Source organism: Loxodonta africana, chromosome 18 (assembly GCF_030014295.1).
Source record: "Loxodonta africana isolate mLoxAfr1 chromosome 18, mLoxAfr1.hap2, whole genome shotgun sequence".
NCBI lineage: Eukaryota > Metazoa > Chordata > Mammalia > Proboscidea > Elephantidae > Loxodonta > Loxodonta africana.
Genome location: NC_087359.1, coordinates 75,568,058 through 75,856,415, shown reverse-complemented (window position 1 = coordinate 75,856,415; position 288,358 = coordinate 75,568,058). Strand labels below are relative to the sequence as shown.

General features: G+C 39.9%; 1 protein-coding gene across 4 annotated transcripts; it reads right to left on the bottom strand.

Moving 5' to 3' along the window:
• Positions 1–95,517: 95,517 nt before the first annotated feature.
• MAP2K4 (mitogen-activated protein kinase kinase 4) lies at positions 95,518–274,310 on the bottom strand. 4 transcript variants are annotated; one of them, XM_064271798.1, is made up of 12 exons: positions 274,190–274,310; positions 264,427–264,459; positions 231,372–231,474; positions 204,676–204,850; positions 174,097–174,216; positions 156,838–156,957; positions 154,270–154,321; positions 141,704–141,831; positions 117,678–117,755; positions 112,097–112,245; positions 99,641–99,686; positions 95,518–98,085 (listed from the first exon to the last, which is right to left on the bottom strand). In XM_064271798.1, the coding sequence occupies exons 1-12, from the start codon at positions 274,308–274,310 to the stop codon at positions 97,972–97,974; spliced, it is 1,239 nt and encodes a 412-aa protein (XP_064127868.1). In that variant the 3' UTR covers positions 95,518–97,971. The 4 variants fall into 4 exon arrangements, with proteins under 4 accessions (XP_064127868.1, XP_064127869.1, XP_023412248.1 ...); XM_064271799.1 differs by lacking the exon at positions 264,427–264,459; XM_023556480.2 differs by lacking the exons at positions 264,427–264,459; positions 274,190–274,310 and adding an exon at positions 214,343–214,532.
• Positions 274,311–288,358: the final 14,048 nt, after the last annotated feature.

The following is a 288,358-nucleotide window of genomic DNA, read 5'->3' as shown; positions in this document are numbered from 1 at the left end:
TCTACTCTGACAATCAGGAGGTTGCCGTGAGCCAGGGCTGACTACGCGGCAACCGGCCACTTGTTACAGAAACACAAGGGTTAATCGGGGAGGAGGTTTGTGCTCTGCTCCTGAGTTTAGTTTCATAAGCTCTACGTGCAGATTTTCTATTATATATTAAACATATATAAATAAATGTTTCTCCAACAGCTAAGCCTTTCCCCTTTACAGGAACTGGTCCCTGTGCTATGACAAATGTATGTCATTGTCATACAAACCCTGCAGGGAAAATATTGGAAATTCCAAGCTGCAAAGTGAGAATGCTCTCACCCCAGCAGTTCACTCTGAGATGGTGAGCCTAGTGATGCAGGAGCAGCAGATGGCGGAGCTCAGCTTCCAGCAGACGGTTTGATCAGCAAGGTCAAGGTCAAGGAGGAAGGGGATGTTAAGGCAAGCCTTCTGGAGATGTGAGGCTCACTGTGTGCTGGGCAAGAAGCCAAAGAGGCAAAATATGTATCCTGTTGGGGAGTGGAAGAGTCGTCAAGGCCATGCTCTTGCCTGCACACCAGGCCCACGTGTGGAGTGCTGGGAGGGAAGGGAGCAGGACTAGTCATGGGAAAAAAAAGAAAACCAAACCAGTTGCTGCCAAGTCAACACCCAGTCTACTCATGTGTGTCAGAGTAGAACTAAGCTCCATAGGGTTTTTAACGACCGTGAACTTTCAGAAGTAGATTGCAGGTCTTTCTTCCAAGGCATCTCTGGGTGAGTCCAAACCATCAACCTTTGAGCTAGTAGTCAAGTGCACCCCCCCAGGGGCTCTTAACTGTGTAGACCAGGGCCAGAAAGTAGGAGCGAGGGAGCGATGGGCCACAGGGTCAGGAAGCATCTGAAGGAGGCAGCTTATACCACAGCTTTGTTGAGACAGGAGGATCTAGCCCAACTGATACAGTAGAAACAGGGGTTGTAAGAAGCAGAACCTGTCAGGACTGACTTCTCGCCCTTCTTTTTGGTGTCCTTCTGATGACCCCCATCGTCACCCCGCCCCCCCCCACTTTTCTTTCTCTCCCTAAGTTTATGGTTTTCAATCTCAGCCTATTAAAAGACAGGGAAGTGAAGTAAATATATTTTAAATTAGCAGTGAAATTAATGACTCAAAGCCTACTCAGACCCTGCTGTCTCCATGGGCAGTCTCTGCTTTCCCACCACGGCAGCCTCGATGCAGGATCCTCCTTGGTGTGCGGAGAGGATGGAGCTCTCCATAGCTACTTTCCTAAAGAAATCTTGTTCCCTAAAACCTTTTCTTTTGTTCTCTTAATCCTGTTATATTTTCTAAGTAGTTAAGAGAGTCTAAGTGTTTTAGAAGCTCCCGTAAATTTCAGACAAACGTCTGCATATGGTGATTCAGCACCTCAGCTCATATCTGCTATAACTTGGTGCTTAAAGGAGACTTTATTTTAACAAATATTGAAAGATTAAAAAGACAACAGAGACTTGCAAATATGACCAAGGAATAAGAATCTATAAAACAAAGAAACAAAAGGTACTTGAAAAAGAACTGCACATAATTCTAGAAGTAAAATCTATAATCATTAGAATTAAAAACATGGTGGATGTGAGATGGGATAAGGCTTGCCGACCACAGAAAGAAACATAACAATAATTCTATCGGTTAAAGAAGATGGCAGTTTATTTCTCTCCACGGAATGTCTGAAGTAAGCGTTCCAGGTTGGCAGGCAGCCCTGCCCCAGGTGATCATTCAGGAAGACAGCTTCCTTCCATCTTGTTTCTTGGCCATTCCCTAGAACGCAAACCCCAACGGGTCCCACACACAAGGTCCCTTGGTGATGCAAATGGTTTGAGCTCAGCTTCTAATGAAAAGGTTGGCAGTTCAAACCCAGCCATCAACACCGTGGAGGAACGGCCTGGTGATCTGCTTCTGTAAAGATTACAACAGAGAAAACCCTGTGGAGCAGTTCTACTCTTTAACACACAGGATCACCTGAGTCAGAATCAACTGGATAGCAATGGGCTTGGGTTTTTTTTTTTAGTCACAGACACAGGTGAAAGAATAGCTTTTTATTTTCCCACAATCCTTTTGTTACGTATGTTTACACATTTAATCCTTGCAGCAACTCCATAAGGAAGGTACTGTTACTATTCTCATTCTACAGATGAGGAATCTGAGGCATAAAGGGTTAAGTAATTTGTCCAATGTCACACAGCTAGTAAGGGCAGGGGCAGAATTCTGAGTATCTTACCACAGTATTATCCTACGCCCCACTTTATCTCTGCTTCTCAACGTGGCTCCTCTCTACACAGGGCCACGAATCGCAGGGAAGACAGCACTCCTGGTCCCAACACCCTTCCCAAGAAGCTGTGGGACCTCAGGCAAATCACTTTCTCTCTCAGGACGTCAGTGGTCTTGTCTATAAATGAGAGGTTTGATTTACATCATCACTTTTCAGACCTTTCCAAGCCTCAAATCTTTTTCTTCTTACAAAGCCCAAGACGAAAATGCCATATGTAGAACCAAAAAGAAAATTAAACGTCTGTAGCTGAATCAGAGGTGGAAGGGCAAGAGTCCTGTCCATCAGGCCTTTCCAACCCATAAAGCAGTTGTCATGGAGTTGATTCCAACTCATGATAACCCCATGTGTGTCAGAGTAGAACTATGCTCCGTAGGGTGATTTTTCGGAAGTAGATCTTCAGGTCTTTCTTTAGAGGTGCCTCTGGGTGGTTGGAAACACCAGCCTTTCGGGTAGTAGTCAAACGTGTTAACCATTTGCACTGCCCAGGACCTCCCAACTGGCAGATGTAGCCTTAAAACCCCTCAGAGCAGTGTGAAAACCACTGGTTTCTGTGATTTCTAACTATAACAGCTGATGAGTCTCTTGAGCCCAGACTACTAAATATTGGTCTCTACCCTATTCTTCAAAAAAAGAAACATTAACAGAAAAAAAAAAAAAGAAGAAAGAAGAAAAAGGAGGATGAGGAGGAGGAGGGAAAAAAAAGAGAACTAAGCGTTCAAGAGGAGCTACAAGTTATTTTCAGGCTTGAGCCCAAACAAAATCTGACAATTTCTCTGCTTCGTGATTAATTAACATGAGGTATCTAAACAAGGCATTTATTAACAAGAATTATGCCGCCATATCCCTTTTATGCCCCATCCTATTAAAATGTCTCGTTGAGAAAGAGCCGTCTGTGGGCCACAGAACTCACCTGGGGAGCAGGGAACAAGGAGCCAAGAGCCCCGTCACCCCAGGCAAGAGCAGGTTGGGGTGACAGCTCTGGCAAAAACCAAACAAACTTGTCAGCGCTGAGTTTCTTCCACCTGGAAATTTATATCTGCCCTCTGTGTAAGCACATCTGAAAAGTACCAGCAAGCTGGAAACATGGAACAAGAACAAAAAGCCTCTTTTGTCTTAAGGGCAACAAAATAAAAAGGGCTTCTTTTTTAAGGCCATAAGAAAAGAATTACTCACTTTAAGCGCTCAGGCTGACGTTTTCATGAGAAAACAAATTTGGACAATTTCATTTACTGCCTGCAAATCCTGAATGACCTGGACAGCTAACGGTACTTCCACAGACGGCTCCCCTTGCTCCCCCAGCCCACAGATGTTACCTCACTCCTGCCTTCTTCCCTTCCCTATATACCCCTAGGGCTGCCTATAACATTCCTCTGTTTATTTATTTGGGGTAATTTGGAGAGTAAGTATTGTGTCTATCTGCCATGTGTTTTTGCTCAGCGTCAGTAGCAAAGCAATTCTTACATTTAAACTGTACCGAGGGCCATGAAGATGACTGTGCATTGGTGTTACAGAAAATGGTCCATTAGTTCAATCTCAGAACAGCTAGCCCTGCCAGAGAGCACCATGCTGTGAGCTCTGCTCAGTCATCCCTCTTGCTGGGACAGCCCCTCCCCTCCTACCACTCGCCTGTCACCTAGTACTGTGTCTTTCAAAGAATTTATCACACTGCGGTGTAGCTTCTCAGTACTCATAGGGATCCTCCACTATAGAATAAACTTCCAGAAGACAGGAACTACATCTTACTCACTGTGCTGTCCATCACCACGAAACTAAACACTTAACATATAAATTTTTTAATAACGATATATCAATAGCATTAGAATTTGAACTCAGCATGTATGTGGGAAATCTCCGTGAAATTTGGAGACCAAGAATTTGAAGACGTATCCATCTTGCCCAAGTCGTTTTCTCTAGCAGTACTCAGTGGTTGGGGCAATGGTGGCTCGGTGGCAGAATTCTTGCCTTCCATGCAAGATACCCTGTTTGATTCCCAACCAGTGCACCTCGTGTGCAGCCACTACCCATCTGTCAGTGGCGGTTTGCACGTTGCCATGATGTTGAACAGGTTTCAGCAGAGCTTCCAGACTAAGACAGGCTAGGAAGAAAGGCACAGTGATCTATTTGCAAAAAAACGGCTAATGAAAACCCTATAGATCACAACAGTCTCATCTGAAATCAACCATGAGGATGACACAGGGCTGGAAAGTGTTTCGTTTCATTTTGCATGGGGTCACCATGAGTCAGGGGCCTACTCAACAGCAGCTAACAACAACAGGTACTCAGAGCCCCCAGTTCTAAACTTATAGGAGGCTGAGGTCTGAGTGGATCCAGCTGGGGGGTTTTACTAAGTGTGTGCAATGTAAGTAGATAGGGCAAGAGAGTTGAGAGCACTAAGAAAAGTCATCTCGAAATTCTGGGCCATGAGTGTGATCTGGTTTGTGTAGGAAGAAATGATGGAAATGGATGAGGAGGAAAGACAAAGGGCCAAGAGATTGGAAGCGGGTGTGAATAAATAGCAAGTCCAGTGAGAGAATTAAAAGAATCAGCAGTCATGAGATGTACGATTTTAAGATTTCGACTGGGGATTCCTGACCATGATGGTTAAGGTTTTGTGTCAACTTGGCTGGGCCATGAGTCTCAGTGGTTTGGCAGTTATGTAATGAAGTAGTTTGGCAATTATGTAATGATGTAGTCATCCTCCATGATGTGATCTGATGGGATCAGCCAATCAGTTCTGAGGAGAGTTTCCCCAGGGTTGTGGCCTGCATCCTATACAGATAGATAGATAGATAGATAGATAGATAGATAGATAGATAGATAGATAGATAGATAGATAGATAGATAGATAGATAGATAGATAGATAGATAGATAGATATTCTGCAAAAGGTCACTCACTTGTTCTGGATCCTGCGTCTGGCTCAACATCATCTGACCTCCAGTTCTTGGGACTTGAGCAAGCTGCCTGCCATATTATTTGCCAATCTTGGGATTTGTTGGCCTGCACAGCCTGTAAGCCAGCAGCCCACCATCTGACATGCTGATCTTGGTTTTGTCAGCCCCTGCAGCTACGTGAGTCAGGAGAAGCCTCCAGCCTGACACCCGACCCACGAACTTGGGACTTGCCAGCCTCCACAGCCACAGAAGCCATTTCCTTGATATATATATGCCTCACTGATTTTCCTTCTCTAGAGAACCCAGCCTAAGACATTTGGTACCAAGAGTGGTTCTAGACAAACAAAATCGTAAGAATGAGTTTTCTGAATTGGTTCTCAAGTCTGACTAGTCTTAAAGGTACTGATGACTCTGCTTCCAGAAGTAAAGAGGGCACTGCTAATGCATGGGGTGAGATGGCAATATTAATAACACAATCACTACCAATAGATCAAGTATTGGTGAGAAGTGAGGTTCTGGGTGACATGTTTGACACTTCTACAATTTTTTCAGAATGAGATGTAGAGGGAAGTGATTGGTTGGTGCTACTTTTGCTAGAAAAAGTGATGAAAGAGAAAGATGAGCTCAGGGCTTCAGAATTACAGCTCAAGTGCTGCATAAAAGACATCAAAGTTGCCACTTGTGCCCTGAAAGAAAGCCTTATTTCCTGTAGTAACAGAGCTCATATTGCAGAAAATCAGACCCAGAGTCTTATAGTAAGAGTAGCTGACTTACAAAGCCAATTGAATTCCCAACACTGAATGGTGTCTGAAGTTAAAAAGAGGGCATTGATTGGGAAGAAATGGAATCCTGAAACTTGGGGTGGAGACATATGGGCAGACAACCATGAAGCTGGGATATTGTTGCTGTAGTTGTTGTTGTTAGGTGCTATAGAGTCTGTTCCAATACAATAGAATGGAGCACTGCCAGGTCCTGCACCATCCTCACAATCATTTCTATGTTTGAGCTCATTGTTCCAGCCACTGTGTCAATCCATCTCATAGAGGTTCTTCCTTCTTTTTGCTGAACCTGTACTTTATGAAGCATAATGTCCTGCTCCTGGAACTGGTCCCTCGTGGTAACATGTCCAAAGTACGTGAGACAAAGTCTTATCATCCTCGCTTCTTAATGAGTATTGTGGCCGTACTTCTTCCAAGACAGAGTTGTTCACTGTTCTGGCAGTCCGTGGTATATTCAATACTCTAGGACAACACCATAATTTAAATACATCAATTCTTCCTTGGACTTTGTTATTCATTGTCCAGCCTTCACCTGCATATGCAGTGATTGAAAATGCCACAGATTGGGTCAGGGAAGCCTTAGTCCTTAGAGTGACATCTTTGCTTTTTAACACTTTAAAGAAGTCTTTTGCAGCAGATTTGCCTAATGCAATACATTTGATTTCTTAACTGCTGCTTCCATGCGCATCAAATGTGGATCCAAGTGAAATGAAATCCTTGACAATTTCAATATTTTCCCCATTCTCATGATATCACTTATTGATCCAGTTGTAAGAATTGTTTTCTTTATGTTGAGGTGTAGTTCATACTGAAGGCTGTAGTATTTGATCCTCATCAGTAAGTGCTTCAATTCCTCTTCACTTTCAGCAAGCAAGGTTGTGTCATCTGTATATCGAAGTGTGTTAATTAGTCTTCCTCCAATCCTGATGCTGTATGCTTCTTCTTATAGCCCAAAGTCTCAGATTATTTCCTCAGCGTACAGGTTGAATAAGTATGGTGGAAGGATACAACCCTTACGCACACCTTTCCTGATTTTAAACCACGTAGTAGCCCCTTGTTCTGTTGGAACGACTGCCTCTTGGTCTATGTACAGGTCCCGCATGAACACACTTAAGTGTTCTGGAAATCTCATTCTTTGCAATGTGACCCATAATTTGTTATGATTCACACAGTAAGTGCCCTTGTATAGTCAAAAAACACAGGTAAACATCTTTCTGGCATTTTCTGCTTTCAGAAAAGATATATTCTGACAGTAGCAATGATATCCCTCATTCCACTTCCTCTTCAAAATCCAGCTTGAATTTCTCGCAGTTCCTGTTGATGAGCTGCAGCAACAATTTTTGAATTATCATCAGCAAATTTTTACTCGCATGTGGTATTAATGATATTGTTCAATAATTTTCACATTCTGTTGGATCACCTCACCTTTCTTTGGAATGGGCACAAACATGGATCTCTTACAGTTGGTTGGCCCAGGTAGCTGTTTCCAAATTTCTTGGGCATAGACGAGTGAGCACTTCCAGCATTGCATCCATTTGTTGAAACATCTCAATTCTGTCACTTCCTGGAGCTTTGTTTTTCACCAATGCCTGTAGTTCAGCTTGGACTTCTTCCTCCAATACCATTGGTTCTTGATCAAAGCCTACCTCCTGAAATGGCTGAATATTGAACAACTCTTTTTGGTACAATGACTCTATGTGTATTCCTTCCATGTTATTTTAATGCTTCCAGAATCTTTCAATATTTTGCCCATAGAATCCTTCAATATTGCAACTCGAGGCTTGAATTTTTTCTTCAGTTCTTTCAGCTTCAGAAATGCCAAGCATGTTCTCTTTTGGTTTTCTAACTCCAGGTCTTTTCACACTTCATTAATTATACTTCACTTTGTCTTCTCAAGCCACCCTTTGAAATCTTCTGTTCAGCTCTTTTGCTTCTTCATTTCTTCCTTTTGCTTTAGCTACTCTACATTCAACAGCAAGTTTCAGAGTCTCTTCTGACATCCATTTTGGTCTTTTCCTTCTTTCCTGTCTTTTTAAATACCTTTTGCCTTTGTCATGTATGATATCCTTGATGTCATCCCACAACTCTTCTGGTCTTTAGTCATTACTTACCAGTGCGTCAAATCTATTCTTACGATGGTCTCTATATTCAGATGGGATAAACTCAAGGTCCTACTTTGATCTCATGAACTTGTTTCAATTTTTTTCATCTTCAACTTTAACTTACATATGAACAATTAATAGTCTGTTCCAAGCTGGCCCCTGGCCTTGTTCTGACTGATGATATTCAGCTTCTTCATTGACTATTTGCACAGATACAGTCAATTTGATTCCTATGTATTTCTCCTAGTGAAGTCCACGTGTATAGCTGTCATTTACATTGATGAAAAAAAGGTATTCGCAATGAAGAAGTTGTTGGTCTTGCAAAATTCTCTTATGTGATCTCTGGTGTCATTTCTATCTCCAAGGCCATATTTTCCAACTACAGGATCCTTCTTTGTTTCCAACTTTTGTATTCCAATCACCAGTAATTATAAATGCATCTTGATTGCATGATTGATCAATTTCAGACTGCAGAAGTTGGTAAAAATCTTCAATTTCCTCATCTGTGGCATTAGTGGTTAGTGTGTAAATTTGCATAATAATCATATTAACTGATCTTCCTCGTAGGCATATAAATATTATCCTATCACTGACAATGTTGTATTTAGGATAAACCAAGAAACCAAACCCAGTGCTGTTGAGTTGATTCCAACTCACAGCGACCCTGTAGGACAGAGTAGAACTGCCCCATAGTTTCCAAGGAGCACCTGGCAGATTTGAACTGCCGACCCTTTGGTTAGCAGCTATAGCACTTAACCACTACACCACCAGGGTTTCCATACTTTAGAATAGATCTTGAAATTTCATTGAATCACTTCTGCCAAAAGAACCAGCCCTTTTACTCCCATATAAAGAGACGACTCCATCCTTGTCTGCCAAGCCACCCTCCCCTGTAAAGCCATCATCCCCTCCACCCCCATCTGATGAGATTAACCCAGCTGTGTCTGAAGAGCATTTGTCTAAGATATCACCTGAAGTGGAATTGCTGACTGTTCCCAGAACTCACCCCCACTACCCATTTTTGCTTCCAGAGCTGTAATTAGACTTAAGTCCCAGCGAGCTCCAAAAGGTGAAGTACAAAATGTGGCCCAAGACAAGTTATGTTACACTCCAAAGAACTGCTTGACTTTTCTGGTATGTACAAACAGAAACCTGGGGGTATGTGTGGAAATGGCTATTAAGGGTATAGGATAGTTGTGCAAAAAAACATAAAGTTGGATCAGCCTGAGCTTATTTATATGGTCCCACTAAGCACAGATTCTTCATTCAATGTTTCAGCTCAAGAGGTTAGGAAAGGATCTAATAGTTTATTTTGTTGGTTTGCTGAAACATGGACAACATAATGGCCTTCACTAAATGAAGTTGACATACTAAACCTGCTTTGGTATACTGTAGAAGAAGGTATCCAAAGGCGTAAAAAAAACTGACATCTTAGAGTGGATTTATCAGGTTAGACCCACACATGGAGTGGCCAGAGGACACACCTTTTACCACAACAGTGAGAAACGTATCTGAGAAAGGAGTCCCAGCATCCTTGAAGATTGCCGTGATTGCTTCTTCATGTAAGTCAGATTTGACAGTGAGAACTGCCCTAACTGAACTGAGATGCATAACTACAATGGGGCTGACTGGACCCCGTGGTGGTAGGGGCCAAGTGGCAGCACTCAATCAACAAAGACAAACTGGGCATGGTTACCATGCTGGACAGTTGAGTTCAAGCAGCAATCAAAATAGTCTGACTCGTATGGACTTACGGTGTTGGCTACTTAGTCATAGAGTCCCTATGAATGAAAGAAATGGGAATCTACTAAATATTTACTTGATCTCTACAAGCTGAAGAATTCTAGGTCAAGTGAATGGCAGTTAAACTCAAATCGCCAGACTAGAGTCACGGCTCCTCAAACAATTCCCAGACTTGAGCCAGTTTCCAGACCCAAAATCCTCGAATGAGGGGGGGCCAAGTCTCCTTCAGAAAGGACCCCACTACACTGCCAAAAATTTATACTGATAATATTTCTCGCAGCCTTTCCCAAAAGAATCTACAGCCTTTTACGAGAGTGACTGTCCACTGGGGAAAGGAAAATAATCAGACTTTAGGGGATTACTGGATACTGTCTCTGAACTGATACTAATTCCAGGAGATCTAAAATGTCACTGTGGCCCACCAGTCAGAGTGAGGGCATATGAAAGTCAGGTCATTAAAGCAGCCTTAGCTCAGGTTCATCTCACAGTGGGTCCATTGGGTCCCTGAACCCATCTTATAGTGATTTCCCAGTCGACTGAGGAGGAAAAAACTTGTGCCCAGTTCACAGATGGTTCTGCGCAACATGCAGGCACCACTTGAAAGTGGACAGTGGCAGCACTACAGTCCATAAGGCATAATTGGAATAGATATACTCAGCAACTGGCAGAACCTCCACATTGGATCCATGACAAATGGAGTAAGGGCTATTATGGTAGGAAAAGCCAAGTGGAAGCCATTAGAACTGCCTCTACCTGGGAAAATAGTAAACCAAAAACAATACCGCATTCCTGGAGAGATTGCAGAGATTACTGCCACCACCAAGGACTTGAAGGATGCGGGGGTGGTGATTCCCTCCACATCTGCATTCAACTGTCCTATTTGGCACGTTCAAAAAAACAGATGAATGTTGGAGAATGGCAGTAGATTATCAAAAACATAACCAGGTGGTGACTCCAATTGTAGCTGCTGTTCCAGATGTAGCTTCATTGCTTGAGCAAATTAGTACATCTCCTGGTAGCTCGTATGCAGCTATTGATCTGGCTAATGCTTTTTTCTCCATATCTGTTTCAAAGGACCACCAGAGGCAGTTTGCCTTCAGCTGGCAAGGCCAGCAATACACCTTCACTGTCCTACTTCAGAGATATATCAGTGCTTCAGCCCTATGTCATCATTTTGTCCACAGGACCCTGATTGCCTTTCCCTTCCACAAGATGTCACATTGGTCCACTACATTGATGACATTACGCTGATTGGGCCTAGTAAGGAAGAAGTGTCAAAGACTCTGGATTTACTGGTAAAACATTTGCATGCTACAGGATGGAAAATTAAATCCACAAAAAAATCAGGCACTGGGGTCAGTACAAGTCAGAATCGACTCGACAGTAATGTTGCGATATTCCTTCTAGGGTGAAGGATAAGTTGTTACAGCTGGCCCTTCCTACAACTGAAAAGGAGGAACAATGCCTAGTGGCCTCTTTGGATTTGGGAGGCAACATTATCTCTCTTTTGTGTGTGCTACTTCAGCCTGTTTATCAAGTGACTCAAAAAGCTGCTAGTTTTAAGTATGGCCCAGAACAAAAGAGATCTCTGCAACAGACTCAGGCTGCTGTGCAAGCCACTCTGCCACTTGGGCCACATGATCCTTCTCATCCAATGGTGCCTGAAGTGTCCGTGGCAGATGGAGATGCTGTTTGGAACCTTTGGCAGGTCCCTATTGGTGAATCATAGTTCAGACAGAATTTTGGAGCAAAGTCCTGCCATCCTCTGCAAATAACTACTCTCATTTTGAGAAACAGCTTTTGACTTGTTATTGGACCTTAGTAGACTGAATATTTAACCATGGGCCACCAGGTCACCATGTGGCATGAGCTGCCCATCATGAACTGGGTGTTGTCTGACCCACAGGGACATAAAGTTGGACGTGCACGGCAGCACTCTATCATTAAATGGATGTGGTATGTACAAGATTGGGTTTGAGCAGGACCTGAAGGCACAAGTAAGTTGCATGAGGAAGTGACCCAAATGCCCATGGTCTTCACTCCTGTCACATTATCTGTCCTTTCCCAGTCTGTATCTGTGGCTTTATGGGAAGCTCTTCCCAGTCGACTGAGGAGGAAAAAACTTGTGCCCAGTTCACAGATGGTTCTGCGCAACATGCAGGCACCACTTGAAAGTGGACAGTGGCAGCACTACAGTCCCTTTCTGGGGCCTCCCTGAAGGACAGTGGTGAAAGAAAATCCTCCCAGTGGGCAGAACTTTGAGCAGTGCACCTAGTTGTTCACTTTTCTTGGAAGGAGAAATGGCCGGATGTTTGACTGTATGCTAATTCATAGAGTGTGGCTAATGGTTTGGCTGGATGGTTGGGGGCTTGGAAGGAACTTGATTAAAAAATTGGAGACAAGGCGGTATGGGAAAGAGGTATGTGGGTAGACCTCTCTGAATGGGCCAAAGAAGTGGAGATATTTGCATCTCATGTGAATGCTCACCAAAAGGTGACCTTGGCAGAGAAAGATCTTAGCAACCAAATGGATAGGATAATGTGTTCTGTGGAAACTAGTCACCCTCTTTCCCCAGGCACTCCCGTCATTCCACTATGGGCTCATGAACAAAGTGGCCATGGTGACAGGGATAGAGGTTATGCATGGGCTCAGAAACCTGTACTTACACTCACCAAGGCTAACTTGGCTACAGCCACTGCTGAGTGCCCAATCTGCCAGCAGCAGAGACCAACACTGAGTCCCTGATATGGCACCATCCCCAAGGGCATCAGCCAGGAACCTGCGGTATGAGGACCACATTGATTACATTGGACTGCTTCCATCAGGAAAAGGGCAGTGTTTTGTTCATACTGGGATAGACACTCTGGATACAGATTTGCCTTCCTTGCACACATGTTTCTGCCAAAACTGCCATCCGTTGACTCACAAAATGCCTTATCCACCACCATGGTATCCCACACAGCATTGCCTCAGATCAAGAGACTGACTTCGCGGTAAATGAAGTGTGGCAATGGGCCGATGCTCATAAAATTCACCGGTCTTACCATGTTCCCCATCATCCTGAAGCAGTCAGCTTGATAGAATGATGGAATAGCCTCCGAAAGGCAAAACTATGGCACCAGATAAAACCAAAAAACCCAAACCCATTGCTGTCTAATCGATTCTGACTCAGAGAGACCCTATAGGACAGAGTAGAACTGCCCCATAGAGTTTCTGAGGAATGCCTGGTGGATTCGAACTGCCAATCTTTTGGGTTAGCAACCATAGCGCTTAACCACTACGCCACCAGGGTTTCCAGATAGATGGCAATAATTTGCAGGGTTGGAGCAATGTTTTCGAGGAGGCTGTATGTGCTCTAAACCAGCATCCAATATATGGTGCTTTCTCCCATAGCCAGGATTCACAGTTCCAGGAATTAATGGATATGGGAGCGGCACCATTCACTATTACTCCTAGCGACCCACTTACAAAATTTTTGCTTCCTGTCCCTGCAACCCCATACTCTGCAGGTCTAGAGGTCTTAGTCCCAAAGGGAGGAATGCTCCCAACCTGGAGACACAACACAGATTCCATTGAACTGGAAGCTAAGAATACCACCTAGCCACTTTAGGCTCCTCATGCCTCTACGTCAAGAGGCAAAGAAAGGAGTTACCATATTGACTGGTGTGATTGATCCTGATTACCAAGGGAAAATCAAATTGGTGTTGCATAATGGAGGTAAAGAAGAGTATGTCTGGAATGCAAGAGATTCCTGTCTTAGTCATCTAGTGCTGCCATAACAGAAATACTTCGAGTAAATTGTTTTAACAAAGAGAAATTTATTCTCTCACAGTCTAGGAGGCTAGAAGTCAGAATTCAGCGTGCCAGCTCCAGAGGAAGGCTTTTCTCTCTGTGTTGGCTCTAGGGGAAAGTCCTTACCATCCAATCTTCTCCAGTCAAGGAGCTTCTCTGTGCAGGAACCTCCGGACCAGAGGCTCTCCTTTCAGTGTTGCTTTCTTGGTGGTATGAGGACTCCTGTCTCTCTGCTCCCTTCTCTCTTTTATATCTCAAAAGAGATCAGCTCAAGTTACAATCCAGTCTTGTAAACTGAGTCCCGCCCCAACAACAAAACTGCTGCTAATCCCATCTCATCAACATCATAGAGATAAGGTTTACAAAACACAGGAAAATCACATCAAATGACAAAGTAGTGGATAATCACACAATACTGGGAATCATGGCCTAGCCAAGTTGGTAGACATTTTGGAGGGATGCAATTCAATCCATAACAATTCCCTTAGGGCATCTCTTAGCACTACCATACTCTGTGGTTAAAGTCAATGGAAAACTACAGTAACCCAAATCCAACATGACTACTAATGGTGCAGATCCTTCAGGAATGAAGGTTTGGGTCACTCCACAAGATAACAATGACCAGCTGAAGTGCTTGCTGAGGGTAAAGGGAATACTGAATGGGTCATGGAAGAAGGTAGTTCTAAATACCAGTTACAGCACATGACCAGTTGCAGAAATGAAGAATGTAACTGTTATGAGTATGTCTGCATGTAAAGGTTCTGTCCAAATAACTGCCTCTTGATCTATGTAAAGGTTCCTCATGAGCACAATTAAGTGTTCTGGAATTCCCATTCTTCGCAGTGTTGTCCATAGTTTGTTATGATCCACACAGTCTAATGCCTTTGCATAGTCAATAAAACACAGGTAAACATCCTTCTGTATTCTCTGCTTTCAGCCAGGATCCAGCTGACATCAACAATGATATCCCTGTCCTCTTGGTTCCATGTCCTCTTCTGAAACCAGTCTGAATTTCTGGCAGCTCCCTGTCGATACACTGCTGCAGCTGCTTTTGAATGATCTTCAGCAAAATTTTCCTTGTGTGTGATATTAATGATATTGTTCTATAATTTCCACATTCAATTGGATCACCTTTCTTGGGAATAGGCATAAACATGGATCTCTTCCAGTCAGTGGGCAGGAACCTGTCTTCCATATTTCTTGGCATAGACAAGTGAGCACCTCCAGTGCTGCATCTGTTTGTTGAAACATCTCAATTGATATGCCATCGATTCCTGGAGCCTTGTTTTTCACCAATGCCTTCCGAGCAGCTTGGACTTCTTCCTTCAGTACCCTCAGTTCCTGATCATATGCCACCTCTTGAAATGGCTAAACATTGGCCATTTCTTTTTGGTATAATGACTCTGAGTATTACTTCCATCTTCTTTTGATGCTTCCTGAGTCGTTTAATATTTTCCCCATGAAATCCTTCACTATTGCACCTTGAGGCTTGAATTTTTTCTTCAGTTCTTTCAGCTTGAGAAACGCCGAGTGTGTTCTTCCCTTTTGGTTTTCCATATCCAGCTCTTTGCACATGTCATTATAATACTTTACTTTGTCTTCTCGAGAGGCTCTTTGAAATCTTCTGTTCAGTTCTTTTACTTCATCAATTCTTCCTTTTGCTTTAGCTGCTCAACACTAAAGAGCAAGTTTCAGAGTCTCCTCTGACATCCATCTTGGTCTTTTCTTTCTTTTCTGTCTTTTCAGTGACCTCTTGCTTTCTTCATGGATGATGTCCTTCATGTCATTCCACAACTCGTCTGGTCTGCGGTCACTAGTGTTCTCATCTATTCTTGAGATGGTCTCTAAATTCAGGTGGGATATACTCATGGTCATATTTTGGCTCTCGTGGACTTCCTCTGATTTTCTTCAGTTTCAGCTTGAACTTGCATAGGAGCAATTGATGGTCTGTTCCACTGTTGGCCCCTGGCCTTCTTCTGACTGATAATATTGAGCTTTTCCATCGTCTCTTTCCACAGATGCAGTCAATTTGATTACTGTGTGTTCCATCTGGCAAGGTCCGTGTGTATAGTTGCTGTTTATGTTGATGAAAGAAGGTATTTGCAATGAAGAAGTCGTTGGTGTTGCAAAATTCTATCATTCGATCTCTGGCATTGTTTCTATCACCAAGTCCATATTTTCCAACTACTGATCCTTCTTTGTTTCCAACTTTCGCATTCCAATCGCCAGTAATTATCAATGCATGTTGATTGCATGTTCGATCAATTTCAGCCTGCAGCAGCTGATAAAAATCTTCTATTTCTTCATCTTTGGCCCTAGTGGTTGGTGCATAAATTTGAATGATAGTCGTATTAACTGGTTTTCCTTGTAGGCGTATGGATATTATCCTATCACTGACAGCGTTGTACTTCAGGATAGACCTTGAAACATTCTTTTTGACAGTGAATGCAACACCACTCCTCTTTGAGTTGTCATTCCCAGCATAGTAGACTATATGACTGTCTGATTCCAAATGGCGAATATCCGTCCATTTCAGCTCACTAATGCCTAGGATATGGAAGTTTATGCGTTCATTTTTGACGATTTCCAATTTTCCTAGATTCATACTTCATACATTCCAGGTTCCGATTATTAATGGATGTTTGCAGCTGTTTCTTCTCATTTTGAGTCGAGCCACATCAGCAAATGAAGGTCCCGAAAGCTTTACTCCATCCACGTCTTTAAGGTCATCTCTACTTTGAGGAGGCAGCTCTTCCCCTGTCATCTTTTGAGTGCCTTCCATCCTGGGGGGCTCATCTTCCAGCACTATATCAGACCATGTTCCGCTGCTATTCATAAGGTTTTCACTGGCTAGTGCTTTTCAGAAGTAGACTGCCGGGTCCTTCTTCCTAGTCTGTCTTAGTCTGGAAGCTCAGCTAAAACCTGTCCTCCATGGGTGACCCTGAATACCGGTGGCATAGCTTCCAGCATCACAGCAACACACAAGCCCCCACAGTACGACAAACTGACAGACACGTGGGAATTCCAGAACATTTAATTGTGCTGGTGAGGAACCTTTACGTAGATCAAGAGGTAGTTGTTCAGACAGAACAAGGGGATACTGATTGGTTTAAAGTCAGGAAAGGTGTGCGTCAAGGCTGTATTCTTTCACCATACCTATTTAATCTATATGCTGCACAAAAAAATAGGAGAAGCTGGACTATATGAAGAAGAACAGGGCATCAGGATTGGAGGAAGGCTCATTAACAGCCTGCGTTATGCAGATGACACAACCTTGCTTGCTGAAAGTGAAGAGGACTTGAAGCACTTACTAATGAAGATCAAAGACCACAACAGCCTTCAGTATGGATTGCACCTCAACATAAAGAAAACAAAAATCCTCACAATTGGACCAATGAGCAACATCATGATAAATGGAGAAAAGATTGAAGTTGTCAAGCATTTCATTTTACTTGGATCCACAGTCAACAGCCATGGAAGCAGCAGTCAAGAAATCAAAAGACACATTGCATTGGGCAAATCTGCTGCAAAGGACCTCTTCAAAGTGTTGAAGAGCAAAGATGTCACCCTGAAGACTAAGGTGCGCCTGACCCAAGCCATGGTATTTTCAATCACATCATATGCATGTGAAAGCTGGACAATGAATAAGGAAGACTGAAGAAGAGCTGACGCCTTTGATTGTGGTGTTGGTAAAGAATATTGAATATACCATGGACTGCCAAAAGAACAAACACATCTGTCCAGGCAGAAGTGCAGCCAGAATGCTCCTTAGAGGCAAGGATGGCAAGATTGCATCTTACATACTTTGGACATGCTGTCAGGAGGGATCAGTCCCTGGAGAAGGACATCATGCTTGGCAGAGTACAGGGTCAGCGGAAAAGAGGAAGACCCTCAACAAGGTGGATTGACACAATGGCTGCAACAATGAGCTCAGGCATAACAAGGATTGTAAGGATGGCGCAGGACCAGGCAGTGTTTCGTTCTGTTGTGCATAGGGTCACTACGAGTCAGAACCGATTCGACAGCACCTAACAACAACATGTCTGCATACATTTTTTTCTCTTCACTTATAAAATATAAGATGTAAGTGGGGCTAGTGCATTTTCAGTTGTATCCATTTTAGTTGTATCGTGTTAGGCATAAGTATGACTTTGCAATTGTCTTTATTTAGAGATTTTGTATTTTTTAAAGAGGTGTGTACAAGTGCCAAGTTAACAAAGGGTGGACTGTGATAGTTAAGGTTGTGTGTCAACTTGACTGAGCCATGATTCTCAGTGGTTTGGCAGTTATGTCATTATGTATTTTGGCAGTTATGTAATGATGTAGTTTGGCAGTTATGTAATGATGTAGTCATCCTCCATGATGGGATCAACCAATAAGTTGTAAGGAAATTTCCCCAAGTGTGGCCTGCATTCAATATATATATGGACTTTCTGACAAAGCTTGCTCACTTGCTCTGGATCCTGTACCCAATTCATTATCTGGCCTCTGGTTCTTGGGACTTGAGCCAATGGTCTGCTGTATTACCTGCCAGTCTTGGGACTCATTGGCCTCTGCAGCCTGTGAGGCAACAGCCTGCTATCTTACCTGCCAATCTTAGATTCACCAGCCTCTGCAGCCTGTGAGCTGGCAGCCTACCATCTGACCGGCCATTCTTGGGTTCATCAGCCCCAGCAGCCACACGAGTCAGGAGAAGCCTCCAGCCTGACACCTGAGAAGCAGACTTGGGACTTGCCAGCCTTTACAGCCATGTGAGCCTTTTCCTTTAAATAAATAAATTATATATATATATACATATACATATGTGTGTGTGTATATACATATACGTGTGTGTGTGTGTGTGTATATATATATATAAATGAATCATTGCCGTCGAGTTAATTCTGACTCATAGTGACCCTATAAGGCAGAGTAGAACTGCCCCCTAGGTTTCCAAGGAGCAGCTGATGGATTCCAACTGCCAACCTTTTGGCTAGCAGTTGAATGCTTAACCATTGCACCACCAGGGGTCCCATATATAAACTGCTTTTGCTTCTCTAGAGAACTCAGCCTAAGACACTTGTTAACGTCAATATCCAAGGTAGGTCACGGAGCAGATGACTGAAGTGAAGTGGGCAGAAAATTTATTCTTGAACTACACAGTGACCTTTTCAAAACCCAGATTTGATTATATCCCCTCTCCACTGCTACAAAATGCTTCAGTTGTTTCCCAGGGCTTTTAGGATCAATAGCAAAATCCTTAAGCCTTGCTTACCTCTACACACCCTCTCTCATCTGGCGATACTCCCAATCCCACCTCCTGCACTCTCTGCTCCCCAGCCACACTGCTCTTCCCTCAGGTCTCTAAACTCACTTTACTGTATTTCATCAAATCCAAGATTTCACTTATTCTAAGAAGCACCATTATTTTATATAATTCTAAAAAAGAAAAAAAGCGATTGTTGTAGAGTCCACTCTGACTCCGCTCCGCTCACGGCGACCTTATACACAGTATAATGAAACATTGCTCAATCCCCCACCATGCGTGTCAGATAAAACCGTGCTCCTTAGGGCTTTCGGTGACTTATCTTTAAGATGTAGATCACCAGGCCTTTCTCTGGAGGCTGCAGTAATGAACTCAAACATACCAATGATCAATAAAGATTTATTGAGCACCCTAATATTCTGTGTATTTGAGTGGGAGAGATAAGTAACAAATTTATAATAAATATAATCCACCACCCCATCTGTCAGTTTGTTGTACTATGGTGGTTTGCATGCTGCTATGATACTGGAAGCTATGCCAGTAGTATTTCAAATACCAGCAGAGTCACCCATAGTGGACAGGTTTCAATTACTAAGACATTCTCGGAAGTAGATCACCAGGCCTTTCTTAGCCAAGGAAAACCTTATGGATCACAACAGAATATTGCCCAGTTTAGGGCTGCAAAAATGCATCCGTAATTTGGAAGACAATACACAATGACTACAATAATGAACTCAAACGTACCAGTGATCATGAAGATGGTGGAGGATTGGGCAAAGTTTCATTATATTGTATATAAGGTCAACACGAGCAGAGCTGACTCAGTGACACCTAACAAGAACAACACCAATATAATATACGCAGTAGTGAATTACATAAAAGACAAAGCAGGAAGATGGGATAGAGTGTTAGTAGAGCTGCTATAGCTATGGTTTCCAGGAATTCTTCTCTGAGCAGGTGGCGTTTGAAATGACCCCTAAAAGAAGAGAGAGAACAACAGGTCATGAGGGTAGCTGATAAAGGGGCATGCCAGGCAGGGGGAACAGCAAGGGCAAAGGCCTTAAAATGGAAGGCTTTGACGTGTCTGAAGGACAATATGGGGGCTAGCATGATAGAATCATCTTGAGTAAGGAGGAAAGCAGTAGGAAATGAAGTGAGAGAGGTAGCCAGGGGGTAGATTCACAGAGCCTGGAAGCACTTTGAAGTGGTTACACTGGTACTTTGTCCTGGCATGTACTCACAAGCTCTTTGACCCAACCATGCTGATTCTTCAGGGACCTTAGGGGTGACATCTCAAATAGTAGCACCACAAGTGAGACTCCCTACTCTGTTTTCTATACCTGGTCACCATTCACTTGAATTCCTCCCTACCCCCAAATCTCCTCTGGGTAAAGTATATTTGTGCTTTGATGTACCTTCTCGAATACACATTGAACAAGAGGGACATGTAGGGCACAGTTACTATAAAGCAACATTTCTCTTTATCTCCTGTCCCATTCAAACATGCCCTATGGGACTCATTCCCCTGGCCCTGGATGATATCACATGGCACTCATTATCACATAATGAAATAGTCCTCTATGCACTTCTGGGTGGCACAAAAGGTTTGCACTGGGCTACTAACTGAAAGGTTGGCAGTTCAAATCCACATAGGAATAGGAAATACACATCATTGGTCTTTTTTTGGTGGGAGTGTGGTTACTTCCCAACCACAGCCCTGTCCTCTGCATCACAAGCTGCTTTGTCTGCCCTCATATCCTTTAGACATCTCTGGTGTACATTAGTGACCTCCACGCCTTTCTAAGTTCATAACAATTTGCTTATATATTCTGGAGGAGTGTGTGTGTGTGTGCGTGTGTGTGTGTGTGTGATGGATAAGGGTCAAAAATAAAATAAGTTTTTGACGATCTCTTTTCCAAGTCCTGTGCCTTATAGCAGAATGCAAAAGGCACCTATTTTCTTGGGGCCTCTGCTGAAATTGAGACAAGAAGAATCTCATTTTAACATTCAGTTATTTGATCAATCAGCCAGGATGTTTGATATCTGCCAGGCACAAATCTTCCTCTGGGAAGAATAAAGGAAAGAAGCTGACAGGGAGAAAGAAGCTGTATCAGGTATCCATTGCTGAGCAAAAAAAATCAAAATTAAAACTAAAAAAACAGTGTAGTGGAGTAAAACAATACCAGCTTATTATTTCTCATGCTTCTATTGTTTGGCTGGGCTCTGCTGGGTGATTTTTCTGCTCCACATGGTGTTGGCTGGGCTGAGGTCATTTATATGGTTGGTATAGCTGGAAGCTTGTCTGGGGCTGGAACATCCAGGATTGCCTCGCTCATATGTCTGGAAATTGGCACTGGCTGTCAACTGAGGTGCCTTCGTTCTCCTCCACATGATCTCTCATCTTCCAGGGCTTCCCTCCACATGGCTTCTCCATCAGGAAACTCAGATTTCTCTGCACAGTGGCTGGCTTCCAAGAAAAAGAACATACAAGCTACCATACCTCTGAAGGCTTAGACCCAGAAGGCACACTGTGTTACTTATACTGAATTCTATTGATAAACCAAGTCATACAACCAACCAAGATTCCAGGGGAGTGGGAATAGACTCCACATCCTGAAGGGAGAAGGGGGCAAAGACACATTGTCAAGGAACATGAGGGACATGAGGGATTGCTGTGCCGTCTTTGAAAACCATCTGCCATGGAGTTATAGTTAACTTCCAGAAATGGCACTATGTCTCAGAGAGGAATCTATTTCCAGCCCAGACTACTTCAAAAGTCTGCTAGGACTTTTAACATGGATGTCTGTCTGCTATTTCCACCGAAAAGCCAAAAGCAAGATTGAAATAGTAAGACAGGCTCAAGTACAAGGTGATCAAGGGAGTCACAAGAGTTGTGCCTTTGGAATATACATATGATCAGGTTTGTATCCTGGCTTACGTGTTCTTTCAGTTCTCAAATCGTTCTAAACAAACCCAAATTTATATTTCTATATTTAGCAGTCCCCAGTTTGATGCTGATCCTGTCTGGAGACGGCATGGCCTTCTGCCAATGATTAAATTAGTCTGTGGGATATCTATTGCTCTGAGCTAACCAATGACCATATGATATTTTTAGCAACTGTAATATAATGTTGGTATAATTGTGCTTTTTTATGACTTTGCAAAGTATTCTCTAAAGTAGTTTAAAAAGTTATGTCCCTTTTTAACCCCATAGAGGTGACGGACCTCTTCAGTAAGAGCAAGAAAAACAATCACACTATAGTACTATAACTATATTCATTAATCTAATTAACATTTATTGAGCACTTGCTATATTCCAGGAGCTGGGGAGAGACAGTGAGGCAGCTGAGCTATGGAGTTGAAGCACATTGACTCTGGAGTTTAACTACTTAGACTCAAACGTCAGTCTTGTTAGTTACTAGTTTGGACACTTGGGCAAATTACTTAATGTTGCAGTGCTTTAGTTTCCTCCTCTGTAGAACAGAGATAATAGAAGATAGGGTCATCATGAGGATCATATTCATTACTATATATAAAAGTTTAAGAATAGTGCCAGATAGATGCTAAGTGCTCAACAAATGCTGGTTATTACTGTTAGAAAGCTGGGATGTAAAAGGCAGAGTCTACAACTAGTTTGAAATGCAGAGAATTTTTAAATTACTAATTTAAAATATTTAATTTTTCAGATAATTAGAACTGATATTTTACAAAAGTGTAAAGGGAATTCTGTAGGGAAATGGTAGACTTTCCAACAAAAGATGTTGAAACAACTGGACATCCATATGCAAAACAAACAAACAAAGCCCTCAGTCTTTACTTCATACTCTACACAAAATTTAACTTGTAATTGACCATAAATGTCAATGTAAAAGCTAAAATTACAGAACTTTTAGGAGAAAAGCTTTGTGACCTTTGCTTAGGCAAAGATTTCTTAGAACTCTTCTTAGAAAAGATGCAAAAGGCATGAACCATGAAAGAAAAAAAAATTTGATAAATTGGACTTCATCAAAATTTTAATTTTTTCTTTTCAAAAACCACTATTAAGAAAATAAACGGGTAAGACACTAATTGGGGAAAAAAAAAATCCCAAGACATATACCTGATAAAGGATTTGTATTCAGAATATATAAAGAATGATCAGAGCTCAATAACAAGACAACCCAGTATCAAAAATGGGCATTTTTTTTTAAAAGACATTTCACAAAAGAAGATACATGGATGGCAAATAAGCACATGAAAAGATGCTCAGCATCATTATTCTTTAGCAAAATGCAAATCCTAAACACAAAGAAATACCATTGCACACTCGTTAGAGTGGCTAGAATTAAAAAAGATGAATGGCGTCAAGTATTGACGAGGATGTGGAGCAACTAGAACTTCTGTGCACTGCTGGTGGGAATAAAAAATGGTACAACCACTTTGGAAAACAATTTGGCAGTTCCTTGTAAAGTTTAACATTCATCTACCCTATGAACAGGGTACTCAGCTGAAATGAAACACATGTCCACCCAAGGTCCCGTTCTCAAATGTTCGTAGTAGCATAATTTATAATATCCAAGAACTACAAATAATTCAAGTGTTCATCAACATGCGAGTGGATAAACAAACTGGTCCATTCATACTATGGAATACCACTCTGAAATAAAAATGAACAAATCTCTGAAACAGGCAATAACATGAATGAACCTCAACACATTACGTTAAGGGAAAGAATCTGACGCTAAGAGTAAATATATGATTTTTATATGACATTCTTAAAAAAGGCAAAGAAAAGCCACAAGGACATAAAGCAAGCCAATCAGTGGCTGCCAGGGGTCCACAGTAGAGTAGGAGAATTGACTGCAAAGGAGCGTAAGGCAATGTTTTGGGATAATGGTAATGTGCTACATTTTGATTGTGGTGGTGGTTCCATGACTGTTGTGGTGCAGTGAATTACTTAGTATGGCCCTTCTAGCCATAGTCTTTGTAACTCCCACCAAATGACTGGGTGGGACTATGCAAATGAGGTGCTTGTGGCCCACCAAGTTGCTAATAATGTAAATAAGGTACATAGCACCCTTGTGGGGTGGAACCAGGCAAATAAGGTATATGGAACACTAACGAGGGAATTAGTCGAGTTTGCTATTCTGCTAGGCTTAAAGGGGGACATGGAAAGAGAGAGAGGAGCTGTACCAGGGAAGACAGAGAGAGGCAGCAGAACCAGAACAGAGAAAGCTATAACACCAGAGATGGTGAGAAGCAGCAGCAGAGGCAACAGAACCAGGAGACAGGCAGGAGACGGCACAGTGGGCTTCACAGTCTGCAAAGCAAGAAAGCTTCCTGGTGGAGTGACGTACCCCCAGGTACTTATGGGTGGAGCCAAAGAAGTTTGTAACACTTTCCCAAGCAGAGAAGAGTCCAGGCTGAGAAGCCAAGGTGCCAAGGGCCACAGAGAGACCTGCCTATGAGCATGGCTGAGAAGAAGCTGTCCTGATCAAAAAACTGTATCCTGAGTATTTTCTGATCCTGAATTGTAGTCTGTTACTTCCCTAACAAACCCCATAATCATGAGTATGGTCTGTGAGCTCTGTGTGGCCATTGCAATGAATTATCAAATCCAGCAAAGAAGTAGAGAATGCCGTGGGAGGGATTGTTGGTGTCAGAATTGGTAAAAAGTTTGGAAGGTAGAGGCATGTCTGACCTCCACCTCACAGGAATCAGCCTTGGGCTGTTGATGCTGATTCTTCATCCCCCTTGTTAAGTTAGAGGTCAGATGTCTCCTCCATGACATTTCTACAACTGTATATATCTGCCAAAACTCACCTAATACTGGTGAATTTTGTTGTAGATAAATCAATAAAGTTGATTGAAAAAATTTTTTTTCTTAATGGGTAAAGTGCTGTGATGAAGAATTTCCAGATGCAGTGATCACTTAAAACAGGGGACCTAACCAAGTGTGGGAGGAAACAAGACTTCTCTGAGAAAGCAACATTTAAAAGGAGAACTGGAGGAAGAATAGGAGTTTGGGAGCCCTGAGGTGGTAAATGCATGGCATGTGGGTCATGAAAGAAGGCATGGTGGGCCAGGCAGGTGAGAGAGGGGCATGAGATGGAGCGAAGAGTGTCAGGCAAAAATCACAGCATGCGGAGTCCTCCAAACCATGTTAGGAATTTTGCCTTTAAGAGCTAATGAAACCACTACGGGGTTTTAAGCATGGGTATGAGTTTACTGATACCATGTTTTTAAAAATCATTTTGGCTACAATTTGGACAATGGGTTGGAAGGGTTGAGAGTGGATACATGAGGAAAGGAATTGATGGGGAAACCAACAGAAAGGCCGTGGCAGTAATGAAGATGGGAGGTCTTGGCATAAAGTGATTTAGGTTGGTAAAAATAGGACAGCCTCAATAGATATTTCGGAACAGAAGTGAAGAAACTTGATGACCGACCAGGTTTGGGGTAATGAGAAGAAGGAGTATACTATGGCCATTATGTTTCTGGCTTGAGTCACTACCTGGTCCATTTGCAAGAGAGTGGACAATGCTGGCAGAGAGGAATTGGATAGGAATGAAGTTACAAAGCCTGTGAATTATTCAAGTGGGAGTAGATGGAAGGGAGTAGAAGATGTGAATCTGGAACACAGAAGAAAGGCATTTGCTGGAAGACAAATTTAAGAAACCTCAGCTAGTCGACAGTAATTGAAGTTATAAGAGTGTATTAGACAAGTGTAGGCAAAGAGTGCAGAGTGAGGGGAGAAGGTAACAAAGGACTGAGCCCCAAGGACTTCAACACATAGCCTGGGTAGAGGAGGAAGTGCCAGTCAAAGAGTATGAAAAGGAGCATCCCAGTTGTAGAAGCAACAGAAATGTACTTTAAGAAGTAAGTGCCCAATTGTTTTGAATTGCAGAGAGATCATGTACAATGAGGACTGAAAACGTCCCTTGGAAATACAGAAATGAACTAAGCGAGGGAAATTTCAGAGGAGTATTTGGGGCTAAAGCCAGTTAAGGAGAGGTCATCGTGTGAGGTAGAGTCCAGAAGGATAAACAACTTTCTCAAGAAGTATCATGGTAGAAAAGAGAGAGAAAGAGGACAAAAGTTGGAAGGAGATTTAGAGTTGAGGGAAGGTCTTTCTTGGGGGGAGTAGTGAAAGGGCAGTTAAAGAATCCTTTAAAGAGGCTTCAACATGTTTAAAAGCTAGCGATAAAGACTGTTATGGGTCGAATTGTGTTCTCCAAAACTATGTGTTGGAATCCTAACCACTGTACCTGTAAATATGACCCTGTCTGGAAACAGAAGATTTTCTTTTGCTATGTTAATGAAATCATACCAGTGTAGGGCAAATCCTAACCTAATCACTTCTGAGTTATAAAGAGGAAAATAGACATAGATACACACACAGGGGAAGACAGACACCAATGAACAGCGAAGAATGCCCTGGATCACCAGCCGTTGTTATTGTTAGGTGCCTTCCAGTCGGTTCTGACTTATAGCGACCCTACGCACAACAGAAAGAAACACTGCCCAGTCCTGAGCCATCCTTACAATTCTTGCTATGCTTGAGCTCATTGTTGCAGCCACTGTGCCAATCCACATTGTTGAGGGTCTTCCTCTTTTCCGCTGACCCTGTACTCTGCCAAGCATTATGTCCTTCTCCAGGGACTCATCCCTCTGGACAACATGTCCAAAGTATGTACGACACAGTCTCGCCATCCTTGCCTCTAAGGAGCATTCTGGCCGCACTTCTCCCAAGACAGATTTGTTCGTTGTTCATTCTTTGGAAGTCCGTGGTATATTCAATATTCTTTGCCAAACCACAATTCAAAGGTGTCAATTCTTCTTCGGTCTCCCTTATTCATTGTCCAGCTTTCACATGCATATGATCAGATTGAAAACACCAGGGCCTAGGTCAGGCGCACCTTAGTCTTCAAGGTGACATCTTTGCTCTTCAACACTTTAAAGAGGTCCTTTGCAGCAGATTTACCCAATGCAATGAGTCTTTTGATTTCTTAACTGCTGCTTCTGTGGCTGTTGACTGTGGATCCAAGTAAAATGAAATCCTTGACAACTTCAGTCTTTTCTCCACTTATCATGATGTTGCTCATTGGTCCAGTTGTGAGGATTTTTGTTATCTTTATGTTGAGGTGCAATCCATACTGAAGGCTGTTGTGGTCTTTGATCTTCATTAGTAAGTGCTTCAAGTCCTCTTCACTTTCAGCAAGCAAGGTTGTGTCATCTGCATAACGCAGGCTGTTAGTGAGTCTTCCTCCAATCCTGATGCCCCGTTCTTCATATACTCTAATTTCTCCTATTATTTGCTCAGCATACAGACTGAATAGGTATGGTGAAAGAATACAACCCTAACGCACACCTTTCCTGACTTTAAACCAATCAGTATCGCCTTGTTCTGTACGAACGACTGCCTCTTGATCTATGTAAGGGTTCCTCATGAGCACAATTAAGTGTTCTGGAATTCCCATGCTTCCCAAAGTTATAAGTAATTTGTTATGATCCACACAGTCGAATACACTTAGTAAAACACAGGCAAACATCCTTCTAGTATTCTCTGCTTTCAGCCAGGATCCAGCTGACATCAGCAATGATATCCCTGGTTCCACGTCCTCTTCTGAAACCAGCCTGAATTTCTGGCCATTCCCTGTCGATATACTGCTGCAGCCGCTTTTGAATGATCTTCAGCAAAATTTTGCTTGTGTGCGATATTAATGATATTGTTCTATAATTTCCACATTCAGTTGGATCACCTTTCTTGGGAATAGGCATAAACATGAATCTCTTCCAGTCAGTGGGCAGGAACCTGTCTTCCATATTTCTTGGCACAGACAAGTGAGCACCTCCTGCGCTGCATATGTCTGTTGAAACATCTCAATTGATATTCCATCAATTCCTGGAGCCTTGTTTTTCACCAATGCCTTCAGAGCAGCTTGGACTTCTTCCTTCAGTACCATCAGTTCCTGATCATATGCCACCTCTTGAAATGACTGAATATCGGCTAATTCTTTTTGGTATAATGACTCTGTGTATTCCTTCTATCTTCTTTTGATGCTTCTTGAGTCTTTTAATATTTTCCCCATAGAATCCTTCACTATTGCACCTTGAGGCTTTAATTTTTTCTTCAGTTCTTTCAGCTTGAGAAACGCCGAGCGTGTCCTTCCCTTTTGATTTTCCGTCTCCAGCTCTTTGCACATGTCATTATAATACTTCACTTTGTCTTCTCGAGAGGCCCTTTGAAATCTTCTGTTCAGTTCTTTCACTTCATCAATTCTTCCTTTTGCTTTAGCTGCTCAACACTAAAGAGCAAGTTTCAGAGTCTCCTCTGACATCCATCTTGGTCTTTTCTTTCTTTTCTGTCTTTTCAGTGACCTCTTGCTTTCTTCATGGATGATGTCCTTGATGTCATTCCACAACTCGTCTGGTCTGTGGTCACTAGTGTTCAATGCGTCAAATCTATTCTTGAGATGGTCTCTAAATTCAGGTGGGATATACTCAAGGTCATATTTTGGCTCTCGTGGACTTCCTCTGATTTTCTTCAGTTTCAGCTTGAACTACTGGCAATTGGAATGGGAAAGTTGGAAACAAAGAAGAAGGATCAGTAGTTGGAAAATATGGCCTTGGTGATAGGAACAGTGCCAGAGATCGAATGATAGAATTTTGCATGACCAACGACTTCTTCATTGCAAATACCTTCTTTCACCAACATAAACGGCGACTATATACATGGACCTCACCAGATGGAACACACAGAAATCAAATTGACTACCTCTGTGCAAAGATACGATGGAAAAGCTCAATACCATCAGTCAGAACAAGGCCAAGGGCCGACTGTGGAACAGACCATCAATTGCTCATATGCAAGTTCAAGCTGAAGCTGAAGAAAATCAGAGGAAGTCCACGAGAGCCAAAGTATGACCTTGAGTATATCCCACCTAAATTTAGAGACCATCTCAAGAATAGATTTGATGCATTGAACACTAGTAACCAAAGAAGGATCACCGGCAGTTACTAGAAACTAGGAGAGAGGCTCATAGAAGGAACAGACACAGTTGAGGCCCTGATTTGGACTTTTAGCCTCCAGAACTTTGAGAAAATAAATTCCTGTTCTTTAAAACTGCCCACTTGTGGTATTTTCACTACAGCAGCACTAGGTAACTAAGACAAGGACCTAGAGAAAGGAAGAGTAGAAGATATAGGAGAGGAAGGGCCAATATAAGGTGGTATAATTTTCCCAAAAATGCAGACAAAAATGGAGTCTAAACCAGAGGTAAAGAGAGTAGCTTTCAAGTGGAAGGACATTTCCTCCATATAACAGAAAAATAGAAGGGGAGTGGATACAGGTGGGTTTATAGATTCAGTGGCTGGAATTTGAGGACATGCCTTCATGATATTTCTTATTTTCTCTTTAAAAAAAGAGGTGAAGTCATCAGCTGAGATTAGGGTGTGTGAGTGGGATAAGAGGTTTAGAAGAGTAGAAGTTCCAAAATAGTTCTTGCAAGGGGTAAGGAACCTGCTCATCAGAGACACTTCTACAATCATTGAAAAGAATGTTGAGGTCTCTCCCAGGCACATGATCATGAACTTCTAGCGGTACCATCTTGACCACCTCATGAACTTCTCCTGCCACCCTCTGCAGCCCAGACATAGGCATGGGGAGGAATGAAGAGAGCTTCATTCACCCAGTCTGGTGTTTCTTCCAATCCAAGGAGAACGGTGAGGTTTTCAAGGGTCTTGGTAGGGGAGGAATAAAGCGATAAACCACAGTCTCTAAGCCAAACTGGAAGGAAAGTGAGCACAAGAGGGACCTCTGAGCTAGCCTCAGGCCTTCTGAGGCGGCACCCATGTGCTTTCAGACTGAGTAAGGACCTTCAGAGGACAGAGGCAGGGCTGATACACAAAGCAAACGTAATATCCACCATCCTAGCCTGAACCAAAGGCATGGCCTCGTGTCAGCATAGCCTCAAAGCATCTTAAAGGCAAGAGAAGGCTTTTTCTTACTCTCTGAGCTCTCATTCTTCACTCATGTGCTCACCCCTTGGCAAAGGGAGAGGCACATATTTAGGAAACAAGAGAATGGGCACTATTTTATATACAGACTCAGGGCCCTCCTCCTGAATTGTTTCCATTTTATTTGAGTACTTGATTCATATTTGCCTCGTGTGTTTAAATTCATCAGGCAGAGACTGAAGTCGCAATGAAATCCAATAGCTCTTAAAGTGCTGGAGAGAACACAGACACCAGGGGGGCAGCAGGGTTCATTCTGCAGAAGCACCTCCCAGTAAGTCCTTCAGCAGCTACATCAGCAGCGAGCTACACAGACCCAGGCACACGGGGTGCTTGTCAAATCAAAGGGGGAAGAGGGCACTCCTGGCTGGACAGGGGGAGGACGAGAGGCTAGATGACAAGGACTCATGGTTACAGATTGTCAGGCCGGAGTCAGTAGGTGCTCTCAGACTTCGGAGCCGGGGTTTTCAAACCGAGTCCCACTGAGCACCACAGTGGATGGACAGGAGGGAATATGGGGCTGCAGGCTGCGCTCTCTGCCTCCAACCACAGCACCTCTGCTTTTTGGTTTCTTGTTGTCGTGTACCCTCACGCCAACTCCAACTCAGAGCAACCCTATATGACAGAGTAGAACAGCCCTATAGGATTTCCTGGGCTGTGACCTCGACAGGAGCAGACTGCCAGGTCTTTTCTCCCACAGAGCTGTTGGCTGGGTTCGAACTGCCTATATTTTTCAGTTAGCAGCCAAGTGCTTAACCATTGCATCACCAGGGCTCCTGCTCCTTAGTGCTTTTCTATATTCAGATTTGACATTGGTTGCAGGGTTTTTTTGTTGCTGTTGTTCTTTTTTGTTTTATTTATTTTTTTCTTACCGAAAAACAATTTGAAATTTACTATTCCAGAGCCACTGAGTCCTGAAGGAAGGACTCAGTGTTGCCCTATCTGCTGATTTTCAAGAAAAAACAGAAAAATCGATTTTTACATAAAATATTTCAATTATTAAATTGTCAACAAATTTGATTTGAGAATGCTCTGTGGATACAAAAGGGAGCCCTGGTGGCACAGTGGTTAAAGGGTTCAGCTGCTAACTGAGAGGTCAGCAATTTGAACCCATCAGCCACTCCATGGGAGAAAGATGTGGCTGTCTGTTCCCATAAAGATGACAGCCTTGGAAACCCTAAGGGACAGTTCTACTCTGTCCTATAGCATCATTGTGAGCAGGAATCGACTCAACAGCCACAGGATCTATGGAACTGGGAGCTGTCTTTGTCTTCGTGATTGTATCCCCACTACTGAGCCCAGGCCTGGCACACTTGGTGCTCACATATTCCTTGAATGACTGACTGAGTCACTTTAACCTTGCTCTCTCTGTTTGCGCCAAGAAAAACCCCAAATTCCAAACAAATTTCCAGTTTTCTCTGATATTCCAGGGACGGCCCTGACCCTTCAGAAATACCTGATGCTCAGGAACACAGACATGGGAGGTAGAAGACGATTCCTGGTTGGATAAACCTAGCACATCTGTATCTTTCCGGGGGTTGGTGTACAATTCTAAAAAGACAGGCTGCAGCTCAGCTGGTCAGAGGCACCATTCTGCAGGCCCAGACCCCTTTAAGGAAAAAGTGACTACTGGTTCATATCAGGACACCCTACCGCCACCATCACTTCCTACTAGAGGATGATGCAAGACTCACTGCTCTAAAGGGGTGACGTGAGCAAAATCTTGAATGATAGTGTACAAGGATGTCAAAATGATTGTCTTAAATTTAGAAGATGTCCCAAGATAACAGATGGCAAGCACTGTGGCTCTTCAAAGTGAGGTAGCCCGACTAACTCTGCAGGTCTTGCAAAGGAAGTAGTACATGAATGACTCTATGACACATAGCCCACCTTGACCCATCTGAAAGTGGAAAAAATGTTAAAGTTAGTAATCAGGGAGAAATTATCTTTGCATGCATATTGAAGGTGTTATGAGGCTCATTCCCAGTCCCTCGTTGGAAGGCATTTTCTCCTCATCTCAAGCCCAAGTGAGAGGGACTTCAAGGAGACCATCCAGAGTACTTTCCTTGCAGCTTAGATGGAGCTTGGATGACACCGTGGACAGTGCATACAATGGTGCCTCTGTGTCCGTCAGCCTGAAGAGGTAGACATGCCCACCCGCGTAAGAGGCAAAGATGCATGAGGGTTTCTAATGCGTTAGCTGTGGGCCCAAGGAGAGAGAAGACTTCCATAGGACCATTCAAACAGTGCCCAAGAGACCTGCCTGGAGAGGCATGATGATACCAACAAGTGTGGGGGACAGCCCTGGATTTCTGGCTTCTCTGGGAGCAGAGGGAGGGAACATAACTGGCCACTGAAGGAAAATGTATCATATATGCTACAAGAAGCATAACTGAGTATTCCCAGGGCAGACTCCAAAGAACCCACAAATGCATCCCGAGAGAGTCAACTTTGCTCATCTTGCCCTGGTAAGAGGTAGCTAACACTCGATTACATGAATATCAGTCAAGCCAGATCTCTTCTGTCCTTTACCTCCCACGCCCTGCTCTGACCTGGAGGCGTGTGAAGCTTCAGCTAGCAACTTGAGGACTGGCCAAGAGGAAGAGAAGTACAGGTGGGAAATAGAAAAGAAGCTTCCCACCAACTCCCCACCTCCCACCCCACACAGGGCGAGTACATACACCTGCACACACACACACACACACACACACACACTCAAATACACACAAGCTATGACTTCCATAGTAAGCATAGCTGGGATGGTAGTAGGAACAGAAAATTTAACCTTGAATGAAGTTGAAAGCTTTTTTTTTCCCTTAAGCTTTGTACAGTTGTTGTTGTTAGCTGCTATTGAGTGGCCCCTCGCTCATGGTGACCCATGCACAATGCCCAGTCCTGTGCCATCCCCATAACCAGTTGTGGATCAGGTCGTTGCAGTTCATACGGTTTTCACTGATTGATTTTCAGAAGTAGATAGCCATGAATTCCTTCCTGGTCCATTTTAGTCTGAAAGCTCTGATGAAATCTCTTCAGCATCATAACAACACGCAAGCATCCACTGACAGATGGGTAGCGGCTGCGCTTGAGGTGTATGGGATGGGACTCAAGCCAGGTCAGGTCTCCTGCATGGAAGACGAGAATTCTACTACTGAACCAACAATGCCTCAAACATTACACTGAACCAGATATATTAATTACTAAAATAAGAATATTCTTGTGGCTAAAAGTGACCAGAGGACTTTTTAATACTTAAGAATAAGCTGGCAGGCTCTGTTGACTGGCCAATATTTCATCCAGGAGTAGGCGAGACTAAAGTAGCAGTGTTTCTTTATATGTAAAGAAGAGGGAATGGCATTCGGAACCTTGAGATGGATGCCTAAAGGTATTAAAGGTGTGAAAGTATTGAGGAAGAGTGGGTTGGTTGATGCGGCTGAAGCAAAGAGAGCAGAAGGGACAAAGTGGTGGAGGAGGTGGAGAAGGTACTTGGGCCAGCTTGAGGGAAGACTCTTTAGATGCTCCGAAATGCATCCTTCATTTTGCCTGAGAGAAGGAGGGCCTCTGTGGAAGCAAAAGATACACTGTTTTGGGTGCTTTAAAAAGATAATGCTACATATTCACAATAGCAAAAAGATGGAAACAACCTAAGTGCCCATCAACAGATGAATGGATAAACAAATTCTGGTACGCACAACACAATGGAGTACTATGCAATGATAAGGAACGCTGATGTACCTGCGGAGCATTTCACAACATGGATGAATCTGGAGGGTGTTATGCATGGAAGAACCTTGAAAACATCATGTTGAGAGAAATAACTCAGTCACGAAAGGACAAATAGTGTATAGTCTCACTTACATGAAATATCTAAAATAGGCAAATTCATAGAGACCAAAGTTTATTAGTGTTAACCAGAGGCAGGAGACAGGAGGAACGAAAGAACCATTATTTGGGAAGCATTTCGTTTCTGTTTATGGTAATGAAAAATTTGACGAATCTTACTGGCGATGGTTGCACAACATGATTGATGTAATTGGTGTCACTGAATAGTACACGTGAAAGATGTTGAATTGGCAGTGTTGTGTCATCTATATTTTTATAACAATAAAAATAGTGCTGGTGGCAATGTGGAACTGGAGGCAAGAGGAGAGTGACTAGTGGCATTTGGAGGTTGCTACAGTACTCCAAACGAAAGGCAAAGGCCTAAGTTAGGAAGTTGTACTTAGAACGGAAAGAGAATGTATATGAGAATCCCTCTGGAGGCAGAATGGACAGAAATTAGTCCCTTTAGATGGGACAAGTAGAGAAGTCAAGGCTGGCAATGCTTGTTGGAGCCTGAGGAATAGGGACAAAGTGGTGCTACTAACTTAGATATGAACCGAGAAGGACAAGGAATTTGGAAGGAAAATAATGAGCTCAGTTTTGGATGTGTTGAGTTTGAGGTCCTACTGACAGGACATTCTGAGAAGCATCTGGAAATTCTAATCCTGGAATTCCAGAGAAGTCAGGGCTGGTGAGATGGAGGCTTTGTATCCAAGCTCAATGTCCTGCTCAAGGGGGTGGTAATTCCAACATAAGGCATTATGCACACTTGGAAAATTTTCCCAATTATTTTTAGCACATATTAGAAGTAGGGGAGAAAAATGGATCTTCGTTAACATTCTCATTACATTCATTCTAAAATTACACTCTCCTGATTTCCAAGGACTTCCAGTGCCTGGTGTTGATATATCACCACATAACTTCACCCTCTGTATATAATGCTCAGTTACGCATGCCTCTTCCAGGGCTCGCTCCTGACACGGGATGTCAAACAGAAATAGAACATGCATCTCCTGCATCTGGGGGTGAAACCTTACAGAGAATTCTATGGGCTGCAATAAATAATCTCTGATGTTCCTGGAAAGGAGCTCCGTGCACAGGCAAGATAGGGTCATTGCAGATTTACAACAGCATTTTTGAGATACAGACTGTGCACAGCCTAGGGCAGGGGCCTACGGATAAGTGGGACTTCCAAAAGGACAACTGGTCCTAGAACATTGATACCTGGGCATTCCAAGAGCCATGTAACAGATGTGTCTCCATGTTCTAGCCTTTGTTACTGCTACTTTTGCTGCCAGGAAAAAAAAAAAAAACTTGAGGTTTATTGAAACCTGGGTGTGTTTCCAATAGCTATTAAAGTTAGATATTAAAAGCACTGAGACATAAAATGGGCAAAAGACTTGAATATACATTTCACCAAAGAGGACTTTCAAAGGCCCACCAAAACACACGAAAAGATGCTCAGCATCACTAGCAATCAGAAAGATGCAAATCAAAACGACAATGAGATACCATTTCACTCCCATTACAATGGCTAGATTAAAAAAAATAGAAAATAACAAATGTTGGCAAGGATGTGGGGAAACTGAAACATTTTTCCATTGTTGGTGGGAATGCAAAATGGTACGGCCATTGTGGAAAGCAGTGTGGCAGTTCCTCAAAAGACTAAAAATAGAACTACCATATGATCCAGCAATTCCACTCCTAGGTATATACCCAAAAGGTTTGAAAGCAGAGACTTGTACACCAATGTTCACTGCAGCACTATTCACAATAGCCAAAAGGTAGAAACAACCTAAATGCCCATGAACAGATGACTGGATAAACAAAACGTGGTACATACATACAGTGGAATATTACTTCGCCAGTAGAAGAAATGAAGTCTTGATGCGTACTACAGGATGGATGGAGCTTGAAGACATTATGCTGAGCTTGAAGACATTTATCGCAAAAGGACAAATATTGTATGACCTCACTTATATAAAAAGACAAGAAAAGGCAAATGTATAGAGACCAAAGTTTATTAGTAGTTACTGGGGGTGGTGTGTGGGGGTAGGAGGGGGGGGGAAGGGGAGCTAACAGTGAAGGAAAAATCACATTGATTTAGGCAGGGTTGCACAGCTGATTATTGTAATTGCTGTCAATAAGCTGTACACCTATAAAAAGTTGAACTGACAAAAGTTGTGTGACAGATATATTTACAATAATGTCAAAAACAAGACAGAGTAGCTTGGTGAGGCCAATTATGTACAACCAAATACCTCATGGGATTTGGTTCCTGGTTTGGAGGTTTAGGGTCATGGTTTCATGGGACATCCCAGTTAACTGGCCTAATAACGTTTTTAGTGCTTCTGTTCTACCTCCTCGTTCATTGCGTAGTGCTTGGGGGTCTTAAAAGCTTGCAAGTTGCCATCCAAGCACAACAATTAGTCTCTATTCACCTGGAGCAACAGAGGAAGAAGGAGAGTCAGGAATAGGAGGAGGATATGGAACGTGTGGCTAATTGCCTCCATGAACAACTGCGTCCTTTGTCATGAGACCAAAAGAACTGGATGGTGCCCAGCTACCATTACTGAACATTTTGATCAAAGTTTCCATGGAAGAATCCTGATCAAAAGGGGGGAATGCAGAACAGAATTTCAAATTCTCATGGACTCTAGACTTTCTGGGAGCCTTATAGGGTGGGTGAACCCCTGAAACTATTGCCCTGAGAAATCTTTAAACCTTAAACCAAAAATATCCCTTGAAGTCACCTTAAAACTGAACAATACTTTAGCTTAACCAGTAAAAAATATCTGCCTTGAGCATTATGCTCTTTTAAGTATCTATATGGGATCAAATTAACAACAGCAACTCAAAAGACTAGATAGGAACCTTAAGGACTGTGAGTTTTTGTTAATGAGGGAGGAACAACTCAGAAAAAGAGGGCGAGAATGGTTGCACAACTCGAAAAACTTAATCAATGTCACTGAATTGTACATGCAGAAACTTGAATTGGTGCATTTCTGCTGTGTATATTCTCAACAACAAAATAAATAAAATTTAGGAAAAATAATGAACTGAGAAAAAAGAAAACACTGAAACAAGTTTCTACTACTGTGAATAAGACTTCTTCTGGCTATTCAGCATGCCAAAAGGTTGGCCTTAGATAAACTATGATCTGAGTGATGACTGCCTCTCCATTTTCCTTCTTCTTGGTTATTTTTCCCTGTACTTTCCCACTGCCTTCATCCACCCCTTGGCTTCCCTACATGATCTCTCTCTTCCTATATTTCCTCTTTTTTGTGCATTGTTGTTAACTGTTGTTTGTTGCTACGGAGTCAATTCCAACTCATGGCAATCCCATGTATGTTACTTTACCTCTCCAGGCCCTTCGTTTTCTCACCCGCAAAATGAAGCTGTTAGATCAAGTGCTTCTCAAAATTTTATGTGCAAACAAATCATCTGAGGATACTGTTAAAATGCAAATTCTGATTCAGTAGGTCTGGGCTAGGGCCCAAGATCCTGCATTTCTAATAAGCTCCCACATGATTTCCACACTGTTGGTCTCTGAATTACACTTTAAGTAAGAAAAGAATCATGGATGGCAAAGAGTCCTCACCTTCAGGGCTATCCCCAATAATGCTCACCCTCCATTGGCAAAGGCTGCTAAAAGAATTGTAGTGAGGGCTCTGGGGATGCATTCAGACTCAGTAGGGGGAAATGAACAAGGAAAATAGATTCAAAATAAGCACATCAAATATTTGCCTTCAATGAATCAGATAATTTCTGAGCACTCTTACAGTTCCAAAGTTCTAAAACACGCATGTTTCTCTTCAACAAGGAGCATATCTCAAAACTTGTCCGTGTGTGAACTTACTGTCAGCATGGTGATGATGACTTGTGGGTAGGGAACCAAATAAGGAGGAAGAAAGTAATAAAGATAAGGGTAGAAATCGACAAAGCATAAGACCAAGAAGAAAAGGCAAAGTGTCATGGAAGAAAAGACAGAATATGCAAATAAACACATGGAAAGGTGAAATAACTACAGATAAGCAGATATTTTAATAATTTAAAAGGAGTATTAGAACAACTAAACACCAATAGATTTCAATATCCAAAAGAAATGAAGGAATTATTTTTTTAATATAAAATGCAAACAATTTAAATAAGAAAGAATGGACAACTTAGCCCAATAATGCTCAAGAAATTGCAAAAGTAATAAAAAGTTTTGTTTCCAAAACCTCACACTCAGACACAAAAGTCAGGTCCAGAGGGCTTTACAGGTGAGTGTTACCAAACTTTCAAGAAATAAATAATCCTTATGTCATACAGGTTGTTCCAAAACAGCAGAAAAAGAGGGAGAGCAGACTAACCATATGAAAAAGTATAACCTTGATATCAAAACCAAACAGTAACACTAAACGAAAAACCAAACCCGTTGCCGTTGAGTCAATTCTGACTCATAGCAACCCTACAGGACAGAGTAGAACTGCCCCATAGGGTTCCCAAGGAGCACCTCGTGGCTTCAAACCGCTGACCTTTTGGTTAGCAGCCATAGCTCTTAACAACTACGCCACCAAGGTTTCCAACAGAAACATTTCAAGAATGTAAAGAATGAGCCAATTTTACTCATGAATATAAATGACCATCCTAAATAAAATATTGTCTAACAAAATCCAAAGTGTATTAAAAATAGTTCATCGTGGTCAAATAAAGTTATCCCAGATATCGCAGGATGATTCAACTTTAGAAAATCTATCAATTTAATTTACAACATAAATACATTAACACATAAAACTCAGATCATTATCTGAATAAATAATGGAAAAATATTTTATATAAGTCAATAATTCTTATTAAAAAAAAAAAAACTCTCAGGAAACCGGGATATAAAGGTCTCTTAACCTGACAAAGATGACCTATCAAAAACCTATATAGCAAGGCCCTTCACCAAAGTTGACATTCAAGTGGCCAACAAACGCATGGAAAGATGCTCACGATCATTAGTCATAAAAAAAAAAAAAAAAAAAAAAATTGCCATCAGGTCAATTACGAGTCCAGGTGATCCTATAGGACAAAGTAGAACTGCCCCATAGGGTTTCCAAGGAGTGGCTGGTGAATTCAAACTGCGAACCTTCTGGTTAGCAGCCATAGCTCTTAACCACTACACCACTAAGGCTCCATATCAAAACAGCAATGAGATACCATCTCACCTCAGCTAAAATGGCACTGATTAAAAAAAAAAGAAGAACAACAACAACAGATAACAAAAAACGTTGGAGAGGATGTGGGGAGAATGGAACACTTCCCCATTGTTGGTGGGACTGTAAAATGGTACAATCACTGTGGAAAACGGTGTAGTACTTCCACAAAAAAACTAGAAATAGAAATTCCATATGACCCAGCAATCCTACTCCTAGGAATATTAACTTAATTAAATTAAATTATATTTTTGTATGTATTAAATTATATAATAAATAAATTAAATAAAATGAAAAGACATAACCACACCTATGTTCATTGCAGCATTATTCACAATAACAAAAAAATGGAAGCAACCTAAGTGCCCATCAATGGATAAACAGATAAGAAAATGTGATACATACATAAAATGGAATACTATGCAACCATAAAGAACAATGATGAGTCCATGTAACATTACAGTGAAACCTGTGAGAGCTAGAACTTGACGAGAATACCTTGTTTTTCCGGGTCTCACAAGTTTTGTGCCTTCGACAGGATGCAGTTTTACCTGCTACTAAAATGAGCAAAAGAGAAAGAACAAAACCAGTCTCAGAGTAGAAACTTGCCTTCAGGGCTAAAAGCCTACATAAGCCATGTCGTCATCTACACGGAGACCAGAAGAACTAGATGGTGCCCAGCTACCACTACCTACCATTCTGACTGAGGCCACAATAGACGGACCCTGACAGAACAGAAGAAAAATGTGGAACAGAACTCAAATTCTTAAAAAGTTCAGATTTACTGGGCCAGTTGTGACTAGGGGACTTCCTGAGAATATCACCCTGAGATACTCTACAAACTTTGAACCAAAACTCTCCCCTGAGGTCATCTTTTAGCAAAATAACAGATCAGCACACAAAATAAAGGATATTACCGATGAGTATGGTGTTCCATTAAAAAACCATCCATATGAGACCCAAGGGTCAACAATTACCCTAAAGCAAAATGAGAAGATAAGGGGGCAGGGAAACTAGAGCACTGGAAGTGGAACCGCCAAAATGCAGTTAAAGAGAATGTTAACACGTTGTGAAAAATGAAATTAATGTTGCTGAGCAATCTATGTAGAAATTGTCAAATGGGAACCTAATTTGCTACACAAACTTTCACTGAAAACACATAAAACATCAAAAAAGGAAAAAAAAGCCTATAACAAATGAGTGAGGTGCCACCAATAATGGCAGAGTAGGGAACCCCAGGACTCCACCCCTTTACAAAAGCAATGAAAGCACTGGCAAAAACTGTCAAATTAACTTCTGCAGAACTCTGGAATCTAGCCCAAAACTACAATGACCGAGGGAAACCTTCATCAAGAAAGAAGCTTTGGCATTACAGTAGGAGAATGCTGTGGCATTTTTAATTGCCTGCCTATCTTTTTTTTTTTTTTTTACTATTCTTCTTCCCTGGGTGGCATACATGGTTAAGTGCTCGTCTGCTAACCAACTCACCCATAGATGCCTTAGAAAGAAACGCCGAGGTCTGCTTCCAAAAGCATTATGTGAGTGGATCTATGTCTGGACTTGTTTCTTGTGTTGATCTATCTATCTATCCAATACCACAATTTTTTTTTTTTTAATTACTAAAGCTTTCTTATAGGTAATGTATATACTCTAACTCTGGTCTTCTTTTTAACATTGTCTTGGATATACCAGATTCTTTGCTTTCCATATGAATTTTAGAATCAGCTTATCAATTTCTAAAAGATACAGCTGCTGGGACGTTGATTGGGTTTGCGTTGAATCTATGGATCCGTTGGTAGAACTGACAGCTTAACGATATCACATCTTGCAATAAACTCTCTCCGTTTAGAAGTCCTTTATCTCAATAACATTTCATTGTTTTTTATTGTATAGGTTTTACACATATTTTATTAAATTTAACCCTATTTATTTCATGCTATTTATACTATTGTAAATAACATTTTGCTTCTTGCCACTATTTAGAAATATGATAGATTTTTGGATATTTACCTTGTAACCTGTGATCTTGCTAAACTCACTTATTAGTTCTAATAGCTTTTTTGCACATTTTTAATAATTTTCTACGTACATGATCGTGTTGTCTGCAAGCAAATAAGATTTTTTGCTTTTTCCTTTTCAATCTGCATGTGTTTTCTTTACTTATCTCATTGAGCTGACCGAACCTTCCAGTATAATGTCGACATCCTCACTTGACCCTCTACCTTAGGAGGAAAGTCTCAGTCTTTTATCACTAAGGCTGATGCTAACTGTAAATTTTGCAAAGATGCCTTTTATCAAGATGAGGGCATTCTTTTCTATTCCTAGTTTGCTTTGGTCATTAATGAGTACTGAACTTTACCAAATGCTTTTTCTGCATCTATTAAGGTGATCATATAAATTTTCTATTTATATGTTAATAGGGTGAATTACATGGATTTTTTCAAATGTTTAACTCATTTTACATTCCTGAAATAAGCCACAATTGGTCATGGTATATTATCTGTCTCAGGCTGGGTACTCTACAGAAGCAAAACCAGTGAAATATACATATAAATACATATAGAGAGAAATGTTCACGTGGCTGTGGAGCTAGTAAGTCCCAAATCCATGGGTCAGGAGGTTTCACCTGATTCATGTGGTTGCCCACCCAGTAAACCCAGTGCTGTCATGGTTGCAGGGGCTGACAATTTCAAGTTCGGAAGGTCAGACAACAAACTGTTGGCCCACGGGGCTTCGGGACCTGACAAATCCCAGAATCGGCAATCAGACAGCAGGCTGCTGGTGCCAAAAATGAGAAGTCAGAGGATGACAAGTTGAATGCAGGATCCAGAGCAAGCAAGCAAACTATGCCAGAATGTCCCTATATATATATTGGATGCAGGCCACACTCCCAAGGAAACTCCTTTTACAACTGATCGGCTGATCACAACAGATCACATCGTGGAGGATGACTACATCATTACGTAACTGCCGAACCACTGAGAATCATGGCCCAGGTAAGTTAACACGCAACCTTAACCGTCACATTATCCTTTTAATACATTGCTGGATTTTACTTGTTCACATTTTGTTAAGGAATTTTATCTGTGATCACGACACATATTGAGCTATAGTTTTCTTTTTTTTATAATGTCTTTGCCTGGTTTTGGTATCAGGGTAATTAACATTGGTCTCAGAGAAAGAATTAGGAATTATTTCCTCCTTTTCCTTTTTCTCAAAGAGATTGTGAAAATTTGATATTAACTTTTCATTAAATGCTTTATAATTGGTGGATGTTCTAGATTGTGTATTCTCAATAACAACAACAACAAAAACTTTATAGAATTCACCTGTAAAGCCATTGGGGCTTGGGCTTTTCTTTGTGGAAAGTTTTTAAATTATGAATTCAACTTCTTAATGTTTATAATATCACCTTGGGCTCTGTAGCACTATCCCTTCTTTCACTCCTGGTATTGGAAATTTGTGTCTTCTTTCTTGATTGGTCTACTTAGAGATTTATTAATTTTATTTTTTCAAAAAGCCAACTTCACCCTTATTGGGTTTTTTTTATTTTAATTTTTCTATTTTACTAATTTCTGCTCTTATCTTTATGATTTTATATTTAGTTGGAGTTCAATTTGCTCTTTCCAAGCTTCTTAAGGAAGAATTCAGATCATTGATTATAAATCTTTCTTCTTTTTTAATATAAACATTTAAAGGTATAAATTTCCCTCAAAACACTGTTTAACTCCATACTACAAATTTTGATATATTGTGTTAGTATTGACAATCAATTCAAAATATTTTCTAATTTCCTTTGACTCTTGGGTTATTTTGAAATGTGCTGATTAATTTCCAAATATTTAAGAATTTTTTATACATCTTTCTATTATTTATTTCTGATTGAATTCTGTCTTAGTATGGTAAGGGAACATGTCTGTATCATTTCAATACTTTTAAGCATTTACTGAGGTGTATGAATATGGCACTGGGCTTGGGCTGGGCATGATACGGCCCAGAATAAAATCTTTCTTGGTGAGTGGGCCTTGTTCACTTGAAAAAAGTTGTATCCTGCTGCTGCTGAGTTCTAAATGCCAGTTAGGTCCAGGTTTCTATGGATGTGTCTACTTGTCTTTTCATTGCTCTCAGTTTTTCTTCAGGTATTTTGAAGTTCTGTTATTAGGTGCATCACATTTAGAATATTTACATGTCTTAGATGAATTTAGACCTTTGTCATGTGTAAAATATCTCACTTTAACTCTGTCAATACTCCTACTTTTGAAGCCTGCTTTGTCTAATATTAACATAGCTATTCCAGCTTGCTATATGTCACTGTTTTACTTTAACATTCCTGTGCCATCATATTTAAAGTAGGGGTTTGTTGTTTGTTTGTTTGTAGAAAGCGTATAGTTGGGTCTGACTTCATCCAGGCTGACAATCTCTGCCTTTTAATTGAGTAGTTTGTTTATTTATATGTAATGTGATTACTGATATGGTAGGGCTTAAATTTCTCATCTTACTGTTTATTTTCTATTTGTCACATTCATCTCTTTATTATTTTCTATTTGTCACATTCATTTTTTGTTCCTTTTTTTCCTTTTTGACTGCCTACTCTTGGAATAATTAAGTAATTTTTTGGAGTTCATTTTATCTCCACTACTGGTTTTACTGGTTTACTAGTTACATTTTGTTTTGTTTTGGTTGCTCTGGGGTTTAGAGAATGTATTTTTTTATTGTAGAATATATATCTATATATATGTATATATAACATTTACCTATAATGGATTGAATTACATCCCCCCAAAAATGTGCATGTCAACTTGGTTAAGCCATGATTCCCAGTATTGTGTGTTTGTCCTCCACCTTGTGATTGTAATTTTATGTTAAGAGGATTAGGGTAGGATTCTAACACCACACTTACTCAGGTCACCTCCCTGATCCAAGGTAAAGGGAGTTTCCCTGGGGTGTAGCCTGCAACACCTTTTATCTGGCAAGAGATAAAAGGAAAGGGAAGCAAGCAGAGAGTTGGGGACCTCATACCACCAAGAAAGCAGCACTAGGAGTAGAGCACTTCCTTTGGACTCAGGGTCTCTGCACCTGAGAAGCTCCTCAACCAGGGAAAGATTGAGGACAAGGACCTTCCTCCAGAGCTGACAGAAAAAGAAAGCCTTCCCCTGGAGCTGATGCCCTGAAGTTGGACTTGTAACCTACTAGACAGTGAGAAAATAAATTTCTCTTTGTTAAAGCCATCCACTTGTGGTATTTCTATTATAGCAGCACTAGATGACTAAGACAGAATTTGGTACCGAGAGTGTGGGGTGCTGTTCTAACAGATAGCTAAAATGTGGAAGTGGTTTTGAAACTGTGAATGGATAGAGTTGTGACAGCAGCAGAGGGCCAGAGCAGCAGAGAACCCGCAATGGCAGCAGAAACAGGAGACCAGTGCGAGGTGGTGCTGGAGCCAACCCACGGAGTGAGAGAGCTGAGTGCCTGCGTGCAGGAGGCTTCCTGGCAGAGTGGGGTGCCTCTGGGCACTTATCAGTGGAGCTACAGAGCTTTAGAATACTTGCCCCAGTGGTGCAGATGTGGGCATGAGGCCTGAAGAGCCAAGAAACCAGGAAGCAGAAGGTGAAGAGACAAGGAACACAAGAAGCTGAGCTGTCTCAGGTATGGCCAGGACCTCTGGGGTTTCAAAGGGTGGATCCATGGCCTCTGGTGTTTCTAAGACTCATGACTAGGAGAATGGTGCACCTAAAGCCAAGGGACCAGAGTTACTGTCCCAGTGGGCCTGGAAGGCAAAGGTGAAGCCAAGGGCCAAGGGGCCTCTACTCAGAATCTAGAGACTGTGGCTAATACCTAGAGTCCAGAGGACAGGGCCATTGTGTAAATTGTCCCAGAGAACAGGGGATTATTTTCAAAGCTTTGAGGGCTAATGTAATAATGTGTTCTGCTGACTTGCCTGGTGCCTGTTATGCCTTCTTTTCCTCCCAGTTTCTCCCATTTGTAATGAAAATGTCTAGCTCGTGCCTGTTCTGCCACTGTACCCTTGGAAGCAGATAATTTGTATTCTAGTTTTCACAGATGAAGAGGAATTTTTGGATTTTGTACTTGGAGTTAAGACTTTTGCTATGATATGATGGGACGAATATGTTTTGCATGTTGCAAGGATGTGATTTTTGGGGGGCCAATGGGTGGAATGTCATGGACTGAAATGTGTTCCCAAAAATGTTTCAACTTGGTTAGGCCATGATTCCCAGTACTGTGTGGTTGTCCTCCATTTTGTGATTGTAATTTTATGTCCAGAGGATTAGGGTGGGATTGTAACACCACCCTTACTCAGGTCACCTCCCCGATCCAACGTAGAGTTTCCCTCGGGTGTGGCCTGTACCACCTTTTACCTCTCGAGACATAAAAGGGAAGCAAGCAGAGAGGGACCTCATACCACCAAGAAAGCAGCACCAGGCGTAGAGCACGTCCTTTGGACATGGGATCCCTGCGCCTGAGAAGCTCCTCAACCAGGGGAAGATTGAGGACAAGTACTTTCCTCCAGAGCCAATAGAAAGAGAAAGGCTTCCCCTGGAGCCAACGCCCTAAATTTGGACTTGTACGCTACTAGACTGTGAGAAAATAAATTTCTGTTTGTTAAAGCCATCCACTTGTGGTATTTCTGTTATGGGAGCACTAGATGACTAAGACGTTGTCATTTTAAAAAATCTAAGTATACAATTCAGTGACATTAATTATATTCACAATGTTGTGTAACCACCACCACTACTTATTTTTAAAACTTTTTCATCATCTCAAATAGAAACTCTGTACCCATCAAGCAATAATTTCTAATTATCCACTTCCAACAACCCCTGGCAACCACGAATCTACTTTTGTTTCTATGCATTTGCCTATTCCAGATATTTCATATAAATGGGGTCACCCAGCATTTGTCATAAGTGTCTGACCTATTTCACTTAGCACAATGTTTTCAAAGTTCACCCACGTCATACCATGTATCAGAACTTCATTTTTCTGTATGACTGATTAACATTCCATTGTATGAATAGACCACATTTTGTTTAGCCATTCATCTGACGATGGACACTTAGGTTGTTCCCACCATTTGACTATTATAAATAATGCTACAATGAACAGCGGTGTACAAGTATCTGTTTGAGTCCCTGCTTTAAAGTCTTTTACATATATACCTAGGAGTGGAATTGCTGCGTCATATGGTAATTCTAAGTTTAGCTTTTAGGAACTCCCAAACTACTTACAACAGCAGCTGCACCATTTTACATTCCCACCAGCAATGCACAAGAGTCCCACTTTCTCCATATCCTTGCTAACACTAGTTATTTTTCATTTTGTTTGTTTCTTTCTTTGTTTCACTGCTTTTATAATAGCTTAGTGGGCATGAAGTGGTATCTCATCATGGTTTAGATTTTCATTTTCTAATGACTAATGACATTGAGCATCTTTTCATGTGCTCATTGGCCACTTGTATTTCTTCTTTGGAAACCCTGGTAGTGTAGTGGTTAAGTGCCATGGCTGCTAACCAAAGGCTCAGCAGTTCGAATCCGCCAGGTGCTTCTTGGAAACTCTATGGGGCAGTTCTACCCTGTCCTCTAGGGTCACTATGAGTCGGAATCAACTCGACGGCACTGGGTACTGGGTATATCTTCTTTGGAGAAATGCCTATTCAACTCTTTTGCCCATTTTTTTAATTGGGTTGTTTGCCTTTTTGTTGTTGAGTTGTTTAAGCTCCTCATATAATCTGGATAGTAAACCCTTATCAGCTACACGGTTACCAAATAGTTTCTCCTATTCTGTAGGTTGTCTTTTTACTTTCTTAATAATGTCCTTCAATGCACAAAAGTTTATTTTGATGAAACCTAATTTATCTATTTTGTCTTTTGTTACTCATGCTTTTGGTATTGTTTCTAAGAATCCATTGCCAAATCCAAGGTCGGAAATATTTACCCTTACGCTTTCTTCTAAGAGTGTTACGGTTGTAGATTTTACGTTTGCTCATTGCTCCATTTTGAGTTAATTTTAGTATATGGTATGAGGTAGTGGTTCGACTTCAACCTTCTGCAGGTGAAAATCCGGTTGTCCCAACACCATTTGTTGGAAAGACTATTTTCCCCCATTGAATGGACTTGGCATCCTTGCCAAAAGTCAATTACTCAGAGATGTATGGGTTTATTTCTGGATTCCCAATTCTATCCCACTGATCTATATGCCTATCCTTACACCATCACCACACTTTTTTGCTTACTGTAGCTTTGTAGTAAGTTTTGAAATTGGGAAGTGTTAGTCCTCCCATTTTTTCTTCTCTTTTGAAAGTGTTTCAGCTATCCTGGGCCACTTGCAATTCCATGTGAATTTGAGGATTGGCTTTTCCTTTTCCACAAAGAAGGCTGTTGGAATTCTCAAAGGAATTGCACTGAATCTACAGATTGCTTTGGGTAGTATTAACATCTTAACGGTATTCAGTTTTCCATTCCATGAACACAGGATATGTTTCCATTTATTTGGGTCTCCTTTAATTTCTTTCAGGAATTTTGTGTAGTTTTCAGTGTACTAGTCTTTTACCTTCCTGGTTAAATTTAACTCTAGGTATTTTATTCTTTTAGATGTTATTGTAAATAAAACTCTTTTCTTAATTTCCTTTTCAGTTTGTTCATTGGTGGTGTATAAAAACTGATTTTTGTGTGTTGATCTTGTACCCTGCAACTTTTCTGAATTTTGCTTATTAGCTCTAGTCATTTTCTTGTGGGATCACTTGGATTTTTGATATATAAGATCACGTCTTCTGCAAATACAGATAGTTTTACCTCCTCCTTTCTGATTTGGATGCCTTTTATTTCTTTTTATTCCCTTTCTAATGCCAAGTCTTGTTCCAGTTTTCCCTCACAATGAATTCTAAATTTTTTTCTTTCATTTTTAGTGCATTGTAACTTCCACCCATACTAGTCCAGGTCCTTATCATCTGAGGCCTAAAAATTTTTAATAGCCTTCTAGCAGATCCCTGACTCCAGACTCACTCCCTTCTAATTCATACTGCATAGATTAGTCTTTCTAAACTACTACTTGGATCTTTTCCTGTTCAAAATAAATTGTGACTCTCCCCATGGAATTCCAGGCTAAGGTGTTTGGACTTTGGCCTGCAGACAAATCCCTACAAACACGGCCTCAACCTCTGTCTATTTGTCTTTCCCACCATACTCCTCACAAACCCTTCTGTTCCTGTCTGATCTGCCTTCCAATTACCTCCAGACATTTCTTGCATGCTGGATTGCCATCTGCCTAGTCACATCTTACCCTGTCTCATAGCCAGTGACACTCCGAGAGAATAGTCATTACTGTGTCAGTACTTCATAACTATACTAATTACCCTTTGCCATTGAGTCAACTCCGACTCATGGTGACTCATGTGCGTCAGAATAGAACTATGTTTCACAGGGTTTTCAGTGGCTGATTTTTCAGAAGTAGATCACCAGACTTTTCTTCTAAGGTGCCTCTGGGTAGGCTCGAATCTTCAACCTTTTGGTTAGCAGCCAAGCACATTAACCATTTATAGCACCCAGGGACTCCCAACTATAGGACTTGAAGTATCTGAACCCATGACATCAGCATTCGGGGTCTAAACTCATTACATTAACATTTTATAGCAAGAAGAGACCCTTGTGTCCTCAGGCTAGAGGATTCCACACCAGGAGAGATTCACTAACTTGCCCAAAATCAGAGAGAGACACACCAAAATCATCTGACTCCTCTTCTAGCTCATCTTTTCCACACTGACTGGTTTGAAATGTGTACCTTTGAATCTACAGTGGACTAGTCATGCTTCTGTGCACTGGGGATGCAGCAATGAACAGAACAAATGGAAACTGCAGCCCTCTGGGAGCTAACGTTCTGGAAGACAGAGAGAGATATTAAACAAAGTAAATAAGTAAAATATACTTATTAGGTGATAAGGCATTAGGTGATAAGTGCTATGGAGAAAAATTATGGCATGGAAGGGGGAAAGGAAGTATTGGTGGGAGAAGGTTACAATTTTAAAAAGGTGACATGTGAGTAAAGGCATGAGGGAGGAAGCTTTGCAGATATCGGGGATCAAAACACCGTAGGCAGGAGGCAAAGACACTACAGTGAGACCCTTCCTGGAACGCTCAGTGAGCAGTATAAGGAGGTCAATGAGACTGTTATGTATTGAATTGTGCCTCCCCCCCGCCAAAAGATACATTGAAATCCTAACTCCTTGTACCTCTAAACATAACCTTATTTGGAAATAGGGTCTTTAAGGATGTTATCAGTTAACATGAGGTCATAATGGAGTAGGATGGATCCTACATGAGTGGTGTCCTTAGAAAAGAGGATAAAAGACACAGAGAGAGAGAAGCACAGGGAGATCGCCTGTGAAGACCAAGGCAGAGATTGAAGTGATGCTGCCACAAGCCAAGAACACCTGGGGCTACCAGAAGCTGGAAGAGACAAGAAACGACCTTTTCCTACAGCCTTTGGAGAGAGCATGGCCCTGCCTACATCCTAGATTCGAACTTCTGCCCTCCAGAACCGTGAGAAAATTAATTTCTGGTCTTTTAAGTTTCCACTTTGTGGTACCTTGGTATAGCAGCCCTAGTAAACTAGTGGCATGACCAAAGCTGAGGGTCAGGTGGGAGAGGAAGAGACGATGAAGCCAGAGACATGGAGACATGATTGGGAAGGGCCTGGGGGGCTATTATAAGAATGTGGTTTTAGCTTGGGGTGAGATGGTAAGTCATTGGAGGTTTTCCAGCACAGGACTAAGCTATATGACTGAGATTTTTAGCAGTGTCACTCTGCCGCTCTCTAAAGGGTAGGCTGCAGAAGGCAAGGACAGAAGTGAGGAGATCAGTTAAGAGGTTATTGTGAAAACCACGTGTGAGATGATTGTGGCTTGGACCATGGTGGCAGCTGTGGGCAGAAGTGATCAGAAGGGGTTGAATTCTGGATTAATTTGAAGATAGGGCCGTCATGTTTGCTAATGAATTCAGTGTAGAGTATGAGAGAGAGGGCTTACGAGTAACTGAAAGGTTTTGGCTAAGCAAATGGAAAGATGCAGTTGCCATTAACAGAAATGAGAAAGTTGGTTGGAGGAGCAAGGATGGGAGAAAACGAGGAGCTCAGTTTTAAATAATGAGGACACAAGATGTCTCATGGACTTCCAAATGGAAATGTGTCAGAAGTTAGATATATGAGTCTGAAGTTCAAGGGAGAGGTCTGGGTTCAAGATATAAATTTGAGACTTATCTGCTTATAGGTGGTACTTAAGGCTTTGAAGCTGAATGAGATCACTGAGGGTGTGTTTGTGTGTGTGTGTCCCCTGTGTATAAATAAGTTTCTTGAAATCAGTGTCTGTTGCTTGTGTCTTACAAGAACTGTGTCAATATCAGGGCAACGAGTACAACTTGATACACACACATATATGTGCATATGTGCGTGCATGCCTGTGGGTATATGTATGTATATATACACACACACAGACACATATACATGTATATACATATCTAGCATCAGGTTGTACTTTCTGATTTTACATATATGTATATAACAAGTGTCCTGATATATATTAAACAATACCTGATAAGTTACCACTTCTTAAGTGCAGGTCTCATCCAAACAAAAAGTACAGCATGAATTCATCAGCCAACAACTTAAGAAGGGCAGGATTATTTCAAACTCCACACAGGCACAGAGCAAGCAGCAAATTTACCAATGAAACCTATCAAGTTTTTACTAAAGTTGATTTTTATCGAGTGATTTGTTAACTAATTGAGAAAAAGACAGATTCTAGTCTTCAGACTACCAGTTACTTGTATGACTATGAACAATTAGTTTCTCCTCTCTGAGCCTCTGTTTCCCCTAATGTAAAAAGAGGGAGTGGAACTAGATGACCCTTAAATCTCCTCCTAACAGTCAGCAGCTAAATCTTTCCTGGATCTGCTTTGTTTTATAGCTACATGGCTCTCCCAAGTGGCCAATGGAATAAATGCAACTTGAATGAATGCCTTGTGTTTTATGTAACCCAAAAAAGTAGGGATTATTAATAATTATGTTCATTTACTGATCACTCACCATGTATCTGACCCTGTGGTAAGCATTTTATATGGATTTTCCCTTTAAATCCTCACCAAACACTATGAGGGGGTGTTGTTTTTATCTCTGTCTTCTATCAGTTGCCCTCAAGTTGACTCCAGCTCGCAGCAACCCCACGTGTTTCAGAGTAAAACTGAGCTGCATATGGTTTTCACGGCTGTGACCTTTTGGGTGAGCTTGGCTATTAATCAAAAGGTTGGAGGTTTAAACCTGCCCAGCAGGTCCATGGGAAATTACAGACACAAATATCCAATGGAGAAGCTCTATTCTGTAACACTTGGGGTCACCGTGAGTCAGAATCAACTTGAAGGCAGAAGTTTGGTTTTTGGTTATTGACCTTCTGAAGCAGATAGCCAGCCTTTCTTCCACAGCGCCTCCAGTGGGTTCGAGCTGCCAATCTTTTGGTGAGTAGCTGAATGTGTAACCATTTGCTCTATGCAGGGACTCCATCTTACAGATGAGGAAGTTGAGGCAGAGGGTTTCAATGCCATAACAGTATGTGGTGAACCAGGCTTCAAATCCAGGCAATCTGAGTCCAGAGTCCCAACTCAAGACAACTACGTGCTTCAGCGTGAGCCACTGCACCAAGGTAAGAATGGGTACACAATAGGCTGGAGAAGCTTTCAAGGTGTCCCCACTTGCCTTGGAAAGGTTATGAAGGGCTTCCTGCATGTGGAAAAGTAAATGGTGAAATTGGCTGGGGGCTAAGAATCTCCATTCTCATCACCTTCAGTCAGAAGAGATTTCAGAAGCCAACCAAGAACCCCTAGGGAGACCAGAGCCTCACCCAACACCATCCAGTCATCACAACTGGAAGCAGCAGCTTTAACCTCCGAAGTATCCTTAGATAGATGTCTACAGTGATAACATTATAAGTGCACAGAAACTGGCTTGCTTTGCTTGTTAACCCCCAGGTAGTTTTGGAGAGTGTCTTTGTTTTTCAGGTTCAGTTTTTATTTTACATCCAGTAAAATTGCTCTTTTGGGCTATGTCCTATGAGTTTTGACAAATGCATAGACAGGTCTTCAGGCTCTGACTTCTCTCCCCAATCTACTTGCTATTGCTTACTTGTCAGGGCTTTTTTGTTTCTGTCTAGAGTTTTTAGTTGTCACCAGTGAGAGACACAAAAATGTTTGGGAGGACTACCAGTAAAAGCAGGTATCTGGGTATGGTGTGTTTTCAGAAAAGTTTTAACCATGATTCAACAACTTTGTTGTTGTTGTTGTTAGGTGCTGTCAAGTCAGTTCTGACTCATAGTGACTGCATGTGCAATAGAACAAAACACTGCCCAGTCTTGCACCATCCTCACAATCGTTGTTATGCTAGAGCTGCAGCTACTGTGTCAATCTATCTTGTTGAGGGACTCCCTCTTTTTTGCTGACCCTCTACTTTACCAAGAATGATATCCTTCTCCTGAAACTGGTCCCTCCTGATAAAATGTCCAAAGTCCTGCCGTCCTTGCTTTCTGGCTATACTTCCTCCAAGACAGATTTGTTTGTTCTTCGGGCAGTCCATGGTATATTCATTGTTCCTCACCAACAGTAAAATTCAAAGACGTCAACTCTTCTTCAGTCTTCCTTATTCATTGTCCAGCTTTCGCATGCATATGAGATGACTGAAAATACCATGGCTTGGGTCAGGTGCACCTTAGTCTTTAAAGTGACATCTTTGCTTTTTAACATTTTAAAGAGATCTTTTGCAGCAGATTTGCCCAATGTAATGCATCATTTCACAGGCATTGATTGTAGATCCAAGTAAAGTGAAATCCTTTATAACTTCTATCTTTTCTCTGTTTATCACGATGTTGCTTATTGGTCCAGTTGTGAGGATTTTTGTTTTCTTTACGTTAAGGTGTAATCCCTGCTGAAGGATTCTATGGGGGGAAATATTAAATGATGCAAGAAACATCAAAAGAAGGTAGAAGGAATATACAAAGTCAATACAGCAAAAGAATTGGTTGATGTTCAACCATGAGAAGGTAGCATATAATCAAAAACTGATGGTGCTGAAGGAAAAAGTCCAAGCTACACTGACAGTATTGGCAAAAAACAAAGCTCCAGGAATTGATGGAATATTGGTTGAGATGTTTCAACAAATGGAGGCAGCACTGGAAGTGCTCATTCATTTATGCCAAGAAATTTGGAAGACAGCTACCTGGCCAACCAACTGGAAGAGATTCAAATTTGTGCCCATTACAAAGAAAAGTGATCCAACGGAATGCAGAAATTATCAAACAATATCATTAATATCACATACAAGTAAAATTTTGCTGAAGATCATTCAAAAGCGTTTGCAGTAGTACATAGGGAACTGCCAGAAATTCAAACCAGATTCAGAAGAGGACGTGGAACAATGGATATCATTGCTGATCTCAGATGGATCTTGGCTGAAAGCAGAGAATACCAAAAAGACGTTTATCTGTGTTTTATTGACTATGCAAAGGGATTCGACTGTGTGGATCATAACAAATTATGTATAACATTATGAAGAATGGGAATTCCAGAAAACTTAATTGCGCTCAGTGACTTTAAATGAAGAGTTTCTTTTATAAGGATCAGTACAAAGCTGGTTCCTATGAGGCAGAGGTTAAAGGTGTCCCAAATATAACTGCTGTACCACTCCATTATCTCTAACATCAACTACTCCCTCTCCCCTCAGTAATCTCCCTCCTGTCTTTGGGTTCCCTAATTTGTTTCAATGTCCCACAGAACTCACAAACTGTATATAATAGGAAATGGCTCACATGGTTGTGGAGGTTGGCATCTCCCAAACCAGTGGGTCAGGCGTAGGCTTCTCCCAACCCACATGGCTGCAGAGGCTGACAAACCCAAACCCGCAGCTCAGACCACAGGCTGCTGGCTCACAAAGCTGCAGAAGCTGGCAAATCAGGTCAAATGATAGGCCACTGGCCCACAGGAGTGTGGAGGCCAGCAAATCCCACCCAGAATCAGCAGGTCAGACAGCAGGCCTCTGGCTCAAGTCCCAAGAACTGGAGCTCAATTGATTATGAACCAGATTTGGAATCCAGAGAGAGAGCTCCACAAGGCCATACACACATATATCTTAGATGCAGGCCACATCCCAGGGAAGGATGTAACCTGAGTAAGGGTGGGACTTGAGTCATGCACTTCTGCAAGGCTGGTACCAAAGACACACCCTACACCAATCCTGCCTCAACAACATGTAGAGGTCAGGATCCATGACACATAAAATGGAGGACAACCATACAATATTGGGAATCATGGTCTAGCCAAGTTGACACATAATTCCAATCATCACAGGTCCTATATACTTTATTTGCATAGTCTCACTCAATCACTTTGAGTCACAAAAACTATGGCTAGAAGGGCCGTATTAAGTAATTCATTCACCACAGGCTTCAATAGCCATACAATTAATCATATGGTAAAAGGTGTGTCCTCTGGGCACTCCATGGGTAGGTCTGTGGGTCCAGCCTGATACAACCACTCTAACGTGCCAATTTCCCTAAGCCTTCGGATATCTTCTTCTACAGTATACCAAAATAAGTCTGATACTTCAATTTGATTTAGTGTAGGCCACAACACAATCCATGCTTCACTGAACCAACCAAATAAACTATTAAATCCTTTTCTAACCTTTCCAGCTGAAACATTGAATGAGGAACCTGTGCTTGTTGTTGTTAGGTGCCGTCGAGTTGGTTCTGACTCATAGCAACCCTATGCACAACAGAACAAAACACTGGCTAGTTCTGCACCATCCTTATAATCGTTGTTATGCTTGAGCCCATTGTTTCAGCCACTGAGTCAATCCACCTCGTTGAGGGGCTTCCTCTTTTCCGTTGACCCTGTACTTTACCAAAGCGTGATGTCCTTCTCCAGGGACTGATCTCTCCTGATAACATGTCCAAAGTATGTCTCACCATCCTTGCTTCTAAGGAGCATTCTGGTTGTACTTCTTCCAAGACAGATTTGTTTTTTCTTTTGGCAGTCCGTGGTATATTCAATATTCTTCGCCAACACCACAACTCAAAGACGTCAATTCTTCTTCAGTCTTCCTTATTCATTGTCCTTTTTACTGAAGGAACCTGTGCTTAGTGGGTCCATAATAACAAACTCATGCTGATCCAACTTTACATTCCTTATATCATTATCCCACAACCTTAATAGCCATTCCCATACACATTTTCCCCAGGTTTCTGTTTGTATATATTAGAAAAATCAAGCAGTTCTTTTGGAGTGTAACATACCTCCTCCTGGTCACATTTTATAGTTCACCTTTTGGGGCTTTCTGGGACCTAAGTCTAGTTATAGATCTCAAATGAAAAATGGGTGGTGGGGGTGGGTCCTGGGGACATTCAACAATGACTTGTAAGGCATCTGCCTCAGGCAAAGCCCCAGGTAATGATCAGGTGCTACACCAAGCAATATCTCGGACAAAGACTCTTCATGGGCAGCTGTGTTAATCTCATCAGATGGGGGTGGAAGGGATAATGGTTTAACTGGAGAGAATGGCTTAGTAGACAAAGATATAGTAGTTTCTTCAGATGAGATAAGAGGACTGGTTTTGTTGGCAGGACTGACTCAACAGAATTTAGGGACTCCATGTCTCCAGCTTCCTGATTATTCATACGTCTACATCCCAAGTGTCAGGACCCCATTTCCTCCCATCAATGCCCTCACTTTAACTTCAGACATGATTCAAGGTTGGAGATTCAACTGGCATTGTAATTCAGCCACTCTTACAATAAGATTTTGGGTTTGGTTTTCAGCAATGTCAGCTCTGTTACTACACGAAATAACACTTTCTTTCAAGATACAAGGGGCAACTTTGAGGTCTTTTATTCAACACTTGAGCTGTGACTGAAGTTCTGAGCTCATCCCTTTCTTTCATCACTTGGTCTAGTGAAAGTGGGACCAATCAACCACCGTCCTTATAATTCTCAATTTGATAAAATTGTAAAAAAGTATCCAATATGCAAACATCCAGAGCCTTGTCTGTCACAAATATGTGATCCTTTGGTGGTGACATTTTGAGTATATCTATTGCCATCCCACTCCATGGATTAGCAGTGGCCTCTTTACTACTTGAGGCAGAGTCATCAGTGCCTTTAAAAATAGCCAGACTTCAGAACCAATTCATAAAATTCATCCTTATGACTTTGTTCCTCTAGAATTCTGCTCTCAGTGCCTGATGTCCTAGGCTGGTTTCTCCAGAGGAGCAAAACCAGTGAATCACACATATATAAATGCATAGAGAGAGATTTAATTCAAAGAAATGAATTACACAGTTGTGGAGGCTGGCAAGTCATGAATCCATGAGTCAGGTGTCAAGTTGAAGGCTTCTCCTGACTCACGTGGTTGTAGGGGTTGACAAACCCAAAACTGGCAGGTCAAACTGCTGTCCCTTGGTGTTTCAGGAGCTGATGAATCCCAAAGTCTGGAGATCAGATGGCAGATTGCTGGCTCACATCCCAAGAACTGGAGGTCAGATGCAGGATTCAGAGTGAGGGAGAGCCTTTCTGGAACATCAGTTTATATACTGGAGGCAGGCCACACTCCCAAGGAAACACCTCTTTCAACTGATGGGCTGCTCATAGCAGATTGCATCATGGGAGTGATTACATTATGTCAGATTTCATCATGGAGATGGTTGAATTATATTTCAGCATAGAAGAGCAATCAGTCCAATGTCTACCAAACCACTGAGAATCAGACCCTAAACAAATTGACACATAACATTAACCATGTGTCTGCAGGCTTTCCTTCACTCCTCTCCCCTTTCAGAGGTGCCTTCTGTCTGCACTAAAGGGCATAATCTCCACTCCACCCCACTCTCTTCCCTGAGGCTCAGGTTATTTGTGCAAACTCGGGAAAGCTCCACTTCACCCCTCCCCACATTCTGGACAAGTGGGTCCCTGCTCCCCTTCCCCTTTGGCCCAAAGACCCCTCCCAGCTGAGTGGGACTCCTCACCCTGTCCTGCAAACCCCTCCCCCCAATGGACGAGACTCCACACCCTACCCTACCAATGCCCTCCCCAGCTCAATGGGACCCCACATCTTGCCCTTCCAACCCCTAACTGGCTGAGCTGGACTCTGTGTCCTGCCCTGCTCACCACCCCAAGTAAAGTGTAACTCTGTGCCCCACCCTGCTGATCCTTCCCCAGCCTCACAGCCTCCACATTCCTTCTTGCCACCCCTCCCTGCCACCCAACCTACGTCTCAGGGGTCACACTAACTTCTCATGCCAATGCAGAGGGAAAGTATTATACCTCAACACCTGTGAAAGGACCATGACCACCTGACACCTGGTGCCTCACATTAGGGAAGGGACCTGTTTGTGGACCACCACACAATCCTCTAGAAGTCATACACACCTAATGACATAGGATCCGCATGTGTGTGTGGCCCACAATACCCACTAGTGACAAGAAAGCATACCCAGCTAACATACAGCATCAAGCCCATACATAGGCCAACCAACCAGCAGCATCAAAGCCATACACAAATACTACTGAACAAAATCAATTAAAATAATACAAAGGAAGGTAGACAGTATAGAGAGAAAGGGGAAAAGTTAAGTTCAAGACATATCAGAACAGTACAAAAAAAGACAAATAAACATAGAATCAACAAAGAAATATATACTATACAAATCAAATATAACCTTAATGCCTCAAAGACAGCAGTCAATTACAAATAATATGAAGAAACAGTACAGAATGGCTCAAGCAAAAAAGGAAAATAAAGGCACAGAAAACCTTTCTGAGGAAGAACTGATGATAAAACTACCCAACAAGAAATTCGAAAGACTAATATTTAGGCTCCTCAAAGAGATCAAGGAAAACACAGGGAAAAAAAAAAAACCTAGAAAATGATAAAGGAACAAAATGACAAATAGAAACCATACAAAAACAAGTAGAAATCCAGAATATTAACAATAAAATATCAGAAATAAACAACTCAATGAAAGGACACAGAAGTAGAATTGGGTTAATGTAAAACAGAATCAGTGAAATAGAGGACAAATCCCTTGATACTAATTTGTTTGAGAAGCAAGCAGAAAAAAGACTGAACAAAAATGAAGAAAGCCTAAGGGTTATGTGGGACACAATCAAGAAGAAAATAAACACTTATTAGGAACCCCAGAAGGGGAAGAGAGAAAAGAGTACAGAGAATTTTGAAGATATAATGTTTACAAGATACACACCTTAGAAACAAAAACAAATATATTAAAAATCAAAGGATGGAAAAAATATATCAACCTAACAGGAGCTAAAAAAGAGCAGGAGTGGCAATACTAATCACTGATAAAAAAGACTTTAAGGCAAAATCCAACAAAAAAGGCAAGGAAGGATGTTATACAATGATTAAAGGGACAATCCCACAAGATGCTGTTGTTAGATGCCATCAAGTCAGTTCTGAATCATAACAACCTTATGTACAACAGAATGAAACACTTTTCACTCCTGAGCCATCATCACAGTCATTATGCTTGAGCCCAATGTTGCAGTCACTGTGTCAATCCATTTCATCGACCCTCTCTTTCGCTGGCACTCTACTTTACCAAGCATGATATTCTTCTCCAGAAACTGGATCATCCTGATAACATGTCCAAAGCATGTGAAATGAAGTCTTGCCATCCTTGCTTCTGAGGAGCATTCTGGCTGCACTTCTTCCAAGACAGATTTATGCATTCTTCTGGCAGTCCATGGTATACTCCATATTCTTCACCAACATTAAAATTCAAAGGCACTATTTCTTCTTTCCTCTTCCTTATTCACTGTCCTGTTTTCACATGCATACGAAGCAAATGGAAACACCATGTCTTGGTTCAGGCACACCTTAATCCTTAAAGTGATATCCTTGCTTTTTACCAATTTAAAGAAGTCTTTTGCAGCAAATTTGCCCAAGACAATGACTGCTGCTTCCATGGGCATTGATTGTGGATCCAAGTAAAATGAAATCTTTGACAACTTCAATCTTTTCTCCATTTCTCATGATGTTGATTATTGGTGCAGTTCGAAGGATTTTTGTTTTCTTTACGTTAGTCCGTAATCCATATTTAAGGCTGCTTGTTGTTGTTGTTGTTGTTAGGTGCCATTAAGTCAGTTCCGACTGATAGCAAACCATGCACAACAGAATGAAACACTGCCTGTTTCTGCACCATCATCACAATCGTTGTTATGCTTGAGCCCATTGTTGCAGCCCCTGTGTCAATCCACCTCGTCAAGGGTCTTCCTCTTTTCTGCTGACCCTGTACTCTGCCAAGCATGATGTCCTTCTCCAGGGACTGATCCCTTCTGACAACATCTCCAAAGTATGTAAGAAACAGTCTCGCCATCCTTGCTTCTAAGGAGCATTCTGGTTGTACTTCTTCCAAGACAGATTTGTTCATTCTTTTGGCAGTCCATGGTATATTCAATATTCTTCACCAACACCACAATTCAAAGGTGTCAACTCTTCTTCAGTCTACCTTATTCACTGTCCAGCTTTCACATACATATGATGTGATTGAAAATACCTTGGCTTGGGTCAGGTGCACCTTAGTCTTCAAGGTGACATCTTTGCTCTTCAACACTTTGAAGAGGTCCTTTGCAGCAGATTTACCCAATGCAATGCGTCTTTTGATTTCTTGAATGCTGTTTCCATGGCTGTTGATTGTGGAGCCAAGTAAAATGAAATCCTTGACGACTTCAATCTTTTCTCCATTTATCATGATGTTGCTCATCGGTCCAATTGTGAGGATTTTTGTTTTCTTTATGTTGATGTGTAATCCATAATGAAGGCTGTGGTCTTTGATCTTCATTAGTAAGTGCTTCAAGTCCTCTTCATTTTCAGCAAGCAAGGTTGTGTCATCTGCATAACGCAGGTTGTTAATGAGTCTTCCTCCAATCCTGATGCCCTGTTCTTCTTCCTATAGTCCAGCTTCTCCGATTATTTGTTCAGCATACAGATTAAATAGGTATGGTGAAAGAATACAACCCTGACGCACACCTTTCCTGACTTTAAACCAATCAGTATATCCCCTTGTTCTGTCTAAAAAACTGCTTCTTTATCTATGTGAAGGTTCTTCATGAGCACAATTAAGTGTTCTGGAATTCCCATTCTTTGCAATGTTATAAATAATTTGTTATGATCCAAATAGTCGAATGCCTTTGCAGAGTCAATAAAACACAGGTAAACATCCTTCTGGAATTCTCTGCTTTCAGTCAGGATCCATGTGACATCAGCAATGAGATCCCTGGTTCCATGTCCTCTTCTGAAACCAGCCTGAATTTCTGGCAGTTCCTTGTTGACATACTGCTGCAGCTGTTTTTGAATGATCTTCAGCAAAATTTTGCTTGCGTGTGATATTAATGATATTGTTCTATAATTTCCACATTCAGTTGGATCACCTTTCTTGGGAATAGGCATAAATATGGATCTCTTCCAGTCAGTTGGCCAGGAAGCTGTCTTCCATATTTCTTGGCATAGACGATTGAGTACCTCCAGCATTACATCTGTTTGTTGAAACATTTCAATTGATATTCCATCAATTCTTGGAGCCTTGTTTTTCACCAATGCCTTTAGAGGAGCTTGGACTTCTTCCTTCAGTACCATCAGTTCCTGATCATATGCCACCTCTTGAAATGGTTGAGCATCGACTAATTCTTTTTGGTATAACAGCTCTGTGTATTCCTTCCATCTTCTTTTGATGCTTCCTGTGTTGCTTAATATTTTCCCGATAGAAGCCATTGAAGGCTGTAGTCTTTGATATTCATCAATAAGTGCTTCAAGTCCTCTTCACTGTCAGCAAGCAAGGCTGTGTCATCTGCATAACACAGGTTGTTACTGAGTCTTCCTCCAATCCTGATGCTGCATTCTTCTTCAAAAAGTGCAGCTTCTCAGATTATTTGCTGAGCATATAGACTGAATAAGTATGGTGAAAGGATACAGCCCTGATGCACACCTTTCCTGATTTTAAACCATGCAGTATGCCCTTTTTCTGTTTGAACGACTGCCTCTTGATCTATGTACAGATTTTGCATAAGCACAATTAAGTGTTCTGAAATTCCCATTCTTTGTAATGTTATCCATACTTTGTTATGGTCCACACAGCAAATGCCTTTGCATAGACAATAAAACACAGGCAAACATCTTTTTGTTATCCTCTGCTTTCAGCCAAGATCCGTCTGACATCAGCAATGATATCCCTCACTGCCACCCTCTCCTGAATCTGGCTTGAATTCCTGGCAGTTCCCTGTCAATGTACTGCTGCAACCACTTTTGAAGGATCTTCAGCAAAATTTTACTTCTGTGTGGTATTAATGATATTGTTCACTAATTTCCACATTCTACTGGATCACCTTTCTTTGGAATGCACACAAATATGGATCTCTTCCAGTCAGTTGGACAGGTCTTCTAAATTTCATGGCATAGATGAGTGAGCACTTCCAGTGCTGCATCTGTTTGTTGAAACATCTCAATTGGTATTCCGTTGATTCCTGGAGTCTTGTTTTTCACCAATGTCTTCAGTGCAGCTTGGACCTCTTCCTTCGTACCATTGGTTCCTGATCATACTCTGCCTCCTGAAATGGTTGAATGTTGAGTGATTCTTTTTGGTATTGTGACTCTTGTATTCCTTTCATCTTCTTTTGATGCTCCTGCATCGTTTAATATTTTTCCCATAGAATCCTTCAATACTGCAACTCGAGGCAGGAATTTTTTCTTCAGTTCTTTCAGCTTGAGAAATGCTGAGTGTGTACTTCCTTTTTGGTTTTCTAACGCCAGGTCTTTGCATGTCATAATACTGTACTTTTGCTAAAGCAAAAGGAAGAACTGATGAAGTAAAAGAACTGAACAGAAGATTTCAAAGGGCCTCTTGAGAAGACAAATAAAGTATTATGACATGTGCAAAGAGCTGGAGATGGAAAACTAAAAGGGAGGAACACACTCGGCATTTCTCAAGCTGAAAGAACTGAAGAAAAACTTCAAGCCTCGAGTTGCAATAGTGATGAATTCCATGGGGAAAATATTAAATGACACAGGAAGCATCAAAAGAAGATGCAAGGAATATACAGAGTCATTATACCAAAAAGAATTAGTCGATGCTCAACCATTTCAAGAGGTGGCATATGATCAGGAACCGATGGTACTGAAGGAAGAAGTCCAAGCTGCTCTGAAGGCACTGGCAAAAAACAAGGCTCCAGGAATTGATGGAATATCAATAGAAATGTTTCAACAAACAGATGCAGCACTGGAGGTGCTCACTTGTCTATACCAAGAAATATGGAAGACAGCTTCCTGGTCAACTGACTGGAAGAGATCCATATTTATGCCTATTCCCAAGAAAGGTGATCCAACTGAATGTGGAAATTATAGAACAATATCATTAATATCACACGCAAGCAAAACTTTGCTGAAGATCATTCAAAAACAGCTGCAGCAGTATATCGACAAGGAACTGCCAGAAATTCAGGCTGGTTTCAGAAGAGGACGTGGAACCAGGGATATCATTGCTGATATCAGATGGATCCTGGCTGAAAGCAGAGAATCCCAGAAGGATGTTTACCTGTGTTTTACTGACTATGCAAAGGCATTCGACTATTTGGATCATAACAAATTATTTATAACATTGCGAAGAATGGGAATTCCAGAACACTTAATTGTGCTCATGAGGAACCTTTACATAGATCAAGAGGCAGTTGTTCGTAGAGAACAAGGGGATACTCATTGGCTTAAAGTCAGGAAAGGTGTGCATCAGAGTTCTATTCTTTCACCATACCTATTTAATCTGTATGCTGAACAAATAATCCAAGAAGCTGAACTATAGGAAGAAGAACAGGACATCAGGATTGGAGGAAGACTCATTAACAACCTGCGTTATGCAGATGACACAACCTTGCCTGCTGAAAGTGAAGAGGACTTGAAGCACTTACTAATGAAGATCAAAGACCACAGCCTTCAGTATGGATTACACATCAACATAAAGAAAACAAAAATCCTCACAATTGGACCAATGAGCAACATCATGATAAATGGAGAGAAGGTTGAAGTTGTCAAGGATTTCATTTTACTTGGCTCCACAATCAACAGCCATGGAAGCAGCAGTCAAGAAACCAAAAGACGCATCTCATTGGGTAAATCTGCTGCAAAGGACCTCTTCAAAGTGTTGAAGAGCAAAGATGTCACCTTGAAGACTAAGGTGCGCCTGACCCAAGCCATGGTATTTGCAATCACATCATATGCGTTTGAAAGCCGGACAATGAATAAGGAAGACAAAAGAAGAGCTGACACCTTTGAATTGTGGTGTTGGTGAAGAATATTGAATATACCATGGACTGCCAAAAGAACGAACGAATCTGTCTTGGATGAAGTGCGGCCAGAACGCTCTTTAGAGGCAAGGATGGCAAGACTGCGTCTTACATACTTTGGACATGTTGTCAGGAGGGATCAGTCCCTGAAGAAAGACACCATGCTTGGCAGAGTACAGGGTCAGCAGAAAAGAGGAAGACCCTTGACGAGGTGGATTGACACAGTGGCTGCAACAATGAGCTCAAGCATAACAACGATTGTAAGAATGGGGCAGGACCGGGCAGTGTTTCTTTCTGTTGTGCATAGGGTTGCTATGAGTCAGAACCTACTCGACGGCACCTAACAAAAACAACAACAACAACTTTGTCTTCTGGAGCTGCCCTTTGAAATCTTCTGTTCAGCTCTTTTACTTCTTCATTTCTTCCCCTTGCTTTAGCTACCTGACGTTCAAGAGTAAGTTTCAGAGTCTCTTCTGACATCCATTTTGGTCTTTTCTTTCTTTCTTGTCTTTTTAATGGCCACCTGCTTTCTTCATGTATGATGTCCTAGATGTCATTCCACAGCTCGCCTGGTCTTCAGTCATTAGTGTCCAATGCATGAAATATATTCTTGAGATGGTCTCTAAATTCAGGTGGGATATATTCAAGATTGTACTTTGGCTCTCCTGGACTTGTTCTCCTTTTTTTCAGTTTCAGTTTGAACTTGCATATGAGCAATTGATGGTCTGTTCCTCAGCCGACCTCTGACCTTGTTCTGACTGATAATATTAAGCTTTTCCACAGATGTAGTTGATTTGATTCCTGTGTATTCCATCCGGCAAGGTCCATGTGTACTAAAGAAAAAAAAAAGCCCACTGCCGTGGAGTCGATTCCGAATCATAGCGACCCTATAGGAAAGAATAGAACTGCCCCATAGTGTTTCCAAGGAGCACCTGGTGGATTCAAACTGCTGACCTTTTTGGTTAGCAGCCATAGCTCTTAACCACTTCATCACCAGGGTTTCCATAAAATGTAACCAATTGAGCTCAGGCTTTGCTGATATTCGAACCCAGGATCTCCTGTTTACTAGACAGGTGCTTTAACCAATTAAGCCGCAGTGCCATCCTCCACGTGTATAGCCAGTCGCATTTTATGTTGTTGTAAAAAGGTATTTGCCATGAAGAAATCATTGGTCTTGCAAAATTCTATCATGCGATCTCCATCATCATTTCTATCACCAAGGGTGTATTTTCCAACTACTGATCCTTCCTCTTTGTTTCCAGGTTTTACATTCCAATCACCATTAATTATCAATGCATCCTGACTGCATGTTCAATCAACTCCAGATTGCAAAACTTGGTAAAAATCTTCAGTTTCTTCATCTTTGCCTTAGTGGTTGGTGTGTAAATTTGAATAATAGTCAAATTAACCGGTCTTCCTTGTAGGTGTGTGGCTATTATCCTATCACTGACAGTGTTGTACTTCAGGATAGATCTTGAAATGTTCCTTTTGAAGATGAATGCAATGCCATTCCTCTTCAAGCTGTCATTCCAGGCATAGTAGACCATATGATTCCCTGATTCAAAATGGCCATTACCAGTCCATTTCATCTCACTAATGCCTAGGATACCAATGTTTATGCATTCCATTTCATTTTTGATGATTTCCAATTTTCCTAGATTCATAGTTTTTACATTCCAATTATTAATGGATGTTTGCAGCTCTTTCTTCTCATTTTGAGTCATGCCACATCAGCAAATGAAGGTCCCGAAAGCTTGGCTCCATCCACGTCATTAAGGTCAATTCTATTTTGAGGAGGCAGATCTTCCCCAGTCGTCTTTTGAGTGCCTTACAACCTGAGGGGTTCATATTCTGGCACTATATCTATGTTCTGCTGCTATTCATAAGGTTTCCACTGGCTAATTATTTTCAGAAGTAGGCCACCAGGTCCTTCTTCCCTAGTCTGTCTTAGTCTGGAAGTTCAGCTGAAACCTGTCTGCCATGGGCGACCCTGCTCGTATCTGAATACTGGTGGCATAGCTTCTAGCATCACAGCAACATGCAAGCTCCCACAGTATGACAAACTGACATATGTGTATCTGTAGGCATATGCATATACATGTTTGTGTGTGCTGCACATAAACAAAAAAAAAAAAAAATTGCTGTTGAGTCAGTTTTGATTCATAGCAACCCTACAGGACAGAGTAGAACTGCCTCATACTAAGATTCATATTTATAATAAAGTGCATAGGGTGCACAGTCACGGATACCTTCCAGATATAACCAAACATCTCACAGGATTGGTTTACTGGGCTTGAAGGCTTAGGACCATAGTCTCATGGAACAACTCAGTCAATTGGAACAACACAGTCCACAGAGATTATGTTGTACATCCTAGTTTGGTAAGTAGCATCTGGGGTCTTAAAAGCTTGCAAATGGCCATCTAACATACAACTATTGGTCTCTGCTCATCTGGAGCAAAACAGAAAGAAAGAAACCAAAGACTAAAAGAAGAAACTAGTCTACTACTTGCCTACACAAACCATAGCCTCATATAACCTGAGACCAGAAGAATTAGATGGTACCCAGCTACCATTACTGTTCTGACCAGGTACACAATAGATAGTCCCAGATAGAATGGGAGAAAACTGTAGAACAAAACTCAAATTCTTAAAAAAACAAAGTCAGATTCATTGAACTGGTAGAGACTAGAGGAACCCCCAAGACTATCACCCCCAGACACCCTTTAAACTTCGAACTGAAACCACTCCTGGAGGTCACTTTTCAGCTGAATAACAGATCAGCTCAAAAAATAAACAATATCACCCGTGATCACTTTGTTCCTTTAATTAAAAAAAAATCTATAAGACTAAACTGTCAACATTTACCTTAAAGATGAGAAGGTCAAGGGGAGGGGCAAGGAAGCCAGATTAATGAAAATGGAATAACCAGAATGAAAATAATGAGATTGTTGACACAACGTGGGAAATATAACCAATGCCACTGAAGAATATGCACAGAAATTGTTAAATGGGAACCTAATTTGCTGTGTAAACTTTCACCAAAAGCACAACATATATCTTTAAGTTTTGTACATAAATCTTTGGATCTGTCTTATATTCATTGTTTAAATTCTTAGAGGTGGAATAACTTTGTCAAAGGGTGTGGGTTCTTAGACTCAAGAAAACCCCACACGTTACAGAGTAGAACTGTTCCATAGGGTTTTCTCTCCTGGAGTCTTAATGGAAGCAGATCACTAAGCCTTTCTCCTGTGGCACTGCTGAGTGGGTATGAACTGCCAACCTTTAGGTTACAGGCCTATCACAAATCACCTGCACCACTCAGAGACCTCACACATTGTTAAACTGTCCTTGATGGAGGCTGAATCAAAGGTAACTACCTGTAGAAATGACATGGCAGAGGCATCTAACCTCCTCTAACTCTACAAAAAAAAAAAAAAAACTCTACAAGGGGGAAGGAAAATGAAGATCAACAGCCCAAAGCTGATTCCTATAAGGCAGAGGTCAGACATACCTCCTCTCATCAGCCCTTTTTACCAATTCTGATACCAATCGTTCCTCCTATGGCACTCTACTTCTCTGCTGGGTTTGAAAATCCATTGCAGTGGCCACACAGAGCTCAGACAATACTCATGATTATGGGGTTTATTGGGGAAGTAATAACAGGTTACAATTCAAGTTCAGGGACACTGAGGATACAGTTCTTTGATCAGAATAGCCTCTTCTCAGCCGTGCTTGCCAGCAAGTCTCTCCCCAGCCCTTGGCCTCTCAGCCTGGACTCTGCCCTGCTCTGACAAAGTATTACAAAGCTCTTTTAGCTCTGCCAATAAGTGTCCAGAGGCACCCCACTCCACCAGTAAGCCTTGGGCTGAAAGTGCTCAGCTGTAGCTCTGTGGGTTGGCAAATTTAGCTCCACCAAATGCCCAGAGGCTCCCCACTCTGCCAGCAAGCCTCCTGCCCAAAGGTGCTCAGCTTTCTTGCTCCACGGGCCAGGAAGCCCACCACATCATCTCCTACCAGTCTCCTGCTGGTCTCCTCCAAAATTTGGTTGCGAGCATCTATTGTCCTCCAAGAAAAGGAAGGCACCATCCTGGAAGCAGTTCACAGACTATCAGGACTCTCAGAATTATAGACATGGCATCAACAATTTGGCTAACAATGCCTGTGTCAAGGCTCTGGAACTGCACAGGTCTGGTAACTTTGTGGGTCACAATTGAAATAGGAATGGCAGTTGGCATGACTATCTGAGTCTCTGCTTAGTTCTTTAAAGATTTAATCAGTGGGTATGTACAAATCAACATGAAAGAAAAGACTGATTCATTAGTCTGCATTTATATATTATATAACTAAAAAGAAAGAACATATAGACTTATGGAATTCACTATTTACTTTCTTGAAATAAATTGCTCTAACACTTTAAAAAAGAAAAGAAAGTGAAGGAGGAAGCTGAAACTAAGAAATCAGCAAAGTGCTTTTGTCACAGCAATATTTACTGATCATTTATTTTAATTTTATTGTTGTTGAGAATATATACAGCAGAATGTACAGCAATTCAACAATTTCTACATGTGCAATTCAGTGACATTCTTCAAGCTATGCAACAATTCTCACCCTCCTTTTCTGAGTTGTTCCTCCCACATTAACTCTCTGCCCCCTAAGTTTCGTATCTAATCTTTAGAGTTGCTGTGGCCAATTTGATAACATATAGATAATTCTTAAAAGAGAAAAATGCTCAAGGAAGACAATCTTTACTAAATAAGCTAGACTATTGTTTGGCTGGAAACCCTGGTGGCGTAGTGGTTAAGTGCTATAGCTGCTAACCAAAGGGTTGGCAGTTTGAATCCACCAGGCGCTCCTTGGAAACTCTATGGGGCTGGAAACCCTGGTGGCGTAGTGGTTAAGTGCTATAGCTGCTAACCAAAGGGTTGGCAGTTTGAATCCGCCAGGCGCTTCTTGGAAACTCTATGGGGCAGTTCTACTCTGTCCTACAGGGTTGCTATGAGTTGGAATCGACCCGACGGCACTGGGTTTGGTTTTTTGTTTTTATTGTTTGGTTGGAATTGTTTGGTTTAAAGAAGACTTAAAGGGATATTTAAGGTTTAAAGATTATCTCACGGCAATAGTTTCGGGGCACACCCAGCTTCAGTGGTTCCAGAGTTTCTGGATTCCGTGAGGATTTGAAATTGTCCCCCTTTGATCAGTATTATTCTATAGAACCTCTGATGAAAACATTCAGTAATTGTAGCCAGGCACCATGCAGTTCGTCTGGTCTCATAGCAAAGGAGGCAGTTTTTCATGGAGGCAATTAACCATACATTTCATTTCCTCCTCCTATTCCTGACTCTCCTTCGTCTGTTGCTTCAGGTGAGTGTAGACCAATTGTAATTTGGATGGCCGCTTGCAAGCTTTTAAGATCCCAAGCACTACACAACGAGCTGTAAGGAAGAACAGAAGCACTAAATACTATATTAGGCCAAGTAACTGGGATGTCCCACGAAACTATGGCCCTAAATCTCTAAACCAAGGACCCAAATTCCATGAGATGTTTGGTTGTACATAAGCAGCCTCAGCAGATGATCATTTTTTGTTTGTTTTTGTTGTAAATATATCTATCACAGAACATTTTGCCAATTCAGCTTTTTATAGGTGTACAACTTATTCACATCAATTACATTAATTGGCTACGCAACCCTTACCCTTAATCAATGTGAATTTTCCATCACCATAAACCGAAACTCTTAGTGTTTTAAAAGAAATAATCCACTTTTTCACTTCTTTCCACTCCAGGTAATCACTAATAAACTTTGGTCTCTATACATATGCTTGTTCTTGTCTTTTTATATAAGTGACATCATACAATATACGTCCTTTTGCGACTGACTTATTTTGCTAAGCATGATGGCTTCATCTTCAAGCTCCATGTTGTAACATGTGTCTTTGTCATCTAGTGCTGCTATAACAGAAATACCACAAGTGGATGGCTTTAACAAAGAGATATTTACGCTTTCACAGTCTAGGAGGTTAGAAGTCCAAATTCAGAGTGCCAGATCCAGGGGAATGATTTCTCTGTTGGCTCTAGGGGAAGGCCCTTGCCATCAATCTTTCCATGGTCTAGGACTTTCTTTACACAGGGAACCCAGGTCCAAAGAACACGTTCTGCTCCTGAAACTATTTTCTTGGTGGTATGAAGTTCCCAGTCTCTCTGCTCATTTCTCTCTTTTATATCTCAAAAGAGATTGACTTGAGACACAACCTAATTTTGTAGATTGAGTCCTGCCTCATTAACCTAACTGCTTCTAATCTCACCTCATTAACATCACAGAGGTAGGATTTATAACACATAGGAAAATCACATCAGTTGACAAAATGGTGGACAATCAACAATACTGGGAATCATGGACTAGCCAAGTTGAAACATTTTTGGGGGGACACAATTTAATCCATGACAACATGTATCAAGTTTTCATTTCTCTTTCTGACTGAGTAGTATTTCTTTGTATGTATGTAGCACATTTTGTTTATCCATTCACCTATTGATGGGAACCTGAGTTGTTTAACCTTTTTGCTTTTGTGAATAATGCTGCAATGAACTTCGGTATATATATGTCTGTTTGGGTTTTGATACATGCTACAACATGGATGGAATTGAAGACATTATGGTACCTAGTTTTTTAAATGATAGATTATCAAATACAACTACAAATGCACAAAAGCAGAAGACAAAATAGGTAATAGCGACCTTATAAAAACTAAATACTTATGTTCATCAAAATGTTTTATCAAAAAAATAAAAAGACAGCCTACAGACTGGGAAAAAACCTTCAAGAACGCTATATCCAATAAGTGTCTAAGAGAATATTCAAGCGGTCAACAAACACATGAAAAGATGTACATCATCATTAGCCATTAGAGAAATGCAAATCAAAACTACAATGAGATACCACCTCAACGCTGCTCGAATGGGAATGATCAGAAAATAGAAAACAACAAATGTTGGTAAGAATGTGGGGAGCTTGGAACCCTTATTCACTGCTGGTGGGAATGTAAAATGAGACCACTGTTGTGGAAAACAGCATGGCCATTCCTCAAAAAATTAGAAGTAGATCTACCATGTGGTCCAGCAATTCCACTCTTAGGTATATATCCCAGGGACCTAAAAGTAACAACACACAGACATATGTATATAAATATTCACTGCAGAGTTATTTATAATAGCAAAAAGGTGGTGTTATGGATTGAATTGCTTCCCCTCTCCAGAAAAATGTGTGTCAACTTGAGCAGTCCATGATTCCCAGTATTATGTAATTGTCCACCATTTTGTCATCTGATGTGATTTTCCTATGTGTTGTAAATCCTACCTCTATTTTTTTTTATGATGTTAATGAGGTAGGATTAGAAGCGGTTATGCTAATGAGGCAGGATTCAACCTACAAGATTAGGTTGTGTCTCAAGTCAATCTCTTTTGAGATCCCTGTGCAGAGAGAGTCCTAAACCACAGGAAGATTGATGACAAGGACCTTCTCCCAGAGCCGACAGAGAAAGCGTTCCCCTGGATCTCACACCCCGAATTTGAACTTCTAACCTATTAGACTGTGAGAGAATAAATTTCTCTTAGTTAAAGCCATCCACTTGTGGTATTTCTGTTATACAGCACTAGATGATTAAGACATAATTTGATACCGAGGGTGGGGTGCTGTGGAGTGGCTCTAACAAATACTAAACTGACAAAGAAAGAAGATGAAAATAAAGCCAGAAATGAAAGTGGGAACATTACCACTGACCCTACAGAAATGAAAAGGATCATAAGAGAATACTATACACATCAGAACACCAACAAATTGCATGTTGTTCTTACTGTGTTTACATACTGTCAAGCTGATTTTGACTCATGGCAATCCCATGTGACAGAGTATAACTTCACAGGGTTTTCTTGGTCACTGGTAAAGCAATAGTTAAGTACTCAGCTGCTAACTGAAAAGGTCAGCAGTTCAAACTTACCAGTTGCTTACAGGAGAAAAGACTTGGCAATCTGCTCCTGTAAAAATCACAATCTAGGAAACCCTATGGGGCAGTTCTGCTCTACCATATAGGGTCATTATGAGTCAGAATTGACTCAACGGCACAAACAACAACAACCTTTATGGAAGCAGATCACCAGGTCTTTCTCTCTCGGAGTCCTTGTGTGGGTTCAAACCACCAATCTTTCAGATAGTAGCCAACAACGCTACTTAGATGGGACATATTCCTAGAAACACATAATTATCTAACTTGATTCAAGAATAAATAGAAAATCTCAACAGATCCATAATAAGAGAACAACAACAAACTCTGGACTAGACTGCTTCCCCTGTGAATTCTACCAAACATTTAAAGATGAATTAACACCAGTCCTTCTCAACCTCTTCCAAAAAACAGAAAAGGAGGAATCAGAAGTTAATTAGGGATTTCTAATCCCTCTTAAGTCATTCTGTGAAACGAGCATTACTGTGATATCAAAGCCAGAAAGAACAGAACAAGAAAACTACAGACCAAAATCCTCAACAAAACATTAGTAAACTGACTTCCGGCCAACATGGTGCCATAGGCAGAAGCACCACGCAATCCCTCCACAGCAAAAACGTGAAAAACTAAGTAAAACAGAGACAAACATCATTCCTTGAACCCAAAGTGTCAAAGGAAGAGATAACTCAGCCAAACACCAAATGGAGTAAGAAGCTGATAGAGGACAGAGAGCGAGGAGAGATACGTGCTGAGGTTACTTAATCAGCTAAAGCAGCAGAGATTCGCCATCTTTGACTCCTGTGATCAGAGCAAAGCAGCTTCACAGAGTTCCCAGCAGGAGACAGAGCACCCGGTAACCATAGATACACACTTTCCCACCCCCATCCTCTGCCTGCCGCTCTACCTCTCATCTTCCTGGCTGACTGCAGTGGATCAGCCAGCTGGGAAGTGCAGCGTCTGTGCCACTTGGATTTGCCCCACGCATATAGCAGATTGGTTGACAGGGAGTACAGAAAAGCAACTTCACGAAGTTCCCAGCAGGAATAGAGCACACAGTAATGAGTGAGATATGCTTTCCTAGCCCCCACTCTTCTTGCCCTCCCCCTTTGGTCTCCTCTGCTTCCTGCCAGCCACAGTCTCTTGGCAAGGAGGGAACTGCTTCTGCACAGGCTGCTTGGATTCACAGCACCCACACCAGCCAGGTCCCTGAGCTGGTGTTGCTTCTTTCCATCTCTTTTGGTTTCTTCCATGCCTCCCTCCCACCACCTCCCCCTCCTTTCTCTTGAATGCCTGGCTTCATGTGCCATCTTTGCTTCTTCTTCACAAGCTGTGAAGCCCACCTCAACCGGGGAACCACTCTCCTGGCCTGTGATACCACCCTGGTGGGATCCCTGGTGATTTTTTTTCTTTTTGCTTGTTTTGTTTTGCGTTGTTCTATTTTGTTTGTTTGTTTTCTTTCTTTTTTCATATTTGGGAGCTGCTGCAGTCCAGGCTGCACTGCAAGGCTTAGGAGCCACTCCCCCAATCCACACAGCCAGGTAGGATGGATCCCTGGGGCATTCTTTTTTCTTTTTCCCATTCTTCATTTCTCAGTTCCCATCTGTCTATACTTACTTTCTTTTCCTGTCTCTTGAATACCTGATGCTGTGTGACACCTATACCCCCTCTAGACAGGCTATACTGTGCAGCCTGGGAGACCTCCCTGGTCTTTGTGGCTGCACCGGTGGTACCTCTGGGGGCTTTTCTTTTCCAAATTTTTATCTAGTTATTTTTTATACTTTTTCCCTTTTTCTTTCCTTTTTGCTTTTCACCATTTCTCGGTTTCTCACTCTCCACTCCACCAGCAAGCTCCCTTTGCACTCATTTTTTTTCTTTATCTCTTTGTTTATTTGTTTTTGGCTCCTGTTTCTCCCTCCTCTTTCCCATGCCCATATTAGCTCCAGACATCACAACCTCCCCCCTCTTTCCTGCTTACATGCACTACGCGCTGAATATTACACCTCTAACCAGCGCAACCCATCGTCTTCAGCTGGACCTGCCCTGCTGCACCAGAGCTGAACGACTGACCCTGTCCATTGGACAAGGAGGTGAAAAGTATCATGACTACAGACAAGCAAACAACAAAGAACGTACAGCCCGCCTGCTCAGACATAACCAAATAAAACAGAAAGGCAGGACAAAACAAACAAATCTACAATCAAGAAATGAAGAAAATAACTACTGAATGTCCCAAAGACAGCAGGCAATATCAAAACATAGGATAGGATGGTTCCAGTAGGTATCCAAAATAAAACAACAGATAACATTCCAGTAGAATAGGCACTAGAACTACCTGACAGGGAATTCAAATCTCTAATATTCACAGAAATCCAAGAGTTGAAGAAAAAAGCAGACAAAAATGAGGGAAAAATAGACAAGTTTATGAAAAAGGCAGACAAATTCACAGAAAATACAGACCAAAAAAAGGAACAATTCAGGAAAGTAATACAGGAACAAAATGCCAGAATAAATTCACAACTAGAAATCATTCAGCAACAACAATTAGAAATCCAACAGATACAAAAACAAGATTTCAGAAATGGACAGTGTCACAGAAGGGTTGAGGAGCAGGTTTGAAACAAAAGAAGACAGAATCAGCAAAATCGAAGACAAACACTTGTATACAACTCTGAGGAAAAATCAGAAAAAAAGAATGAAGAAAAATGAAGAAACCCTGAGAATGATGTGGGATACAACCAAAAGCAAAAATTTATGAGTGATCAGAGTTCCAGAACAGGGAGAGAAAATGAAAAACACAGAGATCACTTAAGAATTGCTGAGAGAAAACTTCCCTAATATCATGAATGATGAGAAGCTGGCAATCCAAGAAGTTCAACAAACCCCATATAGGATGACCCCAAAAGAAAAACACAAAGGCATATCATAATCACACTCACAAAAACCAAAGACAAAGAAAAAATTCTGTGAGCAGCTTGAGAAAAACAAAAAGTCACATACAGAGGAGAAAAAATAAGACTAAGCTCTGATTATTCAGTAGAAACCATGCAGGCAAGAAGACAATGGGAAGACATACATAAAACTTTGAAAGAAAAAAATTGCCAACCAAGAATAATACATCCTGCAAAGCTTTAATTCAAATATGATGGTGAAATTAGGACATTTCCAGATAAACATAAAAGAAGGAAATATGTAAAGACTATACCAAACCTACAAGAATTATTAAAGGGAGCCCTTCCATCTGAGAACAAACAACATCAGACCACAGCCTGAATCTAGGATGCAAGAATGTACCAGCCAGGTACCAATGAGGAAATTAACTCTCAAGGGCTATCCAAAACCAAAAGAATTGCAACAGGGAACCAGAGAGGTTAATCTCTAAAGGAAAACAACATCAGAGCAATAAAAGAGGGGTAGTTACAGAACTTTCTAATGGAGAGGAGGCAAGGTGATACCAAGTAATAATAGACTGCTTCAAACTTAAGAAGATAACTGTAAATTTCAAGGTAACCACAAAGAAAGTTAACAAACCTACTCATCAAAATAAAGAAGAAAAAGATAAAGTCTCAATAAAAACAGAATCTGAAAAAACAAAATAAATGAAAAAGAAATCCACAGACAAAAGAAACTCAGCACAAGAGAATGAGAGGAACAAGGCAAATGTTAGTAACACACAAAAAAGCACTACAAAATGACAGCAATAAACTCACAACTATCAGTAATTACAGTGAATGTAAATGGCCTAAATGCACCCATAAAGAGACAGAAAGTGGCAAAATGGATAAAAAATAAACAGGATCCATCAATATGCTATGAGAGACACACCTTAGAAACAAAGACATAAATTTATTAAAAATCAAAGAATGGAAAAATATTTCAAGCAAATAACTACTAAAAAAGAGCAGAAGTGGCAATAATAATCTCAGATAAAACACACTGTAAAACAGAATCCACCATAAAAGAAAAAGAAGGGCACTATATAATGATTAAATGGATGATCCACCATGAAGACTTAACTATAATAAACATTTATGCACCCAAAGACAGGGCTCCAAAATACATAAAACAAACTCTAACACCACTGAAAAGAGAAATTGACAGTTCCACAATAATAACAGGAGACTTTAATACACCATTCTTGGTAAAAGATAGAACATCTAGAAAGAAAATCAACAAAGATACAGAAGAGCTAAAGAGCACAATCAGCCAACTTGACCTCGTGGACATACATAGAACACTCCACCCAACAGCTTTCAAGTACACATTCTTTTCCAATGCACATGGAAAGTTCTCCAGAATAGACCACATCTTAGGCCACAAGGCAACCCTCAATGAGATCCAAAACACTGTGATAATACAAAGTATCTTCTCTGACCACAATGCCATATAAGAAGAAATTAACAACATGAAGAGTAAGGGGAAAAAAAAATCAATTACATGGAATCTGAATACCAAAAACCCAAACCCGTTGCCATCAAGTCGATTCCGACTCATAGCAACCCTATAGGACAGAGTGGAACTGCCCCATAGAGTTTCCAAGGAGCACCTGGTGGATTGGAACTGCTGACCTTTTGGTTAGCAACCGCAACTCCTAACCACTACACCACCAGGGTTGCCCAAAACTGAGTAACACCCTGCTTCAAAACCAGTGGGTAATAGAAGAAATCAAAGATAGAATAAAAAAATTCCTAAAATCAAATGAGAATGAAAACACATCATGCCAAAACCTTTGGGATCAGCAAAGGCATTCCTCAGAGGTCAATTTATAGCAATGGATGCACACATCAAAAAGAAGAAAGGGACAAAATAAAAACATTAGCTACACAACTTGAACAAATAGAAAGAGAATAGCAAAAGAAGCCCACAGCCACCGGAAGAAAGGAAATAATAAAGACCGGAGCAGAAATAAATGAGAGAACAGAAAAACAATACAAAAAAATCAACAAAACCAAAAGTTGATTCTTTGAAAGGATCAACAAAATTGACAAACCACTGACAAAAGAAAAACATGAAACAACCCAAATAAGAAACGAAATGGAGGACATTACAACAGATCCAACAGAAATAAAAAGAATAATACTCCAACAAATTTGAAAACCTAGAGGAAATGGACAAATTTCTCAAAACACACTACCTACCCAAACCAACACAAAATGATATTGAAAATCTGAAAGGACCCATAACAAGAGAAGAGATTGAAAAGGTAATTAAAAAAAAAAAAAAAAAACTCCCAACAAAATAAAGCCCTGGCCAGGATGGCTTTACTGGAGAATAATACCAAACATTCAGAGAAGAGCTTACACCAGTACTACTCAAACTATTTCAGAACACAGAAAAGGAAGTGATACTTCCGAATTCATTCTATGAAGCCACCATAACACTGATACCAAAACTAGGCAAAGACACCACAAAAAAAGAAAATTACAGACCAACATCTCTCATGAACATAGGTGCAAAAATTCTCAATGATGTGCTAGCCAATAGAATTCAGCATCATATCAAAAAATAATACGCCACAACCAAGCACGATTCATACCAGGTATGCAAGGATGGTTCAACATTAGAAGATCAATCAATGTAATCTACCACATAAATAAAAAGAAAAGAATCACATGACTATCTCAATTGGCACAAAAAAGGCATTCGAAAAAGTCCAACACATGTTACTGATAAAAACTCTCAATAAAATAGGTACAGAAGAAAAAATTCTCAACATAATAAATGGCATATATGCAAAACCAATGGCCAAAATCATTCTTAATGGAGAGAGGCTGAAAAAATTCCCCTTGAGAAAACGAACAAGACAAGGATGCCCCTTATCACCACTCCTATTTAACACTGTGTTGGAAGTCCTAGCTAAAGCAATAAAGCAAGAAACAGAAATAAAGGGCATCCAAATTGGTAACGCAGAAGTTAAACTGTCCCTATTTGCGGATGATATGAAACCCTGGTGGCGTAGTGGTTAAGTGCTACAGCTGCTAACCAAAACGTCAGCAGTTCTAATCCACCAGGTGCTCCTTGGAAACTCTATAGGGCAGTTCTACTCTGTCCTGTAGGGTTGCTATGAGTCTGACTCGACTCGACGGCAGTGGGTTTGGTTTGATTTTTGGTTTATGATACTATACATAGAAAACCCAAAAGACTCCACAAGAAAACTACTGAAACTAATAGAAAGATTCAGCACAGTAGCAGGATACAAGATAAACATACAAAAATCAGTTGGATTCCTATACACCAATAAAGAAAACGATGAAAAGGAAATCCCAAAAACAACGCCATTTATAATACTCCTAAAAAAAAACAAACTTGGGAATAAATCTCACCAGAGATCTAAAAGACCTATACAAAGAAAACTCAAAACACTACTGCAAGAAACCAAAAAAGATCTACATAAATGGAAAAGGATACCATGCTCCTGGATATGTAGACTCAACATTGTGAAAATGAAAATTGTACCCAAACCGATTTAAAAATACAATGCAATACCCATCCAAATACCAACAACATTCTTTAAAGAGATGGAAAAGCTTATCATTAACTTTATGTGGAAAGGGAAGAAGCCTCGGATAAGTAAAACACTAATGAAGAAGAATAAAGTAGGAGGACTCATACTACCTAATCTCAGAACCTACTATACAGCTATGGTAGTTAAAACAGTCTGGTACTGGTACAACGACAGATGCATTGACCAATGGAACAGAATTGAGAATCCAGATGTAAATCCATCCATCTATGGTCACCTGATCTTTGACAAGGGCCCAAAGGCCATCAAATGGGGAAAAGACAGTCTTCTTAACAAAGGGTACTGGCGAAACTGGATGTCCATCTGCAAAAAAATGAAACAGGACCCATACCTCACATCATATACAAAAACTAACTCAAAATGGGTGAAAGACCTAAACATAAAGCCAAAAACCATGAAGTCCACAGAAGAAAAAATAGGATCAATGTTACAGGCCCTAATACACAGCATTAACAGGATACAAACCAAAACCAACTCACAAGCTCCAGAGGATAAGTTAGATAACTGGGATCTTCTAAAAATTAAACACTTATGCTCATCAAAAGACTTCATCAAAAGAGTAAAAAGAGAGCCTACAGACTGGAGGAAAAAAAAATTGGCTATTACAAATCAGACAAGGTCTAATCTCTAAAATCTATAAGAAAATCCAATATCTCTAAAACAAAAAGACGAATAATCCAATTAAAAAATGGGCGAAGGAAATGAACAGACACATCACCAAAGAACACATTCAAGCGGCCAACAGACACATGAGGAAATGCTCACGATATCTAGCCATTACAGAAATGCTAATCAAAACCACAATGAGATACCATCTCACCCCGGCATTACCGGCACAAATAAATAAAATGGGAAACAACAATGTTGGAGAGGCTGCAGGGAGATCAGAATTCTTATGCACTGCTGGTGGGAATGCAAAAGGATATGACCATTTTGGAAAACCATATGGTGCTTCCTTAGAAAGCTAGGAATAGAAATACCATATGATCCAGCAATCCCACTGCTAGGAGCATATCCTAGAGAAATAAGAGTTGTCACACGGACAGACATATGCACACCCATGTTTACTGCAGCATTGTTTACAACACCAAAAAGATGGAAACAACCTAGATGCCCATCAACAGACGAATGCATAAACAAACTGTGGTACATACACAAAATGGCATATTATGCAACGATAAAGAACAACAATGAATCTGTGAAGCATTGCATAACATGGATGAATCTGGAGGGCATTATGTTGAGTGAAATAAGTCAATCACAAAAGGACAAATATTGTATGAGACCACTACTGTGCAAACTCATGAAAAGGTTTACATACAGAAAGAAACAATCTTTGATGGTTACCAGAGAAGGGAGGGGTGGGGATGGAAAATACTTGGTGAAGGATAAAACAGTACACTATACAGGGAAAGCCAGCACAACCTGCATGAGGCAAGATCATGGTAGCTCCATAGATACATCCAAACTCCCTGAGAGACCGAATTGCTGGGCTGACGGCTGTGGGGACCATGATCTCAGGGAATATCTAGCTCAACCGGCACCACATAGTTTATAAAGAATAAGGTCACATTCTACATTGGTGAGTAGTGTCTGGGGTCTTAAAAGCCTGTGAGCAGCCATCTAAGATAGTCCACTGGTCTCACCCCTTTGGGGGCAAGGAAGGATGAAGAAAACTAAAGATATAAGGGAAAGATTAGTCCAAAGGACTAATGGACCACGTCTACCATGGCCTCCATCAGACTGAATCCAGTACAACCAGATGGTGCCCGGCTACCACCACTGAATGCTCTGACAGGGATCACAATAGAGGGTCCTGGACAGAGCTGAAGAAAAATGTACAACAAAATTCTAACTCAAAAATAAAGACCAGACTTGCTGGCCTGACAGAGATTGGAGAAACATGAGAGTATGGCCACCGGACACCCTTTCAGCTCAGTAATGAAGTCGCTCCTGAGGTTCATCCTTCAGCCAAAGATTGAAAAGGCCCATGGAACAAAGCAAGACTAAAGGAGTGCACCAGCCCTGGGGCAGCAACTGGAAGGCAGGAGGGAACAGGAATGCTGGTAATAGGGTACCCAGGGTTGAGAAGGGAGAGTGTTGACATGTCATGGGGGTGTTAACCAGTGTCAAAGAACAATGTGTTTACTGTTTGATGAAAAACTAGTTTGTTTTGTAAACCTTCATCTAAAATGTAATTTAAAAAAACTGAGTTATCAATTGATGAAAAAAGGCATTTGACAAAGTCCAACACCGATTCATGATAAAAACTCTCAGCAAAATAGGAATTGAAGGAAAATTCCTCAACATGATAAAGGGCATCTATACAAAAAAAAAAAAAAAAAAACAACCCAGTGCCATCAAGTCGATTCCGACTCATAGTGACCCTGTAGGACAGAGTAGAACTGCCCCATAGTTTCCAAAGAGTGCCTGGCGGATTTGAACTGCCAACCCTTTGGTTAGAAGCCGTAGCACTTAACCACTATGCCACCAAGTTTTCCATCTATACAAAGCCAACTGACAAATGGTATATTCACACAATGGAATACTACGCATCGATAAAGAACAGTGATGAATCTGTGAAACATTTCATAACATGGAGGAATCTGGAAGGCATTATGCTGAGTGAAATCAGTCAGATGCAAAAGGACAAATATTGTATAAGACCACTATTATAAGATCTTGAGAAATAGTTTAAACTGAGAAGAACACATACTTTTGCAGTTACGAGAGGGGGCAGGGAGGGAGGGTGAGAGAGGGTTATTTACTGATTAGTTAGTAGATAAGAACTACTTTAGGTGAAGGGAAGGACAACACTCAATACAGGGAAGGTCAGCTCAACTGGACTGGACCAAAAGCAAAGAAGTTTCCAGAATAAACTGAATGCTTCAAAGGTCAGCGGAGCAAGGGCGGGGGTTTGGGGACTATGGCTTCAGGGGACATCTAAGTCAATTGGCAAAATAAATTCTATTAAGAAAACATTCTGCATCCCACCTTGAAGTGTGGTGTCTGGGGTCTTAAATGCTAACAAGCAGCCATCTGAGATGCATCAATTGGTCTCAACCCACCTGGAGCAAAGGAGAATGAAGAACACCAAGGTCACAAGATAATTATGAGCCCAAGAGACAGAAAGGGCCACATGAACTAGAGACTTACATCATCCTGAGACCAGAAGAACTAGATGGTGCCCGGCCACAACTGATGACTGCCCTGACAGGGAGCACAACAGAGAACCCCTAAAAGAGCAGGAGAACAGTGGGATGCAGACCCCAAATTCTCATAAAAAGATCAGGCTTAATGGTCTGATTGAGACTAGAAGAATCCCGGCGGTCATGGTCTCCAAACCTTCTGTTGGCCCAGGACAGGAACCATGTCTGAAGACAATTTATCAGACATGGATTGGATTGGACAATGGGTTGGAGAGAGATGCTGATGAGGAGTGAGCTACTTGCATCAGGTGGACACTTGAGACTGTGTTGGCATCTCCTGTCTAGAGGGGAGATGGGAGGGTAGAGGGCGTTAGAAACTGGCAAAAGGGTCACGAAAGGAGAGACTGGAAGGAGGGAACGAGCTGACTCATTAGGGGGAGAGTAAATGGGAGTATGTAGTAAGGTGTATATAAGCTTATATGTGACAGACTGACTTGATTTGTAAACTTCCACTTAAAGCACAGTAAAAATTATTAAAAAAAAAAACTGAAAACAAACATTAGTAAACTGCAACCAACAGAATATCAAAAGGATTATTAATCATGACCAAGTGGGATTTATCCCAGGAATGCAAGGAAACATAAGAAAATCAATCAATGTAATACACCACAATAATACAAGGAAAGAAAAAAAAGCACATGCACATGAGCATCTCAATTGATGCAAAGGCATTTAACAAAATTCAACAACCTTTTACAATTAAAAAACTCAACTAGGAATTGAAGGGGAATTCTTCAATATGAGAGAGGGCATGTATGAAAAACCCATAGCTAACATCATTCTCAATGAAGAAAAAATGAAAATTTTCCTTCTGACGTCAGAAATAAAACAAGGATGACTGCTTTCACCACTGCTTTTCAACACAGTACTGAAATTCTAGCCAGGGCAATTAGGCAAGGAAAAGAAATGAAATGTATTCAAGCTGGAAAGGAAGAAGTAAAACTACCCCCATTCGCAGGTGACGTGAAAGCTACTAGAGCTAATAAATGAATTCAGCAAAGTTGCAGGATACAAGATCAGCCCACAAAATTCAGTTATGTTTCCATACACCAGAATATAACAATTTGAAAAGGAAATAAATAAAACAACTCAATTTATGATAGCATCTAAAAGAAGAAAATACCTAGGAATAAATTTAATGAGGGAAGTGAAAGACTTGTGCACTGAAAACTACAAAATATCACTGAAAAATAAAAGATGACTTAAATAAATGGAAATACATCCCATGTTCATGGACTGGGAGAATATTGGCTATTAATACTAATATTAATATTTTCATATTAATATCACAATAATCTAATGGGAAAATGAGCAAAAATATGACTAAGGAAACATGGAGTCCATTAAAAAAAAAAAAAGCATATATAGGTTGCTGATAATTAGTGATCAGGGAAATTCATATCAAGATCACAATGAAATACTATTTTAAATGTCAATTGGAAAAAAAATTACATTTTTTCTTAATTGACTTATTAGTCTCTTATTCTTGGTTCATATTTTCAAGCTTCCCTTTTAATTTCTTTTAGCATATTAAACATTTACTTTATATCTGGTAATGCTGATTCTCACTCGCAGTATGTTGTTTCTTTGCATTTGTGATTTCTGGCTGTGAGCTGATCATTTTCCTTTGAACCTTATCTGTGGTAATTCTTTGAGGTTTGTGCTCCTCCAAAGACAATTTTAATTTGCTCTGCCAGTCACCTGGGGACACTACCAACCTGGAATAACTGAAATTCACACAGGTTGTATGAATTCAGTTACAAACCCATATGAATACTGACTTGTAGTTATGGATTCCTAATATTTTTTTCCTCCGCCCAGTGCCAAGATCAAGGCAGGTATGTTTCAATTCCATCTCTAACAAATTGGCAGATGTATTTCTTGCTCTACATTACACTCAGTGTGTAACCCTTTTGGGGTTCCAGCTTTCTTGGAGGATTTCCTATTAAACATCTCACACTGGGCAGGTGCTCCATCTTATTTCTTAACCCTGAACAATCTTAAAAACAAAAGTTTGAGGTTTCCAGAGTTCAGCAGAAACTCTCAGCACAAAGATGTGTTTGTTGGCATTTGGTTGGGCAAGTTTCAAAGAAAGGCCCTGATGTGTTCAGGAACAAAAGCTGATCAGAAGCAATTCTTCATGCTTTTAAAATGGAGTTACCCTCTAGAAACAGGCAAAAGGCGGCTGGGATCAAAAGTTCCTGCTTCTATTTATTTGAGGATTTGGCAGATCCCTTACTTTGTGCCAACTAAGGAAAGCATTCTAAAAGAAATGTTTCTATATTGTAGTTACCAATGTAGTTCTTCCAATTAGGAGTGTCATTAATGGTATCTAATCTAACACCCTGTCAAACAGAAATCACTACTACTTTCTTAATGGCTACTGACAGACTTAACTATGTTTGTCTACACCATACCTAAAATTCTGTTGCTAACTACTGACCGTGTGGTGGGACAGCCCCAACCATGAGCTATATCCACATTCTTTGTGATGGATATACACTTAACAATTTCTTTTGCATTCTTTCAGACAAATCATCGAGGCTCAACAGAATGAAATGCTATCTTCAAATTGCGCTAAAATCCGGCTTATATGGCCTGTTTAACAGAAGAACCCTATAATTATATGAAATTATATGACATCCAAGGCTGACTAGAACACTGGGCCGTAAAAATGACTTCAAAAATCTCACAACCAAGTAAGGAAAGAAACAAATAACAACTTTAAGTCAACATGATTAAATGTTGCATAAACCAAACCACTTGCTGGGGAGTTGATTCTGCCTCACAGCAACTCCATGTGTGTTGGCATATAACTGTGCTCAGTAGGGTTTTCGATGGCTGATTTTTTTCTCAGAAGTACATTGCAAGGCCTTTCTTCTGAGGCACGTCTGGGTGAACTCGAACCTCCAAGCTTTCAGTTAGCAGATGGGTGTGTGAACCATTTCCACCACCCCCTATGTGTTGCATCCATTGCTGTCAAGTCAATCCGACTCATAGTGACCTTATACGAACAAAGTAGAACTCTCCCATAGGATTTCCAAGGAACAACTAGTAAATTCAAACTGCCAAACTTCTTGGTTAGCAGCCAGACACTTAACCACTGCAGCACCAAGGCTCCATGTTTTGCACAAAGATATGTAAAACTGTGATTTAAGCTCAGAGGACAGAATTGCATGACATTTAACTTAGCTCTTCAGTAAGGACAAGCAGGTGCTTCACAAAGACAAGTAAAGAACAGGATGCCTGACAGAAGGAACCAGCTTAGAGAAGAAGGCATTAAAAAAACATATCGGGGTGGCGGGGCCAAGATGGCAGAGAACTAAGATGCTCCTGGTGAACCCTCTTAGAACAAAGACCCCAAAAAAACAAGTGAAAAGATTATATTTATGACAAGCTAGAAGCCCTAAACATCAAAGGCAAAGTTAGGAAACGGGCTGAGCAGCAGGGCGAGGGAGAGACAGCTCAGAAGTAGAGAGGAGTTGCCGGACCTGAATCACTGGGATTGCTCAGGCATTATTCCCAGGAGCAGCTGCAATGGGCTGATACTAGCATTCGGCCACAGTTTCCTCAGAGAGAAACATCCAGCCACACAGCCTACTCGCACCTCCAGAACCAGAGAATACTGGCAGTCTCGGCAAAAGCTAAGTACTTCCATATATTTTACCGCGCCCCCTGCCCTGAAGCCAGCTTCCATGGCTGTCGATGTCCCTGGGGCTGAGATAGGTCCTATGCCACGCTCTGAGTCATTCTCCTGGCCTTGGAGAAGGAATAAATTCACAATTGGAGAAAAGATAATCTGCCAGGTCCACTAACCTAGGGAGCTCACCACAGAAGCGGCTCCTGTCTAGGCATAAACGGTCCGTGGACTTTGAACACCTTTCCTCCCTGGATGAACCTGTGTGGGCCTATGTCAGGAGAACAGGCCCTGTTGGCAGACTGCAACTGTTTCAGCTGTGCAGTGCAGAGCTGGGTGTTTGATGTTTCACACTGCTTTACCCATTAAACAGGGTCTTCACCTACCCACATCAGGGGCCTAAGGACTGGTGGCTCCGCTCAGATCACCCAGCCACCCATGACTGGGGTCAAGGGGTAACTGGTAATTCCCAGTCCTTACCAAAAAAAAAAAAAAAAAAACCATTGGGTGTCCAAGGTCCATCTGCAGAACTCACACACCTGTGTTCTCTAGGGAACAGGGATGCGCTTTCCTCACAGACACTTGGGGGACAATTGTCAGCCCCCTACCTTCTTCACATCATGACCCCATGCTGCAACCAGATACCGGTACCTACACCAATCACCTCTGCCTCCTAAGACTCTAGGACAGGGCCTGTACCACACACTTGATCACCAACTACCTGGACACCGGAGCTGAATCCATACAAGAACAGTGAATGGACTTCTAGGCTCATATACCTGGTAATACCTCTAGCGATCTGGTGACAGGAAGTTAGAGCTGCAAAGGCGAAAATAATCAAGCTAGTTCACTCAAGAAACCTATTTGGGCATATCAAAACAAAAAAAAAAAAAGCAAGAAGCTAGGATACAGTAAGCAAACATAAAATAAACTAATACAATAACTTTAGATGGTTCAGAGACAATGGTCAATACCAAATCATTTAGAGAAGCAGACCATGATCACTTCAACAAGGTCTCAAAACATAGAATCAAGGGATCTTCTGGAAGAAGGCACTTTCCTGGAATTATTGGATACAGAATACAAAAAATTAATACACAGAACTCCTCAAGACATTGGGAAGGAGATCAGGTAATATGTGGAACCACCCAAGGAACACACAAATAAAGCAGCTGAAGAAAATAAAAAGGTTCTTCAAGAACACAGTGAAAAATTTAATAAGCTGCAAGAATCCATAGAGAGACAGCAATCAGAAATTCAGAAGAGTAACAATAAAATTACAGAATTAGACAACTCAATAGAAAGTCAGAGGAGAACTGAGCAAGTGGCAGAATTTGTGAGATTGAAGACAAAACATTTGGCATCAATATATTTGAAGAAAAATCAGATAAAAGAATTAAAAAAAAATGAAGAAACCTTAAGAATCATGTTGGACTCTATCAAGAGAAATAACCTACAAGTGACTGGAGTACCAGAACAGGAAGGGATAACAGAAAATACAGAAATAATCGTTAAAGATTTGTTGGCAGAAAACTTCCCAGATATCATGAAAGATGAGAAGATATCTACCCAAGATACTCATCAAACTCCACATAAGGCAGATCTTAAAAGAAAGTCACAAAGACATATTATAATCAAACTTGCCAAAACCAAAGATAAAGGGAGAATTTTAAGAGCAGCTAGGGATAAATGAAGAGTCACCTACAAAGGAGAGTTAATAAGAATAAGCTCAGACTCCTCAGCAGAAACCATGCAGGAAAGAAGGCAATGGGATGACTTATATAAAGCATTGAAGGAAAAAAACTGCCAGCCAAGAATCATATATCCAAAACCGTCTCTCAAATATGAAGGTGAAATTAGAACATTTCCAGATAAACAAAAGTTTAGTGAATTCATAAAAACCAAACCAAAACTACAAGAAACACTAAAGGGAGTTCTCTAGTTAGAAAGTCTGTAATATCAGATATCAACCCAAGACTAGAATGCTGGACACAGCAATCATATGTCAACCCAAATACGGAAATCACAAAAATAAATCAAGATGAAAAAACACTCAAAACAGGTAAACAGCGATGGCATTATGTAAAAGAAGACAACATTAAAATAATAAAGACAGACTAAGAAATGCAGTCATAGATCTTTCACATGGAGAGGAAGACAAGGTGATCTAAAGAAATAAAAGTCAGGTTTAAACTCAGAAAAATACAGGTAAATATTAAGGTAACCACAAAGGGGAGTAACAATCCTACTCAACAAAATAAAATACAAGAAAAAGGTAGAGACTCAGCAGAAACAAAATCAACTACAATGACTAAGAGGAAAAGACAATATATAAAGATAAGCTACTCAGCAAAAAAGATTAAGTGGGAAAAAAACTGTCAACACCACATGAAAAAAGACATAAAAATGACAGCACTAAATAAATGCACCAATAAAGAGACAGAGAATGGCAGAATGGATTAAAAAAACATGATCCGCCCATATGCTGCCTACAAGACACACACCTTAGACTTAGAGACACAAACTAAAACTCAAAGGATGGAAAAAAATATATCAAACAAACAACAATCAAAAAAGAGCAGGAATGGTAATATTAATTCCTGACAAAATAGACTTTAAAGTTAAATCTACCACAAAGGATAAGGAAGGACACTATATAATGATTAAAGGGACAATACAGCAGGAGGATATAACAATATTAAATATTTATACACCCAACGACAGAGCTTCAAGATACATAAAACAATCTCTAACAGCACTGAAAAGTGAGATAGACAAGGCCACAATTACATTAGGTGACGTCAACACACCACTTTTGGTGAAGGACACAACATTCAGAAAGAAGTTCGGCAAAGACACGGAAGATCTGAATGCCACAATAAACCAACTTGACCTCATAGACATACACAGAACACTCCACCCAACAGCACCCAAGTATACTTTCTTTTCCAACACCCATGGAACATTCTCTAGAACAGGCCCCATATTAAGTTATAAAGAAAGCCTTAGCACAATCCAAAACAGTGAAATATTACAAAGCATCTTCTCTGACCACAAGGCCATAAAAGTAGAAATCAATAACAGAAAAAGCACAGAAATCAAATCAAACACTTCAAAACTGAACAATACCCTGCCCCAAAATGACTGGGTTATAGAAGACATGAAGGATGGAACAAAGAAATTCATAGAATCCAATGAGAATGAAAATGAAAACACTTCCTATCAGAACCTTTGGGACACAGTGAAAGCAGTGCTCAGAGATCAATTTATATCAATAAATGTACACATACAAAAAGAAGATGCGACAAAATCAGAATTATCCCTACCACCTGAACAAATAGAGAGCAACAAAAGAAGCCCTCAGGCACCAACCCCCAAAAAACCAAACCCACTGCCATCTAGTCGATTCCAACTCATTGCGACCCTATAGGACAGAGTAGAAGTGCCCCACACAGTTTCCAAGGAGCGCCTGGCAGATTCAAACTGCCAACCTTTTGGTTAGCAGCTGTAGCTCTTAGCCACTACGCCACCAGGGTTTCCTCAGGCACCAGAAAAAAGCAAATAATAAAAATTAGAGAATTAAATGAAATAAAAAACAAAAACAATTGAAGAGTTAACAAGACCAAAAGCTGATTCTTTGAAAAAATTAACAAAATTGATAAACCACTGGCCAAACTGACAAAAGAAAAACAGGAGAGGAAACAAATAACCTGAAAAATAAATCAGATGGGTGATATTACAACAGACCCAACTGAAATTAAAAGAATCATATCAGATTACTATGAAAAACTGTTCTCAAATTTGAAAACCTAGGAGAAATGGCTGAATTCCTAGAAACACACTACCTACCTAAACTAACACAAACATAGGCTGAACAACTAAATAGGCCCATAACAAAAGAAGAGATTGAAAATGTAATTTAAAAACTCCCAACAAAAAAAAAGCCCTGGCCCGGATGCCTTCACTTAAGAGTTCTACCAAACTTTCAGAGAAGAGTTAACACCACTACTACTAAAGGTATTTCAGAGCATAAAAAAGGATGGAATACTCCCAAACTCATGCTATTAAGCAGCATATCCCTTATACCAAAACCAGGTAAAAACCACAAATAAAGAAAATTAGAGACCTATATCCCTCATGAACTCAGATGCAAAAATCTTCAACAAAATTCTAGCCAATAGAACTCAACAACATATCAAAACAACAATTCACCATGACCAAGTGGGACTCATACCAGGTATACAGGGATGGTTCTACATTAGAAAAACAATTAATGTATTCCATCATATAAATAAAATAAAAGAAGCACATGATCTTATCAATTAGTGCAGAAAAGGCATGTGACAAAGTTCAACACGGATCCATGATAAAAACTCTCAGCAAAATAAGAATAGAAGGAAAATTCCTCAATATAGTAACGGGCATTTATGCAAAGCCAAGGGTCAACATCATCCTAAATTGAGACAGACTGAAAGCATTTCCCTTGAGAGCAGGAACCAGACAAGCATGCCCTTTATCACCACTCCTATTTAACATTGTGCTGGAGGTCCTAGCCAAAGCTATTACGCTAGATAAATAAAGGGCATCCAGATTGGTAAGGAGGAAGTAGAAGTATCTCTATTTGCAGATGACATGATCTTATATACAGAATACACTAAAGAATCCTCAGGAAAACTACTGAAACTAATAGAAGAGTTCAGCAGAGTATTAGGATACAAAGTAAACATAACAAAAATCGTTGGATTCCTCTACAAAAAGAACATTGAAAATGAAAACACCAAATCAGTACCATTTGCAGTAGCCCCCAAGGAGATAAAACACTTAGAAATAATTCTTTTCAGAGACTTAAAAGACCTATGCAAAAAAAACCACAGGACTCTACTGCAGGAAACCAAAAGAGACCTATGTAAGTGGAAAAACAGACCTTGGTCACAGACCAGAAGACTTAACATTATAAAAATGTCTATTCTATCAAAAGCCATCTATAGATACAATGCAATTCCGATCCAAATTCCAACAACATTTTTTAATGAGATGGAGAAAGAAATCATCAACTTCATATGGAAAGCAAAGAGGCCCCGGATATGTAAAGCATTACTGAAAAAGAAGAACAAAGTGGGAGGCCTCACTCTGCCTAATTTTAGAATCTATTATGCCGCCACAGTAGTCAAAACAGCCTGGTACTGGTACAACAGATACATAGACCAATGGGACAGAATTGAGAATCGAGACATAAATCCATCCACATAAGAGCAGCTGATATTTGACAAAGGCCCAAAGTCAGTTAAATGGAGAAAAGACAGTCTCTTTAACAAATGGTGCTGGCATAACTGGATATCCATCTGCAAAAAAATGAAACAAGACCTATACCTCATGCCATGCACAAAAACGAACTCAAAATGGATCAAATACCTAAATATAAAATCTAAAATGATAAAGATCATGGAAGAAAAAATAGGGACAATGCTAGGAGCCCTAATACATGGCATAAACAGGATACAAAACATTACTTACAATGCAGAAGAGAAACGAGATAACTGGGAGCTCCTAAAAATCAAACACCTATGCTCATCCAAAGACTTCACTAAAAGAGTAAAAAGATTACCTACAGACTGAGAAAAAGTTTTTAGCTATGACGTTTCCGATCAGTGTCTCATCTCTAAAATCTATGTGATACGGTAAAAACTCAACTAGAAAAAGACAAATTACCCAGTTAAAAAATGGGCAAAGGATATGAACAGGCACTTCACTAAAGAAGACATTCAGGTAGCTAACAGATGCATGAGGAAATGCTCACAATCATTAGCCATTAGAAAAATGCAAATCAAAACTACAATGAGATTCCATTTCATCCCAACAAGGTTGGCATTAATCCAAAAAACATAAAATTAGGTTGGAGAGATTGGAACATTTATACACTTCTGGTGGGAATGTAAAATGGTACAACCACTTTGGAAATCAATTTGGTGCTTTCTTAAAAAGCTAGATATAGAACTTCCATATGATCCAGCAATCCCACTCCTTGGAATATATCCTAGAGAAATAAGAGCCTTTATATGAACAGATATATGCACACACATGTTCACTGCAGCATTGTTTACAATAGCAAAAAGATGGAATCAACCAAGGTGTCCATCAACGGGTGAATGGATACATAAATTATGGTATAGTCACACAGTGGAACACTACACATCGATAAAGAACAATGATGAATCCGTGAAACATCCCATAACATGGAGGAACCTGGTAGGCATTATGCTGAGTGAAATTAGTCAGTTGCAAAAGGACAAATATTGTACGAGACCACTACTATAAGAACTTGAAAAATAGTTTAAACAGAGAAGAAAATATTCTTTGATGGTTATGAGAGCAGGGAGGGAGGGGGTTTTCATTAATTCTATAGTAGATAAAAACTATTCTAGGTGAAGGGAAAGAACACAATACAGGACAGGTCAGCACAACTGGAATAAACCAAAAGCAGCTTCCTGAATAAACCAAACGCTTCAAAGGCCAGCGTAGCAGGTGAGGGGTTTTGGGGACTATGGTTTCAGGGGACATCTAAGTCAACTGGCATAATAAAATCTATTAAGAAAACATTCTGCATCCCACTTTGGAGAGCAGCGTCTGGGGTCTTAAACGCTAGCAAGCAGCCAACTAACATGCATTAATTGGTCTCAACCCACCTGGAGCCAAGGAAAGTGAACACCAAAGACAAAAGGTAATTATGAGCCCAAGAGACAGAAAGGACCACATAAACCAGAGACCACATCAGCGTGAAAGCAGAAGAACTAGATGGTGCCCGGGTACAACCAATGACTGCCATGACAGGGAACACAACAGAGAACCCTGGGGGGAGCAGGAGAGCAAATTCTTGTAAAAAAACCAGACTTAACGGTCCAACTGAAACTAGAAGGGCCGCAGAGGTCATGGTCCCCAGACCTTCTGTTAAGCCAAGACAAAAACAATTCCCAAAGCCAATTCTTCAGGCAGGGATTGGACTGGACCATGGGATAGGAAAATGATATTGGTGAAGAGCGAGCTTCTTGGACCAAGTAGATACATGAGACTATGTGGGCAGCTCCTGTCTGGAGGGAAGATGAGAGGGCAGAACAGGGCAGAAGCTGGCCAAATGGACACAAAAATAGAGAGTGGAGGGAAGGAGTATGGTGTGTCATTAGAGGGAGAGCAACTAGGTGTATATAGCAAGGTGTATATAAGCTTTTGTGTGAGACTGACTTGGTTTGTAAACTTTCACTTAAAGCACAATAAAAATTAAAAAAAAAAGCATATCAGGTATGGTAAACCGTGAAAGGTTGTGAATGGTGGTGCACTAGGTCCTATAAAACAACTCAAGCTATCCAAGCCAGAAAACATTCCAGACTCCCCCTACCTCTGCTTCTTTAGCGTACACATTTAATCAGGAACCAATCTAGCTAAAATAACCTCCCAAGTATCTCTTGAATTCACTCCTCTCCATCCCTGGCCCTAAATTTGCCTAGAATACTGCAAATTTCCTAACTGGTCCTCATATCCTGCACCTTCCATATCTGTATACAGGGTCAATGAAATTATTTTTCTTAAGTACAAACGAGATCAAACCATTTCCTTGCTTAAATCCTGCAGGGTTGTCCAGCACCAAATCCTTGGCACGATGTACACTTCCCTTCACAATCAGGACTGTCTACCTGGGTCCTCGGGTTGTGCACATGGTTATCACTCGACTACGAGCTGAAAGGTTGGCAGTTCAAACTCACCCAGAAGAGCCTTGGGAGACAGGCGTGGCAATCTGCTTCCAGAAGGTCACAGACTTGAAAACCCTGTGGAGCAGTTCTGCTCTGCACACATGGGGTCCCCATGAGTAAGAATCAACTTGATGGCAACTAACAACTACAATTTCAGACTCATGTTCTACTCCTAGCACTTCCAGACTACTCATTTATTAGTTGTATAATAATAGTCTATAATAATATAATACTGACCTCAATGAGGGCAGAGAGAAAGGAAAAGAACTAGAGACAGTTAAGAAATAGAATCAAAGAACTGGGTTCCTAACTGGTAGTGGAAGGTGAAGAAAAAGAATGTATCATTAGGCAAGTTTCAAAAAGAGGTCCCGACATCTTCAGTAAAAGCTGATTGTAACAAGTTGTTACACTTCTTCCTGATCTCATTGGAAGCAACATTTCACGCTTTGAAAATGGACTTATTTTCTAGAAACAGACAAAAGCAGGTTAGAATCAAGTTTTGTTAATAAAGTAAGAAATTAAGCTGTAAAATATCATTTGATGTCAAAAGTGAGTAGGGATGATTAGGAAATACTCCTTCTCCTAATTATATGCTAAAGGCACGTGATTCCAAAAGAAACAAAAAGTGTTCTGATCAATGGTTCCACAGACTGGAATAAACATACAGTCATGAAGCAGGCAGGAATCACGTGTAACAAGACTTTACTTAAAAAAAAAAAAAAAAAGTGTGTGTGTGTGTGTGTATATATACATAGCCTTTTTATAATCAAACTTTGTAAATCAGCACAATGTCAAACAGGAAACACAAGGTTTCATGAGAAGAATCCTAACACAACATCAAGAGACTTAGGATCTATACCCCCCACTGATACATTACCTCATGCAAACTACTTATTTAGGACTGTTACCCTCTATGTGGAGTCAGTCCCTGGGTGGTGCAAACGGTTCACATGCTCAGCTACTAACCAGAAGGGTGGAGGTTGGGGTTCACCTGGAGACATCTCGGAGAAAGGCCTGCCAATCTACTTCCAAAAAATCAGCCATTGAAAACCCTATGTAGCAGCGCAGTTCTACTCTGACATACACGGGATTGCCACGAGTTGGATTCACTCAATAGCATCTAGTCTGGTCTCCTGTGAGTACGACTAAGGCAACAACACCCTCCCTACCTACATCAAAGAATTAGCTCACATTAGAACTGCTTCTAGTGCTGTGAAAAACTAGAGTCCTATGAGAGAGTTTTAGACAGAAATTTCAAATGCAGATAAAAATCTGATTACTCATTATGACTACTTGTCACTATATGCTATGATACATGGGTTGACAATTTTAAATGGCAGGATCATATTTTACATTCAAGTAGAAATACATTTTCACATATCATCAGAAAAATAATAAATGTTATTCCAAAACCGATGCTGAACCGCTGACCCTTCTTATGGTTTCAAGGTTTCAAATGAGAATACCCAAAAGACGGGTAGGACTAAGAAACGTATCATTTCAGTCTGTAGTAACCAGAAGACAGACAGACGCTGATGTTCACATACACAGGGTATTCCTAACAGTCTAATATCAACTGACCATTACATGTGGTTCTTACAGTCCTTCCTAAGAGTTATTACTGCAGATCCAAGTAATAAGCACAGATGCTACAAATGTGACTGGTACATACAGCTGGGCCTGAGAGATGGGGTGCAAAACCTCTCTGGACCTCCAAGACAGGGTAGCCAGTAATCCAGGATAGCTTTCAAGATCTACGTGTCCTTTCTCTATCCTCCTGCAGATAAGACAGATGGACAGAATCAATAAACAAAAGGACACTTTAATACGAATCACAAGAACCTGACATTTCTTTCTTGCCAAATTCCCGCTCTGTGATCATCACACTAAGGGAAGGCATCCAAGCCTCTAGACTCAACTCAAAGGTGTTACGCTTAAGAATCAATTAGGACCTAGAGCTTCTCTGGTTACTTCTGAGGTAAACACTCTCTTCACAACTACCTTTGGGTGGGCCACAAAGCCACACTGGTCCCCAGAACCTCTGCTCTCATTTTCATGACAACAAAGCAAGCTCGGTAAGGTTTGCAACAGAGTATGCCCAATCTGCATTTCACTCTTCTACCTCTCCACAGAATTTCTTACGGGAAGTGTTACAGCCTTGGATCTGAACGTCAGCCCTGCCACCTACTATCTGAGTTATCTGAGCCAGAACCTCTCTCCTCTAAGCCTTGTTTTCCCTCGTACCTAAAAGGAGAGACCACCACCTGACTTTGGCAGGCAGTAGATGGGATCAAATGAGATGAATACAAGACAGTGTGTCTATGAAGCAGGCAGCACTTACACATAGTTGGCGTTCAGCTGGGATCTACCCTTTCCTTTAGCAGCTAAGGCTTTGCTGGACAGGTCAGGACTCCTACAGCCACACCCCTCTCTGGGGAGTGTTTATACTTAGAACATCTAGTTCTGTAACGGCATCTCCTGCATCTCAGATCAGGTTGGGGCAGGCACAGGAAGAACGCAGGGTACTGAATTAGTATTTGATCAGTGACTAAGAGGTGGTAGTACGGTAGATAAATCCAGCACTGGAGCTTCACAGTTCTTCTCTCCACTAGTGTCCGTGCTTCCGTGACTTCTTTACCTCCATTGTCCTCTCCATCCATAAACTTTGCAGGCCTGACCACAACAGGTCTAATACCCACAGATCTCCTCCATTCTCTTTTCAACCAAAGTTGACATCTAATGCTCACCTGGCAGCCATGAGCACCAGCACAAGGAGCAGAAAAGCCTAACTGGCAGCCACACATGGGGCCATGGGCAGACGGGGCTCTTACAAGTTGTGTCTCTCCATCATGACTCAGGTAAAAGAGCAGTGCCCTCCTCTTTCCCTGTAAGAAAGTTGGGACACGTCAGGGCAACCAACAAAGATACAAACTTGAAGGACTCCATATCACACCTGCCCAGACAGAAAGCAGGGCTGGTCCTTCGTGGATGTATCTGTAGTTTCAAAACGAATACGCAGAGAGATACTGCAAGCCTAAGAAGAGGGTGAAAATGGAAAGAAGCCATAAACACTGCCAGAAGTAGAGAATATTTTCCCAAGTGAAATGCACAGATAATTTAATGGAATTTAGCCGATTTTTCCCTCTCAGGGTCTGACTTCAGGAAATCAAATTACAAAGTCATCATCACATCCTAGATTTATTACAACTGACCTGCAGGCAAAAGGATAGAACTATTACATAAACACTTCGATTCCATGTATATATCTTAAATAGAGGAGGAATTCAAACAAGAATACAGGATAAAATATTCCAAAGCTCCAAGAAGCAGTTATGTTACTGAGCTCCATTTTTACAGACAAATAAGGCAATATCCCTGCACATTAGCTTTTTGATCATTTTTATACATTTTTCTATGGTACAAGAGAAAAATAACCAGAGCTCACAATGTACAGTTCTTAAACTATTTTCACAGTTTGTGAACACTATACACCATTTTGTTTTAATAAAGATACATCGTAATAAACTCCTTGCCCTTAAGTTTATAGTTTATAATAATCTATGATTAATACACTAAAATTGCCTTTTTATGTGGTCATCCACACAATAGAATGGTCAGATTAGCTCCTGGACAGTCAGAATTGCTTTTATCTCCATTTGCATAACGGCAAAGTGACCCTATGCTGAGCCAGACGGGGAGCTGACAGCAGAGAAACAAATTCCTCTTGAGTCCCGGGAGCAGTGGAGGACGATGGCTTGGTGTGGTTGTGGGAGGACCTACGGCGACGCCTCCTTTCAGGACACTGGGAAGTCTAAGGGTCAGGATGCCAAGGGGAGAGGGAAGACAGGAAAATTAGGCAAGTGGACCAAAGAGATCAATCGCTTTTGAATTCTGAAATTTACATGGATGTAACTTTAAACAGCACCATTCTCTCTTTATTGTTTAATAGTATTTACGACTGTCACTCTGGGAGGACACGCAGCTATACAGGCCAGTTTGGTTCTGTAATGACATCACCTGCATCTCAGACCATGGCTGTTTTTTTTTTTATTCCAGTGTGCTTGAACCACTCACAGTGCTGCTGAACTGTTACACGAAAGCCAAATGTTCAGTGTCTGGGAGGCCAGAGCAGAAACCGAGGCAGAGCCTGGCTGATGGGTAAGCGAAGCAGCACGGGAAAAGATGGCAACCTTTTCGGGGCCTCCTTTTTTGTACCTAGTGAGGATCCCAATTCCCAGCCATGACGGTGACCTGCCAAGGACTGCAGCAGGTGACGGGCTTATCTAGAAGACTGCTATTTCAGAGGCACATCTGGTAAAACGTGTCTCTGGAAAAGATGCCGCTTCACTAGCCACCACATCAGCTGGGCCCCACTTTTCTCAGCCTTTTAAACATTAGAGCCTATGAGATATTTGGGGCTAAAAATCCTTGGTAAGGAACGTCCTTGGTAATTAGAAAGATTTTTGATATAGGAAAACGGTGAAATATTGGATTAGGCAAACGCCACACAGCGGCAATAGGCCACATGGGAAGGGAAAGGATTCAGGAACTCAAGACCAGGAGCAGTGATGGCAAGAAGCAAACAACTGAGATTTGGTCTTTTGCTGCCTACAAAAATCTTTATGTAATCGATCAAGGCACATTGCTACTAGCTACTTCTCCCTGTTAGCAAGTTACGATGGCTAAAGTATCGGGCTTGGGGCCGAGGGGAAAGATACAGCTGCGACAAGTTGTTTGGGATAAGATACTAGAATTAAAAACATCTGTAAACTTTGCCCTCTGTACTTGTTCTTCTTTCAGTCCTGGTGGTTTGTGGCAGGTGGAACATCAAGTTGGCAGCACACTGAATTCTGAGAATGAGAAATTCTTAGGATCAGCACCTTCTTTAACAAATGGCAGACTCCTGAGTCTTCCCAATGAAGAATAGAAGGACTGGTAAAGGAGAAAAGAACACATTCTGTCCTGTCTCAATATTTTAATGTTCACCTCTTTGAACGCAACATGGTTTTTGGTAAAGATAAATTCATTCTAATTTAACATGATATTTCAAACAGGAAATTTGGCTGAGCACATCGATCCCCAAACATCGACTGTGACCGTAAAGCAACAGAATATCAAATCAGTAAATCTATTGCACTTGGTGAAGAAAGTAAATTCCTCCTTTGTCTCCCAGCTCCAGAAGCCATGTGTCTTGCTGGCTGTGCAAGCTCTTCTCACTCAAGCCCGAGTCTCTGTGTTCAGACATAGTACATCCATCATTTCCAGGAATTGGAAGGCTGACAAAACACCATTCCAGTAGCTGCGTCTCCAGGTTTCGAGTCTAGAAATGAATTTAAGATGTGATCTAATCACGGTCAACAAATTGATCGTACTGACTTCCACATTTCATGAGTATGTTCATCACGAAAGAGCAGGATGAGGTCTCTCTGACCAGCACTAACACTGTGTGATCAATCAGGTATTACAGGGATGCACGTTCTATGTGACAGGAGTATACAGACATGATGGAAACGAACACCAATCTTATTGCACATGGTGTCTGGGCGAGCAATAAAAACACTGTGATAGAGGATGAAGATTCTTTACGTCTTGCTTCTTCTCAGCCCTTTGCTCTATAGTCCGATGTAGCAGCGATATCAATCGACATACATGGGAGAGCTGGGAGTAGCCGGCATTTGATCCAGGATTTTACAAACATAGCATGCGACCTCTACGGTACGTTCTTCATACATCAAGATAAAGGGATGTTTCTGCAAGAAAATTGAAATAAATAAACAACAAAGAAAAAAATGTATAAACCTAGTCTCAGAGCCTACCCTGAACTTTTCCCAATTTCTATACAGCATAGGACTGAAGGCTCCCAAACACATATGGCTGTGAAAACCTGTAGCACCACAAGTTCAGAGAGGCCAGTACGGCCTTTGTTTTCGTGCAGGCATGCTAGTGGGTGTGGGCGTGCCTGGGTGTGCTACACAGTGTTAGGATGTGGAGCGCCACCCTGGCAGTGAGGTCTAAAAACTTATCTGTATACATGCAGGGAGTATGTGCTGAGACGGAAAGCAGAGCTGTTCCTCAGCATAACACACAGCTGCAGCCTCTACCACCATCTGGGAGCCAGGAAGAACTACGTGGATACCAGTCGCCGTTCCTGGGATACAAGCATGAGCCCCCCGCTTCCTTAGCCGCAGCAGGAGAAGGTCTTACAAAAAAGGTTTTCAAGCTTCACTCTTTCTGTTCCCCACCCCACAAGACACCCAACAGAAACACTCTATGAGCTCCTGCCCTGTATCCTCCAGACCATAGCCCTGCATCTGCCTTGCAAACATGCCTTTTTATACTCCAACTCTAACGGTACTTTTTTTTCATAGCTTCTCTAAGAATGCTGATCGGTCATCTTTAAGAGTCATTGCTGGGGTGACCACAGGCTCCATCTAACATCCGTGGAGACTAGAAGCTGTGACAAGCAAGCTGGGTCATTTCTCAAAACATTCCCTTACTATGAGGTCTGAGTACCTTCTTCACTACCTATACCAATGCTATATCCAGAGGATTGCTTAAAACAACCAATGTCCATGGGATGGGTGAAAAGTTTCAAAGAAATGGGAACTGGCCATATGCTATAAATTTGTGTGAGAGTTTTTAATAAACGCAAATTAAAGGCAATAAACGTTTCATAAACTTTTTCTAATGGATGTGTTACATGCACACAGACTCTGCAGTGGAAATGCTGTTGCTGTGTGCCGTTGAGTTGATTCCGACTCATGGCGACATATAGGACAGCGGAGAACCACCCCAGAGGATGTCCTAGGCTGTAGTCTTTACGGGGCAGTCGTGGTAGTGTAGGTGAGCTGTTTGAATCCACCAACCACTCCTTGGAAACCCTATGGGGCAGTCTACTCTGTCCTACAGGGTGGCTATGAACAGGAATCGACTTCATGGCAACACGTTTTTGTTTGTTTGACAAAACAGACTGCCACGGAGCCACTGGTGGGTATGAACCACTTACCTTTTAGGTTAGCAGCCGAGCACTTAACTGCTGAGCCATGGGCTTCCTAAAGTAATACTGGAATCCTCTGGGGTAATTTTTATACTATATCAAAGCTAAAATTTTCTATAAGAACTCAACTAGTAAATTAGTAGGAAAATTATTACTACAATTTTTTCTTTCAAAATATCTTTGTTTAAAAACATAAAAATCTATATTCATTATAATATGACAGAGAGGCCTTTTCCTGGCTCAGTGAGCTAGCAGGCCAAGAATTCAGGGGTAAGGAACCATCTAAAATTCCCGAGTCCCACACTCACCAGAAGTTCTTTATACTTTGGCCTTTTGGATTCATCCTTCGTAAGGCTAGAAAAACAGAAAAATAAGATTATTAAAGTGGAGACACATTTACCAAGGATTTCTCTTTTCACAAATGAAACCCGGTACAGAATCAAGCAGTTTTTTTCTTCAGAGACACAGTAACAAACCAGACAACCTGCCAAAGAGAAAAGAACACACAAAAACTTAAACAATCTACAATCTAAGAATGTATCCTTAGCATACTTATTATAAAATTAGTGAAAAACTAAAAACAAGTTAATTGTTGAAGTCTGACTAGATAAATTACGACACCACTGCATGGTAATTTAACTACATAGTTAGACATATGAGTGTCTGTGTAAGTATGAAAGTGTGTGCGTGTGCAAATACACATGTATTGTACGCTATGTATCTATCTAAATGTATGTGCAGATATACTCACACAGAGACCACCTAAAAGAAACCAGGAATCCTGGGAGGTAAACTGAATGAATTTTATCAATTTATTTATTTATTTTTTAACTTTTACACTCGATATTTCAATGCTGTGTTATTTGGTACAAAAGTTTACAACAGTACACCTCACTTAAAGACTGTAGTTTTTATCAGGATATCATCTTTGCCCTGCTGCTATTTTCCCCTTTAGTTCTACTGAAATTAATGCTGCCAGAAGTACTTTCGTTTTGTTTGTATTTACCTGATCTATCTTGATCACTACTCTCCTCCAACCTCCAATCTATTTTTTACTATAAAAATTAATATTGGCAATGTAATTTACCTATTTCTAAACTCAGTGATTTCTGCATCTGACACCTGTTGCAGTGTACACGGTCACATGCCACACAAATCTCCCCTTTGGAAAGCTTATTCCTCTAGCTGCTGGGAGATGCTGCCAGCACTGTCAGCCCCTCAGAACTGCCTCAGTTGAAGAAAGTTGCTGGGCAGCCTATATCCAGTGACAGAACCTCTCATTCCAAACAAGTCAACTCTGAAAGACCATCTCAGCTTCAGAGCTTTCCACACCCTCAGCTGAGGCCTTTGCTCAGACTGCACTGCAGCCCAACTTTTCCTGCCCAACCCTGCTTCCATCCCTTCACAGCTGATCCCAGGATCGCCACCTAACCAACTTCCTGCACGCTTGTCTCTGTTTCAAAAGCTTGCTATCGAGGGAACCAGCCTGCAACATCCTTCGTCTGGTTTTTATGTTTCTTCTTGTCAAGTATATTCTTTCAAAAGTCTATGAATGGTCAACTCTTAGCCTTGGTGTTTCTGAGAATACCTGTATTCCTTTCTTATTCTGAATGGTAATTAAGTTGGGTATAAAACTCTATACGCAATTGGTGGTTCAGTGGTGGAATTCTCGTCTTCCACATTGGAGACTTGGGTTTGATTCCTAGCCAATACACTCTCTGTGCAGCCATTAACCATCCGTCAGTGGAGGCTTGTATTTTGCTATGTTGAACAGGTTTCAGTGGAGTTTCCAGACTAACATGGACTAGGAAGAAAGGCTTGGTGATCTAATTCTAAAAATTAGTCAGCAAAAACCCAAGAGCTCAAAATGGTTCAATCCACAACTCATCATGGGGGTGGTGCAGAACTGGGCAGCGTTTCGTTCTGCTCTACAAAGGGTATCATGAGTTGGGGACTGGCATGACAACAGCTAACAACAACAACAAAAAACTCTAGGAATAGGTTGACAACTATTTTTCTGCAGCACTCTGGAGATACGACTCCACTGTTTTCTGGCAACAACTGTTGCTAGTAACGAGTTTAATGTCAGGCTATCAATCCTCAGCTGGTTATTTGTCTTCTCTTCCTGCTGACTTTTGCTTTATCACTGTTCTGCAATTCTGCCCAAATTAGGTATAAATTTACCTTTGTTTATAGGGTCACCATGAGTCGAATCGACTCGACGGCAACAGGTTTTATCCTACATGGTACAGAGACTTTGCTTTCAGTCTAAGAACCTATCCTTAGTCAATTTTTCAATGTTTTCAACTATTCTGAAATACTGTTTCTCCACTTTCACATCTGTCTTCTACTTCTGTAATTTCCATTGGTCTACACCACCCATTCTATTCTCCCCGGTTTTTAGCTGCTTTTTCATGTATTTTAACCTGCATTATGCTGGGGAATCCCTCAGTTCTATCTTCCAATTCCCTGATTCTCTGTTTTCAGCTTAAAGCACATGCCATCCATTGTTTTTTAAATCATAGCTACAGGTTTTCATTCCTAAGATTTCCAATTAAATAATTTTCATATGCAATTGTGTGCTTCATTCCTGTTTTATTTCTTCCTCAGTGTGAACGGAAGTTATATCTTTATTTCATTGAGCATCCTAAATAGACTTAAAAAGTATGTCCCACGCTATTCCATAAATTTATCTTTTCTTTGCATTAGACTTCTTCATGTAGTTTGGAATTTTGGTTTGCAGACTCACTTTGAAAGACTGTTTAAACTCAAAGCATACCCATTCATTTGTTCAAAAATATGTGTCTACTAAGTGCTCTAAAGTAAACCAGGAGCTAGAAATACATCACAAAGCAACTTCACAGTGCCTCTTCTTCACAGGGCCACCAGTACAGAACATGGTTCTATAATAAACCTTTGAAGTACTGGTCCTGTGCTGATATCAGGACTATTACAGATCCGGTCCACTGGTTGCAAAAATTCATCTATATTCTTGACCGTCTCTAATCCTACAGCTTGCCTAAAGCTGTGGCCCCAGGCAATGAATAACATCATTTTTTTCACTTAGCAAATCCCAACTTCTAAACAGTAAGCCTAATTCCTGTTGGTCTCGTTTCCAGAAAAGAGTACATATAGAGCTTTGATAGTACAGGGAAATGCCCTGGCTGCAACTGCCAGCTTAGGGACCTGGAATACAGGAAATTCAGGGCTTTGGACCTACAAAGTATTTTTAAGTATTTCTGTTGCATTTTTTTTTTATCCACAGAGATGTTTCTGTGAAAAACTGCTGTCTTTTTAGTTTTCCGTTTTTCTATCTTACCTACCTTCGCCATATGGAACAGAAAACTGACAACATATAAACTTACTAAGCCATTTGAGTGGAAATCTTTAACCAAATTATTATTAACATTGACTATCCTCTGTTTTAGAATTAGTGCTGACATTAGCACTGTTATCAATAATCATTTTAACTCCAAATAGTTAGACCTGCACTCTTCAGTAAGGCAGCCACTAGTCCAATGAACTACAATGAAAATTTTATTTCTTTTGTCACACTAGCCACATTTCAAGTGCTCAACAGCCATATGTGGCAGTGGCTACCACACTGAACAGAGCAGTTTAAGGGCATTTTCATCATTTCAGAAACTTCCTTTGGATAGAAATTAAATCTACCTTCCAGTTTACTAATCTCTCTTCATTGTATCTAATCTATTATTTAATTCAGCTATTGAGTGTTTTATTGTTTTTATTTCTAGAAGTTCCATTTGGTTCTTTATAAGTCTGTGCTTCCTGCTTATATTTCCAAGCTTCTTTATTTTTCCTTTAAACTTAACAATAATTTTTTTTTCCATTTCTGATCATTCTAATATCTGGAGTTTTCATAGATCTATTCCTACTATTATTTCTGCTAATTTCATTCATTGTGTGAGTGCTGAACTTTTTTTCTGTAAGTTATTCGTATTCCTGTTAACTTTATCTTTGGAGAGTCTTTGAGGCCTAGATTAAAATTTAATTCCTCCCAAAAGGATTTGCTTTTCCTTTTACCAGTCAACCGAGACTCTTGCCAACCTGAAGCCTCTTAAAATTAAATTCTCTGCTTTATGTACTTTGGAGAGCACACTTATGAAGCTAAATAACAAATCCACATTAGGGTGAGCTTAGAGTTTCAAATTTGTGCTGCACTCAGGCCAGGGCCAAGGCAGGCATGTTTGTTATCCTATTCTTGCACAGCACACCTGATTTCTCATTTATCTTTATGATGTGAGTACAGCCCATCAGGATGTCAACGCTACGTGAGATCATCACATGTCGGATTTGTTCTCCTTACATAGGCTCTGGGCTTTATCTGTTGTCCCCTATATTCCTTGCAGTCATCAAAGCAAAAGCCCAAAGTTCTGAGGGTGCAATAGAAACTCAAGGAAAGAAACAGCTTCAACGCTTCCTAACCTCCAAAAATGACTGCTTTCACACAGTTCCAGAGCTCTGTGGATTCCTTCGTTTTGTATCAACTCCTGACACATTTTAGAAGATTTTAAAATGCTAGTCCAGTACTTTAGTAGTTTCAGTGCAAGTACTGCCCCAGACACCCAAGCCGCCACAACAATCCGCAGCAGTCACACTCACCACTCTACAGCAGCTTTTCTACTCCCCAGGTACGGCTGATTTCCTGTGCTTCTACACTGCTGCATACATTCACGTGCACATGTCTTAACTGAAAGTTTGTCAGATTTTTGTTATATGTGGGAAAAAAATTTACAATATACGTAGATAGGATTTCATTTTTATCTTTTAGTCAATTTGGTTTGGTATTTTAATGTAAGGACTCAAGTTTTTCTTCAAGTAAAGACAGTTTTTAATTCCTTCTCTGTCTACTATCTAAATGAAATCACCTGTATATTTCTCCTATCATTTGCCTCATGTTCATCTCTTTATCCCATTCTACTGGAAGATTAACTCGAGGGCGTTGCCTACTTCATAGGTTTGACTAACCTACAATATCCAATCTGCTGTGTATCACCATTTCCCCCCATTAAAATCAGAAATCATGTTTACTATTGGAAAACAATTTTTCCTGAATCCAAATTATTCCCTTCTCACATTTTCCGCTGATTTTATCAGTGAAAATTTCACAATGGACTATTTGTTTAAAGTCCTCAGACTGATATAATTATCCTCACTAGTGGTACAATTTTTTGGAAACCCTGGTGGCGTAATGGTTAAGTGCTATGGCTGCTAACCAAGAGGTTGGCAGTTTGAATCCACCAGGCGCTCCCTGGAAACTCTATGGGGCAGTTCTACTCTGTCCTATAGGGTCGCTATCAGTCGGAATCGACTCGACGGCAGTGGGTTTGGTTTTTTTTGGAGTGGTACAATTCTCGTAATGGCAAAAAAAAAAAAAAAAAAATCATTTGCCAGTAATTTTTATTTTTTCATCTATGAAGGGGCATTGTTTGTTTATCAAATATCATGAGTTGATCTTGGTTATGCATCTATGTGACTGTAAAAAAGAGGTAGAGAGCTATCAACAGAGCATCATCACCTTGCCAGAGAATCTGTTTCCTGGGTTTGTTGTAACAGCTTGCCCCGTGTTCCCACACTCTAACCAACAGAAGTGTTCTCATTAGGTGTTTCAGCAAAGCGGAGTTTTTTATTTTTTATCGTGCTTTAAGTGAAAGTTTATAATTAAAGTCAGTTTCTCAAACACTTGTACACACATTGTTATGTGACCCTAGTCGCTCTCCCTACAATGTGACAGCACACCCCTCCTCTCCACCCTGTATTTCCCATGTCCATTCAACCAGCTCCTGTTCCCCTCTGCCTTCTCATCGCCCCTCTGGACAGGAGCTGGCCACACAGTCTCATGTGTCTACTTGAGCTAAGATGCACGCTCCTCACCAGTATCAATTTAGGTCTCTAAGTCCAATCTAATCTTTGTCTTAAGAGTTGGCTTCGGAAATGGTTTTAGTTCTGGGCTAACAGAGTCTAGGGGCCATGTCTTCTGCAGTCCCTCCAGTCTCAGTAAAACCATTAAGCCTGTTCTTTTTACTAGAACTTGTGTTCTGCATCCCACTTTTCTCCTGCTCCATCAGAGACACTGTTGTGTTTGTTCCCTGTCAGGGCAGTCGCTGGTGGCAGCTGGGCACCATCTAGTTCTTCTGGTCTCAGGCTGATGGAGTCTCTGGCTTATGTGGCCCTTTCTGTCCCTTGGGCTCATATTTTACTTATGTCTTTGGTGTTCTTCATTTTCTTTTGGCTCCAGGTGGGTTGAGACCAATTGATGCATCTTAGATGGTCACCTGTTGGCTTTTAAGACCCCATACACCACTCACCAAAGTGGGATGCAGGATGTTTTCTTAATACACTTTGTTATGTCAGCTGACCTAGATGTCCCCTGAAACCATGGTCCCCAGACCCCCGCCCCTGCTACTCTGTCCCTTGAAGTGTTTGGTTGTATTCAGGAAGCTTCTTAACTTTTGGTTTAGTCCAGTTGTCCTGACTTCCCCTGTTGTCCTTTACTTCACCTAAAATAATTCTAATCTACTATCTACTTAGTGCGTACCCCTCTCCCTCCCTTCCCACCCTCATAAGCATCAAAGAATGATTTCTTCTGCATTTAAGCCTTTCACCACTTCTTATAGTAATGGTCTCATACGATATTTGTCCTTTTGCGACTATTTTCACTCAGAATAATGCCTTCCAAATACGTCCATGTCATGAGATGTTTCATGGATTCATCCTTGTTCTTTATCGTTTAGAAGTATTTCATTGTGTGAATATACTATAATTTGTTTAACCATTCATCTACTGATGGGCACCTAAGTTGTTTTCATCTTCTTGCTATTGTGAGAACAGTGCCACAGTGAACATGGGTGTGCATATATCCATTTGTGTGACAACTCTCATTTCTCAAGGATATATTCCAAGCAGTGGGATTGCAGCATCATATGGTAGTTCTATTTCTAGCTTTTTAAGGAAGTGCCAAATCGATTTCCAAAGTGGTTGTACCATTTTACATTCCTACCAGCAGTGCGTAAGTGTTCCAGTCTCTCCACAACCTCTCCAACATTTATTATTTTATGTTTTTTGGATTAATGCTAGCCTTGTTGGGGTGAGATGGTATCTCATTGTAGTTTTGATCTGCATTTCTCTAATGGCTAATGATCATGAACATTTCTTCATGTATCTGTTAGCCATCTGAATGTCTTTTTCGGTGAAGTACCTGTTCATATCCTTTGCCTATTCTTTAACTGGTTTTTTTTTTTCCCTCCATTGTTGAGGTTTTGCAAATCTTGATTTTAGAGATTAGAAGCTGATCAGATTTGTTCTAGCCAAAAATTTTTTTCGCAGTCTGCAAGTTGTCTTTCAACTCTTTTGGTGAAGTTTTTTGATGAGCGTTAAGTGTTTAATTTTTAGGCAGCCCCAGTTATCTACTTTATCTTCTGGTGTTTGTGCGTTGTTAGTAATGTTTTGTATACTGTTTATGCCATGTATTAGGGCTCCTAGCGTTGTCCCTATCTTTTCTTCCATGATCTTTATCATTTTAGATTTTATATTTAGGTCTTTTATCCATTTTGAGTTCATTTTTGTGCATGGTATGAGGTATGGGTCTTGTTTCAAATATTTGCACACAGATATCCAGTTATGCCAGCACCATTTGTTAAAAAGACTATCTTTTCCCCATTTAACTGACTTGGGGCCTTTGTCAAATATCAAACTGATCATATGTGGATGGATTCTCAATTCTGTTCCATTGGTCTATGTATCTGTTGTTGTACCAGTACCAGGCTGTTTTGACTACTGTGGCAGTATAACAGGTTCTAAAATCAGGTAGAGTGAGGGCTCCCAATTTGTTCTGATTTTTCAGTAATGTTTTACTTATCCAGGTCTCTTTCCCTTCTATATGGAGTTGGTGATTTGTTTCTCCATCTCATTAAAAAATGCCATTGGAATCTGGATCGGGATTGAATTGTATCTATAGATTGCTTTTGGCGGAATAGACATTTTTACAATGCTAAGTCTTTCTATACATGAGCAAGGTATGTTTTTCCACTTATGTAGGTCTCTTTTGGTTCCTTGCAGTAGTGTCTTGTAGTTCTCTTTGTATAGGTCCTTTACGTCTCTGGTTAGATTTATTCCTAAGTATTTTATCTTCTTGGGGGCTATTATAAACAGTATTGACTGGTGATTTCCTCTTCGATGTTCTCTTTGTTGGTGGAAAGGAATCTGATTTTTGTATGTTTACCTTGTATCCTGATACTTTGCTGAAATCTTCTACTAGTTTCAGTCATTTTCTTGTGGATTCTTTAGGGTCTTCCGTGAATAAGACCTTATCATATGCAAACATACTTTTACTTCTTCCTTACCAATCTGGATGCCCTTTATTTCTTTTTCTAGGCTAAGCGCTCTGGCTAGGACCTCCAGCACAATGTTGAATAAGAGTGATGATAAAAGGCATCCTTGTCTGGTTCCTGTTCTCAAGGGGAATGCTTTCAGACTCTCTCCATTTAAGATGATGTTGCCTGTTGGCTTTGTATAAATGCCCTTTATTATGTTGCGGAATTTCCTTTCTATTCCTATTTTGCTAAGAGTTTTTACCATGAATGGGTGTTGGACTTTGTCAAATGCCCTTTCTGCATCAATTGATAAGATCATGTGACTTGTCTTTTGTTTTATTTATGTGATGGATTACATCGATTGTTTTTCTAATGTTGAACCATCCCTGCATACGTGGTATGAATCCCACTTGGGATTCATTTTTGTTTTGATATGTTGTTGAATTCTATTGGCTAGAATTTTGTTGAAGATTTCTGCATCTATGTTCATGAGGGATACAGGTCTGTAATTTTCTTTTTTTGTAGTGCCTTTACCTGGTTTGGGTATCAGGGTTATGCTGGCTTCATAGAATGAGTTTGGGAGTATTCCATCCTTTTCTATGCTCTGAAATACCTTTAGTGCTACTGATGTTAACTCTTCCCTGAAAGTTTCGTAGAATTCTCCAGTGAAGCCAGGGCTTTTTTTTTTGGGGGGGGGGGGGGGTTAATTACCTTTTCAATCTCTTCTTTTGTTATAGGTTTATTTAGTTGTTCTATCTCTGTTTTAGTTTAGGTAGGTAGTGTGTTTCCAGAAATTTGTCCATTTCCTCTAGGTTTTCAAATTTGTTAAGAGTATAATTTTTTATAGTATTCTGTTATGATTCTTTTAATTTCAATTGAGTCTGTTGTGATATTGCCCTCTCATTTCTTACTTGGGTTATTTGCTTCCTCTCCTGTTTTTTCCTGTGTCAGTTTGGCCAGCGGTTTGTTGGTTTTGTTGATCTTTTCAAAGAACCACATTTTGATCTTGTTAGCTCTTTCAAATCTTTTTCTGTTCTCTATTTCGTTTAATTCTGCTCTAATTTTTATTATTTGCTTTCTTCTGGTGCCCAAGGGTTCCTTTTGCTGCTATTTGTTCCAGTTTTAGGGATAATTCTTTTATTTTGGTCCTTTCTTCCTTTTGGATGTGTGTTTTTTATTGCTATAAATTGACCTCTGAGCGCTGCTTTTGCTGTGTCCCAAAGATCCTGGTAGGAAGTGTTTTCCTTCTCATTGGATTCTATGAATTTCTTTATTGCATCCTTAATTTCTTCTATAAGCCAGTAATTTTTGAGCAAGGTGCTTTTCAGTTTGCATGTGTTTGATTTTTTTCCTTGCCTTTTCTGTTACTGATTTCTATTTTTATGGCTTTATGCTCAGAAAAGATGCTTTGTAATATTTCAGTGTTTTGGATTCTGTTAAGGCTTGCTTTATGACCTAATACGTGGCCTATTCTGGAGAATGCTCCCTGTATGTTGGAAAAGAAAGTATACTTGGCTGCTGTTGGGTGGAGTTTTTCTTAACAGGTCCTTCATGTGAAGCACAAGGCAGCAGTGCCACAAAATCCCAGCTGTGTGTGGGCTCTAGTATCTAAAGCATTCCTCAAGCCATTTTCAGGATCAAGACCTGCTCCCTAATTGTCCTACAAGTTGCCTACTCTTCTAGGCCCTGGTGTTCCAAGCCACAGAGTTCCTTTATAAGTTTTACATCCTTGTGAAAGGGTATCTTTTGCATGTTTTTTGAACAACTGAATGTCATCTTAAGTGCTTTTTCTAAATATTTTGCAATCTTAAGTTGTCATTTTTGTATTTATAAATGTTCTGTACTTGTAAGTATTGTTGACACAATCTGGATAAAAGTCTTCTCTTGGATATATGTAAGTATCTTCTCCCACTATGTGGCTTGGCATTTCACTCAATGGTGTCTTTCAATCTACAGAAGTTGTTAATTTTTATAACGTTTTATTTATCAAACTGTTTTATGCTAACTGCTTTCTGTGTGCTGTTGAAGAAATCTTTACCTATCCAAAGGTTATAAAAATTTTCTTCCATGTTACCCTCCATATGCTTCTAATTTATACAACTGAACAAACTTAATATGGCAGAAAAGCACTGTGAGGGAAGTGGTGAGAAATGTGCCTATAGCAGTAAACGAGATCCAGATCATAACAGGTTTTGAAGGCCATGTTAATTTGGACTTTATTTTAAGAGCACGGGGAACCCTCTAGACAAGTGTTTCGCAACTTTTTTTTTTTTTTTTTTTTCCCATTATTCCCCCTTATAAAGTCTTTTGGAAACCCTAGTGGTGTAGTGGTTAAGAGTTATGGCTGCTAACCAAAAGGTTCAGCAGTTCAAATCCACCAACTGCTCCTTGAAAACCCTATGGGGCAGTTCTACTCTGTCCTTTATGGTCACCATGAGTCAGAATCAACTCGACGGCAACAGGTTTGGTTTGCATTTTTTTAATAGTCTTTTTGAACAGATTGTCCTAATTGCCCACACCCATAGAAATTTTAATATCAGATATATTGTATATCTGTGTATATACCATAGCCCTTTAGAGGGCTACAGATCATTGTAATACTCAAAATTTTTTATCCCCAAGAATCAATTTTCACCACTTAGGGGTGACAGCACCCTGCTAACAATGCACGCTCCAGACATTTTTAAACAGAGAAGCTACATGATCAGATGCATCATAAAAATACAACTGACAAAAGAGAATAGTTTGGAAAAAGGTAATACTGGATTATGAGAAGACCAATCATTAATCTGAAAGATCGAGGTTAGCAATGATAGACAATGCCCAAGACTAGGACAGTAGCAGGAAGAATGGACAAATGTGGAGAGCTGATATGAGTTAAAATGGAACTATGAACCTACTCAGGGCAAACAATAGGGTACTGATGTCCATAACCTTTATTTATGGGGAAGGCCCAGTGCCAAGGGAAACAAAACTAAAAATGTGCAAGTACTGCATATATATAAAACAAAATCTATAAAGAGATGAAGGAATTAAAATGAAAGCAGCCTTGGCAGAGGGTTCACAAGAGATCATTTTGGATATTATCTATACGACTCACATATATTATTTTAATCAAATTTTTTTTTTTGAAAAAAACCCAGAATATATGTAACAATCACATTCATGCAATTATGTAAACTGCACATGTGTGTAAACATGGTAAACAGATTGTTCTTAAAAATGAGGAAGACTTACGGCCTTCTACCTAGAAAATTGTGAGGCATTCCTTTCCCCTCTAAAACACCAACATGTTTTGTATGTTGAATATGGCTACAGCAGATGAAAGGAGCTTGAAAACTAGAGTCAAACAAACATTTGATATTATTCAAAAAGAGAACTTTGAAATATCAGACCTAGAATGAGCAGAGAGAAAGAGCATTCCAAGAAGGAAAAATATGAGAAAAGGGAAGACATTTTCAGGAATCAATAAGAAGATGTACTAAGTACTCATATCTTATTTTTAAATGTTTGGGATAAACAGAATTTTCAAAAATATTCAATTACATAAAAAGATTGCATTTAAAATGTAGACTGAAACAGTATAAGGCATGGCTCTATTACTGCCATATCTGCACATATTCGTTCTTATGTGTGCCACACACACACAGACACTGTGAAAAAGTTGGAGAAATGGCATTAACAGGTGTAGGATTCACACCGTCTTTGAAATAAGGCTTCAGAGAGCCAATATATAGTTCTATCAATTGAGCTTGAGGCCCGACTCTACTATATACATCCAACTATCTTATGTTATGTTACAGCAGTGACCCAATTGCCGCTCAGGGTCTGATTTGGTAGGGCCCTGGCTTAGTAAAAAGGAGACCTGGTGGCACAGTGATTAAAGCACTCAGCTGCTAACCAAAAGGTCGGCAGTTCAAATCCACCAGCCCCTCTGCAGGAGAAAGATGAGGCAGTCTGCCTCCAGAAGAATTTATAGCCTTGGAAACCCTGTGGGACAGTTCTACGCTGTCCTATAAGGTCAGTATGAGTTGGAATTTTACTCAACAGCAAAGGGTTTGGTTTTTGGTTTTGGCTTCATAAAAGCTGTCAGGTGGGTATAATCTCACTGTAAGAGCCATATCAGAATAAGATGAACTGTCTCACCTAGAAGCTTAACCTGCTATTTCTTGTACAAGGTACTGGAAATCTGGAGGCAGCAGTTTCTGCACCATCCACTTCTACTTTTCACCAGTACTCGAGTAGTAGAGCAAAAGAGTGATGCCTCTGCAGGCTAGCTGGAACCCTCCGTACAGCCCCGGTGATTCAGAGTCCCACCTCAGAAGGCAGGGTGAAGCTCCCCTCCCCGGTGTAAACTACCAGCTGTGCTAAGATTAGCAGACCTCGAAGCTTTCACCGCATGTGACTGAGTATCGTAAGTTGAGTACTCACCACAAGTTGACAAAGTTGATGAAACTTGGGGAGAATTCCCTTTCCTCAGAATTAGTCAGCTGTGGAGGATCTCCTTTCACGACTTGTGTTAGTTGATCAAATACACTATTCCACTTTGGATAAGGAAATCGGCCTGTGGCCAACTCGTACTAAAGAGAACATAGAGAAAAAAGAAAAATACACTAGACATTATTTACTACTCCCCACTACAGTGACCATGTTGAAAATCTGAACTATCAAGCAACTTTTTTCTTTTTACTGTACTTGAAATGAAGGTTTGCAGAACAAACTAGTGTCTCATTAAAGTTAGTACACACATTGTTCTAAGACACTGGTTAATAACCCCACGACATATCAACACTCTCCCTTCTCAACCCTGGGTTCCCTGTTACCAGCTTTCCTGTTCCTTCCTGCCTTCCAGTCTCTGCCCCAGGGCTGGTGTGCCCCTTTAGTCTTGTTTGTTCCATGGGCCTGTTCAATCTCTGGCTGAAGAGTGAACCTCAGGAGTAACTTCATTACTGAGCTGAAAGGGTGTCCGGTGGCCATACTCTCACGGTTTCTCCAGTCTCTGTCAGGTCAGCAAGTCTGGTCTTTCTTTTTGAGGTAGAATTTTGTTCTATATTTCACTCCAGCTCTATCCAAGACCCTCTATTGTGATCCCTGTCAGAGTGGTCAGTGGTGGTAGCCAGGCACCATCTAATTGTACTGGACTCAGTCTGATGGAGGCCATGGTAGATGTGGTCCATTAGTCCTTTGGACTAATCTTTCCCTAGTATCTTTAGTTTTCTTCTTTCTTCCTTGCTCCCAAAGCGGTGAGACCAGTGGAGTATCTTAGATGGCCACTTACAGGTAAAGCAACTCTTATAAAGTGTTAGATCAAACCAAGATCAGGTTAGAAGGGAATCTCCAGAACTAAGGCTGAGGGAAGGTCATATTTAGAAATCAACATAATAAACAGAACTCTGTAAAAACCAAATTCAAAGTCTTAGACTATAAGGAAACACCCAATTTAAGCCTAGACAAGGTCCACAAAATGCATGTTCCAGGGGAGCCTCTGGTTCTGATTTTACTGTGTAAGAGACTCTGGAAATCGGTTTTAGAACCTTTTTAGGACACAGCTTACTCAATGTGTAGTCATCTGAATAGAAGGCCATGGTCCAGAAGAGCAGCCAAATACCTTTGTAAGGTAAAAGGACATTCAACAAACAAAAGCCCAATCTGAGCTCAGAGGAAACAATGTTCAAATCATGTTCTATGGCTATTCTGTAGTTATTGCAATTTAAGCACAGTCAGATGGTACTATAACTGATAATGATGCTAGGGACAGTATCTCTGAACCACACCAAACTAGATGTGAACAGCCTTATGTACAAATGTCCACATCTGATAAAGGTTGAGAGTATTTGCTAATAATCAGTGAATCATAGTCTCGCCTTTCTCCCGCCATTTCTGAAAATAATGAAAAACTAGAAATTATGCTTTTTCCAAGAAAGAGATCTAAATGCTGCATGCCGGCCTAATGAATCCCATTTTATGTGCATGGACAGGTGATTGACATATGAGAATGAGTTTCCAAATCTATTAGGGAGGAAGATGGCACACAGGGCAGAGAAAGCACTGTCTGAAAAGACTGACTCAGAATTTTCTTCAGCTTAGATTTGATTATGTAGATTCATTTAAATATTAATTCAAATATTAAACCACTAATTTATACAGTGGAATGAAGGTCATCAATCAAAGGCAAGGCCATCCTGAAATAGAAGGGTGGCCTAGGAAGGCCTTCCTCCCCAGAGGATGCCTCTTCAGGTCACTGCTGTTCCAAATCGCACACCTATGTGTGCAGGCACACAGGCGTGTGTGTGCACACACACACGCAGAACTTCATTCCTCTGGTGAGGTTTCAAAATGCGATGTACTTTGGACGAAGTAAATTCACAGCATTAGGGGTAATTTATTGATTATTCACAGCATTAGGGAAAACTTACTTTTTAGTCAGCATTAGAAATAACTTCACTAGATTCATTCTTGAAAACAGGTTTTAATAAGAGATGGAAAAACAGCCTACAAATCATAAGGGCAGGAACTTAGGAGCTCAGAAACTAATTTCACATACTTCATAGTTTCTATAAAATTATGCCTATGAAGAATAAATTATGAAGCAATTTTAAGTACCAAAAACCTTGTTTTTAAATAATAAGCTTTAGCTAGATGTACTCAAAGAACTTGCTAAAAAAATTACTATGTTAACCTGACAGGGAACACAACAGAGAACCCCTGAGGGAGCAGGGGAGCAGTGGGATGCAGACCCCAAATTCTCATAAGACTAGACTTAATTAATGGTCTGACTGAGACTGGAAGGACCCCGGTGGTCATGGCCCCCAGACCTTCTGTTGCCCCAGGACAGGAACCATTCCCAAAGGCAACTCTTCAGACATGGATTGGACTGGACAATGGGTTGGAGAGGGATGCTGGTGAGAAGTGAGCTTCTTGGATCAGGTGGACACTTGAGACTATGTTGGTATCTCCTGCCTGGAGGGGAGATGAGAGGGCGGAGGGGGTTAGAAGCTGGCGAAAAGGACACGAAAAGAGAGACTGGAGGGAGAGAGCAGGCTGTCTCATTAGGGGGAGAGTAATTGGGAGTATATAAGGTGTATATAAGTTTTTGTGTGAGAGACTGACTTGATTTGTAAACTTTCACTTAAAGCACAATAAAAATTATTAAAAAAAAATTACTATGTTAAAACCTTTCACAGAACAAAATTTGTTTTTGCTCTTTACACATAACTGGTTTGGTCATTGCTAAGACAGTCTTGAATCATAAATATCCCTTACAGGCAAAGAGCTGCCTCAGCTGGAGCCATAGGTCTTGCTGCAGTCTTTGGGACCCATCATTCGAACTAAAAGATGCCCAAGAATCACATGCCCTCCTCTCGCTGTCTTACATCAGTCCTATTTTCTGCCACTGGCACGTCAGGAATCTCTGATTGAAGGACTCCGGGCTGCAATGAGGGACCTGTGCCCTCACAGAAATTACGTGGATTGAGGGTGGAGTTTAAGATGGAAGAAAGAAAAACTGATAAGCTGATTCCATATTATTGGTGATGCTATCATTCATTACATGATGGTTTATGGGCTTTCCTGAGAACCAATGATTTCTTTTTTTTTTTTTTTTTGGTAAGCAATTGAATTTTAAGTTTCAAACAGGTAACTTATAGGCAGTCATTTGTGGTACAGATCATTTGTGAATTAGAAGAAGCCTGCCTGCAGTATTCAGTTCTAAGCTAGTTCATGAGAATCCTTAATAGGCATTTACAGAAAAGAGTCATGTGGTCAAGTGGGAAACACAGGATACGTCACCACCCTCCTGGAAATTAAAAATACAAGCAAGCACAGTAAAGTCTCTAAGAAGTCTGCAGTAATGAAATTGGTTTTCCATTAATTTGTCATTTTTCTAAGTTTCTTGACCATGAACTACTTCTGCATATGCCTACTAATAACCTACTAAACTAGTATGATGAATAATGTCAGTTTGAAAGCATATGAGGAATGAATATAGATGTATAAAGTAAATTTAAGGAAGGGAGAAGAATGTAGAATTTGAGCACCAAACAGGATATTTGAGGTAATTCATAACATAAATGGGGCTTTCAAAGAAATTAGTATAAAAAACTAATTTGGACGAAATCACACACACATACATACAAAATCGTGAATTTTAGAGACAAGTAGAAGAAAGAAAAAGAAAGGATAGTACCAACATGCAATTCCTGGTACTACAGTCTTTTAATCTCAGAATATATTTGCATTTTGAGTATTTTGAACATTATGATTTTAACTATGAAATGTCTTAAATGACCCCAAAAAATGTCATTAAAGAATTTTTTTTTTTTATTACATCTCGGTGTCTAACTTCTTTTTGCAAAGCTACATATTTCTATGCCTCCTGGCTACAGCAGAAATTTTAAAGTCCTGACTTCAGTATTAAATATTGGAGAGCACAGTCATCTGGTATGGAACTCTAACTCCGCGAAGAGATGGTAACTTAGTGCTTTTGTTAAAGTTACACCTATTTCTGTACTTATCAGATTGGCAGAGAGCAGTGAGCGATAGCTGTAAGCGTTCGTTACAGAAGCAGTACATGAAAACAGCTGCTGGAGATGGCCGAGGGCATCTGGCTCTAAATGACTACCGAACAGCAGACTCCTAGAGTTGTACATTCTAACTTCCTATTTGCTATTGTGGGTCAGGCACCATCTGAGCCAGAACCCACCCACTGCCGTCGAGTCGACTACGACTCATAGCGACCCTATAGGGACCAGAAATCATGGGATATCTGTTTGCATCAAATAAAACTCACATTAGGGATCTCCCACATTTGGTCACAAGGGAAACTAGATGAAGTCCTATGCAGAGGTGAGCTATTAGCCCTCAACTCTCTATACAGGAAAAAAAAAAAACTCATTAGGCCCAGTGCCATGACTCACCACACACAGCTTACAGGCAATAAAATAAAAACAAGGGTATGTGATTCTGATCTCCCAGGAGAGGGTCCTAAGCCATATGATGCCAATGAAGAAATGGAAGTTATTTAATAAATTACAAAAATAATTCCTAGCTTTGGGCCTGTGTGTCTCGGAGGTTTGGGGTCTTAGATAACACAGAGGGAAGGTGAGAGAAAAATGGAAGGAAGAGGTCTGGACTGCCTACCAAACAGGAGAGCCCAGTTTAGGGATGGAAATTCACATTCCAGTGTAGAAGCAGCTATAGGAGCTGTCCACAGCCAGGAAAACCTTATCAAGCCCTGATAGAAGAGCAAGCCTAAGAACCTAAATCTAAACCTTCAAAATAAAATTTCGTAACCAAGAAGTAAGTAAAGATGATTTTTAAGCGCAACCAAAATTTCAGTGTAGTCCATAGGTGACTAAGAAGTTTATTTAATTGTGTTGCTAGTTTGAAAGAAGTAGCTTTTTTACTATTCTTTCCCAGTTTTGTTGTTCTAAGGTAAGAACATTCATTTAAAATCATCACCTATGTCTAATCCGTTAACAACTGAGTTACTTTCAGCTCATTCATCTGACTTTTCTGTGAATGAGAGATTCCAGTAGAAACTATCTTCCATGCATATAAACGTGTACTTAATATACACACCTGATGCTGTGTCACTGAACACACGGTATCCTGCATGAAATGGGAGGAGCCTATGTGCCTTTCCTGCTGCACTGATTGCAGGAACTCTTCTGTTCCCACTCTTAGCATAGTTGCTGACTCCCTGTAGCTGTGGCCAAGAGACCCAGAGCTGCCGTGTTAAAGAGCTCTAGGCGCTTCACGAAACCTTGAGGAAAACGCTCAACTCTGATTTGGTTTTTAAGGTTAAAAAATATACTGTTTCTTTTTTTCCCCCAACAATTAGAAAATACAGCCCATGACATTATCACCACGGGGGGGATAGGTAAAAAATCAAAGATCAGATGAGAAAAAGAAGCCGCACACAGGAGGCATGGAAGCCTGATTCAATTTTCTTTCATTTCTAAATTTCTTATTGTTACATTACTATGACAGGGTTGAGTCAATATAAACATACCAATGTGATCCCCAAACTCCAGACATCAGAGCGGACATCATATCCTTGTCGTGATGCACTTGGGTCTATTCTTTCAGGCTGGAACACAAAGAAAAGTCAAAGTCATTACTGTACTTACCCCCCAAGGAGCAGGCAAATGGAAACAATACCTGAACTAGGTAGCCAAAAGGTCAGCAAATTCCTAGAGGAATCCATGTCTAGAAATGAAATGAGAGTTACAGCAAGTCACCATTATATTAAAAATAACAAACAAACAACAACAACAAATCCAATTCACTGGTTACCTTCATCAAGGGGACACACAGCAATACTTCTAAATTTTTTCTTCTAAGGGCTCTCGTAAGCATTTACAAAGCTGAAGCTCAGAAAAGATTCAGAAAGAGAAGGGAGAAAATTTAAAAAATGGAAAAAAGTGAAGAATAATCACAGGGTCAGGTTAGTAGCATCAGTGACAAACATAGGAAAAATTACTGGCTCTTCTGACTTAACTAGAGCAGTTGTAGAAAACAGTTTGGTGGCTCCTCAAAAAGTTAAACACAGAAATATCATATGAACGAGCAATTACAGTTCTAGGTATAGACACAAAACACCTGAAAGGCAAAGACACAAACAGATACTTGTGCACTGACGTATACTGCAGCACCATTCAATAGCCAAAGGGTGGAAACAACCCAAATGTCCATTAACAGATGAACAGATAAACACTACATGTACATACATACAATGGAATATTACTCAGTTATGAAGAGAACTGCAGTTATGATATATGCTCTGACACGGATGAATCTTGAAAACATTGTGCTGAGTGAAACAGGTCAGAAGCAAAAGGACTTCCATGATACGATCCCACTTATATGAAACATCTAGAAGAGGCAAATGCACAGGACAGAAGATTATCAGTGGTTACCGGGGTGGATGGAAGGGCCACTGAGCTTCTGTGAAGGGTGATGAAAAATTGTGGAAACAGTGTTGATGGTCGCACAACGTGGTAAATGTAACTAATGCCAGTGAATTGTACACATAAAGACGGTTGAAATGGCAAATGTTTTGTTCTATATACTTTGCCATAATTAAAAAAGACAAATGACAACCTCAGAGAAAACATGTAACACAACAGGAAATGGGTTGAAATCCTCATTATACTTCTATCAACAGAAAAGATCAACATTCTAGTAGAAAAATGGGCAAAGGATAATGCATAAAAGCAGCTGCCAAATACAGGAAAAAGCATTTAACTTTATCAAGAACTTAAAACCGTATTACAAAAGACCCACTAAATCAAGAGGTAGTGACGTTCCAGCCTATCAATGTGACAAAGATGTAACTGTTAACACTGACATCTAGTAGCAATTATTTGGGAAACATACTCTTGCATAAAGGAGCCCAGTCAGCTGCTGACAACAAAATCAGAGGTTCAAACCCACTCAATGGCTCTGCTGGAGAAGAGACTTCGCAATCTGCTCCCATAAAGATTATAGCCTAGGGAACCCTATAGGGCAGCTCTACTCTGTCACATCCAGTCACTAGAAATCGAAAATCAACTCAACAGCATTTAACAACAACGCCTCACACAAAGACCATCAGTATGAAGTTAATGTTACAACTTTTCCCAAAAGTACCAAAAAGCCTAAAACCATGAACCTTTTATAAAGAAAAAATTAAAGAAATAGAGTTGGGCAATGACACAGCTAAAAAATGTTTACAACAGTATTTAGTATAACAAAACACTAGAAAAGCCTTAAACATGCAATAGTAGAAGGTTAAGTAATTTTTAATGGTTAAATTCATTACATATGAATACATATCAATCTGCAAAATTGCCTAGAAAGCAAATGAGAAAGTACTACATGCAATATGATTTCATTTACATAAAATAAAATATATACCCACATAAAAACAATATTTTTTCCCTTTATGAATGATTCATGGGTAATTATTTTCTTCATTTTACTATCCTAATTTTATTTTTAATAGGGACATATTCTTTCAATAAGAAACAAATTTACCAAACAATAGTCTTTTAAACAAAGTTATTGAACATTTTCAAAAATAGGAAAAATACAATGGAATTTTAAAGTTTCCAATGAGTGAAAACGTCAAGTCTCTGGAGATAAACTATAGGAGCCTGTCTCAAAGCTGTGGAAACCAACAGAAAGGTGGCCTGTGAGTTTCATTCCAGGAATGTGCATCCATATGCATGAGGAGGGGATCAGACCTTCAATCATTCCCTGAACGCTCCCACATGCATTGGTGCTCCCATATGCATTGGCGCTCCCATATGCATTGGCAGGGGTGGAGATCAGACCTTCAACCATTCCCTGAACGCTCCCATATGCACTGGTGTGGGGCTGGGGGTGGGGGGGGTAGATCAGACCTTCAATCATTCCCTGAACGCTCCCATATGCACTGGGGGGGGAGGGGATCAGGCCTCAATCATTCCCTGAATGCTCCCATATGCCTTGGTGGGGGTGGGGGGAGATCAGACCTTCAATCATTCCCTGAATGCTCCCATATGCCTTGGTGGGGGTGGGGGGGGATCAGACCTTCAATCATTCCCTGAATGCTCCCATATGCATTGGCGGGGGTGGGGGGGGATCAGACCTTCAATCATTCCCTGAATGCTCCCATATGCATTGGCGGGGGTGGGGGGGGGATCAGACCTTCAATCATTCCCTGAATGCTCCCATATGCTTTGGCGGGGTTGGGGAGGATCAGACCTTCAGTCATTCCCTGAATGCTCCCATATGCATTGGCGGGGTTGGGGAGGATCAGACCTTCAACCATTCCCTGAACGCTTCCATATGCACTGGTGTGGGGCAGGGGGGTAGATCAGACCTTCAATCATTCCCTGAACGCTCCCATATGCATTGGTGGAGGGGGGCGTAATCAGGCCTTCAATCATTCCCTGAATGCTCCCATATGCCTTGGTGGGGGTGGGGGGGGATCAGACCTTCAATCATTCCCTGAATGTTCCCATATGCATGGGGGGGGGGTAGAAATCAGACCTTCAATCATTCCCTGAATGCTCCCATATGCATTGGTGGCGGGGGGGGATCAGACCTTCAATCATTCCCTGAATGTTCCCATATGCATTGGTGGGGGGGGGATCAGACCTTCAATCATTCCCTGAATGCTCCCATATGCCTTGGTGGGGGAGCGGCAGGAGATCAGACCTCCAATCATTCCCTGAATGTTCCCATATGCATTGGTGGTGGTGGTGGGGCGGGGGGGGGGGGGGGATCGGACCTTCAATCATTCCCTGAATGCTCCCATATGCATTGGTGAGGGGTGGGGATCAGACCTTCAATCATTCCCTGAATGCTCCCATATGCTTTGCAAGGCAAATAAATGTTAGGAATTTTCAGGATTCAAAGTTAAAGAAAACCCTCCTCTTGGAAGAAAACTTATACTTATAAACTTATACCTAAATTATTGCAGGCAGTTGTTTTATCACATTTAAAATAAGCAATTCAACTGTTAAACAGAGAAATAGTTTTGGTCACTCAACTTCAAATCCACATTTCCAAAGATAACAGCAGATAATGTTTCCAATGGGTAGTTGTTTAATTGATCTGATTTTTTGGGAAGTCAAAATTTTCAGGGAAAATTTTGAAGGCACCCTTGGGGTGCAGTGATTAAGCATTCAGCTGATAACTAAAAGAGCAGTAGTTTGAGCCCATCAGTCGCTCTGAGGGAGAAGGATGTAGAAATCTGCTTCCTTAAAGACTTATAGACTTGGAAACCCTATGGGGCAGTTCTACACTCTTTTATAGGGTTACTAAGACTCAGAATCGACTCGACCACAATGGGTTTGGCGTTTTGTTTTTTTTTTTTAATACATCTAAGGGCCACACAGAAACCTTGGCGGCATAGTGGTTGAGTGCTATGGCTGCTAACCAGATGGTCAGCAGTTCAAATCCACGAGGCGCACCTTGGAAACTGTATGGGGCAGTTATACTCTGTCCTATAGGGTTGCTATGAGTTGAAATCGACTTGATGGCAGCGGGTAAGGTCCTTAGGTTGCACAAATGCTTTGTGCTCAACTACTACCCTAAATGTTGGCAGTGTGAGCCTACCCAGCGATGCCATGAAAGAAAGGCCTGGTGATCTTCTTCTGAAAAGATTACAGCCAAGAAAACCCTATGGAACAGTTCTACTCTGTAACACATGGGGTAGCCATGACTGAGAATCAACTTAACAGCAAGAGATCTGGTTTTTGTTTTGGGGTTTTTTTTTTCCGGTTTTTGATTCACTTCTTCAACTGTCTCAGTATCTACTTCAGTTATTGAAGAGATAAAGAACTGGGACCAAACTGATGGGCAGAGCTGTAAAAATAATTATGAGAGTGGCCCAACTGTACCTAAGAAAATTAATTTTTTCCAAATGAAACCCCAGTGTAGTCACATCACTTATAATCCTGTTTTTATAATACTGATTTCCATAGAATACAAATTCTTCATGTTACTAACAGGCAAGCCCAAAACAAGAGGTTTCACTAGCACATGTCTGGAAACTACTGAATTTAAGAAAGAAGTTTCTTTACTGTGGTTCTTCTCAATACTTATAATTAGTATGCTAATATACACTGTTTAAGAAATCAGGCAACACAGTCCATTAGGCAAATTTGCTTCAAAAGAGCTCTCTAAAGTTTTAAAAAGCAAAGATGTTACTTTGATGACTAAAGTATGCCTGATCCAAGCCATTGTCTCTTCAATAGCCTCACGTGCATGTGAAAGTTGAACAATGAAAAAGGAAGACAGAAGAACTGATGCATTCAAATTATGGTGTCGGCAAAGAATACTGAACACACAGTGGAATGCCAAAAAGAACAAACAAATCAGTCTTAGAAGAAATGCAACCAGAATGCTGCTTAGAAGCAAGGATGGCAAGACTTTGACTCACTTACTTTGGATACATCATCAGCAAAGACCAAAACAAACTCTCTCTCACACACAAAGTACACATGAAAAGGACATCAGTGAGATGGGCTGATACAATACAATAGGCACAACAATGGACTCAAACACACTAACGATCAGGAAGACGGTGCAGGACTGGGCAACACTTTGTCCTGTTATACGTCAGGTTGCCACGAGCTGAAGTCAAGCTGAGGGCCACTAACAACAACATCTATAAAACCTAAAACGGTGTGCACAGTGATGGTCAAATTTAGGTGGCCACAGAATGGCCCCCCCCCAAAATGCCCATGAACACCTCACCAAGATATAAAATTGTGAAAAAGCCACTTGTATACCATCTCTTGTACCTTTGCATGTGATCAGAGTGAAAGCATCTTGCCTTCTTAAAAAAGGATATATATCTGCTGGCACAACATTATAGCGTCTACAGCATAAATCATCGTGAGAAAAACAAGACCCTTGAAACACAAAATCAGACCAAATCTCCTTTCGAGTATGGATCCAGGCGTGGTGACAAACATGACAGCGCGGTACTGTCTCACTTAGCTACCAAGCCTTGTTTACTGAACCAGATATGGCTGATATTGTTTCTGATATTTGGAAGGAAGTGCTAGGTTTTCCATTCTTTGTTTGCTTTGTTTCTGATATTTGTTTCTGATATTTGGAAGGAAGTGCTAGGTTTTCCATTCTTTGTTTGCTCAGAGTTTTTATGGTGAATGGATATTGAAATTAGTCAAGTGCCTTTTCTACACCTACTGAGATGATCATTTTTTTTTGTCCTTTATTTTGGATACAGGCAGTCTCCGAGTTACTAATGAACCAACCTCCGTAAAGCTTATTACATTAAAAATTCGAGTACATACAATGGTTCATGGTAACAAACAGGTGCTACTTTGCAATCTGCATCAAAACATTACTATTATTACTATTATATTATTATGTTAAAGATGTTTTAGTGCATCTGTAAGTGTTTCTTTGATGTTTTTTTCTGTATAGAAAGGCAGGCTACATACTGTATACTAAGAAACACGTTTGACTGACTGATGTTAGATACAAACCATACCTAACTATTCCAACTTATGTACAAATCTGACTTAAAGACGGACTCTGGAATGGAGTTCATTCGTAACCTGGGAACTGCCTATATATGATAAGTCACAAAGATTGATTTTCTAATGTTAAACCAATCTTGCATTCCTAGGGCAGATCTCATTTGGTCAGGATGTATCATCCTTTTTATGTACTGTTGGATTCAACTACTGGGTTTGGGATGATTGTTTTTTTGGATTCAACTTGCTAATATTTTCTTAAGGATATGTGCATCTTTGTTCATGAGAGATACTGGTTTATAATGTTCTTTTTTTTTTTTTTTTTTTTGGTACTTCTCATTTTGCTATCAGGATAATGCTGGTCTTATAAAATGAGTTGGGATATATTCTCTCCTTTTTTATTTCCTAAAAGACAATATAGTTTTTACTCACTGGGTGAAGATGCATTTACAAAATCAACTTGCTCTGGTATGACTGAAAAAAACCACTCACGGATTAGCTAGTTTTCTTGACTATATGACCGTATAAGCAGCCATTCCTGTAGGCATGACGGTATGTACAGGTAGTCCCCAACTTACAACGCGGTTCCGTACCCATGACTCCATCATACGTCGATTCTGACATAAGCAGGCTATCTTTTTTTTTAAGTTTTCATTATTATTGCCTTTTATTATCAGTAGCTTTATAAATCCAATTCTTATTTGTCTTTGGAGAGCAGAAACATTAAATATAAACTTACAGATACATTTTAATACACACATAAAAATATATACAAAATCATAAAATTTACTCCGACAATGAAGGAGAGTTGGATGTCACTGACGTTTTGTCAGTTGTGGCAATAACTCCACTTGTGGAAGGTTCTGGATCATACGGATTATCCCCGGGAATGGGGATAGCATTTCTAGTCAGAAAATTAGTGAGAGCTGTCTGTAGGTTCCATTTCTTTTTGTTCTTCATAAATTTCACGGTAACATCTCACTGCTTCCCGAATCTTCCTACTGCCTTTAGCAAAGCCATCGGCATTTGGGTCCACGTTTTCAAGCAACTGAAACTCCTGATTTAGTTTAGAAAAAACTCCAGCTAATCCTTTCACTATAAACATTTTTGACAATTTCTCTCCTTCTCTTTCTTCATTATTTCTTTCTTGAACATTTCTTTCCTCTTCAAAATCCATTATGTCCTGATTTGTCATTTCCCCTTCTTCATGATCCATGAGCTGTCCCAGACGGCTTAAGTGTGGTTCAACGTAACTCAGGGACTACTTTTACTACTTAACAAACTAGCCCAGTGTGTTTCAGTAAGTCATGAAGGAATGGAATGTTTCTTCTACCCTGGAGTGACTAAGAAACCCACGTACATCAGGCCCTCCTGTCAAAAGTCTGTTTTAACATTAGAAGGTAAAAGGAAACCATCAGCTGGAATTTAACTTAGAAAATTCCCAGAATGGAGGAAAGACAGCTGTATCAACTGCCGCGTAATTTAATGAAATAGGTTACTGTTACATCAGGATTTACCAATTGATCGTCATTGTCTGCCAGTGGCTCCACAGTCCTGAGAGCCTGAAGAAGACACAATAAAGGCAAAAACTTTCAAGTGAAAGAACGTAGAACATTCTATAGTCAGGGAAAAAGAATAGAACGACCACAGCAAACGGTTTCAAGCTCTTAACTCACTACATGCATAAAGCTCTCCATTTACCAAAAATTTAAAATTGGCCACAGTTCAATAAACTTCTACCCAACAATGCCTTCTTTGTACACAGTCAAGAGAAAATGTATTTGTAATGAAAACCTCTGTGCTCTCCACCACTGCAGAGGTAGGACAACCTTTCTATTCCTTTGTCTTATTAATGTACCAAGGTTTTAGTAACTCTAACTCATCTATGCAACTTTGTTCTTGGAGGCAGAGTCTTTGGGAGTATTCCCTCATTCTTTTGTGGTAAAGTAGGAAAAGAAAGCAAAAGTCCTCTTAGAGTTAGTCACTACAATAGTCAAAGCAATTTTGAAAAAGAACAGAGTTGGAAGATTTACAATATCTGATTTTAAAACTTTCTATAAGCTACAGTAATCAAGACAGTGTGGATATTGATTGGTGTTAAGAATGGACACCATTCTTAGAGTTAAGAAATAGACCCACATATATATGGTCAATAGATTTTTTATAAAGGTGTGAAGGCGATTCAATGCACAGAGTGTAGAAAGGAAAAGCTTAATCAACCTAAGAATGCACTCTGTGTGGGTGAGAAGGAGTAAGTGCCTGGGCGTAGGTGTTTTAGTTGTCTAGTGCTGCTATTAGAGAAAAACCACAAGTGGATGGTTTTAACAAACAGAAGTTTACCGCCTCATAGGCTAGTAGGCTAAAGTCCAAATTCAGGGTGCCAGGTCCAGGGGAAGGCTTTCTCCCTCTGTTGACTCTGGAGGAACGTCCTTGCCATCAATCTTCCCCTGGTCTAGGAGCTTCTCTGTGCAGGTCCAAGGGACGTGCTCTGCAACCAGCACTGCTTTCTTAGTAGGATGAGGTCCCCTATCTCTCTGCTGCCTTCCCTCTTTTATATCTCAAAAAAGACTGAAGTCAAGATACAACCTAATCTTGTAGATTGAGTCCTGTCTTATTAACATAACTGCCTCTAATTCTGCCTCATTAACATCATAGAGGTAGGATTTACAAAACACCGGAAAATTACATCAGATGACAAAATGGTAGACAATCACACAATATTGGGAATCACGGCCTAGCCAAGTTAACACATTTCTGGGGGACACAATTCAATCTGTAACAGTAGGGAAAGGAAAGAATAAGGAATGATACCTGAGACAGCTGGATATAACCTACATCTGTGGTTATCAACTAGGGGCAACATCTGGAGATACTTTGGTTGTCACAACTGGGGGGTTGCTCCTGGCATCTGGTAGGTACAGAGGTCAGGGATGCTGCTAGACCTCCTACAATGCACACAAGACATTCTACCACAACACAGAATTATCTGACCCAAAATGTCAACGGCGATGAGGTTGAGAATCTCTGAGAAAGGAAAGAACATAATTCTTTGACCAGAAACTTTAGGAGTAGGAGATACAGAGAGTTATCTCAACACTTTGGCCACCAATCTTCACTTGAAGAAAGTACATAACAGTGCAGTTTCCTGAAGGAAATGAAGCCTCTTTTACAGGCCAACACTTTTGTGGGCAGGAGTGCTAAAGCGAATTTATTAAAAAGTACAATTTACTTTTATTTTACCCCTGCTCCAACCTTGTTAAAATGCTGTAAACCAGGCAGGCAACAACGAAGGAACTGTAGAGGGCTGCTTTATGAGGTCAAACTAAAAGAATGCTAAATAAAGATTAAAGGGGCTACATCTCTTGATTAGCAAGACCATGATCACCAAGGTATACAAATGTGAACAGGCTCAAAAAGGGAGGGGTCGCATTTCTTACAGTCAGGAACACCGCTTTTCAAGCATAGACTGATATCTTGGGAGCACACTACCTCCAAGAAGTGGTAGAGGTTAATTACAGCAAAGTGAGCTAAATTACTAACTAAAATTAGCAGAGTGTAGGGTTTCAGAGCTGGAAAGGGATAAGCTATGTTCCTATCCTCTGAAGGCAAAACCATAGACAAAACCATGTCTTTCTACAATATGCTTATTAACCTCCTAATGTTAGAGCAAAACATTCTACTGAGTAGTAGAGATCACAGGTTTTCCAAGTCGAGCAAATCTCACAGCAAGATGTCATACACAGAGCTTCAGATACAGTGTGTGCTCCTGAGTATCAGGCACCCTATCGCATGACAGCAGCACAAGGATATAAATGAGAACTTTTTTTAAAAGGATAAAATGGAAAGAAAAAAAAAATTCCCTTTTCCTAGACTTGGCCTTAAATTTTTTAGAGAGAGGTCAACTAGAAAGGTCTAGTTAGAGGGAGAAAAGACATAAATAAAACCCACAAAATTCTTCTTGAATCTAACCTGAAAATTAAAAAAAAAAAAAAGTTTCTTGTATTTATCATTCCATATACCAGGTCTCGGAAACCCTGTGTGGCATAGTGGTGAAGTGCTACAGCTGCTAACCAAAAGGTCAGCAGTTCGAATCCGCCAGGCGCTCCTTGGAAACTCTACAGGGCAGTTCTACTCTGCCCTATAGGGTCGCTATGAGTCGGAATCAACTCGACGGCAGCAGGATTGGTTTGGTTTTTTGGTATACCAGGCCTCACCTGATCTGTATGGCCTGAGGAAATCCTCTAATTTCAACTCCAGGGAGAGCTCTCACATCAAAAACCTAAAAAGAAGTGATGGAAACAGGTACACCTTTCTTTGAAACAAATGAGTTACACAGAATGTAACAGGAACTTTTTAGGTACTATTCACTGAGTACATGACTAAAGTGTGAAACTTCAAGAACTGAAACGACCGTATACTTCAAAAGTTCCTAAAGCAGCTCACTTTTCATTAGCTATTAGGTAAATGCTTTTCAAATATTAGAAAACCTAATTAAATATAACAAGTGTGGACAGAAGAAAGCAAATGCCATAAAATGCCAGCCAGTAAGACATGAAGATTTGAAAATGCAATGAGGGGAAATACTCTCGAAATTTAATATTTAAAGAAAGTAAGGATTTTAAAAATCAGATATTTCTAGAATTTTATTTCAATATACTTTGGATCCCTGCTCTATCAACGAATGGAAGAGCTGTCAGTTGATCTTTGCTGTTACAGAGGATTCTCATAACTCCATTCAAAACACACCACACAGAGGCGGGACCAAGACGGCTGACTAGGTAGAAGCTTCTGCCGATCCCTCTTGCAACAAAGACTCCAAAGAACAAATGAATCGATTACATACATGACAATCTACGAACCCTGACCATCAAACACAGAGCTAAGGACTTGACCTGAGTGACAGGGGAGTGAAAAGCTGTGTGCTGAAGCAGTGACCACTTCCGGAGCCAGTGTCCTGCACCACAGCCCCGAGCCCTCGCGGTTCCCTGGTGCCAGAGTGATGGGGCTGATCGCGGCTTACTGAGATGCGGCAAGCACAGGATGCAGCTCTAACCCCCTGGAGTAACTTCGGAGGGGGCCCAGCCAGCGCAAGTAGGCTGCACACCGATGCGGACAGGAGAACGAGAAACCACAGAGAAGCGGCAAATGGTTTTGCAGCCTGGAGGGCAGCGTCCTAGCCAGAAAACCTTGGAGCTGGGCTTTGGACTAAGCGCGGAGGAGCTGATCACTGCTTCCTGAGACGGCAAAAGCAGGGGACGCAGCCCTAACCTTCGGGGACAATCTCAACCCAGCCAGTGCACACAGGCTACACGCCCCTCTGGAATCTCAGATGAAACAGTCCTCACCAAACAAGATAAGTAACTTTGTCTATATTGCCATGCTACTCTCTCCTATCATTGGAATTTCCTGGGCCAGGGAGTGAAGTGCCGAGGTTTTTTTTTTTTTCCTTCTTCTTCTTTTTCTAACCCAGTCACCTGGCCTGAGAGAAGCAGCAATTAACAATCAGGGGGAAAAACTCTTCCCTGACTTCCCTAAACTGGAATAATAATACAGAACCAGCACCAGCCAAGCCTAAGAGATCCACAGTCTTTGGCTTTCATCCCCACAGGGAACCAGATGGTTATTATAATGCAAAGGCAATTCTGATAGAGATCTGACTGCCATTGTTTTAGCTGGGCAGTGGAAAGGCAAGTTTTGGAGGCCTGATACCTCTCTACCTATTAAACAGAGCCCTCACTAATCCACAGCAGGGAACTGAGGGCTGAAGCTCCACCCACACCACCTAGCCACCTGCTAAAGGGGTCTGAGGCTAGTCATGCCTACCAATCTTTAGAGATACAAGCATTGGATGCCTAAGGTACAGATGCAGAGCCCACCCACCAGAGAGCTGGAGAGAACAGAGACACTCCTACCTCATTGGCACATGGGGGAAGGTTGTCACCATCCTGCCCTCCTCGGAGTGTGACCCCCTTCCGCTACTAGCATGTGGTGCATACAACCATAACCACTACACCTCTAAATTAATAGGTGAGAGCCTACACCACACACTTGGTGATCTACTATGAGGACACCTAAGCTGATTCTATTCTAGAATACTGAAAGGACTCATAGACTCATATATCTGGTAACAGCTCAAACCAGCTGGTAACAGAACATAAGTGATTCAAAGGCTACAACAATCAAGACAGTGCAATCTATTAGCCCACCTGGGTATACTGAAACAAAACAAAAGAAGAAGATAAGACTCAGTGAGCAAATATAAAATAAATCATTACAATATCTTATAGATGGCTCAGAGACAGCAGTCAATATCAAATCGCGTAAAGAAGAAGACCAAAATTGCTTCTACAAATCCCCAAATTAAAGAATCAAAACCTTTCCCAAATGAAGATATAATCCTAGAATTGCCAGATGCAGAATATAAAAAACTAATATACAGAATGCTTCAGGACATCAGGAATGACCTCAGAAATGAAATAAGGCAATCTACAGAAAAAGCCAAGGAGCACACTGATAAAGCAGTTGAAGAAATCAAAAAGATTATTCAAGAACACAGTGGAAAAGTTAATAAGCTGCAAGAATCCATAGAGAGACAACATTCAGAAATCCAAAAGATTAACAGTAAAATTACAGAATTAGACAACTCAATAGGAAGTCAGAGGAGCAGAATTGGGCAAGTGGAAGGCAGAATTGGGGAAGTGGTGGATAAAGCACTTGGCACCAATATATTTGAAGAAAAATCAGATAAAAGAATTCAAAAACATGAAGAAACCCTAAGAATCATGTGGGACTCTATCAAGAAGAATAACTCACGTGTGATTGGACTTCCAGAACACGGAGGGATAACAGAAAATACAGAGAGAATAGTTAAAGATCTGTTGGCAGAAAACTTCCCTGGCATTGTGAAAGATGAAAGGATATCTATCCAAGATGCTCATCGAACCCCATACAAGATTGATCCAAAAAGAAAATCACCAAGGCATATTATCATCAAACTTGCCAAAACCAAAGATAAAGAGAAAATTCTAAAAGCAGCCAGGGATAAAAGAGAAGTCACCTACAAAGAAAATCAACAAGAATAAGCTCGGACTACTGGGCAGAAACCTTGCAGGCAAGAAGGCAATGTGATGACATATATACCACACTGAAGAAGGAAAATCTGCCAGCCAAGAATCACAAATTAAGCAAAACTGTCTCTCAAATATGAAGGAGAAATTAAGACATTTACAGATAAATGGAAGCTTAGGGAATTTGCAAAAACCAAACGAAAACTACAAGAACTATGAAAGGGAATTCTCTGGCTAGAAAATCAATTATATTACATACCAACCCAACACTAGACCACAGGACACAGCAACCAGATATCAACCCAGATAGGGAAATTACAAAAATAAAAGATTAAAGAAAAAAAAATGCTCAAAACAGGGAATCAGTGATGTCATTAGGTAAAAGATGACAACATTAAATCAATAAAGAGGAACTACATAAAGTAGGCCTAGATCTTCCATATGGGGAGGAAGTCAAGGACATATAGGGAGATATAAGTTAGGTTTAAACTTAGAAAAATAGGGGTAAATATAAAGGTAACCACAAAGAAGACTAACAATCCTAGACATCAAAATAAGAAAAACACAAAGACTCAGCAAAAACAAAATCAGCCACAATGAAAATGGGGAACACAAAATTTACAAAGAAAAACGACTCGGCACAAAAAAATAAGTGGAAAAATTAAACTGTCAAAAACACACAAAAAAAGCATCAAAATGGCAGCACTAAACTCATACCTATCTATAACCACGCTGAATGTAAATGGACTAAAAGCACCAATAAAGAGATAGAGAGTGGCAGAATAGATTAAAAAAACACGATCCGTCTATATACTGACTACAAGAGACATGCCTTAGACTTAGAGACACAAACTAAAATTCAAAGAATGGAAAAATATATATCAAGCAAACAACAACCAAAAAAGAGCAAGAGTGGCTATACTGATTTCCAACAAAACAGACTTCAAACTTAAATCTATCACAAAGGATAAGGAAGGACACTATATGATGATTAAAGGGACAATACACCAGGGGGATCTAACCATATTAAATAATGATGCACCCAATGAGAGAGCTTCAAGATACATAAAACAAACTCAAATAGCATTGAAAAGTGAGACAGATAGCTCCACAATAATAGTAGGAATCTTCAACACACCACTTTCAGTGAAGGACAGAACATCTAGAAAGAAGCTTAATAAAGACACAGAAGAGCTAAATGCCACAATCAACCAACTTGAACTCATAGACATATACAGAAAACTCCACCCAAAAGCCTCCAAGAATGCTTTCTTTTCCAACACACATGGAACATTCTCTAGAATGGACCACACGTTAGGCCAAAAAGCAAGCCTTAAGAGATTCAAAAACATCGAAATATTACAAAGCATCTTCTCTGACCATAAAGCCATTAAACTAGAAGTCAATAACAGAAAAATCAGGGAAGAGGAATCAAACACTTGGAAACTCAACAACACGTTGCTCAAAACAATTGAATTATAGAACAAATTAAGGACAGAATAAACAAATTCATAGAATCCAATGAGAATGAAAACACTTCCATTCAGAACCTTTGGGACACAGAGAAAGCAGTGCCCAGAGGTCAATTTATATCAATAAATACATACATACAAAAAGAAGAAAGGGCCAAAATCAAAGAATTATCCCTACAACTTAAATAGAAAGAGAGCAACAAAAGAAACCTTCAGGCACTAGAAGAAAGCAAATAATATAAATTAGAGCAGAATTAAATGAAATAAAAACAGAAAAACAATTGAAAGAATTAACAATACCAAAAGCTGGCTCTTTGAAAAGATTAACAAAATCGAGAAACCACTGGCCAGACTGACAAAAGAAAAACAGGTGACAGAGCAAATAAGCTGAGTAAGAAATGAGATGGCCGATATCACAACAGACCCAAACAAAATCAAAAGACTCGTAACAGAGTACTATGAAAAGCTGTACTCTAATAAATTTGAAAACCTAAAGGAACTGGACAAATTTCTAGAAACATACTACCTACCTTAACTAACACAAACAGAAGTGGAACAACTAAATAAACCCATGAAAAAAGAAGAGATTTGAAAAAGTAATTAAAAACTCCCAAAAAAGAAAAGCCCTGGCCCTGATGGCTTCATTGGAGAATTCCATCAAACTTTCAGGGAACAGTTAACACCACTACCACTAAAAGTATTTCAGAGCACACAGAAGGATGGAATACTCCCAAAGTCATTCTATGAAGCCAGCATAACCCTGATACCAAAACCAGGTAAAGACCCCACAAAAAAAGAAAATTACAGACCAACATCCCTCACGAACTTAGATGCAAAACTCAACAAAATTTTAGCCAACAGAATTCAACAATATATCAAAAAATAATTCACCATGACCAAGTAGGATTCATACCAGGTATGCAGGGATGGTTCAACATTAGAAAAACAATCAACGTAACCCATCACATAAATAAAACAAAAGACAAGAAGCACACGATCTTATCAATTGATGCAGAAAAGGCATTTGATAAAGTTCAACATCAATGCATGATAAAAACAAAATAGGAATAGAAGAAAAATTCCTCAACATAATAAACAGCACTTATACAATGCCAACAGCCAACATCATCCTAAACGGAGAGAGCCTGAAAACATTCCCCCTGAGAACAAGAAGCAGATAAGGATGCCCGTTATCACCACTCTTATTCAACATTGTGCTGGAGGTCCCAGCCAAAGCAACTAGGTTAGATAAAGAAATGAAGGGCATCCAAATTGGCAAAGAAGAAGTAAAAATATCTCTGTTTGCAGATGACATGATCTTATACACAAAAAAACCTAAAGAATCCTCAAGAAAACTACTAAAACTAATATAAGAGTTTAGCAGATTATCAGGATACAAGATAAACATACATAAATTAGCTGGATTCCTCTACACCAACAAAGATATCATCCAACAGGAAATCACCAAATCAATACAATTTACAATAGTCCCTAAGAAGACAAAATATTTTGGAATAATCTAACTAGAGATGTAAAAGACCTGTACAAAGGAAACTACAAGATACTACTGCAAGAAACCAAAAGAGACTTACATAAGTGGAAAAACATACCTTGCTCGTGGATAGGAAAACTCAACATTGTAAGAAGGTCTATTCTACCCAAAGTGATCTATATAGATACAGTACAATCCTGATCTAAAAACCAGTGACATTTTTTAATGAGATGGAGAAACAAATCACCAACTTCATATGGAAGGGAAAGAGACCCCGGAGAAGTAAAGCATTACTGAGAAAGAAAAAGTGGGAGGCCTCACCCTACCTTATTTTAGATCATTACAGTACCACCACAGTAGTCAAAACAGCCTGGCGCTCGTACAACAACAGATACATAGACCAATAGAACAGAACTGAGAACCCAGACATAAATCCATCCACATATGAGTAGCTGATACTGACAAAGGCCCAAAGTCTGTTAAATAGGAAAAAGACAGTCTCTTTAATGAATGGTGCTGATATAACTGGATATCCATCCGCAAAAAATGAAAAAAGACCCACACCTCACACCATGCATAAAAACCAACTCAAAATGGATCGAAGACCTAAATATAAAATCTAAAATGATAAAGATCAGGGAAGAAAAAATAGGGACAACACCAGAAGCCCTAATACGTGGGGCATAAACAGTATACAAAACATTACTAGAAATGTACAAACACCAGAAGAGAAATTAGATAACTGGGAGCTCCTAAAAGTTAAACAACTATGCTCATGCACAGACTTCACCAAAAGAGTAAAAAGATTACCTACAGACTGGGAAAAGTTTTTAGCTATGACATTTCTGATCAGCACCTGATCTCTAAAATCTACGTTACTGCGAAAAACTCAACAACAAAAAGAAAATTAACCCAATTTAAAAATGGGCAAAGGACATGAACAGGCATTTCACTAAAGAAGACATTCGGGTAGCTAACAGATACATGAGGAAATGTTCAGGATCATTAGCCATTAGAGAAATGCAAATCAAAACTATAATGAGATTCCATCTCACTCCAACAAGCCTGGCATTAATCCAAAAAACACAAAATAATAAATGTTGGAGAGGTTGTGGAGAGGCTGGAACACTTATACACTGCTGGTGGGAACGTAAAATGGTACCACTGCTTTGGAAATTGATTTGGCACTTCCTTAAATATCTAGAAATAGAACTACCATATGATCCAGCAATCCCACTTCCTAAAGAAGAACCTTTACACGAACAGATATCTGCACACCCATGTTCACTGTAGCACTGTCTACAATAGCAAAAAGATGGAAGCAACAAAGGTGCCCATCAATGGATGAACGGATAAATAAATTATGGTATATTCACACAATGGAATGCTATGCATCAATAAAGAACAATGATGAATCCAAGAAACATGTCATGACATGGAGGAAATCTGGAAAGTATTACGCTGAGTGAAATTAGTCAGCTGCAAAAGCACAAAAATTCTATGAGACCACTATTATAAGAACTCAAGAAATAGTTTAAACACAGAAGAAAATATTCTCTGATGGTTACAAGAAGGGGGAGGGAGGGAGGGGCGGGGGATTCAATAATTAGTAGACAAGAACTACTTTAGGTGAAGGGAAAGACAACACACAATACAGGAGAGGTCAGTACAACTGGACTAAATTAAAAGCAAAGAAGTTTCCTGAATAAGCCAAACACTTCGAAAGTCAGTGCAGCTGAGGTGGGGGTTTGGGGACCATGGTTTCAGGGGACATCTAAGTCAATTTGGCATGATAAAATCTATTAAGAAAACATTCTGCATCCCACTTTGGAGAGTGGCGTCTGGGGTCTTAAACGCCAGCACGTCGCTATTTAAGATGCATCAATTGGTCTCCATCTACCTGGAGCAAAGAAGAATGCAGAACACCAAAGACACTAGGTAATTACAAGCCCAAGAGACAAAAAGGGTCACACAAATCAGAGACTACATCAGCCTGAGACCAGAAGAACTAGATGGTGCCCAGCTACAACCAATGACTGCCCTGACAGCGAACACAACAGAGAACCCCTGAGGGAGCAGGAGAGCAGTAGGATGCAGACCCCAAATTCTCATAAAAAAGGCCAGACTTAATGGTCTGAGACTAGAAGGACCCCGGAGGTCATGGTCCCCAGACCTTCTGTTAGCCCAAGACAGGCATCATTCCCAAAGCCAATTCTTCAGACAGGGATTGGACTGGACTATAAGATAGAAAATGATGCCGGTGAGGAGTGAGCTTCTGGGATCAAGTAGACACATAAGACTATGTGGGCAGCTCCTGTCTGGAGGGGAGATGTGAAGGCCGAGGGGTACAGAAGCTGGCTAGATGGATGCGGAAATGCAGGGTGGAGAGAAGGAGTGTGTTGTTTCATTATATAGCAAGGTGTATGTAACTTTTTATATGAGAGACTAACTTGATTTATAAACTTTCACTTAAAGCACAATAAAAATTTTTTAGAAAATATTCATGATTTTCTGCTATTTGATGCCATTTCTCTTTCAGTACTGAAACCACTGATGAAGTCATGACTGTTCTGACCAAGCATAATATGCCGCCATCCTCATCCAGCTGATACAAATTTTTACTACCGACTATGAAGGCAAACTAGTGTGCTCTTCAGGTATATCAAAGCGAATGAGCAATGGCTAAGGATATCAACCCACTAAGCTCCCTGGCATTCCTCGTATCAAAGTAACCCTTAATATTGACACCAGTGGCATCCTCAGTGTGTCTACTGTGGTTAAACACACAGCAAAAGAGAACAAGATTATAGTTAACAAAAAGGACTTTTTGAAGTACGTCATCTAGGAAACTGAGAAGTACACAGCTATAGAAGAGAAGCAGAGAGACAAAGTGTCTTCCAAAAACTTACTCATATGCAATCAACATGAAGGTCACAGTACAAGATGAGAAATTTTGAAGCAAGATTATGAGAACAGATAGCAGATTTTTGACAAAAACAATAATATCACCAATAAACTGGACAAAAATGCATCTGCCAAGCAGAAAGAATTAGCAGAAGTGCTAGAGAATGTCTGTAACTTTATTATCAATAAGATGTACCAGAGTGCAGGTTACACTAAGAGAAATCAGAGGACTCCTCTGAGGATGGAAATCTTCTATCAATGCTTCATTTAGACTTTCCAATTAAGACGTCTGCCAACTAGATCAAAGAAGGTAACAAAGCATATTCCCCACACTCAAAAATTCTATTAAGTCAAGTATAATAGCAGCTTTTTTTTTTTTAATCTTACATGCGCTGCTAAGTAATTTCTTTACCAGGCATTTCTAACACTTGAATGGTCATACACAGGGAAAGGAATGAATAAATTTTTTTCAGTACTGTAAATAAGTGGAAAATGAAATTATGTCCCAAAGAAAAACGCTCCTTTGAAATCAAAGAGACAGAGAAAATAAATGAATAAACCAGTATTATCATGTTTGTTGGATAAAGATCAAAGGTAAGTAACAATTTCCTAAAGTTGATGAGACAGAACTTGATTAGATCCTCATGTCTAATAGGCTACATATACTTCAAGAGAAAATTACGCAAGGGTTTGGGGAACGCCCGAGATAAATAAAATGACATACTTCAGAAAGTACTACTATGAACAATTTCCGATGGGCTAAGGCCATCTTACAAACGCATACGGCTGGGCCTCTATAATATAGAGAGAAGATGAAAATGAGAAAACGCTGCTGAGAGATGGGGAAACTGAAGTGATGTTTTAGAAGTCTCTTTATGTTGCAGGGTGGCAGAAGAGAAGAGTAAGAAGGTAACAGGTGAAGAAATCCTTGGGAAATGTAAGATTATTAATTACTCATTTTTCTTTTTAACAAAAGGAAAACTTGAGAAAATAAATTACCGTATTATAAGTTTCCACTGCTAAAAAATATATGTTAGTACTATAGAGAAATAATCTAATATTATATACTTTCTAATGTGATACAATATGAAGTTTATACCATCTATGAAGTATCCACGCCAAAAAATATTTAACCCGAATCTAACCATGAGGAAGCAATCAGACAAATCTAGAATGTGGGACAGTCTTAAAAAACCCACAAAAATAAAAACAATCAGTGATATAGAAAACAAAAATAAGAATGGATTTGACTCTTATGGATTAAATGAGGAATGTAATAACTAAAAGCAATGTGCAACCTTGATGGGATCCAAGATTGACAGCTAAAACATACATTTTGGGGGGCAACTGGGGAATCTGTATACAAACTGTGTATTAAATAATATTATGAAATTATCATTAATTATTTAAGGTATGACAGCGATATTGTGGCTATGTAGAAGAATGCCCTTACTCCTGGGAGATGTGTGATGAAGTGTTTAGGATGAAGTTCAAGACATCTGTAACTTACTTTCAAATGGTTTGGCACACACAAAAAGTACAAACCTACCCATATACATAAATACCTGTGTTGGCATGGCAGAGTGGTAAAATGTTAACAATTTGGTGTATCAAAAATTTATGTTTAAATTCTACATTTTACAGAATTTTTTTATGCTGAATGATCTAATAAGTAGTCATAATTCACATAGAGAGAAATTATAAATCTCATATAACAGAGGCACAAGACATCTTTCTCTCTCTCAAAAAATGCCACTACATTCACAGATCAAAGAAGACTCATGCCACTTAAAACCCACCCAGTGCCATCTTGTTGATTACAACTTATAGGGACCTTACTGTACAGAGTAGAAGTGCCTTATAGAATTCCTGTCTTAGTCATCTAGTGCTGCCATAACAAAAATACCACAAGTGGATGGCTTTAACAAAGAGAAATTTATTTTCTCACAGTCTAGGAGGTTACAAGTCCAAAGTCAGGGCGTTGGCTCCAGGGGAAGGCTTTCTCTTTCTGTCGGCTCTGGAGGAAGGTCCTTGTCCTCAATCTTCCCCTGGTAGAAGAGCTTCTCAGGTGCAGGGACCTTGGGTCCAGAGGATGCACTCTGCTTTCTTGGTGGGGTATGAGGTCCTCAACTCTCTGCTTGCTTCCCTTTCATGTCTTGAGAGATAAAAGGTGGTGCAGTCCACACCCCAGGGGAACTCTCTCTACCTTGGATCAGGGAGGTGACCTGAGTAAGGGGTGGTGTTACAATCCCACCCTAATCCTCTTAACATAAATTTACAATCACAAAATGGAGGCCAACCACGCCTGGCCTAACCAAGTTGATAGACAGATTTTTGCGGGGGATATAATTCAATCCATGACATTCAACCCTCTGGCCCCCCAAAAATCACACCTTTGCAACATGCAAAACATATTCACCCCATCATATCATAGCAAAAGTCTTAACTCCAAGTACAAAATCCAAAAATTCCTCTTCATCTGTGAAATCTAAAATACAAGTTATCTGCTGTCAAAGTACAACAGCAGAACAGGCCCAAGCTAGACACTTCCATTACAAATAGGAGAAACTGTAGGAAAAGAAGGGATAACAGGCACTGAGCAAGTCAGCAGAACACATTACGTTAGTCCTCAAAGCTTTGAAAACAACCCTCTGTTCTCTGAGACAATTTACACAATAACCCCGCGCTCCAGACCCTAGGTATTGGTAACACTCTCCGGACTTTGAGTGGAGGTCAACGGGCCCTAGGCTTCAGCTCTGCCTTCCAGGCCCACTGGGACAGCAACTCTGTTCCCTTGGCTTTAGGCACACCAATCTTCTCTTCCATCTGAGTAGCAACACCACCCTTAGAAACACCAGAGGCCATGGCCATGCCTTTTGAGACTGAGGCAGCAGTCTCAAAAAAAAAAAAAATTACAATCAGAAAATGGAGGACAACCACACATGGCCAAACCAAGTTGATAACACAGATTTTGGGGGGACATAATTCAATTCACGACAATTCCCAAGGCTGTAAATCTTTACGAAAGCAGACTGCCATAACCTTCTCCTGTGGAGTGGCTGGTGGGCTTGAACTGGCAACCTTTCAGTTAGCAGTCAAGCACTTAACCACTGCACCACCAAGCCTCCTTTCAAGCCACTTAGAAGCTTTTAAAATTAATGCTGATACATTCTTAGCCATCTAAATAGGCCTTAGAAGTCTAGAACGGACATAAACACTTCATTTAGTCCAGTGTAGATTGGATGCAGATAGTTTATTATCTACCTGCTTACTTCAAAGCTGAAGGTTAGCAGGAAAAGAAAATCCCAGCACCTCCTGGGCCTGTAAACCTTATTTCTACACAAGAACTGAAAATCTACTTTTTCCTTTAAAAGCTTTTTGATTTCAAAATGAATAATCAACTCTATCTGGGCTGCAACTGTATTTTTTAAAGCCTGCATATATCAAATATAATTCTTAGCCAGCATTTCCCAGCAAAATCACTTATCCAACCTTAGTACTGACACAAGCCCTAAAAGTAAGGATAACAGTTCACATTTAATTCTCAGGGCATCATTACTAACCATGCAATTTACAAGATTTTCTAAATGCTCTATGCCTAATTTTTCTTTTTTCTCGGCATTTAAACATGTTGTCACTTATCTCTAAATATGATGATCTTCAAAATCACCCTAAGAATCTGGCCACTCAGCGTCCACAAAACGAAGCTTTAAATGGAGGTATCTTTCTGTAAAAACACACACACACACACCCCTACTCCACCTCCATTTGTTGAAAAGCTGACATGCAAAAATGTAAAATTTAAAAAGATGATGAAAATACAACACTTATAAAATATTGTCAATAACTGAATATTTTCAAATACAATGACCAGAATATAAGCAGACAACAGAAAATGTATAAATAATATATACAACACTGCTTCTTGTATTAATTATAGATGAAGGGTGAATAGACAAATTAAGCGGAGATGGAATTATTAACATAGAATTTACTTTCAAATGATGCAGAAAATAAAATTTATTCGAGTTTAAAAAAATAAAAAAACGTGAAATCTGGGTAGTGCTAAGCCCGCCTATCCTTAAACAGGGTAAAAAGTTATACAATATGTAGCCTATAATTTTTTTTGCTTTTCTATTTATTTACAGCACTAGGTTTGGAGACATAAAAATCAAGAAAGAATCTAACACACGAAAGGAGATAAATTCTTCTTCAATTTTAAGCTTATCTGTGGTTTAAGAGTCTATAAAGACTGAAACAGAAAGTGCAGACAGGAATGCCTCACAACCACAAATCTCACAGATCACCAGTTAGTGTAGTGTGCTGGTTCCCAAAGAACCAAGGCCACGTAAAGTAAGGGCACCAACACCTAGAAAAAACTGTGGAAAATACAAGCACTAAATTTCCAATTCGAATATATATCAAAATCCAGGCTGGAGGAACAGTATATACAAACACACCAGGGTAAGATAAGTATGATGTGTGGGAGGATAGTGCAGGTCTGCCTCTTTGAGGGAAATGAGGCTTCACGATACGAAATATCTAAGGTCTCACCCTTGCATCTGTCAATGCATTTCCCAGTCCACCCCTAAAGAGGGGATTAACCATACTGAAAACATAGCTTCAGCTCTATGAGACATACTGAGTTCTGCAGGGAACTCAGGCCTTTCCATTCTTCTCTACCTGGAAGTAGCATCACTCAGTGGCCTAAGACACAGGATCAACATGTATTGATATCCACTACAGTCCAGACAGCATACAGGTGCTAGAAACACAAAGAAGACTTCTGAGAACTTACCACTTGGCTGATGAGATGGGCTGAATATAATAATAAAAATAATAATAACAATGGTAATAATCAGAGTAGACGACAAATGTTGAGTGCCAAATAAGAGGACTAGAGCAAGACAATGAAGGCCACAGGAGTTCACTGGGATAATTTAGCAAAGCTACAAGAAGAAGCTGGAACTTGAGCTTGGTCTTTAGGGGAGAGGAAAATATTCTAGTATTCAGGGATGGTGAACTGTGTGACCAATGCAGATTCCCTAGAAACAATAGTACTAAAGGTCACAGGATCTCTGTACAATGACTAGCAAGCAAGAAAGCTCAGTCTGTTCACGTACCGCCATGTATGGCCTACACCCTGCATCTCTTGTCTTGGCAATGGAATCCACAAGCTGTCCACTGATGCCGAAGTCACAGAGTTTAATATTTCCACTTCTGTCCAGAAGAATATTGGAAGGTTTGATATCTGCAAGAGACAGACGTACTCAGTGTACATGTAATCAATCAAATAAGTTATACTCTACAATACTTCAAGCAAAAATAATTAAACACCTTTGAGTATATAAGTGGTCAAGTTATTGAAACTCAGATATCTAAGAAGCAAAACATCTTCATTTCTCACATGCAATTGCTATCCATGTTTTGAGCATAAAACCTTAATGACGAGATTTGTGTAAATGTAACATAACAAAGTCATTTTACCAGCAACATCTTAATAATCCAGAAGATATGGAGGTTGATTTTCTCTTAACATCTTTATATTTACAAAACAGACAAAACTATGTTTTTTCTCTATTGGACATGAGAAGAAAACAATTTTCTGAATGCTTATCCTTAAAAACTTGATATAGAAAATGTATCACCACAAATTCAGGCATTCTAAAATGTTTTCATCAAGAGGCTGTATTCATTTACTTGTTTAAATTCATTACTTAACAGGCAATATGAGGAATATGAACTTAAGCTATCAGAATATACTAAACTACAGTATCAGAGGCTACAAAACTAAAAACAAAGTATATAAATTAGAAAATCACACTTTAGAGTGGAGCCTCACCTAACTTAGGAAAGTATCCAATGCAGTACAGCCAAAAGGCTGTGAGCTTTCAAATCAGAGAAGCAAAGGATCAAAATCTGGGTATGAACCTCAATGTGACTAGGGCAAGCTACTTCTCTTTGCAACCAGTTTCCTCATCTACAAAATGGCACAATAATTCCTACTTCATGGAGTTGTGAAGATTAAAACACCTAATATAGTACCCAGACAATATTTGTGCTCAATAAATGAAGCCACTTAATTATTGCTGAGAGATTTTTCTGATCTTAAATTGGCTGCAGCCAGTTTCTCCCAACCAATCCCTTCCTGACAGATTCTTCTCTACCACTCTGAGAGTGGGTAGGCTTTCCCTCAAAGCTGAGAAAGCCAAATCCCTTGCATTTAGCTCTTTAGGTCTTATATTCCAGCCAAATTTTCCCTAAATTATCATTCCTAACACCTTTTCCTCACTGATAATAAAACTACTACCTGGATATGCCAACCAGCTGTCTGGACAATTCTCCTCCTTTGCTCACTAATTCTCTATCCCTATCTTAGTCCCTCTGCCCATTTCATTGTCACTTTCATGGCTCAACAACACAGAAAACATGAGAGACATGTAGGAAAAACTGCCCTGCTCCTAAGACAGGCACAAACACAGAGTGACCTCTTCTTCGGGAGGCTGTCATGTCTAGATGTAACACTTGGGACTGTTGTAGCTGTTACTATCCCGAGAATGGCAACAACATATTAAGGAGTGCAGAACCAAGAGAATGGAGTTTCTCTGATCATACTGAATGGAGCTCTGATCATGTTGCGCTTGGAGATGCCCTATCTTGGGACTTATTATGACTGGTAAAAATGTCCTTTAAGTTTAATGCAGTTAATAGGATTTCCTGTTACTTGTAATCAAATGCTCTCTAATTACAGCAAAAAAGCTAATTGATAAAAAGACTTATAAACTCATTTAGTGATAGAAAAATCAAATTAATTTCGAAGACATTTTCTTTTACTCAGATACTCCCAGGTGGTGTGTTAGTGCTTGAATGTGATTAAGGAGTATCCTTAAGGTCAAATGCCCTAAAAATGATACTCTCATAACTACAAAACACAGCTAAAAGGAAGAAAAAGCCTAAAACAAAAGCAAGAAGAACTACAAGAGGAACAAAATATGTTATTTTTAACAAGAATGAAGTTAGGCTTCCTTACATAAAGAAAAAGGCAAAATTAAATGAAATAGTCTGATATTCAAGGTTAACTAATTTCAATGGCTCAATTTCAACTCCAAAGTAACTCAGGTAAATGGCCAATTACAATTACATCCTAATAACTAATTTCTTTAACCACAAGAAACAATGTTTCTTAGAATCCAAGATTTCTCGTTTCTCTGAATTTGACCTTTTATTTTCTATCCCATTTATTGTGTAGGCTGAATCACACATTGTCATGTATGACATTAAAGTTTTCCGTTACAGGGGCGGAGCTAACATGGCACCCTAGACAGATGCACCACACTACACCTCTGCAGCAAAGACCTGAAAAACCAAGGAAAACAGATACAAACATCAATCCTGGAATCTTAAGCATCAGATAAAGGCATAAAGAAGTAAATCAAATACTGATGGAATAAGAAACTGATGGAAAACAGAATGAGGAGAGATACAAAGTGGAGGCACCCTACCAACTAACACAGCACAGAGTGGCCTTTTTGAAGCACAGCTAGCGATGATCCCCTGTACAGGGAGTAAGGGAAGACAACTTCATGGAGCTCCAAACAGAAAACAGAGCACCCAGTAACCAGAGAAACACACTTTCCCACCCATCACCCTTTTAGTGAGTAGAAGCAAGAATGCCTCCCATTCCAGAAACCCTCACCCACTGTGGTCCACAATATGAGCCCTTCCCCAAGCCTGCCCCACCCCATACTGCCATACAGCTTTTTTTTTTCCTTTGTTCCTTTTCTTTTCCCCTCCAACTTAGCCCTATGTGACACCTCCGTTCTCTTTCTGCCGGCTCGTGCCAATCCACAATTTTTTTTCTTTCTCCCTCCCACCTAGCCCCATATGCCATCTCCGTCCCTTCCTGCCGGCCCCGCCACGCCATCGCAGCTACAGATCCACCAGTGCACTGGCCTACTGCCACTCCAGATCTGCCCCATCCCCACCTGTAAGGCCCCAGCTGGACCATTTTTTTCTTTTTCCTCTTTTATTTCCCCCTCCGACCTAGCACCATAAGCCACCTCCCCTCCCTTACCACTAGCCTCTGGGTCTGCCTAGCCGCAATCACCAACCCCTGCCATTTATTTTATTTTATTTTACTTTCTCAGTTTCTTCTACCTCCCACCTAGTCCAATACACCGCCTCCAGCTGGGGCCCATCATGCCACCACAGAGCGCCACCAGCACACAGGCCCACCACTGACCCAAGTACACCAAGCCACCACCTGCTAGCCCCACCCTGCTGTCGATTTTTTTTTTCTTTTTCTCTTTTCCATTTTTTTCTTTTCACTTATCACATAGCCCCATATACTACCTCTCCACATCCCGCCAGCACCCAGGTCCACACCACCCCTACCCACCAGCTATCCTTTCTTATTCTTTCTCTCCCTTTTCTTTCCTGTCTCGTTCCTAGCTTACCCCTTATGCAAACTCCACCTGTTCCTGCCAGTCCCTGGCACACTCCTGTGGCTACAGCAATCCCCAGCATTCAGGCCTGCCACTACGCCAAGCCCGCACTGCCCTCCTCTCCCACCACTCGACCAGCTGCTGAATGATAGGAAGTGAACATGTAACACCCCCTGTCCAACAACCCCACCAATATGGCAAGGGGCTGTGAACATTCCCATGCTGCTGAGCCAACATCAGAGGCAGACAAAGCAGGCCCAGTCAACTCATGAAACCACCATACAGCAAAGCAAATTTCCTCTGCCTGCTGCTGCCCTGTCCAACCGGACAAGGTGGTGACAGCTATCAAGTCCACAGATGAGAAAGCAGCAAAGCACGCCTGGCCCACCTGCCCTGACATATCAAAACAAGACAAAAAAAGCAGGATGAAACAAACGAACATACAATCAACAAATAAAATAATGTCTTGGAGACAGCAGACAATATCAAAACTTACAAAAAAAGCAGGACAAAATGGCACCAGCAAGAGACCAAAATAAAGGATCAGGCAACCTTCTGGTAGAAAAAAGGCAGTGGAACTGATATAGAATTCAAAAGACTACTATTTAGGGCTCTCCAAGAGATTAGAAAAGACTAGACCCACATTAAAGGAAAACACAGGCAAAGTAACAGAAGAATTTAGGAAAATAATACAAGATCAATACATCAAAATGAATAATCAAAAATCATATAAAAGCAGCAACTAGAAATTCAAAAGACATATGACAGAATGTCAGAAACGGACAACTCAACAGAAAGTTTGAGGAGCAAATGTGAAACACTGCAAGACAGAAACAGTGAGATTGAAGACAAATCCATGGATATCACCTTGAGGAAAAGTCAGAAAAGAGTTAAAAAAAAAAAACTGAAAAATTATGTGGGACACAATCAAGAGCAAAAATTTGCTCATCATCAGAGTTACAGAACAGGGTGATAAAATGGATAACACAGAGAAGATTGCTGACTGGAAGAAAACTTGCCAAATACCATGAAAAATGAAAAGTTTACCATCCAAGAAACTCAATGAATCCCATATAAGATACAGCCAAAAAGAAAGTCATTAAGACACATTATAATCACATTTGCCAAAACCGAAGACGAAGAGAGAATCCCAAGAGCAGTTCAAGAAAAAAAAGTCACTTACAAAGAGAAGACTAAACTCTCAGTCAGCAGAAACTATGCAGGAGCGAAGGCAATGGGAGGACATATATAAAACTTTCAAAGAAAATAAATGACAACCAAGAATAATATATCCTGCAAAATTCTCTCTCAAACACGATGGCAAACTTAGGATATTTCCAGAAAAACAGAAATTAAGGGAATATTTAAAAGCCAAACTAAACTTACAAGAAATATTAAATGGAGTCCTTCAGTTAGAGAACAAACAACAAAAGACAATAACCAGAGTGTAGGCCACAAGACAGCACGCGGCAGATACCAACCTAGGTAAAGAATTCTCAGTAATAAAGCAAAGCTCGACAGCACTGGGTTTTACTGGGTTAAACGACTTAAAACAGGAAACCAGAAACGTAAATTTGTAAATGTCAACAACGTAAAAACAATAAAAAGGGGAAAAATGGTATAGGTATAGAAGTTTCAAATGCAGAGGAAGTCAAAGCGATATTAAGTAATAAAAGACCAGTTCAAACTTACGAATATAAGGGTAAATTTCAAGGCAACCACAAAGGACGTTAATAAACTTACTCATCAAAACAAAAAAGAAGAAAAACATAAAAAATCAGTACACACAAAATCTATACTAACAAAAGACAGAAAAAGAAAATTCACCAAAAAAAAGGTATTAACAGGAAAGAAAGAGGAACAAAGCAAATGTCAGCATCACAAAAGAAAGCACAATATGACAGCGGTAAACTCACACCTGTCAATGATCACACTGAATGTAAACGGCTTAAAAGCACCAATAAAAAGAGTGGCAGAACGGATAGAAAACACAACCCATCAATATGTTGTCTATAAGACACGCATCTTAAAAACAAAGACATAATTATACTAAAAATCAAAGGATGGGAAAAAATATAACAAACAGTAAACAAAGAGAATAAGAGTGGCAATATTAATCTCAGATAAAACAGACTTTAAAACAAAATCCACCATAAAAGACAAGGAAGGACATTATATAATGATTAAAGGGACAATCCACCAAGAAGGCATAACCTTAAAAAATACCTGTACACCCAATGACAGGGCTCCAAAATACATAAAACAACCCCCAACAGCACTGAAAAGAGAAACAGACAGTTCCACTATAATAACAGGAGTCTTCAACACACCACTCTTGGTAAAAGACAGCTCATCTAGAAAGAAACTCAACAAAGATAAAGAAGGTCTAAAGGACAAAATCAACCAACTTGACCTCATAGACAAATATAGAAGACTCCACCAAACAGCAGCAAAGTATACCAAACAGCAGCAAAGTATACATTCTCTCCCAACGCACATGGAACAGTCTCCAGATAGACCACATCACAGACCACTAAGCAACCCTCATAAAATCCAATATATCAATATAACGCAAAGCATCCTCTCTGATCACAAGGCCATAAAAACAGAAATCAAACAGGAAGACCAAGGGGGAAAAAAAGCAAATACGTGGAAACCAAATAACACCTTGCTTAGAAACAAGTGGGTAACAGGAGGAATCAGAGAAGGAATTAAAAAATTCGTAGAATCACATGAAAATGAAAACACATCATACCAAAACCTTTGGGACACAGAAAAGGCAGTCCTCAGAGGTCAATTTATACCAATAAATATACACATCAAAAAAGAAAAACACACCAGAATTGAAGCCTTATCCCTACAACCTGAACAAATTTAAAGAGTACAGCAATAGAAGTCCACAGGCACCAAAAGAAAGGAAATAATAAAGATTAGAACAGAAATAAATGAAATAGAGAACAGAACAACTGAAAGAATCAAGAAGACCCAACATTAGGTCTCTGAAAAGATCAACAAAATTGACAAACCACTGGCCAAAATGACGAAAGAAAAACAGGAGAGGAAGCAAATAACCCCAAGAGAAATGAGATGGGAGACGTTACAACGGACTCAACAGAAATAAAAAGGATTGTTACAGAATACAACGAAAAATTTTACTCCAACAAATTTGAGAACCTAAAGAAAATACATAAAATTTCTTTAAACACACTACCTACCTATATTAGCACAAACTAAGATAGAAAATCTGAACAGACCTTTAATGAGAGGAGATCAAAGAGGAAACAAGAACTCGCGATAACACACACAAAAGAAGCCCTGGCCTGGACGGCTTCCCTGGAGAATTCTCCCAAACATTCAGAGAAAAACTAACTCCAATACTACTCAAACTAATCCAGAGCACAGAAAAGGAAGGAATACTCCCAGACTCTGTCTATGAAACCAGCATAACCCTGATACCAAAGCCAAGCAAAAATACCACCAAAAACAACAGACCAATGTCTCTCATAAATGCAGGTGCAAAAAGTCTCAACAAAATTCTAGCCAGTAGAACTTAGCATCTTATCAAAAAAAAACAATATGCCACAATCAAGTAGGATTCATACCAGGTATGCAAGGATGGTTCAACATTAGAACATCAATTAACGTAATCCACCACATAAATAAAAGGAAAGAAAAGAATCACAGGATCATTTGAAGCGACATACAAAAGATAACCTGATAAAGTCCAACACCCATTTCTGATAAAAACTCTCAATAAAAATAGGAATAGAAGGGAAATTCCTAAACACAATAAAGGGCATCTATACAAAACCAGGAAATCCTGGTGGTGCAGCGGTTAAGTGCTACAGCTGCAAACCAAAGGGTCGGCAGTTCGAATCCACCAGGCACTCCTTGGAAACTCTATGGGGCAGTTCTACTCTGTCCTATAGGGTCGCTATGAGTTGGAATGGACTCGACGGCACTGGGTTTGGGTTATACAAAACCAACAGCCAACATCATTCTCAATGGAGAGGGATTGAAAGCATTTTCCCTGAGAATGGAAACAAGACAAGGATGCCTTTATCACCAGTTCTATTTAGCATTGTTCTGGAAGCTCTAGATAGATCAATAAGGCAAGAAATAAATAAACAGCATCCAAATTAGAAAGGAAGAAGTAAAACTATCCCTATTCACAGATGATATGATACTATACATAGAGTACCCAAAAGACTCCACAAGAAAACTACTAGAACAGAAAGATTCAGCAGAGTAGCAGGATACAAGATCAAAATATAAAAATCAGTTGGATTCCTATACACCAACAAAAAGAACTTTGAAAAGGAATTCAAGAAAACAATACCATTTATAATCACCCCTAAAAAGATAAAATACTTAGGAGTAAATCTAACTGGGGACATAACAAAGAAAACTACAAAACACTATTGCAAGAAACCAAAAGAGACCTACATAAATGGAAAAACCTACCACGGTCATGGATAGGTAGATTCAACATTGTGAAAAATGTCAATTCTACTCAGGGCAATCTACAGATTTAATGTAATCCTCATTCAAAAACTGACAGCATTCTTTAAGGAGATGGAAAAACTAATCATCAACCTTATATGGGAAGGAAAGAGGCCCCAGATAAGCAAAGCAAAGCACTGGTGAAGATAACAAAGTTGGCTTCATGCTACCTGATCTCAGAACCTACTACACAGCCATCGCAGTCAAATCGGCCTGCTCGTGGTACAATGACAGACACATAGACGATGAAGAGAATCGAGAAACCAGGCATAAATCCATCCACCTATGGTCAGCTGGTCTGTGACAAAGGACCAAAGTTCATTAAATGGGGAAAAGACAGTCTTTTTAACAAATGGTGCTGGCATACCTGGATGTCCATCTGTAAATAAATGAAACAGGACCCATAACTCACACTATACACAAAAACTAACTCAAAGTGGATCAAAGACCTAAATATAAAATCTAAAATGATAAAGATCATGGAAGAAAAAATAGAGACAACACTAGGGGCCATAATACATGGCATAAATACAATACAAACCATAACTGACAATCCACAAACACCAGATGAGAAACTAGATTAACTGGGAGCTTCTAAAAACCATTTATCCTCATCAAAAAGCTTCACCAAAAGAATAAAAAGACAGCCTACACAGTGGGAAAAGTTTTTGGCTATGGCAAAGGGTCCAATCATCCAAGAAGGGTCTCACCCCTAAAATCTATAAAATACTTCAACACCTCAACAACAAAAAGACAAATAATCCAATTAAAGAATGTGTAAAGGATATAAACAGACACTTCACCAAAGAAGACATTCAGGCAGCTAACAGACACCTGAGGAAATGCTCACAGTCACTGGCCATTACAGAAATGAAAATCAAAACCACCATAAGATACCATCTCACCCCAACATTACTGGTACTAACCAAAATAACAGAAAATTACAAATGTTGGAGAGGTTGCGGGGAGATCAGAACTCCTATGCAATGCTGGTGGGAATGTAAAATGGTACAGCCACTATGGAAAACGACATGGCACCTCCTTAAAAAGCTACCAATAGAAATGCCATATGATCCAGCAATCCCACTCCTAAACATATAAAATAGACATATACACACCCATGTTTATTGCAGCACAAGAGCAAAAAGATGGAAACAACCTAAGTACCCATCAACAGAAGAATGGATAAACAAACTATGGTACATACACATGACGGAACCCTAGGTGCAACAATAAAGAACAATGATGAATCTGTGAAACATTTCACGACATGGATGAATCTGGAGGGCACTGTGCTGAGCGAAATAAGTCAATCACAAAAGGACATATATGAGACCCCTATTTAAAAAACTCAGGGGAAGTGTTACACACGGAAAAAATAACCTTTGATGGTTATAAGGGAGGAGAGGTATGGGGAGGAGAAATCACTAACTATATACTAGACAAGTGTTAATGCCTATGAAGGTAAAGACAACACACAATATAGGGGACGTCGGTACAACCTGACCAAGGCAAAGTCATAGGCACCTCCCAGACACATCTAAACACTTGAAGGACTGAGGTACTAGGACTGTGGCCTGGGGACCATGGTCTCAGGGGACACCAGGTTAGCTTACATAACGCAGTTGCAGACACATCTAAACACTTGAAGGACTGAGGTACTAGGACTGTGGCCTGGGGACCATGGTCTCAGGGGACACCAGGTTAGCTTACATAACGCAGTTGCAAAAAAAAAAAATTTCTACATCCTACTTTGTTGAGTAGTGCCTAAGGTCTTAAAAGCTTGTAAGTGGTCATCTAAGAAACACCTATTGGTCCCATCTTGTCCAGAGCAAAGGAAGATGAAAAAAATCAAAGGCACAAGGAAAGTATTTGTCCAAAGGACTAACTGGCCACATGAACCACAGCCTCCACCAGCCTGAGCCCAGAAAAACTAGATGGTGCCTGGCTACCACCACCAATGACACTGTCAGGGATCACAACAGAGGGTCCTGGACAGAGTGGGAGAAAAATATAGAACAAAATTCAAATTCACAAAAAAGACCAGAGTTACTGGTCTGACAGAGACTGAAAGAACAAGACGATGGCCACCGGACACCTTGCTAACTCAGAATTGAAGCCACTCCAAAAGCTCACCTTCCAGCCTAAGACTGCAAACAGTAACACACATCAGGAACACGCTTCTTAATTCAGTCAAGTATACGAGACTAAATGGCAACACGTGACCAAAAGCAAACACAAGAAGGCAAGAAGGGACAGGAAAACTGGACTAATAGGCATGGGTACCAGGAGTGGAAAAGAGGGAGAGTGCTAACATATTGCTGGGATTGCAAACAATATCACAAAACAATCTGCGTATAAATTTCTGGATGAGAAACTAATTTGTGCTGCAAGCTTTCACCTAAAGCACAATAAAATTTTTTTTTTAATTTTCGATTACAAATTTACTGAGGGTAGTGACTTTTTCACAGCTATCGCTTCACTGCCCTGAGTCTAGCATAGTAATAAATAGAGCAAATATTTAATCTATTTGTTGTTGTTGTTGGTAGGTGCCATTGAGTCTGTTCCAACTCATAGCGACCCTATGCACAACAGAGCGAAACACTGCCCAGTCCTGAGCCGTCCTTACAGTTGTTATGCTTGAGCAATTGTTGCAGCCACTGTGTCAATCCACGTTGTTGAGGGTCTTCCTCTCTTCCGCTGGCCCTGTACTCTGCCAAGCATGATGCCCTTCTCCAGGGACTGATCCCTCCTGACAACATGTCCACAGAATATAAGATGCTGTCTCGCCGTCCTTGCCTCTAAGGAGCAGGTTGTACTTCTTTTATGACAGATTTATTCGTTCTTTTGGCAGTCCATGGTATATTCAATATTATTTGCCAATGCCACAATTCGAAGGCATCAATTCTTCTTTGGTCTTCCTTATTCATTGTCCAGCTTTCACATGCATGTGATGCGATTGAAAATACCATGGCTTGGGTCAGGCGCACCTTAGTCTTCAGGGTGACATCTTTGCTCTTCAACACTTTGAAGAGGTCCTTTGCAGCAGATTTACCCAATGCAATGTGTCTTTTGATTTCTTGACTTCTGCCTCCATGGCTGTTGATTGTAGATCCAAGTAAAATGAAACCCTTGACAACTTCAGTCTTTTCTCCGTTTATCATGATGTTGCTCACTGGTCCAGTTGTGAGGACTTTTGTTTTCTTTATGTTGAGGTGCAATCCATACTGAAGGCTGTGGTCTTTGATCTTCATCAGTAAGTGCTTCAAGTCCTCTTCACTTTCAGCAAGCAAGGTTGTGTCATCTGCATAACGCAGGTTGTTATCCGATCCTGATGCCCCATTCTTCTTCATATAGTCCAGCTTCTCATATCATTTGCTCAGCATACAGATTAAATAGGTATGGTGAAAGAATACAACCCTGACGCACACCTTTCCTGACTAAACCAATCCGCATCCCCTTGTTCTGTCCAAACAACTGCCTCTTGATCTATGTAAAGGTTATTCATGAGCACAATTAAGTGTTCTGGGATTCCCATTCTTCGCAGTGTTACCCATAGTTTGTTATGATCCACACAGTCGAATGCCTTTGCATAGTCAATAAAACACAGGTAAACATCCTTCTGGTATTCTCCGCTTTCAGCCAGGATCCATGTGACATGAGCAATGGGATTCCTGGTTCCTCGTGCGTTTCTGAAACCAGCCTGAATTTCTGGCAGTTCCCTGTCAATATACTGCTGCAGCCGTTTTTGAATGATCTTCAGCAGAATTTTGCTTGCGTGTGATATTAATGATATTGTTCTATAATTTCCACATTCGGCTGGATCACCTCTCTTGGGAATAGGCATAAATACGGATCTCTTCCAGTCGGTTGGCCAGGAAGCTGTCTTCCATATTTCTCGGCATAGACAAGTGAGCATCTCCAGTGCTGCATCTGTTTGTTGAAACATCTCAATTGATATTCCATCAATTACTGGAGCCTTGTTTTTTGCCCATGCCTTCAGAGCAGCTTGGACTTCTTCCTTCAGTACCACTGGTTCCTGAACATATGCCACCTCTTGAAATGGTTGAATATCAACTAATTCTTTTTGGGATAATGACTCTGTGTACTCCTTCCATCTTTTTTTGATGTTTTAATCTATTTACTGAATTAAATTCAAGATTTCCAAAGCTTTACTGCTTTTCTAAACTTGCTCTTCAACAGAGCAACATCAAATGTTTAAATCTAGATCTGTGTCTAATAAGTTCAAAATCACTGTTTTCATAAATAAAACTTGTTTTATTGAAATTTCAATGTATAACACTAATTAAAGGATCTGGCTCAATTTACAGAAAGATTCTCTGAAGTAAAGAAGAAACAACTGATAGTTACAGGCACATCTTTAAAATGCTCTAGGTCACTATCCCTCATTCTTATTTGAATGCCCCAGGACCACTCTGGTGTCTTATTTATATAGAGACCGACCCTAGTTATCTATATAATCAGTTATTTTTCAACTAAGAGTAATAAAAACTTGTGGCAAAATCTATTTTGATTTCTAAGCCCAACATGCTAATAAGTTAGGCTGAAAACTATAGAATCTCAAAGGAGGAAAAAATCTAAATTAGTCTTAAGGTACTTTTTGCTAGAAGTATAAATATTTTTAAAAAGTAAAACAACTTGAGGAAAGCTTATATCATGATAGTGCAATTTTCAATAATTTTTGTCTAGTTTCTACTCTACAAAAAACAATCCATACCTACCTCTGTGAATGATTTTCAAGTTTTCTTTTAAGTGGTTTAGTGCTTTCACAGTCTAGGGAGAAAAAGCAGACTTGGGATAAACAATCAATTTCTTTTTTAGTCAAACAACACAATAGTTTATCATAAATGATACCCAACTAGCCCTTTGTAGGTCTTATAAGGTTAGTATTTTGTCCATCATTCTTTATGTTCACTGAAGATGCTAAATGATGATTTTTTTATCTGAAAACTTAGTTGTGCTTACATGGTAACTAAGCTAAAGAAAAAAAAACAGTGCCTTATAATTTAATACATTATTAAAAAGTTGTATGGTTCTTGTATGTGCAAGTTTTTAAGAATAAAAATATTTAATACAAGAAAGACCAATGGGCTGGCTTCATTACCAAGAATAACTCAGCACGTTTTCCCATATATTCACTTCCTCACTATCATTCACCCTAATCGGAGGCTAAGCCTTCAACATAATTCTTGCAGAGCCACAGTCTCTCTGGTTAGCTGCTTGACAATATCATGGATTAATCTAGAATTTATCCTGCTTAATCACTGCTCACGATCAGAAAATCAGTAATCTCTTCAGGAAGGGAAGAAACAGAGACCTGAACGAAGTTTCTACAACCTCAAACTAAAAGAGAACTAAACAAGAGGCTACTCGCTGCAGACAGATCTGCTGTCATCCAGCTGCTGGGTATCAGAAAGGTAGCAGACACAAACTTCCAATGTTTCAAACCACAAATGACTCATATGAATACAGCTATGCCGTTTCTTCCCTGAGCTACTAGTTAGCGAGAGGAGAGACCATTAGATTTAACGTAATGTAATTTTAAACGTTGTGCTTAATATATATGGTGATCAACAAGTCAGGAAACATAGGCGAATATGTAGTAAATGATTTATTCATATACACATTAAACACAATGCAATATATGATAAAATAATTTTATCTTTGTTTTCTGAATTCATGGCCACCCTGTAGAATAGTGGTTAAGAGCAGGGCTCTGGGATCAGGCTGCCCAGATTTAAGTCATTTACCCCTTACAAGTGCATAAACTTCAAAGCAAATTAATTACTTAACCTCTCCATTCTTTAGCTCTATCTGAAGGGAGTTACAGTATTTATCATAGACAGTTGCTATGAAGGTTAAATGTCATAAGATCTTGGCCTGACATAAACAAACAATAAACATTAGCTGTTACCGTTATTCTCTTACTCTACCGTTACTGTGAGCAGTAACAAGTTCTAAGATATTAGTGGGTTTGGTAGTAATGGAGACAGATGGCTGAATTGATCAATATAAAATTTCAAATAGCCATCAAAATAATGATCAAGTTTCTAGTGTAGCTGAGCTTTTTCTTTTCATAAAATTATATGGAAAAATATATCTTAAATTTTAGTCCATAAAACATTTAAATTTAAGCACTAATTCAGCAAGACGACTTACAGTATTAACGTGAGACTTATGAACCGTAGATCACAGGCAGCAACTACAGTTTAATCCACACGCACAAGTGCGTGCACGCACACACGTTTAAACACACACATCTCTTGCAATTATGACACAGTTCAGAAACTGCCTGTAATTATAACCAGTCTTATTAAGGTTTAATGAATAAACCGAATGAGCTGGCATTTGACAGGGACACTATATTGAAGGTAGACAATGCAGGGAAGGAAGAAATAGGAAATTACCTGCAACTGGAATACCTGCTTTACAACTTCCTATAAGATTGAGTTTATACATCAACTAATTCAGGCCAGGCCATCAGCTCAGATTCTCAGGGGTTCCTAAGAATTTTATTAATTTTGCCCTATTAAAGAGAAAGTCTTTTTCCCTTAAATTATAAGCAACCTTTGTTAAAAGATCAGAGCAAGAGAAAAAGTGATCATGACTCCCCTTTCAGAACTATAAACACATAGGCAAAAGAGTGTTTCCTTTATTTCTGGCACTCTGGTAAAAGTGAATTGACCAAGTTAGTAGTAACCTGGGTTCTTGAAATTGCTAGTAAACAATTTAAATAGTTTAGACTGGACAGCACAAATTATAAACTACAAAAAATATACTTTTTCTAAGAGCTTCAATTTAGGGGCTGCAAGGAGACTGCAACTATTGTAATTAATCTGGGATAATTGTGTTAATACAGACTATTTAAAGATAGCTAAGATCAACAAGAAAAAAAATAAATGGAAAATTCTAGTCTTCATTATAGGACAGTCTTTTATTATAGGACGGTCTTTACTATAGGACGGTCTTTACTATAGGACAGTCTTTAATATTGGACAGTATTATAGGACAGGCTGTTATGATTCATTGTGATTTGAATGAGAAGAACAGTGTCAGTGTTTATCTAGACCATGTTAGTAAAAGTGCTTGTGAACAATTGAGTTAATTCTCCTACAGAAGTGGCTTAGTCCCCTTTCCTTCTACAAATGATTTTCCAGGAAGGTCAGTAACACTCTGTGAACGACATTCAGTTTGAGCATTTAAACCACAGCTGTATGTTTATATATTTATGCAGAGAATGAACAACTTAGCAGAATTTTAATACACAAGAAAAAAAAAGAGATACTTACTGCTAAAGTGATTTTTCCTAAAATCTCTTCGGGAATAACATCATCTAATACACTATATACATATTTGTAAAACTTATCAAACGAGGTAGACATGAGCTCCATACAGATCCAACAGTCACCCTATAAAATAATAAATGTCTGTTATTCTTACACATTTCTATTATCATGAAATACCACCTTGCCTTGACACAGAAAACAATCTTATTCTTTTTTTTTTTTAAATCTCAAACTGGTAATAATCTTTTTCCTTAGGAAAGCCCTGAAAAGAAAATTCTCCTCAAGTTTAGATACAAACTTAATGTGTTTAAAGCCATTGTTCCCCACTCTGAATTGTAAGGACAAGGACAGTCTTTCATAGAAAGCTTTTGTGCTTTTTGAATTCAAACTTTGCTGTAATTGGACATAAAAGCAGGAAATATGTGGAAAATAGTTCATTCTCACTAATAAAGAACACAGACAACAATAATCTTGAGATGCCAGATAATCTCCTTAAATTAAAAATAAAAAGGAAAAACACATAAAGCAAAACCAAGGCCTCGAGACCTTGCTCAAACGCCACCTTCTCAGTGAGGCCTAACCTAACCACCTAAAACTGCAGCTCATCATAAACGCCACCTTCTCAGTGAGGCCTAACCTAACCTACCTAAAACTGCGGCTCATCCCATTCTCAGTACTCCCTTACTCTGCTCTATTTTGTATTGTGCTTATCATCTTCTAAAACAAAATACAAATAAAAAAAATAAAGAATTATCTGTTGTTTTTCATCTATCCTTCCCTACTTCAAGGCAAGCCCCATCAAGACAGGAGTTCGACAACTACTAAATGAATGAATGCCGGCTATCATTAATCATTCAAACACTGATCTCAATATTATAAATTGTTTTAAACCTGTTTGAAAGCAATCTGATGATAAAACGAGAAATAAATGTGTTTATATGTGTTTATACCTTTTGATAAAGTTATCCCATGACTGGGAATCTACCTCCTTAAACAAATATTCCATAAATTACAAGAAGAAAAAGAACAATAAGAAACAAGCTAGAAACTACTAAAATCTTTCACAAAAGCTAATGGTAATTGTTAAAGGGATTACCTGAAATTAAATTAGTTTTAAAACTATACAGTTCAAGAGAGGTATTCAATGTATTAAGTGGAAAACACAGAATATAAGCAGACACTATGATATACACATATGAACAAGGACTTCAAACAAGTACCTTAAGACAGTGAAAATAGCTATCTGGATGATGACAAAAATACCTTAAAATATTTTTTATGCCATTGCTAGTTTACAGATCAGCCATATCCTCAGAGAGTTTCTACCCACTCATCTTTTCATCATGCTTCATCTGGATCATTTACATAAGTGATTGATTAATGCCTGCTGAGGTAAGACCCTCAACAATGTGGACTGACACACTGGGTGCAACAACAAGCTCAAGCATAACAATGATTGCAAGGATGGCTCAGGAGCGGGCAGTGTTTGGTTCTGTTGTGCACAGGTTCGCTATGAGTCGGAACCGACCCGACGGCACCTAACAACAAGGTAAAATGGTTCGTGACAGAGCCGTGAGTACAATTCCGTTTCCTTTTTCCTTTCTCTTTTCTCCTGTCAATTCTTAGGATGCAAGCACACTTAACTTCGATAGAAGAACATGGATGATGAATAGACTGAGATGGGTCACAGCACTCTTGCAATAGGACCATCTGTTACAACATTAAAAAATGTCATGGCCTCACAGAATGCTTATTTGTAAATCATATCTGACATAGTGAAATTTTACTTATATTTAATTAAGTCTCCCTTCTATTTCTATGTCTCTTTTTCTTTAGAATACTCTTAGAGAATGTGTCTCATTAAAGATTAATACCTCCACCCAAAACACATGCATGAATGTTTTTCACCTAAAGATACCATCAATAGGTTTATTAGAATTTGTTATTACAGAACCACATAACACATTTAACTCATCCACTTAGAGAACCAGTAAGGAAGGAACTTAAACTCAGTTGTATAGTAGCAAAGTGGCTTTCCACTAACTTTAGGGTCTGAAAGGCCTGACTTGTTATCAAGGCTCTCCTACTTTCTACTTCTGAAAACTTGGGCCTCCTCCATTATCCATCTATGAAGGTAGACTGCCCCACCATCCTCAATGGACTATGATAAAAATCAAATGTGTTAGTGTATGTAAAGGCAAAATAAAATGCTAAAAACTGTCATTAAGAAATTGAGGGGAAAAGGAAGAAGGGATGAAAAAACAGGAAGGCAGCCAAAAGAGAAAGACACCGGAACAGGGGGGATAAAAGTAAGAGAAACGGAGAAGTGAGGATGGCAAGAAAGGGACACAGAAAGGAGCAATTGGCTGGACAGACGGAAGTCTTTGCAGTTTCTAAGGCAGATACCTTAATGTAAACATAAATGAGAACAGACAACAGCAATGATCTGCATAAAAAACGGAATGGTCTGAGCTGCCTCAAAAAATAGCAATAGCAAAATCACTGAAAGTGTTCAGGCAAAAGATGGGAGGGCCACATGTCTAAATTAAAAAATTACTGAATATAGATTTACTGAGTAAAAAAAAATAGATGATGATGATGAAAAAATTGAACTACTAAGATCAACATAAGGGGCAGATTCCTAGATATAACATCCAGAGAAAACCAAGACCATTCTTAAATAATAACAATAACCAATTAGAAAATGAAAACTATAATATACCTAGAAATACGAAAACCCTGGTAGGGTAGTAGTTAAGAGCTATGGCTGCTAATCAAAAGGCTGGCAGTCTGAATCTAACAGGCACTCCTTGGAAACCATATGCAGCAGTTCTACTCTGTCCTATAGGGTCGTTATAAATCAGAATCGACGGCAACGGGCTTGGTTTGGTTTTGATTTATATCTAACAAAATATACAAAAGAACAAATCACAAAGGATGAGACCTACTGAATTTAACTACCATACACTGAAAATTCCTGTATGCTAAAGGATACCATACCAGAAGTTTAAAAAGCAAGATAAAATATCTATTTAGACATAAAGAAACAAAGGATTAGTACCCTGAATAATAAAGTACTATGATAAATTAATAAGGAAAAGACAAAGCTTAATGGAATAATGGCAAAGGGATAACCCACCCCCCAAAAATAGGCAATTCACAAAAAAGAAAACACGAACACAGGTATAAAAAATTTTGTATCTCACTAGTAATTGGGAAAGCATAATTTTAAAAGTGAGTACCATTTCAAACCTATTTGACCGCTGAAAATGAAAAATTTAATAATACCAAATTTAGTGAAAACCAGGAAAAATGGCATCTGTGGCAGTCCAACCTAATAAACATTCTCTCTTATGTACACTGTGCCCAACTAAAACTGTATTTCCCAGTCTTCAACGTAAAGAAGGGCAGCCAAAGAGATGCTGACACAAATTAATGAGTGATGATTCCAGAAAAGGCCTTTTAGTTCTCCCCTCTTTTCTTCCTTCCTGTGAGCGTGACAGCTGAACTCTAGGAGCCATCTTGGATCATGAGGTAAACTTACAAATGGAAACCATACACTAAGCAAGTCTCCACTACCGACAGTTGAATAAAATCCCTGATACTGAAATTCTCATACTGCGGAGTGATGGATCACTTTTGTGTGCCCTTTCTAGTCGTGGTCCTGTAACTCTCACCCAGCAGACAGAGAGAGAGTTGCAACCCTGAAGACAGTGAAAAGTGGTGGCAGAAGATACCTAGCTGCAGAGACTCGGCAGCAAGAGATGACACAGTGGGGTTCCCAGCCCACGGAGAGAGAAAGCTGAGCGCCTTTGAGCAGAGACCTAGGGCCAGCGAGGGGCGTGCCTCTGAGCACTGCTGGGAAGAGGCCGCCCTGATGGAAGAACTGTATCCTAAGTGTTCCTACGTCTGAATTTTAACTGTTATTTCCCTAGCAAACCCCATAACCGTGAGTATTGTTGATGAGTTCTGTGTAGCCATTGCGATGAATTACTAAACCCAGCAGAGAAGCGGAGAGTGCTGTGGGAGGGACGCCTAGTCTCGGAATTGGTAAAGATGGTGGAGAAAGGTAGCATGTCTGACTTTCACCTCACAGGAATCAGTCAGCCTTGGGCTGTTGATCCTGACTCTCCTCCCCTTGTGAAGTTACAGGAGGTCAAGCTCTGCCTCCATGCCATTCTGACAGGTGAAGTCTGAGTAGGATTCCTTGTGATGGCTCCAGGCTCAAAGAAGCATGAAACTTTGTAAGGAGAAGAACAAAGAACAAAGGGGCTTGGAAGTGAAACTTCTGATTCCTGGATGGTTGCTTTGGTGGTTGTTGCCTATAATGGCTGAAAGGAAGGTTATGCTGCAGCTGAAGGGAAAAAGCCCCTCCTGGAGAGGCCTGGGGCAAAAGCCAGGCCAGATAAGCAGGATGACTGATAGGAGGCAGGGTCTACTGGTTCCACCCAGCCAGAGGCCTAAGGCCATATGCATATGAATGGGAAGATAAAGATTGGGTATTATAGATTGCTGAGAGCACGTAACTCCACCTTCAGCCAATGCTTGATTGGATATGCTAAAAGGGGAACTAGGATTTGCCTGAAGAAAACAAGGCTGTTTGAAAGCAGGAGCCCTATGTACAGAGTGGGTGCTTAGGTTGAAAACCTGAGCCCCACCCAGATTTTAAAAAGACATGCAGAACCATCTAGAACTGCTGAGAGAAAACAAAAGATCTGCATTTCAAGGAAGGACCTGCAGAGGAGAAAAAGTAATTTGCTTTCTGAATTTCAAGCAAGTGGTTTGTTGTTGAATCCATCAAGGCAGGAAAAGTCAGTGCCCATCAGAAAGAGCTCCTATTCCCAGAATGGAAGTTAAAGGGAGCTGGCAAGTAAACAGCTTGGTCTGCTCACTTGTGGTGACCAGCTGGGTTCACTCAATAAACGGAAGTAGGGGAAGTGCAGCAATGGAGAGATGGGCTCAGTCTGGACGTGTCCGTTGACCTAGCCCATGGGGGCTGGGGATAAGAGAGAGAGGAAGCGCTGACTAGTCAGACAGTAAACGGAGTTGTGCGGACTCCTATGTCTATGGGTGGAACCCAATCACCTAGGCCAAAGTGGCTAGGGAAGAGAGTGTGTGAAGGGCCTAGCTGAAGTGCTGGGAGGTGTCTGTGAACTCTCAAACCTAACGCTGCTACCCATCGTGACCTAGCATGGATAGCTAGGGATGAGCTGACCAGAACCCGACTGAATGAAACGAAAGATGTTTTTGACACTGTGAGCTGGTGCAGATTGTGGCAATTTGATGGCTTGCTCTGGAGCGGACGTTGCTTACGAATGCAGATGCTCAAAGTTCCAACCAGAACAGAAGATTCTCAAAGACAAAGAACATGCTTGTCTCCTCAGTGTTGGTTCAATAGGGATGGGCAATTTAAGTACTGGCTATCTAAAAAGGTGGGGGGCATAAAGGCATGAAGTGGCTGGCTTACACACTTTCGTGAGTGTGCTTACATTAAAATGGGGAGCAAGGGAGAATTCCCACTGAAATCATTTCCCCTTTTCTTCATGGGTCTGGGGAAGAGAAGGTGGGGGAAGATTCTGATAGGATTATATAATTCAGCTGTGAGTGTTGACTGTTAATAGTGTTAACCGTAATTGTAGAAGCTGTAACTGTGAAAGAGTGGACTAAGGGGGAGGCACTGGGGGACTTTAGTACAGTGACCAAACCTAAAGTCCCTTAAAGGTTCTGCTATGCTGATAGCACGAGTGAGGCTCAGGGCAAGGGCGTAATCTTCTCTCAGTTAAATTTTATCCCAGGCAAGAAAAGAGTGAAGCTAAGACAAACTACTGGATAACCTGACCAGATGAGATAACATCTGCAGCAGACCTGAATGACTGGTACCTGAATAACCTCACCCTCAGTACTTTTTGCCCTACTGAAAGACTAATTGTTAATGACTGTTTTGGAAAAAGGAGGTGGAAGTTATCCCCCAAATGTGAAGGAACCGTGGTTAGAAAAGCCAGGGGGTGGACTGTGGTACAATGGGTCACTTTTGTGTGGCCTTTCTAGCCATGGTCTTATAACTCCCACACAAGTGATTGGGTGGAACTGTGTGATTCGATAATTGTGGCCCACCAAAGGGATTGATCAGTTTGGCCATCCCACTGGGCTTGAAATGAGCCACCCTAGAGGTAGTAGAAAAAAGATCCCACCACCACCAAGGAAGGACAGCCAGAAGCCAGCACATCCTTTGGACCCAGGATCCTTGTGCTGAGTAGCTCCTGGGGGCAGGAGACAGAGAGCTGTAATTCTGAAGATGGTGAGAAGCAGTGGCAGAAGAGACCCTCAAGGAGAGACCCAACAGCAGAGAGAAAAAGCTGAGTGCCTTTGGGTAGAGGCCTAGGGCCAGGGCGAGGCATGCCTGCTAGCATAGCCAGGAAGAGGCTGCCCTGATGGAAGAACTGTATTCTGAGTGTTCCTGAGCCTGAATTGTAACTGTTACTTCCCTAATACACCCATAATCATTAGTACTGTCCATGAGTTCTGTGCAGCCATTGCAACAAATTATCAAACCCAGCAGAGAAGTTGAGAGTGCTGTGAGAGGAATGCCTGGTGTCAGAATTGGTAAAGATGGCACAGAGAGGAGGCATATCTGACCTCCACCTCGTAGGAATCAGAATCGGCCTTGGGCTGTTGATTCTCCTTCCCCATTGCGAAGTTAAAGGAAGTCTGACACCGCCCCCATGTTGTTCTTACACATATATTACTGGTGAAAATATAAGTTAGTAAAACCACTAGGGACAGAAATATGACAACATTCACAAATGTGAAGATTTTCATATCATTTAATTTAGGAATTATGTTTCTAGGTATATGTGCTAAAGAATCTGTCACTTAGGTTGTCAAGCAGACATTAAAAACTGTTTATCAATGCACTGTTTACAATTCTAATTAGAAATAATTCACATTAGGATTATAAGAGAAACATAAATTTAAAAATGGTATATTTAATAAAATACTATATAGTAGTTTAAATTAACCAAATCTATACTACACCACTTTTTTTTTTTTTTTATATACTACATCAGTTGCCATCAAGTCAATGCCAACTCATGGTAACCCTGTGTGTATCAGAGTAGCTGTGTTCCGTAGGGTTTTCAATGGCTGATTTTTTAAAAGTAGATCACTAGGCTTTCTTCCAAGGAGGTTCTGGTTGGACTCAAACTGCAAACCTTTGGGTTAGCAGTTGAGCATGTTAACCATTTGTACCACCCAGGACTCTATAGACCCACATTTAAATGAACATATTTTGAAAACTATGTTGAATAAAAAATGCTACAGATGATTTCATTTACGTAAACGTTGAAAATATACAAAGCAGCAATATGGAGAAATAAATATATGGAAAGCCTAAATGAATAATTTGCAAATAACAAATCTGGAGTGGAAAAGGGGGAATTGGATGAGACCTTCAACTGCATCTATAATGTTTAAAGACAGATAAAGTGTAAATGTGTTTTCCGGGTATGGAATTGCCTTGTAAAGAGCAATTTGGCCTTTGTTCTCAGCTCTTTTGAGCTGGAACACACCTGAGGCTAATGAATGGGGGCTGACCAAATCAAGAGGGATCACTTGGGGGCTGGATGCTGACTAAACTGCAGGAGGCATGATGTAATCTATCATGGCCATGTGGGGAGGCCAATAAAAGCCCTGAGCCTTAATGCTCACATGAGCTTCCTGGTTGGTGACTACGCAAGGCAGAGGGTAGCATATTCCTTTTTGTGACACAGATGCTCTGCACTGGGACCTCACCCTATGCGTCTCTTCATTTGTATCCTTTTTGGTTGTAATAAACCTGTAGTCATAAATATGGTATATCCTCTGTAAATTCTGTGAGTCATTTCAGCAAATGAACAAACTCACAGGGACAGTGAGAACCAGCATGGGCTGGCATCTGCCTATTTGGCAGTTTGAAACAAGGTGTCCTTCTAACATGTGAGCTCTAATCTTGATCTCGGTGGTTAAGGTCAGAGAAATGATGCATGGGCAGCTGGTTTGAAAGAAAGTTTCCATCTAACTTGTGAGCTCTGACCCAGATCCAGATGGCTATGGTCAGAGAGAGTATGCAGCTTGGGCGGCTGGTGATGAGGATGGTGAAGTGAAAAGGATGAGAAGGAAAGGTGAGGAATGGATCCATCCCCACATTTTGGGGATTGGAATCATGCTACTCTGACCACACAGTTAGCTGCCAAGGTAGGATTTACCTACTTTGCCCCGTGCTTAGTGCAATGTCAAAATGCTATTAAATCTGTGGTGTGGGTGCACTGTATTCCTTTGTAACTTTCCATATGTATGAAATATTTATAGTTTTAAAGCAGGAACTACAGTAAAAAAGCTAGAAAAAGAGCAAATTAAACTGAAAGGAAATAGGAGCAATCAGGATAAAAGATTAAAGAAATATAAAATGGAAAAACAATACAAATCGATAAAATGAAAAGTTGGTTTGATGAAGAGACCAATAAAACCGATAAACTCTAGCCCAAATACTCAGCGAAAAAGACAGAAGACACAAATTACCAACATGAGGAACGAGTGAAGTGACATCACTATGGATTTCACAGATACTAAAACAATAAAAAATATTATGAATGCTTTTATGCCAACAAATTTGACAATTTAGACGAAAGGGACAAATTTCTTCAAAGAAAAATCACTCAGAGATCACTCAAGAAGAAACAGATAACTTAGATAGCACTCTATCTTTGAAAGAAATTAAATTTGTAGTTAAAAAATGTTCCCACAAAGAAAACGCCAGGATCAGGGATGGCTTGCTTCACTGGTGAATTCTACTACACCTAAGGAAGAAATAACACCAATTCTACACAAATTCTCCTAGAATACTGAAAAAAGAGGGAAGACCCCCCACCTGACTCATATGTAATCTACCCCCAACTCAGTCTATGAGTTAACTAGCATTACACTGGCTTAAAAAGTCATACAAAGACATTTTAAGGAAACTCCAGATCAATATTCCTTATAAACAGAGATACAAAAATTCTAAATAAATGTTTAGCAAATTGAATTCAACAATACCTTAAAAAAGATAATACATCATGACCAAGTGGGTTTATACCACAAATGGAAGGTTAACATTTAAAAGTCAATCCATGTAACTAACCATATTACAGAATTTTTAAAAGAAAAATTATACAGTCATTTCAATAATGTGGAAAAAGAACTTGATAAAAATCCAATGTACATCCCCAATAAAAACGCTCAGCAAACTAGAAACAGAAGGAAACGTCTTTAACATAATAAAGAACATCTATAAAAGACAGCATACTTCATGGGGAAAGACTGAAGATCATAAAAAAGACAAAGACGTCCACCGTTAAAACTTCCATTCAGTATTGTATTGAAGGGTCTAGCCAGTGCAATAAAGCAAGAAAAACAAAAATAAATATATACAAGGCACCCACATTGGAAAGGAAGTAAAACCGACTTTATTCACAGAAAACATGACGGTCTATGTGAGAAATCTGATGGAATCTCCAAAAAGATAGCAGAATTAGTAAGTCATTTTAACAAGGTACAGCATAAAAGATCAATATACAAAAGTCAACAGTATCTCTACATATGTCACAACATAATGGAAAACTGAAATATTTAAAAATACTTAAAAAAAACATAGCACCAAAAATGTTAAATACTTAAGGATAAATCTCACAAAAAAATGAGAGAATTGTACAGTGAAAACTACAAAATGTTGCTGAGAGAAATTAAAGAAGTCAATATACCATGTTAATGGGCTATTAACACCAATATTGTTAAGATGTCAATTCTCCTTCAAATTAATCAATAGATTCAATGCAATCAGAATAACAAATCCCAGCAAGATTTTTTAGTAGAAACTAGCAAGCTGATTCTAAAATTTACATGGAAATTAGAAGGACTTTAAAGAGCTAGAACAACTTTTAAAAGGAAAAACAAAAGTTTAAGGACTAACACTACTTAATCTTAAGATTTTGTATAAAGACTGAGTACTCAAGACAGTGTGATACTGGCGTAAAGACAGACAAATAGATCAACGGAGCAGACTAGATAGCCAAAAAATAGACCCATACATGTAAGAGCCACTGATATCTACCAAAGATCCAAAAGACACAGACAAAAAAAAAAAATAAACATCAACTCATACCTCTCATCATACACAAAAATTAACTCCAACAGTATCATAAACATAAATGTCAACCCTGAAATTATAACAAAGATGAAAGGAAACATAGCAGAAAAACCTCAGTGGCCTTGGGTGAGGCAAGGATTTCTTAGCTATAACACCAAATGTATAATCCATAAAAGATAAAACTGATAAACTGACCTACATCAAAACTTAAAACTTTGCACTCCAAATAACATTTAAGAGTATAAAAAGACAAGCTACAGACTGGGGGAAAAAATTGTAAATCACGTACCTAATAATAAACTTGTATTCAAAATATATTTTTCAAAACTCAAGAAAACAACAACAAAAAAAAACAATTTCTAAAAATGGACAAAAGATTTGAGCAGAAACTTGGTGAGTATAACAATTCTCATTATTCACGGTTGTTATGTTCTATTCGTGGACACTGAATAATGAAATATCAAACCAGCCTCGTTCTACCTCAATTTTGCAAATGACTGCAAAAGCTCCCCGACTATTTTTAGAGAATTGGTCAATTTACAAGTACAGAATGCACAAGTAACGAGGATAAACTACGTATGTATAACATCGGCAATTAGGGAAATGTAATTTAAAACTACAATTAGCTTCTATTATAAGCATATTAGAATGGCTAAAAATTAAAAAGACAAGACTATATCAAGTGTTGGCAAAGGTGCAGAAGAAACAGAACTCTTCTACACGCTGGTGAGAGTATAAAATGGTATAACCACTTTGAAAAAAGTTTGGCTCTTTCTTTAAAAGTTGAAATACACCTACCATACAGTCTGGCCTTTTCACTCCTGGGAATTTACCCCAGAAAAATGAAAGCTTATGTCCATACAAAGATTTATAAACAAATGTTCACAGCACTTATATTTGTAATAGACAAAAATTAGAAACAACCCAAACACTCACCAATAGGTGAATGAGTAAATAAACTGTAGCGTGTCCATACAATGGATTCTTACTCAACAATAAAAAAAGGAACTATTGATGACCACTACATAGGTAAATCGCAGTAATTATACTGAAAGAAAACACACCAAGACAGAAAAACAGAATACATATTGTATGATTCCATTTATACAAAATTCTAGAAAATGCAAATTAACCTATGGTGGCAGAAGGCAGATCAGTGATTGCCAGAGGTTAGGAGTGCAGAGGGGGTTGGAGATATTACCTAAGAGCAAAAGGAAAATGTACGTGATGAAAGGGTCCATTATTTTGACAGTAGTGGTAGTTCAACAGGGATATGCACTTATTCAAACCTATTAAACTGTATAAACATACGTATTTACTGTATGTGAACTCTACCTCCAAAAAGCTGTATTAAAAATTTGCAAGAGGGACACCAATACAGTCTAAACTCTTCCAAAAGAGAGAAAAGGAAGGAATACTCTCTTATTCATTCTATGAAGTAAATATAAGCCTGATACCAAAGACAAAGACACCACAATAAACAACATGCCAATATCTCTTATGAATATACATACAAAAATCCTCAACAAAATATGAACAAACAGAATCCAAAAGCATATTAAAAGAGTCATACACCATGACCAAGTGGGATTTATTCCAGGTATGCTGGGATGGTTCAACATTAGAAAATCAATCAAAATAACACACCATATCAATAAAAAAAGGAAAGAACTACATGATCAATTCTATAGATGCAGAAAAAGCATTTGATAAAATTCAACATCCTTTTTTGATGAAAACCCTAAGGAAGACTGGAATAGATGGGAAAGTCCTCAAAATGATAGCTGCCATATATGAAAAACCAACAGTTCACATTATACTTAATGGAGAAAGGCTGAGAGCTTTTCCCTTGAAATTGGGAACAAGCAAGGATGCCCACTCTTACCACTTCTATTCAATATTGTATCAGAAATCCTAGCCAGAGCAATAAGACAAGAAGAAATAAAAGGTATCCAGATTGGAAAAGAAAATATTTCTATTCACAGATGACATGATCCTATATACAGAAAATTCCAGAGTCCACAAGAAAACCTGAGCTAATAGACAAATTCAGCAAAGTTGCGGTTGAGGTCAACAAACAAATATCAGTTAGGTTTCTGTACACCAGCAATCAGAGATCTGAAAGGGAAATTACGGAAACAATTTCATTTACAATAGCATCTAAGAGACTAAATCACCTGGGAATAAATTTAACCAGCGCTGTGAGGGACTTATACAATGAAAATTATAAAACACTGCTAAAAGAGATCAAAGAAGACTTAAAATAAATGGAAAGATGTTCCATGTTCATGGACTGGAAGACCTAAATTTTGTTAAGATGTCAATACTACCCAAAGTGATCTATAGATTCAACACAATCCAGATCAAAATTCCAATAGCCTTCCATACAGAAATGAAAAAACAAATCCTCAACTTTATATGAAACAGCAAGAAAACCAAACAGCTAAAGCAATGTTGAAAAAGAACAAAGTAGGCAGATACGCACTGCCTGATTTTAAAGTATACTATATAGAAATGGTACTGGTACAATGAGACCAATGGAATGTAATTGCAGGTCCAGAAATAAACCCACATATCTATGGTCAACTAATTTTTCACAAGGTTGATAAGTCCTTTCGATGGGGAAAGAAGAGTCTCTTTAGTAAATGGTACCAGGAAAACTGGATTTCCACATGCAGAAAAATGACACAAGATCCCTGCCTCACACCATATACATAAGCGAATTCAAAATGGATTAAGGACTTAAATGTGAAAGCTTTTTGTTTTAGGTGCTGTCAAGTCGGTTCTGACTCAAAACAACTCTATGTACAACAGAAACACTGCTCAGGCCTGCACCATCCTCACAATCATTGCTGTGTTTGAGCCCATTATTGCAGCCACTGTGTCAATCCATCTCGTTGAAGGTCTTCCTCTTTTTCATTGACTCTCTACTTTACCAAGTATGATGTCCTTCTCCAGGGACTGGTGCCTCCTGAAAACACGTCCAAAGTACTTAAAAATCTTGCCATACTTGCTTCTAAGGAGTATTCTGGCTGTACTTCTTCCAAGACAGATATATTCGTTCTTCTGGAAGTCCATGGTATGTTCTACATTCTTCGCCAACACCATAATTCAAATGCATCGATTCTTCTTTGGTCTTCCTAACTCACTGCCCAGCTTTCACATGCATATATGGCGACTGAAAATACCATGGCTTGGGTCAGGCACACGATAGTCCTCAAAGTGGCATCTTTTGCTTTTCAACACGTGAAAGAGGTCTTATGCAGCATATCTGCCCAATGCAATATTACACCATTTGATTTCTTGACTGTTTCTTCCAAGGGCATTGATTATGGATCCAAGTAAAATGAAATTCCAGACAACTTCAGTAATTTGTGTTTATCATGGTATTGTTTATTGGCCAAATTGTAAGGATTTTTACTTTCTTTGTATTGAAGTGTAATGCATACCGAAGGCTGTGGTTTTTATTTTCATTAGTAAGTGCTTCAAGTCCTCTTCACTTTCAGCATCAAGGGCTGTGTCAACTGCATATCGCAGGTTGTTAATGAGTCATCCTTCAAATCTGATGCTGTGTTCTTCTTCACGTAAGTCAGCTTCTCAGGGATGGCCATAAAGACAGAAAGGAGGAGATGGAGATGACTAAATACAGCTACTATCACTGCTTTCTATTAAACCAAAACTATGCCCTGAAGTCATCCACAATAGTTTAGCTGAACAAGTGAAAGAATGTTTGCCTTGAGTATTGTGCTTTTGTAAAGAATTATCTATATGTGATGAAAATGACAACATCAACTCAAAAGGTTAGATGAAAAGCTTAGGGGGCAGTAGGTTCATGCTCCTGACGGTGAAGTAATGTGGAAAAGGACATCAGGAAAGGCAGCATAACATGAAGAATGTAACCAATGTCACCAAGTTGTACACGCAGAAATTGTTGAATTGGTGTATGTTTTGTTGTATACATTTTCACAAAAAGTTGTAAAAAATGAAAAAATGAAGTAAGGGTTTAATTTCTATTAAATCCTGAAAATTCATACATTAAAAAACATTTTTAAAGTGATTTTAGGTTTCAGTATTGATGAGATAAATGATAGATATAGGCCTATTTATAAGCTACAGGCTAAAAGTTACTTGTAATATTCAATACTGTCAAGCACTTTTTTTCCTCTCTGAAAATGACATAGAAAACCGTGGAATTATGTGTTCTAGTAATTTGTTTAAATCAAATTCAAATTTGCTTTGGGCTTTTTGAGTTTAGTTCCATCCTAGAAAGACATACAGGGTTGAAGACAATGGCAACAGACAAATTAACAACTCAATAGTAAATACTATTCACTGTTCTGAATAAAGTTAAGAAAAACATTATCTGTATAGTAACTGCAAGAGTAAGAAAAATATCACCTAATAAGCTCCCTGATTAACGGCTAAGACAACCAAACCAAGAGCTGAAGTCTGTGGTCTTACAGATTATGTGAAAAGAAACATCATGGTGTGCCTCTCACAGTGATAGAAATTGAAGGCACTGTTTCTCTCACAGTGGTGGTAAGCTGCAAAGTCCTGTCTGCAGACATTCACATCCTTTCTATCCTTTAGTAAGCCTGGAATTTTGTCTTCATTTTTGGAACTGAACCTCATATTACCAAAACATATGCTTTCCTTTTAAACTATCAACCTCAAAAGAAAAAATCTTCCTCTAAACCCTTATTAAATATTTAATATTTTTAACCTTTAAAACTTCAGGAAACATACTTCCAGTATTCATTCTTTAAAGGTGGCCTTTCTGCTTTTCTAAAACTTCATGTTTTATTATTTTAAAAGTTCCTATTCTTCCATTCTAAGATTTGGGGGCAAGTTCACATTTAATTACCTATGCATTTTGTGACTTTATATGACCTAACTGTGTAGCTCCAGAGCCTTTGTCTTATCACGTTCAAAATTTCTAATGTTTAAAAGCAGGCACTTTCTTCATCCTTAGACAACGTGTGGTATAATAAAAGGAAGAGTGGGATTTTGTCTTTGAAGTCCTGTCTCTGCCACTTATTTCCTGTGTGATTTCTGGAAGTTAATAGGCTGAACCTCAGCTTCCTCTCTGGAAAAAGAGGGTAATAACACCAAACCCTCTAAGACTATTGTGACAACAGTATATGTGAAAACTGTAACGCATTCAATGGCTATTAGTGTTTACAAGTATGTATATCAATTCCATTCAACTTTCCTGAAATAGAAAACCAAGTTTCACTCAGACAGCCATGGAAAGACACCATGAATAGGGATACTATTCAGGTATTACTCCAAGCTTTTTGTGTTGTTTCCAAGACCTTCTCAATCATAGTTATCACTTACTCTTCCTCCCTTTCATAAAATCAGTCCCCTATACTACCTAGCCTGTGGCTATATATTTAAATATTACTTGGATGAATGAGTAAATAAATGAACACGAGAAATAATCTGGTATATTCCAGCACTGTGGAGGTGATTTAGGGTTAAGACAGAGCCAGTGGGAGTCTATGGACATGATGAACACAGCACTGAAAAAGCTGACTACAGATTCTAGTTAGGAGAGAAAATCTAATTCAATGCCTTAAATAACTACCGTTCTTCATGAGATTTGAAGAGTAAAGTAAATAGAAGATTTAGTGATTGTGAAGAAGTTCATGGTTCAGGGGAAAAACAGAGGAAAACAATGGCAAGATTCTTATGCGACAAGCAAAAAGTTCTAGATTCATAATCTTACCAACAGAATAACACCATGTAATATTTAGGCCCAGGGTACAGCCACGTATTCACGTTGCTGATGTGAAATGGTGAAGGAAGGTAACAAAGTCAATGTATCTGGTTATAAAAATGAATATTCAAGTCATTAAAAAGTTTAAAAAAGGCAGAAATAGAGAAAAGCTACATGAATCTAGAATTAACAGAGTGACTCAACAACGAAATGAGCTCTATCATGAAGCAGAGAGCTTCCAGCTACTAGAGTTGCCTATTACGAACACAGAAAAAAAAAAAAAATTCCACAATTAAGTGGAAGGTTAACTTACTAACTTCTAAGGTCTTTTCCATTTATAAGACTTCACATATTTCTATTTTAACGTGTTACATTCAGCCCTATTATTCTAACATAGTCATTTTTAAACCAATAACAACAACAAATCCCAAGGCAACTCTCTTTGTTATTCAGTCCCAAAAAGAAGTGTGGAATCAGAGGGAGTTTTTGTTTCTCACCAGATCATAACAACTCCAGCAGCTCATCCTAACATTTTCAAAATGAGAATGGTATTTTTTTAAAATATTTTAAAATGTTTAGCAGTTCAGCTAAAGTCCTACTCACCTAACTAAGCATCACAAGTGTGTGATAATAATCCAGGTTACCACTGGAGTATCTGATTCATTTACAGCTCCAGTTTTACTCCCTGCCCCTAACTCACTTCCCCATCTGCAGGCAGCTGGATGACTGGAAATGATAAGTGGGTTGACAGTTGAGGCCAGAAGTGAGAACAAAGAGTAACCAGAGGCCAAAAAAAGAACACGACCATGAGACCAAGAAATTAAACTTCTAATTTCTACACACAATACTCTATTTACAGAATTAGATAAAAGAATTTTACTGTAACTGTTATTTTCCATGTCTAAGGGGTTGTGTTGAAGCTTATGAGCGGGAACTAGTAATTGCTTCCATTAAATGCACATATATTTGATGACACAAATGGGCAAAAGTTAAAAGGGGGGGACAGGCGGGGATGGAGAGTCCAAGGCCAAAAGAGATAAGAATATATATCTACAGTTAAACGGTTGATATTTAGAATTCAGCTGATTTGTCAGGGTCCAGAAAATATTTGTAAACGAAGAAAAGAAATACGGAATTCACAAGCGACACTGCAAGTTAAAATAATAAAATGTAGGAGATCTTCTCCTTAACCAAAGGGATAATTAGGGTGGAAGTTAATCTGTAGATTATCACAGCTATATATTAAAATACCGAGAAACATTAGCTTATTACTAATATATGGCATTTAAGTGAATGCTGAAATCTAACACTGCCATATTCATATTTGTCCTGATTAGATATTCATTCTTCAGCTAAAACCCAAACAGTTTATTCCTACCTCTCTGAAGAGTGCACCATAAAACTGAACAATATATGGGCAATCACTACTCCGCATTACTACATCCAAATCCATAAGAAGTTGTTTTTGTTCTTTTTCATCCACTGTTGACCGAATTCTCTGGAAAAGAATGACAAAAGATGTCATAAAAAACATAAAGCACTTTAGAAATTTGAGAAAAACCTCTACCACAAGACTGAAAATTACCAAGTTCACAAATACTAACCGGACATGAAAATTATTGACCTTCCTTTTACTTTACGAGAACAACTTTTATCACAGAAAACTGAACAAAAATAGCATTTACAAATTCTTTAAGAAGACAAATGGCTTTAAACCACAAGCATTCACTGATGGTGTTGAGAGTTATGCAACAAAGGTCTTGGGCAGTGAAAATTAACCCTTACATGCAAATGGAAAACCAAGAAAATCATAATGGATTATACTTTAAATCATTTTCATGTGAATACTTAACAGGCAGCTTCATATACACTTTTAATCACCCTTTCAGAATTGTATGGACTCTAGGCATTCGATGCAAGAATTGCCAACTGCACCCTCTAGCAAACTCATCCCCCAGCATCATCCTCTTTCATTAGTGACAGAAAACAGTCCAGAGCAGGAAAAAGTGACAACCAACGTAAGGGCAGTGCTCTGGGACTCTCTCCTTCACCGTACTTTGTAGAGGTTAAAAACAAAAAAGTTCTACCTGACTCTCCAACCCACAAGTCAGAATGCAAGGCAGCATAAACCTGTGGAAGCAAACCTAAAAGTAAGGAAATAGAGGGCTCTTCCTCCATTCTTGAGCTGATGAGGCCCTCCTCCATTTACTAAGATGTGGGGTACATCCCTAATCACCCTGTACAACTACTCCTCTGCACGTTTCTAAGAGACTGCCAGAAACATTAGTAGCCCCTGTCTCCCGCCCAGAAACAGTGGGGTCCAGTGGGACAGTTCCCACTACACTAGAGAAATAGGAAGGATCCAGCTCAGAAATTGTAAAATATTAATAATGAAATTCTAGTTTGACATCGAAGCATGCAAACAACTTTTGTTCTCATAAAAAAAGTTCACAATCTCACACTGTGTCACTGTGTACAATACATAGCATACTTACAAGGCAAGTTAGTATCAAAAAATAGATAAGGTAGTATTTTGTCTTCCAAAGACTTCAACGTATATGCCCTAAATGTTCTTAAAAAGGATGAAGGAAGTCGATTAAATTCTTGAGCCCATTTTACAGATCAGAAACCACACTCACAGAAAGAAAACAAAGATGTATTCCACGTGACATGAGAATAAGCAGTTGTTTAAAGAATAGAAGTAGGTCTCTTAGTTTCATTTTTTGACACTAAACGAGGAATTCCATACATTCTAAATACTAGAAAATTTAATTTTGCTACTTAAAATTTATATCCTGCTAGCTGTAGCATTCCATACCAAACGAAACATATTAACTGACATCTATCTTGTACACACCCATTCATCTTAAACTTATACATTAAATAGTACTTCCCATACAAACAAGAAAGAAAAAGGTAAAACTAGTACTTTTTAAGTTATAAAAATTTCCCTTCTCATTTCTTTATTTTCATAGTTTGGGGATTAATAATCTTGTTTTTAAATCAATATTAGCATCATCTTCTGACCAAAAACAATATTTTCAAAAAGTTAAAATAGCCTAGAGATGTAATTTATATTTGTTCAAAACACGACTGGTAATTTCGATAAACATTTAAATTACATTCATTCCTGGTTTAAAAATATAATTTTGAAAGTGTGGCTGTGAAAATCTAATTCAAGAGGATGATTTTTTTTAAAGGGTCTTAATAATCCCATATATATAAATTTCTATTTATACTTATAAGAATGTATTTGCAAGTGTGTGTACATTAACACACATATTTATAAAACACTACTTTCAAAGAAGCCCTCTTTGATGGTTTACTTTTGTTTCCTTAAAATTGGTTGTACAGTTTTCAAAATTTATAGTTGTACAAATGCTCATATTTCAACTACTGGAAAGCATGTTATAGCCAAAACCTCAACAGTTACCACAGATAATGGACTCTTGGGGGACAATTTCCAAAAACACCACTGTAGCCTACAAAAGTATATATATGCTATTATATCAAATGGATGACTAATTGAAGTCCCAGCATCTGACTGTTAGCTAATACTGAGTCAATTCCTGACAGGACTGTTATTAATGAGAATGTAGAGATGGTTCCTGGCACAGGACTAACCCTTGAGATCATCAGGATGACAGGAAAATCTACTCATTTAGAAAATACTCTTTAATGTCACTTCTAGTACAAAGTAGAACATGGGTTGCTAGAAGGTCTACTGGTCTAACATAAAACTGATTGTGCTCCTGGATACTTCTCAACAGAGTGACACCTCCTCATGCTCTCTGAACATCCTGTGAAGTGTCAGGCCGTGGGTAAAAGACTAGCTGCTGGTATTGTATCTGAATTGGGTGGGCTTGTGCCAACGTGAAGTATAGCTAACTCTTCATTACACTTAAGTTTTGGCGTTGAACTGTAACATTTATAATATGTGAGCACTTAAAACTAATTCAAAAGGCCTAAAGGACCTAAAAAGGGATTAAAAGCAAGAACACACGTACAAAACACTAGCTTATATTTTAAATGAATGATTTTAGGGAATACTGGGAAGATGGCCACATGAACAGAACATCATTCTGAACTTCCCCTAGAAATACAAGAATATGGCAAGGATACAGAGCTCAGCCTTGAGGGACTCTGAATCGGGGAGCAGCAAACAGCACTGTGGAACTGCAGACAGGCAAGGATCAACTTAATCAAAAACCAGTCACATACAGTAGGAAAATCATTTCTCCCACCAACCCTGTCCCTCAACCCAGCCACTCAGACCACCAGCTACTGTCAATCGGGGAAGTAGCACCAGCAAGAGTCTGCTTCCCTAACCACCAACACCCTCTGCATGTACAATGAGACAGGAACCCAAGCTTCTACTCTAAAATCAACAAGACAGACCTCCCAGGGGACCCCTTTGAAGTGTAACAGCACCTCACCCACGCAGACACTGCCAGCTGCAAGGGTACAGCGAATTGCTACAAAAGGCCCCTGCAGTGGAGTCTGCTCCCATAGTCAACACTCTACTTGCCTCCCTGCACATTGCATAACTCAGGCCTCTGTAACCAAGAGGACAGGCCTCCCTGGGGGTCAGTTTGGGTCTGTTTGCTCCCTCTTCTGGTCTGCGCTGAGGACTGCTGACTGAGGCTGGTTGTTTGCTAAGAAGCAGGCATCTTGCGTGGAGGCTAACCCACAGCCAACATACTATTGGGGAGGGGGGGCTCTGGTAAAAACAAGACAGACCTCCCTGGGGTCCATTCAGAGCATAACAGCCCCTCCCCCATGCAGTTATGGTCACCTGCAAGGCTGCTGCAAAATGCTACAAAAGGAACCCTGCAGTGGAGTCTCCGCCCGTAGTCAGCACTCCACCTGCCTCCCTGCACACCCCATAGCTCAAGCCTCCGAAACCAACAGGACAGATCTCTCTGGGGAGGTCTGTTTGCTCCCTCTTCTGATCAGTGCTGAGGACTGCTGACTAGGCTGCTGTGTGCTAGAAAACGGGCATCCTGAGTGGAAGTTAACCCACAGCCAACATACTATAGAGCAAAGCAGACCTCCCTGGGGGGTTCATTCAGAGCATGACAGCCCCTCTCCCACCCAGTTACAGTGGGCTGCAAGGCTGCTGCAAAATGCTACAGAAAGACTGTGCTGACTGTGAGGGCAGACTGCATTCGGGTTAGCTTGTCCCCACTTTCAGTCAGCGCTGAGGACTGCTGACTGAGGCTACTCTATGCTAGGAGGTAGATGTTTGAGTGGAGGCTGTACTCACAGCTAACAATCTACTGTGGGAGCTCTGATAGGAACAAGGCAGACCTCTGTGGCAATCCAAACAGAGCCTGATACCCCCTCCCCTACCCAGTAACTGTTGGTTGCTAGGCTACAGCAAATTGCTACAGAAGGACCATGCAGTGCAGTCTGCACCCACAGGCAGCACCCTACCTGCCTCCCAGCAAACCCCATAGCTCAGGTCCGAAAAACCAACAGGACAGACCTCCCAGGAGGTGAGCTTGGGTCTGTCCTCCCTTTTCTGGTCAGTACTGAGTACAAGTGACTGAGGCTGGTGTGTGCTAGAAAGCAGGTGTCTTGAGTAGATGCTTCAGTCACTGTAAACAATCTACCTGGGGGGATTCTGGTAGCAATATACAGACCTCCCTAGGGGTTCAACCGAAGCATGATAGCACCTCTCCCACCTGGTTATGGGCAGCTACCAAGCTGCTTCAAATTACTAGAGAATGCCCTACAATGCAGTCTGCTCTCACAGTCAGCATGCTATCTGCCTCCCTGTGCACCCAGTAGCTCACAACTCTGTAATCAATAGGACAGACCACCCAGGGGTAAGTTCAGATCTGTCTGCTCCTCCTTTTCGTTTGCCACTGAGGACTGCTGACTAAGGCTGCTATGTGCTAGAAAGCAGGCATCTTGAGTGACAGCAATACTGACAGACGACATACTTTGGGGGGCTCTGATGGCAACAAAGCAGACCACCCTGAGGGCCCATCTGGAGTAAAAGAGCCCTTCCCTAGCCTGGTTAGTGTCAGCTGCTAAAATGATATGAACTCCAACAGAAGGTTCCCTACAGTGGAGCTAGGAGATGGATCACCTAAGTGGAAACTGCTAACCCAACCATCATAGGGTCACTGTGGCTCTGAAAACAACAAGATAGATCTCTCAGAAGTCCCTCTGGGGAGTGCCATCCCCTCCACCTCCTAAAACAGTAGAAAGTCTGCCTGTGCTTCCCCTGAATGCCAGCTCAGACATAAGCAGCCTCCACAAAGCAGGGAAAGAAGCCTGGACGAAACCAGAGGAAAACACTCAGCCCCAAAAGGAGCTCACTGGGTGTGACTTTTCAGACAGAAAACATGGCTGCAGAAACAGAGAAAGAAAGCAAACAATAAACCAGAGAGGACTGTGACCTCTGACAGACAGATTGTTTAGTGCATTGTCTCTCACCTCAGTGCTGGTGCCCACTGGTGGACACTGACCACAGTGTATTCTCTAGTGTGTCTGAGAGACACTGGAAGTTAAGAACCAGGATCTGGATCTTTTGAATCCTAATTAAACCAAGGAACAGAGAAGGAGCTATCATAGAAAGGAAGAGAAAATGGTAACCAAAAGCCAAAGGGTCTGCCATCTAAGAGTTTTTGCAGAAAGTAGTGTGGGCAAAAACATCAAATACTGGGGAGAACTGAGAAAGTGAACACCCTCGAAAATGCCAATGCCCCAACAAAAAAAATACAAAAAGAAAAGATTATCCAAATGAACATGACAAAGGGAGTGACAGTGCATCTATGGAAGAGCAAATAATGAAAAGAACATAATTTTTAAAAAGTTAACCATAAGAGTTAAAGGAAAACAGACAAAGAGCTAAAAGAAATAAGGAAAACAAGGAAAGAAAAACACTAGATCTAGAAAAGGGGGGGTAAAAAGAAACCAAACAGAAATATATTGCAACTGAAAGGGACAATAACTTAAATGAGATACACAATGGAAGGATTTAATAGCACATTTAATCAGGCAGAAAAAAGAATCAGAGGATAAGGTAGCTAAAATTAAAGAGGCTGAAGAGCAACAAGAACAAGGGCTCAAGAAGGCTGAACAGTTTAATGAAATTATGGGACATCAAGAGACCTAATATACACATCGTGGGAATTCCGGAAGGAGAGGAAAGAAAGAATATTTAAAGAAATAATGTCAGAAAATTTCCCTAACCTGACGAAGGACATGAATCTACAAATCCAAGAATCTCAAAGAACTCCAAGTAAGATAAACCAAAAGAGATCTACATCGAAATACATCACAGACTCTCAAAAAGTACAGATTGACAGAATACTGAAAACAGGGAGAGAGAGCAAATAGTCACAAAGTATCTCCAATAAGATTAAGTAGCAATTTCTTCTCAGAAACACTGGAGGACAGAAGACAGCAGAATGATATACAGGTAGTCCCCAACTTACAACGGATTCCATCCAAACAACTCTGTCATAAGTCAGTTCTGATGGAGCTCAAATACTTCTGATTTCTTTTTTTTTTTTTTTAATTTTCGTTATTATTGCCTCATTAACATCTTTATAAATCTGACCTTTATTTGTCTTTGGGGGTTTGAAACATTACATATAAACTTACAGATATATTTTAATATTATATGTAGTACGTATCACTAACAATAAGATGTACCAAAAAAACCAGACACTTGTAATTGCAGGAAACCCTGGTGGTGTAGTGGTTAAGTGCTACGGCTGCTAACGAAAGGGTCAGCAGTTCAAATCTGCCAGGCGCTCCTTGGAAACTCTATGGGGCAGTTCCACTCTATCCTATAGGGTTGCTATGAGTCAGAATCAACTCCACGGCACTGGGTTTGGTTTTGGGTTTTGTAATTGCAGTTGGTCATAACTTGAATATGTCTTAAGTCAAGGACTACCTGTATTTAACGTGTTGAAAGGAAAAAACAATCAACCAAGAATACTACACCCAGTGAAACTGTCCTTCAAAAATGAGGGTTAAATTAAAACACTCTGAGACAAACAGAAGCTGAGAGAGGTCACATCCACCAGGCAGACCCTATAAAAAATACTAATGGGAGTCCTACAGACAGAAAGAAAAAGATACTGAAAAGAATTCAAAGACATACTTTAAAAAAATAATAAGATCCCTAGTAAAAGGAATTGCATGGACAAGTATAAGAGCTAGTAATAAGGTGTTCATGCTTGATAATTCTGTTTTGTCTTTCATATTTGTTATACAAATGTATGAAAAGTAAGGATAAAATTAAGTTATACAGCACATGAAATATAAAGATATAACTAGTAAAAACAACAAAATTGGAGAGGGAGGAATGGTATAGGTATAGAATTTCTTGCATGTTACTGAAGTTCAGTTGGTACCAACTTACCCTAGAATGTTATAAACACAAGCTGTTAAAGGTAGTAATCATAGCAACCACTTAGAAAATATCTTAAAAAAAAAAAAACACAAAAGGAAAGCTGAAGGGGACAGAAATGGATCACTTCAATAAAACAAGAAAATACAAAAGGAGGCAGTAGTAAAGGACAAAGACAAAAAAGGCCTAACACACTCCAAACACAAATAACAAAATGGCAGAAGTCAGTCATTTCTTATCAGTAATTACAGGGAATGTAAACAGACTAAATGCTCTAATCAAAAGGCACAGTGGCAGGATGGATTAAAAAAAAAAAAAAAGAATACATGATCCATGCTGTTTAGAAGAGGCACAACTTAGACTCAAAGAAACAGGGTGAAAGTGAAAGGATAGAAAAAAACATTCCTTAGAAATAATAACCAAAAGAAAGCTCAGGTGTTAATCTTAATATCAGACAAGGTAGGCTTTAAGACAAAATCTGTTAGAAGAAATAAAGATGGATATTACATAGTGATAAAATGGTCAATTCATCAAGAAGATTTAACAATCATCAGTATACGTGCACCCAACACTGGAGCGCCTAAATATATAAAGCAAACACTGATAGAGTTGAACATAGAAATACCACAACAGTAATAGTTGGAGGTTTCAATCCACTACTTTCAATGCTGAACAGAACATCTAGAAAGAAGATTAACAAGGAAACAGAGGATTTGAATGCCACTATAAACCAACTAGATTTAACAGACATACAGAGAACACTCCACCCAACAACAGCACAATATACATATTACTGCAGTGGACAGGGATCATTCACCAGAAAAGACCACACTTTAGGTCACAAAGCAAATCTCAAAATTTTTTTTTAAATTGAAATCATGCAAAGTATTTTCTCTGACCGCAACATAGTGAAGCTAAAAATCAGTAACAGAAAAAGGGAAATACACAAACATATGGAAATATAAAAACACACAAACTACCAACGGGTCAAGGGAGAAATCAAAATTTCATAAGAGTCAAATGAAATTGAAAGCACAACATACCAAAATTTATGGATGCAGCGAAGGCAGTACTCAGAGGGAAACTTCTAGCAATAACTGCCTACAAGGAAAAAAAAAAGAAAAAGAAGATCTCAAATCAACAGCCTAACTCTAAAACCTGAGGAACAAGAGGGAAAGAGAAGAGCAAACTAAACATAAACCTACGAGAAGAAAATAATACAAATCAAAACATAAATAAATAAAATCTAACACAGAAAAACAACACAATAAAATAAAACCAGATATACTTCTGAGGAAAGGCCAAGATGACGAAGTAGTCAGATGCTTCCTGTGGTTCCCCTTACAACAAAGACCTGAAAAAATAAATGAATCGATCATATACGACAATCTAGAAGCCCTGAACACATCAGAGGCAAAGTTGAGGAATCAGACTGAGCAGCTAGGGTAGTGAGAGACAGTTCAGAAGCAGTGAGGAGTTGCCAGGCCTGACCTGGCGAAAACCAGCACCCTGCAGGCCAGATTGGCTAAAGCCAGTGGTGAGGCAAGGAGTGCCATTCTAGTTGCATTTCCCACATCGGGAGACACTGAGCAGCGGAGAGTCTACTCACACCTCCAGAACCAGTGAAAAGCAGCACTAAATCGGCAAAAGATGAGGACATGCATCTAATCTACCATGCAGATCAAAAAACACCTCTTTGGGAAAAGTCTCTCTCCCACTTACCTGGCCCCTTAACACTCTGCACTAGGTCCAAGTAGGCTTCAGAGAGTGCAGAGTCCCCTGCGCCAGAAGTAGGACCCATCATGTGCCCTGAGCCATTTTCCCAGCCTTAGAGAGGGAACAAATTAACAAACAGGGAAAAAATAATCTGCCAGCTCCACTAAACAGGGAACTCAAGGCAGAAACAGCTCCTTTGCCTAGGCAGAGGCATAAGGGGTCCACAGACTCTGAATGCCTTTCACCCCTGCAGATATCTGTGCCGGACCATTTCAACAGCGTAGGCCTTCATTAGCACAGTAAAACACAATACATAACAGGAGTTTAACTTCAACTGTTTCAGTTACACGGTGGATAGGCAGATTTGTGACATTTGACACCACACTGCCTATTAAGCAGGATCCTCACCTACCTACATGGAGGCCTAAAGAATGAAGGCTCCACCCACATCACCTAAGCCACTAATGACAGGGGTCCAAGAAAAAGTCGTGCCTCCCAGTACTTACACCCAACAGCATTGGGTGTGCATAGTTCGGCTGCAAACTCACCCACATACGTGCTCTACAGGATTGGGACACACTTTCCTCACAGACACTCAGGGGTGGCTCTTAGCACCCTGCCTTGCAAAGCACGTGACCCCCTACTACAGCCAGATACCTGTGCCTACACCAATCACCCCTGTGCGCCTAGGACTGTAGGTGAGAGCCTGCACCACACACTTATTGAATGACTACCTGGACACCTGAGCTAAATCCATACAAGAAAAGTGAACAGAATCCTGGGCTCACATACCTAGCAACAGCTCTAACCACCTGGTGACAGGATATGAGAGATTCAAAGGCACCAATAATCAAGCTACCACACACAAGCAGCCTATTTGGACATATCAAAACAAGAAGCTAGGACACAGTAAGCAAAAATAACTTACTGATGGCTCAGAGAAAACAGTTAGTATCAAATCACATAAAGAGGCAGACCATGATGGCTTTAGCAAGCTCCCAAAACGAAGACTCGAGAAATCTTCCAGATGGAGAGAACTTTCTGGAATTGCCGGAGGTAGAATATAAAAGATTAATACACAGAACTGTTCAAGATATTAAGAAGGAGATCTGGCAAAATGCAGAATAAGTCAAGAAGTACAAAGAAACAGCAACAGAGGAACATAAGATTAGGCAAGAGCAAAATGACAAATTTAATAGGTCGCAAGAATCCACAGAGAGACAACAAATAGAAATCCAGAAGATTAACAATAAAGTTTCAGAATTAGACAACTCAATAGAAAGTCATAGGAGCAGAACTGAAGCGATGGAAGTTAGAATTAGTGAGAATGACGATAAAGCACTTGACACCAACATACTTAAGGAAAAATCAGAAAAAGGAATTTACAAAAATGAAGAAACTCAAAGAATTACGTGGGACTCTATCAACAGGAATAACCTATGAGTGATTGGAGTACCAAAACAGGGGGAGATAACAGAAAATACAAAGACAGTTGTTGAAGATTTGTTGGTAGAAAACTTCACTGGAATTGAGAAAGACGAGAGGATCTATCCAAGATGCTCGTCAAACCCCGCACAGGTAGATCCCAAAAGAAAATCAACAGGATATATTATAATCAAACTTGCTAGAACCAAAGATAAAGAGAATTTTAAGAGCAGCCAGGGATAAATGAAAACTCACCTACAAAGAAGAGTCAATAATAATAATCTTGACCTACTCAGCAGAAACCATGAAAGCAAGAAGGCAATGGAATGATATATAAAGCATTGAAAAAAAAAACTGAGGACCAAGAATTCTATATCCAGCAAAACTGTCTCTCAATTTAAAAAAACTAATTAGGATGGCGGAATTATGACATTTCCAGATAAACAGAAGTTTAGGGGATTTGCAAAAAGAAAACCAACAGTAAAAGAAACACTAAACGGAGTTCTCTGGTTAGAAAATCAGACAACAACCCAAGACTAGCACACAGGACAAAGCAACCAGATATCAACCCAGGTAGGGAAATCACAAAAATGAATCAAAGCTAAAATACTCAAAATAGAGAAACAGAGGCGACATTATTTAAAAGATGACATTAAAACAAAAAAGAGGGACTGAAAAATGCAGTCATAGAGCTTTCATGTGGAGAGGAAGTCAAAGCGATATGAAGAAAGAAAATGGTGCCTTAAGCTTAGAAATATGGAGGTAAATATTAAGGTAACCACAAAGGAAACGAACAATCCTAAACATCGAAACAAAAAGAAAAACATGAAGACTCAGCAAATACAAAACCAACAACAATGAAAAAGATGAAAAGAAAATACACAAACAAAAACAACTCAGCACAGAAAATTAAGTGGAGCAAAGAAGTCAATAACACACACAAAAAAAGACATCAAAATGAAAGCACTAAGCTCATAAAGGAAAAAAAAAAAAAGCTCATACCTATCAATAATTACAGTGAATGTAAACAGACTAAATGCACCAATAAAGAGACAGAGAGTGGCAGAACGGACAAAAAAACACAATCCATCTACATGCTGCATATAAAAGACATACCTGAAGGGCACGAACAACCTAAAACTCAAAGGATGGAAGAAAATAAATCAAGCAAACAACAATCAAAAAAGAGCAGGAGGGGCAACATAATTCCTGACAAAATTGACTTTACAGTAAAATCCACCACAATGGATGAGGAAGGACACTACATAAAGATTAAAGGGTCACACTTTGAAATGTGGCGTCTGGGGTCTTAAATGCTAACAAGCAGCCATCTAAGATGCAGCAATTGGTCTCAACCCACCTGGAGCAAAGGAAAATGAAGAACACCAAGGCCACACGACAACTAAGAGCCCAAGAGACAGAAAGGGCCACATGAACCAGAGACCTACATCATCCTGAGACCAGAAGAACTAGTTGGTGCCCGGCCACAATCGATGACTGCCCTGACAGGGAGCACAGCAGAGGACCCCTGAGGGAGCAGGAGATCAGTGGGATACAGACCCCAAATTCTCATAAAAAGACCAAACTTAATGGTCTGACTGAAACTAGAGGAATCCCGGCGGCCATGCTCCCCAGACCTTCAGTTGGCACAGGACAGGAACCATTCCCGAAGACAACTCATCAGACATGAAAGGGACCGGTCAGCGGGTGGGAGAGAGACGCTGATGAAGAGTGAGCTAATTATATCAGGTGGACACTTGAGATTGTGTTGGCAACTCTTGTCTGGAGGGGGGATGGGAGGATAGAGAGAGAGGGAAGCCGGCAAAATTGTCAAGAAAGGAGAGACTGAAAGGGCTGACTCAAGAGGGGGAGAGCAAGTGGGAGTAGGGAGTGAGATGTATGTAAACTTATATGTGACAGACTGATTGGATTTGTAAACGTTCACTTGAAGCTTAATAAAAGTTATAAAAAAAAAAAAAAAAGATTAAAGGGTCAATACACCAGGATGACATAACCATAATAAATATTTACACACCCAATGATAGGCCTCCAAAATACATAAAACAAACTCTAACACCACTGAAAAGAGAGATAGACAGCTCCACAATAATAGTAGGAGATTTCAACACACCACTTTCGGTGAACGACAGGACATCCAAAAAGAAGCTCAATAAAGACACGGAAGATATAAATGCCACGATCAACCAACCTGACCTTATAGACATATACAGAACACTCCACCCAACAGCAGCTAAGTATACTTTCTTATTTTAGGTGAAGGGAAGGATAACACACAAAACAGAGGAAGTCAGCACAGGGGGACTAAGCCAAAAGCTAAAAAGTTTCCTGAATATAACCAAACACTTCAAGAGACTGAGTAGTAAGGGCGGGGGTCCAGAGACCAGAGTTTCAGGGGTATCTAGGTCAACTGGGGTAACTAAGTTTATTAAGAAAATGTTCTGCATCCCACTTTGGTGAGTGGCTTCTGTGGTCTTAAAAGTTAGCAAGCGGCCGTCTAAGATGCATCAATTGGTCCCAACCCACCTGGAGCAAAGGAGAATGAAGAACACCAAAGACACAAGGAAAGTATTAGCCCAAGAGACAGAAAGGGCCACATAAACCAGAGGCTCCATCAGCCTGAGACCAGAACTAGATGCTGCCCAGCTACCACCAATGACTGCCCTGACAGTAAACACAACAGAGAGTTCCTTATGGAGCTGGATAAAAGTGAGGTGCAGGACTCAAATTCTAACAGTAAGTCCAGACTTAATGGTCTGCCTGAGACTGGAGGGACCCCAGAAGACATGGTCCCCAAAGTCTATGTCAGCCCAAAACTAAAACCATTCGCAAAGCCAACTCCTCAGACAAAGGTTAGACTAGACTGTAAGATATAAAATGATACTGGTGAGGAGTGTGCTCCTTAGCTTAAGTAGATACATAAGACTAAGTGAGCAGTTCCAGTCCAGAGGCGAGATGAGAAGGCAGATGGGACAGGAGCTGGTTGAGCGGACACAGGAAATACAGGGTGGGGAGGAGGGATGTGATGTTACATTATAGGGACAGCAACTAGGGTCACATAACAATGGGTGTATAACTTCATATAAGAAAATGAGTTGAATTGTAAACTTTCACTTAAAGCACAATAAATAAAATTTTTTTTAAACTGAGCAAAACCCAAAGTTAGTTCTTTGAAATGATTGATAAAATTGACAAACCTTTAGCTAGACTGACAAATAAAAACAAAGAAAATATGAAAATCTGAAATGAAGGAGCAAACTTTACAACTGACCTCACAGAAATAAAGAAAATTATGACAGAATATCATGAATAACCTAGATGAAATGGACAAATTGTTAGAAACACACAACTACCTAAGCTGACTCAAGAGAAAACAGAAAATCTCATCAGAAGCATAACAATGAAGAGATTGAATCAGTGATCAAAAACCTCCCAACAACAAAAAATTCCTGGAGCAGATGGCTACACTGAGGAATTCCATCTAGCATTTGGGGAAGAACTGACACAAATACTGTTTAAAATCTTCCAGAAACTAGAGAAGGAAGGAATACTCCCTAGTTCATTCAGTGAAGAAAACATAATCCTGATATCAAAACAGGACAAAGACACCCCAGGAAAGGGGGATTCTGGCCTGTAATACTTATTCAATACTCATTCAACCTGTATGCCGAGCAAATAATCCAAGAAGTTGGAGTATATGAAGAACAGGACATCAGTATTGGAGGAAGACACATTAACAATCTTAGTTATGCAGATGACACAACTATGCATGTTGAAAGTGAAGAGGAGTTGAAGTACTTACTGATGAAGATCAAAGACCACGGCCTTCAGTATAGATTACATCTTAACATAAAGAAAACAAAATCCTCACAACTGGACCAATAAGCAACATCATGATAAACGGAGAAAGAAAAGACTGAGGTTGTCAAAGGTTTCATTTTACTTGGATCCACAATCAACACCCATGGAAGCAGCAGTCAAGAAATCAAAAGACACATTGCATTGGGCAAATCTGCTGCAAAAGACCTCTCTGGAGTATTAAAAAGCAAAGATGTCACTTTGAGGACTAAGGTGCACCTGACCCAAGCCATGCATGGTGTTTTCAATCGCCTCAAATACATGTGAAAGCTAGGCAATGAATAAGGAAGACCAAAGAAGAATTGACGCCTTTGAATTATGGTGTTGGCGAAGAATACTGAATATACAATGGACGGCCAAAAGAATGAACAAGCCTGTCTTGGAAGAAGTATAGCCAGAATACTTCATCTCACATACTCTGAACATGTTATCAGGAGGATCAGTCCCTGGTGAAGGACATCATGGTTCGTAAAGCAGAGGGTCTGCAAAAAAGAGGCAGATCCTTAATGTGCTGGACTGATACGGTGATTGCAACAACGGGCTCAAGCATAACAATGATTGCGAGGATGGCGCAGGGCTGGGCAGTGTTTTGTTCTGTTGTACACTGGGTTGCTATAAGTTGGAACCAACTCAACGGTACCTAACAACAACGACGACAACCCCTTATAAATAAATATACAGGTGCAAAACTCAACGAAATACTAGCGAACAGAATCCAACGGCATACGAAACCAGTCACACAACATGACCAGTGGGATTTATTCCTCACGTACTGGGATGATTTCAGCATCAGAAAATCAATCAACGTAACATACCACATCAGTAGAACAAAGGGAAAGAATCACATCATCATCCCTATGGATGCAGAAAAAGCATCTGATAAAATCCTACACACTTTCTTTATGAAAACCCTAGAGAAGGCTGCAATAGAAAGGGAATTCCTCAATGTGATCCAGCGCATGTATGAAAAGCCAACATTATACTTAATGGAGAAAGACTAGAAGGTTTCCCCTTGAACTCTATAGAAAGAAAAGGGTGAACGACTAAAACCTTTCCCTTTGCAATCGATAACAAGAAAAGGGTGCCCACTCTCAACATTTCTGTTCAATATTGTATTGGACTCGACAGCACTGGGTTTTTATTGTATTGGAAGTGCTAACCAGAGAAATAAGACAAGAAAAAGAAGTAAAAACATTAGGAAAGAAAAAAACAAATCCACTCCCGTCAAGTCAATTCCAAGACATAGAGACCCTATACGGTTTCCAAGGCTCTAAATCTCTATGGAAGCAAACTGCCACATCTTGCCCCTATTGAGCAGCTGGTAGGTTCAAACTGCCAACCTCCTGGTTAGGAGTCAACTGCTTTAACCACTGTACCACCAGGGCTCCTTATATCGGAAAGGAAGAAATAAAATTATCTCTATTTGGGGGTAACATGATCCTATACATGGAAAATCCCAAAGCGCCCACAAGAAAGCTTCTAGAGCTAATGGAGGAATTTAGTAAGGTAGCACGGTACAAGGTCAATGAACAAAAATCAGTTGGGTTTCTATATACCAGAATTGAAAGATCTGAAAGGTAAATTAGGGAAATGATTCCATTTACAATAGCATCTAAGAAGGGAAAAAAAAAAAAAAAAAAATCTAGGAATAAATTCAACCAGGGCTGTGAGGGACTTATACAATGAAAATTATAAAACCCTGCTGAAAGAGATTAAAGAAGACTTAAATAAATGGAAAGATGTTCCATGTCCATGGATTGGAGAATTAATATTATTAAGACGTCTATACTACCCAAAGCGATCTATAGATTCAAAGCAATCCCAATCAAAATTGCAACAGCCTTCTTTACAGAAATGAAAAAAACAAATCTTCAACTTTTATATGGAATAGTAAGAGGCCCCAAAGTGCTAAAGCAATGTTGAAAGAGAAGAACAAAGCAAGAGGACTTACCCTTCATGATTTTAAGACACATTATACAGCTACGGTAATCAAAACAGCATGGTACTGGTATAACAAAGAATACACACACAGACCAATGGAACAGAACCGACAGTCCAGAAATAAACCCATATATCTATGGTGAACTAATTTTTGACAAGGGTGCAAAGTCCATTCCATGCGGAAAGAAGAGTCTGTTCAATAAATGCTGTTGGGAAAATTGGATTTTCACATACATAAAAATGAAACACACCATACACAAAAACAAATTCAAAATGGATTAAGGACCTAAAGGTGAAAACTAAAACCACAAAATTCATAGAAGAAAAGCAGGGGCAATGCTGTCAAGCCTAGCTTTTAACAATGGTTATCTAATAAATTTTTAAAAAGCACAAAACAGCAAAAGACATAATAAATGAAACTTCATAAGAATTAAAAACTTTTGTTCATCAAAAGAATTTACTGAATAATGATTAATATGAGAAACATCACACAACATGGATGAACCTGGAGTACATTATACTGAGCAAAATAAGTCAATCACAAAAGGACAAACATATGTGACCACTATTATAAAAAGTCAAGAAAAGGTTTACACACAGAAAGAAACATTATTTGATGGTTACCAGGGATGGGAGGGGGAGAGAGGGAAAATCACTAACTAGGTAGTAGACATGTATTAGGTAAAGGGAAAGGCAATACACAATAAGGGGAGGGTGTCAGCACAACATGACTAAGGCAAAGGAAGACAGTGGGAGAAACGCAAGAGTGAAAAGAAACAACGGTAAACACCAATACATACACATCTTTCAATAACGGTATTAACAAACCATAACTTACAAGCAGATACATAGGTAGATATATAAGCTGAACAGGTGTGGAATGGCATATGGAAGTACACCCACGAGAATATACTTCTACACATATATTTGTATGTGCCGCAAATATATCCATGTATATAGTGGAGGACACAGGGGGCAAAGTTATGAAAACTTTTTAGTCATAACCAATTACACTGAGGGACTGGGTCACTAGCCTTAGGACCACAGTCTTGGGGGACAGCTAGGGCAATCGGCAGAACATAATCCATAAAGACAATGTTCTACATGCTCCTTTGGTGAGTAATGTCTGAGGTCTCAAAAGCTTGTGAACGACCATCTAAGATACAACTATCCATCTCTGCCCATCCAGAGCAAAGAAGAGTGAAGAAAATCAAACACTCAAGGAAACAATTAGTTCGAAAGACTAACCGGCCACACTAACCACAGCCTCCACTAGCCTGAGACCAGAAAAACTAGATGGTGCCCAGCTACCACTAACTACCCCTCTGATCCTGATCACAATAGAAGGTCCTGGACAGAGTGGGAGAAAAATGTAGAATAAAATTCAAATTCATAAAAAAGACCAGATTTATGGGTCTAACAGAGACTGGTAGAACCTCCAAGACTATGGCCCTCAGACATCCTTCAAACCTGTAACAGAGCCTACTCCCGGAGATCACCTTTCAGAAAACAACAGACAGGTCCATAAAGTGAACAATAACACCTGTGAGGTACACGTTCCTCAGAACAATCAACCACATGCGACCAAAAGGTCGCATTTGCCCAAAAACAAAGTTCAGAAGGCAGTAAGGGGCAGGAAAGATGGGCAAATGGAAATGGTAAACCCGGGGAGGAGGGGGTAGAGTGCTGTTACAATGAGGGGAGCAGCCAATGTCACGAAATAAAATGTGTATAAACTGCTGAATGAGAAAGGAAAAAAAAAACACTTTACCAAAAAAGTGAAAAGACAAGTTACCGACTAGGAGGGTATCTTTGGAAACCATACATCCAGTAACAGTCTAATAACCAAAACACGTATAGAACTTCGACAACAACAAAAAGACAAATAACAACCGTGAAATGGATAAAGGACTTGAACAGACATTTCACCAAAGAGGATATTCAAATGGCCACCAAACACCTGAAACGATGCTCAATGTTGTTAGCCATCAGAGAGACGCAAATCAAAACCACAGTGACATACCGTTTCACTCCCACTAGGATGGCTAAGATTTAAAAAAGAAAAAGAAGAGAAAAAACTTTGGCTCTGATGTGGGGAAATTGGAATCCTTATCTATTGCTGGTGGTAATGCAAAATGGTGCAGCGGTTATGAAAAATACGGTGGTTCCTCAAAACACTAAAAATAGAACTACCATATGACCCAGCAATTCCACTCCTAGGTATATACCCAAAAGACTTGAAAACAGAGATTCAAACAGACTTGTATTCACAATAGCCAAAAGGTGGAAACAACCTAAAGGTCCAACTACAGTGAATGGATAAACGAAATACGGTACAAACATACAATGGTATACTACTGGGCCAGTAAGAGAAATGAAGTCTTATTACATGCTACACTATGGATGTAACTTCAAGACATTATGCTGAATGAAATAAGTCAATCGCAAAAGGACAAAAATTTTATGACCTCACTTATATAAAATGACAAGAAAAGGCAAATGTATAGAGACCAGTGCTGATTAGTGGTTACCGGGGTGGGAGGGAGATGAAAAGGGTGGGTTACTGCTAATGAGGTACTCAGTGTCAATTTACAGCAATGGAAAAATCACATTGATTAAGAGTAGGGCTGCACAGCTGATTATTCTTCAGCTGATTATTCGAAGTGCTATCAATAAATTGTACATCTGTGAAAAGTTTAATTGGCAAAAGTTGTGTGATATACTGACAGCCACAACAAAAATCTGTAGTTGCTGAGGCTGCTTACATACAACCAAACACGCCATGGGATTTGGTTCCTTGATTTGGAGGTTTAGGGTCATTGGTTTTACATGACATCGCAGTTAACCGGCCTAATAACATGTTTAGTACTTCTGTTCCACCTCCTAGTTCACTGCATAGTGCCGGGAGTCTTAGGGGCTTGCAAGCAGCCATCCAAGGCACAACAATTGGTGTGTATTCACATGGAGCAACAGACGAAGGAGATTTGGAAATAGGAGGAAAAAATGCAATGTGTGCCTAATTGCCTCCATGAACAACTGCCTCCTTTGCCATGAGAACAGAATGGTGCCCAGCTACCATTACAGAACGTTTTGATCAAAGATTCTATAGAAGAATCCTGACCAAGAAGGGGAAATGCAAAACAGAATTTCAAATTCTCATGGACTCCAGGCTTTCTCAAGCCACAGAGGCTGGATGAACCCCAAAACTACTGCCCTGAGATAATCTTCCAACTTTATACCAAAAAGTATGCCCTGAAGTCTACTTAAAATCAAACAAGTCTAGCTTAATCAGTAAAGAATGTCTACCTTGAGCACTGTGCTCTTTTTAGATGTATTTGTATGGAATCAAACTGACAAGAGGAACTCAAAAGATCAAATAGGAAACTTAGGTGGCAGTGAGTTTATGTTAATGGGGGAGGAACAACTTGGAAAAGGAAGATGAGAATGGTTGCACAACTCAAGGAATGTAATCAATGACATTGAATTGTACATGTAGAAATTGTTAAACTAGTATACATTCTGCTATGTGTATTCTCAACATCAACAACAAAAATAAAATAAATTATAAAAAATGAATATAATTCAATAATGCAATAAACGTTTCAGATTAGAAAGTACTTAGTCATAATCAATGATCCAAATTAGAGAATACTTAGTAACAAAAGTCACTAACAAGAATGTTTTTCCCATTGAACATCAAGCCTAAATCAATGGAGAAGATTTTTACTGTTCAAAAAAAGCAAAGCCAGTATTCCCTGATACTAAAAAAGCCTAATCCAGAGTACCTCAGAAGCCTGGCAATCTGCTTCTGAAAGGTCACAGCCAACAGACCCTTTGAAGTAGTTCTACTCTGGGCAACTAACAGCTATAACAATCACTTAAAGCTGAACACGTCAAGAGCAAACTTTTCTTCCCCTTATACAGCTAGTCTTTAATCCAGAGCATTGGGAAATAGAAACGCAAGGTGGAAGTCAATTACACTGCCTGAAATTCTCTTGTTGCCAGAATGTGCAGATGTCAAATCTGATTAACAAACGCCTTGAATTATAAAATAAAAGAGATCTCATTTATCTCCACTATAAATTTAAAAGTTAGCCAAAATCAGATAAAGCTGATGTTTATTTGGGCTCAGTAAACCTTTTTTTTTTTAAATACATAGTGCAGATGAAAAGCCCACACAAGACCACAAAATGCTCCTGAAGATCATTTCAAAAACATTAAATTTAAAATGTTTCATTTTCACCCAAATATCAACCTCATCAAAATCACTCCTGTTTCTTCTTTAATGGGGATGTTAAGCTCTTTTACTTGTTACTGTTTTCTTAACCAAGTTTAAACTATTATGTGTCCTCAGGACAAATTAATTATAGTTCTTAAAAAACAATCCACATCTCTTTTTTAATAATGAAGTACCTTCAAATTACTACAAGGTTACTTTATTTGGGACTTAATATAGAAAAATCACTAAAATCAAAACAAGAATTATTACCGTACATACATAAGTAATTCTCCCCAGTGAAATTTCTATGTTGTTGTTGTGGGCCACTGCTTCTGACTCATGGCGACCCTCTAGGACAGAAGAGAACTGCCCCCCACAGTGTTTCCTAGGCTGTAATCTAGTCAGCAGATCAATAAGGTCTTTTCTCCTTTGGAGCCACTGGTGGATTCAAACCACTGAGCCTCCAGTTAGCAGCTGAGCATTTAACCACTCCAAATGTATACACTTAAAGTTAAAAAAAGAAAAAAGAATTTTTTTAAGGAATTATTCTCTGGATCTGTATTCTAGGTTGTTTATACTCCTGCAATACTTTAAAAGGAGGTAAATGCCACAAAAAAAAAAAAAAAAAAACACCAAACTAAATAAACCAACAACAACAAAAAAAAAACACCCCAGTAGGTAGCTACAAGTCAGGACCACCAAAATGACTCCAATTAAGAGTCTTTTGGAGAGATAAGAAAAACAGAAAATTGAATTCCCAGTTCTCTAGTTTTAAGACTATTGATGTTACAGATGGTTATTATTCAATTAAAAAAATTCCAGCACTTCAAATTTCTGAAACAGGCAATCTGACTCATACCATTGGCTTGAGCAGCTACAAATTCAAGCTCATTATGGATTAAGCTGTTATGGTAGAAAGTTAGGAGGTACCACAGGATAAGATAAAAATATTAAGTTAGAAATTATCCTCCTTCTCTCTCCTACTTCATACACAAAACACATGACTGTCTACTTTGGGAACAGTCCCAGCCAAGTAGAAATGGTCCAAATTCCAAGAAGTTGCTGAAAGTTTGCTTTCCTTCTTCCTATGCAATGTGGCATCTGGAAGGCATTGGTTAATTTAAGTGTTGACAGCTTATACTTGGCCTCATTTACAATGGCTCCACTTGTAACAACTTCAAGTGTAAAATATGCCTTTACTGATACCGAGCAACAACTTAAAAGTGGTATAGTTCCAGGTGTCCCCTCACTTTACATTAGGATCTACAGGGCAGCTCGCACCTCACACTGACGCCATTCTTGGCAGCCTCATCTCCAAACCCTGTCAACCCAACACCCCACACACAGTTTGTCCATGCTCAGCAGGGATAAACTGCTACTAATTAAGCAAGTATCAGTAAGTACGGAGAACCTCCAAGTAGATGAAGACCAGGAAAAGGGATTCAGTCAACTAGTAAAAGGAAATTCACTGACGGATTTAGAGGTGCAAAGAGCAAAGAGAAACAAACAAACAGGAGGATGCAGGCAATACATAATCTCAGGAAAACTGATTTGATCCCTTCTTACTGAGATACTACGGATAGATTGGTGACTTTTTGTTTGTTTCCCTTCTTTTCTAGTTTATTTTCAGGGTTAGGAGGGAGAGAGAGGAGGCAGGGGGAAAGGGCATGATGATCAATCAATCATCATAGTAGGGTAGGGTTAGGGATGGCTCAAATGTGACCAAGAGAAAGGAAGAAAGGCAGATAACACAATGGCTAAGAAAGCAAAACAAGGCTCACAAGGTAGAGGTCTGGAGATAAAGATCACCAAGAAGCATTTTGCCTAGGGGCTAAACAAATACCTACCTAATCCAGGCAGCGGTCCTCACCACTCACCCAGTTTAGAGTTAAACCTTACATCTCCATTTCAGGGTTCTCAAAAATAGCTCAGTTGCTAGAGAGATCAGGCACACACCATACACCACAGCACCAGTGCTTCCCTTGATGTGGGCCTATTGTGTGACTGACTGCCTGTGTCCTGATGTGAGAGCTCCCAACCCACATCAGATCAAGCCAGAGGTTCTCTTCCTAGCAACTCAAGCTTTAAGAAAAGGTTAGGCAGAAGACATACAAGCTCTACCTTTAGGACAAGGTGTGTGGGTCACCTGATCCCATCCTCACTTGAAGGAAGGAAAAATAGGTCATCATATGCTCGGAGTAAAGAAAGTAAAGATGACAAGTCATACAGGCTCTTGATTAAGAACAGTCGTTCCACAGTGCGTGTGACAGACGTCAGTTCCTAGGATCTGAGCATTATAGGCAAAAAGGATATGAATCATCAGTAAACTGATCAAGAATCAAAACTGAGGGATCCAGGAGCTGACCTGGAAAGCACAGTGGTGTAGACAGACTTGAAAACAGCAACACGGTCAAACAAACCTACAATACGGCTATCAATCCTAGGCTATACTCTTCAAGATTTTGTTTTGAAATGAGGGCAAGATATGGGGGAATGAGATGTGGAAAGCAGAAGAAATGGAAAAACTAATGTGGAAGGCGTAGGACTACCAATCCTGGCAGATAAGGTCTCCAAATTCTCACATGACAAGTTCCTGTCCAGTCTCCGTATGGCTCAGCTGAAGGTCCAGATGGCAGCATGGCAAGGTAGGAAGAGAGAGGCAGGAGACACGTATTCCTGCGGCAGAGGCTCATCCTTAGCTGCTCAGAGTGACTTAGGAACAAGGCAGAAGTAGTCCAAAGTGACAGAAGGATGAGTTCCCCAACTAAGAACTGGGGCATGGCTATGGTGAACCTAGCAAGGTGGTGGATTCAATATCTATAAAGGAAATCTGGGTAGGGCTTTAGAGATTACTCCAGGCACTGTTTAAAACAATTTGACATGGGGGAAAATGGTGCAAGCTACTAGTATTTTGGCAATTAGCACGGCAAAGTGCCATTTTCAATTTACCACCAGAAAGCAGTTTCTCGTTGGCAAAGCTGCGTGGGATCTGCTGTCACTCGCAGTGAGCTGCAGGGCTCATCTCAGTGCAGAGGCTTTTTCTCCACATAAGCACCTACTGGCATGTAAGGTTACCAAAAGTACCTGTATTCCGTATTTCATGCAACTCCCACATGTCTTATCAAAATGGTATGATGCCTAGAGTATGACAATCCACAGGGTAAGAGCAGAACTAAAAGCTCTCTATGATGACATTATCTACTTTTCGTATCATGTCAGAGTAACAAATACTAAGTGACTATTAAATCAACTGTTTTAAATTATAAAAAGCCCATGTTTTTACTAATGTCACTGGTAAAGACCTTCTCACCTATGCAGCAATTCTGGAACTGGAACATGGGCAAACATATCACAGGAGGCCTTAGGTGGAATTCCCCTCCATGGGGCGGGGGGGCAGGGGAGTTGGTGATATAAATGAAGCTTCAAAAGAATTACGTTTAAAATCAAAAGGTGAAAACCACAAGGATTATCTTAATATAGTTATAATAATGACATTTTGAAAATGTGTCCCATTCCTGTGATCTATAAACACCAATAATGTATGCCATAAAAAACCCTTGCTCATGAAGCGCTCCTCCCTAAAGATCCTGCCTACAAGTTACCACCTGTAAATAAAATAAGGGGAGTCATTTACTTCAGATGGATCTAAGTAAGGGATGTAGGGTATAGGAGAGCAAAGATCACACTCAGTTTCCCAAATATCCCCACCAATCTGATCATTACAAATATGCTGTTTTCCCAGCAGAAACATCCAGAATTCAGTTCCAATACAAAACTGGAAAATCCCAGAAACTACTGCCAACACCTCCCACGTGTCTGTCAGTATAGACATCTTATTGTGGGGGCTTGTGTGCCGCTGTGATGCTGGAAGCTATGCCACTGGTATTCAGATATCAGCAGGGTCACCCATGGAGGACAGGTTTCAGCTGAGCTTCCAGACTAAGACAGACTAGGAAGAAGGACCCAGCAGTCTACTTCTGAAAAGCATCAGCCAGTGAAAACCTTATGAATAGCAGAACATTGTCTGATATAGTGCTGGAAGATGAGCCACCCAGGTTGGAAGGCATTCAAAAGGTGACTGGGGAAGAGCTGCCTCCTCAAAGTAGAGTCAACCTTTAATGACGCAGATGGAGTAAAGGAAGACCGAAGAAGTAGTGATGCCTTTGAATTGTGGTGTTGGCGAAGAATATTGAATATACCACGGACTCCCAGGAGAACAAATTTGTCTTGGAAGAAGTACAACCAGAAGGCTCCTTAGAAGCAAGGATGGCGAGACTGTGTCTTACATACTTTGGACATGTTGTCAGGAGAGATCAGTCCCTGGAGAAGGACATCATGCTTGGCAGAATACAGGGTCAGTGAAAAAGAGGAGGACCCTCAACGAGGTGGACTGACACAGTGGCTGCAACAATGAGTTCAGGCATAACAACGATTGTAAGGATGGCTCAGGACCGGGCAGTGTTTCATTCTGTGATGCACAGGGTCGCTATGAGTCGGAACCGACTCAACGGCACCTAACAACAACACTGCCAACACATCAATATGATATCACTCTGCTCTGGGCCACAGGAAATCTAAGGCATTCTTATTTTTCTAGTTTGCAAAATAAAGATTCTATATCCCACAGATGCAGCAAGACTTACATCCTTGCTGCACAGAATTCACAGTCAGGTCCTAGGGAATCTTCTAAATAGATCACACCCAACAATGCCCATGGTATCTGTCATGGACTGAACTGTGCCCCCGAAAAATACCTGCCAACTTGGCTAGGTTAGGGTTCTCTTATATGATTGTATGACTCTCCACCATTTTGCCATCTGATGTGATTTCCCTATATGTTGTAAATCCTATCACTATGTTGTAATAAGATGGATTAGCGGCAGCTATATTTTTTTTTATATTGATGAGGTCTACAAGATTAGACAGTGTCTTAAGCCAATCTCTTTGGAAATATAAAAGAGACGGGGGACCTCATACCACCAGGAAAGCAGTGCCAGGAGCAGAGAGTATCCTTTGGACCTGAGGTTCCTACGCTGAGATGCTCTCAGACCAAGGAAGACTGATGACGAGGACCTTCCTCCAGAGCCGAGAGAGAGAGAAAGCCTTCCCCTGGAGCCAGCGCCCTGAATTCGGACTTCTAGCCTACTGGATTGTGAGAGAACAAACTTCTCTTTGTTAAAGCCATTCACTTGCGGTATTTCTGTTACAGCAGCACTAGATGACCAAGACAGTATCTTACACGCCATCATTGGTAAGGTCAAAGCAGAGGGTAACATTAGCCAAAACACACAGTTAAAGATAACAAGGTTATCTGGAATGCTATCACGTAAAGATTACAGCTTTGGAAACTCTAAGGGGAAGTTCTACTCTGTCCCACAGGGTTGCCCTGAATCAGAATGTACTCAAAGGCAATGGGTTTTTCGGGGTTTTTTTTGTTTGTTTGATCATGATGTAAAATTTGTTTTCATGTCAGAGTAACAAATAAGAAATGTCTACTAAACCAACTGTTTTAAATTTTAAAAACCTATGCTTTTACTAAGGTCAGAAGAAAGGATGTTAATTCTTAACAGCGAAATCATCCAAGTCTTTAAAATCAATTCAACGAACTCCCAATTGTATTTCAAATACACACTAAGAAAAAGTGGTTAACATTGCACCCTGTCAAAGGCAGAAAACTTGAGAGATCCAGAAAAACAAAGCACTCCCGTGGAGTTCTGGCTCTCACAGGTTTCATGGTAATAGGAGATGAAAGTTCATTCTTGGACCCCTAAGGCTTCCTCAAAGCTGGTACCCTGAAGGCTTCCACTATACGTAGGTAGGATCCTCCGCTCCAAAATAACACTGATTTTTCTATTTTATTTATGGAGTTCAAATAAAATTCTGTCAATAGAAAGAACTCCATGGCCTGAAAACTTGGAGCAGAAGCAACAGAAACACAAGTGTCTACCAGTAGTTCCAGCTAAAGTAACCATGGAGTTCCATGGTTTCCCACCAAGATGATCTTTCCTGATAAGTACTTGTAAGCACTGTCACTTGCACCAACCCCAACTATACAAGGGACCTGAGTCTAAAACCAAGACTGACTGGAATTTGCACTGCTCCTGGAAGCGCTCCACTGACACTTTTCATTTGCAACACCACAGCATTTAAACAATATAAAACCTGTTGCCGTCAACCTGATTTCCGCTAATAGAGACCCAACAGACCAAAAAACCAAAGCCACTGCCATCGAGTCGATTCCAACTCATAAAGACCTTACAGAAGAGAGGAGAAACTGCCCCATAGGGTTTCCAAGGAGCGCCTGCCAGCCTTTTTGTTAGCAGCCATAGCTCTTAACCACTACGCCACCAGGGTTTCCAGAGACCCAATAAGCATTATATATAAGCAGGCATAAAATAGTATGTGTCAATCGTATTTAAGCCATGTGACTGGTCAATCGAATGAGTGTACATTACATTGGAATCCAGTCTCAATTCCAAACAACACAGCCATGACTTCTGCATCTTACAAGCAATATGGATAATCAAATACCATCACTGTGGCCTTCTGAAACTCAACAAAATTGCCTAACAAAGCTCTCTACACCATTCAGAGAGGGGCTTTTCTGATTTAAGGCCAAAAATGTCATCAGAACAATGTGCAAGTCTGAATTCTAATGGCTAAAATGAATTTCCTCCAATAAATGTTCACAGTCCCCACCAAAATTACTCAGTAATGAACTTCTGATAGAAATGGCAAGGTTCCACAACAGCAGAGAAAACATGCCAAGCCATACTTTTCTGATCCTTGAGCCCCCATAATTTGCATTACCATTAGCACCAAGGAGGCCTACCTAAACAGCAGATGAATGTTCCACACAGCTTGAGTTGGGCTGGTTGTGGGCTGCTGACACAACATAGGGCTCAGGTCCTTCCCACCAAGCACCGCCATTAACCAAGGTCTCAATTCCAAGCAAGAGACACTGAAGTCAAGACTCAAAACACCAAGGAGAGGCAGCAATGGAGGAATCGAGATCAGATTACCAGGCTAGTATCGGGAACATTTAAATCAATGAAACAGAAGAGTTGGAAGAGTAGAAGAAAAAAAAACAGACAGAAAATACCTACAACCCTTAAATACAAGTCAAGTAGCTAACATAGTCTGGCCTAAGCACCTAACCTGAAATAACAGATTGTAAAATGTTTAGTTTGGAAACCTCACTGGCAGCTTGGGAAACTGTCCTCAGCTCAAAGGTCAAGAAACTATTCCAAGTACAACTCTTACCTAGTCTATGCATTACTTTCCTGATTCTGCTCTATTGCATCGTAACTAATTTTTAGAGTTAAGTTTTGGAGATTATTATTTCTGGTAACTCAGAAGTCATCCTTTCAAACATTTCTCGTGTGTGACAAAGTAAGTTTGGGGAGTAGTTCCCTCAAAACTAAAAATGAGGAATAAAAAATATCAGGCTCCACAAGAACGCCAGGTATTAATAATAGGAGAAACAGTGTCTGAGGGAGGGGATAACAGGGAACTCTGTACTTTCTGCACAATTTTACTGTAAACTTGTAGCCTAAAACCTACACCTGTAACCTAAAACTATAAACCTGTTTAACTGTTCTAAAAAATAGTCTGTTAAAAAAAATAATAAAGTCTATTTAAAAAAAGAATCAGGCTAATACCACAGCTCACTTCTGTACAGATATTTTGCAAATAAGTCCTAAAGATAACTGCTGGGATAGGCTTAACATCTAAAGAAGGAACTTCTACATTCCCAAAGCACATATTAAAACATAGTACAGCACTCCTTTAGGGACTGTTTTCACTTCACCAGCAGCAAAGGAAAGCTCTCAGGAGGCTGAGCCATTGTCTCATTGTTCCTTTATATCTCTACAGCCCTTATCTCAGAGCTAAACTCAGTAGGTGCTCAGTAAATACTGCTGTCATTGAGTTGTCTACATTTAGAATGCCCAATTTATCTCCCCCTTAATCATACATTGTCTCTGCATATTTGTGCTTGTCAGTCCAGTCTGTGTGCCAAAGTGATAAAGAAACAAACTCTCTCAGACATGATGAAAGGCTATGTTTTTTCAAAGAGACCAAAAAAAAAATAAAATTTTTTAGAATTTGTAGTAGATTAAAAAAAAAAACTAAACCCAGTGCTGTCGAGTCGATTCTGATTCACAGTGACCCTATAGGTAGAACTGCCCCACAGAGTTTACAAGGAGCGCCTGGCAGATTCGAACTGCCGACCCTTTGGTTAGCAGCCGTAGCACTTAACCACTATGCCACCAGGGTTTCCTGTAGTAGATAGCACATATCAATAATCAAATCGGTATCAAAATTTAATGTAAAAATATTTCTTCTCCCAGTTTTAATGAAGTCAAGGAATCTGACTGAAATCCCTACCCACATACCACCACCCTCTACTATCCAAGCTCTCAGGCTTGCTCGAGAATTCAAGGTGGTAAACAAAGGTAGACTGCACCGTCTGCTGAGTCCAGATCTGTAATCTGTAGGGCCCATGGCTGGCTTGGAAGCACTTCTTAAAAGTTGGAATTTTTAATAGCATTTCAACCAGGGTTCTCACAGTACCATTTACAAGGTCAGATTACAAACACTGAACAATAATTTCCTAGTTTCACTCTTAAATTTCTTCAAAACTGAGTAGGCATTATACAGTTCCAAGTCTTGTAACATCAAATTAATCGTGAGAAAAAATTTTATGCCAAAATGAAGTACCTTCCTTATTTACCTCTAAACCACACTGACTGCGGCTCAAGCGGAGCCATATTACAATAACAGATTATGATGCTGACCAACACCATGAAGCACACGTAGCACAGGCTGCAAAAGCAGAAAATAATTTTTTAAAAATACTTTCCCTAGCACCTGGCAGAAAATCTAGCACTTTAGCTATATATGAAACTTTCCCTTAAGAACGAGCCAGCTAAAACTGGATGACATACACAACCAGTACGTACATAAGGAAAACACAACACTAACCCAAGAGTCTAAATAAAACGACTTTCCTCCCACTTGTACTGCAGAGAAATCATTTCACGTTCCAAGGAAAACAACACTTTATTTGAACAGATAATCCAGAGCAGAGGTCCTTAGCCTGTGTATCTTCAGAACTGCACGGGTTGTATGCAAAATTATATGTACTATGCATTTTCCTAAGAAAAAAGTCCACAGTTCTCATCACACTGAAAAAGAAGTATGACCAAAAACAAGGCAAAGAAGCCAAGAGAGAATCATACAATTCTTCATCACTAATTTATTGTTCAATTTACACGACCGAGCAAAGAGAAATGCTCAAAATTAGAGGCTAAGAAAGTCACAGTAAGATTTTGCTCACCATAGACTTCCACTCAGATACATTTTCTATTAATATAAATCCACGCCCAAAAGTCAAACAAAAAAACTGAGACCACTCCTCTCATCATACTACTTTAACAAACTCTTAAAATAGGAAGACAATTAACTGTCTTTGCAAAACCATTTTCAACTCTTGTAAACCGTGACTATTATTTGTTACAACAGAAATTTTAAGTTCACTGAAGATATGGCCATATCTAGCTCTTTTCATTTTTTCTTTTGAAGTAGTCCCCTTCCCAATTTTCCCAAAATTCCTTACGCAGAGCAAACATTCATTAGAAATTTGAACAAACAAAATGATAAATTACATGGACCCCCTAGGAGTCAGGTGGAAACCACCAGTTCATTATAGGCACCGATATAAGCCTGACAGTACAGTCTAAACAGGCCAGTCTCCATTTCTGGCCAACCTTTAATTTTCTTTAAATGAACATATTAAGTGGCATGACACTCACAATAAGGACAGAATGTGACAGGATAACCACAAGGTATGCATTTCAATACAACTTGAAAACCAGGGAACAGGGCAGTACTGAGTTGAGATGAAATGAAATAAACAGAAGCCGAGCCGGTCAGGACCGAGTAAGGTTGAGGTTAGTGGCAACAGCATGTATGTGGTTTCCAGGAAACCTTCAGTGAGACTGCTGTTAGCCCTAGCCCCGCACCTTGCCCAACCCAGTGTGCTGCCTCTTCTTCCAGCTCCCCGCCTGGCTCAGTGCAGCACTGCCCTGCTCCCAGGGTGCGGACGCCTGGCCTGAACTCACCTTGGCAGTAGAAAGGCCTGAAGCTTAAAACATGTTAATGCATCATGCCCAGAGTGCAATGTACATGCCCACTTCATACACTCGTGATTCCAGAGACACAGAAAACGTGCCACCAATAAGACAACCTCTATACGAAACACCATAAAAAAAAAAACCACACTCTGAGAAATAATTTTTGAAGCACTCATATTTACCACAAAAGAACAGAATAGTAGTATTACTGCACCATCAAATTTTATCTGATCGATTAAAGTACCAAAAATAATTATGGGCATCACCTACTTTAACTGCCATTATTTGCCCACTTGGTTTGTGGACCATTTTGTTGACAGAACCATAAGCTCCGCGTCCAATTTCTCCAAGGTCTTTCAAGTCCTCTGCAGTGAAATCCCAGTGTTGTTCAGGGGAGATCTTCAGTTTTCCTGACGATTCAATGCTGTGTGTTCTCAGTCTCTCTCTGTTAAGATATTAGGAAGCAATTTTTCCACATTTTAAATAGGTTTTAACTTTTTTCTTTTAGCTAGCACTGATTAATATGCAGAAAATTTTGTTTTCTCATAAGTTACTAACATGGTCTGATCTCCAGGTTTTTGTAGTTTGTTCATTTGTTTTGTTTTTTTACACAGTGAATTAAGAAAGATTTGAATTTAAGCAGTCAATAGACACTGCTTCAACAGGATTCAAAAAATCAAATTTCCAGTCATTGATGAAACTAATTCTGCAGGCCTGTTTTCATTTCTAAATAAATTTTTCAAAGTTTGCAAAACTGCATTACTGGAATGCAGAATCCCAGGAGTTGCAACCTAATTTCCAAATAGTTCTTATCCTGCCTTGCCCAATATTAATTATTGCAGGGCCGCAATCCTTAGCTACTTGAGTCATTCCCAAACTTTGCCCATTAGAAATACCTGGGGAACCTTTAAAAATCCTGATGCCCAGGGACCATCCCATAGCAATTCAATCAGAAAATCCAGGAATGGTAGCCAGAAATCAGTCGTTGTAAAGATCTACCAGGTGTTTCCGATGGGCAGCAAAGTTTGGAAACTACTGCCTTAGAATACTGCCCTATTCTTGTGAATGCCATGCTAAAGTGGAGGAACAGTTAAACGAATAGCCTGCTGGCTCTAAGTGGAAAACTCTCATGTGATATTCAACATGGAAACTTTTAACCCTTGCTCAATAGATAAAGAAATGGGGTGAAAAGTGAGTAACTCATGGGCAAAAGAGCTCATTCATTACAGTTTTTCATTAAAATATCACCTCCAAAATCCAAACCTGGAGATCGAAATATTAACTTCTAACCACACTTTGCAGAAAAGCAAATCTGATGAAAAATGATGTAAGAGATCAATCTCTTTCTTTCCCTCTCTCTCTCTCACACACACACACCCACCAGTGTGTAGGAATGAACCCCAACAAACTAGATAATGCTACACAGATGAAGAAAAAAGATTCCACTGAGTATCAACTACATGTTTCAATTTTATACTAAAATCATTATAATCTCTTTTAAAATCTAATCTGCTGATAGGAACAAGAAAAGTCTAAGTGCTTGGTTTTTTTTTTTGTTTTTTTTTTTTTTTTTAGTTTTATTCTTCCAAAATTTAGGGATGTCTTTTCCAATTAATGGAACTGTTTCTTATAGCTACTTTTAAGGTTCTCAAAATATTAAGAATTTTAAAAGCTCTCCCCAGAATAATCATATATATTAATAAGCCAGATTCAGAGTTCTGGCTCAAAGATCAATATAATTTGTCAAATAAAAACTTAGTGAACTAGAATTCCAAATGCCAGGTTCTCAAATCATAATATTAATAAATCACATCAGCTTTCATTCATATAAATGCTTTTCAGTTCACGAAATACTTTCACCCATATGTTTGATGCTCTAGCACTGAGAATCACAAGGCACCCAGAAATCAGCGGCCTAAGTAGCAACTCACAAAAGCCCACTCAGGCACAGAGGTGACACCTGAACTCATCTTTCAAGATGGAAATCAGATCTGGGCATGCAGATCAAGCCTAGGGACTAATTTTTTCTTTTTTCCTTTCTCCATGAAGTAGACAGATTAAGCCATAAAACATCCGAACACAAGGAAGTTCCATGTAATATGATTATTGCTCTGAGATCACTGGCAATTAAATACCATTTCTATGGCTCAGTTTATCGCTGGTATAACATCTAACACCAGCCTACTGCTGAGGGTAGCTGAAAAGAGTTAATTAAAATTACTTAGAAACTGAAGCAACATTTCTTAAGTATTTACTAATTTAAGGGCTGTGGCAAGCGGGCTGTAAAGCGGTCCCCATGGCCCCCATCTTCGTGTTCACACCTTTGTGCAAACCCCTCTGAGTGTGGGTGAAACCTGTCTATGACTCGTTGCTAACCAATAAAATATGGCAACGGTAATGGGATACCACTCCCACGACTGTTATATGAGACTACTTCATGCTACTGATCTGGAGAAATAAAATGAAATAAATGATGATTTCATTACTATATAAAATCATAGAATGACAAGAGTTACAATATTATCTCTATTGCCTTAAAGACTGAATTTTAGCAGTATGGAATGTTTCTACTAATGGTGCTAAAGGCTAAGGGATAACGTAGCATGCTGGACGGTTTCTGGATAAGGTCCTTTTTTTTCCTTTTGGAAGTAAACAGGTTGAAGGCTATCGGATCTTCTTGGGCTAATGAAGATGTTCGAAAACTGAGGTGATATATACACAACTCTGGGCATATACTAAAAGCAAGTGAAGTGTTACTTTAAATGGGTGAAATATATAGCATGTGAATTATATCTCAATAAAGCAGGAGAAAGTAATTATACCCAGGGTTCCATGAATACATTATTAAGACAGAAAGAGAGTTATGTAAACCACAGAAAAACATGCTACTGTTATGACAACTCCAAGGCATGTTGATACAGTTTTCATTACTAATGGGCTGGCAATCTTTCCTGGAAAAATGAATCCGTGTCACAGTTACTGCTTTAGTAGTCAGTGCGACCAAGACGGCTTCCAAACAAGGACTGTATGCAGACACAGAACTGTACCGACTAGATTTGGAAGTCTGACCTGAGCCTTCACCATGAAACTCTAGCAGTCCATCATGGAGGCAACTGTACCACGTGGCCAAAATCTTAATTTCAGTTTTTGATCTTACGGCAAATTTTTAAAGCAAGATTCAAGTGTTATTTCTACTGGACAGTATAAGAAATTCCCAAAGTCATTATCAACTCTTGCCCGAAAATTAGTTCAACTTGACTCCACAAACCTGTAACAGTTATTCCAATGCTCTTGTTCTCTCAGTAAATAAGTTCAGCCTATAAACTTATACTCTTAAATTCCTTCTAAAACATAAGAGCTCTATATGGGAAATACTTAACCAAGACATCCCATCATTCTCTTCTTTGGGTCCACCCAATAAATAAGCAAGGGATTGAAGTTCCAAGAGATTAACCCATGTTCTCAGACAAGAAAACAACCCTGGATCCATATCTTAAAAAGTCCCATTAGTAGCATTCTTCATTAATAGGGTCCATTATCAAGAAATTCCACTTCAACAAATTTTTAAGGACCGTGCAAGTCCTTTTGTTTAACCAGCAAGTCACTTTAGGTATTTTTTGTAATATCTAGTTATAGCTTTGGATTTCAATGGCTTCAATATGGAAATAAGTTTTAGTAGTCTTTGTTGTAATAGGATTTGTAATTAGACTTGCCAATGATACACATTCCAGCTCAAAAATCAGCCACACAACTTATATTTTTTATGCCTATAGACCACAAATCTGAATTCAATAGTGTATCTCTAAAAGGCAGTATTTCAAACATTACGCATGTGCTGATGGATACTAACACTAAAGAAGCGATTTAGATAGAGGCTGATATTACCCTTAAAATATTTTCTCCTATATGAATGTAAATAGAATTTTAGTGGCAACAATAAGCTTTATGAAATCTACAAACACAAACACAAAGGATTAAAATCTGGGAAAAAAGTCCATCAGCCTTACATTTGTAAACATACTATACCTAGCCAACAGATTAAGTTTAGGTCTTATGTGCTTAACATCTTCATGTTCCTTTTCAAAAGATTACATTACCTAACTTTACAAATGAATACCATATGAATAGCTGGAAAATTTCAACGATTTTAGGGCGTATCCCTTCCAATAATTTAAGGGAATACTTATTCCTCATGCCTCATCTTACCACATGGAGGGATCTGGTCTGTCATCCAAGCCCTTAGTGATGGATCAGTGAATGTAAAAGACGACACTGGACACACACACCTCAGTTCCTCTCTTTCAAACCCAGCCTCCCAAGGCACAGAGTATATTCTGGCTGTCCCTCTGTCACGTCTTATAAGAAGCTGCCACTGACTGGGTAAGTATGAATAATTTAGGGATGGGGGAGTTAAAAAACTCCTCTGGCCTCAAATGTAAAACTATGTTTCCAATCAGTTTATTGGGAATAAGAGAGCATTATAATCTCCATCTGTCGTTCCTGCATCTCTCACAGTTGGTTTCAAACACAATTAAAAAAGAAATCTTTTTTTTTTTTTTTTTTTTGCTGGGCACTTCCATATAACCAAGGCCAACAAATTAAGTTTTAACAAAGCGTTGGATAGTAATGCTATACTAAATACTGGATAGTAAAACTAACTGTAGTTATATAATTCCTACGTTTCAAAGAGAATAAAACGATTTCAGAGTGACCTAAGACCCTCCACCACCATGGGTCTGTCAGTTTGTCCTAATGTGCTAAGAAGTGTTAAAAAGCAAAGATGTCACTAAGGTGCGCCTGACCCAAGCCATGGTGTTTTCAGTTGCCTCATATGCATGTGAAAGCTGGACAATGAATAAGGAAGATCAAAGAACTGATACCTTTGGGTTACAGGGCTGGAGAAGAATACTGAATATACCATGAACTGCCAGAAGAATGATCACATCTGTCTTGGAAGAAGTACAGCCAGAATGCTCCTTAGAAGCAAAGATAGTGAGACTTTGTCTCAAGTACTTTGGACATGTTATCAGGAGGGATCAGTGCCTGGAGAAGGATATCATGCTTGGTAACGTAGAAGGTCAGCGAAAAAGAGAAAGGCCCTCAATGAGATGGACTGACACAGTGGCTGCAACAATGAGCTCATGCATAACAACGATCATGAGCATGGCGCAGGACTGGGCAGTGTTTCAATTCCGTTCTGTTTTACATAGGGTTGCTGTGAGTCAGAACTGACTAAACAGCACCTAACAACAACAACAAAAAGACCCTCCAGGCCCCAAGAATTTCAGAGCTATGTAACAGACCTAATAACCTGAAACTAATTCCTTTTAGTCCCCTTATAAAAGCACACAAGACAAATGTTTTTGATGAAACTGAGTTACAACTACAGTTTCAAAAAAAAAAGTGCTGGTTTATTCAACTTTTGGAAATAGTTCACCAGAAGAGTCTCAACGGCAATGAAGGAACACGTGCGATCTGCTAATTAGTTATTCCTGTCCTAAAATACAACTTCTGCCCTAAACTACACAGGAGACCTAGGAAAGAAAGACACTTATATATGAATGGGAGAAGTCACGCTCATTGGGAATATTGGAAGAAAAAAGCAGAAAACAGTACTGATGGAAAGTTACCCTTATTTGCTGAAAAGAACTTACCTACAGTTACACTCTAAAAGAGAAAAAAGGTTCCCTGACTTCTCTATGGGTATCACTTTCTCAAGAATGAGGACTGTATTTTACTAGAAATAATTCCTAAATATCCCTCCTCTTTCATAATTTTCTATGCACAATTTACACAAATCACCCTTAGCTGCACTGGGTTCCTACTCCAATCCTGATTTAATAAGGAAAACTCAGCCAAGAGTCCCTGTGGCAGTAACCACTATTTGCCACCCAATATCTATTCTCCTCTTCTTCCTTCTTACCAAGGATCCTATTTTATTCAGGGCAGCCATACATCCAAAGGCTACACCTTCCAACATTTCTTGCACTTAGATATAGCCATATGAATGCAGCACTTAAAAGGAGATACCTTAGGTGGGAGACTCTTTTTTCTTTCCCTGCTTTCTTCTTCTCACTGCCTGGAAGTTGGTGATAACTAGACCTCCAGTCACACTCAAGGTCCTTAAGAACAGAAACTGTGTACTGAGAATGATGGACTAGAAAGTGGCTCAGAAGAAGCTACCTTCCACAAGCTGTCCCCGCAAATACGACGTAAGAAACACTGGAGGCATTTTTTTTTTTTTCTTTATTCTCGCTATCTTAATATTCGCAGAAATCTGAATGGCTGGAAAGTTTAGCATTAATTTGCGTTAAATTTTAGTGTTGTATATTTTCATCTTCATCTTTGTTTCTATATATTTTAGCAAGACGCTGCTGCCTATACTTCATCTTGTACTATAAATCTGTAATTGCTTTTACAAAGTCAGAACTTTAGTTCCTGAAGCAAATAAAAGCCTAACTCTTCACCTTCCATTTGTAACGTGTAGCTAATTTTAAATACTGTTAATATGTGAATTGTCTTTTAAAACACATAACTATGAAACAACTACATTCTCAAGCTTAATTTTATTATTTCTTTGGGACATTTATCCAAGCAAGTCAACGAGGAAAAAAGACTTCACAGAAATAACTTTTATTTATAGACACATTTAGGAACACATGTATTTTATGTAATATCAAAACCAAACCGAAACTCATTGCCATGGAGTCAATTCCAACTCATAATGACCCTGTAGGATAGAGCAGAACTGCTCCGTAAGGTTTCCAAGGAGCGGCTGGTGGACTTGAACTGCCCCTCTTTTGGTTAGCAGCTGAATGCTTAACCATGGTGTCACCCGGGCCTCATACTTGAAACTTCAGGGTATTTTTATATCCCTTATAACCCCGGTGGCGCAGTGGTTAAGAGCTACATCTGCTAACCAAAAGGTCGGCAGTCCGAATCCACAAGACCCTCCTTGGAAAGGGACTACTAGTATAACCATTTTAATTTCCAGGCCTTGGGAACACTTTCTCAGTACCTAAAGCCATCATAATTCTGGTGTCTCCCTATCTCTTATGTCGAAGGGGCTGACATGCATGCGATTCACCGGAAATTTTTTAATTTATATAATGCTTCCAGTTGAAGACAGCATTCTGAGCACTCTAGTTTACGTGTTCAACAAATCTTTGAAGGACAGATGGCAAGAAACAGCTAAAAAGTGAGGTTCCAGGTTCCGAGTCAATAGGTAGAGTGGACAAGTATGAAACATGTAGCTAAAAATGAGGATTAATGGAAAGTCTACCTAGAGAACAGATGTCTGTATCAATCAGCTCCCCCACCTCAGCAAAGAAATGCTGACACTGTTTATTCCCAGGCAAAAAGCCAGAAAGGTTTTCTCTAACGATATTGCTCCAACTGTCTGGAGAAATGAAGGGATTCCGGTGTAGATGTCGGAGCTCGAGAGGAAACCCTCCTCATTCTGGAATCTGAAAGACCCTAGCCTAAAATCTGCACCCTCACCCGTGTACCTTGAAGTGGAGCCCCTGATTTAGGACTTCACAGAGACAGTCATCAAGAATTGAACAGAAATGGTTAAAAGTGTTTGCTTCAAAGGAATGAGACTGGGGGAGTAGCAGGAGATAGCTGTTTTTCATGAACGCCCTCTACTATTGATTTTTCATCACATGCATGTATTACTCTTTAGATACTTATGAAGATACTCAAAGATGCTAAATGAGACTTCCAGAGACACATGGGTAGCTCACATCTACTATCGTTAACTATGACTTGCATATGTGCCTGTATGATAAGAGGAAAGCATCATGTATCATCTCTCTTGCCTGGCCCAATAGTGTGCACGCTCCCACAATGCTATCACTGATCCTCACCCAAAAGACTTCCAACTACAGTCAAGTCTCAACCTTGCTGATATGAGCTGGTATGTACACAGTCTACATTGCTACTCCGTCACACTTTCATTAAATCTACTTCTTTTTAATCATATATATATCCCTATTGCCATAACCTAGCCCTAAGACTCATTCCTCAAAACTCTGATTCTTATTTTGGGGACCACTATCTTTCATTAAAATTCCAAATTCATTTATTTTTTTGGGGAGGTAGGAGTTGAGGACAGATGGAAATGTAAAGCTTTAGACGCTGCTCTTCATCACTTTACTGTAAGGAGTTTAGTACTTTTTCTCGTGTGAATATTTTAGTACTACCTCTGCTCTGCTGGTGTCACAGAGGCTATCTTCTATGGTTCCAACTAGGCCTCAATCACCCTGTCCAAGAAAAGTAAACAATGTCCTCTATCAGGTCAACAAGTCTCCCCCGGAGTACATTCTTCAGAGGTTTCAAAAAGAAACTTGCCAAGACCTGGCTGTTCTTAACATAGAATATGGCCTAAGAAACCAAAACCCAGTTCTTTAATACCACCTGTAGTTGGCTAAATTATGTCCCCTCCCCACTCCCCAAAAGAAGAGATACGTCCACCCAGAACCTCAGAACGTGATCTGATTTGGACAAGGATCTCCAGAAGAGATCATCCTGGATTAGGGTAGGCCCCAAGTCCAATGTTGAGTATCCTTATAAGAAAGAGAAGACAGACACAGACAAACTGGGTAAAAGGCCCATGAAGACAGAGGCAGGCACCATCCAAAACCAAGGAATGCCAGAAGTCACCAGAAGCTGGAAAAAGCAAGGAACAATTCTAGAGCTTTTGGAGGAAGCATGGTCCTGCCAACACTTTAATTTCGCAGTCTGTGAGAGAATCAATTTCTGTTGTTTTAAGCTACCAAGTTTGTGGTAATTTAACACATCACCTAAACCAGGACTCACTAAATTTTTTCTTAAAAGGGCCAGATAGCAAATATTCTAGGGTTTGCGGGCCACATAATCTCTGTCACAAGTACTCAACTCTGCCAGTATAAAATGTAAGCCGCCATAGATAATTCATAACCAAATGGGTATGGCTTTGTTTCAATAAAACTGTATTTACAAAAAGAAGGTCAGATTTGGCCCATGGGCTGTAGTTTGCTGACTTTGCTGTCAATTGCTGGTGAGTTGATTACAACTCATGATGACCCCATGTATACACAGAAGAGCTGACCGACAGGGCTTTCGAGGCTGCAACCTTTTGAAAGCAGATGGCCAGGCCAGTCTTCCAAGGTGCCTCTGAATGAGTTTGAACTCCCAACCTTTCAGTTAGTAATCTACCGATTAACCATTTTCACCACCTAGGCTACTCATCTAAATGATAACTATCATTTAAGTGATCTAAATGATAGCTATTAATTTTCCGTATGTTTTCTCTTTTAAATTTATAAATTGTCTGGAAGATAAACTCCAGTTATTTACCCAAGTCCTACAGTTTTATCCCCAGAATTTAATCTTGAGATATACTTCAGGCTTTTTCTGAAAATCTCCCACAAATGAAAAAAGAGTGGGATTAGGGATCTGATAACCTTTCCCTGATTGTCTTAATAAGAAGGCAGAAACCTCCTTGTTAAACAGCTTAGGCACCTCTCATATTTATTTTTCAGCAAGTCACAGCTAATTACCTTAATAAACTTCTTCTTCCTGGACCTGAAAACTTGATTTCTCAAACTTGCCAATGCCAACTAATTTTCCTTTGAATGAATAAATCCCTTCTTGCACCTAGAACTACCATTCCTAAGAGCCTTTCATCATCTGATTAACTGGAAGTGTGGGTGCTCTCCTATTAGTTCATTGTCACATCCTTCCACCTCACTTATCCTGATCTTGATTTTCTTCCAAAGCTATCAAACACATCTTTCTTCCCAGACTATTTCTCCCTTCTTTTTCCTTAAGCATCCTTAATTTCATCAAGAGAGCATGTACTAAAATACCACAAGCTGTTTACTCTCTCCTAAGCATACATATATATAACTAGTAATCCTCCTTAGACAGGAAATTTAATAAACGTAACACATACCCTGCACACCACTGCAACTGTTCTTCTGTGTCCATACTGTTAGGGTCTCTAGATGAATACTGCTTTATGCATCCTTCTGCAATGCAGCTCTGTTAATTCCGGAAATTTCCACGTAAACTCGGTCTGTCAGTTGCCATGGAAACTGTCTGCTTCCTGGCACTAGTAACAAAATGAGTATCTTTGCTTAGATCTAAAATGAGGCAAAAGGAGAACTGAAAAAAGAAAGATGTCCACAAGAATTGCTTAAAGCTCCAAATATAAATTTTTTAATTCTGATGTGCATATTCAGTGAAGTGACGATATTAGAAAAATCTATAGTATTTTCAAACAGTACTGATTTCTGAAGTAGAAAGAAATGTTTTTATCGCCAAGGAAAACAGTGATACTAAAGCAGACAGACATTCATGTTTGCATTTTGCTGCTACAAAGTTCATATTCCTTAAGCACCGACTCCATGTCAGCTGTACATACTATTAGAATAATTTTTCTGGGCTGTGCTTCTTATAGAAAAGGTTAGGAAAGCCGCCCTAACCCAACGGGTTACATGTTTTCTTAAGATTCAATCTCCAATGATAGCTAAAACCATTCCCCCTCAAATATGTGAGATGGGAGTAGTTAAAAGTCTATCTTGGACAGTCTTTACCAACAAAGAAGCCTTGCTAATACTCTCAGAACATTAAACATAGCTGACCACAACCCTCTCCTACAGCTCCTCTTCAAGATAATGCTTGATTCTACAACACCACACACTACTAATTTACTTCCTACCTCTCTGGCCCCTTTCTTGCACTTTTTTCTGACCCTCTTCCTCCACCCAACCTCTAAATGTCCGATTTCCTCAGGGCTAAATTCTCTAGTCAAGATAAAGTCTCTTCCCAGACAACCTTACCTATGGCGACAACTACCAACTTTTTATCTTCAATCTAGACCCCCCTCCTCTGAGCACAAGACTCACATATTTTCAACTATCTCCTTGATATCTTTAATAGATATTTCACAATCATCTCAAATTTAACGTAATAAGCTGAACTCTTGTTCTTTATGCCTCCTCATCCACAGACACTCTACAGCCAGTGGTCCTCACCTCAGTAAGGACAACTAAGCCCACTTGGTCAAGCGACAACTCCGGAAGCTACTCTAAACATCCTCCCCTCTTCACCACTGACATTCAAATTACCGCCCATTTTTGTTTATTCTCCTTCCCAAATCTTTTTGGAATCTGTCCACTTCCCTCCACCTCCACTGCCATCAACCTATTAATATTATCCACCCTAATGTTTCAGCTCCACAGCACAGCCTTGCTCAGTAAAACCACTGCCACGTGTGACAAAGGAGAACTGTGCTCTATGGGGTATCCAATAGCTGATTCTGGAAGTAGTTTGCCAGGCCTTTCTTATGAGGTTCCTTCTGGGTGGACTCAAACTTGCAACTTTTCAGTTAGTGGACAAGTGCATTAGCTATTCGTACGACCCAGGTCTCCCTAATTCCATTTTTGCTTCCCTCCGATAAATATTCCACATAGCAGCCTGAATAACACCTTTAAGTGTAAATCAGATTATGTCACTCATCTTCATAAAACCCTTCCACGGCTTCCCACTGCACTTTAGATGCTGTTACAGATTGAACTGTGTGCCCCAAAACTGTGTGTCAACTTGGCTAGGCCATGATTTCCAGTATCTATCGTGTGGTTGCCTTCTATTTTGTGATCTGATGTAATGACCCTATGTGTTGTAAATCCTAACCTCTATAATGTTAATGAGGCAGCATTAGAGTTAGTTATGTTAATGAGACAGGACTCAATCTACAGGATAAGGTTATATTTTGAATCAATCTCTTTTGAGAAATATAGAAGATAGAAGGGAGCAGAGAGGTGAGGGAGCACCAAGAAAGAAGAGCCAGAAGCACAGTGTGTCCTTTGCACCCAGGGTCCCTGCACTGAAAAGCTCCTAGACCAGGGGATGATTGATGACATAGACCTTGCCCCAGAACTGACAGTGAGAAAGCCTTCCCCTAGAACTGGCGCCCTGAATTTGGACTTCTAACCTCCTAAACTGTGAGAGAATAAATTTCTCTTCGTTAAAGCCATCCACTTGTATTTCTGTTATAGCAGCACTAGATGACTCTTCACCTAAAAAGCCCTACGTTATCTAGCCAATGGCTACCTCTCCATCCTTATCTTAGATCTACCTATCCCCCCGTATTCAGTCATTTTCCATTTAAAATAGCATTCATTCAGTTCCATGAAAAACTCCCACCTTGGCAACTTCAAATACACCTTACTTACTTGACTGTATTTGGAAAACTCTTATCAGCCCCTTACCCAAAAACTGGATGGTTGCCCAGCTATCATTACTGAACATTTTGATCAAAGATTCTATAGAAGAATTCTGATCAAAAGGGGGAAAACGTAGATGAGAATTTCTGATTCTCATGGACTCTACTTCCTGGAGCCATGGGGGCTGAATGAACCCCCAAAACTACTGCTCTAAGATAATCTTTAAACCTTAAATCAAAAACATCTCCTGAATCCTCTTAAAACCAAACAGTAGTTTACCTTAACTAGTAAAGAATGTCTTCCTTGAGCATTATGCTCTTCTATGATGTACCTGTAAGGGATCCAACCGACAACAGCAACTGGGAAGATTAGACAGAAACCTTAGGGAACAGTTGGTGTGTTAGGGTGCAGTACAACTCAGAAAAGGAGGGTGAAAATGATTATACAACTTGGAGGATGTAATCAACCTCACTGAAATGTACATGTAGAAACTTGAACTGGGTATGTTCTTGCTGTGTACGTTTTCAAAAACAAAGGAAAACAAATTATTTTTAAAAATAATTATGTATAAATACATACATAGTTCACATATCTACATCTGTGAATTTTATTTCATACTTTAAATGTGACTAACCTTTTGGAGAAAAAAAGTACTGCATATACTAAACCTTGAAATTACACAGTTTAAGTCCTCCAAATTAGTTATTCTTTTACAAAGTTGTTAGTTAGCTATTCTAAGTCTTTTGCATTTCCACATAAATTTTAGAAAATATGAATTTATATACATATATATACATACATTTTTTTTTTTTTTAAGCTTGCTGGGAATTCACTAGGACTGCATCGAATCAAGAGATCAACATAGGAAGAAAAGAAATCCTAGAGTACTGTACTTTCTAATCCATGAACATGGCATCTTGATCCACGTATCAGCGGTGTTTTATATTTCTCAGTATAAACAACCACTGCCATCTAGTCGATTCCGACTCATGGCGACCCTGTAGGACAGAGTAGAACTGCCCCCATAGCATTTTCAGTACAGACATTTAAATATTTGAGAACAAGATCATCATACCTTCTATTTCTTTCTAATTCATTTAGAATATATGATCATTCCCTTAACTGAGTTTAATTCATGCCTATTTCTGAAAAAAACAAAATTCTCAAATAAAGAAGTATTTAGATGATCAGTTATAAAAGAATCATATAATGTTTTCAATCAAGGAACTTAATTTTATAAGCCCACTTAATGAAGCTATTTCCAGATAAACATGAATTCATTGCTCCTCCCTCCCAGAACATCAAGAAACAACAGAAAAGGATTTTTTAAAGATATAAACTCACAACGTCAAAGAGACCAGGACAGGAGGCTACGTTAGATGAGAAACAGGAACCTGTTTTTGGAAGACTGTGTAAGTAAGTGAACAAGAAGTAACACATGTAATAACACCCAACCAAAACCAAACCCACTGCTGTCGAGTCAATTCCGATTCATAGCGACCCTAGAGGACAGAGTAGAACTGCCCCGTAGAGTTTCCAAGGAGCACCTGGCGGATTCGAACCGCCAACCTTTGGGTTAGCAGCTGTAGCACTTAACCACTACGTCACCAGGGTTTCCTATAATAACACAGAGAATGGTAAAACCAAAAATGCCTGTCACAGGGATTATCAAAAAAAAAAAAAAAAACTGATTCACGTAACAAAGAAAAGCTCATCAATTGAGGATAAGGAGGGTTAAAACCAGAAACCATACCAGAAGTCCACAAAAGGAGTGATTAGAGTCCCAGATCCCCCTAACCAAGCAACGATCCCCTAAGTGACCCAGAGCTGTATATTCTAGAGAACCTACCAGAGAAACACCAGGCACAAAGAAATGGCGTAAGGAGGTGGACTACACAAACGCACGTACAGGAGATGCACGCAGCCTCCTCTGTCTAGATCAGCTCCCGGAACACTGGGAGCCCGGCGCGTACACTTCCCTTCAGCAACCTAGGCTACTGTTGTGGCTGTTAGTTGCCGCCAAGTCGGATCCAACTCACAGCAACCCCACATGTGCAGAGTAGACCTCCTCCGCAGGGTTGTCAGGGCTGTGACCTTGGGAAGGAGATCATCAGGCCTGTCTTTGGAGGAGCCTCTTGGTAGGTTAGAACCATCAGCCTTTCGGCTAGCAGTCAAGGGCTTGGCCATTTTTGCCACCCGGGAACTCCACAACCTAGTTTAGCCCCCTTTAAAATAAAAAGTTGCCAGAGAGCTGATTTCAACTCAGGGCAACCCATGTGTATCAGAGTAGAACTGTGCTCCAGAGGAGACTCGTCCCCTTCCTGGGAAAAAAAGAGACTGGCCCAAGAAGAAAAAAACCAAAACCAAACCCACCACTGTCGAGTTGAATTCCAACTCATGGCAATCCTATAGGACAGAGCAGAGCTGCCCCATAGGGTGTCCGAGGCTGTAATCTCTATGGAAGCAGGCTGCCACATCTTTCTCCCTCAGAGCAGGTGGTGGGTTCCAACCACCAACCTTTCTGTTAGCAGCCAAGCGCTTTAACCACCGCACCACCAAGGAAAGACCTCCAGACACTGATATTTGGGAATCCTCTAAAAGGAAAACCAGGTGCCTCTCTGAGACCTACCGGTCACCTCACTGTGAGCTGCAACCAGTCAAATCCCAAGCTTCCAACCAACTCTCTGTCGCCTCATTGACGGCATCACACAGTCAACCAAGGATCAACCAAAAACAAACAGAATAAATATGAAGTTGAAGGGGGAAAAAAGATAAGGAAAATAGGGACACAAACTAAGAGGTCTAAAACCTAAAGTGGAATTCCCGAGGAAGAGCTAAAGGAGAGGAGAAAAATCAAAAGAATAACATATCTTTTTTTCCTCGAATGAAACGCATTAATTTCTAAACTGAAAGAATTCATCAAAGACTCAGTGAAAGAATGAATGAAGGAAGGAAAGAACGAAAGGTGGGAGGGAGAGAATAAGGGGGAGGGGGAGGGAGGAGAGGGGAGAGATGTAGCGAATTGGGGAGAGAAAAGAAGAAAGGAGAAGGAAAGAGGGAAAAAAAAGATCATAACAAGATTTCAGACGCTGGGGATAAAGACGAAACCGTACAATCACCCACAAAGAAAAAAAAGTCACATTCCAAGGTTCGGGAATCAGAATGGCATCCAAGTTTTTAAAAGTAGGCCTGGAAAAGAGGGAACAATGGAACACTGCCTTCACAATTCTGAAGGAAAATTTCTACCCCAGAAATCTATATTCGATACAACTACTAATTTATTATAAGGGTTAAATATATTTTCAGGCACGCAAAGACCCAAAAGTCTTATACTAAGAGAGAACTCTTTTCTCATGAAGCAATTAGAAGATTTATAACCTAACAAAACGTGAGAGTAAACTGAGGAAAAGGAAAACAAGACATCCCAGAAAAGGGAATCAAAATCAGGAGACGAACATAAGCAAGTCACAAAATAATGAAGGCAAACCGCAGGCAGCAACCATGAAGTGCAAGTACTGCAGAACAGAACAAGGATATACAAGTGTATAGATAGGGAGGTGACTCTTAAAAAAAAGGGCACGGGGGGACTGATATATTTAATCACATTGAGAAAAGATTCACAGTGAGCCACAAAACAAGACTCTTACCAACTCAGGAAAACAAACTTACTCAAGAACAGTAATACGATCTTACTGTGAGACTTGGTTATAAATAACGAAAAAGAACATCCTGAAAAGATATGTTCCCTTTAAATAGCAAATTTCCTTAACAATAGATAAAAGTTTCCAGAAACATGCCTACACTTTAAAAGGACCTCTATAATGTTCTGAATTAAACCAGAATTCAAAAACTTGCTATCTGACTAGAATTGGTTGGATAGCTTATTGATAGCAAAGAAACCAGACAGATGTTTTAAAGAGAACATTGCAGTATGGTGGGTAAAGCACCAGAAATAACTTTTTATGCTTACCTAAGTCTCTTGATTCAAGGGCAAAGATGATTTATAACATCAAAACTAAATTCATTTGCATTAAACAAGGAATTAAACACCATTTATTATTAATTTCCTTAAATACATACTTTAGCATTAACACCCAACACACCTCAGCTATAAACACCCAATTTGAAAAGAACTTTACTAGTGAACTTCAAAGGGGCAAAGGCGGCACAGGGAATCAGTTTAACGAGGCCTGTTACCACTCCCACCTGTTGAGAATCACTTCCCCAGTGAATCACTCTGACTGAAGAAGGTGTGCCATAACAATCAGGTGGACCTAGGAAGGATGTGGAGCTGGGGAAAAGGGTAAACACTTTAAGAAGTACAATAATGCAAGCTTTGGAAGATTACCCCACAGGATTCAACAATTTGAGGTTTTAAAACATTCACTACTAATTTGTACCTACAGGTAAATATTGCTTCCATTATGGCCATTTTGAGAAAGTGGTCCACCACAGATTACCACCATTGCTTCAGAAAACCTCAGGGACAGAAAAAAAAACTTACATGGGTTGAAATTAGAGTTAAGTGACACATTCAAGGTCAGAGAGATTTTGACAGTGCTGAGATAGAAACCAGGACTCCTAAATTTTCACTCACTGTTAACTGAAAGGATCCCTGGTACAGCAGTGATTAAGAGCTCAGCTGCGAACCAAAAGTTTGGCAGTTCAAATCTACCAGCCATTTTTTTGCAAACCCTATGGGGCGGTTCTACTCTGTCATAAAGGGTCGCTATGAGTCAAAATCAACTCGATGGCAACTGGTTTGGTTTTTGGTTACTTGAAAATAGCAAAGTTTAAAAGATAAAAATTCCACAATTTAACTAGCAATAAGTACCTAGGTATTTCATAATTGCCACGGTTGTTCCTATTGTCGTCAATTCCAAACTGGATTCCAACTACCAAACTTTTTGGTTAGCAGCCACCGTAGCTCTTAACCACTACACCACCAGGGCTCCACTGTGGTTGTTAGGTGCCCTCAAGTCAGTTCTGGCTCATAGAGGACCCATGTACAACAGAACGAAATACTCTCCCATTCTCCACCACGCTCACAATTGTTACGCTTGAGCCCATGCCACTATGTCAATTCATCTCTTTAACGGTCTTCCTCTTTTTCTCTGACCTTCTGCTTTACCAACCATGATGGCCTCCTGCTGGAGGATGGTTCTTCCTGATAATATGTCCAAAGTACATGAGACGAAGTTTTGCCATCCATGCTTCTAAGGTGCATTCTGGCTGTATTTCTTCTTCTGGCAGTCCATGGTATAGTCAATATTCTTCACCAATACCATAATTCAAAGGCATCAGTTCTTCTTTGGTCTTCCTTATTCATTGTCCAGCTTTTGCACATGTATGCGGCAACTGAAAGCATCATGGCTTGGATCGGGCCCATCTTAGTCCTCAAAGTGGCATCTTTGCTTTCAGACACTTTAAAGAGGTCTTTTGCAGAAGATTTGCACAATGCAATACATCCTTTGACTTCCTGACCACTGTGGGGGGGTTTATTTTACTTGGGTCCACAGTTAACCACTACACCACCAGGGCTCCACTGTGGTTGTTAGGTGCCCTCAAGTCAGTTCTGGCTCATAGAGGACCCATGTACAACAGAACGAAATACTCTCCCATTCTCCACCACGCTCACAATTGTTACGCTTGAGCCCATGCCACTATGTCAATTCATCTCTTTAACGGTCTTCCTCTTTTTCTCTGACCTTCTACTTTACCAACCATGATGGCCTCCTGCTGGAGGATGGTTCCTGGGTTGACTGTGGACCCAAGTAAAATAAAATCCTTGATAACTTCAATATTTTATCTGTTTATCATGATTCGCTTATTGGTCCAGCTGTGAGGATTTTTGTTTTATTTATGCCGAGGTGCAATCCATACTAATGGCTGCAGTCTTTGATCTTCATCCGTGTTTCAAGTCCTCTTCATTTTCAGCAAGCAAGGCTGTGTCATCTGCATACTGCAGGCTGTTAAGGAGTCTTCCTACAATCCTGACGGCACGTCCTTCTTCATATAGGCTGGCTTCTAGGATCACTTGCTCAAGCATACAAACTAAGTATGGTGCAAGAATACAACCCTGATGCATATCTTTCCTGACTTTAAATCACGCAGTATTCCCTTTTTCTGTTGGAACAATTGCCTCTTGGTCTATGTACAGGCTCCTCAGGAACACGATTAAGTGTTCTGGAATTCCCATTCGTTGCAATGTTATCCATAATTTGTTATAATCCTAACAGTTGAACGCCTTTTCATAGTCAACTAAACACAGGTAAACATCTTTCTGGTATTCTCTGCTTTCAGCTAAGATACATCTGACATCAGCAATGATATCCCTCATTCCTTGTCCTCTCCTGACTCCAGCCTGAATTTCTTGCAGTTCCTTATCAGTGTACTGCTGCAACCCTTTCTGAATGATCTTCACCAAAATTTTACTGTGTGTGGTAGTAACGATATTTTTCGATAATTTCCATATTCTGTTGGATCACCTTTCTTTGGATTGGGCACAAATATGGACCTCTTCCAGTCAGTTGGCCAGGTAGCTATCTTCCAAATTTCTTGGCACAGACCAGTGAGCACTTCCAGCGCTGCCTCTGTTTGCTGAAACATGTTAATTGGTATGCTGTCAATTCCTGGAGCCCTGTTTTTTGCCACTGCCTTCAGTGCAGATTGGACCTCTTCCTTTAGTATTACCTGTTCTTGATCATATGCTACCTCCTGAAATGGTACAGTGACTCTCTGTGTTCTTTTTCAACGACTCGATGGCACTAGTTTTGTTTTTTTTTTTTTGATGCTTCCAGCATCATTGAATATTTTCCCCATAGAATGCTTCAATATTGTAACTTGAGGCTTGAATTTTTTCTTCAGTTCTTTCAATTTGAGAAACGCCGAGTATGTTCATTCCTTTTGGTTTTTTAATGTTAGGTCTTTGCACATTTCGTGATGATACTTTACTTTTTCTTGTCATGCTGCCCTTTGAAACCTTCTGTTCAGCTCTTTTACGTCATCATTTCCTCCATTCACTTTAGCTACTCAACACTCAAGAGCAAATTTCAGAGTCTCTTCTAAATCCATTTTGGTCTTCTCTTTCTTTCCTGTCTTTTTAATGACCTTTTGATTGCTTCGTGTATGATATTCTTGATGTCATTCCACAACTCATCTGGTCTTTGGTCATTAGTGTTTAATGTATCAAATCTATTCTTGAAATGGTCTTTAAATTCAGTTGGAATATACTCAAGGTCATATTTAGGCTCTCATGAACTTGCTCTAATTTTCTTCAGCTTCGAGTTGAACTTGCATATGAGCAAACGATGGTCTGTTCCATAGTTGGCCGTTGGCCTTGTTCTGACTGCCGGTACTGACCATCTGCATCGTTTCTTTCCACAAATGTAATCGATTTGATTCCTGTGTATTCCATCCACAGAGGTTCTTGTGCACAGTTGCCATTTATATTGATGAAAAAAGGTATTTGCAATGAAGAAGTCGCTGGTCTTGCAAAATTCTATCCTGCAATCTCCCAGGTTGTTTTTATCACCAAGGCCGTATTTTCCAACTACCTGTCCTTTTTGTTTCCAACTTTAGCATTCCAATCACCAGCAATTATCAGTGCATCTTAAGTGCACGTTTGATCAATTTCAGACACGGAAGCTGGTAAAAGCCTTCCACTGTACATTTAAAGATAAAGCTTTACCGAGAACACTCAGCATGGAATTAAGAATATTTAGTGATTAACTGGAGACTTTAGACCTTTCTTAAAAACTACTTCCTGGATGTTCTATAGCACAACGGAGCCTTTTTATATTCAAATTTAATAAAGAAAAATGAGATCATAGAGCTATCTCTTGGTCTCAACAAGGGGCACCCCTTAAACTCAGAACAATGGTTCCAAAATGCTTAAGTCTCAAAGTTTATCTGTACTCATCATTATTTTCAGCACTATTAACTTTTAACCTAATGCTTCTTCTTGTACAATTCTGAATGAAGGGCTGCTTTTTTCAGGATAACAACTGTGTTTGGTACATTTTAAATGATTCAGTACACTGAGAGCACTCACATTACTCATCACGATGAAAGTGTAGTATATAACAGAGTATCTACTTCTGTTTATGTCTAATTTATATATTGAACACGATTTTAGCACAAGCCTGCCACATTTATGAGAATATCCCAGGAATATCAAAAGATTTATAGTACCTAGTATAATCCAAACCTGTCAAAAATTGAAAAGGTAATGATACATTTTTCCTTTGAAAACAGCATTTGTACTCTTTGGTTTTACAGCTTAACCATTTTAAGAACTAAAAGGCAAAATGTTAACATTTGTTAACTCTAGGTAATAGGTACAAGAGTCTCCATTATAATAATTTTCTTTGTGCTGAAAATATTTATAATTTTAACCAAAGATAATTATAACTGGGGTTTCCTGTTCAGGTTATCACCTCACCCTCTAAGGATTCCAATTGAAAGAATGAGTTAAAAAAAAAAAAAGAAGATGAAGAAAGAAATTTATAACAGTGAAGAGACAGATTTAAACAAGTTACCAAATCCCTAAAAGCATATATAAAGGAGCCCTGGTGATGTGGTGATTAAAGCGCTTGGCTGCTAATCAAAAGGTCAGCAGTTCGAACCCACGAGCCACCCCACAGGAGAAAGATGTGGTAGTCTGCTTTCATAAAAATTTAGGCTTGGAAACCCTATGTGACAGTTCTACTCTGTCCTATAGGGTCGCTATAGATCAAAATTGACTTGATGTCAGTAGGCTTGGTGGGTAAAAGCTAAGCATTTTGGAACCACAAAAATGTGTAGGATAAAGAAAAGCAAACAGTTCCAAGAGAAGGGGCTCCAGAGTTTAAAAGACATATCCACCAACTGTAGTGCATAACCTTGCTTACTACATTCTGACTCAAACTATTTAAAAAAAAATGACACAGCACTCTGTTTATACAATGTCAGGTCCTTCTTTCCACTTCACCCTCTCCCCAAAATGAAAAGGAAGCCCATGTCTAAAGAAAATAAACAAATTATTTGGAAAGAACTAGGCCTCCTAGGGTGAACACTGGCCCTGCTCCTTCTGGCATTTAGAATATTTTTAATAGCCAGCTCTATCCACTCACAGAAAAGTGAAGCCCACCAGTCAACGAGACATATCATGTACACAGAGCTCCCCATCAGCCTTCCAGTTTCCTCATCCTCAACTATCAATACACAACAAAGAAGTATGAGGCATGTGGGGGAAAAAAAAAACACTAATAGCACAAGCGAGAAAAACAAAGATAAGGAAATAGATAATTCTGAGGGCAGAAAAGAACTTTAAAGTTCCAGACTTTTTAGCCACAATCAACCCTTGGAAATCAAAATCAATTACCAATATAGAAGAGTCAGAAAATAAAGGAAATCACTCACAACACAGAGCAAAAAGACAGAGAAATGAAAAATAAGAAATCGAAGTCAAAAAGTAGAAATTCAGGGAATCAAAATCCAAACCAAATAGTTTCAAGAAGAGAAAATTAAAAAATGAATAATAATAATAACCATGAAGGGATCTACCCAAAAAAAGCAGCAAAAATTCTCTCAGAAATAGAGATAAATGTCCCAGTCTCCCCACACAACCTCTCCAACACTTGTTACTTTATGTTTTTTTGACTAGTGCCAGTATTGTATTGTTGCGGTGAGATGGTTTCTCAGTGTAGTTTTGATTTGCATTTCTCTAATAGCTAATGATCACGGGCATTTCCTCCTGTATCTGTTAGCTGCCTGAATGTCTTCTTTGGTGTAGTGTCTGTTCATATCCTTTGCCTACTTTTTAATTGGATTATTTATCTTTCTGTTGTTGAGGTATTACAGTATCTTGTAGATTTTAGAGACTAGACCCTTATCGGATACGTCGTAGCCAAAATTTTTTCTCCCAGTCTGTAGGTTTTCTTTCTACTCTTTCAGTAAGCATAAGTGTTTGATTTTTAGGAGCTCCCAGTTATCTAGTTTCTCTTTCTGGTGCTTGTGCAGTTAGTTATGGCTTGTATCCTATTTATGCCATTTATTAGAGCCCCTAGCATTGCCCCTATTTTTTCTTCCATGATCTTTATCGTTTTAGATTTTACATTTAGGTCTTCGATCTACCTTTATTTTTTGTGTATGGTGTGAGGTATGGGTACTGTTTCATTTTTTTGAAGACAGATATTCAGTTATGCCAGCACTATTTGTTAAAGAGACTGTCTCTTCTCAATTTAACAGACTTTGGGCCTTTGTCAAATATCAGCTGCTCAGGGACAGATGGATCTATACCTGGGTTCTCAATTCGGTTCCAATGGTCTGTGTGTCTGTTGTTTTATCAGTACCAGGCTGTTTTGACTACCACGGATGGCTGTATAACAGGTCTAAAATCAGGTAGTATGAGGCCTCCCACTTTGTTCTTCTTCAGTAATGCTTTACTTATCTGAGGCTACTTCCCTTTCCATATAAAGTTGGTGATTTGTTTCTCCATCTCATTAAAAAATGCTTTTGGAATTTGGATCGGGACTGCATTTTATCTGTGGATCGCTTGTACTGCTGGTGGGAATGTAAAGTGGTACAACCACTTTGGAAAACGATATGGCATGTCCTTAAAAAGCTAGAAATGGTAATACCATATGATCCAGGAATCCTACTCCTAAGAATACACCCTAGAGAAACAAGAGTTATAACATGAATAGAAATATGCACACCCATGTTCACTGCAGCACTACTGACAACAGTAAAAAGATGGAAACAACCTAAATGCCCATCAACAGATGAATGGATAAACAAATTATGGTACATACACACAGTGGAATACTAATACAGTGATAAAGAACAATGATGAATCCGCGAAACATCTCGCAACATGGATGAATCTGGAAGGCATCATGTTGAGTGAAGTACTTTAGTCACAAAACAACAAATACTGTATGAAACCACTGTTGTAAAAACTCAACAGAAGGTTTACACACAGAAAAAAGCATTCTTTGATTGTTACGAGGGTGAGGAGGGATGAAAAGGAGAAATCACTAACTAGATAGCAAACAAGTGTCAACTTTGGTAAAGGGAAGAACACAAAATTTAGGGGAAGTCAGCACAATCGCACCAAAAAGCACAGAAGTTTCCTAGACACATCCAAACATTCTGAGGAACCGAGTAGCCACAGCTGGGACCATACTCTCGGGGGACATCTAGGTCAACTGGCATAGTTCATAAAGACAATGTTTTACATCCCACTTTGGTAAATAGCGTGTGGGGTCTTAAAAGCCTACAAGCAGCCACCTAAGACACATCTATTGGTCCCATCCCACCTGGAGCAAATGAGAATAGAGAAAGCCAAAGACACAAGGAAAATATTAGCCCAAAGGACTAAAAAACCACGTGAACCAGAAACTCCATCAGACTGAGATCAGAAGAACTAGATGGTGCCAGCTATCACCAACGACCACCCTGACAGGAATCACAACAGAGTGCTGAACAGACAGAGAGAAAAATGTAGAACAGAACTCAAATTCATGTAAAAAGACCAGACTTACTGGTCTGACAGAGACTGGAGGAACTCCCAAAACTATGGCCCCCCCGCCAGATGCTCTGCTAACCCAGAACTGAAACCGTTCTCAAAGCCCACTTTTCAGACAAAGATTAGAAAGGCCTATAAAACAAAAAATAACACACATAAGGAACGTGCTTCTTAGTTCAATCAAATATGTGAGACCAAACAGGCAGCTCCTGTCCTGAAGCAGGATGAGAAGGCAGGAAGGGATAAGAACTGGACTAATGGACACAAGAAACCTGGGGTGGAAAGGGGGAGTGTGCTGTCACATTGTAGGGATTGCAAACAATGTCACAAAACAACATCTGTACAAAATTTTTGAACAAGAAATTAATTTCAGCTGTAAAATTTTACCTAAAACAAAAAAAAAAAAAAAAAGAGAGATAAATGAATCTCCAAACTAAAAGAGTTCATCAAGTACACAGAAAGATTATCCACACCTAGGGATAAAAAAAAAACACATACCCTCACATAATTTTAGAACACAAAGAATAAAGGAAATAAAATGCTAAAGCTTTCAGTGAGAGAGAGAAAGTCATCTGTAAGTAGTATCTCTGTTCTGATTAAACAGACCTACACATGGTCCCCAAAACTCGTGCTTATACTCACCAGAATGTCATTCTTCCTTCTCTCCACCTAGCCTTCCCTACCTGTCTTTCAAATTCCAATTCAAATTTTGTTCTCTGTGAAACATTTGCCAAGTAGTTTATATAAAGTGATCTCACCATCTCCTGCACATTAATCTGACACTCAAGCTGTATTATCTTGTGCCATTTCTGTAACTACAACGGTCAACTGTCATCTCTCGGAATTAGACTTAAATTGTTGGTTCTCAGGAAATAAGGACATGGTCCTACAATTTTTTTTAAATCTTCCACGGGACCATGCATCCAGAAGACATTAAATGCCAGATGGGTCTGAAACTAGTTCCTGGGACATATCTTAACTTCATTAGTTGCTTATTCACCTTGTTTCCTAAATTGATAAACAAGTTTTATATTTGCATTCATTATTAAAGGTCAAAGGAAATTTTATAGGGAGACAAACATATAAATGTTACGAAGGTACCTTATTTCAAAGCTTCAACAAACTGCCAAGTTATATTTTCTAGTTGTAAAGTACGAACCCTGAAGAGTAATCAACAATTGCTTTTATCACCTGATGGCATCCAACCCAGAGGAAGGATACCTTATGGAAGGGGATGGGAAGGTAGAAGAGATGTGCTGTCTTACCTAGCAAAACTACTGCCTGATGATGAAAATCAGTACCCATGCTAGCTGCTGCCTACTTCTGCTCTAGACCAACAGACCTACGTAACAGATAAAATTTGAAGAAAGTCTGGATCTAAAATTTTTTACATACCAGAATCAAGTTCTAGAGATTCCATCCTAGAGTAAAACTGCCTAGAGATTCCATCCTAGAGTAAAACTGCCTATCACCAAATCCTCTCAAATTTTTAACACTCTTAACCCAGCTGGTTACAGGATTATTATGAACTAAGCACTTTTTTTTTTTTTTAAGCACTGGTTTTTTTTTTGTTTGTTTGTTTTTAGTAGTTAAAAAAGAAAATAGGAAAAAAAAAAAAAAAGAAGAAACTACTCAAATTTTGGAAGGAATTTTTTTTTTTTTAAACAGCGTTCTTTAAAAAAAAACATTTTTTTTTTCGTCCATTAATTCTCCATATATGAAGAATCTCCTGATGGAAAAGAGCATAAACATGAGAATGTTTTTCCAGTTACAAACGTTAAGTCAGGTTATCCTTCTCCTGGTCTATACAAGCTTAAGAAAACTGGTAAGTTTGGCTACTAGTACTATGTGCCTTTCTTTCTTTGACTTCTAATAGATGGTTCAGCTGGCAATCAAGGTAATAGAAATGAATTATGTCCAACCTAAAATTCGTTTTGTACTAGCTTTCACCAGAAATTCTAGGAATTGAGGAAAGGGGTTATTTAAAGAGTGGTTCCTTGCTGCTGGAGCTCTGACCAGTCAAGAAGTGCTTAAGTTCACTTCCTCACTGCAGCCCCTACTCAATGTTTCAGAGAAAAGTAAAAAGGCGGGGATTCTAGGCTGAGCTCTAACAAGAAAGTATATGAACACCACCGGTCTAATACAAAGAAAGCACTCCAAGTCAGGTGCACTGTTTCCCCAGGTTTCATTTAAAATATCTTTCATGCCTTCTAAGGTTATGAGTGTATGCATACACACATACACACCTCTGGCTTCTAGGTACAGCTGTTTCAAAAAGAGCAAAAACTATCCTATTGCAAGATGCTCTGCTCTCTACCAATTTGTTACTACTTGCAAATACAGTGCACACCAAACATTAAAAGGGCAGCAGCAATAAACACGCCTCTTTTGCAAGAATAGATTTATTTCTAGTCAAATAAGGTTTGAATACAAAATTGTTGAGGATTATTAAAATCATAACATAATGTATTCTGTCAGCTTTCTTTACCATACTTTCACCCACCTGCTTTACAGTTCTCAATACCAGATCTAAGTGAAAATTATTTTTAGGACTATGAGTATAAATGTAAAGCCACTAGCTTTGACACTTGCTGTTCACGACTGCTTTGGGGGGAGAGAAGGGCTTATTAACACATCACTTCCACCCAATCAAAGGTTTCTGAAATATTCTTAAGGTAGTATTTTAAACTAACTTACAGATGTTTTTAATAATATTTTCAGTAAGATGTTATAATATTGCTACTTTTTAATAAAAAATATTCACTGAATACATTAAAAAAAAAAAACTTGCCACCTGTAGACTGGCACATACAAAATTCTTTCCATTAACTATGACATGGAAAACTTTCAGGCTTTTAAAGAAGGAGGACCTATTTTGTCACCAAGTAAATGGTGACAGTTAAGTTTCCCAAATACAATTTATAATTTCATTGGAAATCCAATGAGAAAGGGATAAACAATATTCTCAGGGTTTGGTAAGAGAGAAAGTGAAATGATGTAAATGCACCCGGATCTTCTGCTCTTCTTTTCCCTTGCAGTAAACTTGAATAAAGAAAACTATGTTTTCCTACTTCAGACTACAGAACCAACAGCTTTCTATTTCAACTCAAATAACGGTATTTCAAATGGCCCACAAGATAACGAAAATACCAACCTCTGGGTTTAGAAAAACTCATAAAACACAGTAACTTTAAATTCTGTGCTTGAGTTGAGCCTTTTATTAAAGTGCCAAGAATACTCACATGTGTGGGTTTTGAACTCCTGTAGGGTTGGGATTCAGAGTAAACCTTGCTGTAGATTTGAAAGGTGGATTTGCAAAATTCAACTTCAGTGCTTTGCGTTTACCTGAGAAATAACAAATAAAAAGTAAAAGTTTCAAGTACTATAAAATAGGCACCATTCTGAGGGCATAAGAAATTCACACAAACAGGCTGAAAAACAACTTGCTTTAACACAACAGTGTACTATTTTGAAAGGCAACAAAGAACTTCTCACAATTAAAAAAGTAAATACAAATTATCTTTAGTTGATACTAACCATAAATTATACTTTGGTGCTGTAATAGACAATAATGATCAGTGCTTCAAGTTTATATTGTTCAGGGGTGTTAACGTTTTTACAAATGAAAATATCAATATAAAAATCATTTATTTCAGCAGGTATATTAAGAAATACTAATACTACCACTTTCCAGTGCTATACTTTAACACCTTCAGTTTAATAAAAGTCATTTTGCTTTAAATTTAATATAAAAAACTAAGACTCTGAAGCATTTCCCAACCCTTAATGGGCTAAAAATGTCATCGTACAGTCAACACAAAAAAAAAAAAAAAAAAAATTTTTTTTTTTTTTAAACACAGATATCCCAAATAGTCATTTATTTGAAGCAGGTTCTTAGGGGAGACAAAGGGAGGACTGCAGTGTCTATATTTTTTTATTACACAAATGAACACGTCCATTATGGGATATCCAGAAAATTTAGAAAAAATAAAGGTCACATATAAATCTCCAAAATAATCAGTTGACACTGGCAGATTTTTTTTCTTTACACAAATGCAGACGTATTTTTTCTAATACTAAAATCAGGCCACGATACTGTTTTTTAGCTTGTTTTATTGACTGAGCATATTTCTTTCAATGTTGATAAATCCTACAAAATACATCTCTTTAAAATTCTACTATCTGAATATTTTTTAACAGAGTTGGATTTTTAAGCGTTTGTTGCAAATCTTCTTTTCATGTTCATATTAAAGATAATCTTTCCAGTTCTCATTCCTCCCGGTTTATCACACAGGTAAACCACCTACGCAAAGAACACCTTTATAATCCCTACACCCACCTCAGTGGACTCAGGAAATCGATTAAGAGGGCTCCAACTCTTCAGGATTGTGTTTTCAGGGACTGACCTTTCTACAAGTGTGAATTCCCAAGAAGACCAAATACAGGTATTTTCAGGAATAAGGATAGTACAAATACATCTATTTTCAGGAATAAGGATAATACAATGTAAATTTTTCACATAATTCAGATTTCTCCTTTCAGGTGCCAAACAGGTATTTTAAAATCATTTTTATCTGATAATAAGGACACGATGGACATTCAAACTATTAAAAACAAGAAAAAGTTGCTGCTGAATCTTTTCTATCTCATGGCAATCCCACGTGTGTTGGAGCAGAACTGTGCTCCACAAGGTTTTCAAGGGCTGCTTTCTCAGAAGCAGATCATTAGGCCATTCTTCCAAGGTACCTCTGGGTGGACTCGAACCTCCAACCTTTCTGTTAGCAGCTGAGCACGTTAACCATTTGCACCCCCCAGGGACTCTGAAAAATGGCAGATATGGCTATATAAAAATACCAACTCTGCATATTCCAAAAAATAATAACAGAATGAAAATTTGAAAATAATCTTTGCAATAAAAATATCAAGACAGCTCGCCAATCAAGAAAAATTGGCAGGAATATGAACAGTAAATAAAAATTGAGGAAAGAAAGCAAAAATGCACTCACCAACACCAAAAATACATAAATTTATTGTTCAAGTGAAATTGGCAAAGTTTAGGGCTTTTTTTAATTAAAGTATTTCTTCCCTTCTTTATTTGCTTATTTTAACGATATAAACATGTTAATTAGAGTAAGCAGGTAAAGGCGTCACTAACACATTGCTAGTGAGGAAGCAAATTGATACAACTTTTCTAGTAAAAGGTTTAGCAACATGCAAGAAATTTCAGAAGTATGCCCTTTTACTTCTTGGGAAATTTGTATTTAGGAAATATTTAAAGACAGAATTATCCAAGGCCTTGAAACCTAATGGAATCTGCCCTGCTGGATTTTGAAATTGCTTACGACTAGTGACACCTTTCTTTCATATTCTCCCTTTTAAAATGGGAATGTCCAAAATTGTATTTTGGAAGCAGATAACTTGTTTTCTAGTTTCACAGGTCCTCAGATGAAGAAGAATTTTGCTAGAAGATGGATCACACCCAAATCTTGTGCAAAATTGATTTAGATGATGAGATTTGGAACTTCTGAGCTGATAATATTTAGATAAGATTCTGGACTTGAGCTGATGCTGTAATAGGTTAAGACTTGGGAATGCTGGGATAACATGAAAGCATTCTGCACACAGGACGGACGTGGACCTTTCTCTGGAGGCCAGAGGGTACAATGCAGTGGGCTGAATGGTGGCCCCAAAGAGTCCTGATACCTAGAACCTAGAAATGTCACCTTATATGGTAAAGATTTTGCAAATATGATTAAACTAAGATTTTTTAGATGAGGAGATTATCCTAGATTATTCAGGTGGGCCCAAAATGCCCTAAGTGTCCTTATAAAAGAAGGAAAGAGGGAGTTTTCGACACACAGAGGACTGTACCAGTGAGATCAACGCGAAGATGGAGCAGAGACTTGCATGACTCAGCGATAAGTCAAGGAATGCTGACAGCCCCAAGAGGCTGGAAAAGGCAAGGAGGCAATTCCCCTCTAGAGCCTCCAAAGAAGTGTGACCCTGCCGACACCTAGACTGCAACCCCTTGAGACTGATTTCAGACTTCTGGCCTCGAGACCTGTGAGAGAATAAATTTCAGTTGTTTTAGGCCACCGAGTGCGTGGTAATTTGTTATAGCAACCATAGAAAACCAGTACACTACACAAAGATTTGTCCACAAGGATGTCCAACACCATTGTTTTTGTAATAGCGGACAAAAAGAAAATCTAAATGCTAAAAATCAGTTAAAATATTTGTAGTTAGAAAATATATCCATATAATGGAAGACGTTACAGTCATGTTCAAAAGACGGTGTAAGAATATTAGATCAAACAGTGTGTAAAAGAAGAAGACGTGGGCATGGTCTGGCAGGGGAAGGTTCTGTGCTGACAGGGATTTAGTTTAACCCAGCACAGCAGTCCTCAAGGTGGGATCCGGGAATCTCTGCGACCCTTTCAGAGAGCCCTTGAGCTCAAAATTATCTGCATAATACTACGACATTATATGCCTTTTTTCACTCTCACTCATGAGAGTACTGAGGAGCTTTCCAGAAGCTATGCAATACGTGATATCCCAAGAGACTGAATGCAGAAGCAGATATGAAAATCTAGTGTGCTACTATCAAACCAGATGTTAAAAAGATAAGCAAAAATGTAAAACAATGCCTACTCTTCCCACTAGTTTTTCTGCTTGTCTTGAAAAATAGTATCTTTCAAAAAAATTATTCATCTTAATGTTTATTATTTAATATTAATTTTTATTTTATTAATTATTTTTACTTAAATTCTGCTTGTTGCTATTTCTAATGATTTAATAAATATTCTTAATTTTTCTAAACTTTAGCTTCCAATACAGCAAATAAAGATATAACTCACATAAACAAAAGTTCTTTGAGGTCCTCAATATTTTTCAAGAGTATAAAGAGTTACTGAGACCAAAGAGTTTGAGTACCGCTGAAGTGACACATTCCAAACTTTACAGGTTTCTTTAGAAAGAAACCCTGTTCAAACTTTTAATGTATTAGCATGAATTCTGAATCTCCAATGTGCTCCTTAAATGAACCTGATGAGATGCTCACACCATACCAAGCACTGGAAATAAAGTGGTTAAACATGAAAGATTCTTGCCCTCATGGCATTTATCTTCTAGCAGAGGACATAACCAAATTAGAAACTAAGATAAAATAGTGACAAATGCCATAAAGAAAACAAAATATTAGGATGCAATATTTTCCAAACGTATTTGATAAAGGGACACCCCCAACTCCACGAAAAAATTACAATACTACAAAAGTCAAAAGTAATTGCAAAACTACTCTGAGGCATGGTTTGGACTAGCCAATGGGTTAGAGAGGGATGCTGGTGAGGAGTGAGCTTCTTGGATCAGGTGGACACTTGAGACTATGTTGGCATCTCTTGTCTGGAGGGGAGATGAGAGGGTAGGGAGGTTAGAAGCTAGCGAAATGGACACGAAAAGAGAGAGTGGAGGGAGAGAGCAGGCTGTCTCATTAGGGGGATAGTAATTGGGACTGTGTAGCAAAGTGTATATAAGTTTTTGTGTGAGAGACTGACTTGATTTGTAAGCTTTTACTTAAAGCACAATAAAAATTATTTAAAAAAAAAACACCTACTTTGAGGACCTTAATTAACACTACAGATATTTTCGGCATTGTCATGATTTGATTTTTTTTCCCTCATTTACCCACGGCACCAACAGGTCACTTGACTGACTTGGAAATTGTTCAGAAGATTCAAAAATTCTTCAGATTTCAGAAATAAATCACATGAGTGGCCTAAGTTGCCTAAAATCTGTAAAGGGCACATTAACACAACTCTCAGGAAACTACACTAAGCAAATATAAACACTCAGTGAAAATTTACACCTAAAATATATTTATCATTCAATTATTTAGGCAATCCACTTCCTGTTAAAAATCATAACCTTACTAGGTGGTATCCGGCACCACCTCCAACTGCTCTGACAGGAATCACAAAAGAGGGTTCAGACAGAGCTTGAGAAAAATGTAGAACAAAATTCAAATTCACACACACACACACAAAAAAAAAACCAGACTTGCTGATCCGACAGAGACTGGAGAAACCCTGAGAGTATGGCCCCCAGACACCCTTTTAACATAGTACTGAACTCACTCCTGAGGTTCACCCTTCAGCCAAAGATTAGACAGGTCTATAGAGCAATCAATAACACACGTGAGGAACGTGCTTTGTAGTTCAATCATGTACACAAGAATAAATGGGAACACCAGACCAAAAACGACGACGAAAAGGCAGGAAGGTACAGGGAAACTGGACAAATGGAAACAGGAAACCTGGGGTAGAGAAGGGGAGAGTGTTGACACATCATGGGGTTGGAAACCAATGTCACAACACAGTTTGTGTAATAATTGTTTAATGAGAAGCTAATTTGCTCTATAAATTTTTACCTAAAGCACAATGAAAAGAATCAGAACCTTATGGGGTAATCAACGATGGTATTACTTTAAATTATTAAATTCCCAAAGCATAAAGGACAACCAGAAAGTATACTGAATATTTCATAAAATCTGTCTATTTTATCACTTTTGGAGGATACTTTACAGGTACACAGTGATCATGACAGTATCTGACTGCAAATAATGCAGTATTACCTTTAGTAGACTGGTCTTATGATAATAGAAAAGGCCTATAATGAGCTCAAAAAAAGGTTGCCAAGGAGAGCATGGATGTGGACCCAATCCTGAAAACTACAGCTTATTTCACAGACCATGAAGCTATTACTTTTTATAGTAAGTCCAACCTAAACAGCAAGGACATAAATTGAAATTTAGAAACCAGTGACTAGTTTCAAGATTCTTCTCTGGTTCGATAACAACAGAGCACTCTTCCATTTAGCCAAAAAGAGTTCTAATTCAGTAATTCCAAAGTACCTCACATTCATAAATTTGAATGAGCTCATTCCCCACAAACACCCCTAATCAAAAAGCTGAAAGCTGCCTGTCATGGCATATGTGTGTGAAACCATCTGGTCTATCACCCATGATCTGCGTATGGTGAAAAACTGATAAAAGACTAAGATCAAATGCAGGAGAATGACAGAACAAAGAGTCACTGTGAAAACTGGAAAAAAAACACCAAAATTGGCATTTTCTGCAAAAGCCTAATTTGAGGGGGCAGTAGCCAATCTTTACAGGCAAATTATAAAATATTTTACTTTAAAGTTAATTACTGCAATTAAAATTTACCCAAATTGTTTTAATATACACGTATAACACATACACACAGAGATTCTTCTTTTTCAGCATTAACCCAGTGCCGTGTAATTTTCAGCATTACAATCACAAAAAATAAATCGAGGTCTCCCAGTCCACTTATTTCATAAATGAGCCAGCGTACAAGCATAACAAAATGCAACTTAACTTATATAAATGCATGCTATACTTCAGAAACATCTGCAATTATCCTGAAGACAATCTAAGTACATATTCGGAGCAGTCAATAAGAAAATATATTAAATAATTCTGTAAAAGTCCAAAGCCTCTCCAAACAGAGATGACTTGGGGCCTGACACAGTGCCAGAGGGTCTATGGTGAGACGGAGTTACACTGCCTGTTCTCAGCTGTGCGCCCCAACTCTCCAAGGGACAATCAATGCAAAATGCACACATAAGGCAGTTTTGATGAGGAGAAAGTAACTGAACCTTTTAGGAGCGGCAACAGCTGCAGTGTGACATACCCTGTGACCTCGGTTGCAGTTACTACTGCCCCCGCTTCCCTTGGCTCATATGCATTTTCTGAGCCTGATTCTCTATTTTTCCATTGATTCCATAAGCTACAGAATCATGTTCCAATATATTCCTTTTCTGTTCAGTTAGCTAGAGTAAGTTCCTATTGTTTGCAACCAAGAACCCTGACTGATGAGTAAAACCTTACCTGTCCTTATCCCATCACATTTTCAAAGCACTGCTCTAGTCCGTTAGGCAATGTTGCCTACCTTTTTTCATGTCATGGCTTATACAGAAAATGAGGAAATCTGTTCAATACACTGGAAAAATCGGAATCATAGCTGGTCCAGAGGCTGCTGGCCTGGGAGCCTCAGCAGCTTCAGGCCCCACCCAGCCATTCTAAGAGATGAAGGGATCAATCTTTCTGCACCACCCTCAAAATTCTGGTCTCAAAGCTCTGTCTTAAGAGAACATTCACTTAATACAGTCAAGATGTCAACACCACCTAAAGCGATCTACAGATACGATGCAATCCTGATCAAAGTTCCAACACCATTCTTTACAGAAATGGAAAAACTAATCCTCAGTTTTAAATGGAAAGGCAAAAGACCCCAAACAGTCAAAGCGATTTTGAAAAAGAAGAACAAAGTAGGAGGCCTCACATTTCCTGACTTCCAAAGCATGTTACACAGCTGCAGTAATCAAAACAGCCTGGTAGTGGCTTAATGACAGACACGCAGACCAATGGAACAGAACTGGAAACCCAGAAATAAATCCAAACATCTATGGTCAACTAATTTTCTACAAGAAAGCCAAATCCACTCAATGGGGAAGGAACAGTCTCTTCAACAAACGGTGCTGGCAAAACTGGATTTCCACATGCAGAAAAATGAAACAAGAGCCATACCTCATGCCATACACAAAAACTAATTCAAAATGGGTCAAGGACCTAGATGATAGATCTAAAACCATAAAGTTCTTGCAAGAAAATATACAAGCAAAGCATTGGGACCTATTTTTTTTTAAAATGAGATTATCAAACACAACAACCAATGCGCGAGGAACAGAAAACAAAATAGGTAACTGGGACCTCATAAAATTAAATACTCATGTTCTCAAAAGATTTTATCAAAAAAGAAAACCTACAAACTGGGAAAATATTTGGGAACAATACAACAAATAATGATCTAATACCTAAAATATGTAGAAAACTTCTACAACTTAACAATGAAAAGACAACCCAATCAAAAACTGGGCAAAGGACATAAACAGACACTTCACCAAAGAAGATATTCAAATGGCAAACAGACACATGAAAAGATGCTCAGTGTCATTAGCCATCACAGAAATGCAAATCCAAACCATAATGAGGTATCATTTTGCTCCCACTCGGATGGTTAAGATTTAAAAAAGAAAAAGAAAATACAAAATAACAAGTGTTTGAGGGATTGTGAAGAAACTGGGAACCCTCATCCACTGCTGGTAGGAATGGCAGTTCTACTCTGTCCTATAGGGTCGCTATGAGTCAGAATTCACTCGAGGGCAACAGGTTTGATTTTATGTTCATTGCACTACTATTTACAACAACAAAAAGATGGAAACAACATAAATGCCCTTCAACAGATAAATGGGTAAGTAAAATGTGGTACACACACACAATGGAAAACTACTCAGCCGTAAAGAAAAATGGGTTCCCAAAACATCTAACAATGTGGATGAACTTGGAGGACATTATGTTGAGCCCAATAAGTCAATCACAAAAAAACAAATATTGCATGTTCGCACTTTTATAAATGACATGAATAGGTAAATATACAGAAACTAATGTTCATTAGTGGTTACCAGAGCGGGAGAAGGGGGCAGAGGGAGAAGTATTCCCTAGGTAGTAGTCATATTTGTTTATAGAAACGGAAAAGGTGGCAGCGAATATGGGTGAAGTTTGCACAGCACAACTGATTTAAATGATGTCAACAAGCTGTAGGGGGGTAAAGGATGAATGGGCAAATGCTAGGCTGTATATGGTTTTGCAAGAACGACAACAAGCAAAAAAGGGGGAGGGGCTACAGATACTGATACTAATTAAATATAACCAATCACGTCATAAGATTAGTTCTCTTGGTTTGGGGGCTTAGGGTCATGGTCTCATGCCTCATGTCAACTGGCATAATCTAGTTCTTAAAGTTTATGTTGTATCTCCCAGTATGGTGAGTGCTATCTGGGGTCTTATAAGCTTATGAGTGCCTATCTAAGTATTGGTCTTTATTCATCTGGGAAAGAAGGAAACCCAAGAATCAGAGAAGAAACTGGACTACAGGACTAATGGTCTCCATGAACTACTGCCTCTTCCACCTTGAGAGTAAAAGAACTAGATGGTGCCCAGCTACCACTACTGAATGTTCTGATCAGAAACACAACCGATGAATCCTGAAAAAAAGGGAGGAAAATGTGAAACAGAACTTCAAATTCTTAAAGAATCCAGACTTACTGGACCTACTGAGCCTGGAGGAGTCCCTGAGACTACAGCCCTGAGTTGCTCTTCAAAGCCTGAACTGAAAACACACCCTGAAATCACCTTTAAACTAATTAACAATCTTAGCCCAAAGAGTGTAAAGATTGTCACCCTTGAGCGCTGTTTTTCTTTAAAAAAAAAAAAAAAATTATCTATATAAAGCCAAAGGGTCAACAGCTATTCTAAAGCATAGATAAGAAGGTTGGGCGGTAGGGAGATTAAATAAATGGAAGTGAAATAACTAGGACAGAACGTTGACACAGAGTAGAGTGTAACCAACATCACTGATCATTATGTCTAGAAACAGCAGAATGGAAGCAGGCTTTGCTGTGTAGATTTTCACCAAAAATAAAATCAAAAAGAAAGAGAGAAAACATCCAATACTATTCAAACAACCTTTTCCACACCATCCATATAAAACCTCTTCCTCAAAGTTCTCATGACAGGAGCATTACCAACAATGGGATAATCAAGAATATCCAGAACTATGATTCTGAAGAATACAGATTTGGCTAAAGATATCCAAAGGCCTAAAAATACCCTTTGCTCTAATTCTGACCACAGAGTAACTCAGACTCACAGAATATTGAAGTTGGAAGGAAGACATCTTCCAGTTTTATTTAACCTCAAATAAGATGTTGACAAGCTAAGAATATTCCCGCACCAATAACTTCTCAAGCAATATAATCCTTTAATATCACTTTCCACAATCAGCTAAGCTGACCCCACATTTTGGATTCTAGTCCAAACTTGGTCAAAGATCCCATGGGGCAGCTGGGAGTCCACCACTCCAATACAGAAGGCGGTCACTCTGTGTAACACAGCCTACCAAAGCATCGTTCCTCCACCTTCTACAGATGAGCAACAGGTGTCGTTTCTACATAATTCATAAGAACCAACATTATGTGGTTTCCAAAAACATCAAAACCAGTCTGTGGTCAGACAGACACAATGTTATACTGGATCTAGTCTGCCAACCTCTCCCATCCTCCTCAAGCCTATTTTCGTCCTCAAAATTGTCAACAGACCTGTTCTAAAACTTTAACTGTCTTGGCTTGTCTTTGAACTCTGCAAATCACCTGTAACATAACAGGTACCTAGAACACAACAGCAGTTCAACAAGTATTTATTGGATCAGAATTTTTAGTACACTGTTTTTCTTATCAACAGTCCACTACCCTCCCCACAAGCCTAATAGGCTTATATTCTTTCATTATATCATAGGAAAGCAAGATTCTTTTGACAGAACCAGAGACCCAAAATCCTCCCACCCAGCCTGTAAGAGTGGACAGCATCTCTAAAATATTTTTAGCCAATCCACACATCTTCAACACCATGGATTTTACTACATTTGAAAGCCTATGTTTAATATCCATAATAGTAACAGCAAAGCTCTTGGTGTTGATGGCAATAAAGACCCTGAAGGGCCTGTAATAGCTGCCTCTAGAGTATGGCTTTTTTAATATAATGCTAACCAATCAATGTGGGTTATGTGGCAGATTGTTACAAACACAGCCACTGATGACTTACAACTCCCAGTACCTATACCTCCTTTCCAATGTGACTTTTTTGCTCCTCCTGTTAATAGGTGGAGACTATTTTCCCTACCTGTTGAATCTGGGCTGGGCTAGAACTTCCTTTGACCAAAAGAATACAGCAGAAGGGATGTCATATGATTTCCAAAGCTAAGCCTTATGAGGCCTTGCAGATTCCACTCCCAAGCTCTTGGCAAGTTGCCCTGAGTCTAAATGTGATGTAGCTCAATCTATTGTCGTTGATGATGAAAGACCACATACAGCAAGAAGTCTAGCAGTTCCAGCCACCAAGGCTGGGTTTGGCAGAACACAAGCCACACTGAGTGAGCACAGGCGAGACCAGTAGAACCACCACCCAATTAAGCAAACAGAACTAGTCTTTTAAGCCAGTACTCACACTCCAAAGGAGTTAAAAAAAAAAAAAAAAAAAAAACCGTTGCTGTCAATTCCGACTCATAGCGACCCTACAGGACAGAGTAGAACTGCGCCCATAGAGTTTCCAAGGAGCACCTGGTGGGTTTGAACTGCCAACCTTTTGGTCACCAGTCATAGCACCTAACCACTACACCATCAGGGTTTCTCCAAAGGAGTTAGGTATGAATAATGAAAAAGTCATCAGAATCAATCTCTCTTAAGGAACCCCCACAGCAACCACAGGCGGTTCCCTAGAAATAAACATATAAAGAAGTGAAAATTGGAACTACAATGTACAGTTCACTCATAGAATACTGTTAAGAATATTGGTGACTGACCTACAATTACTCAGAGCATCCCACTAAGAAGAAAAAAAAAATGGAATGCCTTAAATTTTTCATTTCTCCTTTGGCTCAAATTCTTAGTACCTCATTTTCAAAACAGAAAAATTACACAGAATTTTTTTTAATTCTCTATAATCACTGGTTATGAAATAACTAGGACACAATTCCAACTATGCAATTTTATATTCAACACAATTTCAGAAATGAGGAAATAAAGCGGGAGACAAGAACTTATTCCTTTCACTCTCTTTTTACCCTAGGGTGGCGAGTACCCAAACTTATTTCATAAGATGAAGGGGCTAAGGACATTAGACTTGGAATTAGAAGAAGTGGGCAACTTTCTCAGTTCTATCCTAGACTTCCAATATCAGCCATTCCGAGTATTAAATGAGCTACTATCAGCTAATATTATATTGCTACCCCAGAGCAATGATCGTAAAATCTCACTCACAACTTAAAACTACCATCAATTAAATAAAACACTGTTAATTCATTCATGAAGCTAAACATTTTAGAAACTGGGCCATTCTGAGTTTATTTAGTAAAACGATATTCCAAGTGTGCACCTTTTACACTTTTTAAATGCACATTTTAACACTTTTTTGTGTGGAATAGGAGTCCTTGGGTAGTGCAAATAGTTAAGCTTTAGACTGCTAGCCAAAAGGTCAGTGGTCCAAACCCACCCAGAGGCTCCTTAGAAGACAGGCCTGACAATGTTTCCAAAAGGTCCCAGCCTTGAAAATCCTATGGACCATTTCTACTCGGCACACAAGGAGTCACTACGAGTCAGAATCAACTAACTAACATAACGACAACTATGATATTAGTTATGAGTATTAAAACTTAACTGAAAAACCAATTATTTTCTCTATAAAAACCCAAAACCCAGTGCCAGCGAGTCGATTCCGACTCATATGAGAAAAAAAAAAAAAAAGGCAGAGATTTGTCTAACAACTCTTAAGTCAAGAAAATATACTAGCAACAAGAAAGGAATTCAACTTGCTTTGTAGATTCATTTAAACTACTATCCCATACCCCTACGTGTCTGTCAGTTTGTCCTACTGTGGGGGCTTGCATGTTGCTGTGGTGCTGGAAGCTATGCCACTGGTATTCAGATACCAGCAGGGTCACCCATGGAGGACAGGTTTCAGCTGAGCTTCCAAACTAAGACAGACTAGGAAGAAGGACCTGGCAGTCTACTTCTGAAACACATTAGCCAGTGAAAACCTTATGAATAGCAGTGGAAGACTGTCTTATATAGGGCTGGAAGATGAGCTGCCCAGGTTAGAAGGCACTCAAAAGATGACTGGGGAAGAGCTGCCTCCTCAAAGTAGAGTCGACCTTAATGATGTGGATGGAGTCAAGCTTTTGGGACCTTCATTTGCTGATGTGGCACAACTCAAAATGAGAAGAAACAGCTGCAAACATCCATTAATAATTGGAACCTGGAATATACAAAGTATGCATCTAGGAAAATTGGAAATGGTCAAAAATGAAATGGAACGCATAAACACCGATATCCTAGGCATTAGTGAGCTGAAATGGACTGGTATTGGCCATTTTGAATCAGACAATCATATAGTCTACTATGCTGGGAATGACAACTCAAAGAGGAACAGTGCTGAATTCATCGTCAAAAAGAACATTTCAAGATCTATCCTGAAGTACAACACTGTCAGTGATAGTATAATACCCATACATACGCCTACAAGGAAGACCAGTTAATACAACTATTATTCAAATTTACGCACTAACTACTAGGGCCAAAGATGAAGAAATAGAAGATTTTTATCAGCTGCTGCAGGCTGAAATTGATCGAACATGCAATCAAGATGCATTGATAATTACTGGCGATTGGAATGCGGAAGTTGGAAACAAAGAAGAAGGATCAGTAGTTGGAAAATATGGCCTTGGTGATAGAAACAATGCCAGAGATCGACTGATAGAATTTTGCAACACCAACGACTTCTTCATTGCAAATACCTTCTTTCATCAACATAAACGGCGACTATACACATGGACCTCGCCAGATGGAACACACAGAAATCAAATTGACTACATCTGTGGAAAGAGACAACGGAAAAGCTCAATATCATCAGTCAGAAGAAGGCCAGGGGCCGACTCTGGAACAGGCCATCAATCGTTCATATGCAAGTTCAAGCTGAAATTGAAGAAAATCAGAGCAAGTCCACGAGAGCCAAAATATGACCTTGAGTATATCCCACCTGAATTTAGAGACCATCTCAAGAACAGATTTGACGCATTGAACACTAGTGACCACAGACCAGACAAGTTGTGGCATGACATGAGGGACATTATCCATGAAGAAAGCAAGAGGTCACCGAAAAGACAGGAAAGAAAGAAAAGACCAAGGTGGATGTCAGAGGAGACTCTGAAACTTGCTCTTGAGCATCGAGCAGCTAAAGCAAAAGGAAGAACTGACGAAGTAAAAGAACTGAACAGAAGATTTCAAAGGGCCTCTTGAGAAGACAAAATAAAGTATTATAATGACGTGTGCAAAGAGCTGGAGGTGGAAAACCAAAGGGAGGAACATGCTCGGCATTTCCTGAGCTGAAAGAACTGAAGAAAAAATTCAAGCCTCGAGTTGCAATAGTAAAGGATTCCATGGGGAAAATATTCAGTGATGCAGGAAGCATCAAAAGAAGAGGGAAGGAATACACAGAGTCATTATACCAAAAAGAATTTGTCAATATTCAACCATTTCAAGAAGTGGCATATGATCAGGAACCGATGGTACTGAAGGAAGAAGTCCAAGCTGCTCTGAACACATTGGTGAAAAACAAGGCTCCAGGAATTGATGGAATATCAATTGAGATGTTTCAACAAACAGATGCAGCACTGGAGGTGCTCACTCATCTCTACCAAGAAATATGGAAGACAGCTTCCTGGCCATCTGATTGGAAGAGATCCATATTTATGCTTATTCCCAAGAAAGGTGATACAACCGAATGTGGAAATTATAGAATATTATTAATATCACACGCAAGCAAAATTCTGCTGAGGATCATTCAAAAACGGCTGCAGCAGTATATCGACAGGGAACTGCCAGAAATTCAGGCCGGTTGCAGAAGAGGACGTGGAACCAGGAATATCATTGCTGATGTCAGATGGATCCTGGCTCAAAGCAGAGAATACCAGAAGGATGTTTACCTGTGTTTTATTGACTATGCAAAGGCATTCGACTGTGTGGGTCATAACAAATTACGGATAACGCTGCGAAGAATGGGAATTCCAGAGCACTTAATCGTGCTCATGAGGAACCTTTACATAGATCAAGAGGCAGTTGTTCAGACAGAAGCAGGGGATACTGATTGGTTTAAAGTCAGGAAAGGTGTGCACGAGGGTTGTATTCTTTCACCATACCTATTTAATCTGTATGCTGAGCAAATAATCCAAGAACCTGGACTATATGAAGAAGAACGGGGCATCAAGATTGGAGGAAGACTCATTAACAATCTGCGTTATGCAGAGGACACAATCTCGCTGCTGAAAGTGAAGAGGACTTGAAGCACTTACTAATGAAGATCAAAGACCACGGCCTTCAGTATGGATTACACCCCAACATAAAGAAAACAAAAATCCTCACAACTGGACCAATGAGCAACATCATGATAAACGGAGAAAAGACTGAAGTCGTCAAGGATTTCATTTTACTTGGATCCACAATCAACAGCCATGGAAGCAGCTGTCAAGAAATCAGAAGACACATTGCATTGGGTAAATCTGCTGCAAAGGACCTCTTCAAAGTGTTGAAGAGCAAAGATGTCACCTTGAAGACTAAGGTGGGCCTGACCCAAGCTATGGTATTTTCAATCGCATCATATGTATGTGAAAGCTGGACAATGAATAAGGAAGACTGAAGAAGAGCTGACGCCTTTATTAATTGTGGTGCTGGCGAAGAATATTGAATATACCATGGACTGCCAAAAGAACGAACAGATCTGTCTTAGAAGAAGTACAACCAGAATGCTCCTTAGAAGCAAGGATGGCGAGACTGTGTCTTACATACTTTGGACATGTTGTCAGGAGGGATCAGTCCCTGGAGAAGGATAACATGCTTGGCAGAGTACAGGGTCAGCCGAAAAGAGGAAGACCCTCAACGAGGTGGATTGACACCTCTATAAAAATCTCTATTCCTAGCCATACCCAGTGTCCCAGTGTGGTCAATGAGAAACTAGAAAAACCAATACAAAGTAGTAGTAGAGCCAATCTGCTTGGTTTTGAAACTCAGCTCTGCTAATTACTAGCTATATTAGAGCTAAGCAAGTGACTTCACCGCTCTGCCTCAGGTGCATACGTTTTTAATGGGATTAATGTTACCTTCTTCATGGGGTGTTGTGAGGAGTAAATGTGTTAATATGTGTAACAGTGTCAGCCATGTAGCAGTTCATTTTTTCTAGCTTTTATTAGCAATTATGTCCAGGTGTATGATGGCAAGATCCTAAGACTGATAGATGAAATGGCAAGTATGGGAAACGTGAGTGACCAACAGCAAGTACTCACTCTCATGGGTGTTAGTGATGGTGTAATGAATAATGTCAGACTGTAAATCAATTCTAGTTCAACTCAGACTGACAGTGCTTCCTAAAATGTGAACATTTTCCCATCTGAGAAGCTTGGGCCGGCCCCAGAGGCTCAGCTGCCAAAGAAATGCAACAGTTCACCCTCAGCACTCTAAGGTTCACAGTACTTCCCTCTGATAAAAATGCTTTCTTGTTTTTTTTTTTTTTTTAAACGAGACTAAATGGGCATACTAGCTCAGGGGCAGGGATGAGAAGGCGGGGCAGGGGACAGGAAAGCTGGTAACATGGAACTCAAGGTTGAGAGGGGGAGAGTGTTGACATGTCATGGGATTGGCAACCAATGTCACAAAACAATATGTGTATTGTTTAGTGAGAAACTAATTTGCGCTGTAAACCTTCATCTAAAGTACAGTTAAAAAGGGGGGGGGGAGATTGTTTTGTTTTGTTTTGTTTTAACTTGGGATCAAGAACTCCGTGATTCCTCTGTCACTTCCCAAAGAGGTACTGCTTTGACACCAAAGGCCTAATGCTCCTAGCAGAGTCTTAGACTCCAGACAAGGGCAAAAGCAGCACTTTACTCGCTGCAGACTACATTATGCTAGGAGATCCATGTTTGGTTAACAAAAATCTTCAGGGAGAGTCTGAAGAGTCAGAAGCCCCAAACTTGTCCCCAAGTTGTTAACTAACAAGGAAAAAAAATTAAAAACTACTTTTCAGTCATGGTAAAATAGGGAATTCATCAAGGTTCATAGAATGAAGCTCTCAACGTGCCCTAAAAAATTCTTATAAGCCTAGTACTAAAATCTCATAATGGATTTTTTATTCTCTGATTCAGCTAGTCAACAACTCTGACATTGTCCTTCCACAACCACTGGTAATTTTAGGTCAACTTTAGCTCAATTAGGCACAGTGCCACTGATAAGGGATTCTATGGTTAGCCACATCTCTGACCTAGTTATTAGTTAAAGCCAACAACAATACTGCTTTCTATGGAAGATTCTGAGTAAAACTTCAACTACCAGCAAAGAAATGTAATTCCTCAGGCTAAACTGGAGATCCCTCCAGCTCAATCTCAGTTAAGCCAACCCCCTCAAAAATGCCCAGGGAGCCAGCTAATCCAGAAAGGCCCCACAGTAGTTACCAAAACAGCACAAATATCAAGGCTCTACTGAAAAAAAGGAGACTTCAGATGCTTGTCCACAACAGTCATGTAACCACCCAAACAGATTCTCTTTAGCAGAGCCTTGGCTCTGGAGAGCCACAGTCCCAAATTCCCTGGGAGATGCCTATGTTTAATTAGGAGCAGAAAGAAAATACCGCTGTCTTAACTAAATAACTGAAGTCACTACCTCCAAAAATGACAAACTGAGAGGAAAAAAAAGATATAAGGGCTTTACTGCTCAGTACACGACAAGTTTCCCAATAATTTGAAAATAAACCAAGAACCGAGCCAAAAAACAAACCTGTTGCCGTCTAATTGGAATAGGTAATTAACAAAAAAGAATACAGATAGCCATTAACACGAAAAATCATCAAATCCTTTCAGTTATTCAAAAAGTCTAAGTTTTATTTTTGCTTTTAATACCAAGCTCAATTCAAAAGAATCCTAATATCAGTGTTAACAAGGGTATCGAGAAGCAGGCAGTCTCTGAGAAGTTATCACAGCTGCACTTTTCCCATTTACTCGTGACTATTCGACTAACGTCCACCCTTCCCACCACACCTTAAGCTCCAGGTGGGCAGAGATGCTATTTCTTCTTAACGTGTCTCAGTGCCTAGAATTATGTCTGACACGTAAATACTTAACATTTGCTCAGTAACTAAATAAACAAACGAATAAACAAACAAATCACTGCTGTGAATATAAACCGGTCCACTTTCTACAGAGCAGTATCTAGAAAATATCTTAAAATATGTTTGTTTAACAATGATTTCATTCCTAAGAATTCATTCTAAGAAAATTAAAGATTATGCAAAGAAAAAGTTATTCAAAGCAGTATTATTTATGCTGGATTAGTTACAAAAATTATGGCTCATCTGTGACTGGAATCCTACATTACCACTTGCTACGGATTGAACTGGGTCCCCCAAAAATATCTGTCAACGTGGCTAGGCCAGGATTCCCAGAATTGCACAATTGTCCACCATTTTGTCATCTGATGTGATTCTCCTAGGTGTTGTAAATCCTACCTCTTTGACGTTAATGAGGCAGGATTACAGGTGGTCATGTTAATGACACAGGACTCAATCTACAAGATTAGGTTGTATCTTGAGTCAGTCTCTTTTGAGATATAGAAGAGAGAAGCTGGCAGAGAGACAGGGGGACTTCCTACCACCAAGAATGAAGAACCAGGAGGGGAGCACATCTTTGGACTCGGGGTCCCTATGCTAAGAAGCTCCTAGATCAGGGGAAAACTGAGGACAAGGACCTTCCCCCAAGAGCCAAGACAGAGGGAAAGCCTTCCCCTGGAGCTGACACCATGAATTTGGACTTCTAGCCTCCTAAACTGTGAGAGAATAAAAATTCTTTCTTAAAGCCATCCACTTGTTGTATTTCTGTTATGGCAGCACTAGATAACTAAGGGACCATTAAAAAAAAAAAAAAAAAGCTGTAAAAGACTACTGACAGTGGAAAGTGTTAATAACAGTACAGTATTTTTTTTTAATTAGCTGTAATAGCTTGTTTAATAATTTATTATTTAAGTAAAACATATATACTGTAACAATCTATACATATATGCACACACAAGTCATTCTTCAAAATGTCACTCATGGTATGAGCCCAGGAGACAGAAAGGGCCACATAAATCAGAGACTACATCATCCTGAGACCAGAAGTAGATGGTGCCTGGCTACAACCGAAGACTGCCCTGACAGGGAATACAACAGAGAGCCCCTGAGGGAGCAAGAGAACAGTGGGATACAGACCCCAAATTCTCCTAAGACCAGACTTAATGGTCTGACTGAGACTAGAAGGACCCTGGTGGTCATGGCCCCCAGACCTTCTGTTCCCCCAGGACAGGAACCATTCCTGAAGTCAACTCTTCAGACACGGATTGGACTGGACAATGGGTTGGAGAGGGATGCTGGTAAGGAGTGAGCTTCTTGGATCAGGTGGACACTTGAGACTATGTGGGTATCACCTGTCTGGAGGGGAGATGAGAGGTTGGAGGGGGTTAGAAGCTGGCGAAATAGACACGAAAAGAGAGACTGGAGGGAGAGAGCAGTCTTTCTCATGAGGTGGAGAGTAATTGGGAGAGTGTAGCAACGTGTACATGGGTTTTTGTGTGAGAGACTGACTTGATTTGTAAACTTCCACTTAAAGCACAATAAAAATGTCACTCATGATTAATTCAAGTTGCTAGAATTATAAATCATTTGATTTTATTTTTCTACCTTTCTGTATTTCAGTTTTCCTACACTAAACATTATTTATTTCTGAAATTATAAAAAAAAAAAAAATACTGGTATGTTTGTAATTATAATCTCCTTGCCACTTTTTTTGCCACTTTTACCAGAGTCTTCTAAAAGGGACCAATCTGTTCTCTAAATCCAATATTGCTGAGGCCAAGAGAACAAGTAAAAAAAAAAAAAAAGCCTTAAAGATACAAATATAGGCAGGCACCTTCAAATACCTGCTAATATAACTTGCATATTCCCATACCCCACTATTATTTAATATTTCACAAATGATGGCTTTTGAGATATCTGAAAGTATACTGTATCAGCTAGATTTAACAATATTTTCATCTTCAGGAAAATAGGTAAAGCTTATCCAACACAATCCCCCATAACCCATGCTCCAAGGATTTTGCAAGCACAGACTCTATGTGAACACAGAAGAGTTGGAACTCCACAGTTACATGATCACCATCAGAGGGTTCCAAATGGATACCCAAAAGATGGCAGCCATTACTGCGAGCATAACTTCATCCCGAGTCCTGGGCAGAAGAGAATATACTACTAGTTCTCTGAGTTTTTAATTTGTCCCCAGCTTGTCTAAAGAATACTTTTACACCCACATCCTTCACAATCCTTGATAAGAATGACCTTACGTGAGCACACCTGCACCAACTGCAGTCACACAGAAGCACTATCATTGTATACAGCACTGAGAGTTCTGTCCATAAAGGGGTGCTTTAACAGCATAGCAAGAGTCCATCCAGGTACTCAGCACCTTGCACAAGTGCTCAGACCACTTTAAATCCATGTAATGCCTGAAACTCTGCCAAATCCACAGAGCATTTATAAGTTTAAGATTCGGATTTGTGATCAACAGGCTATAGAGACAAGTGAGACACAACCCTCACACTGATCAATCCCAGCAAAGCTTTCTATGCAGAATGGCCAACGGTCATCTCTTTGCTGTAATGTGCAGGCCATGTGTGGTGACCTCTGCCTTCCAATCAGACCCCTCAAGTTAAGCTCATCAGTTCCCCAAAGTTTTAAGTTACTTTCTCATCATGCACCAATAGCAAGATATTAAGATTTCTGGGAAACCATGCACATAACTCTCACTTTTTGTTACCATCTTTCTAGTGGGACAAAGAATATAATATACAAACTTATGAAAGCTATGCCAAAAAATAAATAAATAAACAGCCACAAGGCTTGTTCCAATTTCCTTCACACCCCAGGTGCCCGACAGTGGCGTCCAGCCTAACGTCACTACTGATCATCTCCAGGACAGACGCACACATCACATAATCGATACTCTCAGAAAAACAGCTTCCTTGAACTCTAGCAAGGTCTCAAAGTTCCCACTGGTCTTAGATCACAGCTCTCTCTCCTGCTTGATAAACTCCCAAACATCACATCACCACCCTGCTTTGCCTTTACAGTACCCATAAATGAAAAAAAAAAAAAAGAAACAAGCACATAATCGTATTTTCCAACGATATAATCAGTATTTTTTTAACCAGTGCTTCCAGATCTTTTTTATACGTGCCATGATATGAAGAAAAAATGTTTGTACAACACAATGAAGGAAAAACACAGCTGCTCTTGGTTAAAGGCCACTGACCTGGAGCTCTAGCGAGTGGCTCCAGGCCACAAGGCTAAGGTAGTCTGTATTTCAGCAAAAGGGTCATCTATTCACAGCATCAAACTAATTGAAGAGCTACCAAAACAACCAAATTTGACTTCTCCTTCTTGGAGAGTTTACTCGGAATGTTCACGCGACAAAGCCAGATTTTTGTCAAACATAAATTAAATCCATTCTTCCCTTATCTGCCCAAAATATCGCTAAGGACTCCCACCAGCCACAAATAATAAATGACACTGGGTTCCCACTTTCTTTTCCAAGAAACTGTAGATTAGCCCTCTTAAGGACCTTACACATTCAACACTGAGAACCTACTGTGTGCAAGGTGGCTCTGGTACATACATTGTCAAAGTGTGATATGCTGAAAAGTCAGGAAAATTAAGATTTTCTGATGGCAATAAAAGTCAGTTTCAAGAAGTAAATATTTTTCCTTATGTCCACTAACACTTGTAACTGATATGCTATGCTCTCCACACCTATAAGCAATCCAAAAAACAGGTGGAAACGTTCCCATTGAACTAGGTATGAAGTGAAAAGATATGCTTTATGAATATGTTTTTCTCTATCACATATCAACAGTGGATTTATAAAAGGATATGATGTACCATATTATCAAGCCAGCTGTCCTTCAAATACCTGGCTGAATATTTTACGGTCTTCTCGAAATAAACACACATGTACACATTATGCTAGTTCATAAAATTCAGATGGTCTTATTTCCTTCCTTTCCTTTCTATCTGGCTTCCTAACGGATCACAGTTAATTTTTCATTCCAAGCTGACGTCTCTCTGCTCTCCAGGGCACACCTGACACTCTTGCTAAAACACCCTATTAGCTTATCCCCAAACCAAAAAATAATACACCACGTAAAACTTTACTTGTAATAACTCTGTTACCTACCAGGATATGTCCTTAGAAATCTAGAGAGGTAAAAAACGAATGAATTTACTTCATATACATAATTTTGTAGACATTTTAATTCAATTAAGACAATTTGAAACCCTTTACCACTACATGGCGCTCTTAAAAGATCCAAGGGTAAATTTTACTGATCAGTAGCATTGACAGCTGGAGACAAGCTGCACTCAAACACGATGAATTATTCACTGTTTGAAGCAGTGGAATGTAACCGGCTTTCAGGTAACTGGCACTAACTAAAGCAGAAGAATTACCAACAGTATTTTTAAAGTTAAGCTTTAATTTCCAAGATTACTTTCTCCAATTTGAAAATATCCTCACATGTTTAGCAATAATTTAATAATGGGGTGGAGCAAACATTACACTACATGCAATAACGTTTAGCTAGTCATCCACAGCACACAACATTTATCTATACAATAATAGCTCCTTCTTCAGGAATACAATCAACATTTGAGCATAAGTACTGCTCACATTCAGCACCTGAATATTCATCTAGATGGATGCCTTTTGACCACTAGGAATTACACTGCACCAGTGACTAAATTTTTTGTTAGTCAAAATATGTGTAACTACAAGTAGCTTCTCTAAAAAAAAAAACAGCCAGAAGCTTTTACTAGACAAACGTTCCTGACTGACAGAACTTCAGGATACACAGTGGCCCATCTTCTGGCTTTAAAAAGTCTCTATCTGTTCCACGATATTTGGCATTTTTAACTATCTTGACTTGCATGACGTGATAATCTTTTTGTAGGCTCAACTGACTTTCCATTTTAATGCACCATTATAATATATCATCTTTTTTTAAATTTTAATCCACAGTCCTAATTTAAACTAAAATTCAGCTGTGTTATTGTTGGACAACAGAACAAAAAACTGCCCAGTCCTGTGCCATCCTCAAAATCACTGCTACGTCTGAGCCCATTGTTGCAGTCACTGTGTCAATTCATCTCCTTGAGGGTCTTCCTCTTTTCCACTAACCCTCTACCTTACACCAAGCTTGCTGTCCTTCTCCAGGGACTGCCCCCTCCTGGTAACATGTCCAAAGTAGGGGAGACAAGTCTCACTATTCTCACTTCCAGGGAGCACTCCGGCTGTACTTCTTCGAAGGCAGACTTATTTATTCTTCTGGCAGCTCATGGTATATTCGATCTGCTTCGTCAACACCATAATTCAGATACATCAATTCTTCTTCGGTCTTCCTTATTCACTGTCCAGATTTCGCATGTTTCTGAGGCAACTGAAAATACCATGGCTTGGGTCAGGTGGTGTCCCGGTGGCACAGGGCTACCACCAGGCAGATCCGTACTGAAGGCTGTAGTCTTTGATCTTCATCAGTAAGTGCTTCAAGTCTTCTTTGCTTTCAGCAAGTAAGACTGTGTCATCTGCGTCAGATTGTTAATGAGTCATCCACCAATCCTGATGTCACATTCTTCTTCATATAGTCCAGCTTAGATTATCTGCTCAGCATACAGGCTGAATAAGTGTAGCGAAAGGATACAACCCTGATGCATGCTTTTCCTGATTTTAAAACACACAGTATCCTCATCCTCTGTTTGAATAACTGCCTCTTGGTCTGTGTACAGGTTCCTCATGAGCACAATTAAGTGCTCTGGAATTCCCATTCTTCACGATGTTATCCATAATTTGTTTAGATCCACAGAGTCGAGTGCCTTTTGCATAGTCCATAAAACACAGGTAAACATCTTTCTGGTATTCTCTGCTTTCAGATGTTATACACATCTGACATCTGCAACGATATCCCTCATTCTACGTCCTCTTCTGAATCCTGCTTGAATTGCTGGCAGTTCCGTCTATGTACTGCTGCTACCATTTTTTAATGATCTTCAGCAAAATTTTACTTGTGTGTAATATTAATGATACTGTTCAATAACTGCATTCGGTTGGATCACCTTTCTTTGGAATGGGCACAAGTATGGATCTCTTTCAATCAGTTGGCCAGGTAGCTGTCTTCCAAATTTTCTGGCACAAACGAGTGAGCACCTCCAGTGCTACATCCATTTGCTGAAACATCTCAATCGGTATTCCATCAATTCCCGGAACCTTGCTTTTCGCCACTGCCTTACACAGTGCAACTTGGACTTCTTCCTTCAATACCACAGGTTCTTAATCATATGCTACCTCCTAAAATGGTTCAATGTTGGCCAATTCTTTCTGGTACAATGACTCTGTATTCCTTCCATCTTCTTGGATGTTTTCTACGTTGTTGTTCAATATTTTGCCTATAAAATCCTTCAAAATTGCAACTTGAGGCCTGAATTTTTTCTTCAGTTCTTTCAGCCTGAGAATACTAAGCACGTTCTTTACTTTTGGTTTTCCAACTCCAGGTCTTTGCACATTTCATTATAAAACTTTACGTTGTCTTCTCAAGCCACCGTCTGAATTCTTCTCTCCAGGTCCTTTCCTTCATCGTTTCTATGTTATTACCAAAGCAAATAACACATGGAAAGTGGACAAACAGGTGCCTTCTACACGAAGACAACACTGTACACATGAAAGCATTAGCCACAGCCGTACTAACTTCTCCCACCAACATCCAACTAGCTTCTTTGAGCTCAACCAAGTGATACTTCCCAACGTCAAAACACTGCAGACGTGAATAACACATTCATTTCTTAGTGGACACAACTAAGAATTATTTGTTGCCCATAAACGTATTCTATAAATCTGAGTTTATAAAAGGTTACGATAAAGTATGAATAATCAAGAGAGTGAATGGCACTCAAAAAGAGTTAAGTCATATCCTAACAACTTCATCTACATACAGTACATGAGAGTATTGACTGAAATTTTTACTTTCTTACTTAATAACTGTACACTCTCCAGATTCAAGGAAAGAAAATCAGAGGGTCAAATCAGTTTTGGAACATCATGACCATAATCCTACAGAAGCAGATCAAACAGGCCTTTTTTCCACAGCTCTTCACTGGTTCTTTAACTTCACCAAACAATGTCAAGAGTTATTACTTGACATGACTTTTGGTTATCTTATAAGATTAAGACATCCTAAGAGTTAAAAAAATAAATAAACAAAGCCTGATTATGAATAGGGTGACTCATGTGCCAGGGCATAAAGAAGACAGATGTCCAGTTTTTATCCTCTCACTGTACAAAAGACCACAATAGATGTTTGTGTATACTGTGTGTGTACATACACACATACTTTCATATCTTTCAATACTGGTACAGTTAAGTCAGAGCTAAAAACCAAAAAACCATACCCGTGGCCGTCGAGTCGATTCTGACTTACAGCGACCCTACAGGACAGAACAGAACTGCCCCACAGAGTTTCCAAGGAGCACCTGGTGAATTCAAACTGCTGACCTTCCGGTTAGCAGCCACAGCTCTTAACCACTATGCCACCAGGGTTTTCAAGTTAGATATGACCAATGGTAAACTCTACAGCTTGCTCTCGATGGTATGCCCCAAACACAAACTGTTTTTTGGCTAGCTGGAGCCACTATTTGAAGACCCCACAAATGTTTGGAAATAAGTGTTAACCTATTCCTTATGAAATAATTAATTTAGACGAAATCGTCATTAGGTGCCAAAAGCAGAGAGACCGATGGGGAACTTCACAGTTCATGGATCATACTAACAGCACCCAAACCACCGATCCACCTTAACAGGAGCTACAACCAGAAATTACACCTCCTGATGTGATGCAACAGGAAGTACACAGCACCGCATACTGAGTGTTCATGCCAAAAACTTGAATTTCTAACTGATCAAGCCTCTGTATCTACCTACCAGTGTGATCCTTAAGGTTGTGTGTCAGTCATGGCTGGGCCATGATTCTCAGTGGTTTGTCAGCTATGATGTAGTCCGGCAGTTGTACAACGATGGAATTACTTCCATGATGAGATCTGCTAAGAAGAGCCAATCAGCTGAAAAGGAGTTTCCTTGGGGGTGTGGCCTGCATCCAATACCTGTGGACTTTCTGCCAAAGCTCACTGGCTCTTACTCTGCTCTGGATTCTGCCTTCAGTTCCTCAGCATCTGACCGTCAGTTCTCGGGACTTGGGCGAGCAGCCTACCATCTTACCTGCGGACCTTGGATCCATCAGCCTTCCAAGGTGCACGAGTCAGGAGAAGTACCTGACCAATGGACTTGGGACTTGCCAGCCTCTACAACCACGTGAGCCATTTCCTTGAGATAACTCTCTCTCTATATATATACATATATATGCGCATATATATGGTTTTGCTTCTCTAGAGAACCCAGTCTAAGACAACCAGTTAACAGGAAATACAAGGCATAAAGGAAAATGTTAAACACCACTAAAAAGATATAATCAGCCAAATCCAAAATGCATGAAATGGTACAAAATAAATGACTCAGTTTAAAAAAATATATTTCAAGGGGCAAAAATAGGAGAGAAGGGGAAACTACTATACATCTAAGAAACCTGAAAGACATATTAACCAAATGCAATGTGTAAATCCTATTGGGACTCAGACTTGAAGAAATCAGCTATAAATAAAGGCATTTATTTGTAAAGCATTTGGGGAAATCTGAAGATTGAGTGAATATTTAATGATATTAAAGCAAACTTTTTTCCTTAATTTAACGCTGTGATAATGATATTGACAGATTATGTATTTAAGAGTCCTCCTCTCTTAGAGAGAGCCCTGATGGCATAGTGGTTAAGCGCTCAGCTCCTAACCAAAAGGCCAGCAGCTAGAACCCACCAGTCACTCCTGAGAAGAAAGATGTGACAGTCTGCTTTGGTAAAGATTACAGCCTGGGAAACCCTATGGGCAGTTCTACCCTATCCTATAGGGACGCTATGAGTAGGAATCAACACGATGACAGCAAGCTTGGTTTCTCTCTTAGAAGACATGTGAATGACACACATAAACAGTGGTATTGAGAATTTACAACATTTCAGTAGAGATGGAGGGGGGAGGGACAAATGACATAAAAATGGCCATATGTTGATAATTATTGATGCTATGTAATGGGCATGTGGCGGTTTATTACACTATTCTATTTTTGTGTATGTTTGAAAACTTCTATTATTAAAAGCTTTTTAAAATTAAATAACGTTCTTTCTCCCACCCCTGCCCAAAAAGCGGGGAATGATGATATAAATCCTTTTCTAAAAGCACCAACTCGTTCTTGAAACAGCCTGTATATGTCCTCACACAGCTCATGGCCATGCTGCCTTGTTCACTGACTCCCGAGTCGTCTGACCTACTAATCTTATACGGCTACCCCCAGACACACAAGTCAGTTGAGAATCCTGAAGCAACTCATCCCCCACATCTGTTCAGCCAGGAGAGTTGTTTTTTGTTTTTTTATTAAACCTTTTTCCCTAGTGATAGATCCTCTAAGTCCCTAGCTTCAGAGTCACAGGAAGAGATCTTTCTACTTAATGTTCACTAAGTCTTACTAGCTAACTTTAGGAAACACTCCATAGCCCAAAAGAAAAAAGAAATGATACACGTTGTAGGCAGAGATTACATAACCATTTCCAAGCGAAGACCCTTCAAAAGGCATCTGGTTTTGAAAATAATTCTGGTGAGCAACCACTGCTTTCTACCAAGAATCAGTAAAACACTATGATTTACAGCACGTGACCCAAGAGCAAACCGAGGTCACACAGCTCTGCCACTCATTAGCTGTATGACTGGCGAATTTACCTCCCTTTTTCTCTATGCCTCAGATGCCTCATCTATGAAACGGAGACAATAATAATTATTACACCTACCTCACAGGGTTGTTCTGAGAATTAAAGGAGCTAACATGAAGTACTTAAAACAGGGTTTGGCATAAGAGTTGTCTACTATCATTTCTACTCCATGGCCTGTCTGTACATGTTCAATCTCTCAGTGAACGTCAGATTCTTTAGAGCAGGCTCTATGTTTAATTCACCCTTAAAGACACCAGTGCCTCTTACCACTGGTGGGGTATACAAATTTGCTAAATGTTACATTTCTGCCTCTATTTACTTATCTACTCCTCCTCCTCTAACCAAAAAACATCAGTCAGTTCTACCAACATGCCAAATTTGAACACTTACTACCTGATTTGATTTCTTGAACACAGTTGCTAGGGAACAAGCCAGTTTTGCCATCTATATAAATTTAAATAAACCTTGTTAACCTCCAATAGCAGCAGATGTAGTCATTTTGTTTCTTAGGACTGCTGGAAAACTCAGCTGGGTTTAATAATTTCCAAATGATAAAATTTTAGTCATTAGTTGCAGACTTTTACTACATAAAATGGGAAATGAGAAAATTTAATCAGCTCAATTTTCTAAGCTCTCAGTTTTAAATGCAAGACAGCTGGGTCCTCCCTTGGCTGCTCCCCACTCTGCCTGGCTTTCTACGCCTCGGATACAGCAGGTACTCTCTTGAGTAAAACATCATCTCTCACAGATTCTTTCTATCAGTTTGGTAAATTTAATAGTATCGTCCCCAAATCTCTGGAAAGATTCATAAAACATTCCTTCCTCCTCTTATTGGGTTTTTGTTTATTTAAATCATTATCAATTTTTTAAAAATAGGGATACTTAATTTAAAGAAAGTTTTGCACAGAAATGAGAATCCGCGATTAGGATATATCCATTTCTTCAACAAATACACTGACGTGCTGTCAAAAAAAACAAAACAGTCGCTATCTGTGTTCTAATGTCTATTAGTGACATCAAGGATAACAGCTCTGGGGTATACAGTTTTCTAAATCAAGACCCTGTGGCTATGCAAACATTCCTGAGCAAAACGATTTTTTAACACAACTCAATTTTTCCAAAGCCACTAAAAGCACAAAACACCAACTTACAGAAACTCAACATCACCCAAAACTTTTAGCATCCCAGGAATCCTCAGCCATGGGCTGATAATACACTGCAGTACAGAGAGGTCTACAAGGGGCTGCGTGTGAAAACCAAACTGATAAAGTACTAGCCAAACTCAAAATTGGGCCCTGGTGGCGCTGTGGTTAAGTGCTCGGCTGCTAACCAAAAAGGTCGGCGATTTGAACCCGCAATCAGCTCTGCGGAGAAAAGACCTGGCGATCTGCTCCCGTGAAGATTACACCCTAGAGAACCCTATGGGGCAGTTCTACTCTGTCCTATAAGGTCGTTATGAGTTGGAATCGATCTGACGGCACACAACAAACTCAACATTACCCTGACTTTGATGTACACAGGATTCTGCTAGAGATTTTCTGAGGAAAATCCCTCTACCCAAGGATTTCTAATTCTGATCCAAATAAAATGAGAATGCTGATACAATAAAATAAATTTGACTTACATATAAAAGCACTTCTCAGAAACTATGTTCCTAGGCAAATCACTCCCCCCCTCTAAAAAAATTTTTAGTTTTATAAAGCTAAGAAAATATTCTAAGGAATTGTGCTTTCCAAGTTAGCTCATTAAAGCCATTGAGATTTAAGAATTCAAACTGGGTAATAAATATCTCTACCTCTACAAAAGCATTATCTTTAAACGATAAGAGAGAAATGCAGTCATCAGCGTTCTAAATGTAGGAGCTTTACAACGGGAAGACTTTTTTATCCAAGTACTCTTACATTCTTACATTCAGATTTCAGAAAAATTCAGTTGGCCAACAATGTTAAAATGATTATAGCACTATTTTCTTAAATAAATACAATTTTATTTTCTTATTAAACTTTATTACCTTAAGTAAATAGACATTATCTTAATACGCATAAACATTTAGAAAAGCAGAGTGAATAAATGCACAAACTGTAATTTATAAAAAGAAGACCATGAGGTGCAGAGTGAATTTTTGTTGAACTTCTATAGAAATCTGGTTCCCAAATTAAATACGTAATCTCTCACTGTTTGTTTGTGTGTATATGCATATACACACATAGAGATGTCTCTAATAAAACTCCACTAACTTATAACAGGCAATTGTAGCAAACTGATTGGGACACAGTGATGTAGCAATATAAAGAACAAAAACTATGTGAAAGTCAAACAATGGAAAAATTAATCCTTCAGAGCTTCCATTAGTCATCAGAATCATCTTACAATAAACCTTTTTGATTTGTGATTGAGAATTATTTGAAGCAGCAGAACTCAAACTTACTGGACTTTTAACAGTATCTTATTTTGTGGTCCTACTTGCTCTATCCCCTCCTACAACTATTGTATGATACACAATTATTTTTAATGAATTAAATGTATCTTTAGTTTCTCTAATAGTTTTTCAACGCTTAGAATAAATTTGGATATTCTGACATGAGAGTATGCCCCAATGGCATATACTCTGCCTCGGTGATTTGGTGCAATCAATGCTTTGGCAATTTCAAGTCCTTTACTTTTATTAAAGAAATGGGCCACTTTAAACATAAATACCTGTATTCCAGAGCAAGATGGAAGACTGTCTTGCAAACATTATAAAACTGTACTTTTAGTTTTTAAAATCATGCAAATAACAGAACCAGATCTTGAAAAAATGTTAATATATGTAGGAAATTGAAAAATTATCCTAAAACACAGGTTCTGTTATTGTGTTCCGCTGAGTCAATTCCAATTCATAGTGACCCTGTGTTATAGGACAGAATAGAACTGCCCCATAGGGTTTCCTGGGCTATAATCTCCCGTGGAGTAGCTGGTGGGCTCGAACCCCTGGCCTTTCCATGACCGGCTGAGTGCTTAACCACTGTAAACCAGAGCTCCCCAAATAAATCCTGTGAACTTAGAGAAGGCATCCTTACCAACTCCCAGGTCCCCTCCTCCTCCCCCTACTACAAACCAGTGTGTGCTTCTATCCTCAAGCCTTCACAGCAGACAACTCTGCTCCTCAAAGATACTGCAGACCACTGCTGGCTCCCTGAGCCATGGGCTCACACCAGGAAAGCAGAGGTCATGAGACCCACAGCACCCTTCACGTTTGTTTTCTGTCATGACAGAACAGCAAGAGCAAATCTGCTCCTCTACCACCCTCACCTGGGTTCAGCTATTAATCAACTAAACGAAGAAGCTTTATCAACTCTAGTCCACTACACTATGAGCCTGCTGAGGGCAGGGGTCTATGTGATTTATTTCTGTACAGAGAATCTCACTCACTGCATGGTACCTAGGTGTCCAACGTCTGCATCCGAAACGGATGTGTAAAAAAATGTTGACCTACAAAAACTGGAAATAAAGAACAGAAATCTCCCAAAAAGGAGAGGGAGAAATACGAGATGTGAGAAGTCAGGAGAAAGCAGCCACAGTGAGAAGGGATAGTTAAGGCAACCAAGAGTGAGTGTCAGAGGGGAGGACAGACATACGCCCCTCTCGCCACACGATCAAGCTCCCGCAGGTTCTGCTGTCCCAAGTCTTCCTTGTTAGGATTCATCCACGTGTATCAAAGTAGGCAGTGTGGCAAACCTATCATTTCTGCAACAATGGAAAAGGGAGAGGGGCCATCCAGAAGGCCTAAAGGCATTGTTCATCTCCCTATACAGCTGTTTATAGACACTTCATACACAACTTGAAACTTAATATAATCAATGTTTCTCTTGTTTTATGTCCACAATAGGACTAAGTTAGAAAAAAAAGAGAATGTGAATACAGTTTTAAATATAAAAAGTTAGCCTTTTCAATGAGATTTTACACCAAAACACAAATAAAAGCTAAAAACTGTCACACTTAGTATTAGGCAGAAATGATTTATGTTAAAATGTAAATTAAGGCTAAAAAGAGTCATATTGTATACCGAATGTGCTAAAATTAAAAGATGGCATAAAACAGAAGCTATAACTTCATTACATGTAGACATACATCATACCAAAAACCAAAACCAAACCCAGTGCCGTCGAGTCGATTCCGACTCATAAGGACCCTATAGGACAGAGTAGAACTGCCCCACAGAGTTTCCAAGGAGCGCCTGGCAGATTCCAACTACCGACCCTTTGGTTCGCAGCAGTAGCACTTAACCACTATGCTACCAGGGTTTCCAATATACATCATATAATATTTTAATTTTATTATTTAAGGCAAGGGAAGGGATGATAATAAAGACCAATCAAAAACTTTTGATCCTAGGGTCTAGCTTATCTCTATTACCCAAACCCGCTGCCATGGAGTCAATTTCGACTCCTAGCGACCCCGTAGGGTTTCCAAGGCTGTAAATCTCTGTGGGAGCAGACTGCCACATCTTTCCACCACAGAGCCGCTGGTGGTTTCCAACTACCAGACTTGTGGTTAGCAGTCTACTGCTTTAACCACTGCACCACCAGGGCCCCTTAGCTTATCTCTATTACTTATATATTTACATCATGAGTGAACCAGTCAATAAATAAATTTCTGCTAACTATATTTCAAAGGAAGTCACAACAATCAATCAATAGAAACAAGAATTTTGATTCCACAAAAAAAAATTTTATGAACATAACAGAAACGTATTCTCCAGTTTAATTTTTTTTTCCTTTGAACTAATTTACTTAAGATCAGTACATATCAAAGAGTAGTCATCATTCTTCCCCGCCTATGAATAAATAAGCAGCAGAAGATGAAACTATTCACATTATATTTTGGGATATTTCTGTTAACTGGAAAGTAGTACCCTTGAGTTGGGATTTTTTAAATACATTTTTAAATGCAAATGATATTTAAGTTTAAAATGCACTTGTTTTAGCTTTATAAACTTCGCTTTTTTATAGAAAATCTACTCTGCATTCTGGAAATCCTGGCGGAGTAGTGGTTAAGAGCTATGGCTGCTAACCAAAAGGTTGGCAGTTCCAATCCACCAGGTGCTCCTTGGAAATTCTATGGGGCAGTTCTACTCTGTCCTACAGTGAGTGTCGTTATGAGTCGGAATTTGCTCAACGGCAGTGGGTTTTTGGTCTTGGTTTTATTCTGTATCCTATGGAGACTAGTGTCCCAGTATATAGGATGGTTGAGGGGTAACAGTTCTGCTTTAAGGAAAAAAGAATGCAAATACATGATTTAAAATGAATTAAAGCCTGAGATCTAAGTATCTTAGACTTTTTTGCACTAACATCTTAAAAGCAAACTTTTCTTAGCTTGTGATTCAAAGTATGGTTAAGTCTAAATACCTATACATAGCTTTCTCCTATTTCAATTGTCGGATTTTAAGTGAAAACAAGAACAATTTACAATCCAAAATACAGCCAACACTTTTTTTTTTTTTTTGTATTTGGAAAAAAAGAATGAAAAATGGAAGCTCTTTTAAAGTAAAATTGCCATGTCTGGTTAGTTGAAACAACAGTGGACACACTCCCAATACCAAGATGGATATGAAAAAGTAAGTAGCATAGTATCATAAAATTTGTAGCTTACTTTGTGCCTTTTCACAGAAGTTTATCTGAAAGCCTAAAGTAAAAGAGATAAGTTCCAGTTCATTTACTGTAAATCAAATAAGCCAAAATTAGAACAAGACATTACATTTTTATATTACATTTTGAATAAAACTAACTCTAGAACAGTTCAAATCACATTACCCCCACAATTACAGAGACAACTGTAACACACAGGCTTTCTTTAAAAACCCAGCTCTCTCAGTTGAGTTGGAACGAAAATCCAGTTAACTTATGAGAGTTGCACTGTCTTAAACTTTATTTTTCACATCTCTTCAATAAAAAAGAATATTTATCAGCCCTTGGAAGTTAAAAGTAACTTTGTTCTGTCAATTTTTTCAATGTTTTCAACCTACAAATTCAGACCACATTACAAGGCATTTTACCAACTCAAAGTACTGATTTATAACACTGATTAATTACTACGATTCAGTAGTTTAGTAATTCAAAAATTGTGAAACCTAAACACACATAAAGCAACATATTCCAGTCAATTAGTTAACTTGAAATGATAAAACCAAAATCAAAACTCATTACAGTCGAGTCAATTCTTACTCATAAAACCCTACAGGACAGAGTAGAACTGCCCCATAGGGTTTCCAAGGTGCAGCCGGTGGATTCGAACTGCCAGCTTTTGGTTAGCAGCCAAGCTTTTCACCACTGTGCCACCAGGGCTCTACCAGGAAAATAAGCCAGTTAAAACTAAAGCCTTCTCAAAATATTATTCCACCCCTAGTTAACTGGGTGAGTATCTGGTTTTCTTAGTGTTTACCCCTGCGTGTTTACTACTATTATGGGAAAAAATAGAGAAAATAAATTTAGAATGAGTATCACCCAAACCTATGTTTATACAAATTGAATAAATACTTGTAGGAAAAAGAGCCAAGGCTTAAGGAAAGATATGTTTAAGTAGACTTTCCCATCCAGCTATCAAAATTCTTAAGATTCTAAGGTAAAGATACCACCTGCAATGTAGTACAACTAAAAACTGCCAGTGTAGCTATTTTGACACAAAGGTACCTTCTCCCTTCTACCTCTCAGGCTTAACTATCTAATTATACAAATGACAATGCACGAGGAAGTGAGAATGGAGAAACTGTGCAGGAAAGGAATACTGAGGCAAACCTGAAAGATGAGGGGTAAACGGCATCAGCACTGATCTCTACCGCTGTAGCTCAACATGCTGCCCCACGAAAGGTGCAGAGGAAAGAGAACTCAGAAAGAAAAACCAGAGATCCCCAAGGCTTATAAAGCTCACAAGTCTAAGCTCCTAAAAACCAGCCAGGCAAATGGCCCAAGCACAAATCAGGAGGAAAGGAAAGAGAGGTGGATCATGGCAAGCAGCAGCGGGACACACGGCATGAGGGAGCGTCAGCCACACTTGAGAAGCAAGTCTACCATCGCATCCCAGTGGTAGGTGGGAAGGTACAATTCACCCAGTACCAGGACTGTAGAGGACGTTGATGAAACACTGAAACAACCTTAAGGCTACAGATATTCTTCTGTTTTAGCTCTAAGGCTGCTACTAGGTAGCAATAAGGAAAGGTGAGAGAAGAGGTGAAAAAGATAGCAGTATGAATAGGAAAAGGGGCAAGAAAAATACATTAAAAAGGCAAACGTGACAGAGAATGATAGAACGTCACCAATTATGGCTTAAAAGTTAAGCTCAGTTTTAGTGCTAAAAAAAATTCAAACCTTGAAGTTCTTCAGTCAGTGCAGACACAATACAAGTAGCTATTCTCTACGTATAAAAACCTGTGTCAGGCAGAAGAAACCTGTCAAAGAAGGAAAACTCAAATCTTTTCCACTAAAATGAGCCGCAAGACTGCACCCTGTCAAAGACAGAAAACTTGCAAGTCCTAGAAAAACAAGTCATTCCTGTCGAGTTCCCGCTCTCACAGGCTTCACCATACACACTTGCTCTTTTTACCTAATTATGGATGAAGCAGCCAGGTGAGTGGGTTCTGAGGCCTCATACAAACATCTCTCTGCATGATTTCTCATTCAGAAAAGACCTGTAGTGATCCAGAGTCCGAACATAAATGATTCTCTGTTTTTTAGGCAATTCCATGATTTTTTAAGTATAATCAATTAAATCAGGTAGAAATTTACTTTACCTAAATCCTTCTATACCTCTAAAAGTCAAAAAAAGATGAAAACGGATATATGAGAAAGATCTGCAGCGGTCAGAATTTTTGTTTTCTTTCAAATTACAGATTTTGGAAAGACCCAAACTGTACCACCAGCTCATTCACTCAGGGCAGGGAGGGGCAAAGGAGACCACCAACAATCTTGTACAAAAAGAGAAAGATGTTGGTGGGAAAGAAATGGTGCGGAAAACTTCCAGTATCCTTGACTTTTCAAAAAATAGGTTTGTGGCTACGCCATAATGCCCACCTGTACTCATTCACACATACTCAAATTTCTGAGGTCTCCCCTCTCTCCTAAATTCCATGTTCCCCTTCATTTACTTTAAGTCCTGCATCTCTGGGAGTACTGGATATTAGCTGAATCTGTTGACAGTAACAAGTTAATTTTAAAAGTCTTAGATGCCTCGCTATTTTTTTTCCCCCCTGATGAAGTTATCTGTACCCTAGGACTTAATTTTGCATGGTTTGGTCCTCCACTTCAATTTCCCTGAAGCAGGTGGGGGAGATTCCCGGTCTTTTTCATTTATGTGGCCCCAGGCAAATTTACTTTCAGTCAGTCTTAGACCCCCCAATGATAAATACCAAAATGTATAATGCAGAGTATTAGTAAGCCTACTAAAGAAATAAAACTATGCTTGGTTGGTTGGTTGGTTGGTTGGTTTCCTTCTATTTCTCTCTGGGTCTCTCTCGCTTTCTTTCTTCTAGCTTTCTTTCCCACATTCCCCCTCACTCTAACCCTCTTACCTCAATCTTAAGATCCCTTAACTGACCATAACTCAACCTCTACAATTTACTGTTTTGTCTTGATTTTTCCAAGTAAAGCGAGATAGTCCATATTAGTCTAAAAGGCCATCTAGGATACCTGTAAGTGTATATTAAAAAAAAAAAAAAAAACAGTATTTGATGTAGCAGGAACCAAAATGAAGAGCGTCAGCAGCAAGACAGGGTTCTAGTTCCAACTGTGAAATCTGAACAAACCACTTGAGCCCTAGTTTTCTCATTTACATATAAAATTAGGAATAATATCAGGTAATCTTATCTTGGGGGCAGTGATGGTTCAGTGGTAGAATTCTCACCTTCCATGTGGGAGGCCTGAGTTCCATTTCCAGCCAACACACCTCAAGCACAGACACCACCCATCTGCCAGTAGAGGCTTGTGTGTTGTTGCTATGATGATGGACAGGTTTCAGGCTACGAGACTAGGAAGAAAACCCTGGCGATCTACTTCAAAAAATCAGTCTATGAAATCCCTATGGATCACAACGGTCCCATCCCATTGTATGTGGGGTCACCATAAGTCCAGGCCAACTTGACAGCAGCTAACAACAATCTTATCATACAGCTTGAAAACAGTGTGTCTGAACCTAATTGTGCTGGTCTAATGCCCTTGTGGGGTTTTGCAGTTATCACTTTTCCCTTTCCTCTGGGCTGACATGAGAGAAGGGGTCAGGAGAGTGGAGGGGAGGAGCATAAACGGTTTTCCATCTGCTCAGTAGTTCCATATGGCTTCCCGATTAGTCTGGATGTTCGTGCTGCTGAAAACACATTATGAAATACAGTATGAACAGATAATAACGTAAAGGAAATCAGAGTGGCCTTACCGGGCCACAAGCATGAAGAGTCTAGTTACTTGCTGCTTTCCAACTTCAACCTCAAATTTTTGGCATGTGCCTTATACTGCAAAGTTATCAATGGTACATCACTGTGGTTCTAACATCTAAGGATTTATCTAAACTTGTCCTAAATTTATATTCACTTAGAGTAAGTTCCACAAGAACTACTTCCTGCTGCTTTGGCTGTATTTCCTATAGTTTTCCCTACTTTATGTTTTTCAAACTTAAAAGGGAGCCTCACTAATTTACTAATTCCAGGTTGCTCGCAACATGCAGAACCATTCGTGATTTTATAAGTACTAATTAAATTCTTTCCACGTTTTTCAATTCAGGACACTGTCAGTCTTCATATGCCACCTCTTTTTTCCTTCCCATGGACACTGACTACTTTATTAACTCTTTAGTTATGTAACCAAATGCCATTATTATCATCTCAAGCCTGTTCAATAAAGCTTAGTGCACCCAGAGGGAGCAACTCAATAACTATGTGGCCTTGGGCAAGTACCTAACTGCGATGAGCCTCAACTTCCTCATCTGTAAAACAGGACAATAATACGCAAAAGTGTTTTGTGAAGTGTTGAGCAGGTTATTACTATCATAATTGCTATTATTCCTGCTCTCTCCCTCAGATAAGCAATGACAGTGGCACCTTCTCTACTTCTCCAGCTGTTCACCAGACCAGCTTAACCTACACAAAACCAGTCCCTCTCCTTTCATCCTCCAAAAAGTTAAAAGGTATAGGCTCTAGACATCACTGGGGAACCCACCCGACTCTCTACACCTCTGCCACAGCCCTTCCTAGACACAGCCAGGTGACCTCAGGACTCTGACTTAAACTCCAAAAACATGGCTGCTTCCCCCTGACGGGCACCTGGGCCGGATCTCAGGGATACTGGCAAATGCTTCAGAGGGGCCAGTAGTGCCAGCTTATTTTTTAGCAATGAAAGGTATGGATATATCAGATATATATATCATAGCTGTAACGAGCAACACATCTCGTTCTCCCCTTGTTTAATTCTGTTGTACAGTTTTTTGAAAGACGAAATAAAACACAGCTTGAAAAGCGGCCGTGATGTCCACATGGATCTTCTTCCCTGTGCTGGGGAATGATGTGTTGTGCACCAGGAATCAAGCTGTGTGTGATGTAACTGTCTGCTTCTTTCCAAAGGCCCATCTTGAGTCTTAACTACTGGCCAATGCTCCCTTTCATTGTTTAGCCACATATTAAGCCAATCTTCTTACTCCCTGTCTTTGAATTCTTCTTCTAAGTATACATTAACTCCGTATCTTGCCAAGCCTGTGAAAAGACACACAAAGACTTTCTGGACTTGATGGCAAAGGGCTAGAAACTAACCCATGTCCACTAGCAGGGACAGTAATTTCCATAAATAGCCCAGATGACAAATTTACTCAGAATGGCAACATATTCTGTTAACTCTTATGTTAAATGATTTCCTTTTATATCTTAAAGTGTTGAAAGGATTTTATTACGTTTCACATCTACACTGTCTTCCTTGGCCAGTGCCTAGGCGAAGTCTTCTATTTACTTGCAGATTCCTGATCAAAATACCTCCTGACTCAAAATGCCAGTGTAAGTTCTCCAGTAAGTTTAGAACTCTGAATCAGGAAGCACCAAGGCTCCAAAGCCAACACGAAAGCTGGTTGCTTAGAGCTTCCACCCCCTGACTGAAACCTAAAATAATCTCTCTTCTATTCCTGAATCTGCATCTCTTCTCACAAAGATTCTTCTCTGAGACCTGAATGGCCAAAATGACTTAAAGAAAGCTCAGAGAACTCACGTGAACCCATGCAGGTGGGTAGTAAGAAGAGCAAAGGCTACCAATCACACAGGCCAGATTAAAACTCACCGCTACTAGGGCAATGTCAGTTGCTTAATCTATGAAAGGGGACTATATCCACCTACCCTTAAATGGTAGCCATAGGCTTCAAACTTGGTGACAAACAAATTAGGTGAATGCCACATAAGCAAACTTGTGTTAACTACTTGTTTTCCTATGTTTTTTAAGCCTGAATTAAAGTTTTTTGGGTTGTATAATTAGGGCCATTTCCATCTCCCAGGGAAATCCTGGTGGCATAATGGTTAAGTGCTACAGCTGCTAACCAAAAGGTTGGCAGTTCCAATCCACCAGGCGCTCCTTGGAAACTCTATGGGACAGTTCTACCCTGTCCTATAGGGTCACTATGAGTCAGAATCAACTCGATGGCAAGGCATCTATCTCCTAGAGGTGAAGATTGAAAAGCAGATTGACCTGGATTATGTATGTACAATGGAGTCAATTATGATATACAGACCCCTAAAAATAAGAAAAACGCCAAGGATTCAAATCAATCCAGCTTCTCAAATTAGGTAAAAGAAATGGGAATAAAAGAAAAAAATTTTCCTAAACAAGAAAACATGACTCCAAATACAAAGCTAACTAATACTCCGTTTTAAACAAGTTTCAGCATGCACTCCCTCTGATAAGGCACATTACTGGAAAATAGGAGAAATCCTCAGTTGAGGGTTCTTTTCTCCCATAAATGTAAACTCGTCCTAATATCAAATTTTTTTTTTTTTAATTTTATCTAACTTGGCAAACAGACCCACATTTTGCAAGTTTTAGTCACCAAAGAACTGAAGCATAAAAACCACTCAGCTCATAAATGTTGGGCGTGTTTGTGAATAGCGATGATAGAAAGTGAGCTGGGATGAATGAAGGACTCCAATGCGCAGCCATGACAGGATCAGCAGCTACTCCCCAGTATCTCAGGAACAGAAAGAAGGGTGATAAAAGAGACCGCGGCCAGAAAAGCCATGCCGGTCAGTAGGAGAATGTGACTGAAACTAGGGTTGTTGATGACTGTTCTAAAGCAGTACTCACTATAATTCCCATTTCAGCCAAAAGAAAAAAGAATATAGTAAACTGTTGCTAGATTTCTTTCACAGCATTCAAATCTATTGCTACATTTCTTTTTAACATTGCATTTAAACCGTAATTCATTAGAGAATCCTCAGATCCAGAAAACGGAGAAGGTTTGGCTTTTGAATTAGAATATTCATCTGTATTATGCTAAAGGAAATGCTCAAATGATGAAAATATGGTGAAAGGAACACAGTACAGTGAAGTGTAAGGCCCTGTAATACTGAAGCTACGTAAAGTGGTAGATGATGAGGGACAGTGACTCATCTACTAATAATCAATGAGACCGTTACCACTAATAGCACTGCTGACAGCTAACATCTATTCTATCTTCACCATGAAAGACCCCATACTCTACATTCATCCTCATATCATCTATGAGGTAAGGATTATTCCCTCTTTCCAAATGAAAAACTGTGGCTTCAAGGTAAGTAACCTGCACAAGATCACAAAAATCTTAAATTGTGGTAAGGGGATTCAAACCCAGGACTCTAGAGCTCAGGCTCTTAAGCCCTAGGATATTAAGAAAACAACGTTTCACACTTTGGAGCACCCTTGCCACAAACTTCAAGCCATGAAAAAGCGTGGAAGGTTGTCCAGTGCCTAGGAAATGCTTATCCCCCAGGAGGACCTCCGGTGCCTATTAAATGAAATATACTCCATGTGTCCCACAGCCGAATCCTGCTGTTTGCAAGAGCATGGTCAATAACAGCTTCCAGGAAGGTGGCTTCCTGAGGTGGCATGTAGAAGCCAACTGGAGGGAGCGGAAGCAGGCGGTTAGGGAGTACACCAACACCTTCTAAGGACCACTCTCTGTGAAGTCTAATCGAAAGCCAAGAAAGGTCTTTGGAAGATGAAGTATGGGAGGTTTAGGTATAATATAACAAAATAAACAGAAAACAGAGATCCTGAACTGCTGCTTAAGCTTGAGTTTTATATCCTGAGAATTTCAAGTAATTCTCTTCATTCTGAGTAACCAAAAGAGGCTCAAGAACAAGATATAAACTGAATCAATCAAGGTTAGACACAGTCCTGATACAATTAAACTAACTCAGAGACAAATGAAAGAGGGATCCTATGCTCTCCCTTTTAAGATGGATTCTGGGTATTAAGACAGGGGAAGGAGAGGAGAATGAGGAGCATCAGAACAACTAACCGCAACCACTTTCTCTGAGTTCCTAGCACACTCCAAGCTCTGTCCTGTTTGGGGATCGTCACGTACACTGTGCCCTCCATTGAGATGCTCTTCTGGTAGAAGAGGGTCGGCTTTTCAGACAGGCCTTCCCTGATTATCTTCTCAGAGCTGAATGCCCTTACCCCCATTACTTTCTACCCAGTTTGTTACCTTCATAACACTTTCTCAAATTGTAATTCTTCTTATTTACCTGCATATCGTCTTCCCTCCCCCATTCTCATGGGAAGGTAAGCCCCATCAGGGGTGAGACCCTCTAATACACTCTCCTCTGAACACCCAGTACTACAGTTCTATGCCTGGCACCTGGCAGATGTTCAATAAATAATTTTTGAACAAAAATACAAATGTATACAGCTTTTTCAAACTGTCACCTCCTGCTGTCCGGCGGGAAAAAAAAGCTTGCATGATTTTTATAAGTCACCCTTTTTGGACCAACAACACAGTCCTCAATTGTCATTTTGCTGTTTCATTTTCCCCCACCACCTGGACTGTGAAGCTGTGAGATCCGGAACCCACCCTGGACTTCATCTGTATACTGTGCTGTGCAAAACCGTGGCCATTCAATAACCAATTCAATCTGAATTAACTTATGGCCTGCACAAAGTGTCCTCTGAGCGCTGACGTCATCCTGTCTATATATCTATCATTGTTCCTTATGTATATTAAAACTACCTCATGGGCAAGGTGGCGAGGATAGAAAGATGAATAAAATCCTGTCTCTCCTTCCTGAATCTCACACACACACACTCATAAACACGAAATATTCAATTCAAGGGACAGCCCCTGGAGCCCTTTAAGAAGTTCAACCAAAGAGCAGCCAGGGTCACACTGACTACCAAGGGTACCCCCAACTGACTCTACTCATAATTCAATACAAGCAGTTTGCTAAAGTTGTCAAGAGATTTCCGACACTCGCTATTTTAAAAATAGCATTCCTACTCCAAATTCCCCAGTAAGCTTAAGGAAATGGTCCCTAGTGGGCTGGGGCCTGATAAGTGTATTTTCACAGCACCCCCTGTCAAGGGCCACACCGAGCTAATAAGCATTCCCGGTGGGAAAGCCACTAATTAGGAGGGCTGCCTCGGCTGTCCAGACACTACACAGTACCAGCTTGACCCCCGCTTGTTTCCGGTATCTCTCCATTGACACCGAATTCACCTTTTTTTTTTTTTCCTGCATGCAGGGCGAACACAGAAATCCCTCCACAGCCTGGTACACATGGGCTCCCCCAGGCCAGGGCTGTCCCAGCACCTTACAGGTGGCCCAGGCCTGAGCAATCCTCAGCCCCTCCCAGCGCCCAGAAACCTGCAGAAGTTGGCCAACGCCGGTTCCGACAGGCCCGCGCGGCCCAGGGGTCAGGTCGGCGGGCCGGCGGCAGCCGTGCCCCGCGGAGAACCAGGGCGGCCCGGCCGGGGCCCCACTGCCTACCTGCCCGCGCGCGGCGGGGACCGGAGCGAGGAGCGAGGAGCGAGGCGAGCAGCGAGGCCCGCCCGCCGCCGCCCGCCCGCCGCCCGCGCCCCGGCCCGCAGGTCCCGGAAGCCGGCCGGCCGGCGGCCAGGTAAGCGGCGGCCGCGACCGGGGCGGCTCCCGGGCCAGGTGGGCCCCGCGGGCCGGCGGGAGGGCCGGCAGGGCCGGGCGGCCGGGCGCCGCGGGAGGCCGCGGCCGGGGCCTGCGCGGCCGGGGCCCGGATGCTGGGCGCCCGGAGGCGGCCGGGAGCGGCGGGAAGCCGGGGAGGGAGGGCGCGCGGCGCGGGACCTCGGCGGCTTCCTCAGCCCGGGCCGGGGGTGTGCGCGGCCGCCGGGACAGGCCGCGACGGCGCCGACGGCCGCGCCAGGGGGCAGGGGTCTCGGCGGGCCGCGCTCCTTACCCTGCATGCTGCTGACGGCCGGCTGCCCCGGCGCCGGGGGCCCTATGGAGCCCGGGGCGCCGCTGCCGCTGCCGCTGCCGCCCCCGGAGCCGCCGCCGCCGCTCGGGCTCGGAGCCGCCATTGTTGGGAGTGAGGAGCCCAGCGGCGCCGCGGCGGCTGCAATGCAGCAAGTCGGCCTCTCGCACGGCCGAGGGGCGGGGCCAGCGCCTCCTCGGCCCCGCCCCCGGCGCGGCTAGGCCCCGCCCAGGACACGCCTCGGCCCCGCCCCGGCACGCCCCCGCCCCCGGCCTGACGCGGAGCCCGCGCCGCTGGGAAACTGCAGAGCCGCCCAGGTCTGGAGGACTGGACCCGACAGGCAGGCAGGGATCCCGGCCCTGGGCCGCGCGCGGGCCTGCAGGGTCTAAAAGTAGTCTGCAGAATTATGGGTGTGTGTGCGTTGGGCGGGCGGGCGGGGTAAGAGGATACATCGCTTTCATCATTCCCGCAGAGGTCTGTGACCCCAAAAGTTTAAGAACCCCCTTCCTGGAATCTCAGAACTCAAAATAGTAAAGATGCAAAGGATCCCAAGAGTCGTGCTTCTTGTCCAGTCTCTGACACGGCACATCCAGAGAAGATCGGCTATGGGTATGGTTCCAGTCTGGAATTCCTGTTAGGCCATACCTAACACCCCAACTTTCTACACTGCCCTGGGGCGTGAGAGGGGCTGCTACTCAAAGTGCTGTCCATCCCAAATCTACTGAATCAGAATCTACATTTTAGTGCTATCCCCAGGTAACCTGTATGCACATTAAATTTGGGAAGCAGTATCTCAAGCACTCAACACTCCCTTGCTGTTAGTTGTTGTAGAGTCAGTTCTGGCTCAAGGTGACCCCATGGGTGCAGAGCAGAACTGCTTTGTAGGGTTTTCAAGGCTGTGACCTTTCGGAAGCAGATTGCCGGGCTTGTCTTCCAAGATACATCTGGATGGGTTCGAACCAACAACTTTTTGGCTATACAGCTCCCTGGCCCTCCAAAATATACTACCTACATCATCATCCCCCCCTCAACAAGTGCCAGACTCCCTTCCCCCAACCCCTCTACATCTTACAAGGCCAGCCATAGTCAATATTATAAATTACATAAAATGACACCCAAACAAAAAAAAAAAAACAGATTTCTGCCAGTGCTTTGCACAGAGCATTTTGATTTTAGTAAGGCAGCAGCTTAAAGCAGAGAAAGAGTCCTCTCTGAGGCTGGAGTGTTGTCAGCCAATGGAAATGTAACTGGGGTGATGAGACAGGTTTAAGGGCAGAAATATGTCTTGCCTGTAACAGAATGACCAACTTTGCTGCACACCAAGGGATCTATACCACGTAGCCGGATGTTCCCTGCCCTTTGGAAGCATTGCACAATCTATTCCAGAACCTCCTTCTTGAACTCCTTCCACCCAGATCTTATCTGATGCTGGAGTTTCCTGTAGCATGTTGGAAATGTATCCTAGGTCGCTCCAGCCCCAACCTCAGCCATCACCTTGACTGCTCAAATCTTAACACTGGCTAGAGATAGGAGATACAAAAAAACCCAAACCCACTCCTGGGGAGTCCATTCTGACTCATAGTGACCCTACAGGACAAAGTAGAACTGCCCCGTAGGATTTCCAAGGCAGCGAATCTTTACAGAAGCAGACTGCTACATCTTTTCCCATGGAATGAATGGTGGGTTTGAACCACCAACCTTTTAGTTAGCAGCTGAGTGCTCTAACCACTGTTCCACCAGGGCTCCTTAGAGACAGGAGATAGAGGAAGTAAACTAGAGAGGCAATAAAGCCAAATAGAAGGTGAGAGCACATTGGTGTGCTTAGAGAGCCGGCCGCATTCCAGTCTGCCAGAATTCTCCTCCAGAGGCCAGGCTGATGGAGCAATATCTCCAGGACAGGGTCACCATGAACACTTGCCAAATCACCATCTGAGAATCAGTATCCCACCTTGCTCCTGTTGGTCCCAGGGTGTCCTAAATAAATGTCAGTTTCTTGAAGGGGAAATCTTACCAAAGTCCAAAAAGAAATGTTTGCATACAGGCTGTCCAGCTAAGAATACAGGTTAAATATTCTGTCTGTATCCTCTGGATACTGCTGATGGGAAGAGAAACAACAAACAACAAAGGAAAGAAGAAGCCGTGGCTCTCTAACATTCTGTCCTTTTAAGGCATAAACCTTGTTTTTTTTCTGTTTTTTTGAGTTTATATTCAAATACCTGGCGGAGTTGGTATGAAAAAACAAATGGGATACTTCTTTCAAAACATTAACACATCAAACACATGTGGTCAATTGATTTTCAACACGTTGCCAAGAACATTCAATGGTGAAAGAATGGTCTGTTCAATAAATGGTGCTGGGATTACTGGATTTCCACATGCAAAAGAATGAAGCTTGACCTCTACATCACCCCATACTAAAAAATTAACTCAAAATGAATCAACGACCTTAATATAGGAGGTAAAACTGTAACACTCTTAGAAGGAAACATAGGAGTAAACTCTTCATGACCTCTGATTGGGCAATGGATTCTTAGATATAAAGCATGAACAAGAAAAAATAAATAAATTAGACTTCATAATAATCCAAAACTTTTGTTTTTCTAATGGCATTCTCAAGAAAGGGAAATAACCTACAGACTGGAAGAAAATATTCGGAAATCGTCTATCTGATAAGGGTTTAGTATCAGTAATATATAAAGAACTCTTACATTCAACAACAAAAACACAACTCAAAAACGGAGCAAAGGACTTGAGTAGACGTTTCTACAAAGAAGATACACAAATGGTTAATAAGCACATGGAAAGATATTGAAGATCATTGGTCACTAAGGAAATAAGGAAATGCAAGTCAAAACCACAGTTAGATAACATTTCACACCAAGTATGTTGGCTTTAATCAAGAAAACAAAAAACAACAAGCATTGGCAAGGATGTGCAGAAATAGAAACCTAGTCCATTGCTGGTGGGAATGTAAAATGGTGTAGCCACTTTGGAAAACTGTCTGGCGGTTCCTCAAAAAGTTAAACATAGACTTACCATATGACCCAGAAATTCCACTCTTAAATATATGCCCAAAAGAAATGAAAACACATGTACACAGGGAAACCTGTGCACAAATATTTGTAGCAGGATTATTCATAACAGCCAAAATGTGCATCAGCGGATGAGTAGATAAACAAATTGTGACATATGCATACAATGAAATATTCAGTCGTAACAGGGAACAGAGTGCTGATACATGCTACAACTTAGATGAACCTTGAGAGCTTTATGCTGAATGAAAGAAGCCAGACAAAAAAGATCACATGGTGTATGATTCCTTTTTATGATATATCCAGAATAGGCAAATCCATAGAGACAGAGAGCCAATTAGTTACTGGGGGTGGGCAAAGGGGAAATGAGGAGTGGCTACTGAATGGGCACAGAGGGGTTTTTTATGGGGTGATGAAAAAGTTTAGAAACTAGAAAGAGTTGGTGGTTGCACAGCGCTGCGAATGCACTAAATACTGCTGGATTGTACACTTTACAATGATTAACTGTATGTTGTGTGAATTTCACCTCAATAAAAAACTAAACCGAAAGAAATCCACACAACATGGCAGTGATTAGAAAATACGGATGCAGGAAAATAGGGGAATCCCTCCCCTCCCCCAATACAATACGTGTGTATTTCCCTTGGCTTAGCCATTTTGGCATGAAGGGAAAAGGCATCAAGAGCACCATACTTTGCTGGCAAATGTCCCAAATGTAGTATCCTGTCATCACCAGGCTCCAGATGCAGGATGACTCGACTTCACACAGTTCTATTGGAGCGATTTTCCTACACTTTATTTCAGTACCTGCCAGTAGGACTCCCAGCCAGTTCCTGTTATCTAAATGTCACTGTTGAGTATGACTGTGTCATCTCACTTCTCCTTTCCAGTTCCTTTGGGATTAGAGGAATGCCAAGAAAAGGCTTGGAGAAGTTTTATTCTCCACACCCCCATAAGAACCACTAACATCCCACACCCATTTTTTTATGTGAAAAACTAATATAGCCACAGTCTTATGGAAAGTGCTACACGCTCCCTTTTCCAATTATGTGTATTTCTTTATTAGAAACTCTAGAGGCAATACTAGAGATTAGGCCATTACTAAAAAATAAAGAACATATTATTTTCCTGTATTGTTTTAGATTATGTAAAGGTTACATTTAAGATTTTCCTAAAGAGGTTTAATCAAGTCAGAAAACACTGACCTGATGATATGGTTGGATGGACATAAATAAGAAAACCATGTAAGCAACGAATAAACCTAAGGGAAAACATTCCAGCTAGCAAATTCATTGAGGAAAGTTGAATGAAAATGGCAATATACAACCAGTTAGGGTTTTTGTTTAATAATACCTGATGCTGGCACGTTTGTGATAAAACCGAGATACACTTGCATTGCTGTTGGCATTGAAAACTGGTGGATAGGAACCAGGATAACAACCACTAATTATGACTGAATATGGGCCAAAACAAAGACCGAGAGAGAGAAAGGACTATGAGCTGTTCACACTAATGAAGCTGTGCACTTCCTACTTTTCTTTTTTAATTGTGCTCTAAGTGGAAGTTTGGAAATCAAGTCAGTCTCTCATATAAAAATTTATATACACATTGTTATATACTCCTAGTTGCTTTCCCCCTAATGAGATGGCACACTCCTCCTCTCTACCCTGTATTCCCTGCGTCCATTCAGCCAGCTTCCGTCCCCCTCTGCCCTCTCATCTTCCCTCCAGACAGGAAATGCCAACATAGTCTCATGTGCCTACTTGAGCCAAGAAGCTCACTCTTCACCAGTATCATTTTCTATCCCACAGTCCAGTCCAATCCCTGTCTGAAGAGTTGGCTTTGGGAATGGTTCCTGTCTTGCACTACCAGAAGGTTTGGGACCATGACCTCCGGGGTCCTTCTAGTCTCAGTCAGACCATTAAGTCTGGTCTTTTTATGAGAATTTGAGGTCTGCATCCCACTGCTCTGCTGCTCCATCTGGGATTTTCTGCTGTGTTCCCTGTCAGGGCAGTCATTGGTTGTAGCCAGGCACCATTTAGTTCTTCTGGTCTCAGGCTGATATAGTCTCTGATTTATGCGGCCCTTCCTACTTTTCTTATGCTCTTATTTTTCTCATATATTTTGGTTTGTGGTTCAAAGCACAAATTGTTTAAAAGAAGCTTAGCCTTTTTAGTAATAATAATAGTAGCTGGCATAATCTTCGGGGAGAAAGAAAAGCAATTAGGCAATATACACCAAGAAGCAGCAAATTCACATTTGTAAGGGGTCCTTGAGAAAACCCTCAAGTGAACCTGAAACTCTGGGCTCTGCCACATAATGATTTTTCCTTCCCACTAGAGAGGCTGGGACACCAGGCACCTGTCAGGGCTGGTTTGTGTGTTGCTATGATGCTGAACAGGTTTCAGCAGGGCTTCTAGACTAAGATGGACCAGGAGGAAAGGCCTGGAGATCGACTTCTGATAATCAGTCAGTGAAAACTCTGTGGATCAAACAGCCCTGACCCACAACCTATCATGGGACGGTGCACCACGGGGCAGGGCTTCATTCCCTTAGAGAATGGAACTAACAGGTTGCTATGAGCAAGGTACACAAGATCAGGGTGCCCTGCCTTGAAGAAGGAACAGAGAAAGTAAGCTCTGTATATCCCGTAAGCTGTTCTAATCTTTGTTTAGAAATGTTGCTTGCTAGTTCTTTTTGATACATATGTCTCAATAGTTAGATTAAGAAGATGTTTTTCACTTTACATTCAAATAAAGTAAAAGTAACACTTTTAGGAAGGACTCCCTGGAAGACACAAAAGGTTAAGGGCTAGATTACTAGCTTAAAAATTGGCAGTTCAAATCCACCCAGAGGCCTGGCAATCTGTTTCCAAAAGGTCACAGCCTTCAAAACCCTAAGGAGCAGTTCTATTCTTTACACATGGGGTCACCATGAGTCAGAATCGTCGGCAACTCATAATGACAACACTTTTAGGACCTACCTGAGTTACATAGTGCTTTTTTAACAGAAATACCACAAACGATTTGCTTTGAAAAACAGATTTATTCCCTCACAGTTGAGGAGGCTAGAAGTTCAAATTCAGGGCACTAACTCTGGGGGAAGGCTTTTTCTCTCTGTCGGCTCTGGGGAAGTCCTTATCTCCTTTCAGCATCTGTGGGCCTGGCGTTCCTTGGAGATCTCCATGTGTCTTGGCATCAATCTTCCCCTGGCTCTAGGAGGTTCTCAGCGCAGGGACCGCAGGTCCAAAGAACACGCTCTGCTCTGGCTCTTCTTTCTTGGTGGTAGGGAGGTTCCTCCCTTCTCTGCTCACTTCTCTCTCTTTTTGCCGCTTTTAAGATAAAAGGTGTGACTCAGGCAAGGGTGTGACTTGAAGTAAGGATATAACTTGAGTATGGATGTGACTCGAGTCACGCCCTCTTGTAAGGCTGTGACTGGAGATACACCCCACACTGATTCTGCCTTGTTAACATATAGAGGTTAGGATTTACAACATATCACAAAATGGAAGATAATTGCATCAGATAACAAAATGGAGGACAACCACACAGTACTGGGAATAACAGCTTCACCAAGCTGATCATATTTTGGGGGAACACAATTCAATCTTTGATAGGACCCCAATTTCTGCTTCTGGGAAAGTAATAAGAAGGGTCAGACACCTCTATTTGGTTAGAAGAGTCACTAGAAAATTCCCTACAAGTGCTTAGTAGCTGGCTTTGAGCAAAACCCATCTGCTCTCCTCCTGCAGATCACTGAAGTCTCACAAACAGGCCATCCAATGACTGATAATGCCTTTTCACGCAGAGGATTGCAAGCTGTGCAGGTTTCTGGATATTTTTGAGCATTACTTTTAACTGAAAATAAAGGGCAGGTGGAAAGCTTTGATGAATTCATGCCCTCAGTAGAATCAAAGTTCAATCTAATTCAGATATAAAGAGATATTACTAATTCTAACTATTCGTGTATAAAAGAATTTATAGGCAAATCTTCATCATAGCATTATTGGTAAGGGAAAAATAATGGAAATGCCTCACTCTAAGTAACTAACACCGAGTGAAAGGTAGTATTGATATTATTTGCTATGGTCTGACAAGATACAGTTACGTTCTAGAAGGATTTGTTTCTGTTCTGCCAGAACAACACCCACAACCTGTCCTCATAGTCTGTAGTCTGTTGATCTATCCTCACTATTTTTTAAAAAACAAAATGAAGTCAAAATGGGTAAAAAGAGAACAGCAGTTGCCTCTTAGAGTGTGGGGACAGGGATTGACTGGGAAGGGGCAGGATAGAACTTTCTGGGGTGCTGATCGTCTTCTGTGCCTTGAGAGGGTTTGGATTGTAAAGCAAATGCACTTGCCAAGGTTCAGCAAACGTATGTTTGAATTTTCATGTTTCATTATGTGTAAATTTTGCATCAAAATAAAAAATTGTAAACAAATATTGAACTTTAGCTAACGATATCAATGTTGAAATATTTAAGTCAATAGAAACCGTTATCTGCAATTTACTTTGAAATGTGTCAAAACACAAGATGGATCAATGTAAGGCGAGAAGGCTAGGTAGGCTGATATGTGCTAAAAGAAGCATACTAAAAAAACGGTAAATTCCAGGTAGATGGTAGATAGACATTAACAACAATTCTTTCAACTTTACTGTGTGTTTGGAATTTCTCATAACAAAATACTGGCTAAAAATGAAGAACACAGTAAAACCTACAATACCACACAAAATTTAAAAAATATTGCTAAATGATATTGCCAACCAGAGTAAAATTACAAACCAAGTAATACACTTATAACAATTAAATATATTTGTGTAAACTGATGGTGCAATGGCCAAGCTAACCTAAAGGCTGGTGGTTTAAACCCTCCAGTACCTCTGCGAGAGAAAAGACCTGATGACCTACCCCTCTAAAGATCACAGCCTAGGAAACCCTACGGGCAGTTCTTCTCCGCCAGATAGGGTCACTATGAGTCAGAATTGATTCAATGGCACACAACGACTACATATAAATTTGTATAACTAAACTAGTCTAATTGGATAGATTTCTGATACAATTCAGGATTTATTGAAAGTTCTCTTCCAAAAGAATGGAATCACCTAGGGCATAGACATACAAGGTTCTCGTGCTCAAGGACATGTGTCAATCCTGGTCTTACAAGAAACCATGATAGGCATCTCTGGCTAACTCAAGATTGCAGAATTTTAGAATTTCTTAGGGTATTCTGTGTTTTGTTTTTGTTTTTAGAGAGTAGGTAACCATATCTGGTTTGAATTTAATAACATTGTTTTGTTTCATTGTGTTTGTTATGTTTGTTTATTAATTATTATTTATAAGAGCTTTTCTGAGATACAATTCACATACCATACAATTCAACCATTTAAAGCATATAGTTCAATGGTCTTTAGGATATTCACAGAGTTGTGCAACCATCGCCACAATCTGTTTTAGAACATTTCATCACCCTCAAAAGAAACCCTGTTCCCTTTGCAGTTACTCTCTATTTGCCCCCTTTACCCTCCCACCACAGCACTAAAAAAAAAAAAAAACCAAACCCTTGTCATCGAGTCAATTCCAACTCATAGCGACCCTATAGCAACCCTATAGTGACCCTATAGGACAGAGTAGAACCGCCCCATAGAGTTCCCAAGGAGCGCCTCATGGATTCAAACTACCGACCTTTTGGTTAGCAGCCATAGCTCTTAATCACTACGCTACCAGGGTTTCCACCACAGCACTAGGCAACCACTAATCTACTTTCTCTCTCCATAGATTATGGACATTTCATATAAATGGAATCATGCAATATGTATGATTTTGTATCTGACTTCTTTCACTTAACATCTTCATTATCTAGTGCTGCTATAACAGAAATAACACAAGTACATGATTTTAACCAACAGAAATTTATTCCCTCAAGTCTAGGAGGCTAGAAGCCCAAATTCAGTGCACCAGCTCCAGGGGAAGGCTTTGTCTTTCTGTGAGCTCTGAGGGAAAGTCCTTGTCATCAATCTTCCCTTGGGTCTAGGAGTTTCTCAGTGCAGACTACAGTTCCAAAGGGCACACTTTTCTCCTGGCTCTTCTTTCTTAGTGGTATGATGTCCCTCTCCTCTCTGCTCAATTCTCTTACATTCCAAAAGAGATTGACTCAAGACACAACCTATTCCTGTAGATTGAGTCCTGCCTCATTAACATAACCACCTCTAATTCTGCCTCATCAACATCATAGAGATTAGGATTTACAGTAAATAGGAAAATTACATCAGATCACAAAATGGTGGACAACCACACAATACTTGAAATCATGGCCTAGCCAAGTTGAGATACATTTTGGGGGGATATAATCCAATCCATAACACTTAACATAATGTTTTCAAGATTCATACATACTATAGCATTATCAGTACTTTGTTCCTTTTTATGACAATATTCTGTTGTATGAGTACAGAGCTTGGCTGCTAACCAAAAGGCCAGTGGTTCAAAAACACCAACCACTCGGCAGGAGAAGGATGTGGAAGTCTGCTTCTGTAAAGGTTTACAGCTTTGGAAACCCTCTGGGGCAGTTCTACTCTATGTTATAGGATCACTATGAGTCAGAATAGACTCAATGGCAGTGGGTAATAATATAAGTATAAAAAATACCACATAGTATTTCTCCATTTATCAGTTGATGGACAGTTGGGTTCTTCCCATTCTTTGGCTATTATGAACGCTGACACGAACATTCACTTGCACGTTCTTCAGTGGACATATGTTTTCAATTCCCTTTCGTACAAACTAACAGTGGAATTGATGGATCATATAGGGTCACTGTAAGTTGGAATCAACTCGACAGAACTGGTTTGGTTTATTTTGTTGTTGTTGTTATGGCAACCATGCTTAACCATTTAAGAAACTGTCAAGCTGTTTTCCAAAGTAGTTGCAGCACTTCACATTCCCACCAGCAGTATGAAAGTTCCAGTTTCTCCACGTTGTAGCCAACACTTGTTATTACCTGTTTTTTTTTTTTGTTGCTCTTTTTGTTGTTATAACCATGTTAGTGGGAGATGTTGTGTTTTGAGGCATTTCATCTACAATAACCCCTGAACTAGACATTGGCAACTAAAATGAAATATGTATTCCTTTCAAGAGAGCTACCACAATATGAACTTTTGTAACTATATATCATCACTTTTAGTCCAATCAGGTCACATTTTAAGCAATCAGAACTAAAGAAATTCCTGCCCCTGTCCAAGTGGAATACTCAAAGTAATTGGCTTACTCTAACCATCAGAAAGCAGTACCTAAACTCTGTTAATAGTTGATGAAGCACTTTATCAGCAACATAGATTAACTGAAAAATTATTACAGGACATATCAAAAATTATCTGTTTTGAAAACTGAAAAGTTTCTGCTTTAGGAATTAATAAAAAATAAAGTTATACACAGCACAAAATGTTAATGAGCAGGAGAGAAGAGAAGATGCCACAAGAACAATGAAAAATCTCAGGTTTTACAAAAAGACAAAGTAGACATTTGGGAAAAATGTGAATTGTCTTATATTTGTTATATTCTGAAAGTCTTGTTAACTCTGAATACATCTCTGAAAACCATACTCCAGTGTATGTACCCCAGGAACACTTTGTATTTTTGTTTGTTTATTTTTAATACATATGTAGCAGAATCTATTTAGTATCTAAAGATCACACAAACCAATAAGTGAACACCACAATTCAAAGGAAAAAAGTAAAAAATAAGTATAGATGGCTCATAAACCTATCAGATGATTCAAAGTCTCGTTCATAAATACAGTACAGGCAGTCACCAGGTTACAAACGAGATCCATTCCTACATCTTATTTAGCATCAGTCAAATGTTTGTCTTAGTATATAGTGTGTATTTTACCTTTCTATACACCTAAAACACCTAAGAAACATTTCCAAATATACCATAACATCTTAAACATAATAACACTGTACATAATAAAAATAATACAGTAATAATAAACGTAACTGCTTACGGTACACCCGGGAACCGCTGAAGACACACAATGTTTTCATGAGTGACAGAGTAGTGTGCGCCCATTAGTTATGATGAACCATTGTATTTAACTCAAATTTTTAAAACACTAGGCTTTATGGCAGTCTGTTCTTAAATAAGAGTTGTCCATAGTTGGGAGTTCTTAACCCTAGGACTTAGTGTAATATACGCTAAAACAAAAGTGATATACAACATTTTACTTATTAAATTGACAAATACAAAAACATTTGATAATATTTGATTTTTTCTGTTGACCTTTCTAACAAAAGAAGTATCTCAGATACAAGCTCCCATTAGTTCAAAGAAAGGTTGCCTATAACTAAACCCACTCATTCAGTCACTCTCTTCCTGACCCTGTCTCACTTCTCAGATGGAAACTGGCAGATTATCCCTTGTAGCTCACAAAATGTAGGTACATTCTAATACCAATTCCGAGTTGTAAGACGTTCACATGGTACTACATCAAAATTTGTCATAAAGTTTCATAAAGAACTAGAATTTTACCACTTTCTCTTTTGTTTTTTCTTTTTTTTTTTTGATCATCACCATTGTTCTCCATCTTAAAATAAGAATCAACTTTATCTTTCTGCTTCTTTCTCTAAACCACAGATTCTCAACCTTTACACAATGACATTTTTGTACCAGATAATTTGTTGTGGGGGCTGTGCTGTCCCGTACATAGTAGGGTGTTTAGCAGCATCTCTGGCCTCTACCCAGTGGATGCCAGTGACACCAACCACACCTCCCAGTCATACAGAGATGCCTTCAGACATTGCCTTCAAAAGTCTCCTGGGGACAAAATTGCCCCTGTTTTTAAGAACCACCTATCTAAACTCTCCTTACTATGAACCTGAGGTATTTTTTATTAATTTCTTACATTTATTAGGTTAAATTTTATCAACCAACTTCTGTCACTCAGAAGAGACTGAAATTAAACATGTTATCATTATCTATAAGAACTAAATGAAGTTGTTTTTTACTTTTATTTGACCCACCACTATTTCTTTCTATAGATTAGACACTGTTGATAGAGCCCTGGTGGTGCAGTGGTTAGATACAGCTGCTAACCAAAAGGTCGGGAGTTTGAATCCACCAACCGCTCCTTGGAAACCGTATGGGGCTATTCTACTCTGTCCTATAGGGTTGCTATGGTCCAGAATCGACTCAATGGCAAGTTTTTTTTTTTTTTTAATAGAAAAAACTTTTCTCATTCCTAATCTGAATAAAATGAAATAAAGTTTCTATGGAAAAATAAGTAAAGCAAAATAGCCAAGAGAATTTAGAAAAAGAAAAATAAGGGAATCCGGATCTGCCAGATACTGTATGTGTAAAAACAGCGTGGGGACAGTATCTGAGCTCCTTGAACCCCACAAGGAGGAAGAACCCAGATAAACAGCACAAGGCTGACTCCCTTGAGGTGGGGTTCAGACAGGCCTCCTCTCTCTGCTGTCTCTATCAGTTCTGACACTAACCATCCCTCCCACAGCACTGTCTATTCGGTTCAATAATTCATTGCAATGGCCACACAGAACTCACAGACCATACTCACAATTATGGGGTTTATTAGGGAAGTAACAGTTACAATTCCAGCTCAGGAACACTCAGGATACAGTTCTTCTGTCAGGATAGCCTCTCCCCAGCTGTGCTCCCAGGCATGCCTCTCCCTGGCCCTCGTCTCTGCCCAATGGTACTCAACTTTCTTCCTCCATGGGCCAGGAAGCCTACTGTGCCATCTCCTGCTGGGTTTCTCCTGCTGGTCTCGCCTTCCTTGGTGGTGGGGACTCGCCTCTGTGCTCTGGAATTGGCTCTCTTTTAAGGCAAAATTGACCTAGGTGGCCCACAATTACCCTATCACACAATCACCTGGGTGGGAGTTATAAGACCATAGCTAGAAAGGCCACACACCGAAGTAACTAATCCACCACAATATGATTTTAAAGCTACAATGCCTGTAACACTGTAGAGCCGGCGCGTGAATAGACAGAGCAATGGAACTAATCAGGAAGATCAGAAACACACTCATACTCATGAGAATATATTATAATTAAAGGCAGATTCTCATTTCAAAGGTAGACAACTGGAAAAAAGTAAATTTGAATCCATACCTCAAATCTTACATCAGGTTAAGTTTCAAATGTATCAAAATTTTTAAGACAAAAGAGAAACCACTAAAATATCAGGTGAAACTTTCCTTTCTAGGGATGACGCAGTCTATTGAAAAAAAAATTTTTAATTCCCTTTGTGAAATCCACAATCAGCAAAGTCAAAAAACAAACAGCTAACTGGGAAAATTATTTTACAGCTTATAACACAGTAAGGGGTTGATTTCACTTATAAAGGTTTTCTACAAAGCAATAAGAAAAAGACCAACAACCAATTAGAAAACTGGGCCAAAGATAATCAGTAGACTATGATATCAGTAGATATCAAAGACGTCACAGAAAAGGAATATAAACGTCTCTTAAAAATGGAAACCCAGTGTCACTCATAACAAAAAGAACACAAATTAAAACCACACTGAGATACCAGTTTACAATTACCTAAAAGGCAACGTTTGGTAACACGTTATTTTGGTGAGGATGTGGGAAAATGACATTCTTACACGTTGCTTGTGGGAACGCATTTTGGTACAAATTCAGTGAAAGGAGGCTTAGCATGGCTATCGAAATTACAAATGTATATAGCCTTTAACACAGAAATGATACTTCTAGAAGTTTATTCCTACAGGTATCCTTACATATTTGCGAAATTACATATGTACAAGATTATCGAACTTGGTATTTTTCTTGCAAACTATTGAAATCCACTTCAGTGTCCTTCGGTAAGAGAATGATTAAGTAATTGGGGTTGGAATACTACGCAGCTGTAAGAGAGTATGAGGAAGCTCTTTTTGTTGTGATATGGAGTGAATGCCAACACTTATCGTTAGGTGAAAAGTCAGATGAAGAGCGTCATGACTAGTATGCTACCATTTGTATAATAGAGGAGAAATATATATTTAATATACGTATATTTGTTTAAAATATCTTTGGAAAGATACCCCCCCAAAAACTAAAAAGATTGTCTCAAGGGAAAGAAACTGAGTGATTAGGAGACAGA

Excerpts from the sequence above, each read along its gene's own strand:
- MAP2K4 (XM_064271798.1), bottom strand. The coding sequence starts at position 274,310 with ATGGCGGCTCCGAGCCCGAGCGGCGGCGGCGGCTCCGGGGGCGGCAGC. Across the intron at positions 174,217-204,675 it reads GGCAAATAATGGCAGTTAAA|AGAATTCGGTCAACAGTGGA; the intron begins GTAGGTGATGCC and ends ATTCTTTTCCAG. Across the intron at positions 99,687-112,096 it reads ATCAACTTTGTCAACTTGTG|CCTTACGAAGGATGAATCCA; the intron begins GTGAGTACTCAA and ends CTGTTTTTCTAG.